Consider the following 279,394-nt stretch of genomic DNA (forward strand, 5'->3'; position numbering starts at 1 on the left):
AATGGGAAGATAAAATATTGACCGGACTAATAGAAATTTATTAAAAATTAGAAATAAAAAGCCACATGAAAACTAAACAAAAACTTAAAAGTAAAAGTATAATTTGTATAGTTTTTGAAATGCAGAGAAATCCTTTTGTAAATAGTTTTAATTTCATTTTGTGTAATTTTGATATTTAATTTTTGTTAATATTGAAATCAAAAGAATCAAATCTCCAACTTTAAAATCAAGGGTATAAACTTTTTATTAATCAGATCATTTTCATTTTGACTTGATTTTTCCTTCTTTCTCAAAACCCACAGTTGAGATACCCTAGACAATTTCAATGACTTTAAACGTTTTGGTCCAAGTCCATCTCCCAAACATTTTAGTCAATATTGAAATGTATTTTTCCAACTTAAATCTCACATCTTAGTCTATGTCGGATCTTGCAAAATGTTGTCATTGATATTCTTAAGGAAACATTTTGTAGATTTAACTTCAAAATGTTTAAATTTCACATGTGGTTCTTCAGTTGCAACTAGGGGTCCAACAACAAATACAAAAAAAACTCATCATCATAACAAAAATCGACTACCAACACCCCCCCTCCCCCCAAAAGAATACTCAATTTAGTATTTGCATAAGGCCCCCCCTCCAAGCATCATTAATATGCTCACTAACTCCATTCAATTGGTCGGTCCTATTATATAAAAAAAAAAAAAAAAATTCAAGATCAATCAAATTATAAGTGGCATCACCACCTTCACTTAAATTCATCATCTCTAAAACCTTTGTTTAGGATGACATGTGAATAGAAAAGTAATCAAAACTTCAGTCCTACACAAGGTGACGTGTCAAGCGGAGAATTCACGAGTCAAAACCACAAATTTTGTAAACGCGTAAATTGGGCCTGAGAGAGCCCATTAGTGGAAATGGTCCAAGCTGGGTTGGGCCCGCTGTTGTTGAATGTTGTGCCCTAGAGTGGGTGCAAAAAACAAGCCGAAGTTATCCAAAACGACACGTCGCCTTACCTTAATGCTCAAATTGGGTCGTCATGTCGTAACCATCATCTGAGGTACGTCCGTGAAGTCCTTTGAAATGAGGGGTTGAGTGAGTGGGGATGGGGGGGGAGGGGGCCTTTTGTTTACATTAATAACTCCATAACTATACACCTAATGTGTTGTTTGGAGAGAATCAGGTTGTGACAATACTTTTTAACTTTGCTTTTCCCCTTTCATAAGATTTAAGCACACATTATTATTGCTATTAAAACAAAATTTAATTCTGTCAAGTCAATTCGCTCGTGAAAATTTGGTAGCTTTCTTGTTAGTGTTCATAATAATGGCTCCTGCAATGCGGAATAACAAGAGTGTTTGTGAAAAGAACCTGGACATATATAGAACCCCCAATTAAAATTAATTATGTGGTGGAGATAGGAATAAGATCATAAGGATATATGTGTATTTTTCTAAAAACAATTATATACATATATAGTTATAAATAACATTCTTTAGGTATTCTTTTAAAAGAATTTCTTTAGTTTACATATTGAACGATATCTCTTGTGATATATAATGTTGCACGCAGTTTCTAAGGTGAATGAGAATTAATAGCAATAAGAAAGTGCAAGAGGTTATTAGAGGGATGGATTTTTCTTGTCTTTCACAAGTTTAGTTTGTAAAGCAAGGCATCTTTGTAGGTGAATATAAAATGGTTTAATTTAATGCACTTTTTTCATCTTCAAAATTAATCTAAACATATTTTTATGATATGAAAATTGAGTTTAAAGTATAAAATTAAATATTAAACTAATTTGAATTATGCCTTAAATGTTCAGAAAGGGTGTTGGCAACAAGAGAAGAATTATAGAGCTTGCTCTCTCGTTAAATAAGTTAAGGACGTATTAAACTTCAAAACTCACGGACATACATGTTCAATTCAACCAAAAAGTTTATGGAAGTATTATACATGTTTAAAGTACATATGAAAGCGAAAATTCATATTTAAGTTTACTTACTTCTCAAATTATTCACTTACTTATTATTATTGTTTTCTTTTTGTCTTTACTCGTTCATATTTATACAACCACCCATTATGCAAAATATTAAGATCAGAGACAATAAATCATCATATATTGATATAAAACTTTCTATTTTATGCATACTCTCTCATAAGTTTTGTTTTCAAATTCATCGAAAAGATCGGATGAAAAGGATTATCCTCGCTTGTATACAATTTTCTTTCAAAACTTCTTTACAACTTAGCCTACTCATTTCCTTTCAACAAGTACCTTTGGAAGCTTGCGGGAGACGAGCCAAATTCGAGGTTAAGGACAAAGGAATAGTGTATATCATATAAGTATACTTTATTTTCATATTATAGGGTACATAAATCAAAACTTCCTATATGTAAAGTAGTTGATATCTTTTTCTTTTTCTCACCAATAATGACATGACATTAGCATCAACACTCCTCCCGAGATAGTCTACTTAATATATATACACATACAATGATTAATAAAACACATACACAATGATTAATTATGATATTTAAACCAACAACTCCTCTCTGGATATAGTAGCTTAATTATTGGTTTTATTATAATTACTATTATTTTGAAACTAAATAATCATTTGGGTTTATAATGAAATGAAAATTAATAACTTTATTACCACCGCTCTGTTTTAGAATAATCCAACAAAATATGAATTCATTATTTATTAATTATTTTTCACCTCCATTATTTATTTCTTTCCACTTTCTGCGCCTCCACACACTAAAATTTAAATAATTCAAGAAATTCTTTTTTTATTTACATTATTCTTAAAGAATTCTAAATTTTATGCATAAACTTGTGTCATGTATATAGAGCAATATGAAAATCTTGAAAAATCACTCATTTTTCTTGAAGGAATAATATTAACTTTTGTATAAACATAAGTCTGTTTCATGCACACGTGTTTATGATTCAAATAACTTTTGTTGAAACCCACAAATTTTAACAAAAATTCATGTGTAGTTCTGTCAATTTTTTTGAAAACTTGCTAATTTTAATCTATACATATGCTTTAACAATACATTAAAACTATATTATACTATATTTTTGCAAGAGTTTTAAAAATAGAACTTATTAAAAGATAAAAATTATAGCAAAATTTCAAAATTAAGATATTGTGTAATTAAGTTTGAGTCAAATTCCCCAAAAACGAATTAGGCTAAATATATGTTTATAAAATTTCTATGAGCTATATGAGTTATATGTTCGTAACGTTTGGTTATTAATTTTTAAAATAAAAATGGTGATTTGTACAAATTAAATATAAAGGTTTTGACATATGGATCGCACAATTACGTATTTTAAGGAAATCACATGGCCAACAAACAAGTCCTCTATCCACATCGTCTATCATTCTCATTCCCAATTCTTAGGCACTAATATTTTTCCAAATAAATAAAGATCATTTATGTATGCTCTGTAAAGTGAAAAAGGAAAAGAGAAAGAGAAGAAAAAGTATAGTTCTATAATTAAATCATATGTTTACTTGTTTAAAATGTGTACTAGGGAGAAACCGCACCACGACGGTCATAGATTTGGAAGAAAACCGTAGAATGCTTCTTGCGATTTTCAGTTTCTTTCTACAACTGAAGATCAGTAAACAAACTTGTACACTCTTCCATTGATAAACATTGTGTATATAGTAAATAATATAGCAACGTGATACAACTAATAACATATTACATAAAAATAACTAAGTAATAACAACATAACAATACTTAATATTTTGATCAAATGCAAACAAACATAAACAGAAGTCTCCAATGCTATGCTACCTGATGCATGCAAAAATAAAAAATAAAAAAAACAGTCGATATGAATGTCGGTCTAGGGCCACTAAGACAAACTCTCTCCGGACGCTAGCTAAGTTCGTCGAAAAGTTTACACATCTATATCGATACGTCCTTGTTTTTGTCGACATAATTAGTTATATTAGAAAAAAAGTAGTGTCAAGATCACCAAAATTTATAATAAGGAGAGAGTATGCAAATTTTCGAATCTACCTTTAATTATGTGATGTGTTTTATTTTTATAAATCATTTCAAACATGCTTTCATTGAACATAACTAAGCATAACCACAACCACGACTGTGAGGAGAAGGAATCAGCTGGGATGGGATAAAACAATGAATCCTAAACACTCCTTGATTCGAAACTAGAAGAAGCATTGCAATAAAAAAGACGTACCCAATGGACAAACGACATGGGCCATCTCAGTCAACCCCATCTGCATCTATATCAGGTAAATGGAAATTATAAAGGAGAAAGAGTAGCCAAGTGGCCAGTGGGTGCATGGAAATGGAAGTTTAATTGACGCGGGTAGTGAGTTCGCCACGTCGGTCTGGCGAAGTCCACGATTCCAACTGGAATCCGACATGTCGTTCAGCAAAGGCGACGCGCTCCTGCAATATAATTAAAAAATATATATTTATCATAATTATTAATAAAGATTCAATTTAAGAATTTTAATTGAATTTTATTCAATTTGACTCCACCGCCCTTTATGTCATGGGTGGGGGCATTTATGACTTTTTGTCTTACCCGCGTTGTTTCAGCAATTCATTTCCTTCACAGAACATGCCTTACCACCTTCACTTCTTTTCACCACTGTGACCAAATTCTCCTCCTTCCTTTTTCATTACAATCATTACAATTTTTTTAAAATACAGTGTTATATACTTAATTATTTTAATATTAATGTTTTGAATGGAAAACTAGACTCCGTTTTATATTTTAGAATAATTGAATTTAGATGGGAATGAAATGCCATTTTAATAATATTAATATTAATGATATGGAGTAAATATAAACACGATTTAAAATATAAGGCACATGATTTATCATTAGTATAATTATAGCACATTCAATTAAGTAAGGCACAGATTTAATTGAAGCTTATCTGATTAATTAATTTATTATTGGGTCTACGACGACCTTCAATATTATTATTTTTTCAATATAACAAGATGAAAAGAAAGAAGGATCAAACCTAGCTTGTATCTTTTAAAATCGAGGATCATGTTAAATTATTAATTAATGTGAAACTAAACTTATTTGGACGCTGGTAGTTAATTAGTTGTATAATTAATTTTAAATTTTTGAATCCTAAACAAGTACTGATCCTCATCCAACAAGACATCAAAGGTCTAAATTTGATAATTCTTCTTATTAGTAAAACTAAAAAAATGAGATCGTTTTAATTATTATTTTCTAAAGTTTGTAATCTAACTTTTGCCTCAAAATATTGAAATAAAAAAAAAAACTACTTTTGAAAAATCTTTGCGATGAATCCTTGATTTTTGAGGGTTGTGATTGCACTCGTTTTATGGTTTTTTCTTACTATTATAATTCGAATCCCACATATTTCCCATTTACTTTTTATTTTAATTAAAAAACATATATACTTATGGATTTTGCATTATTAAAATAATGAATTTTTATAGAAGCACATGCAATTACAGTAAATTCTGCAGAGTGTATCTATTTGTAAGTGTGGTCTGGAAAACCCTAATGATAAATGTCAATCATTTTGGCCCTCAGAAAAAGAAAAAAAAAACTTGTACCATTAAAATGTTCTTAGTGCCCTTATTTACCTCAGGTTTTAGGGCTACCCACCCCACACAATGTAGGGCATTCTGCCCTTTTCTCCCACCATACTGGTTTCTACTACAGAAACAACATTTAATTATTTGCTCCATCATTTCTTTATCTTCTCACTGTTCTATCCCCACTTGTTAAAAACTTTTCATTACTACTTCATAGAAAGTGTCCAAGTCTATTAGATAACGAAAAGAATAGTTTATCAATATACCTCGATCCATCGAGATAATGGTATACCTCGAGTTAATTACCATTTTTAGATTAAATCAAGATTTTTGTTTTTAAATTGAATGTTTGTTTGGATTTTTCTTGGATTATGGTTACTTATTATAAGTGCTTTAGAAAATATTTTATCAAGATAATGAAGTTTATTTTTATATTCAATATAAAATACAATTGTGGAATATGAATTTGGGAAAAGAAAAACAATGAATTAATCCAATTAGAAAGTGACATGTGGACAGATATGAACGAGATCATCTTGAAGGAACCAAATTTCTCAAGGTTTGAATTGAGAACGTGGTCAATCTATGATAATTAAGGCATTCATACTAGTTTAAGTTTGAATTATAATTTGACTAAGTATTAACAAGTTCAAAATATAATATATTTTGAACTCAAATTCTATTTTGGTCCACTTTTTTTATATATATATAATTAACTTTTAGTTTAATTTATTGTTAAAAAATTAAAAGAAAGTCTTTATTTGGCATTTTATTTTGAATTCCAAAACTAATATACTTAATTACATTTTGGTTATGAACCTAGCTTTGTAGTGCAGTTTATTTAGTTCTATTTTAAGAATCACTATTCTAGCTTTTTAAATAAAATTTTAATTATCTCATTTAGATGGCCAGTTTTTAAAAAATATGACAATAATTAAAGGATTATGTTACCATAATACTAAAAAAAATATGAGGATTTGAATATTTAACTTCAAATAAAAAATTTGCTTATTAATTTACATTTAACTCAGTTTCATGTAAAAAATGAATACTAAAATAGTTTTTTTTCAAATATAATTGAATGAACTAAAATGTTTATAAAATATATACGAAAATCTAAAATTGTTTATATGATAAATATTGATAAAAAGTGTGTTAGTGAAGAGTGGCATTCATAAAATCTTAAGTTTTACTATATTTTATAAATATTTTTTACACCTTTGTTATTTAAATAATTTATCTCAAAATAAATATTTTAGTAATTTATATTATATTTATAGGTAAAATAATATATTTTATTAATATTTTCTGTCGGAAGTTTTGAAAATTCAAAATCTGTCTGCCAAAGGATATATTCACTTATCTATTTTTAGAATCAAATACTTTTCCTGCAAATTTAATTGAATTCATAATGTAAATATTTTTTTTCTAAAATAAAATATAAATAGTGTTACATTTTTCATATTTGATTCGTTTATTTAATGTTATACAAAGTTAAATTAAAGAGTTTTTTTCGTGAACCATTCTTTCTAATTATCTTATAATATATATTTTTCATTCTTTTGGTTCAATTTCTTTATTAAGAATACTCTTTTGATGCTTTAAAGTAAAAAAGGTTCATTACTCGATCTAGGGATTGACGATTTGCTCTTCCAAAAAGTAGAAAATAATGAAAAATTGGAATGTCCAAAAAAGGAAGCTTCTTCTTACTTTCACCAAAAACGGAAAAACACTACAATATACTAAGTTAATATTATAACAATACCTTTTTCAAAAAAATTGAGTGAAAGATTTGATCATTTCACATTAAAATCATAATTGTTGTTACAATTCTTTTAAAATATTATTATACACACTTAGTTATCAACTTTCTTATAAATATGATAAAAGTTAGGTTGAGCTCTCTTAATCTATGAGTAAATTTCGCTACATTCATATTTATTTTTAAAACGTTTTTACCTATAAAATGAAAAGGAAAAATATTTGATTTAATAAAAATATAGAAATTAGAAAGTCAAAATATCCTTGGAATTTTATTAACCGGTGGGACCTTACTGCCTCCACGTGCTTCTGGGAACCTTCCATTTTCACCCCTTTTATTTTTTACAAAAAGAAAAATGAATATTATTCTTTCTAATTATTTCTATTTCATAGCAGCTGGATAAAATCAAATATAAAATAAATATTAATAAAATATTTTATTTTTATTTACTTATTTATATATTTAAAAAAAGAAAAAAGAAAAAAAGAAAAAGGAAAAACCCTACTCGTATTGGATTGTAGGGGGCGACCCACCACTCTATTCTCTCTTCTTTCTTTTCATTTGTGTCTTTTATATGTATATCCTTACCAACATTTTATTAATACCTAACTAAATCCATTATTATTATTATAACTTTCAAATTATGTATTTTCATGTCGATATCACACTATTGACAAAAGTTTGTTGTATATATTTCTTAATTATTCTGTTAATCATCAACCATAACGTTACAAATGTAATTAAAAATCATATTCATGCCATTATTTATTATGTTTATTTAGATAAGTCTCATCCATTTATATGATACTTGATGACACAATGATTTACACGGTCATGAAAACCACTATTTTGAGAGACATATACGTTTGATAATGTTTTAGCACATCCCCTTGATAGGAACATTCCTATATCACATTAAACCATCTCAATTCAACCTATGTATGATGTCATTTACGTGTCACATAGTCGACTTTTTTGGCCCATAATAGAGTGCTCTACTACTTTATATTCTAACTTATTCCACATATTTTTTTTTTCACTTTTTCACCAAGCTAATAAAAAAGATCACTTATCTTGAACATTATACAATATTATGTATTATGATTATGATCTTATGTAATGTAATCACTTGTCACTATCATTTATTTTTGGGAATAAATTACATTAATTAAATTGGATTTCTTTATTTATTTTTGTGTTTGATCGATGGGAATTAAGATTGTGGACAGCTTGATTCATGAACGTATAAAAACCCCCCGTAACCGAAGAAAATGGAAGGATTCATTAAAAGACAATTTGAAGGATGATGTTTTTAGTTTGTGGGCATGAGAAAGGAACAGTCACTTTCATGTACCTCTTCAGAATATTTTTTGTTTCCATAACCCTAAAATAGTGAATTTCTAGGCTCCACTATATTCCAAATTCTTCAATTTCTATTAAGTATTTTACTACTTATAACTTTACTTTATAATGGTACAATTAATAAAATTTGTCATGATAGTAACTATATGACTGTATTTAATATAGGATTCAACGATTACTTTGTTAAATTGTAAAATTTAATAACTAAACGTGACTTTTTACGTATAAAAAAGGATTGATGTTTCGTACCTAGTTTAGTTTTAGGAGTTAAAGACCTTAATTATTGTCATTATATATAATTATTCTAATTGACATGCAATTTAAAATTACAAATTTCAGAAGAACAAATAATTAAATAATAGAATGAATAATATTCATGATCATTACCTTTCAAGCATGATACAAAATTTTCATTGACAAAGTTGAACATCGACAAAATATTTAAACATAATATAAATAACAAATATTTTGATTAACTTACTTAGAAAATCTTAGACATATTTACATACTCATTTAAAATTGTTACATAATACTTTTCATCTAAAATAAATGGACATGGAGATTTTAAACTTTAATTTGAAGGATATAGAAAATTGGAGGGGCTCACACATAAAGTTTGAAAAGGACAAAGGGATAAACGAAACTTGGAAGTGTGAATCCATGTTAAAGAGAGGGGACCCAACTGTCCTTCCTAAGGGTAGTAACACCTACTAACTTTGAAATAAATTCAAACCATAACTTATATGTATTACATAGTACTTATTTCTTTTGCTACTCATATTTGTTCTCTTCTCCAAAACAAAACTACGTGTATTTATATAATTTTGAATTTTTTTCCTCAAAATTTTATTGAATTATACATCAAATGCCCATATCCATATAGTGATATTGTTGTTACGAGTCATGTGACACATGTAGTTGATGAATAGAGAAATACATGATTTTCAAATAAACTAGACATAACATTTATTTAGTAGGCCCATCTCTATAATTTAATAAAGCTTTGGAGTAGCATTAAAAATTGAAATTTACAAATTAAGGTAGATTTTTTTAGTACAAATTCAGAGTAGAAAAGTTAAACTCGAGTTCTGTTAAACTAAAAAAAGAGTATAAAATTTCCTTTCGTGAATTTAACTATGCAAAGAATATTATATAAATTATGATAATGTTAAATTATATTATTTTTTGAATTATTATAATGCATTATGGAATAATTTATAATTAAGAAAAAACAAAACACAAAATTGGAATCTATAGGATTATTAAACAATTGAATATACGGTTGTAAGTTGTATCATAAATAATAAAATAAGAAAGAGGAATACGTGTTGGACGATATGATAAATATTATTGTTATTTCTTCTTCGTTTTCTTTTGTTTTTAAGAAAAAAAGTGGGTCCGTCATCGTACAGATATAGTCTGTCCTTTGCTTCCCCTTCCACAACCCCACATGATTTTGTTACCTCTTCTCTTCCCCCATAAATAACGAACCCCATTTCCTCATTTTTCTTCAAATTCTCATTCTCCAAAACAAGAAACCAAATCAAAATCATTTTATTTTTCTCATCAATGGCGGTGTCCACAAAACTGACGCACACAGCGGTGGTGAAGCAGATTAAGAAGCGGTGTTCCAGTTTAAGAATAGCAAAAAAGAATAAGAACAACAACAACAACAACACTCACCTCCAATGCGGCGGTGGAGAAGAGATTCCGGTGGATGTCCCCAAAGGCCATTTTGTGGTGTATGTGAGTGAGAATAGAAGCCGTTACATTGTGCCGCTTACGTTTTTAACGAGGCCGGAGTTTCAAATTCTTCTGCAATTGGCTGAGGAGGAATTTGGGTTCAGTCATAATATGGGCCTTACTATCCCTTGTGAGGAGCAAGTCTTTCAATCTCTCACTTCCATGCTTCGATAAAACAGACTCGAACTCAATGGTTTTCCTTTTTCTTGTTTAGACTGTGAATCTAACTGTATTTAGGGTTAGGGAGAGAATAATTTTCTCTCCTCGGAGAGCTGTTTTCCGTTATTGATATATATACATTCATCGGAATTGTGCTCGAGAAATTATTGAAAGAGATTTGAAAAATTGTATTTGAAATCTGTATCCGAAGATTAATTATTAGAGCTATACAGATTTAAATCTTTTATCCTATACTCACTATTCACTTATTTAGTTAATGTTTGTTCTTAAATTCTCAATACACTCAAAAGTACAAAATTGTCCTTTTTTTTCTTCTCTCTTTTTATTTGGTTTTCTTGTTTCTCCGTAAATTATAATGAAGCTTTTTTGTTCTTTTAGTTTTTATATACATATATTGGTTTCTTTCTTTAGTTAATTATTTTAGTTATTTTCTATAGCATGGGAATTGATTTAATCTATGAAATTTGATTTTGTTGTTTTCACACAAACACCAATAGTTTATAATTAATAATAATAGTTTCATTGGTGAGGCCAATCGTTCATAACTAAACGTAATTTTAAATACTATAGATAAATAGAAACATAATATCTATATTTCTATTTATCGAAAAGAATAGTCTATCTAACACATCTTTTAATATTGATATAAACATAACTTGATAAAGAAAAACATTTATTAATTATTTTTATTTATTCGTACGTATATATACGTGTGTCAAAATCACGTAATGATTATATTTAGTTGTAAGTAATGATATTTAAACGAGAATTAGGATTAAATAAAAAAGAAAAAAAAGAACAAAAATGCAAAGAAGATTATGATGAATGCATATAATTGAAGGGGAAATAATTGGATTAGGTTTAGGTCAAGTGAAGATGAAGTTGGAATTATAATAAAATAATAACAATAATAATAATAATTAAAGAAAATATTTATGTTATACGAAAAATATATATATAAATAATCCGTACGATTCATAACAGAGTGGCTAAGAGAGTTTTACGCGCTTCACCAGTTGTCTCTGTCCACTCTCTATCTCTCTTCATTTAGATTGGAGACAATAAAGCTGACATGATAATACCCAGATCAATTTTTTTTCATAAAAAATTATTATTATTCATGTTTTGTGTAATGTAAATAAACAGTGTTTGATATTTATAAAATTTATTATGTAAGATTATAATAATCATGTTAAAAAAATTGATTGTCTAAAGTTTTTACTATTTTATATTTATTATTCTTTTTTATTACAATATTTACTATTTTTTTTTATCAAACTAAAACATTTTATACTTAATATTATAATTGTTCATTTGTTAATTTGATATTTGAAGAAATTTACCATGATGCATAAATGATTTTGAAAGATTGTTTTAGTTAGAGTTTGAATTAATATTTGTGTATGAAAGATGGTGTAAATACACATAAATTGCACCATTACCACAACTATGTAAATACATAAATTAAGTGATATAATTAGGAAATTTTAAATAAATAAATTATGTAAGTTATTAGTTTTGAAGTTTAATTAATTGATACAAAGTAGAGAGGTATGTATAAATTTATTGATTATTTTCCCTCGTTATATATTAATTTAATTTACAGGGAAGAGCGAATAATTTTCTTGACGCCCAAGAAGACGACGTTGCATGCAATTTGGTGTGAAATTCTCTCCCTACCCTCCGCTCTCTCTCTATTATTCAATATTATATGTACTAGTTAATTAATTATGTTAGTAAACTAGTAATAAAATAGTTAATTTTAGTGTAAATGAAAAAGAAATATTCATAACTTTCATTTGTTTTGAGAATCTATCAATCATAAACACTCTAATTCTACCTATATTCACGTTAATTTCCCACATACATTGTACTATTTCTTAAATAGTTCTAGTGGACTTTAATACAATATTTGATTCTATGAGATATTATTTTAAAATTGTTAGAATAAAAAAATATATAAATATGTAGCGAGATATATAACTCGCTAGGGGTAATACACCTTATACGGCTATGGGTCTTCATCCAATACATATTATAAACAATAATTTATAATGTACTCAAAATATTTTTTTTTCCATACAAGTTATTTGATTTGTGCCCAACATGAAAAGGGTAGTTATAATGTCCAAATTAAGGTTAGATTGATTAACTATGCAAGCTTTAGAAGGTGTGGATTTATAGGAAAAGCACATTGGGTGTGTGTTTTATATATTGAGATGACCATAATTAGGGTAGCCAAAGCCCTTCCAAATTGTAATTAATTTGTGTGTCTTAGCGTGTGGGGCTGCCAAGACATTTCCTTTCTTCTTAAATTAAAACTGACCCCTATGTTCTTTGAGCAAAACTATACATTATTTATGAACAAAATAAAATAAAATAAATCCCACCCTATCCTTAATTTCATGGTGGAAAAAATGCAAAGAAGGCAAAGAAACATAACTAATTAAAAGATATAATATGATTATAATCTATAGTAATAATATTGGCTAGATCATTAGATCTTTAAGTTGACGGGATAAATGTATAAAAACAATCCAAGTACTATGCTTTTCTAAAGTATTTTGTTTCAAAACTATGCTTTTCATAATATATATAATGAAAGTTTTGCCATAAGAATGACTTGAATAATGATAAAACCTTTTAAAAAAATATATACTATCACTTTTCTTCTTAATGGTTACCGCTTAGGGTTTTAGAAACAACTTTACCATATAAGAAGGACTCTCAAAGCACCGTTTAGAGACAAAATGAAGACTAAGGAAAAGGATGAAGCTCAAGGGTTGAAGCTTCGAGATTACATGTTTGGCTTCAACGACCTAGCAAAGTGTGCTTCATGCATTGCCTCAACCTTTTGAATTTTAGGGTTAACTTTAATGTCTCCAAGATCCTTACTTAATTTGGAGTGATCTAAAAGTGTATTGCCATTATATTAATACATGATGGTTTCATACAGATTATGTAAAACCCTTATCATTGTTACCACAAGGTTTGAATAACTTTTTTACTTTGATATAGATTTTGACATAAACATTAATATAAAACGTCACAACAGAAAAAGAAAAAAAAACATGTGATTAAAACTCAAAATATGTATATGTATATTTTGGATGGAAAATGTAGATAACACAATCCAACAAATATTAAAATTTATCTTTTTGTATTTTAAATTATTAATTGACTTTCTTGATCTTTGAAAATATGCTTTTATTATTAATATAATACATTTCTAAAAAAAAGAGAGAGAACCGTCATACTATCTTTGACATATTGATCAATTCCACGTCATATGAAAAATTTGCACGTTTTTTCGAATTCAATAAATATGGCCAAGATTTCAAGAAAACTAAAAAAAATGTCTCCAATCATTTCATTATTGGGATACGAAAATTAAATCACCTATAATAAATTAGTCAAATGACTATATATAAATATTATAAATTAAATATAATCAGCCGTCATTTATAATTCCAAGTTTAAATCATTGTTGACATAAATCTTTTTAATAAATCCGTTATTATAATTAATTATAAAATTCATCGAAAATGTTTACAAAAATTTGAATACGTAACTCTCCATAGCCAAAGAAATGATAATTTTTTTAAAAGTTTGTATCTCTCTCATTCAAAGTTTTGGTCGGATGTAAAATAATTTTTTTCGAGGACAACTATACGTAGAAAAAGAAAGTAGTATTTGAACTCATAGACGAACAACAAAAAAAAAATGATTTTATATCTATGAAATTTAATCATTGTATCCATTAAAATTTAAATATGAAATTTTTTCTTATAGAGTGTTAGTTATCAAAATTTAATAGTTTGATTTGAAAAAATTATAAGAGGCAGACAAAGTTTACTTAAAAAAGAAAAAAAAAAAAGTCTAGATGTATGAATTTATATTTTTATGAAAAGTTTTTAAGTCCAAAAATAATATACTTTATTCTCTGTATATATAAATAGAGAATATAAAGTAATAGAAATGAAAATGGTTGAGAGGCGTTGGTAAGAGGTGGGGCACTTGGTGGAATGGTTCGAAGCCCAAACTGACATGTTTTCAATGGTCCAACCGCCCAAATTTTCGACCTACCAATTTTCTTTTTCTAATTAAAAAAATTTGACAAAATTAATTAAATGAATTTGAAAATTAAAAATCAGGTTATCTGTTCCCTCACCGACTGATTTTCCATTACCCAAATCGTTTTTGAGTAAAAGTTTGTCCACTCGCCAAAAATAGAAAATAATAATAATAAATTAATAATCACAACTTTAAATTTGATAAATAAACTTCATCCATGCTCTTTTTAAATTTGATAAACTTGATCCAATAATAATAATAATTTACAAGTAAGTTCTTAAAAGCATACACAAGTATAAAAGTTAGTCCTACACGAGTTCAATCGATATGAAAACTAGGAAAAATTCAAATCAACGGCTTAAATCGACCAATTATCAGTTTGAACAACTGACTTCGACCGATCGATAATCACTCTAATATCGAGTTGTGGTAGAAGAAAAAAATTAAAAGAAAAAATTGGTTAAAGGAAAATTTGGCTTTAATTTTATAAAAATTATCCTCAATAATTGAATAAATTGATTCATATCTCTCTGATTTTTTTTCTTTTCAAAACCTTATATGTTGAGAGTTTGATTGGAAATATCCTTACGTGGATAACTTGTGCATTTAATCTCTATTTGTTGGGCCGAGGAAGAGTACCAAAAGCCCGAAACTAACAGGCGGTACAGCCCATGAACAATGGCTTTTCTGACCCAGTAAATTAACTAACGACTTCACGTGGAAAGATAGCCCAAAATCGATATTTTTTAGCTTTTATTTCTTCCTTTCCATTCCTTATTAAACCTTTTTTACACTGAAGCACTTTCCACGCTTTAGATAAGTTCTACATCTCACCAACAATATTTATAAGAAACAAGACCTTCTTACATATCTAATTCCCAACGATCTTTCCCTCAGTAAGGATATCTATCATAAGCCTTCCCTCAATTAATCAACCATGAGAGACTGCAACCCAAACTGACTCCTCATCTGATAAATTTATTATCAGTTAAACTCAACAATAAAGTTACAATTACGAACAATGTTATGACTATATCATCGAGGCTTACGACTACTTTGTTAGGAGCATGACTTTAATATTAACATCGACTAAAGCTAAGAACATGTCTCTAATACCACTCTTCAGAGATTATCAACATTAACATTTCTTCAAATAATAGTATGATATTATAACTTTTTATTTGGTTTCAGTACTTTTTCCTAGATTGGAATTTTAGCTTTTGCTTTTTTTCTTCTCTTTTTTCTGAAGAAGGATGATCAATTTTTTGTGGGAGAGAAAATTGGGAGATGGTTGAAAATGGTTAGAGATTCAGTAAAAGAATTTTGCAGTTAATTAGATGTATAATCTAATAATTTATTTAACAATGATATTTTTTTTCTTTTCAAATTATAGGTTTGAAATAAACAACGGTGAGAGTAGTTTTCAATAGTTTATGTGTATTTTTTAAATTAAACTTTAACTAACCATATGAATATTTTAAAACCTTTTTCATACACATCCCTATTAACATATTTCACGATCAAATAGAAAACAAAACGTATGCCTTAATAAAGTTTATAATTATTTGTGGTTAACTATATAGTAAAGGAATATGGATGTTTACATGTCTTCCTGTTTTGAGGAGTTTGCTCTCTTATATTTAGGTGTCCTGCTAAGGAGTTAGAGGACATTATGGACAACGACAATCAAATCAGGTAATTAAAGAGATCTTTAGGACACTTTTAACAAAAACTGAATATACACAATTCTTAAAGTTGTGATCTTTAAAATTCATGATATACATCCTCACCGATTAAGTTACATTATTTTGTGAATAGATATTTTTGTTTGATGGACACTTAAATCGCTATCAATATAATGTACTGTAGAGCAATCGATGAGATATCTTTTTCTTATTCTTGGTAGGTTTGGGTTACAAGTAGATAAGCTTTAAAAGGTTCACGTCAGCTTTGAAATTCTTGTGTACAACTAAGATCCCAAGTGTTCAACTTTATAATTTGGCTATGAAATGTAGTTGAGATTGGTATTGTTTCATGGGGCCATATATACAGATATATAATTATATATACATATGAGACAGATCCAAACAAAGATTGGTGTTGACTTGTAAATATTTTTTATATTAATTTATAAACTTAAAACGAATTTTAGATGAAAAATAATATATATCATAGGCATTTTTCGAGATTTGGATATCTAAACAAAATAATACTATATATATATATATATGTTGGATTCTTGGTTTAATTTTAATTAATATACTCAATGAGTTCAAAATTTAACTTGTGAATATTTGTTGGCAAATATCTAGAGAATTAGTATTATTTGTTACATTAAGACTTGTTGGATACAATGAAAATTTCTCACTAAATTTGGAAGAATCTTAATAAGTTTGTTTCAACTATTAGATGATACATATTTGAACAAGAAAAAAAGATGTGGATAAAGAGATAAAAGGGTCTTAATAATTTATTAAATCATTAATTTGAGTCAAAAATTAAAATAATGTATCTAATTAAGTTTTGACTGTGAGTTTTGTCTTTTTGTAGCAAAAACTTTATATTAATGATTGTTTTATTAGACATACAATAAACAAAAAAATTATTAATGATATAGGTAATTCAAGAGGGATCTGAAATAAATGTTACAAGTAGAAAAAAGAATCAAGCAATTAAAACTAATCATTCATTAATAAACAGATTAATTGTTAAGAGATTTAAGTGAGCATTAATAGTTTTGATTACGTAAGTTTATTTGGAATTATTGTTGAAAAATGAATTTGGATGTTCCCTAGTGCCAACCCATACCTCCAAAAATGCAAACATGTTCTACGTGGTCACTGTTAAAACCGTTCATTCAAATATTTAAATATATCATTATATTATATACTTTTGGTATTAATTATTTTGATTTGACAACCAAACTTTTTTGACATTATAAACCCTTTTTAATTAATCTATGTCTTCAAAATGCACTTTGCTACTTTTTAATATGTGTGTGTGTGTTTGCTTCTAAACCACACCATTAAACTACTCAATAGAGATAATGAATTAGATATATTTAGTTCTTTTCTTTGTTCAAAATCCAATTGAAAACCAATCTAACTAATAAATTTGAGTTTATAACTTAATTGAATTGCAATGAACACATTTGGTTAGATATTTTTTTTTTGACAAATATAAGATTAGTTTTATTTTTATTTAAAGAGAGGTGAAATATGTCGAGAGTCCAAATATCTTCCTTAAATATCTCATTTAAAAATGAAGTTATTCTTCATATTTAAAAATATTTTATTACAAGTTTTTTTTCTCTTTAAAAAGAAAAAGTTCTATGATTCACAACTATTGTTCAAAGTTTATATTTTTTGTGAAGGATCTGTACGAAAGTAAATTGGTTATCTTCTGCAATATGACAGATTCTTGGAGATCGTCAAAGGATTAGACAGAATATCAATTGATAAGAAATATGAATGAATGCTGAGATAATTGTACTTGTCAATGAATTCAAAGGAGCCTGAATTTGTCTTCAAGGATATTCAATTTTAGTCTGAGCTTATACGGTTAAGTTACGGTGATAATTTGTTAATGTAACAGTTGTGATAAGTTACATATTTTGAATCTCAATAATATTTTTTATATGAGCAAAGAAGCTCACAGATGTAGGCCGTATTTGCCGAACTAGATTATCAAAGTTTTCTGTGTTATCTGTCATTTTGCTACTTGTCTTTTGTGTACTCTATAGCTATACATGTAGTTTAATACTTTTGATATGGCTAAAGGTCATTTAACATTTGTTATTTTAGCTTAAGTTAATCACCGAAGGATATTATTTATCATCTCATCTGGTTTTCACATTTCATTTAGTCAAACTGTCAAAAACACAAATAAAATATTGCTATAAATTATGATCACGGAAAGTAAGATAACATTTTCCTAATCTTTTACATGTTAACTTTTGCCCGTGTTAGTAACGATTAAAAAAAATCAATTTCAACATACAAACTCTAAAAAAAATTGTATGAAACATAAAACAAAATTTGTCACTAATATAAATCTAAATCAAACAGTACATATTTTAGTTGGTCTAAAAAAATATTTATTAATTTTAACTTTTTAAAAACAAAATTTTTAATTTTAAAAATTATTTATTAATCGACACTTATATAAAATGAAGACATAACATTTTTAACCTAAGATTGAACTATGTTTTCTTTTTTTAACAAATCAATAAAAATTATGCTTAAAGAAAGAAAAATACAAAGTTTGCATTTGAAAGAGAGACATATTGATGCAAAAATCACCTTCTTTAAAACCATGTATATTTTCTTAGTCTCTAATTTTTCTTTAAGAATATAGATTTAAGAGGTTATAAAGTAATTTACTATTTATAAGAGAATAGATAATTATTTAAAATAATAATAATAAAAAAGTTAGTGAAAGAATATTTATCAACTTATTCTTAAGAATGGGAGATTACAACTATACATTTTAAAAAAATTTAAAAATATATATTTGTTTTTAAATACTTGATACTAAAAAGATATATTTGAAATATGAAATGTAGTTTAAATTTGTAACACATTTAGTCAAATGTAGAAACCACAATATAATCTACAAAAGAATAGGCTAAAATCGCGCAAGAATCTATTTGCCCACCAATTTCTTGGAGTCTTTGTTCTTAAAATATATATAATTTCTTAGAAAATTAATCAGGTATTTGTTCACAACAATATTTCTTCAAAATTATTAAATAAGTCTTTAGACTTCTAGTTGACCCTGGAATGTGACATGACGATGCAATATATTCGATTTGCACGATTCACACCGTTAGATTGTCAAATTGGGTGGGAAAAAATGGGATTTTGGCCGTAGATTTGGATGACTTTTTTAGATCAAATCAGACAAAATATTTATTATATATGATATTATTTCTTTTTATATTTCAATACATTAAAAAATATACAATAATTTCAAGAATTTTTCATTCTTTAGCATTTCCACGTAAACTATAAAATGATTGATGCAATCTTATACTTGTGAACATTTAAATTTTGTGCATAAAGATATTCACGAGCATTATACTATATGATATCCAAGTGAGAAAATATTAGTGCTAGAAAAATGTTGGAATATCATATCGTTATTATTTTTATTTGATGATACAATATTAAAGAGTTTGAAATTTTATTGGCAATCAAGCTATACATAAGTTAACTTGTTAATTGATTTAGTGCATTTTCTTATCAATAAATTTGAGATTTCGTGACATTAAATTTAAATTTGCCAATCATTAATATCTATGACCGTTACATCTTGATTTTCTAGTAGAAAGAAATAATTGAAGTTAACTAACCAAACTTGAAATTTAAGTAATATTTATATATTTATTGGTTGTTAAACCAACCAAGCTTGAAATTTAAATAGATTAGACACAAATTAAAAGTTTTAAACTCCATTAAACTCTTAATTAAATTTAAGAGATCATTATATTACATATAAATAGTTAATAGGTCCAAAGTCTACAAGTCAGTTCAAATTTAGAGGGTATCGAAAAAGAGCATAGAAGAATAATGTATACTTCAAAAGAAAAATGTCAACACCTGAAGATTTGAGTTGAGACTGGATTGATACACTAAAACTAACACTATCTGTCATAATTACATGCAATCATGAGCATGGACAAAAAAGATAGACTTAAAAGATAAGTAGTCCTATAAAATGGAGTAGACCTAAATCTTTTAATACTAAGTTGAAATAGTTACTATTTCTACTCACTCGAGCATACTTACACACGTGAGTTTGAATTAAGATTTTGAGACTATATCAAAAGAAAGCGAGTTGATGGTCAAGATTCATACCAAACACCTGTCAAAAAACTCGAAACACACGAGATCTTAGCACAAACAAATATATAAAAATTATTATATATACACTATAATATATTAGAAATTTGTTTGCCAAGAAGCTGTAGCTACTACGACGTGGGGCAAGGGAGGAATTTTGAAGCATAAAGGAAGGCATGAAAGGGAGGCCACATGGGCGCTGCATGGTACATACGGCGTCGTTTTCTGCATCAATAATCCTTCTTCTTGAAAAGGATGTCCTTTGACCTATTTGTGAAGGTGCCTTTCTTCGAACCTTCCCTTCCACTTCAATTTGTTTTGTTTTATTGTTTTATAGATCCATTTATTATTATTCTTTTACCTTTTATCTTTAGTGACTAGGCTTACTATTATTTTATAATATAACCTCTCTCTCTATATATATGTATATATATTAAAAAATAATGTTGTAGTATTTAGAAAAAATTTCTTCAGAAAATAGAAACGATAGTGAAAGTTATATAATAATTATAGACCCGTTTCAACTTAATTGGAAAAATATATTACTTTTAAAATAATTTTTAATTAATTTTTTTTATATAAAAACGATTAAAAAAATTAGAAATTCATGTATTTAATTACACTTTCTATAAATATTTGGATGTACAATTTTGTTTAATTAGTTTACTATTTACTTGAACTCTTTTTATCGACGGGAAAATTATTATAACAACATCTATTTAATATTTTTATTATCAGATTGTTGAATTTTTATAGACTTCTATAAACTTAGTCAAATTTAATGATCTACAACCTAAATTTACCATTATATGAACATGACAAATTTTAAATTTATTTTAGACAAATTTTCCTTCAATTTATTAATTCCTAAGTTTTTTTTTGTTTCTATTTAATTTCAATCAAATTTTCTATTGATTTTTTTTCAAGAAATTCTTAATTAGGGCTTGTGAATTTCACGATCTTTTCACGACTTTTCTTTTCATCATTTTCACAATCAAATTTGACAAATTTCGTCTTTATATTTATTCATTACAGATTCTCAAAATAAAGCATGAAAATTTCAAAATCAAACCAATCATTATATAATAAATATACCAATGATTACTACTTTTTCTCGCATTGAAAAATGAAAGAAAATTAATTTTCAAAAACGAATTCATAAAAGCTTGGAAATAGAGACCCGTGACCAAATACTATAAATTTGAAACAGATTGATAGATAATATATATTTTCTTTTAATTTCCCACTTTCTCCTTACTCTTTATGGCTAAAATAAAGTACATCACAGCAATTGTACTAAAATAATAACAATAATAAAATACAACACATCAATAACAAAAGCTGATTTGTATCAATTAATAATGTGGGTGTCATTTGCAACAATTTGATGTAATCTAATGTATTAAACTCCCCAAGTGTATGCTCAAAATATTATAATTCTAGAGGTGTATTTCAACATTTCTATTTCTATATAGAATCACACGTAACACTCTTAATAATTTGTGTTTATTATATAGTTTGCTTTCACATGTTCTATGCCAGGTCTATAAAGTTTCTGAACTTTATGTTTACTATTTATTAAAGGCAATTTGATTGATATAATGCTAGTTAATTTTTTTTTTTAGTTTAAAATCTTGAAGCTGAGCTAAATCAAATTATCTCCTCTAATCTTTAGTTTCAAGATATTAATATTTTGTACCATCAAGATTTTGAAATTGATTCAAAAATAGTTTGACTTACATATACTAATTATTTTGATATTTTTCGTATTATTTTTTATATACCACCTTTTAAATTGCTTTCTATAGTAGAAATAGCATTTTCTTTAATATAATTTAATCCATACATGAGCAATTAAGATATAACCTAAGATTGATAATTAAGATCCATTTTTATATCCTGAGATTATAAAAACAGTTTTTAAAAATACTTTTGATTGATTAAATTGTTATACTAAACAAAAATCATATCCAAATAAATCACTCAAAAATCAATTTTTATATAGGATCACAATATCACTCAATAGCCTAAAAGCTACTAATTATTGAGTATATGATCAATGTTTTAACATGATATAACAACAACAATAATAGTCCAAGTATTTGTAATGCCAGTGCCACTCCCTCTCCATATTAATTGTCCATGTGTATATTGAATATCTTTAATAAAGATCAACATTCTGGGATCTTATGTAATAATTATTTTTTTTATGAAGCACTAATAATTTAAAGTCTTGGTGTGGTTCTGATTTAATAAATACAAAAAATGAGATGTATGAAGTGGTGTGATATAATGAATTAAATAAATTAATGTGCAATATGTTGTTTCTTTAATGTTTTAAAATAAAATGCCATTTCTTTCCCCATAACTTTTCTTTACGGTGGCTGATTAATATTGGGATCATGTACTCACGTGCTTCCCATATGATAAGGTTTCTTGTTTATTGGATTATTCAATCCACCTCCATATTCTTTTCGTTTTTTATCGGTGAAATTCTATTTTTCTTTGTTTTCATTTTTCCAAAAAATATATATTAGGGTTCTGATTTTTTTTTCTAATTGATTGTTTATGACTTAATATAACTTATGTGACAGTTAACAAGTTTGGGAGTAAATTTTCAGTTATGGAGAGCTATAAAAGTATAACTATATAGTAGTATTTGATATGGATCTTTTATTCTTTCATTATAACAAGAAATTAGGTTATCAAGTAAACAAAATTATAAATTTATTGAGCTTGTTAGACTAAGGGAAGGTATCATTAAATTTTGGGAATTACATAGGAAATAAATATGTAATTTACTTGAATTTAGAGGAGGAATAGAAAACTAATATTATAGATCTTAGAGTTAGATTTGAAAAGAAAAATTGTGATTTGAATTCCTCACTTGGTGTATTAACAAACAAAAGGAATCATCACTTTGCTATTAGTGCATTATATTAAAGTTCTCATGCTAAACACCAAATAATGAACCTTCTCCTTTCCTCTTTTCTAAAATTTTATTCCAATAATCTAGGATCGATATAATAATAGCAATAATAATAATAATAATAATAATTCGAATAGTGGGCAAATAAGTAGATAAAAATAAACAAAATGAAGTGGCAATTCTCAAGTGGAATAGGATATATCACGATACGATAAATTGATTGGTGGGCTTTGAAATTTTCTTCCCTTTTTTGGGATATAAAAATGGGCCTTTTCCCACCATTTCTCCCTACACCCTCACACTCTCCCTTCTTTCCCTCTCTCTTCAAACTGAAACGAAAAATATATATATTACAAATCAGTAATTTTGAAGAAAAAAAAATGGAAACAGAGCGGCGAGATGGAAGCCAAGAGGCAGAGCGTACGGCGGCGGAGACGGCGGGGCAATCGAAGTTTCGTCGTATCTGCGTGTTCTGCGGCAGTAGCTCCGGCAAGAATCCCAGCTATCAAATTGCCGCCATTCAACTCGGAAATCAACTGGTACTTCTATTTTTCTTTGATTCTTTCAAAAATTAGAAAGAATCAGGGAGAAAGATGGAAAATTGCTATTGATAATTAGTTGATCAGTGCTTTCAATTTAGATCATAATTGGATGAACAAAAAATTGAGGAATTTTGTTTCGAATGGTTTCTAATGATTGAAAATTTGAAAACGCAGGTCGAAAGGAACATTGACCTTGTTTACGGCGGAGGAAGCATTGGGCTTATGGGCTTAGTTTCTCAAGCCGTATACGATGGCGGACGCCACGTGTTAGGGTATAATTCGTTCTCTCTCTCTCCCCCCTCTATTTATCTTTTTTCTCTCTCCCGCAGTTTTATTCAATTTGGATTTGTTTTGTTTCAGAGTGATACCAAAATCTCTCATGCCAAAAGAGGTAATTTTTCTTTATCTTTTTTTTTTTTTAATTAAGAAAGAAAATTGTAACTATTTATTTGCTTATTTTGTTTGTTGAAATTTGGTAATTAAATTTTTTTAAAATTATCAGATTACTGGAGAGACAATTGGAGAAGTAAGAGCTGTATCAGGAATGCATCAACGCAAAGCTGAAATGGCTCGTCAAGCTGATGCATTTATTGCATTGCCTGGTACTTCTACTTCTTTCTAGTTCCATTTTTTTCTCTTTCCTTTTCGCAAAAGTTGAACTCCCCTTAAAGGAAATTATTTAACATTTTCTTTATTGACAGGAGGCTACGGAACATTGGAAGAACTATTGGAAGTCATCACTTGGGCCCAATTGGGCATCCACGAAAAACCGGTACAAATTAATAAATAAAAAACTAAAACAATTAAAACTAATATTAAGTTTTACTTTTAATTAAAACTAAATAAATGAAAATTACAGGTGGGGTTGCTCAACGTGGATGGCTACTACAACTCACTATTATCATTCATAGACAAAGCAGTTGACGAAGGTTTCGTCTCACCAGCTGCCCGTAGCATCATCGTTTCCGCCCCAACTCCCCATGCCCTCATCACCAAGCTAGAGGTAAAATCCACGAACATGTTTCAATTTCTATTAATAACTAAACAGTGCTACTGTCTCTTTAATATCCATAAAACCTAACATTTTTACTATATTTTACTATATTTATAAATATAAAAAAAAAAATATATTCATAAACTCTACCTTATTTAAAATAAAAAAATTTATTGTCAATACTGTGGCCTCCATTAAGATTTTTCCACGGATGTTAAAAAATCAATCATGTAATCAGAGCCGTCAATTTACATCTGTGATCAGGAGTATGTCCCAAAGCATTCCAGCGTGGCATCGAAGCTGAGCTGGGAAATAGAACAGCAGCTTGGGTTTACAGTAAAGTCAGACATTGCTCGCTGACGTTACTAGACAGACACGTGTATAGATTAATCGCCGTAGATTGAATCTGATCAGAGGATTGCTTTGTAATATTTGTAATTTTTCTCTCTTCGATTGGTTTTTTTTTTCAATAGGAAGCTGACTAGGTCAACACTGAATTGTGTAAGCGATTATATAGTAGCATTTTTCCACGTCGGTGATAATATTAATTAATAACTATAAATATATTTAATATATATTATAGCGTTATATATTTCACATTGACTGTTCAATTGAATTGATGGGTCGTTGAATGTAGCTTTCGGTATTTCTAAAAAATAATAAGAAGAAATAAAAATAGAACAAAAAGGAAAAGGAAAAGGGTTGATAATGATAAAGATAAGTACTGAGACATAAAGCAACGAATTAGTGGGATTTTTTTATTAATTTAATTAAGTTTAATCATGGCTGTTACTTGATTTGACTTTTAATCTAATTTTGCAGTGGTCTCTCTAGAAATTGGTGTCATGTGTGATATATATTCTTTTTTAATAATATAGTTTGAAGTTGAATTTCCATTTTATATTACAAGCCAAACATCATATTTTATTATATTTAACTAATAGTTGTTTTTACTCACTTTTTAATCTTAGTTTAATGAAGAGTTTGAAAATTTTAAAGTATATACTTGGTGATTGCTGATATATATTATTATATCTTTGCCATCTAAGTCATATTCGTTTGCTAATTATGAATTATATTTAAAAATTATTTGAAAGTCATATTTAGATTTTAATGATATCAATGGTACTGAAAAATAAATTACATAAAAATAATGAGTATTTAATTTTGTAAGTGTTTTTTATTCATTAGTGCATATAATTTGGTGTTATATGATGTAATAATTTTGTATTCACTAATTTTGAGTCATTTTTGGTTAATCAATAATTTAAAATTTAGCAATATATAACTTTTACCAGATTGTAGGTTAATAAATACTTGAAACAAATCATCATACCCAAAATTTCGTAAGTTTAGAAATTTAGTAGCAAAAAAGAATCCTTTTAGAACTGAGAGATTAAGCTTACGATAATTATTATTACAAATTAACCTAATTTTTCCCACTAATATATGGGTCACTAAAAAAATCTTTACACAAGCACTAAAAGTGACTCTTAAGAGTGGAAATATATATGCATATTTTGGCAGAGATTTTAGCATGGCATAGAGCGTGGAGATACATGTTGACATAATTATACTATTGGGACACTCCATTAATGGGCCAGTTAAATTAGCTTATTGTTGATTAAGAGGTACAGATTGTTGATTAAGAGGTACAGATTCTGGAAGGCGAAGGTGCTTAATTAACTATAAAGTAATTTTCAGCTTATTACAAATCTTTACAAAACATTGGTTTATAAAAAATATTTAATTGCATCTGATACATTAAATTATTTTATATTTTATTAGCCATATTATTGATCAATCTATTGTGTATGAACTTAATTAATTTTAGAATTTTCCAAGTTTATAAATTTGAAAGTTTGTTCAAAATATAAAATATAAAATAAATATATATAAATCTCAAAATTCATAAACTAAATAAATTAAGTCATTTTGAATGCAGCTAAAATTGTCTTTCCTTTTCACAATTAGAAAAATCACTCAAATCCTATAAAGAGATAGATCGTACATACTCTAACAAATTGAAATGTGTTTTGTTGATCTCATATTATCAGGTCAAACATTACTATTTTAAAATTAATAAGTGATGTTTTTTATAGTGATAAAAAAATTGTCATTAAAAATCTTTAAATCTTTAAAGTAATACCAATTAAAAAGTTAGACGTTCAAATTTTATATTAAACTTAGAAAGAAAAAAAAAAACAAATCAACTTATACATGATAGACACCAAATTTTTATATTTAATATCATACATATTTTTAGTAATACACGTATTTAATCAATATGATTGTAGCTCACTAAAATCAATTAAACTATGGGAAATAATCTAAGAGAGTTCATCCTCACATATTTATTTAAACATCACCCTAACCTACTGTTCTTTGTTTTAGGAAGATGTGATTATGTGAATGAACTAATGAAATTAGAAGTATAAGAAAATAGAGATGGGACTGAACTTATCAGAGACATTAGTGACCAATTTGGAATTTTGGTATAAAGTCAGAAAAAAATATTTTATTCAGTTACCCTTTTGAGAAAAATAAAATAAAATAATTATTTAATCCTTTTCCTTTTCATTATAAAAGACTCAACGGATTATAGGCATGAAAATTCAAATACTTCATTTTCAAGTAAGAATTTTAGTTTAAATCAAACATTAGGAAGAATAAAGAATAAGAAATAATCAACTTTATTGAATAAAGGGTAAGAACACAAGAAAATGGAAAACAATTATCACATTTTCTTTCCTTCCTTAAAAGTAAAATTACAAAATTAATATTTCAAAGTGAAAAAACTAAAAGATGCCAAAACTATTAGATTATGCCTATACATTTTATTTTCTTGAACCATCTTTTCATAAATAAATCAGGAAGTCTAACTTCAATTCATAGCTTTGATGCATAAAGGTATAGTGAAGATAATCTATTTAAAATGAGAAATGAAATGAAAAGAAGGCACTAAAATGATTCTTTAATTTAACAATTTTCACTACAATTGCACATTTTAAGCAAAAAAAAAAAAAAAAAAAACCTCATCTGAATGAGAAAGACCCCACACTTCAAATTTTCATATGGCTTTTCTTACCCCTATAAAGAAACCAATCCCCTTTCTATTTTTAGTGTGAGAAATGTACACAAATTAAGAGCCATTGAAATTCTATCCAAACAACCCAAATTCAACATTTATATAGTTCTCTTTTATTTGATTATTAAAATATTAGAGAAGTTTATCTAATTAATATTGATTTGGGTTTTTTATTTAAATCTTTGAATAATTAGTAAAAAAAATCTTAATTACCAAATAAGAAGTTCCTAGGATACAAAAATTATAAAGATTAATTTTATAATTTTTAAACCACTTTGAGGTTATTATATATGTGTGAATTTAGACTGATTTTTAAAGATTTTATAACTTGAAGCATATGCTTACATTTAGATTATTCACTCTCTCTCGCTCAATCTATAACAACAAATAGTTTTCAATAATAATTCGTGGACAATGGATCATTATCTACTATAGTGAGTAGATATTTATCAAACAAACTTTACAACTGAAATATTAAAGTTGAAACAATTCTAAATTTATTTTAGAACCCATCCATCATAAGTTTAGAAGTTCATCAATTTGAACAATACCCTCATATAAGAAAATACGAGAAAGAAAAAAAAAAGTCATGAGTTACAAATTATTAAATCAAGACCATAAAGAATAATGTGCCAAGTACCAAAATATAGGTTAGAAGAAACTCATATTAGTACTTGCATTTTTCTTTTGTAAGAATAAAAAATGACATATTTGCCCTTTTATAAGATAACTTTTTGAAGTAGATGTGACAATTGTTACCGTTCAATTATGTAAACAATGTCGTGATGCTATGACTTTCTTTTTCTATTATAACGAATTATTATTGAAACATGAGACGACATGTATCGTGGAAGGTATAAATTAAAAGGGGCTAGAAATCAAATCCTCTTTTTAGAAGGAAAAGAAAAAGGACACGAGTGGGTGTAACTGTTGAAGAAGATATAATTATTTGATTTTTCGTTAACATTAGATTTAATAGGATGGAAGTGTTTTTGAAAGGGAAAGGAACAAAGGGAGAGATGTTTATTTTTTCCTTTTTCTTGTTGTTTTTATTGGGACAAAGACATTGTACTAAAAGGAGGTTCACGTGGGCATGGCTTTTGCTAAAAATAAAAATGATTACATAAAAAAAGAAACAAATGCAAAAAAGAGAAAGAAAAAGAAAATAAACAGTTTTTGGGATATCAAAACGTAAAACCTTCCAAATCCCGCAGTGTTGTTTGACCATCTCTATCGTTTTACTTCCACTTTTGGACAACCACTTGTTCATACCCTCACCTGCTTCGTACATTTTACCATTCTTTCCTTTCTTTTTCTTCTTTGCAGAACTGTATCTAGTTTTTTTTTTTAGTTTAGTGAAATGTGAGGGTGAGAGATTCAAACATACGTTTAAACTAGTTGATATAAATTCATTGGTCTGATTTAATAATAGCATTCATTTAGTTCTTAAATTCTAAAATAAAATAAAACATGAAAACTTTATTTGAGCATATATAGTTTGATTTGACACTACACAAGAGATGAATCACACAAAAAAGTAAATTGGAATTGGAAATCAAATGGCATGTACTTCCTTGCCACCTTTTTATAAATATGTACCTAACTCTGAGACCATGACATCCTATTTGTCTACTTATTTCTTGTTTTCTTTTATTTGTCACATTATGTCAAAATATGAAATATTTCACACCATCATTTAGTCTACAATACTAACTGAATACCTACATAAAATTACAATTACAATGTTGTTATAGACACAAATAAGGTATAAAAAGTTCAACCTTTAACTTGGAACAAAATAGAACATATATATATATGAATTACTGTTTTAACCATAAATTTGAAAGAATAGAATTTGATAATTTATAAAAATGTATAGCTTTAGTAGACAATAAATGAGAGCCACAAATGAGAATTGAGATAATGATTCGTGTTTGACGGGGTGGTTTTTGTTCATGTGAGAGTATGTGGGTATCTAATATCAATTTATGGAAAAGAGTAAACATTTAATATAAACCAAGAAAAAATTATTCCGATGAGGGCATCGTACACCTCCATCCATCCACAATGGTCCAAAATCCTTTGAAAAGGAAAGGCTTCCTAAGCTTATTTTGGGCAGATGTAGATGGGACTACTTGATGATCATTGCTTTAAAAAGTATGGTTAAAAGAAATTTACCTTTACCCTTGTCTTCTTTTTTATTTTCAAAAAATAATAAAATAAAACCATTAGTGGTGTAATAGATATCTCCTTGAACTGAATTAAAATATGGTAAAATCAATCTATAAGCCACATAAGTTTTAACCAACAAAGTTCACAAATCAACGTGAAAAGAAGTGAAGTCTAAAGCTACGTTTTGAGGGATAGGGGTGTATCAAGAAAATATAAAATTTTACAATATTTTATAAATATTTTCAAATTATTTAAAAAATAAATCTTAATTATGATTATTGTACTTTGATTGTCAAAATTTAATCCACATATTTGCAATAAATTTTCAAAATTTTCAATTCAAAACATGTTTTAGGATTGATTAAAAAATTGTTAATAATTTCACATATTCAAAATCATATCAAACGTGTCTTTAATCAATTTACAATTTTAAATGCAATTTTTTTATCATCAAAATCTATTTTGAATGATTAAGAACTTGTTTTTTTAGTGTCTTCAAAATGATTAATCTCATTAAAAAAAAAAAAGAAAAAAAAAAGCAGTTTGAGCCTTTTGACCATTTAACTAATAACAATAACTTTTAAGTAGGAAAAGACTGAATATATTAAAAATTTATACCGGAAATCTTTCAAATCAACATAACTATTTCCAAAATTCATCTCTTATTTTAGCTGATTTTTAAATTAGTTTTAACAAAGAAATCCAAAAAGAGTTCTCATCATATATATAAATAGCTTTCAAAATATAACTAAACTTAATTGGAAAGTTTTCAAAAGTAATGGTACAACAGGACTCTGAATGAGGTATTAACCTGAATTTGAAGGATAATTATGTGGTTCTGTCGACGACATTCTGTTCAAGATTCTCATTTCCAGATTTATAAAAGTCCAACATTTCTTCTTCAACAGGATGGGTCTTTCCAACAATCACAAGACAATGCAGCGGTGGCCCGAAATCAATACTTCTCAACTGCTTCATGGTGCCCGCAACAATCGTCTGATCTTCGCTTCCGAGACGTGCGAATGCCACACACAGCGTATCCTCATTGTATACTGCAGCGTGAAATCAATTACGAACAACACTTAGGCATACTGTGTGGATGAAAAACTCTACCGTCAATTAAGTTAACTACAAAACTGAAAAACAATCTAAACTCTAAACCAAATCATGAAAAAATAGTGTTCCGTTGACTAAAACGCTTCCAACGATCACATTAGCTCGGGGTTCTCTTTACTTTGGAGCTAACCACACCGGTTTCCAAGCTTTGGTTAGTAGTGTTATTCTGTCCCGCGCATGGGATGGAAAGTAGATTTCCTCATCAACAGGGCAGTAAAAGAAAATCTTAAACTAAAAATTTCAAGTCATTTATCAGTTCATACCAGATTGTCCTTCCATTTGCTCAACCTCCAAGAGCTGCTCAATTGCTGTGTTTATAGACATAAATCTAGGCGGTTCGTACTCTTTCTTTCCCCTGAAAATTTGAGGTAAATCAGACAAACGAACTTTCTAACAATTGCAGAATGATTGAACTAATTAGAACATAGGAGGCATAGCAAGTTTGTTAGGCGACCGATGCAGTAGATTGGTCACAAACCTGCACAACGACTCCAAAGACGGTTCCTTTACTCGTATATCTGGAGAAAAATAATATTAAACCGACGTATCAGTGAAGTATATAATAGAATGAGCCAATAATTGACAGTAATGTGCAGCTGCAGTAGAGATCTTCAACTAAGTCAATCACAACATCCAAGAACACTAAACAAAATATTAACAAGGCTTCTTAGGCATCACTAGAGACGAAACAAACGTCGTGACCTAAACATAAACAGAGCCTAAATCATGCAATTCGCAAAATATTGGAGAAAAAAAGGTTTACAGAACATGATATTTCAACAATATTTTTCATCTTGGAGTCATAATTTCTCGGTTTGAATGATTAGAAACAGAATCCCAATTCCTACCTAACAAGCAGAGTGTGTGCAAACCAAGTCCACGGTTTTTCTGAATTTTCTCGTAGAAGCTACTCGGTTTCCACGTTTCAGTAAAAAACGGTATTGAAACGGTCTCCCCATAGCGATATAATTGCAATCCACAAATTCCAACAGCATTCATCACAGATGCATTGTACACCACTCTGACTTCAATCCCTAAACTCTTTGCTCGAACTACCAGATCCGAGTGGGTCGTAGCTCTGTATTATGACACAGTATGTAGAAGAAGATAAATATTTGGCTCAAAAGAAAATTCAGTTGCAAACATCTTCATAGTAGAAAAAGGTCTCCAAACCTCCAATGATAAGGCTTTCAATGATATTAAGCCTGAATTTTCAATTAGATCACTATTTTTCACTTCATCTTATTTATAAGCAACTCAGAGTTTCTATAAATTTGATTTTTGCAGTTCGATCTAATAAACATCAATCCAAGCATTGGAAGAATTGTGAAACTTAAAGTTTTGTAAAATAGAAATCGTAATGGAGGACTTTTTAAAGTTCTTAATTTGCAATTTAAACAATGATAGAATTGAGATCACAGAAGAAATCATCCAAAACCGCAAAAATCTTCAATAGCAAAAAAGGGGGAAAAAACGAAAATTTCGTACCCGAAAGCGTCGCCAACAACGAGAAAAGCAACATCAGAAGTACGAGCTTCGGAGAGTATCTGGTCGGCCTTCTCCTCCACCATTTCCCGATCTGCAACTGTAATAGTTTTTCCGTAGAGCTTCTCCTGTTTAAAAACTCGAATTCAGAAAATCTCAAAGAAAAAAAATGATTTTGTGATGAAGAGAGTAGGGAAAAAAGAGAAGTACCAGAGAAGAAATACCGTCGGAAGCAAGGCCAAAGGATAAAAGAGAAGTGTAAGCTTCCATGTAAACCTTTTCGCATTTTCTCACACATTCTAAGCCTCTGAGTGTGATGTCTTTTTCGTCTCCCAATCCTAATCCTATAATGTACAACATCTTTCTAATCTTTCTCTTCTGACCTTAAACCCTAGAATTCTTCCCAAATCTAACCCTTCGCTAAAACCCTAGCCTCCGTACACGACGGCGCCACTGAGTTCGCCGGAGCTTTACTGTAAACGTATTTAAGTGGCCTTTTTTTTCTTTTTCGTTTTTTTACTTTTTTTTCCTTTTTCTTAGAAGTTAAGGTATGATATTTTAATCCAACCCATTATGCTCTGGGCTTCGGTCCATTTATGCCACACCATAACATGTGTTCTACTGTACGGGTCCATTTAATGTGCGATGTTGGGGTCCGTGGGACACCCCAGAGGATTCGAAGGATCCTCCAATACACAGATAATAGGAGAGAAAGTGTTCTTTTTAACATTTCGAGGTCGGGGACGGGGAATACATCTCCAACCCCGTCCCCGCCCCTACTCGAAAGAAAGAAATAAATATATAACTTTGTTTATACATACATATTTATTTATTTTCAATAGAGAAATTGTCGAATATAGAACCTTTCATAAAAATATTTACCATTCCTAGAAAATTAAAATTAAAGTATTGAAATTTATCTCTAAAATGTAAATAATTTGTCAAGTTTTTATATTTTTTAAAAATCTTCTTTTTATATTTATATTTATTATAAAAAACAAAAACAAACAAAAGTGGAAAATATTTTCTTGTGATAAATCTCGTCCGATTGTTCGTGAAAAAATTTGGAAGGATGGTGAATGAGATAGAAGACGGGACGAGGACAAAGAGTAGCAATTCTTTCATCTGTGAACGTCTCTATGTTCTACTTTGAATGGAGACCTTGGATCCCATTTCAGATAATCAAACAAAATAAGTATAGTATTTGTATTATCAACCTATTAAAATATATCATTCACTCGATTAAGATTTATGATGACACGATTCTTTTAGTTCGTAAAAAGGGGAACAATTAAATCATCAATTTAAAAAATTTTAAATTGTAAGATGATAATTTTGTATTTTATTGATGCAAAATTTAAAATTACTAGAGAAAGAAAAGAGAGTTTACCTTTCAAACAACCCTCCAAACTTCAACATTTTTCCCCTCTCTCACAAAATTTCGAAGACATTAGTTTTCTCACTATGCTTCTTTTTTATTGACATTATAAATTTATAACAAAAAATGCAAACGCCCTAAGCTTAATAAATGGAATGCTACACAGAATAATTAAACCCAACATATAACTTTATTGCTATGAAAGAGGTCTTGTTTTTGTGTCAATTTCAACCTAACCTATAAGACATAAATTATCATCTAATAAATTAATTATTCTTCCTCCCACCATATAATAACTACAAGGAACGAGTTCCATTTTTATAACTATAATTTTATGGTAGCATTTGTAACAATTGTAATGGTCAAAATATGAGAAATTTGCCTTAAAACAAAAAAATTGAAAGCATCATTTGAAAGAAATAATATTGGTGTTGAATGTCTTATAAAATTGGAGAGGTATTAGATACTTTGCTCATAGCGTAGGTACATATGATACTTTACCCTAATTGATAACTGAATTGCTCCCAATTTATCATTAGCACTTATTCTTATCCCTGCCATGACCTTAGGTAGTTCTCAAGCCAATCATCATTTGGAAAAAATGCAAAACTCTTCAACAATCATTGATAATTTCCTTTGTTTTCATTTTTTAAAAAATTAAATTTAAGCAGTTTTTATTTAAATTGAAATAAAAAAATAAATAAAATATCACCGTTCTCTTCAACTCATTTATAAGATAATTATAACTAAACATAAGATAATTGTTATTGAGTTATGTTCAATGAGCAATGGAACAAATTTCCAACCATTTAGAATGAAGAGAATATCTAATCATAGTATTTATAAGTCACAATTAATTTTTGTAATTCAATTAATAGTCGTCCACAAACTATTAGTAAGCTTACTAATTGATAATTTGTGATGTTTTTGTAATTGTAGAAATTAGATGTATTTTTATAAACTAGTTCACTAAAAATAATGAAAAATTTAAAGAACAAGAAACGTTGTTTTCCATTAAAAAGAAAGATTTGTTTTCCATTAAAAAGAAAGATTGACGCATTCTACTAATACAAAAAATTAGTCTATTTTATCAAAATAATTTAAGAAACGCTTAATTTTTTTATTTTTTATTTTTAAACCACCGTCTTTTCCCAAATCACCCAACAATTAGGGATTATAAGTAATGTTAATTAAACGGAAGAGAAAAGGAAAAGTACTTTTGTACGAGATTGTGTATGGTTTTCTACTTGGAAATGTAGGGCACGTGGCAAGAAAGTAAAATGTAGAACACATTTTGCATTTCTCAAACATTTTTACACGTGTCAGATCCACGAAAAATAATTATAATTAATTAATTAATTACTCTTGTGTTTCTCCAAATTTTAGTAAAGAAATGAGACCCATTTTTCAATAGGTATATGCAAGAACATAATTCAAAGTGAATAATATGTTGGCTAGATAATAATGATTTTTGTTTAGAGATAACAAGAAATCAATAGATCACAATTTGATAATCCCAACCCATGATATAAATTTTAGTTGGGATAAAATATTTACCATTTATAAAGTCTAATGAATTTTGTTTTTTAGCAATTTTTTTATTTTAAAAAGACTTCAATAAAAATCAACTAATTTAAAAAAATTGAATGTTAAAAAGATGAAATTAGGCCCTATAAATAGGTCTAAAAAACAATTAATCATGTTAATCAACGTTCGGTAACTAGAAAAAATGAACAAACAATCAACCCATATTAATTATAATTCTCCCAAACACAATACTCACGTAGATAGTTGATACAGTATACTTATTTAGTTGAATTTCAAAGTTTTTTGTAATTATTTAGTCCTTCCACATTAAAAAAATCCCTAAACATTTAGATGTGTTTTAAACAAGATTTTTAGTTAATTTGATACAAATATATGATAGATTAAATGTACTAAATTAAGGTATCTCGAGTAGATTAGGTGTATTATGCTTTTTATACAATTTGTCACGTGACAAACTTTTTTTTTTTGTATTTGTAATACATTATTATTATTTTCCCTTTATTGTTTATTATAAATAGGTGCTAGCAAAAATGCACCCCAACGTTACTCGGAATGAAGTGTACTAAAATATTAGTGGTCCATAGAAATAGTCTACCGAGACCAAGCTCACATATTCTCATAATGTCCTACATAATCTTATAATCATTGTACAAAACACAAAAGTATAAAACAAAATTGATAATTCAAGCTTTCCTTATACCAATTAAGATTCAAATGTCAATTGAGTTGTTTTATATCTAAATTTTGATAGATTTATTTTTTAATAAAAGATCTAATCAATTCATTATCAATTTATTTTGTGTCTTCCAATGAAATTTTATTCTTTTTAAAAAAAATATATTTTGTATAGAGATTTCGTTAAAAGTTTAGCTTACAACAATTTGAACTAAATCTATAACATAGTCTTGATTAGTAACAATTTTGGGACAAAGATTATCTAAAACTATAATAAATACTATTGAAAAGTTTCAATTAGCTACTTCAAATTTACTATTTTACTATTTACCATTCATAATTTTTTTATTATTTATAACATTTTTTACTATTTTCTTATAAAACTAAAATAGTTTATCGTTTATCCATCGAATATATATTATAATAATCTAAACTAAAATAATGTACGTCTAAAACAAAACGATTTCGTTGTAATAACCCATAATATACACTACTTTCACCTCAATTTTTCTGTTTTTTTTTTATCAACATTCTACAAATAATTTTAAATACTTAACTAAAATTTGGAAAAAAATAGCTTAAAAGAATTTTGTTTTTCTTTTTAAAAAATGGTTTAGAATTATATATATATATAAAAAGTAAACAAGGGTAACATGAAAGAGGAAATGAAGGGTTACGTTAATGTTTTTGTTTAAAATTTAAATGATTTTATAAGAAAAGGACGGATCAAAACTCCGTTCACAACGCTAGGCGGTTACGCACAAATCTCTCTCGCTCTCTCCCCAACGTGCTTCCATATAAATAGCCCCCACCAATTCCAGCGCCCTCCAATTTCCGAAACTTCTCAGCGCCAAAAATCAAAATTAAACACAGTGTGGTGAACGGAGCTAAATCGAGAGCTCTCCGTGGTGCTCTATTCGACCTAGCCGCTCACGGACCACTTCACTGCCGCCGTCTATCGTATTGGAATTCCGGTGATCATACTGTACTTCGTTCTTCAACTTTTTTATCTGGTTTGAGTTTCGACCAATTATATTCTCACTCGTCTTCGGCTGTTTTTTCATTTCTCTTGATTTGTTACTCTAAACTAGGTGCTTATCGTCTGCTCTGTTTCTCATATTGATTTTCTTTCTGTTTTACTCTTCGGTGATCATTCTGTACTTAGTTTTTCAGCTTTTTGTGTAGATTGAGTTTCGATCAATTCTTACTCGTCTACGGCTGCTTTTTTTTGTCGATTGAGTTTCGATCAATTCTCACTCGTTTTCAGCTGCTTTTTGAGTCGATTGAGTTTCGATAATCTAAAATTTATATATCTACACTTGAAATATATTTATCGGCTGATTCATCTCGCTAATCTTGATTCTTTCTGTTTTTACTCGATCATGTACCTGAGTTTAATTGAACTGATCGTGCTGATGATTTCGTTACATTTCGTGTAATTCTATATAGCTTTCTGTACAATTTTCTGATTGTTGCTTCAGGAGTGCCTTAATTAATCTGATGATGCTTGAGTTGTTGTTTCCATTTGATTTCCGACTGAATAATCAATTCGTTTGATTATTTCTTCTTTATCTATTATGCGCGGTTAAATTTAGAGTCATTTTGCTTAATTACTGTTTTGTTTTGTTTCCGTCTTGCATCTGAAATGATCACGGAAAGTGAAGGAATATGTTCTTCCGATCACCAGAATTAAGCTTGCATTCGTGTGAATGATTTTGTTCTTTCTTCATTCCACTTGTATTCGCGTTAATGCTTTTGTTATTTGTTCATTCCACTTGTATTCGTGTGAACGCTTTTGTTCTTTGTTCATTTCACTTGTATTCGTGTGAACGCTTTTGTTCTGCATTTCACTTGCATTCGTGTGAATGCTTTTGTTCTTTGTTCATTCCACCTGTATTTATGTGAATGTTTTTGTTCTTTCACAAAATTGTTTAGTTTAATCTGGCTTTATATACTTTGGATTTTGTTTTTTTCTTCTTCTATTTTTTGAATTCCCCGGCCTATTCACTTTGTACTTTCTAGATTAAAAAAAGTTGTCATACTTTAGGTATAAGTTTATCTAACTCTTCCTTTTTGTTCTAAATCGCAGGCCGTTTATTCAAAATGATAGGAGCACTAATCACCAGAGGACTCACGTATGTTTATATATATACTCTCGATCTATACATATATGTGTTCAAAATTTTTGCTCTACAAATTGTGATTGAGTTTATCTTTGTCGGTAGTATGATTTTGGGCTATGCCTATCCTGCTTATGAGTGCTACAAAACTGTTGAAACCAGCCAGCCGGAGATTGAGCAGCTTCATTATTGGTGCCAATACTGGCAAGTTGCATAACTCTTCACATTTCTCACCATATTCATTTATCAATAATATCATTTGTTGACTTTGAAAGCTTTATCCATCCCTTGGTGGACGCAGGATTCTGGTGGCTATATTGACAATCCTCGAGAGAGTTGGCGATTCTTTTATTTCTTGGTAGGTTTTTCTTGTACCTTTTTATTTTCAAATGTTAAATGTATTATTAGTGATATTTGAAAATCGTATTGAATACTGAACAAATATCTTTGATATTTCTGAAACGGTTTTTAAAAATATAAATCTATATTTGGATAGTTAACATTTTGTAAGTATAATATTATGAATTTGAATTGTTTTTTTTTTTTTTACTTCTTCAAGAACTCACAAAGTTCCCTAAATACTATCTTTTCTTTTCTTGAAAAAACAAAGGTTCAAAATATAAATGCTGAAAAATGATCAACTTATAATGAAAACAGGAAATTTAAAATGAAAGATAGAATATTATTTAATAAATATTCTAAAATGTTTATAATTATATTATATCAACATTTTGTTTTTTATATTTGATGCTTAATGATTTTTTTACAATATCATGAAAATGTAGATCTATAATATGTGGATGTTAGAAATATATATGGGAACTTTAATACCATGCCCAACCTATGAGCAATTTGCTTTGGTGTATTTTTATTTATGGTTTTTTTCTATCTTTTTTATTTTATGATTGTGCTTGCAAATGTTATAACATATTTTCTTAAACATTTTGAAATTTTTACCACACTATAAAATTATTGGTTTTTACAAATAGAAAAACTTAGGTGCATTCATGTTGAACTCATCTATTATGCAACAAATATCTTATTTGTTGCATCTAATTAAAAATTGTCACATAGTAGTTTGCTTTTTATTTTAAAAAATCTAAGCAGCACCTAAGTATTATTATTTACAAATTATATCATCATCTTAATTTTAAATTTAGAAAAAAAATTGTTGCATTCTTGTCCCCTGCACAAATTTCAAAAGTACTTTTAGTTTTGTTCTTTTTTAAATATACATATATAGATTTCTTAAAATCTTGAAAGTGTTAAGAATAGTTTTCTATTGAAAAGACTACAAATAAATTAGGAGACAATCCTCGAACTTTTCCACGTAGCGAAGACACAAACAAGATATACCTTACTCTGCATTTTATGTTACCATTTCTTAAGATGTTATTTTGGTGTCCTGTTAGCTTTATTATTATTATTTTCTTTTCTTTTTCTCCTTTGGCTTGAAGGTTTCCGTTCTATGGCGAAGCAAAGTTGGCATTCTTCGTTTATCTATGGCATCCAAAAACTAAGGTACGAGATTTATCTTCAATTTCTAGTTACTTTGTTTATAATAAATTAAAATCTAAATTATTAATTTTTAGTTTTTCTTAAAAAAACAAGTCTATAAAAAAATCCATTTCCATGTATTAGTTCTTGCATTTTTTTTTTCTACAATAAAAAAAGTATTTTTAGCTAAGTCCAAAATTTGAAAATTAATAACAATCGATCATGATTTTCTTTTTTTAATTTATGCTTGTGTTTCCTTTCAATTTGTTTACAATGGTTTTCAAATAACATAGTCCATTGACACATATACATATAAGAATTAATAGCATTTAAAATAATTTCTCTTACTTTAATTTTTTAAAGTAAAAATAGAAAACCATTACCTATCAAAATAACTTGTTCTTACCTTTGAAACTAACGTAGAGTTCAAATTTTTTACAGACTATGATTAAAAAAGAAAAAAAAAATCGTTTTTAGTGGTTGGTTTACTTATAATTGATTGTTAGCAAAAGTAATCGGTAATTATGATAATGTATTAATGAAAAGTTATGTGTTGTTGTCAGGGAGCAAACCATGTGTATGATTCGTTTTTCAGACCATATATTTCAAAACACGAGCCTGTGATTGACCGCAGCTTGTCGGAGATGAAACTGAAGGCTAGTGATGCTGCTTTTCTCTACGTTCGAAGAGCCGCTTCCTACTTTCAAACTACTCTCTTTGATATCTTTTCTAAGTTCAATACTTCTAATCCATCAACCACGGCTCCTCCTCCTCCCAAGGTAAATCCCACAACCCCTTTCTTTCCTTTTTATTATTATCATTTTAATATGATGGAGAAATTATAAATTTGATTTCTATAATTTTAAAAAAATAACTTTAAATTTGAATTTTATAATTTTATAATTTTAAAGCTTAGAACTTAGCTATAGAGTTTAATAGCATCTCATAAATAGTAAAATTTTAATAGTTTCCTTTCTACCATAAGAAAGATGAAAATTATGGTTTTGATTATTTAGAAAGATTTTATCAAACTATGTGAAAACTAATTTATAGTTATAAATTACATAAACCTGATTTTTAACTTTTTTTTTTTCTTTCGAAGAATCAAATTTGCAATTTAACTTTTCATGATTTTTCAACATGGTAAAATTGATTTTAAATGTTTTGAACATATTGTAACTAACTAGTTTATTAGATGTGTTTTTAATCAAAAACAAGTTTAGAGAAGATTCCACGCTTTCACTGAATGTTAGAACTAAAAAGATTATATTTTTTAAAATATTAGGAAGGATAATCTCACTTTCTTTCTTTCTATCTTTTTTTTTTTTCAATGTAATAAAACGTTTTGAAAAATGTTTTTATGGAAATCTTCTAAACAACTCAGTATTTTTTCCAAAAAAAAAATTGTTTTATTTAAGAAACAGAGAGAACTTTATTAGTACTTATTTCCTACTAGTTAGCATATTCAATTTTTAGTTTTTCTATTATAACTTTTACAAGGTAGAGATTTTGGCTATAATTTTATTTTGTTTTATCTTTTACTTTTTAAAAAAATTTAATTCGGTTTTTTTAATCAAAATTTAATAACTTTTTAATTAAAGTATATTACAAAGCAATGATAAAAAGATACAGTTTTAAATTTTAGAAAATGAAAATTGAAATCCCATTTCATGATGCTAGTAGTTACTAAACAAATGAACCTGTAGGTGAAAATAATCATCAATTGAAAGCTTAAGAAACATAATTATCAAGTTCAATTTAAAATTTTCAAGCACTTCCACGTTAGATTTTGTATCTTTATAAAGATTACGATAAAATGAGAATTTGAATATTTTAATTTTGATGCGAGATACAACTTGACTAAATTATGCTTAGGTTGATATTAGTTTTTATACTAACAAATATTTTACCAATAAAGAAAGTGGATATAGAATATATATTGTTTGTTATATTAAAAATTACTGTAAATAATAAAGTGGCTAAAAAAATTAAATATTTAATTATGGTTAAAATTAAAATTATTGTAAATATTGATACAAGGTCTAATTTACAACCGTTGCCCTAAAATTTTAAAGGGTATTTTCAATTATAGTATACCAGATTCAAAATATGTAAATATTTACAAAATATAGCAAAATTTTAAATTTTATTCAAATCTTTTGTAATTTACAAATTTTTCAATATTTTTTTTTATTGTATTCTCGTTTAAACTGTTGTTTTTGTTTCATAATAATAATCTGATATTTAAATTGAGCTTCACTCTTAAGTTTAAGATAACATCTTTTTTTCTTTTTTTTGGAAAACTGATTTAAGTATGTATTTGTTTTAACTCATAAAATATATTTAGAACACTACTTTCGAAAGTGGTTTTACTCGTCACATACATAAAGATCCTTTTACTACAATTTTTTATACTATTTTTTCCCTCAATTGCTTTAGCTTAATTGTTACAAAGAGTTCTTAAAATCAATCTTATTTTTAAAAAAAGGAAATTGGATGACAAAAAAAAAAAAAAAAAAAAGTGAAAAAGAACATTAAAAAAAAAAATTAACATCAAGCATTACATAGAAGGTGCCTTAATTTCCTAGGATGGAGAAGTACTTAATATTAGTAATAATTCTAAATAGGATGCAAATTTAATATATACTAGTAAATAGTGAATAACAATTTGGAGAAGTTATTTAGGATTTTTTTTCATAATTGATCTTCTAAAATAAAATTTTAATTATTAGAACAAAATCACTCGATTGAATTTATTTTATTTTATTAAGTGTTTAACTTGTGAAGATAAATGTAAACCCAACTTTTCAAGTATGCAGTATCTATTTATTTAAATTCCTTTTAGAATTAAATTTAGGGAATATTTTCAAAAGCAATAAGCTCTTCAAACTATTTCAAATGTAGTAAAATAATAAAGTAATAGTTGCAAATTGCAGTTATATTAAAAATAATTAAGTAATATTTTAAAAATATCGTAAACATAACAAACTATATTTTAAAAATATCGTAAATATAACAAATCAAATGACAAATATATCACCATCTACTCCTATTTTCAAGAATTTTGTTACTCAAAATAATTTTCAATAAGAAATTTAATATGTTACTAACAAGTAGGATATTTGTGCAAAAAAATAAAGGAAGGTTTGGAAATAAACAATAATAAATTTTTGAAAAGCTGTTTTCAGCTTTATTTTCGGGAAAGAAAACTATAGCAGTGGTAAGACTCGTGGGTGTGTGTCCAGTCAAGCTAAAGCATGACTCAAAGCATCTCTTTATACCCGTACTTATTAAACTCTACTTAATCAAACAAATAATATATATCTTTTTTTTGTCAATTAAAAAAAATAATAATAAATGAAAACCTGATCGAATCAAGTGGGTGGCAGTAAAGCATTTGGAGTTGAGAACTTTGTGTGGTTTTAAATTCACGTGAGGCTTTGAGTAACCAGTTGTTCTAACAATGTTAACAAAATGAGATTTTACAGCCGCAGAAGCAACCATCAAAGAAAGAGAAAGAGGAAGAAGAAGAAGAAGAAGCGAAAGACAAATGAGATGGCAGTGGAGGAAGGAAAATATTCAGAAAGAAAAATAATAATAATTACACGAATTCACTTCCAATTTCCAATAAAATGGACTGAAATTGGAAGAAAAGCAATTCCAGAAGAAAACTCCATACTGTAAAACTATATTATCAATCCAAATAACGATAACTGTAATTATGAAGACCAAATATATATTAGAAACTTCTTTATCATCTTATCTCTATTCTATTTCTTCTTCTCAAACTATATAAAATATATAATGTGAAGGTCGACAAGTGAGGTGAATGTTACAAGGATCGGAATGGAGGAGACTTAAACTTAAACTTAGGAATCAAACAGTCGTGTAATTTGTTAGGTAATAGAACTTGACCATTAATGTTATTGGTAAGGGAAAGAAAATTTATAAAAGAAAAACAAGACCTTCTATTAGTATAGCACCTTTGTTCTATAGTCTAAAATAGCAAAATCATGAATTACAAAATCATATAAATATTATGGATATGGAGATATTATAAGCACAATCAATTGCACTAAGCATTTGAAAAGATTAAGGAAATTAAAAAGAGGAGCTGTAAGTAATGAGGAGATCTCAGGCATACCTCTCTTCAACAAAAATGCTGTGTAGAATAGACATAAACACTTCATATCTTTGAGCTGAGAGTTGATAAACACTTCATTCTTACTCTCTTTTATTATCTGAGTAAATCCCTTCGGAGGTAATTTTTCTGTGAGAAATGGAGAACTGTCTGAAATATCGCGACCTCTTTGATGGGAAAAAAATTGTGTCGTGATCCATAAAGAAAACCAGAGTTTCTTGATATTGTTCGTCTTTGGGGACAAAGTTAAAAGTTGTGTTCCTCACCCCATAAATGCGTAATACTCACTTGTGAATTTGATTGGAACCAGTAATCATCGTCTATCTGTAGAAGGAAAGCACGGGAAAAATTAATGATTAGTAAAATAATTGGAACTCATGGAGGCTTATAGCTTTAAAATTTGGACTTACATTATTATGTAAAGGTAAAATTCTTTGCATTCCATGAAGGTCTTGGAAAGGAGAATAAGTGTTGTTGGTAAATATGTTAGGATTCTTCTGCTGTGCTAAACATAGTTTTGCTTGCTTGGAAGTATTTTCTTCCAGCTCTTGTTTTGCAGTCCTACAAGCACGAAAAACATATAATGTTCTGAGAGATGGATACTTGAAAAACGAAGCGAAATCTCGAGACGAATGTAATTTACGTGAAATGAGTTACGAGTAAGAAGAAGAGGCTGGCATGTAGGATATACCTCAAGAGGTATAAATCAATTGGCCCAGTGGTGCTTTTGATGATCATTCTACATTGCCTCTCGGAAAAACAAGCCTCCTGATTTATATAGGAAACTTATTTATAAAATGCTAATGCTAATGGATAAGAGAAATTGCTAAAATTTATTAATGTATGATGATAACTACCTCGTCTGGATCGGGTACTTCAATACAGCTAGCTTGGGGGGCTTTAACTGCTATAAGTGTTTGATTCTATCCATCAATTACAGAACAATAGTGAGTTAAAGAGAAGATTGTTAATGTTCAAAATCTATGGAAATTACAAAAGCTCAAGAAAAATAACCTTGAAGCAAGGAATTCGCAAGATATCTTCTTCTGTTATAAAAAGGTGACTGATATACATAGTTCAAGAGGGACAAATGTTAAAGGAAAGAAGCAAAATGTAACTTTTAATAGGAGTAAAAAGTTTGACGGGTCAATCTTACTTCCTGTAGTGTGCATTTTGCTCGAGATTTCTAAGAAGTTCTTGTTTCATCCTGCATAAAAAGCAACAGTGATCAATGAGTTTTTTTTCTCTTTTTTTGGCTGTTCAGAGTGGTTTCATTTTCTAAAACCGAACTAACCTTATGAGTTCATCAAGTCTGCGTTCATCTGCATATAAACTTTTAACTTCATCCTGCAATAAGATCAGAGATATAGTGAACAATTTAGAATCTGCGAAGTGTGACAGTGAGTGTAAATGATAGAGTTATAAGGGCCTAAAACATTTTTATTAGTCTGTACCAGTAAAAGCATTCTGCCGACTGATATTTTTCATCATATCCATTGGAACGATAAATCTTCAGCAATATGCTCGATGGTGAATTTAGAGTCCCCAAAACAATCAACATGACATAATGTCATGTTAATTTCTAAGTTCTCGGTTGATCCCCAATGGTAAATGTCTACGCTAGAAAGGTCGAAAAGGGTAAAAGCTACTCCAAAAGTTAGTTAGAGAATGTTGTGAATACATTTTGTAGAGGGGCAGTGAGCTTTGAGATTATATCGTTATTTCGAGAAAGGTTTGAGCATACCCCTCTAGTTTGCTAAGCAAGTGTTAATGAGGTGACTTGGCATTCTTTTGAACTTGTTACTGGTAAATAAAGATGAGATACTAAAATAATCTTCTTGTATGAGATAAGCTTCTAAGGTTTATTACTTGTTTGTATGACCCTACTTAAGCAGCTCATCAACAGTGTTACAGTTCACTAATTATTCCAAAATATTAGTTCTGATGTAGCTTGAGGATAAAAAAGAGCTCCTCCAAGAATCAAATCAAATTCTATTATGGATGAAAAGTTATTTACAGAGAATTTCAAAACAAACTAATCTAATCCTAATTAATCAAGGATTTGATCAAGACAATCCACTTCACACTAGTCCTACTACATCAAATTAGCTTCAATTATAATGGGACTTTTAGTTCATCTATTTCAACCAAAAAACATTCAAGTTCATAGACAACAGAAAGAAGTCTCTACAATAGTTACATTGGCCAAACCTAAAGGTAAGCTCAAATTACCATCATTGATGTTCAATTCACGAATAAATATGATAATTTAATTTAACCAAACCCTTTCCGATAAATGTGCATGCCATTGGTTGTGACTAACATACAATAATGAAAACAATACACTCGATTCGTAAATGTTCAAACATCATAAAGACGGTGTGTAAAAGGAACCAACTACAAGATGTTGATCGGAGGGCTAAGTATGATCAGTTGAGCTGTGAATTTGTAATAATCAACGAATATACCAATCATTAAGAAAAGCCAAATCGAAATTTTAAAAAATAATCTCCAAGCAAAAAAAAATTAAGGCACCTTTAATCTACCAACTTGATCGTTGAGCTCTTGAGGTCCACGCCTCTCGCCTCCCCTGTTCACAAGATTTAAAGTCATTACTCACTACTTTGTACTTTCCAATGGAGAAATAAGGATAATCTCAATTTAATTACTTCCAACGTATGTGGTTCGTCGTGGTTTTCTCTATGAGGCCTATTCCTTCAAGAACATTTGTAATATCATAAATTCTCCTCTTTTGGACCTGAATCAAACATTATTCTTAAGTTTTGTTACAAAGAGATAATTAATCAATCTCAGCTAATTTGAAGAGCTTCTCTATGATCTTCCAGGCAGAAAAATTAGATTCAATACCTTTAATACGTCTGCAGTTTTATTTAAATCAAGTGTTCCATCTTCAGCCTCCTGAACTAACCTGATAAATTTTTTTGTCAAGAAGCCTGCCGATTAAAATACACAAATTTTCAAACCTCAAAGGCCAGATCCATGTCTCGAGAGATTCTATTAGAAACTTGTTCATTTCAATACTTTACCTAACGAGCTGTCATACCGACCGTTAGTAGATTGATTAGGGCTATCAACAGGCTCTACAGCAAAAGGAAAATACACAGAATTACAAAAGAGAAAATGAAAGAAAGAAAGAAAGCAGTTAGATGTGCATGATGCATAGTAAATGAGATAAGATTAGAAATGAAATGCATATGAGATGAACTCCAACCAGTTGGCTAAGAAGGATATTGTAATTACCATCTATTGATTTTCGAGTCTTAGACTTCGAATTCTTCTGCAACTTAAATTTCTTGTTTTGCTTTTCATTTGCACTGGATACTGGTTCACATGAAGAATCATTAGATCGCATCCTCTGTTCAGAGGCTACGACTTGTCTGCTAGCCAAAGCCTCGGAGTTGTTAATATCATATGCTCGTTTCAACTGAAAAGAAATATATGTTGATCTAGTAAATGTTTATAGAAAAGAAACAGAAAGATAGAAGTAAAGTAGATCGATATGTAGATCATCGCTTCTGATATTTTAGAGTTCAAAGACATTCATAAAATATCGAAAAATTGCCTCGCAAATGCCTCGCGACATTTATGGATAGGATCTTACAGAACGGCACTCCACTACGGAAAAACCGGAAGCAGATTACAATTGCTAAAATAGAAAAAAATCTATTACTAAAAGTTCAAGAGAGACAAAAGTTAAGATATGTTCCAAATCTTCACAACTCAATTAAATTCGAGAAAATTCTACTGGTTGAGAGTAAGAATTTACGCATTAATTAACAGCTAATCAAATCGAAGTAGAAATCAGGATCCAGATTCATACATCCACCAACCTTTACTTAATAAAACCTCGAAAATTCAATAATTGAATAAACACACCGATCTTCAAACTTAAATTAACACTCAAACAAGATTGATCGCACATCGCGAATCAGAAAGCAAACAAACAGCGCAAAACGAAGAAGATAAATGAGAAACTCACATCTATCGTAGAAACTGTAGAATGTGCCTCGGAAGAGAGACGGGCGTCGCAAACGTTAGACTGATCCGACGGTGGAGAAGGCCGATGATACTGAAGACAACACTGAGGCGGAAGAGCTAGAGCTGAGGAAGAAGAAGCAAAAGACGACATGTCGCGATGGTTAGAGTGAGAGCTAAGGTGATGAAATGAAAAATCAGAGTGGCGGTGGCGGAAGATGAGATCCTCGACGGCCTTCGACATCGGAAAAGATGGAGGTAAAAAGGAGGGAGATATGGAGGATTTTGAAGATTGGAGGGAAAGAGAGAGAGAGAAAGGGAAAAAAGGCAGAGAGAGAAGAAAGAGAGAGAGTACGTAGAAGCGGCGAACGAATAATAAAAAGAGAGAGAAAGAGATGGAATATTGGAATATATATAGCAATAGCAATGAGGTAAAAATGTCATTTTAGTTCCAATATTTTGAGTTTCATAACATTTTATTATCTTTCAATTTTAATTCATATATTTTATTAATAAATTCATAAATTTTACCAAAAATTGGCCACACAACAATTATTATTTTCATTTCCTTAAAAAAAAAATTGTTGAGTAGGTTTGATAGAACATTTCTTTCAAAAAGTAAGTTAGCAAGGCTTGTTCGAAAAATTACATTATAATACAAAAAAGAATTAGAATAAAACAGTCTATAGTACCTCTTATTTGCATATTGCAAATATGACAATATAACACGTAATTAATTATATCAAAAGAATATCAGAAGATTATTCGCTTTTAAATTTACTACTTTTACCATTTAAAAAATATAGTAATATAAATTATATTATTATTTTTTTTTCTATTTTTTAAACATCTCAATAGGAAAGTAAGCGTAAAAGGTTTATTATTGTTATTATTTTCATGAAAAATATTATTAATATCTTTTTCACAGTATAAAAAATGTTAAAAAGGACAATTTTAAAAAAATAGAATTAAAATAATTAACTCTGTGGGGGAGTATAATAATTAAAATTAGGCATCCAAAAGTTAGTAAAAGTAAAATAATTTTAAAGTATAATAACTAAAATATATTTTGATAACAATAATAATATAGAGCGGATCTAGAAATATAATGAAAGTAAACATAGTGTTAGAGAGAGAGAGAGAAAATATGCGGTTTGATTTTTCCGATCGCAATATATATAATAAAAGAAATGTGAAAAGAAGGATGATGAAAATTACATGAACGGACACCCAAATTCTTCTTTTATTTTTGGGCGGGAACGGATATATATAGTATACCACAAATCGGTCAATTCCAATCTCCATTTCCAACCTTATTTATTTTATTATTATATTGTAATCTTATAATATATCGTACAATAATTAATATTCAGTTTTTATGTATTTTAAGACTATATATATATATATATATGTATATATTTCTGAAATTTGGCTTTTCTCAATTAAATATCAAAACTGACTATAACCTTATCTATTTAAATTTCATGTTTTCATAAGGCAATCAGTTTTAATTTTTCCATTACGTTTTACAATTGCATTTTATTCTATTTTTAAAAGGGTTAATAAATTAATACACAACTCTCACATATGATCAATAAAGGTTCATTTAAATGTCGTAATTAATGTAAGGTAGATTTTTAAAATAATAGAAAAACAAATAGTAATATAGGATTTTTCTTTTAGTTGGTCCCCTTTTCCCTCTTTTTTTTTACTATGGACTTTGTAAGGGAGATGTTAACGTATTTTTGGAGATCATATCATTAATAAGACATAAATTTGATGTATTTTTGTCGTGAGATTTATAAACTTTTTAGTCTAAACACCAAACAAGGAGTAGAGTTAGCTCTTTAATTCAAACACCCCTATAGTTTAAGTTCATTCCAGTTGATATCAAGTTCTTTTTGAAAACTCTTATGATCCCATGTTATCGGAGTTGTAGTACATTGAAATGGGCTAAGGTCGATTTAGTACTTTTACTCTTTCTTTTTTAGTCATCATTGATATAGGTAGTTTTAGACTTTTACTTTTAGGGTTATTGGATTTTGAAAGGACGATGTGAATATATAAACGTTAGTTAAGATGGTTTTGGTTGAAATTTTTCTGTTAGACTTCTACAATGGCCACGTTCAATTTTTTCAACATAGTAGCCGTTATTAAAACAAGGTCGACGACGTTCTTGTTTGGTTGCTTGGTAGGCGTATTGAATGAGATCCGTTCTCATTTTTTTATCGGGGGTTCTTCATTTGTGGTTGTACACTTATCAATCAAGACAAAGATGTTATACATCTACGATCAAAGTTTATAATTGATAGATTTTTTATATTTGCAGTTTTTTACTACACATTTGATTATTATTCTTAAATATCGGTATGCGTTAGAATTTGAGAACATCAGTTGATTTATGCTAAATTCGTAGTTTCGATTTTCTTTAACGAAAGTTAAAAACAAAAATTCTTCCTGTGGTAAAATCTGGGTTCACATTTTCCGTATACAGCCACATGAATCAATCATTTAGGGCAAGAAAGAACGTTATTGCAATGAGTCTAATGGCCAAAGCTTTTATTTCACGCAAACATACCATTCATAAGCTTCGTCTGATGTTCTTTTCTTTTCATTCTTCTAACTATTTAGCTCTTTGTTATTATGACACTTTTACTTTTATATATGATTTCATTTATTTATACCCATAGTTTTTTTTTATGGAAAAAGTATCAGATTATGATTAGTTGATAGTTTGATGTTTTATTCTTATAATGGTAAGCTAAAAGATATTTTATTTTATTTTTCAGATTTTTAAACTCATAACTATTTATCAATTGGTAATTTGGACCATGAACAAAATTATCTGGTAAAGCCTATAACCACTAAATTACTTTAAGAAAAATAGCTAACTCAAAGGGTGAGCTTGATAAACCAACAAAATGACCATCTTACTCCCATCGTTTAGACTAATGTAAGCGGAAGGAATGTGTCAAACCTTCTTAACCTTGACGTTGGCTCGATCACCGTGAATCAACCCAAAAATGATCCTATCTGATGTTGCAAAATGGGTAGGTAGTTTTTTATACCCTTATCTTTGTTTCTGCTTTTTTTTTTTTCAACTTTTCATTAGAATAGTAATTATAATTGAAAAAACTAAAATCAATATACAAATCATGCACACTATTTATTACAGATATGACAACTTTTAATTTGAAATTGACAACAAATTTTTTAAAATTATATAACATCTTCTCTGCCGATCCATAGCGTGAGCAATTTGACTTTTTCTTAATGTCTATTTTTATTTATGGCTAATATTTAAAATAAATAATGTTATATAAACCAACTGCATGTACGTTAAGAGAGAATCTTTCGTCTTGCGTGCCAACTCCCACATACCAAAAGTGTGTATTGCTTTTACTAAAACTAATTACTTTTTGTTTACTAACCTTCTACCAGTGTTTCTTCCCATCTTAGGAGAAAAAATTATAAAAAATCAATAAATTTGATAAAATATTTATAAATTTTTAAATTTTATTGATAATAAACATTACCAATACAAATAAGAATGATACAAGTTTATCAATTTCTATCCTAGATAGAATTAAAAATTTTGCTATGATTTATAAATATTTTTGTTTATTAATTATATTTAAAAATGCATAAAAATAAAAATTAATTAAAATATAGTAAAAGAACCAACAAATTTATATATAAATACTAAAAAAATTAGTTATATTTTGTAAATATTTTAGTTTATTTAGCTATATTTAAAAATAAATCTTTAAAATAACAATAATAAGATAGATGTTGGACGGATGTAAAAAATTTACTGATAAAGAAAAACATCCAAAAAAAATATTAACCTAAATGTAGAGATAGCGTGCCTCGATCCCCCTTTCATAATCATAATAATAAAATTGATACATGGGTTTTATGTGAAATAATTTAAAAGAAAAAGGATGTTTACTGAGCTGTGTAATCCTAGTGATTAAATAAAAATGGAAAGATACAAAACTAATTAAGAGAAGCTGAAATACAAGCCCATGGCAAAATTTGGTTTTCACCTTCACTGCATTTTAAAGTTGCACTAAAATGGCGACACATTGAAATTGTTATTGACGGTCGCATATCTTAGTCCCACTAAGAATGTATCCACCAAATGCATTCATCTGCATAAAGGGATGAGTTCTCGAAGGAAGAACCTGCATGCATTATTGCGCCAAATATTGGTCAATTCAACGATATTAGAAATGAAAGATATTGTACCTTCAACCTTCATATAAAATAAACTTTAGCATAAGTTCTGTTAATAAAATTGTCACATCTATTTTATAGGAACTTAGAGGAAATAAATAAGCTTAATTAGTTACCCAACGGAACCTTAATTTTTCATTTTTCATTCATGTCACCTCGATCCTATAACTTAGGGTTGTTTAAAGACTTCATAGGATTCTAAAATCCAAAATGGATCCCACATAGAATTTGATTTTTGAAACAATTCCCAAACCCTTTTTACCTTTCCACACTTTCACCAACTACCACCAGTTAGTCAAACCATGCAAGTCAAGACATTTTCTTTTCATTGGGCAATCAGACCTATGTAATTTTCATGCAAGTCAAGACTTTGTAAATATCTTGAACGTATAAATCCCACGTTTAAATGCGGACGACTATTGTTCTTCAATCCTCTCTCCAAAACTTTGTTAAAAGGGAAGTATGGGGAAATGTAAAGCCATCAAACCTGATATTCACGAAGCCAAGGTTCTGAAATTTGCAAGCTGATTGCCATCTTCTCAAGCTGTAGTTTATGCATGCAAGTTGCAAGCGGCTGCATTCAACAAAAAAGTAACTTAATCAAACTGATACACACATATATAACATTGATATAAAATCACTCCCCCTATTGAAAAGGAAACAAGGATATAAAATCACTCCCCCAAAACATGACATCTCATTTCTATTTGGATCTCCATTTGGTAATAATAATAACGATATCTTGATATCTTTATTTTATAACGAGGGGATTGAGCTCCACTCCTACTATCATCATGCTCATGGTTTGTCCCCTGCTAATTCTCAGAGAGACTATCTTTACTCTAATATATTCTTAAAATCACTTTTATCAAGCTCAAAATCATGCTAAACAAGACTTTAATCAGTCAAAATAAATTTAATATTTAAATTTATACCTTTTAAATGCAATTTTCATTTCATCAAAATTGGTTTTGAATCATTAAAAGCAAGTTTCATAATTGATTTTTAAAATGAAAAATGTGAGTTTAACCTTATTAGAATTACTGCTAAACATGCCTGACATAAGGGTATTAAATTATGACGTTCAGATACACCAAGCCTTTAGAGCCCTCCTTGAGAAGGTAAGGTAAATTTAACGAACATTTTTTTACAATATTTCTTTTCTTCTTTTGAAGACCAACCTGAACATACTGGTGATAAATAGCAAATGGAGCAGAGTTAGCTACAAGAGGTAACAGATCTTTAACAAGACTCCATGCATCCGACTGTGGTGCAGCAATTATTAGGCTGCAATTAATAAAAAACAATTTAGTGAATTACTATTGATAGTGAAGTAAATTTTACCACTAACCAATACTCATTACTCACCTAGTAAAACCGTTTTCCTTCCATAAATTAATAACTTCTGGCGGTGCCTTATCTCCAGCCTTTGCACATTTAAATACTTTTGTCAATGGAGAAACTATAGACTCTGAGTTGAGATCTGAGGACTGGTCTGTAGATGGTAGAGGGCTTTCGTCCATACTAACAGGTTGAGATGCCTGCTCCTGTACATTAATCTTTATAAAAAAAGAAATAATAAAGAACAAAAAAAGAAGGTATCATCCAACCAAAACAGTTTAAAATGAATTCTAAGAGTAACAAATTTAAACTAGTACTTTTGGAAGGACTAAATTAAGTAAGCACAGATTCTTTGTTTTGGTGACTTGAATAAATAAATATAGATAGAAACTTATGTTTTAAATATAAAAAGATGTATCCCAATAAAGAAAGTGATTCGTTGTGTCCCGTAGCTGTGATTGCAGTATCAAATACTTCAAATTTTGAAAAGCACTCAGTCAAGAGCCCTCTTCAGCGTTCCAGAAGTCAGCTCCTTCCAAATTCCTCTTAAGAAAACATTAAGAAAAGAAAAACTCTACTTACACTGTCTTCGTTTTCACCATTAGGCTTGGTAGGTTCAATTTGGGATGAGGTGAGGTCGGCAAGAGATGAACGCATTATCCTGGTGAACAAAGAGTGATTGAATGGTGTAGAAAATAGAAAATAGAAAGTACATTTTATAAAATATGCAATGTAACGAAGATGTAAGAAAGAGGACTAAAGCAGCAAACCTCGAGCAAATTTCATCATCAAAGTTGAATATTCTTACTATATCCATGGGGTTTGGAGTATTTCCAACATATGTATTGCAAACAGAGCCTTTGCCTGTAAAAAAACACAATTGAGCATTATATAATATAGAGAAGCACACAACATTGTAATTATCATATGGCAACTTGAGACCGAACAATAGATTTCCCCTGTTTATTTGATTTATGCCTATGGACAACTCAAACTAATGGTGAAAGAGACTTCATTCACCCCAAACGCCATAAAACATGGTTTTTAAGCTGTTAAGTTTTCAACAAGGTATAACACACTTGCGACCTTGAAGGAATTCCAAATATTGTAAGCCTTACCTCAAAACCAGCGTATTGGATGGACAACCGACAGTGTTTCCTACACTATTTGTGACTAGAAAATACACTTAACAGCAAAGAAACTATAAACATGACTGATTAGCTGAACCATTAGACCTAACTTTGCTTGAGACAAGTGATTTTAAGCCCACTTGGTAGTTGGTTTATACCCAAGGTTTTTTCATTACACACATATAAACCTAGATTTGTACCATGACTGACATTCATAGAGGATTTGCAGCCACTTTTTGAAAAAAATGAACCCACTTCGAATATTTTTTTTAAAATGCCAAGAATAATAGAGAAATACCTCCTAGGCGCTCAGCCACTGCTCCAGTGAGAAGACCACCAACCATATCAACCACAAGGACATCAGAGTTTGCAGTCACATTGCCAAATGAAAGAAGAAGAGATAAAGCATCCAAACGCAAGAATCTGAATCAAAAGCAAGGAAATAGAAAACAAGCAGATCATTATTATGCAAGCGCACAAACATAAAATTAAAATGTGGAAAAAATTAAAACTGAAAGTGAAAAAATGTAGTGAAAAAGTGGACAAATAAATTACCCAATTCTAGCTGGATATTTCTTGAAGTATGCCTCACATATACTGTAAGACGGGGGGAAATATCAGCATTGTTAATGTACGAATTCAAGTGATTCAAGTGATGCTACAAAAAGTGACTGTGATCTACCGTGCGTTTACTTTTTAAGTGGATTACTATTATTATGTATACCTTCGAGTAAAAGGTCTTCTCAAAAGTACCCTAGGAGCATACTTCTTTTGTTTCTTGAGCCTATATTTTTCCTGCATGTAAAATTTGGACAACTTTAGAAAATGCTACATACAAAGATGAAGCTACTCAGGTATGCACATTCTGATCACCTGAGAGAAAACTGTTTTCTTATCAAATGTTGCACTGTTGGCAATGAGAGCTTCCACAATTTCATCACCAGTTGCACCCTGACTACATATAAAGAGACAGCATCCATCATGGATAATAACATATTTAAGAAAAAGACAACGGAAAGTTCTGTAAAATAAATCAAAGAAGATCAATTCCCATCAATTTCAAAACAATGAGGAGAATATGCGGAACAGACCCCGTGCCACTGAAATCCTAGTACAGTGGTCGCACATGGTTGGCTTCCTGCAACTGAGATACCACAGAGCTAGAATCACTGTGACAAATGCAGGGTTCAAGCAGGTTCATTGGGCTGCAAAGTTTGGTCGCTCTTTTTATGAAACCAACCAATTCAAATAATAATGATGCCCATATACCCAGCATAGGAATAGGACCGAAATTGCCAGTGCATTTCGTCATATTCAAGACTTTTGGACTTCATCCACAGTGATAAAAATGTGTTTGGATCAACATTTTAAGAGGGTAAAGCCAAGGGTGCCTCTCAAGGGAATATGAGGGACAGGATAAAACAGATTATGCGACTTAACCAGTAGCAAAGCAAAGCAATATCTTACCTTCGCATTGCATCAATATCTTCACTAGAGAGACTTTGTGCCTTATTATTGTCTACAATCGCTCTGTTATCTCTCAGCTCATCTTTTGTCACCTGCTCTTCCTTCATCTCCTCCGTTTCCTGACAGCTAATGCCTTGAAAAACAAAATATACCCAAATAGCACATCGCTTCAGTTAAACGTTTTTTCCGCAAAGATGAAACCAATTCATTAACAAAATCCACAGTAATGAATCAAAACCTTCTTCTTCTCTGGAAGGCATAACGCGAGCCAGCTCTGGACCATTCCCTCCATTTTCAATTTGAAACAAGGAACCGAATGGGCAACCAATTAAAGGCTTAAGAGAGAAACTTTTGTTCCCAATTTTCAGCGTACTGCAAATCAAAGTAATTTTCATTATTATGCATCACAGTTACTCAGCATTGACAACCAGAAATCAACACTCAAACTTGAGACATACGAGGCGGGAGAAAGTCGAGCAAAAACCAAGCGGTCACCATCATTGACGTCAAGCAAAACACTGCAACCTTCCCATGTCAATCTAGGGTTTCGACGCGATTCAGATTGAAGAATAGTCAAGGACATCTTGAAACTACACTAAGAAGATGAATAAGTTAAGAAAGCATAAAAGTATAGAGGATCAAAAGAGTGGGAAATTGCTATGGGTTTTCAGTGAGTTTTAGGGTTTAAGGAGAGAGAGAGTAACGGTTGAAGCAGGGACAAGGAAATGCACACCTGGGAACGAGGGGGCTTTAACCGCTGGGTGCTGTGAGTGGGCTCGACCGAATCGAAAAGTCGAACTTCAGTCGGACGTGTTCAAGCCTTTGAATCCTGGACCATCTAACCAAAAATAAGGCAATCGCCCGGCTTATAAAGTATGACTTCGATAGGTATACATTAAACAAAATTTTTAAAAATAGAAGAATTTACAATCAATACAAAAATTTTAATTCAAACCTGAAATAGATAATTAAAATTTTAATGCAACTAAAGTATCCATCGTTTTTTTGGTAAATATTTTGCATTTTTCTATTTATGTAAATTCTCGTGAAAAACAAAAATATTTATAAATATAATAAATATATATATATATATATATATATATATATATATATATATATATAATCTACCGCAATATTTTACTTTATTTGTAAATATTTTAATTTTTAGATTTAAAAACATTTCATCTGTTTTTAGTTTAATTTTATTTCTTTTTTAAACATCTTTATCACTTTTCATATTTTCAACTCGATTTGAAGTATATATATATATTATTTTTTGTATATCTATATAGTTTATAAAGTATATAACTCACTATATGTTTTGGACTCCAACTATAAGTTGAAAATAATAGTTTGTGTTTTCAATCAATATAATCTATAGTTAATTATAATATTACTATTTTGAGTCTTATTGTATTTACTTTTCTATTAATATTAAACTAATATGCATCATTAACACGGTGATCTACGCTAAAAAGAGTTATACCTTAAACATACAAATTAATATATAGTTTATAAAACTATAATATAATCAATTAAACCCTCCAAACAATCGTCTCTTTTGTCTTCGAATAGAGTAAAAAGTATACCTTAGAAGAATGAGTTCAAATTAAATATCATATAGATGCTTTATAAGATATTGAAGTATTACATCTGACAACTTGACAACTTTTTTTTACCATATCGTCATATGATGTAAATTGACATTTTTAAAAATAGTATAATAAATTAAAATATTTACAAGCAAAATTTTGGATTCTATTGGTCTAGCATATCAATGACTATCAGAGATAAAATTTGATATAGATTGTAATTATTTTGTAAAATTTAAAAATTTTCTCCCATCTAAAATCCTTACGAAATAAATTGTTTTCTATAAATTTATTAAATCAAATGGACTAACTTCTATATTTATAAACCATGGAGACTAAGTTCTATAACTTTGAAATCATAGAAACCAAATTTGTAATTTATCCTAAAAATTTATAAAATTATTATTTTGCAGTATTATATAAATTATAGTACATAACACAATATATATTATATTAAAAAATAAATTGAAATTATAGTCGGTTATATTTCTAAATGTTTTTATACGTACTTAATATAATTAAGATTTTTTAAAATCTTTTTATATGAGTACAATGAAAATATAAAATTTTTATTTTCAGAATTTGCATCGTTTGGATCACATAATCTAAAAACGGTTAAAAAAATAGAATATAGATTGTCTACCAAATACCCATATCCTTAAAACAATAACTTTGAAAATATAGAACATAATCTAAATTCTCAAATTTCCTACCAAACAAGTTTTTAATTGTCGATTTACAAGTTATAAACTCTTAAAAGGTCGTTTGGCCCTCAAATTATGAAAGACCCACTTCATGTTTGTCCCAAAGATTATCATAATATTGTTATTAGTATTATTATTTTTCTTCTTACTTTTCTTATTTCTCACTCCCTCCGTTTACTACTTTTCACTCCCCCTTTCACGATTTCTCACTCCATCTCTCATATATGTCACTAATTCTCGTTCCTCAATTTTACTATTCCTCACATCTCTAAATATAGACTGTAATAACAAAAACTATAATAATATGCATTCCAAACACATACTATAACACACAAATTATAATAACTCGTGGTCTCAAACATCGAGTGTTTCTTTTCTTAAATGTTTTTAATTATTTTCTTAAATGCTTTTAATATGATTTGAATTGTATAGTTTAATTGGGTTAAAGAAGACAGGTAGCAAGGTGTCAGTCAAATAAGAGGCAAAAAGGGGTAGGAGACACAATCAGTTCAAGAATGTCCAAAACTTCTTAAATTAATGATTGATAACAGCGTCCTTAACTTCAACTACTCAAAAGCCCAACCTACCTGAAACGATTTTATTAATATAACTTTAGCCTTGTTATCATTCCCGACTGCTCACTGTCTCAATTTCTCTCTTTATTTTATGTATATATATATAATGTTATATCATAGATATATAATGAAACAATGTCATTCATGTAAACTGTCGAAATAACAATATGTGAGATTTTATACACTCTCTTGTCTTCCGTGAAAGAAAAATTAGAAAGTAATAATTATTAGTATATATATATACATACTAATTTCTCACATCAACTATTGAATATATCCATAACTAAAAGTTTAATATTGATAAGAAAGATGATAGATATTTCCAACATCTTTTATAAGTACTTGTAAAATATAAACAATATCATCTATTTGGTTCCATAAGAATAGATCAAATAATAACAATATATTCATAATTTAGTTTGAAAATAAATGCGACCTAATTATTGATATAAATAAACAATATAAATTTCTAAATATTTGTTTTTACCAATATTTTATCTGACATATTAACATGTAGTGATGTTTTAACTCTTTTATTGAAACATTTTTTTTTAAAATTATGGACATTATTGAAACTTGTCTCAAAATTTAGAGGCATGCATTTATTTATATGAAGTTTAAGCTTTAAAAAAATCCTTAGCTTCAAAAAAAAGAAAGCACTTAAAAAAAAGCAATGATTTGAGTTATCCTAATATAAACAAATTAGAAATTGATTAGAGAAAAATCATTACCTCACATGGATACTTCGGCGACGGCTTCCCGAATTTTCTATAAACTCTTCCCAAACACCACAACAAGCTATCCACGGAAAATAAGAACCAACTCGTTCTCATTCCGCACACCATATCCTCATAACCAAACAATCCTCAAAGAGGAACTCACAGTTCTCACATGAAGAATCCAGCCGTTTCGACGAGGCCAAAATCAAACGGAGCAAACAGCTTCGTCGTTCACGTGAAGGATGATCAAGATGATTACAGAGGAGGAAGTCCGGCCGAAAGAATCTCTCCGGCGAGGATTCTGAGCCGGATCCGCCGTGTTTTTATGCGATTCATATTCTATTTACCTTCTCGAGGTTCGGCGGCGGCGGCTGCGGCGGCGTTGAAGCAGAGAAATCTGGAGAAATTTGAACCGCCGAAGACTTCCTGCAGTTCGAGTTACTCGTCTTACTCGCATTACAATGAAGCCATTGCCGATTGTATTGAGTTCTTAAACAAATCGTCGCAGGATCAAATCGGCGTCGATGAAGGCCGAATTTCCGATGCAAATGCGATGGTATGAGATAACATTGAATATGATGATATAATGATGCACATACATGTACGTATACACAGGAAGCAGTAATTCGATGTTGAATAATCGTTTCGATTTCTGAATTTTGAGGTGTCAACGAACAAGTTTAATCGTCGAGTTCGATTTTAAATCTGTTTTTTCTTTACAAACTGCCTTGAGATTGAAACAGAGTATCATTGGTTGTTGCTTATTTCAGTTTCTAATTTCTTCTTCACATTTGGACGGAAGTTTTAGTTAATCTCTATTCTTGCACGAAATGATTTGACAATATGTTTAGACGTGAAAAAAAAAAAAAAACTTGGATGGATAATAATATGCACCAATCTCGTATTTACTACAGAAACAATCAAATGTGTGATAGAGAGATGATAAATATATGAGATAGAAATGTCACAAGATGCACCAAACAATATTACTTACATTTTTATGCCAAAAAAAACAATTTCACTTACAAGTCAGGGTCCAATATGGAAGCTTGAGGGGGAAAAAAAGTTTATGGCTGAAGTTTGATTGGATTACAACCAATAAACTTTTCAGTCTCTGCATATATGTTATATGTCAATTGAATTATTATTAAAACGTACATTAAAAATGAGTATGATAAGTCGAAAAATCGAGTTGTTTAATTCAAACGGATCGAATCAAAGATGATCCGTTGATGTCGATTTGGACGATTTTAAAAAGAATTCAAATGCTTGAACCAATCGATCGACTAATCGAAAATTGGTTTATGCTATTTCATAATTGGAGTCAATTTAAACATTTGAACTTCACCAAAAATCCAACTCTAACCGGTTTATACTCCTTCATCAATTTTTTTCTCCTTCACATGTTTCTACTCCTTGTAATTGGTTTATACTCCTTCATAAAAAAGTTTCAAATGCTTAAACCAATCAATCGACAGATCAATGATCGGTTTATACTCTTTCGTAATCGAAGTCAATTTGAACATTTGAACTTTACCAAAAAATCAACTATAATCAACTGATGCTCATCCTTTGTTTGTATCTTGTATTTGAACATTTTGTGTCTAATTCTATTGTTCATGAATTTTTAAAATGTCCAACAAGTAATGAAATATTTTGTATCTACCATCAATTTTTGAGAAATTTGAAAATTTGTAATTTTAATATATTTTATGTCAAGTAGGACCTTAAACTATCCATTTAGAGTTTAGTAGGTTAATGAATTTCTAAAAGTCAATAATAATCCAAAGATATTTGACGTAAAATTAATAATTTTGAAACCTATTGAATAGGAATCAAAAGCTTAAAAGACATATTATTTGATGCTTTAATAGATCATACACAATATAATAAGTTTGTTTAGAGATCAAACAGACAAAAACTATATCTAAAAAGTTACAATTTTGAAGTAGTATGTAATGATTGAAATGTTAGATATTATATTAAATTTATTATTACCTAACACTATAAAGTTTTTTGGTTAATTGATGATTTAATATCACACTTAAACGTGTTGTCAATTTTAAGTCATTTTTCAATCCAATAATTTATTTTGGAAATGACAATAGGTATCTAACAAACAAATTTTACTTGAAGGACGTAATCATTACCAATACAACCAAACAAAATACATCAGTCAAAATACAATGATTTAACAGTGTACTTTAACCATTTTAATGGCTAGAATAACCCATTCACAAAATCAAATAAAAAACAAAAACAAATTTGATCTAGAGATCCAGTTAAAATTATATATGTGCTTCATTCAACTACAAAGAAAAAGTTGTTTTAATATTATTAAATATAATATATATTTTTTCACTTCTTCTTGGAGAAAAATCCTCCTATAAACAATATAGCCTTCTTCTTCTTGCTTGCCTTCTTTTTCTTCATAGATTGAATATCACTAAATTCTTTCCCGTTCATTTTAATTACTTGTCTTTTTTCGAAGACTTCACTTTCTTCTTCTTCTTCTTCCTCTACTTCAAATCTCTGTGACTGTGTTTTGGAGTCAAATTTCAAAGAATGCCCAACAAATTCAATGTCATAATCTGATTTTTCCTTGAGCATTTGGAGCTTTCGTTTTGTCTCTTCAAGCTCTTCTTGCAACGAAGAAAAAGAACGTGCCATTGCTACACTCCTTTCTTTAGCTTTCTCCAAGTTTTGCTTTGCAATGTCCAATTCATCTCTTACCATTTTGATCTTTAGAAGGTTATTCTCGTGTTCATTCTCTTCGTTCTCCATCTGAGCATGATTAATTAAAATTCGTAAATTAATGTTATATTTATTTGTAAGTGTTGAAAAATTTAAAAACTAATAATTATATCAACATTCTAACCCACTCACCAACTATTATTTTAATATCATATCAAAGAAATGATGGACGGATCAAAAGAAATAAAATTTTAAAAATATTTAGAAAGTCATTCTACACAGATTATTTCTCATTTAAATACCTCTTGAAGAACGTTGGCGTAGAGCTCCGGAGCCAAAATCCTTTGGCCGTACAACTCGACGGCCTCTTTCACCGATCGAAACTGCCTTTTCTCCATTTTCATTCACTCCAACTTATAAGCTTTTAGTTCACAGAGATTTTAGATGCATTGATAATTAAATATGTCAAAGAAACTGAAACTAACGATATTTCCTTTTATAACCTTAACAAAATTTAAAGAATAATAACCCCAAAAAAGACATAAAAAGAGGAATAAGCTTCGTTTCTTCGCTTCCACTTCACTACTGAAAAATCTAATATTTTTCAAAAATAAATCCTATTTCTCTTTTTAGATGATTCGATTTTGAACTAATGGCCCACTGTCGTCGTTCTTTCTCAGTTTGTTATTGCTACAACTAGAATCCGCACATGGGGGTTGCGCGACATGTCGGCCGGCTATGAAGCAAAGGGCTTATAATGGTGGAATTGCTTCTTAACGAACAAGGGAAAGGCTTAAAAAGAGAGAGCCTAACTTGTTTGTTGTGAAATATGATCATGATTCATCAATGGATATTGTTTTACGCAATATTTTTTTAACTTTCTCTTTAAGGCAGCTATGAATATATTGTTTTATTTTCAATTTTCTTTTTTTAATTTTGAGTAAGTTTGGAATAAATTATGTTTCTCAGTAAAATTATCTATTTTCTTATCATTATTAAAAATAATACTAATTTGTGCTTAACATATTATGATAGCTAGAGAATTAGTCTAGGAGTAGCAGTATGGAAACAAGAGTTTGTGAACTCCGCTTATACTTTGGTCTAAAGAGTGGATGGGTCGTACTATTGAAAACATCGATTTTATATTTTATCAACTCTTTGCACTATAACCTAGTTCTAAGAGTTCACAATTCTATCTACTTCATTATTCTTTCCTTCTGACGATCTCTTTATCATTCAACATCTTCTTAAGTTAATTTATACATATATGTTAGATATTATATTAAGTTTTAAGAAGCATGTGTACTCGACCAAAATTTGAAATTTTAGAAGAGATAGAGCGAAATAGAGAAAAAAAAATCATAATTTTTTTTTTACCTTTTTAATATAATAATTACAAAGATGTACGATGAATCTCTTACCTCAAGAAATAATTTTGCTCGTCAAAATGTTACTACTATTAAACTAAGTTTGCTTTATTAACGTGTCGTTTTTAATACATTTTTTTGGAAGAAATAAATTTTTGCTTTGGTAAACGGTGATAAATGAGAAAATTCAAAAGTTGTCAATGAATAATTGGTTAATTTTATAAAAATGAGAATTTAGTCACCATTTTAGTTTATTCAATTTCATTTTAGAATTATAATAGAGATAATTAGTTTTGAATCACTCTGAAAAACGAAACTTTATTGTTTAGAGAATTTTACAAATTCAACATGCATAATTTAAATTTGACCTAATACCTCATAACACATATACATAATATTATTCCAACTTTCATTTGTTTTATACTTGATGGGATATAATATAAGACAAGCACAGTCCCACACATTAATTAAAATTGTAGGAGCAGGTCGGCATAATGCGATTATAAGTTTCAAGTTTTGAGTTGTTTGGATGTATGCAATGAAATCAAAAAGTGCTTTGAATCAATATTCAATAATTATGAATATTAAAGATTAAGAAACAAATTTAGTACTATAATACGACACATTATTCCTTCAATTGATCGGTTGAGACGTCACAAAAAAAAAAGAAGATATTTTATTAATATTTCATGAGCTCCTTACTGTTCTTTAAAAAAAACAGCGTTAAAAACTTTATATATTTTTTAGAAAACAATTTTTTTTTCAATAGGATTTGTTAGATAGAGAATTGAAATAATTTTAAGATATTATTATTTATTGTTAAGAAACAATAGCCAAAATTAAAGTTTGAGAATGTATTTTTTAATTTTAAATACGCTAATATAATATCTTTATTAATTAATACTAATTAAAATAAATTATTCCTTTAATACCCTAAAAAAAATCACTCAATCGTTTAAAATGATTAAAATTAGTGAACTATATTCGTTTCATTGACCAAGGCTTTGTTGTCACAATTGTAGAAACCAAGTGTGCTTGGTGGCACCAACAATCCCTTAAATTAACTTTGCTTATGCCACGTCCCAAAAACCACATAGTAATAAAAATAAAAATAATGATAATAATAAGAAAAAGAAGTAGGGGTTCTTTTCAAATATATACAACCAAATGAATCAAAACAATCCCATTATTGATATATTCTATAGATTAAACTCAGCTTAATATCACTAAATTTGAGATTCATAATTTTATTTTATTTACAATTCCAATTTTTAGATAAATGAAATTAATAGCTGTTAAATATACTTTAGCATAATATTAGATCAACAAATTACAAACATCCCCTTCTACTCCAATATTCAACTAACAAAGCATAAAGTTGTACACGTATACCATACGTTGGGTACGAAATTGCTTCGAGTAATACATGAAGTTACACTTTCCTATAAATTATTTGAACTCAAATAAAATAATTAATTAAGAAAATTTAAAATTACGAAGTTACTCTTCATCCCACTATCATTTTCAATAGAAACTTTTTCTAAAAAATAGATAAATATAGCCGATTAGTTTTATACTACATGGGCGTAAGGAATAAGAAAACCACAAAAGTTTACATTCATAATCCATTTCCATAAACAAAACACATACTGTTTATAGGTTTATGATTATTTATGCATGTATATATACACATACGCATACACATACACATACACATACACAAGAAGTTGAGGCAGTCAACGGGTTAATTCAAGGGCACTTGAGGCGGCCGCCGTGGGTGGTCATGGCGGCGTAGCAAGGGCAGAGATGGTGGTTGCCGGAAGTTCCTGGCGGAACGCAGTTGCATCGCTGACAGCATGTCCCACACGCTCTATTGCACAGCCTCGGCCTCGACGACAAGGTGCACCTTCTCGTACAAGCCCCGCGGCAATCTGTAAAAGCTTGAGTTAAGCCCATAAATTACGATAAAAATTAATTTAATCTGAAGGAACAAATTTTTAAAAATTATAATCACCCATTCTCCGAGGATTTGGAGGGAGTAAACCCACGCCGTTGGATTCCACCTACAAGTAACTTCAATGGAGAAATTAATTAGTAAAGTAATTAAATTTTTAGAAAAGAGAAAAAGAAAGTGGTGTTAGATAAAATTTACAAAGTGGAGGAAGAGGAGAGAGAGAAGGAGGGAAGCAAAGAGAGGTTTGGTGAGGATGAACATGGTTTTTTAGGGGATTTTTGAATTGGAATGGGATAATATTTTGGAGAGATCAGTGATAGAAAGGGTTGGTTTTATAGCAAAAAAATCTGAAGCTGTGTGGTTAAGTGAACACAGGAGTGGGTGAGAACTGGTGCAGGATATGACATGTTATGTGCAAAGGGAAATGGAATTTGAGTTCAATCTTTTCGTTCCTACCCACCAAAAAATTCATGTACGTATAATTTAAAACGTATATTTAATATTATATATCATTTAAATTTGACAACATATAATCTTCAAGCTCGACATTGGCTTCTAAGGGTATTTTCCAATTTTCTCTTTTTACTTTTAATTTGGTCCGTAATCGTTTGAATTTTTTTTAAGTTAATTAATGTATTTTTCATAATTGTAAAATTTTGTAAGTTCTAAATTAAACTTTTTCTGGTTGGTTTGTTTAAAGTTGAAGTCTCTAATTTTAGCAGTTTAGAAATCAAATATACATCAAGTCGTAAAAATATATAAACTAAAATCGGTCATTATATTTAAAATAATAAAGTATATATCAATATTTTAAAATTTTTACAAATATAACAAAATTTGTAAAGTTATATCCATAATAGAAATCTATACTAATAGACTATGTTGTAAATATTGATCTATTATTAATAAATTATACGAATGTATTTTTATGTAAATAAAAGATATTGCATCAATATTTTTTATATAGTTGTAAGAGAATTTTTTTCTCTTTTAAACAACAAATAAACAAGAACTTGTAGCAACGACTGGTTTTGAAATATAAGGGTTGAAATTGTATCAATAAAAATAAAAAACCAAAACAATATTTTAACCTACAAAGTTTCAAAATGAGAAACATGAAGATAAGTTTTATCATCCAAATAATGCTATAATACTTTGTCATAACCTACTGCTTGCCCATAGAATGGTATTGATACTTTGCATCCACATATCTCACTATATTTTTGTTTCATAAAAAGACTGATTAAAATTTGACCACATTGGTAAATCCACTATTTTTTAATTAAAATAATTTTAATTTGATGAATTTAATCTATTGTAAAAACAGTCAAAACGAACATAGCTTAACTTACATATAAAAGTCAAAACGAACCTAACTTAAGTCACATATAAATGTAATTATAAAATGAGTGACTTTCAAATTACCTATTTTAGTGTATATTTAAAATAAATAATAATAATAATAAGTGTTAACTTATCGTACCATAAAATCACAAATATCCAAATAAAGTAAGTTTAGTATTTTTTAATTTAAAAAAGGAAAAATAATTAACCCAAAATTTTATTTTGAATGATAGAATATCTAATCCATTTCACACGAATTTATGTATATACTTTAGAAAATTTAACGGAAAAGGTGTTATGCAAATACATGAATCGAACAAAATAAAAATGAAGAAAAGAAATGAACTAAAGTATAGAAAAGAAATGAACCAAATGGATCAAAATACATTCATATTATTTAAAATTAAATTTACGTTTCTTTTATTAAAAAAAAATGTAAAAAGCAGGAGCTTGGAAACTTGAGTTTTGAATTGGATAATATCAAGTTAAATGATAGTTTGGTAATCATGATCATAAGTCACGAATAACGCCAAAAGCTCTCGTATTTTATATTTATATTTTACGATGCATTTTGATTCCAGCCAGGCGCCAGTTAGGCCAATTTGATATTCTCCAAATGTGCTTTTCTCATATATATTTTTTAATAAATAAATAGGTATACAAAAACAAATAATTAATATCATTATATAAAAATATATTAAAAAAAAGTTTCCGTTGCCGGGACTTGAACCCGGGTCTTTCGGGTGAGAGCCGAATATCCTAACCAACTAGACTACAACGGAATTTGTATACATCAAGAATCTTAGACATATTTGATCTTGTTAGCTGCTCACTTCTCATATTTCTAGCATGGTTCAAGCACTCCAACGGGATTTTTAATTCATTGCCGATTCCTCCTCTGACGGGACCATTTAGCCTAATTTATGATTTTCTCTTCAATTGTATTTTATAAGTTATGAGATTTTTATACCGATTATCTTCTTGTTTGACGTTAGTTTTGCATGTTTCATCGCTATGCCATTGCTGCTTTACTCAATTTTTACTTCTAGTTCACTTTGGAAGTTGAAATGATGTTTCTAATTCTCTTTAAACGCCATGAGAAATGTCTTGGACGTTCGTGTTTTGGCGAACCGGTACTTTGCACAATTGAATCTATGTTGCCCACAAAATCTGTCTTCGTATTCTCTTGCTCGGACTGTTCATGGCCACGTGATTGCTTCGGGATTCAAGCTTCGTGGGCACATTGTCAATCGTCTAATTGATATATACTGGAAATCATCGGATTTTGTTTATGCCCGCAAACTGTTCGACGAAATTCCCCAACCAGATGTCATAGCGAGAACTACATTGATTACAGCGTACTCTGCGCTGGGGAATTTGAAAATGGCTAGAGAAATATTCAATGAAACTCCATTGGATATGAGGGATACTGTTTTCTACAATGCCATGATTACTGGGTATTCGCATATGAATGATGGGCATTCTGCTATTGAACTTTTTCGTGCTATGAGATGGGCCAATTTTCAGCCTGATGACTTTACATTTGCAAGCGTGCTCAGTGCTTCAACGCTTATTTTTTATGATGAGCGCCAGTGTGGCCAAATGCATGGTACGGTAGTGAAATTTGGAATTGAGATTTTTCCCGCAGTCTTGAATGCTCTTCTATCTGTTTATGTTAAGTGTGCTTCTTCACCGTTGGTGTCATCCTCATCATTGATGGCATCGGCTAGGAAACTGTTTGATGAAATGCCAAAGAGGAATGAGTTTATATGGACGACTCTGATTACTGGGTATGTGAGGAATGGTGATCTGACTGGGGCACGTGAAATTCTTGATACAATGACTGAACAACCGGGCATAGCATGGAACGCCATGATCTCTGGCTATTTGCATCATGGTCTTTTTGAGGATGCCTTGACGCTATTTAGGAAAATGCGTTTGCTTGGTGTCCAGGTTGATGAGTCCACCTACACAAGCGTGATCAGTGCTTGTGCCGATGGCGGTTTTTTTCTATTGGGAAAACAGGTGCATGCTTACATTTTGAAAAATGAGCTGAATCCAGATCGTGATTTTTTATTGTCTGTGGGTAATACATTGATTACTTTATATTGGAAATATGGTAAAGTTGATGGGGCAAGAAAGATTTTCTATGAGATGCCAGTTAAAGATATTATTACTTGGAATACACTCTTATCAGGGTATGTGAATGCAGGGCGTATGGAAGAAGCAAAATCTTTCTTTGCACAAATGCCAGAGAAAAACCTTCTTACATGGACTGTGATGATTTCAGGATTAGCACAAAATGGATTTGGGGAACAGGCTTTGAAGTTGTTTAATCAAATGAAGTTAGATGGCTATGAACCCAATGATTATGCATTTGCAGGTGCAATCACTGCTTGTTCTGTGCTTGGAGCGTTGGAGAATGGTCGTCAACTCCATGCTCAGATTGTTCATCTCGGCCACGATTCAACCCTCTCAGTTGGCAATGCAATGATTACAATGTATGCAAGATGTGGGATAGTTGAAGCTGCGAGAACCATGTTTCTAACCATGCCTTTTGTAGATCCTGTTTCATGGAATTCTATGATTGCAGCACTAGGACAACACGGGCATGGCGTAAAAGCAATAGAACTTTATGAACAAATGTTGAAAGAAGGTATACTCCCCGATAGAAGAACGTTTCTTACAGTTCTATCTGCTTGTAGTCATGCCGGTCTAGTCGAAGAAGGAAACCGCTATTTTAATTCAATGCTTGAGAATTATGGTATTGCCCCAGGGGAGGATCATTATGCTCGGATGATCGATTTGTTTTGTCGAGCTGGGAAGTTTTCAGATGCAAAGAATGTCATTGACTCCATGCCTTTCGAAGCCAGGGCACCAATTTGGGAGGCTCTTCTTGCTGGTTGTCGGACTCATGGAAACATGGACCTAGGAATAGAAGCTGCTGAAAAGCTTTTCAAGCTAATACCGCAACACGATGGAACCTATGTACTTTTATCAAACATGTACGCCAGTCTTGGCCGGTGGAATGATGTTGCTAGGACGCGAAAACTAATGAGGGACCGAGGAGTTAAAAAGGAGCCAGCTTGTAGTTGGACTGAGGTTGAGAACAAGGTTCATGTGTTCTTGGTGGATGATACAGTGCACCCTGAGGTGCTATCTATTTACAATTATCTAGAGAAGTTGAACCTTGAAATGAAGAAAATAGGATATATTCCAGACACAAAGTATGTGTTACATGATATGGAATCTGAACATAAAGAATATGCTTTATCTACTCACAGTGAGAAGCTTGCAGTTGCGTTTGGGCTAATGAAGCTACCTCAAGGTGCCACTGTAAGGGTTTTCAAGAACCTTAGGATATGCGGGGATTGCCACAATGCAATCAAGTTCATGTCTAAAGTTGTGGGGAGGGAGATAGTAGTGAGAGATGGAAAGAGGTTTCATCATTTCAAAAATGGCGAATGCTCGTGCCGTAATTATTGGTAGTATTATTCCATTATGTTCTTTGTGGTGAGAGTATAGTTGATTAAGAACCATTTTTGGAAAATTAATTGATCTATTAGACTACACTTTCAATTTTGTCCAATTTTATAATTTTGAAACTTCAAGGGTCTAAATAGAAACAAAGTTACACGTATGGTGCTTGTGCTTGCTTCAAAACTATTTTTAACATAAACAAAAATCAGTTTAGGGACTAAAAAAGCATTCATCCAAAAGTATTAAAGCAAAACTAGGATGAATTTCAATGAATGATCCTGACTCAAGGAAGTGAAATGTCAATAGCATCCTTTATTATTTTTGTGATTATAATGTAGGATGCATATACACCAGTTTAGGAAGCATTTCTTTTTCCAGTTCGGTCACAGCGTTCGCTACAAAAGAAAAAAGAAATATGTACAGATAACGGGCATTCACTCTGCGGAAACAAGCAGCCAGTCGGCTATCTCTATCTTAGACTACTCCGGCAGGAAGGCGTACGACAAGCTGACCGCCAAGAACACTGCAACAACAACAGTATTGAATGAGCTAAAAAATTTATAGATAGCAAGAAAAACGAAGTCAAAGAGGATGTTCTACATCAATAAAACTCAAATCTCAAATTTATTTATGAGAAGGAGAGGAGTCGGTTGGTGTTGGTTCCAAATCAACAAATTTACAAAGGAAAAAAAAAAAAAAACAAAGCCAACCGACCAACTTTTAGTCTTTGATGGTCGATGTTGATTTGAACGTTGACCAAATTGACCATAGTTGGTCCATTGACAGTTTGGTAAAAAAACCGACTCTGCTCACCCTATCATGAAAATTGAAAAGGACCATAGAGCACCAACCTTTTGACGTAGTAATAACAAAAATCTGCAAGAACAAAAGTTTGGACAATTTCTGCAAGGAGAACCATTGGTGGCCAGAATCCAGTTCCCAACGCTACCAGCAGCCCCCCACGAGTTGCTACCATCTGTGTATTATTATTCCAAAAAATAAAGGGAGAAAAAACGTTAAATATAGCTGAAGTCTACGTATATATATTCAAATTATATATAGACTAAAGTTGATGAAATATAGAATCGAAGTACAAATTTAGTCCCTCCCACAAGAATAATTATGAACACATAAATTACGGATAACGTGTAACATTAGCTCATGTTTTGAAAAACAAAACTTAGGATAAGATAAAGCACATAAAATTTTTGGGATCAAAATCAGATTTTTGAAAGAAATGAATAAAAGCTCACTACCAAAACAATTGAACAATTTTTAAAATCTACAGGTACAAATGCAACATATGAAGTTTGAAATTCAAGGAAAAACCTGAAGAATCCAATGCGCACAGCTCAGGAATCTGGCAACCCCCAAGGCAAATACATAGTGTGCAGTGAATGGCTCAACGATCTGGACAATAAACGAAAGGAATACAAAATTTAAGAGAGTATAAAAAGAAAAACAAAAGTTAAATATAAATAATTCTGAACTTTCTACTCGGCCACCCCAAGCAGAATTCTTTTTTGAGGAATTCATCTTTTTACCTTAGACTTAATGAGATAATACAATTGTAACCTTTTACTTTCAACTTTATCAAACTTAGCCCTAAATGGCTGATATCGAGTACTACGTGAGCATTGGTGGTTTTCCTCCCTTGAGTTTACGTATTCTTTTACCAATTTGGTTATGTAGTTTAGCAAAATTTAGAAACTTTTCATAATATGGTTTAGATGTTCTCTTGACTTCACATATGTGAGTATTTGAATTAGCTTGCACCACTTTGACTATTTTTAACTAGACAACGAGTTGATCCTACTACATTTGATCACCAAAGAAAGTATTACGATATCAAATCCATAACTCAAACTCATCCTAATCCTTTTTCTATTTACGTGAGCTCTTATTAGAACCCAGTCCCATTTATGGTGGTGGTTGTTATCCCATGATTTAACGTGTTTTTTAATTTGAATTTCATACAATTTGTTGATTAGTTGGACAATTTTCTAATAAGGAACATACGGAAGAATAAAATCAATTGTCACTTTTTTTTTTTTAATGATAAACAAACCTTCCAATGAGAAAAACTGAAAGAACGGGAACATAAACAGAAGTAGAAAAGAAATAAAGGGAAGAGGAACCTTTATGTTCTGCATGACTCGCAACTGAGGTAGAACCGAAACAGCTTCAAGGTAAACACAAAAAGCCCAGAAAATTCTTTGTAACAAAGAAACTCTTGGAGGTGTCGGGTGAATCAAAATGGATAGTAAAATACATGGTACCACCTGTATCCAAGAATAATAATACAATGAATACAGTTATGAAACAGGTATAGGTTAAACATCATCGAGAATTGAACATATTTTTTAAGCACTCAAGTTTCTCCAAGCCAATTCAGAATCGTTTGCAATTAACCATCAGTAGCAGAATTTTTTTCTTTGTTGATGAAATGTCTCAATGCATTCTTGATGAAAGTTTGGTTTTCCTTTTCTTTTATGAAATATGTCTCAAGCCATTTTGTAGGCCCCTGTGTGTGTGTGTGTTTCAATTCTTCTCAGAAAATGTTGGAATGCATTCTCAAAGTTCGAGCTTGGAGGCTATAAATTTGGGCTTCAAGACTTAAGCCTAAAAGGCATATTGAAACATTTATAGAAACTGTCAAAAAGGAAGCCTTCATTCAGCATTATCCCACTGATTTTCAATAAACAGAGATCTCAAAGATGAACACTGACATGAATTGTGAAACATATAGGCACTCATCCCAAAGAAATCAGATTTGTAGATTTGCTTCAAAACGTAACCCAAAATTCGGCAAAGAAAGAAAATCAATCCATTTTTGGAATTAGTTAAATTCAGTGCATAAATACAACACAATCCTGATGAACTTGATGAAGAACCCAAGTAAAAGAAGTAGACTCACCAAGTATAGAACTTTGAAGTTATCTTTGTCTCCCATGTAGCTGGCTTTGAGCTTATAACGAATCATGTAAATGACCCAAAGAGTTGCTACTAAAGTAGCCAAATCAAGAAATGTGTGCACATCATATTCGATCACAAAGCTGCAATAGAGTCTTGCAGCTAGAAAATAAGCCGTTAATTCCTGCGACTTGAGCGAAAGACCTGAAGAAAAATAAAATAAAAGGATATAGAACTTAAGCTTACTCTAAATTGTTGAAGTAAAGCTCAATCCAGATCAATGGCCAAACTCAAACATCAAAATCGGAAATAACAACCAGAAGCTAAACAAAACTAAGAAGCTGATCCAACTAAACATCAAAATCCGAAAGAACCAATTCAATTCCAACTTTAGATAGTTAATATCAAGCTCGAAAGAAACTCAAGCAAGTAACAGTGATTAATCAGAACCAGAAAGAAACGGACTAAGAGCTCAAAACCAAGAAAATAAAGAGAAATTCAAACTAAAAGACATCAAGATTACACCTGCACAACTCCTCTCCTTCATGAGCTTATAAATAAGAACCGCAATTCCAATGGCATGAACAGCCTCAGCGGCCACAAAGAGCTTGTTGTGATCATGAACCATCACATAGAGAAGAACAAGAGAAATAATCGCAGACGCTACTCCTAAAAACGCTTTCATCTTCGGGGGTTGCCTCCGAACCCATGACGTAATTGCATGAATCGGCCTCCTGGGTACCTTCATTTCTCCTCAATCCTCTCTTCTAACCCTAAAATTTCACTAAAACCCGATACCCTCTAAGAAATCGTAAGCTCAGAGAGTTGGTGAACAAATTAGGTAACCAATTTGAATCCCTGTTTGGTCCCTCCTTTAAATTGAGTCCCAATTGAAGTGTGGCGGGCAACGGGTATGAGATGTCAGTACAATAATGAAAAGGGTAATTAGTTTCGCCATTAATGAGAGCATTAGCGAACTCCATTGTTAAAGAACTGATCCCACTGAGTATTAAATTATTCATAATGATCACGTTGCGACAGAATCACAACCGTGGTGGAATTGTTAATCCAATCCTCAAAAGAGTTGTGATGACGAATGGGTGTAGCGTATTGACACGACGAAGTCGCACTATGGAAAATTAGGGTTGGCTGGTAGCCAACTCCAATTTATTAATGCATTGATCATTAGACGTGTGAGACAAGCGAGAAAAGCTTCACACTCCTCCAAGTGCTGAATAAGGAACCGGGAAGAACAACGGCGATTTAATGTGACATTCCGCAACAATTATTTGGTTGTTTTTGTATACATATTTATAGTTTTTCAGTTTTATTAAACTTCTATATATAAATTAAAATTTTATATTAAATGAAACTCTAGTTTCAAGTTGGTTTAAATAGATTAATGATTTTTCAATAAAGATTTAAAGGTTAGAGATTAAAATTACTATAAATCTTTAATTTGAGAAACTAATTTTGGAATTTAATATTTTTTACCGAATCAGAAATCAAAATTAAAAATTTGGTCCTAATTTGTTTGTAAGATATTAGAGTTTCGGTTTAGCCTATGTAGATTACAATAAATTATCATTTGAACTTTTATCACTTCAAAAAAATTCTTAAATTTTTTGTTTGTTTCCTTTCTCCTTTCCCTTCTAATTCGCACTTGCTTTTCCTCTTTTTGGTAAAAATAAAAAGCATTCCTACATACATTTAATACTATTCATCTATCTTCTTCACTCTCACCAAACCCTAGCCGCCTACTCCATCTCCGTTCAAGTGTTCTCCGTCCAGTCGAGATCTCTACCTTTGTAGTCACTCCCTCCATTTTGTTTACTGAAAACTAAGCTCATTTTGTTGACTGAAAACTAAGTCGTAAGGAAGCATGTCCTCCGCTGCACACACACCGCTAGTCGTAGTTTTACTTCATCTAAAGTCAAGTGTCTTTGGGTTGCTTGTTCCTTTATGCATCGCACGTCCAACCGCGCTAATTTCCTTCATCACCATTCGTTCCGGTATGTGGTTGATGTTTGATATTCACAATTGTATCTATATATAAACTATAATTAAAAACTAAAAATATATTACACTTTACATTTTTTTTCTTTTTGACCTTGAAGGTTTTGATTCTTTGAAGGTTTTTAAGAGGACGAAACTTTGAGCTCCAATATTTTCTCCAACTGATCGACTTTGAAGATTTTGTGGAATCTAAAAAAGTGGAAGATAGTGAAGCTGAATTCTTTTCAGCTTTGAATACCTAGATGTGCACAATTTCAACAATGATGTGGTATTTGGATTTTAGGTGAACAATTATATTTAGAACTATTTTTAAATTGACTAGGAGCATTTGAGATATTGTTTCATTTATTTATTGTCCAGATTTTTTAATTTTGCTATTCTAACCATTTAAAAGTAAATTTACTATTCAAAGTAAAAGTCATCATTTGCTTTTCTTCTTGACAACCCTAAATTTTTTTTCTTGCAATCGAATCAATTAATATTTAACACATCTCCTCATTTTTAATATTTAACACATCTCCTCATTTTGGAAGTGAAAGATCCGAACCACCAAAATTGTTAAAATATTGTTCAAACTTAATTACAATACGCTTAGAATAATATTGACAAGGGATAGTTTAAGTTAGTGTACTAGCAATATAGCTATTGTGTTAACATTTTTTAAAATAATAATAAGTTAATTTTTAAAAATTATGCAATTACTTCCAATATTTAGCCTTCAATTCTTTACTTATTATTTTTGTTCACAAATACCAGCATTAATGGAAAAGGTCAGTCGAACAAATCATAGTTTGGTATATAAATATCTATTATCTTCCATGGTTTAACTAACACCCACTCTTACATGTGTTGAGCAGCTAGCAACAAAAATCAGTGGGAAAAAGTTGACAAGAAATTTAGATACAAGTTCTTCTAATGCTAATATCATTGAAAGTTGAGCTATATATAATCATTTTAACTATTACAAATATATACACACACACACTTACGTGTTATACGCTAAATATCTGCTTCAAATACCAGCATAAATAATCACTACTCCAAGCTGAGAACTACATTAAGCTTGTTAATACTACCATCACCACAACTATCTAAATCATTTTGGCTTAACATAATCACCTATGATCAGTACTATATACAAGCTCCAAACCACTTACACCGGGCAAGCTGACAGTAAAAAGTCAGGCTGTCGGCGTTGAAGCAGTATACCGCAAAAGGGACATAATGGTTTCGAGGGTATCTCTGAATCGGAGAGTTTTAAAGAGTGAAAGTTGGGAGTCTCAGACATCTGGAAAAGTATATCTGGAGCCAATCTAAAAGCACTTCTACAACAACACATACAAAACCATAGGGGAGTAGTAGCAGGGCAGACCTGCATCGATACAGAACACCTTATTAGTTTGTGGCTCTGACTGACACCGGGTTTGCGCTTACCACCCTGGCAAACTCCAAATTCTGGAGACTCAAATGGAACCGGTGCTGAACAGTAAGTGCACTGCTCCGTTGATGAATGTTTACTGGATCAAGGCACAGCACAATAGAGGTCAATTATAAAAGTAGATTGTCCGCAAATTGATGTTGATATTCACAGGTATTAATTAAAAGAAAGCTTAGTTTCCGATGGAATGAGGGAGATGAAATTTCCAGAAGAGAAGTCTCAAGAAAATGGCAATGATAGAAAAATTATCAAATTAAATGAATAAACGAAGAAATATATCAGGAAAGCCTTTTTGACCATTCATAACAGAGTTTAATTGATTCAGAATCTCCCTATACATCTAAGGAAAATGTTTAATTTGATTATGCAATTAGCGGCTATATAGCACCACAACCAGCGAAAAATTCCAAAAAAGAAAATGATACCTCCAACGTTTTTTTCTCGCTTGTGATGCAATGTCTTTTATTGAGTCCTGTAAATGTTCAGGGTTAGATGTAACCCACTGCTGCATTTCTGTTAAACCAATGGGATACCAGAACCCAGGTCGATATTCAGTAATGGACAGTGAGCGAAGCTTTGCACAAGCAAAAAAACATAGACCGATTAGCCTCTGACGGAGTTCTCTTTCACTGCTTAAAAGTAACTTCTTACACAGAATATGCATTTCATTTTCAGAGTCGTCAAGTCCCTCCAAACTTAGCAGATCCAAATTCTGCAGATTGTCGTTCACTTGATCCTGTATTGATTCTGACAGAACTACACGTCTACAAATAATGTTGAGGAGGTGAAGTTGGCGAGTAGAAAATGTTGACACATTTTTTGAGACGTGTGACAAAATCTTTGTAGCAGAGAGCTCATTATTCCAATGGAGATATGAAGTTGCAAGCCACTTAAGTAGAATGTGGTCAACATATTCCGGTATGGAGTGCCTGAATGCCAGTAAAGCGGCAACAACTTCCCAAACAACCATAGGTTTATTCAAATTTTTAAATTGATTTAAAGACCATAATATACTGGACTCCCAACGAACAAATTCTTTCTTAGACATGTTTGAAACGTTTTCAGTATAAAAGTATGAACTGTTTGGCATAACTTCTATTTCTTCTCCTCCAATCCAGAAGAATTGAACAGCAGCTTTCTGAGTCCTGAGAAATTCCAAGCATGTCATGGATGAATTGAAGATAGAAATTGATATATCAAATCCTTCGATCATTTACAAAACCTAAAGCATGATAACAAAAGTCCCAACAATATCTCTACCTTGCTTGGTACATTTTATCAAGTGAATCAAGATCAAAGTTGCGAACCTGAAAAAAAAAACACGTTATAAATTTTTTTTTTTTTTGAAAAGGAAACCAGCTTCTTTAGTGATAATAATAATAATAAAGCTCAAAGTACAAAAGTGTATGTTATAATATATTATTGATGTTTATACAATCATTGCAACCTATTGTGAAAATTATGATATAGAAGTTTAATTGTCAATGCAATCTAACAAGCTATTGGTGGAGTTCGTTCATAGGAACATAGGAGGTTGTTGGAGCCCGTGGGTCAAATCCCACCAAATGAACTAAACACCACACTGCTGCCTGGTACAAATCAGAAGGATGGTGATCTCTTTACATATATGGTGATCTCCTAAACCCAAACCATACAAAGGTGGATCCATTCTAAATATGAATGACTAGAGAGTTCAAAAAGTCCATATCCCATCGGACAAAAATAATGGATGACTAAGGTCGAACATATTTAGCACAGGACCTCCAAAAGTCCAACTTTAAAGGGGAGCAACGGCTGTATAGACATTTATGCACCAGCATGAGGAACAGACCAAACATAGGGAAAGACAACTGATAAAATACTTCCTGGAAATTAAATTTGAATTAGTTTCCTTTTTTTTTAAATTTCCTCGTCTCTTGACTATTATCCAGATTAATATTTTCCTTATTTATGTAGCTGGTTACGGTAGTCCTAGGAGTTTCATCTAGTTACTTTTCAAGGCATTCTTTCAGTTGTTCACATTATATTTTAATCTGTAGAAGTGGACTCAAGCCATATATGTAATATTAGACATAGTATCTGTGTTGACTTCTATAATGCAGAATATTTCAGTAGTAAAAAACGGATCTTTTAGTATCACATACCACGGCACCCACAAGATTTCCTGGAGACATTGCAATGCCAAAGCATGAGCGAAATGTATCTGGAAGCTGCAAATACATATCTCCCATCATAACCCAGAACACAAATTACCTTTCTCAAAACAAGGCATAAAAAGCAAGCTCTTACATCAATGGAGCCTCCAAGCTCAGGGATACGTGATGAAATGGGCACTTCATGGAGAGAACTCTCATCTAAACTCCAACCTCGCAGAGTATTATCCTGTGATGAGCAAAGTATTTATTACATTTTGTGATCAAAGAATTTAAAAGTTATCATATAATTGTAAAAATAGGTTCATGGAGCCTCTTACAGAAGACATATCATGGCCAAAGAGATGTCCAAACATTGCCCAACAAATTCTTAATTATGAAAGATGCTCATAACTTACTATTCTAGATTTTTCTTTTCATTTCTTACTTAAGGTTTTTATTTTTTATTTTTATTTTTTGAGGAAAAGACGTAATATTATTAGTGAGCCAAAAGATCTGTCTTTTGAGCTACAAAAACAGCACAATCGGTAGAAAGTGCAGATAAAACTCAACAAGGAAAACAGGAAAGCCACAATTTAGACTGCCCAGAAAAACCGTCTAGGTTTGTATGCACCGAGACCTTTATACACACACATGCCCACATAAAATATATCCTTAAAAAAATATCCTTATTTGATTTGATGTACATAATCTTCCACAAATAAATGGCAGGATACCAATTTATTTAGAGGTTAAGTCAGTAAGTAAAATGCCCCTGAATTAGCCTTCATTTTACAGATAACCATATCATACATGCATATGCAGTTCAATACCTCACTGCAGGTGAACAAATAACGTCCATCAACAGCCCAAGCCACACCTGTAACCTGGCAAAAATTCAGATGCGTAAAGTTGTGCACTGGATTATCAAGAATATTCTTCAGTTCACAAAATACTTACAACATGACAATGTGCATCAGATAACAAAATGTTATCAAATTCACTGCTAGATAGGTTAAATATCCTTATTTCAAGGGATCCAGATCCTCTGCCAATGGCCAAAAATAGTTTATGCTCGGATAACTTGGGCATATTAAGTGAAAGTACAGTTGGTACTCCTTCACCACTGATGACCTGCAAAGAAATAACCAATTTTAATGAGTGTTGAAGTAAAATAACATATTGGAAAAGTAAGTCGTTTAGTGAATTAAAAAGTACCTCCTTCAACAGCGAGAATGAAGCAAAATTAGAGTCTGAAGATGCTAATAACTCTTCACAGTAACATTGCCAGATCTTCACACTAAAAGAAAAGAAGAATCAGAATGATTCACAAGATATCAGAAAATCGATATAAAAATCATATGGATTTGACGTTCCACTTCCACTGCTTCCCCATAGTGATAGCAATCCATTTATGGTTACTCAAATTATAAAGATAATACCAATAATAATCATTAAGGAAAAATAAAGTAGGTTGACAGCTGAAACTAAGAAAAACTGATTGATATACTCTGAATCAAAGTTACTGATGAAATGAGAAGCTTTTACGAAAATTTGAACACTGTAAATTATTCAATCCACACTCACCTCCCATCCGCGCTCCCAGTTGCCACTAAAACCTTTGGACTTGATGAATCAGAATCAAACAACATCCAACTGATACAGTTGATCCATGAATTGTGTGCCTGAAGAATTCCAACAAGTAAAGCTCTTGTTGGAACCATGCACTCAGTGAGGGAGTAGCATTCTGCTACATTAACTTTCCAAAATGAAACTTTACCAGACTTTGTTCCTACTGCAAGAACGCTTGCAGATGAATTCTGATGTAAATGAGCCTTATGTGATGGCTTTATTACTGGGGACCAAGCAATTACAAGAGACAACAACATTGCACTGCGAGAAGCATATTGTTGTGCACTAATAAATGGAGGCACGGAGCTATCTTCACTTCTCCTCCTCAGAGGCTTCTCTTTTGATTTCTCCAATGATTGATTCAAACTGCTTTCATTGCTGGTAAGAATTGAACATCAAATTCCTAAAAGGGTTATTGATAATGAAAAGGACATAATTTACAATAACAATCTAATTAAAAAAATCCATTATCCATATAGGCTCTTGCAAAAATGCACAACCATTCAAATTAATCCCAACTGTAGAGTTAACTACAAAAGAAATCGATAGATAACACCATGAGAAAGTATAATATTTGGCCATTTGGCCAAGTCAATTACTTCTTCCTAATCCTTTTTCTTCCCACTAAAAGATTCTAGCATTTCTTATTAAATCACCAATTCACCCAAAAGCTTAAGCTAGTGGTTGAAAGCAAATTTAATTATATATCACCAACACTCCCCCTCACTTGTAGGCTTGAAATATTTGAAAGGCCCAACAACTGGAATCAATTTTACCTCACTTTTGGGTTTGAAATATTTGAAAGGCCCAACAAGTGGAAATTGATTTAATTGGGGGAGGAAACGACAATGCAGAGGCTTGAACACAGAACCTCCCTAGACCATTTGCTCTAATACCATATTAAATCGCCAATTCACCCAAAAGCTTAAGCTTGTGGTTGAAGGCAAATTTAATTATATATCACCAACACTTTCCATCCAAATATTGCACAGGATTGGTTTTACAGTTTTATCCACAAACCTTCACTTTCCTCCTTTTGTGAATCCCCAAAGCCCAAAGCCCTCTCATTATTTTTAAAGAAACAGTAACAATTTGCCTTTTCTTTTTTATTAAATAAGAAAATAAAATTTACAAAGTGGAAATTCATAATTCGTTGTGTTTAGGAGGTTTTTTCTTTTCATATTCCCACTTCAGGCATGATTTCTCTTCTTTGTGTAGTACTTTTATATATAGTGTACCTAAAAGAAATTTGTGTTTTCTTTGCGCTTTGCGTTTAAGCCCGAAAAAAACTATTACATTTTATTGTGGCTTGAGCTTTGAAAAACACTGAAATTGAAGTTTTACATACCAAATAAACTTTGGGATTCTCTAAAATCCAATTGGTTATGGGAAGAGCACCTTTGTATCTTGTAAGGATTGTGAGGTCTTTTTCGTCTTTTTCATTTGGGATCGTCAACAAGCCCCTCAAGATGGTGCCTTTTTGTATTTACCACTCTTTAATTGGTTCTTGTTTTACCATATACCCACTTGGCCTTCATAGACACTAATTCTAATACCATATTAGATAAACATGAGGTTTCATCTCAAAACCAATTGACTATGAGATGAGCAACTCTACATCTTAGAGAGATGTGAGGTTTCTTCATCTTTCTAATGAGGGATTCTCAACAATAAGGTTGGTCTACAAAATATACCACATCCCTTATAACTGCAGAGCTTCTACCTATAACATGATGTCAAACAACTCATATGCTACTATTCAATATTATGCTATGGTTTCTTAGATAACAAAATAATGCATTGTGCTGATACCAGTGATATGGATAACATAATAAGAATTTTACTCTGACTTGAGTTCGTCTTTCTTTCTCCGCTTACTGTTCTTCTTCTTTGTGAGATGCTCATGGACATCATCAGCGCTGCCACTTTCCTTCACCGGAATCTAATTTTAACAATGGGGGCAAATTGTCATAGCCTTTAAAGTTGATGATGCCAAACAGGTGAATAGATGAATCAAGGAACTTACATCAGAACACTTAGAGGAAAGAACATCCAGCTCCCCATATTTAATGCTTTCAAGATAATCATAAAGCTTATTTGATATGTCCACAATCTACCAAAATCATGAGAGAAAATTATTAGAATAAATAAATATTCACCTCAATGTCAGCAGTGCCATTGTATTTTCTTTAAAAAAAAGTTGCTTTAAAAATACAGTTAAATTTTACCAAATACACCTAAACTTTGGGGGGGGTTTTAATTATGACCATGAATTTTAAAGGCTTCATTTTTTCTCTTGAACTTTGAAGTTTATTCCAAAAAATTGCATGGCTTTTTCCTCAAGTGCCACCTAAACTAATGTGTAAAAATTGAAAGTCATATCATATGTGACATCAACTACAACATCTTTCATGTAACTTGATGAGCAATTGGAGTGTAAAAAATGATTTTGTAAATGATTTTATCGAGTTGAGTTCTCTTGACCCTTGCTTCCTATTGTATGGTAAAACAAGTAACCTTTTGCTTCCAGCATAATACTAATAATAAATTATTTAAAAAAATGACAATTTTTGTATAAAAAGTCCGTGAATTTTAAAAAATATCAAATAAGTCAAGAACCTATGACAAAAATTGAAAATTCAAAGACTTGTTGCACACTTTTAAAGTTTATGGGTATATTACTATTAGATACAGCCCTTAAAGTTCAAAGATTAAACTTTATTTTCATTTTATTTTAGAACTTTTTTTATCCTATAAAAGAAAGAACAACAAGCTGTGATTTAAACTAGCCTTCTCTTACTATCCAATAAAACTATATTGAATATCATTCTATTTCCCATTGAAACAAAGATACTCTCCTTAGAAAAATACCTCAATCCATTCAGCACTAAAGTCACAGAACGGTGGACGGTAAAGCTTCACACATCCTTCAGATGTGCAAACAGCCAACAAGCACCTGTCATGGAATGTGTACCACCAGTTATTCTTGATAATAAGTTTTGTATAACAAATAAATAGTTCAATGGATACTTCAAGAGTTAACAAAAGATGGGCAAGCATAAAAAGACAGGCTTTTTTAACCTCCAAACAGCCATACTAATGAAATGTGAACAAAAATAACAGAACCGTGGTTGATGGCGAATGGAAGAAAAATATGAAATACATAACAGCAGTCCAGTGGAAATCCATAGAGGTAATTGAAGTGTAAAAGCTTTTTCCATATTTTTCTCACATAAAGAATCATACCAACTCATCAGCAAAGCAGTCATTTGGAAAATAAAAGTACAAACAATTAAGAACCAAAAGACTGTACCCTGCATTAGGAGCCATTCCAATAGGAGACCATGCTACGGACTGTGCACGAGGTTGATCATCCCGAGATAAGCAAGTTGTCAACAAGCAGTCAGAAAATAAGTCTGCATTTACCAACACGAAATTTATTTAAGAATAAAGTTGCAATGGCATCCGCATGTGAGAACATCCCTCTTAGACAATGACAAATCTTCCAACTTGGTTGGTTTCGCTGAAGAGCAAATTAGATAGTTTTTCAAGAATTCGGTGATAAGTAGCTTGCTTTCAATTGAAGTTTTCGAGCATTGGTTTGAGCATTACCAAAAACCAAGGAGACTCATGGCTACCAATATTCTCTAAACTACCAACAAAACTTACAATTGGCATTATATAGAATGAATGCCTTTTCCTATATCTTGAGAAGGAAAAACATATCCTCACAATAAAGCCTAATGAACAGAGAGATTACACATCTCAACTTTAAAAATCAACGAACAAGAAATCTCTTGAATTGGCTCGTATAAAAAAAAAATGTGAAACTGTTAAATCCATATGATACCTTTTCGCTCTATCACCCCTATTCGAAGTGGATCAGCTGCAGGGATTGTAATAGTGCCTCGTGCTCCAAAAGGTGATGCCGGATTCTGAGATAAAGATAGGAAGTAATTGTAAATACAGTATGCTTGATTGGAAGGGAGGCAAATGTAAAAACAGTTAACTGACCAGTATAGTGACAAGGGGGCCTGAGGCAAGGGCGATTAAATTCTCATCAGACCATGCAATAGCATTTGGGTAGTTTGGGGCAGCGAACAGCGAGACGGCCTGAAAAAATGTTTCCACCATTGCCCTCCGCTCTTCCAGACTTCTGAAGCAAGTTCACAGTGACAATGGAAGTTCAGCTCGTTATCGAATGAGTGAAAGAAGAACAAAGTAGCGTCGTCAAAACGGTGTACAAACGGATTCAAGCTTGTTTTAAAATTAAAAAAAGGGTAATCAACGGTTCCGTTGCCTCTGATTGACGATCTGAAACTGTGTGCGGTGGGTTTGGTGACCGGCGGAGGCAGGTGCCGGAAGGGAGCTGCGGAGGTGGTCTACTACTGTGGCTATCGGCTAACCCGAGAAGGGGCGAAACCGCACTTGTTTCCTACTTTTTTTTTCTTTTCTTTCTTTTTTCTTTTTTTGTCTTTTTTAGAAAACTATCTATTCGGTAAAATACTCAAAATATGTGAAGGTTAAAAAATATACTGGGACTACTTATTATAGTTGGTTGATCTCCAGTTTTCAAAATATACATTTTAAATTTATTTTATAAATAAATTTAAAATTTTTTAGAAGAATTTTAAAACAAAAAAACATACAGACTAACATATCGAAACTATTTCAATGGACTGGATAGAACAATCATGATTTTGTTGAAGTATGTTCGAGATATCCTGAAATAAAAGGTAATTATAATTGATGATCATTTTATGAATAATAATTAAATATATACCAACATCTCAAAAAATTTATAAATATAGTAAAACTATTACGCATAGATTTGTATGGCTAATAGATTTGTACGATCTATCAATAATAGAATAATATTTTTAACATGGTTTATTTATAACATGTCTATTCGTGATATATTTCTATGATTGATATAATTTAACAAATTTTACTATATTTGTAAGTTGTTATATACTTAATTATTTTGCATCTAATGGCTAAATTTTGCAACTATACTTAAAATAAAAGAATTCTATATTTGGTCATTGAATTTTATACTCGGTGGTATCAAGATGGTCCAATATTAAAAAATTATGCATTTATTTTTTTAATTCGAGCATACATCATCTCATAACAAATGACTTATGCCTTAGTTATTCAATCTTAGACCTTCGTTATATCGGAACGTTCCAAAATTAAAAAAGAAAGATTTAGACAGAATATCTAAATCTACTGGTAAATTTTATAAATATCATAAATTATAATTTATTTTCTTAATTAGATTTTGGTAATTTTTAATGACAATTACAACATTAACTTTATATAATTTTTTAAATTAAATTCAAATGATTTTCTTATTTACATTAGGTAAATGTCAACTTTCTTATTTGGCCTGATAATCAATGGATAAATTTATTATTAAAACTAATTGGAAATATTTTATTAATTCAATATAAAATGAAATATTTTCTAATATGAAATAACTTAATGATTAAAAACAACCGTGTATAATTGTATTTAATCACCCATGAACATTCTCATATAAAAATTTTAATGCCCGCAATAATTTTGTCTTTTTCATAATTCAATTTTAGTCATTTATTTCATTAATTTTGTTGTTATCAATATCGTTTTTCAATTTGGTTAATCGGTTTTTCAATTTGGTTAATTGGTTTATTTTGAAATTTTATTTTATATAAAACTTTGAGTTAGTTGTCTTCCTCAATTACTTTATTTTTATTTAAATTTCTCACTTTACCGATATTTTTCTTACACATATATCACTTCGTATATACAATATGATATATGTATTATTTCTTCTTATGTTTCGTAACATGTATTTTTTCTTATAAATTTATTATTTATTTTTATGTCTCGTAACATATATTTCGATCATGTTTATCATATTTTGTTTTATTTTTTATTGTTCAATTCATCTTCTTATCATGTACGACATGTAATTTTTTATTAAATGTTCTGTCATTCGTGTATACTATGATATATCATTGAATAATAAATTTATGTTATGTGATTTATTACATATATATTACTACATATATTTAATAATACATACACACATTATTTTTCATGTTTTGTGATTTTTTCTTATTACGTATATATACAGATTATATATTCATTCAATAACTTTTTTATTTCTTACCTATATCTTTTGCGATTTGTTACACACATATATATACTACTTCATACATTTAATAATATATAAATGAAGTTAATTCGATATAATAAATGTACCACAGTGTATTTCAAATGTGAAATATAAATTATTACAAACCTTAAATGGTCAATATATACTAATAACGGTCGTTTCAAACATAACTTAATATTTATTACATATAAAATGAATATTTGAAATAAAATACATAAATTAGTAAATTGATAACATAACATTTTGTTCATAAAACATACAATGCATTGTTTCATATAATATTATTTTTAAACCAATCTTACGTTCAACAACTTTTTCTATACAATTTTATGGATCTTCAATTTTTTTGTCAAAGTCCCTACATTGCAAACATATCTAATTTCCTCTACTAGAGAACAACTAGTGTTTTACTGTCATATATTACACATGTTCATCATAATTTTTTCTCAATCATATTAATGTAAACATAAACAATTTTCATACATAATCACTATTATTTCAAATATAACGTATTATTTACTACGTAATATATGAATATTTAAATAAAATACATAAATAAATCAATATAATACACATTTAATTAATAAAATATACACCGTATTATTTAATATAATATTATAATTACGTGAAATATACGAAAAATAATGCAAAACAAAAAAATGGACTAAGAGAAAAATTGGAAAGTAAGAGAGAAATCGAGAGAGAAGGGTTTTTCAACAAAATCACAAAATAAAAATAATTAAGAGACAATTTTTATTATAATATATTTAATTAATGCAAATTTTAAGCATGGTTCACTTTTTTTTTCTTTTATATTTTTTAATACATCAATAATAATAATGATGAATAAATTGATCGCCTATATTTGTATAAAATGCAAATTTAGGTCAACATATAGTATCCAATTTTGGTTATCTTCGTTAAAGACTCTTACGGCTAACTTACATAAATTGGGCTTTAGATTATTAATGGGCCTATGGCCCAATTATCCATGCGTATCCCATGAGCCGAAAATACCGGCCATCTAAAAGGGCCCAATGTCTTCGCCCCGACCGGTATAAAGAGAAGTAAAACATTGGACGAATTTGAAAAACTCAAACGGTCGAATTTGAGCATCTGTTCGTTCATTGTAGAATCGCACTCTCATCAAACTAGGAAATTTAAAATAAATAAAAAAATCCAGTCTCTTCTTGAATTTTATCGACAATGGGCACGATTAAACGATTGAAATCCTCTTCTCAACGCCAAAACTGGGAGAAAATCTTCAGCGCTTTGGTTCGGATGCTAGAAACTCAACAGAAACAGCTTGAAACCCTCGTTTTAGAGCGAAAGCTTCTTGAAGATCGCATCCGAATGCAACACGATCGGTGGACCTCAGATTCTCGTCTTTATGAAAATTTTATCTGCCAGGTATCGGTTCAATCTGTAATTCGATCTCTTTTTTGGTAAGGACTAGGATGAATGTCGTTAGATTTTTAGTTTGCTGCTTATGAGGAATTTGGGCATTTCTGTGTAGTTGAAAGGGGAATTGGCTTTACGCGACATGGAACACTCGCTTGAGGCATCAAAGTTAGATTTAAACATGAGTATGATGCAGCGAGGAAGTTTACTTCGTCAAATAACATCAGGTTTGTAGGTTTTTGACATTGTTGCATTTCTCCAGACGATGATCGGTGATAGTATAATTACTCGAATCATACTTCTCTTATGTTGTAGAACACGCGAACGACGAATTGCAAGATTTCAAAGAATTATTTAGCCTGCTCTACACTAAAATCACCGTTACACCTGTATGTTCTTCAATATAACTTGAATTCTTTTATGCTTTCTTTGTAAACTTCGTAGTTGTAAATTTCAAATAGTTTCAGGATGTTACTTCAAGAACCTTTTTGAATAGTGGAAAATCGAACCAAAGAACACAAAACTCTAAAGCCTTGAATATCGAGGTAGAGAGGTTACAAAAGGCATACGAAAAGCTTGAATCAGAAAGGAGTTCTGAGGTAACTGCACTTCTGGCAGAGAAGACGTTTGTATGGAATCAGTACAACCTCATGGAGAATGACTACAAGAGTAAATTAAGGCATGAGCGTACAGAAGTTGAACTAGGGCGTACAAAGATTGAAAATCTTCTTGCTAATATGGAACAACTTCAATCTTTGAATGACGAAAAAGATTGTACAATTGCAGCCTTAGAAAGCAAGTTGGAAAAGATGGAGGTTAATTCTAGGAAATTGAATGATGAAATTTCTAGAATCTCACATGAGATGGAAGTCTTAAGAAAGCATAATTGCGCATCAGTTACATCCGTGTTAAACCGATGCACATCTGGCAATAGAACATTTGGCTTAGGAGTGAAGGAAAAAGAGAAGGGTAGTGGCAGTAACATCATTGTGAGGAAAAAAGCATCTTCTGAAACCAAAAAGGTAGTTATTCTACAAGAATTTATATTCCATTTGCTCGTCTTGTTGCTTTTACCTGTTATTCCTGGATTTTAATCTCTTTTTGTGACTAAGTTTGAAGTTCTATGTGCATATGATTAACTTATCGATTACAGCGACACATTTTCTAGGAATTAAATAATCATACCCCTCAGAAATAGTCCTAAGAAGGAATCTAAAACGTAACTAAACTATATTTACAACTACTACACATAGTTATGAATAAAAACAGAAAATGGAAGAACGGAAGAACCGAGTAAAATTTGAGTTGCCATGTGCATTTTATTTGTAGCTGCATCGAGGTTGTTGCTGGAATTTAAGTGATTTTACTATAATTTTTGTGGCCGCAGTGCCACAGTTCCTATCACATGATTTTTGTTAGCAATTAGGAAAGGAAAGACTGTCTTAACCTGACATAACAATAGAAGAAGGGTGTAAAGAAAGGACGGGCAATCATTTCAGACTGCTTAGAAGTGATTGGTAGTCCTATAATTTATTTGCTTATCTTTCTTTGTCTGCCTTTGCAATATATATTATCGGATATTTCTTTCTAGTAATAAATTGCTATCTTCCTCTACCCGTAAAATTAGCTAACACACTATTTAACCTTCATGTCAATTTTTTTATTGTTTATGTTTTCTAGCTTTCTTTGATTGTCACGACGCCGGTTATGTTTGACAAGAAACTGAATTTGTAAGTTATATGTAACATGTTTATTTTTCTGGTTATATAGGAATATGGGAGTTTAAAACGAAAGAGAGACCTTACAAGTGAATCGATGACCCCAAGATTGTTTTCATCGTCTTTCAAACCTCCCAAATTGAGGAGCAGTATGTGTGTGTAAGTTGGTATCTCTCATAAAGTAACCAGTGAAATTATTGAGAAGATAGTCTTAGCCATGTAAGTGTAAGTCGTTCTTCTACAGATATCTCTGTTTATCTCTCTGTGTTTTATGTTCGTTGCTGCTTATCTCTGCCTATAAACAATAATCGTCAATAACTTCTAACCAGCCTAACATAAACCCTTTTTTTGTAATGGATCTGTCATTTCTTCTCTGAAATTACATCATTTTCTCTCTTTTTTGTGTGGAGGAAAAACATACTATAGCACCTTACATGATCGATATAAACCAAAGCTTCATCACGACTTAATAATAATATGGTCTCCATATCGCTGGAAACCACTTAGAGTGGAAGTAAGGCTGATAAGATAACAAGACCAACAACACCACCAGCAAAACCGCCGCACCCCAAGGCGAAGCTGAAGCAGCACCTTCCGTGACGTAAACCGGTTCGAGCTTTGTTCTGGGAGTGATAATTACAAGACGACCATATCTAACAATGGAGTTGCCAACAAAGACAAATACTAGAGGTAAAAGCAAGAAAAACAGCTTAAAGTTGATCCTTGTTTTCTTCACCTGAGACCTGTAGCTTGAATATGATGAAACAGATAGAAGAATGACCAATATTCCAAGTATTGCAAGGAGAGGCCTTGGTGGTGGAGTTATAGAGGATAAAGCTTGTTCTGCCCATCCTTGTTTCCATGCTGGCCCTCTTCTTTCTCTTATTAACCAACCCATTTGCCTCCTGATTTATTCTCTCTCTGTTTCACTTGGGCAATTCATAGCCATTAGAGACATGTATATATAGAGAGAATAAGAGAGAAATGATATGGAAGGTTGTAAATTTGCTTTGGTATAAGTTCTCTGGGGCCAACTTCTCTTTCAAATTGACCTTTCTTTTTTTATTCGAGCTCACCGAATTCGTAGTTTAATCATTTATCCTCTCATTGTTTCCCATCTCGAAAGATGACTTTCTTCTTTTATTTTTCGCTTTTCCTGAGAATATGTGCTTCTGCATTTAAAATCGTTCGTGTGTGGTGTGGACATGTGTGGAATCTCTACACGTATTACCATTTTTATTAAAATCATAACATTATCTTTCTCGGTTTTATTGAATTTGTTAGAGATTTAAAGTATTAAGACCTAAATCATTATTATTTAATGTTCAAAGACTCAACTATTTTGAGTTTGAAAGTGTATAAAATAAAAAAAGTTTATACACTGACTGGTTAGGAATTTATGGATAAAAAGTGTTTTCCACCCTCGTATTTGGAAATAGTTTTACTTTTGGTTGTTTTCACCGCTTCAAATAGCATAAGGTAGGAAATAGATTTAACTTATAGCACAATGATCGAATATTTGCAAACTTCATGGATGTCAAACCTGTCATTCAACTGTGGTTATTGATAAACTATTGATAGTCTCGCAAGAATGGAACACATTTATTAAATTAAAAGCTAAACGCAACCTATAACACCATTTATTGCTACTATTATTTACTATAAGTGATAATTTGAGAAAGCTACGAAAAAACACTCGTAACTGTGACAAATATAAAGTTATTGCTAATAAAAACTATTGGGGACGATAGCAATTAATGACAATTATCTTATACCTTTGCTATATATTTTATTATGTTTTGCTTTATTGTAGTTTATGCAAATAATTATTTTTTATTAAGGTAATTATAACTTATAGCAATTTTGGGACAGTAATCATGCATATAATAATATATATTTTTTTAGTTACAAATATAACATATTCTATTGTTAATTATTTTTATCAGTGATAGACTAATAATTACAACATGATCGTCATTCATACACTCAAAAAAAATTTGGTCAACTTTTACTATATAATATGCTAAGATTCAAATAGTGTATTTGTCATGCCAATTTTTAGAAAAATTGGAATGGATAACCATTTCAGCAATAATAATTAAGAATATAGCAAAATTTTAAAAAAATTTCAAATATAGCAAAACTATAACTGATAGACTTGTGTCGCTGATACACTTCGTATAATCAATCAGTGATAAACTGATATTTGCAACATGGTCTATCGTTGATAGACTCATATAATTGATAGAATTTGACAAATTTTACTATATTTACAAAATTTTAAAATGTTGTTATATACTTAGTTATTTTGAATCTAATCGTTAAATTTGCGACTATTACCTGTTTTTATTACATATCCACGGGACCCATCTTCAATCTTCACACGTAAATAAGAGAGGGACAAATTTGTTTTAGGCCCATATAAACTTGGGCCAGTTGTACCATGACTTCCCAAGTGTATTCGGCCATATTTTGTTGGGCTCACGAAAGATCATCGTGGTGTGGTTGTCAAATATTTTACGGACCAATCCAACTGAGCATGAGAATTTTAGGAAGTCCAGAGTACATTTTTGGGAGAAACAAGTAGATAATAGACAAGGTATTTTAAGCAAGATGAACTAAAATTCTATAATATATTACAAAATTGACCTAAATTTCTCAATTCTTTTAGGAATGTCTTAAATTAACTAATATTTTACACAAATATAGAATCCAAATAACCAATTTATTCATCGTTATTATTAATAATATATTAAAAATTTTAAAAATATATCATGTTTAAAATAAGCATTTATTAGATATAATTATGATAGATGATTAAATTTTATTACAGTAATATTAATAATAAAAATTGTCCATTAATTAGTTTTTTTATGACTTTGTTAAAAATTTATCCACTTCTGATTTTTCTTTCACTTTCTTTGGTCTTGTATTATTTTTCATATATTTTACATAAATATAGTATATATTGAATAATACTAATGAAATGTTCTTATATCAATTTGTATATGCATTTTATTTAAATATTCATATCATACGTAGTAAATAATACGTTATGTTTGAAATAATATTGATTATGTATGAAAGTTGTTTATGTTTACATGAATATGAATGAGAAAAAAAATGGTTTAATGTTAAATTGGTTAATGAATAGTATATATGAAACAATACATTGTATATTTTATTAACGAAAGGTTATGCTATCCGTTTGTTAAATTGATTTTTGTATTTTACTTCAAATATTCATTTTATATGTAATAATTAATAAGTTATGTTTGAAATAATAGTTATTACGGTATATTATAGTATATGTTGTTCATTTGAGGTTAGTAAAAATTTATATTTTGTATTCGAAATACACTATGGTATATTGAGTATATCGAAGATAACATCATCTATGTACTATTGAATATATGAAATAGTATATGTACGTGATAAATCACATAAGATATATGTATTATGCAATAGTATATGTGTATGAATTAAAAAAAACAATGATCGAATACATAATCCATGTTAAATGCAGTAAGAAAAAACACATAACATTAAAAAAATATGTGTATGTATTATTAAATATATGCAGTAATATATATGTAATAAATCACAAAACATAAATGGATTATTCAGTGGCATATATGTAAAAAACATATAAAATAAATAAATAAATATATAATATGTGTATATATATGCAGTAAGAAAAATCACAACATAAAAAGTAACATGTATGTGTATTATTGAATATATGCAATAGTATATATTTTAAAAATAACATAACATAAATTTGCTATTTAGTGGTATACTATAATATACGAACGACGAGACATTTAATAAAAATTGTATGTCAAACATGACAGAAAGATGAACTGAACAATAAAAAATTAAACAAGATATAAGGAACATGACCGAAGTATATGTTACGAAACTAAAAAAAAAAACAAACTTTTTTAAGAAAAAAATATATATGTACGAAATGAAAGAATAAATAATACACATGTGATATTGTATATATGTGTCAGCAAAATATCGGTAAAGTACGAATTTTGAAGAAAAGAAAAACGAAAGTAATTGATTGAAATTTGAAGAAAAATAAAGTAATTAAGGAAGACAACTAACCGAAATTTGTATACTGAACGAAATTTCGAAATAAACTAAAGAACCGATACTAATAACAACAATATTGATGGAATAAACGATCGAAATTGAATTATGAAGAAAATATTCGCGGATGTCAGAATTTTTATTTCAAAATGTTAAAGGATGATGCAAATAATGATATAATTTTATTTTTAATCACTAAATAATTTCGTATTAAAAAGATTTCATTTTACATTTAATTAATAAAATACTTATATTAATTTTCATAATAAATTTATACGGTTAGGCTAAATAAAAAAGTTGTGAATTTAGTATAACATAAATAAAGAAATCATTTGAATTTTATTTAAAAAAGTTATACATAATTAATAATTATTATACAGTTATAAATATTCTAAAAATTTAAAAAACCTAATCAACAAAGTAAATTACAATTTAGTACATTTGTAAAATTAAATCTATCGTAATAGATTTAGATATTTTGTCTAAATATTTCTAAAAGATATATAAGAGAGAATCTACATTACTAGATTTGGATATAATATCGCATATCTTTGTGCAATCTTAGTAAATCATCCAATCAAATTTTGACAGGTTATAAATATTTTGTACTTACTTTATTAAATATTCTATTTATTTGTTAGAATGTGAGTAACTAGAATTATTACTTGATCTGGACTAGGGGAAGGAAGTCCAACCCTTTCTTCTCGGAACACTTTTATTTTATCTAAATAATATTAGGAAAAACGAAATACCAAAGATAACCTCGAGCTGAAAACAACGAACGAAGAAAAAGGCTAAAACCCCAGAGAAGCATCTTGAATGTCCATCTAAAACACACGTGTCACACAGCCCCATCCTTTTACAAAATCTTTTCATATTTGATTTTGTGAAAGCCAGTCCGGAAGCGATTCCTACTCCTCTTCTTATTCTTCGGCTTTCGCTTCCTCCGTGGTTCTATAAATCCCCATTCTCTTCCATCCTTCCATGCATTTTCTCTTTCTCTCAACTTTCACGTCCATTCTTTCAATCAAAATCAACAGATTGATTTCTCAATGGCTTCCACTCGTGGAGGCTCCATCTCCCTCAATTCCGACGACTTCACCCCTGAAGACCACAAAGTCGCTGATATCCTCAAAGAATTACCTCTTCTCATTCAAAAATCCGAATTCTCTCTTGGATTACCCCCTTCCTGGCCTATCCGACGCAAGAGATCCGCCGTCGTTTCCCCGCTGGGCTGTTCAACAGTCGTCGCTCAACCGCCGCCTCCTCCATCGTCATCCGAGGAAGATAAGGAAACTAGCCCTACTACTCCACTTTCACTCGACTCATTGACCTTGTCAAGGAGTGAGTCCGATGAGAATATTGCCAACGTCAAGGTTTCCAAGAGGAAAGCCCCACTCGCTAAGGTTTTTTTTTTAGCTACTATTAGTGTCTTCATTATTCTTCTTAATTTTCCCCCAATTTTTGGTCTTGTTGAGGTTCTTGAATTTCTTTTTGAAACCTAATTTTAGCGTTTTTGTGTTATTTCATTTGGGATATTGGAATCAGAAATTTAAATGTGCGGAATCCGTTGATAAATTGACCCACCAGAATCAAGCTCTGGGAGAGGTCAGTTCTTCTTCCTTATTTGTCTTGTAGCAAAGTTTTTGTTTACTTTCGATGCTATCATCTTCTTCTCTGCTTTTGTTTACTTTATTAACTTTTATTCCATCACTTAAACACAACAGAACTTTGAAGCTAAGAAGCAACGTTTTGCTCATCCGAAAACTATCAATTCTGAGTTGAAGGCCAAGAAGCAAGAGGCTTCCATGATTCTTGGTGGTTCCACTAACCGATCAGAAATTCCCGAAAATGGGACCTCAACTTCGGGTACGAAATCCTCAGACTTAAATATGGAGAACAATCTCCATGAATGTGAACCGTCGACGAAGAACCAGACAGCTCCAATGGCAGAACAGAGTAACGATAACCAGAACCACCAAATTCCAATTGATGAAATTCCTTTACTGGACCTTATGGGGATTCCTGATTTGAACTTAACTGTAGAACAAAATTGTCGGGTAAATTACAAAAAACAGTTGGCTGCCAAAGCAAGACAGAACAGGGCTCGAATCTGTAAGAATAAGAGGAACAAGAAGAACAAGAGGAACAAGAGGAATAAGAGGAACAACGGCAATGGCCCTGCAAATTAACAATCCCAATTCCACAATTTTTCCATTTTTTAGATTCAATCAATCAATTGTATGGGAGAACTGTTTTGAATCTTGGGGTAGTTTTGTTTCCCTTGATTAATTGAGTTACTCGAACTGTGAAGGTAGATAGAATCTGGATAGATATATATATATGTGTATATATATTAGTTTCTTTCTTTTTTATTATTAAAGTATAAATAATAGAAGTTTATTTTCTTTCTTTTTTGAGCTATTTGGATGGAGAGCTACTTTGTTGTTGAAAATGGTGACAGCAATATATAGAATTTCTTGTATTAGTATTAGTTGCAAAAAAAAAAAAAAATAACAATTCTGATAATAAATAATATAATACAGTTATTCTTGATTTTTTGGGTTCAACTAATTATGGTAATTTCAACATTCAATTGCAGATGCAAAATTGAGTAATTTTTGTTCTTTTGTTTTTATTTAAAGCTTAATAATCTTAACATTCCCTAAGTGGGGGATAATTTTCAAATTAATTTATTAATCTACTTATGAGATTTTACTAAAAATCACGTACAATAGTCAGGAATAGCATAAAAATTGTACACAGTGCAGTAAAATTTTAAAATAGGTCGCTTGATGAATTTTTGTATAGTTGGAAAAGAATTTATATTTGACCTTTTCCTTAAAATACGTTTAAATCATACTGTTTTATAAGAATCAAGTCGTTACAATTTATCATTTATTAAAATTTACGAATCAAATTGTAATGTAATATGAACTAAATGATTACCAATTGAAGTTAGGACGTTGCTTTCATAAAAGTTTAAAAACTAAAAATATTTTTTTAAGTTTAAAATGTTAATCAAGTTTAGTTTATATCTTTTGAGTAATAAGATGATGAGACTACGATATGTATATAATAATCCAAACATATAGTTGTATAAAAATTATTTTTGAGTTAGTTTGGAGCAGTTTTTGTTATAGGAGGGATATTCTCTTAAATATTTTATAGATTATAAATTTATTACAATTCAACTAATTTCACTAAAAAATAACAAACTTATTGGATGGAGGAAGATTAAATTTTAGCAAATATTTCCACCTCCAAGATAATTTTTTATCTACTTTTTGTTCAAACAAAAAGGTCAAAAAAATTCAACTGAAAAAACAACTTTTAAAATTTTGCTTTTGCTTTTAAATTTTTTTGTAAAAATTCAACCACTATGCAAGAAAGATGCACAACATTATAAAAAAAATGAAGAGAAAATATAATTAGTTTTTATAAACAGAAAACAAATGATTAACTAGGACTTAGTTTCTCATATTCTAAATTTATTCTTAAAATTAAAGAAGAATTATAAAACTGTTCCTGCAACAAATACTATTGGGTATTGACACTATTTCAAACTCATTCACATTGTACGTTATTTACTTTCTAGCATCGTTTTTTATTATTATTTGCTATCGTGTTTATTACTAAATTTTTAAACTAAAATAGTTTATATATCAAACACATATTATTATAAATAAAACTAAAATAATTTATAATATAAACACAATCTATTATAATTGAGCCAAATAGAGTAGGATTGCAATAACCAACTTCTTAACTCAAACAAAAAAAAAGTTAATCCAATTTGGAACATAATTGTAACTAGGAGGTCCAAACCCTTTCTTCTAAGTGCACATTTTTCTTAGACATTTTCAAATATATTGTCTATAAACTATTATTTTGAACCATTTTTCCATTTATAATCCTTTCCTTTTTTTTTCTCTCTCTTTATAAATAATAAAAAATAAAATAAAAGAAGAAAATACCAAAAATAGCCTGGAGGTGAGGACGTGGAGAAGAAAAGAAAACACGGGACGAATAAAAGGCTTAAACCCTAGAGTACCATCCTGAATCTCCATCTATTCGACACGTGTCACAAAGCCACATCCCCTTCTCCAAAATCCTTTCCTATTTTGTTTTGCGAAACCCAGTCCCCAAGTAACACCATTCTCCTCCTCTTCCTCTTCCTCTACCTCTTCTTCTTCCTCCGGTGTTCTATTAATCCCTAAACCCCTTCTCTTCCATGGAATTTCTCTTCATCTGAACTTTCACTCACCAATTCTTTCGATCAAACCAAATAGATCGATTCTCCATGGCTTCCACTTCTTCCACTCATCAATGCTCCATCTCCTTCGATTCCGACGACTTCTCCCCTGAAGAACACTTCGTCGCTCAAATCCTCCAACAATTACCTCTTCTCATTCAACAATCCCACTTCTCTCTTGGCCTATCACCTTCCTGGCCTATCCGACGCAAGAGATCCGCCGTCGATTCCCCGCCGGACACGTCCTCCCTCATCACTCAACCGCCGCTTCCACCACCACCTTGTCTACCGTCGTCCGAGAGAGAAAAGGAGTCTAGTCCAACTACTCCGCTTTCACTCCACTCCTTGCCCTTGTCAAGGAGTGAATCTGATGAGAATACTACTATTGCTAAGGTCTCCAAGAAGAAAGCCCCTGTCGATAAGGTCTCTCATTAATTATAATGCCTCTTCATTCTTCTTCTTTAATTTTTCCCCAAATTTAAGTTTATTGAATTTCTTTTAAACCCTAATTTTAGGGATTTTGTGTTCTCGGGGTTCTGATTCTGTGTTTTTTGGATCTTGAAATCAGAAATCTCAGTATTTGGAAACCATAGAGAAATTAACCCACCAGAAACAAGCTCTGGAAGGGGTGAGTTCTTCTTCTTTTGTCATTTAGTAGCAATTTTTTTTGTTTACTTTTGATGCCCTCATAAGCATTATTTCCTTCTTCCTACAGTTTATTTTCTTAATTTTTTTTTCACTTAAACATAACAACAGGACATTGAAGCTATGAAGCGACATTTTATCAATCTGAAAACTATAAATTCGGAGTTGAAAGCCAAAAAGCAAGAGGTTTGTTCCTATTTTAATCTTATTTGAATTATTTTCCCTTTTTTGTGGGCTCTGTTGAATATGTATATCTCTTTTCTCGAACAGATTCTGGGTGGTTTCAGTAATCTATCAGTAAATCCAAAATTTGGGACCTCAACTTCGGTCGCCATGGAAATAGCTAAGTTAACAGTGAAATCCTCAGACTCAAATGTGGAGAATAATCACGATGAATGTGAACCGTCGATGAAGAATCAGACGGTTCCAGTGGCAGAACAGAGCAACAGTATTCAGAATTACCAAATTCCAATTGGGGGAATTCCTTTGTATGATCCTTCATTGGGCCCAATGGGGATTCCTGATTTGAACCTCTCTTTGGAAGATATTCTTCATAAGAATTACACAAAATATTTGGCTGCTAAAGCAAGACAAAACAGAATTCAGATCTGGAAAAACAAGAACAACAACAACAACAACAATGGAGCTCCCAAATTGCAATCCTAATTCCACTATTTTCCTCCTTTTTTTTTCTTTTTAATCTTAGGATTCAATTCATCATTCACCAATCCCTGTTTTGATTCATGAATTGGGGTAGTTTTTAATTTTATTTTTTCAATTGGGTTACTCAAATTGTAAAGGTACAGAATCTCAGAGTAAGAGTAAGAGCTGACCCTGCTCCCAAATATTTCTCTTAATATATATCTTGTGTTTTTTTTTTTCCTCTTTTCGTATATTCTTTAATTAAAGTATAAATAATAAAAGCTACTTCTTTTTCTTTTTTGGTGATTTTGAATGTATTAGTTTGTTGCCAGAAAAGAACAATATTAAATAAATAAATAAAATTCCATTATTCAAATTTTGGCTTCTGACTAATTATGTTAATTCTAGCTATTCAGCTATTGAATTGGTGCTGTAAAATTGAACAATTTTTAGTTTTTAAATTAGGATTATCTATGATTGATGACTTTTCTTTTATCTTATTATATGGTGGGTTTATTTAGGGATGGCAATAATTTTGTTCCAGCCAGGGGAGTTTTTTTACCTAATATAATTAGTGTTTAGCATCTAATTAATGATGGTTTAATTTGTTCAGTCAATTAAAAAAGTAATTGGTATTTATTCGGTTGCATGACATTTCGATTCTAGGTTTAATATTTATAGTTTATATTTGAAGAATTTTGTTGACGTGTTTTTTAAATGAATTTGAAGAATTATTAATGTCAGTAAAGGTCTATTCAACTTTTAAAAAAATGCACCAAAATTATTTAGGACAAATTTTAGAACTTACAAAATAGTCTATTTTAGATTATAAACTTATAGCTAAATGATGACATTAATGTCTAGTTGTTTTCTTTTAAGGAAATGTGTAATTTAGATGAATTTATGTTAGAAGGACAATTGAACCCTTCTCTTTCTTTTTTTTTTTTTTTTTTTAATTTTACATTTTTAACATCTTTTTATTAAAAATATAAACGAAATAATGTATGAAATTGAAATTATTTACAACTTTTCTACCATCATATAATTTCTTTTTAAAATTTTGTAAACAGTTCAATTTTTTATTACAATATTTAATTTTAATTTATCAGTGTATTTCTAAAATTCTCATGATTGTATTTATTGATCGAATTTAAAATACTCCAATAGATATTTTAATTTCTTATTTTATATATAAAAGGTTAATGGGATGTTAAATATTTTAAAATGAAAACAAAATTATGAGCATGTTTGGCGGACTCCCAAACAAAATAACCATAATTTCCTTAAGAAAACATATTTTTATTGCCTTAAGAATCTTTGACCGGTGAGTGAAAATATAGCCATTATTGAATATCTTCTCACAGTATTATCCTCCCTTCGTTCAATTACAAAACAAACTTCTTTTATTATTTAATATATGATGAGGGTATTTTAAATAATAATTCAAAATAAATTCCTCTCAGAGTTTTCTTTTTTTAGATTATAAATAATTATATACATATATTATAATTATTTTTTATAAATAAAATGTAATTCAAAGTTTAAAAAAGATGGAAGAAAATCTTTCACTTTATTGCGAGTCTAATTATAAATTTAAAATAAGGGAAATTAAGAAACATTTAGAAAAAAAAAACAGATAACATCCATCTTTTTTCTCTATCTTATGAATATGATAAAATTGACAACTATAAGACACTAATTATAGAGATATTAAAAAACTATTCGATGGTAATTATATAGTTATTGACTTTTAAATTGTTTGTTTTGCAATTTAAAAAACATAGTAGTGACATGAGTTATATTATCATAATCTTTTTTTTTTTATTTTTGCAAGAATTCCGGTTTAGCATTTTACAATGATTTCATTTGTTTTGGTTTGATTTGAAAATGTATGATTATTTTTTTCAAATTCTCAATTATGGTTCTTTATTTTATTTTATTTGTAAGAAATACTTTATTTTTCTATTTAAATTTTATAAAAATACAAAATTACAAAAGGGGAGCTTGATTTAATTCTTGAAAATATATAATAAATAACAAATTTAATGTGTTTATAAGTTTAGTTTTAAGAAACATACATTAATTAATATTTTTTTTAAAAAAAACAAATTCTATTACAAAACTCAAGTAAGTCATTTTCAACTCATGTGGAACACTCTAAAAATTTCAACACTTGATCAACACCTATCAAACGAAGGTTAGTGATACAGACTATAAAGTAGGTTCATCATTTATTAGGCATGAATCAAACTTTTTTTTTAAAGTATGCTAAGACATTAACAGCATTTTAATAACTATATAATTAATTTGATTATTGGCATATAGTTAATCGAAAAAAGAAAAAAGCGAATATACCGTATCAATCAATAAAATTACCATATTCACTGCCCTAACATTCATCATATTTGATTGAAATGGAAACTCTATCTTGAAGATTTTCGGCCACCAAAGTAAAATGAACTTTTATTTTTTAAAAAAAAGGGTACAAATTTTAACTGTATTTTATTTTATCAGGACAACAATTTTCTGAAAGGGAAAAAAGTGGCTATATATTTGAAAAATAAACTTTCATATTCTTATGTTATTATGAATTCAGTCCAAGGACGTTTAAGTGTGTTAAATTACTTTATAAACTTTGTTGTAGATGGTCTCAAGAGGTAGATCCCATGACCGCTTAGTGAAACAACGATTAGAAAGTGCGTCTAGAGAGCCCACAACACTATGTTGAGAAGTCTGAGTGATTTTACGACATGTAGAGAAATTTTTTATCAAGTCGTCCGCAAGCAACTCAAAGGAAGTTGGGACCCTTTGAATAAATGTGGCCGAGTAATTGTACTGACACCTATATTAAATATAACTAGTGTATAAACAAAGATAATAATACATCATAAAACGTTTGAATTAAACACTAAACAATCCCATGACATTTTGTTTGTTATATTGGGTAAATATTTTCAAACATGGTTTATAATAAAATTTTAATTTTAAATACAAAGATAAACTTCCTTTCAAAAATAAAAGCGGGAAATTGTAGATTTTTTAGGAGTGATTATGGTAATTTTGACTATTGATTTGGTGCTCAGTAATATTTTTTTTACTATTCTTTTGTTTGGCAATTCATATATACACACTAATACACAAATGGAATATATATATTCAGACAAAAAATTGGACGTCAATATGATCGGTATATCTTCTTTTAGATTTAACCAAATAATTACGTATTATTATTCTTTCTCTGTTTTTTCAATTTTTAGAAAATCGATTTATATTATTATTACATAAATCGGGTTTAAATTTGATTTGGTCATTGGGGGACGTATAGTATATGCCTCCAAGTCTTCGACAAGTTGAAGGTCTTCCGAAAACTTAAAATTTATAAAATTACACGTTTAATAAAATATGAAACTTTTACACATCCATATATTGAATTATATTTGGTTAATTGTAACTTTTCAGATACATGAAAAAAAGATGGATCTTAATTATAATTATAAAATTTGAAATTTGTCGGAATCTTAATTATAATTATAAAATTTAAAATTTGTCGTGTAATGATAAATGGTCATTGAACACAAAAAAGAAAAGAAAATTGAATTTGGTGATTAAAAAATATTTTTAATATAAGGGTATTTTCTTTCGGAGCTAACAGCTCATAAGTTCCAATCCTCTCTATAGTCTTAAACGAGTTTTAGTGCACTTTAAAATACTTGTATCTTGCACATAAATTAAAATATTTTTTTTAGAAAAAGGGAGAAGAATTTACGAGGTTAAAAATGATGAGATCAAACATTTCAGCACTATCCATTGAAATTCTCAATAAAAATATAGACTGCACATTGACATTATTTTATTTAATAGAAAGAAAAGAAGATAGACCAACTACTAATAATACCCAACAAATAAGATGGAAGAAATAGAAAGAAAAAAGAGAACAAGCAAGAAATCCAATGAAATAAACACAAGGAATTCAACTTGAGAAACCAAAATGGAAGATGAAATAACAATCAAATCACGCAGGCATTATCAAACCCAAGAAGAATAATATTTCACGAAAGCAGTAAAAAGAGGCAGAGATATAGTAAAAACCAATTATTACTGGTCGGCATACTCATCTTGATCATGATCCTCAAAATCAGCATCATCATCAACTGTAGCATCTTGGTATTGTTGATACTCAGCCACCAAATCATTCATATTACTCTCTGCCTCCGTAAACTCCATTTCATCCATTCCTTCCCCTGTGTACCAATGCAGAAAAGCTTTGCGCCTAAACATCGCCGTGAACTGCTCACTCACTCTTCTAAACATCTCTTGAATCGAGGTCGAGTTTCCCACGAATGTTGATGCCATCTTCAGCCCCTTTGGAGGTATGTCACAAACGCTTGATTTCACGTTGTTCGGGATCCATTCAACGAAGTAGGATGAGTTTTTGTTTTGTACATTGATCATCTGTTCGTCTACTTCTTTCGTGCTCATTCTTCCTCTGAACATGGCCGAGGCAGTTAGATAACGGCCGTGGCGTGGGTCGGCGGCGCACATCATATTCTTGGCGTCCCACATTTGTTGTGTTAGTTCTGGGACGGTGAGGGAGATGTACTGCTGGGAGCCGCGGGAGGTTAGAGGTGCGAATCCAACCATGAAGAAATGAAGACGAGGAAATGGGATTAGATTCACAGCCAATTTTCTCAAGTCTGAGTTTAGTTGACCTGGGAATCTTAAGCAACATGTTACTCCGCTCATGGTTGCAGAGATCAAATGGTTCAAGTCACCAACTGTACATGCCAACAATACATAGCGAGTTAAAATGTCGTGCTTCCCAATAAAATCCTCACAAGTGGAAAGTTATTTGAACTCTTTCGACTCTAAAAGCACTTTTTTCAAATTTTCACGAAACAGAATAATTCTGAAGAGTTAAAAACCGCTTTTGGCATTCTCAAATTCACTAGAAAGATAATTTCACTCATTCGAAATCAACTTTGAAAGTGAAAATGTGATTTTAAATGTAAAACTATACATTGCATTAAATCAAAATTTTGTCTAGAGTGATATTAAATATGACAAAGTGATATAACTCAAGCCTGAACTAAAAACAGGTATGTTAAGAGTAAATAGTGATTCTATTAAAGCGGTTATTTTAAAAGAAATATTTAACTTAAGAAACACTATTCAATCCAAAGATAAATTAGCAAAAAATAATGAGACGAGAGAGAGAAAAGGGTTTACAGCTAGGAGTGCTGAGCTTTAAGGTCCTGAAGCAAATGTCATAAAGAGCTTCATTATCAAGAACCATGCATTCATCTGCATTCTCAACCAATTGGTGAACTGAAAGAGTGGCATTATATGGTTCCACAACCGTGTCTGAGACCTTAGGAGAAGGGAAAACCGAGAATGTGAGCATCATCCTATCTGGATATTCCTCTCTAATCTTTGATATCAACAGGGTTCCCATCCCAGAACCAGTGCCTCCTCCAAGGGAGTGACAAACCTGAAAACCTGCCCCACAAATAAGAGACAACAAAGTTGACCAATTTAAAAAGTTTAGAAAAAGTTTGCTGTCCTTCAATAGTCAATAGATTATTTTAAAACAGAGAGAAATGGAAAAGGAAATACTGTGCTTAGTCAATCATTCACAGAACAACACTTGTAAAACAGAAGGCAGGACATAATGGGTTAACAATTAAATTATAGGATATTCCCAAAATTGGCATACATTCATCCAGATCACGAAATCATGAGTGTAATTTATACAGTATTATAGTAGATCCTGATCTACAAAAGCCATCTTCGAATTTTACTGCAATTAACTCTAATTAGAATTTACTTTTGAGTTGCCACTATTGGTGAACGCCTCTAGTCATTTTGGTAAGAAAAGGTAGTGTCGGTACGGTAGCTAGAGAATACGACAATAATCTAGTTGTACAATCTCAATCATGCAGGTGAGAAAAATATAAAATAAGATTTTTTGGCCATAAAAGTTGGATTCCTTTTATTTTAAGTTGAAATATGTGGAATAAAATATATCCAATGGATTGAATGCATGAGACAAATGTGGGATCCACTCACCACTCAGCATTGTCCCCTCCACAAATCACACATCTCAAAATTCAGTAGAAAAGGTAAAAATCAAAACTGTAAAGAACAGCAATTCAAGAAAAGTTTGATTATTAACAAAAGCAATTATGTGTATTAATGTTAAAAAGCCAGTTGTAAATCGCAATACCAAACCTAGTAAAGGATCTCTCTCACTCAATTATATATATATATATATATATATATATATATATATAAACTAATTAATTTATTTATTTACGGGTATGGACATAAATTGACACTCTGTCTCACCAATTACAGTGCAGAGGCAGGAAATGGCGAGAAGATTTAGCAGTTAGGAGATCGGGATCAGGATTCTGCTGACAAACACTATACATAGTTCGCTAAACTTTAATTTTCAATTATATGAAAGAAGAAAAGCAGATCATCGTGGATTTCAAGGTAGAGCTAATAAACATGTCAGAGTTTTAAATCACACACAATGGCCTTGTGATCTAGCCAAGAGCAGATTTAGTGGGGAACGGTTATGGATCTAATAAAGCTTAAACCAACCATCACTTTCCCCTCATATTTACTGACAATAGTTAACAATGAGATTTCTCGAACTTATCCTCTGCCATGACTTAAAGTGGAGATATTTTGGTGTTCATACAATTCCGATGATATTTCATTTCTTATTCTTTAACCGTAAGCACGATTTTTAACTCCGATACAATTTTTATAAGATTTATGAAAAGTTTAAGATGCGTTGGATTAACCAGAGAATAATGCAATGAGAGATGCTGAGGAAATTTGAAGCATTATTTTCGACGCCTAAAATAGGATTCGTGAACAATTCATTGAAAATGAACAGATTCTTGCAATTCAAGAAAGCAGTAGAAGCATACTGTGAGAATAATTTCAACCCAAATAAACGAATTAAATCAATACATAAAGCAGTATAATCGTGATGTAAAAAATAAAGCATAGTAGTGAGAATGTATATAAAATCGAAGAATAGAGGGTAGATAGAACGTGATAATACCTTGCAAGCAATCACAATTCTCAGCCTCCTTACGAACAACGTCAAGAACGGAATCAATCAACTCAGCTCCTTCAGTATAATGACCTTTCGCCCAATTATTTCCGGCACCGGACTGACCAAAAACGAAATTATCAGGGCGAAAGATCTGACCATAGGGACCGGATCTGATACTATCCATGGTACCAGGTTCAAGATCCATGAGAACAGCCCTGGGAACGTATCTACCGCCAGAAGCCTCATTGTAATAAACATTGATCCTCTCCAATTGAAGATCGGAAGAAGGATCGCCGTTGTATTTACCGGTGGCGTCGATACCGTGCTCATCGCAAATGACTTCCCAGAACTTGGATCCGATTTGGTTGCCGCATTGGCCACCTTGAACGTGAAGAATTTCTCTCATGGTGTCTTGTAGTAAGGAAATGAAAAGAAAAGAGAAAGGCTTCTTGTTGTTGTGGTTGTTCTGTGTATTGATGAAAATGGATCGACGCGAAGAAGATGAAGGGCGAGAGTGGGGATTATAAGACAGAGAAACTCCGAATTTTGAGGGCTAATATGGTAATAACGAATGGCGGGATACTTTCAATGGACGTGGACCCCATTTTTTCTTTAACTCACCGTCTGATCTTCTTTTTACGGTCGTGATTTCCCTCTTTCCCCAATCTTTTTGGGAGGGAAAACAAACTTTGTTTTTGTAATTTTAATTAATTTTAATCATTTTTCATGAAGTGGTAAAATTATCCGTCAAATATAAAAAATAAATAAATGATTAGGATAAATTTTAAAATGGTAAAATAAATTAAAATATTTATCGCTATAACAAAATTTTTGATTACGAGACTTTTATCAACGTGAGTGATAGAAGCATATAAATGTCTCTATTATTTGTAGAATCTGAAATTTTTTTATATATATTATTTTTATGATTTTTCTAAATAATTTTAAATGACAATCCTTCATTAAAAAATTTATAAATATTTAAGAAATATCAATACGAGACTGATATAAACTATTATTTATGTAACATGTATAAATACATATATTGTCAAGTTCTATCACAAATAAAACTAGTTTTTATATATATATATAAAAAAATATTGTTTATTATACCATTTTTTAAAACAATACATTTTAATATACTTAGAAAGCATACATTATTTATTAATTTCAATAACTTTTTTTCATCTTTTATCTTTCTTTTTTTTTCTTTTACTGGCTATCAATATTTTCATTGATATAATAGACAGTAAGGATGTCTAATTTTTAGATTATTGAAAAACTTTATTTTAACAATTATATCTTTTGATGTATACAATTAACATCTACATTCTAATTATAAACATTTTTATTTTATTTACTATTTAAACATAACAAACAAAAGATCAAACCCAATTGAACCAAAAAAACTTCCACTCCATGGTCTACAAAGATTATTTATAGTCTTCTTTGAACAATGGGTGATTTGTTTGTTGATATTTAAAATTAAATGCAACCATATTGGGTGTAAAAGCCAAACATTGATTTGATTATTAAAGTTTTTTTTTTTGTTCTATATAGACTTGATGTGCAAACCCAATAACCAATTTCAACTGAATTACTTTAATTTATAAAATCTATTATAATCGTCATTATCCAAATTACAGTATCCATAAAAAAAAATTATACACAATTCATCGACATGAGTTCAATTCGACTAACATCTATATGGTTTTGACGATAATAAATCATAGATTCAAATATTTAAAAATTCCAATTATGAAAACTACTCGAATTTAACAATAAATAGGAGAAGGATATAATTAAACAATAAAAAACTTTATGTTTATTTAATCAAAGTAATAATCTCATAATTTATTTATTAGTTTTTAATTACTTTTAATAAAGCGAACGATGATTAGAACATTAATTAACATTTAAGACATTAATTTGCAAGAATCTATCAAAATTGTATAAATTCACTTGTTTTGATTTATTTAATCAATTACATTTTATTTTAATCAAGTGTATAATGCTGAAATAAGAGATCAAACTTTTATTATAATAGATGATAGCACTTCCTCTGTGTTTTATTGAAACAGTTAAAGACACAAATGCATAATACTTAAATATCATTAAACTTCATTTCTTAAAAATTTATAAACTAATCAATTTTTTTTTAAATGAAATAAAAACCATGTTTATTTAAGGATATAGAAGAAACAAAGAAATAAAATGATTTAAATGAAGACCGTGGAAGCACCATGATTGGATCTGACTGGGGCCAGCGAGAGGTGTGTGACAGCGAGACTGTGCAGCTACTATTTACAAAATAATAATTGGTAAAAATATGCACACATTTTAAATTACTTAGAACAAAAAACATAGGGTCCTTTTTTTTCCTTTATTGAATTATAAAAATGCAAAAAAGTATAGGGACGATTAAAATTAAAAATACCGAACAACCAATTAAAAGAATTTTGATAGGTTTTAATTTAGATTAGAATGTAAGTATTTTTAATTTGTCGAAAAAGGAAAAATCGGATTTTAAAAAGAAAGGAATCAATTTAATAACAAATAGTTACAATAATTTAGATAAAAAAAATATTATTTTCTAAAAATAGACATATAATTTAAGATTTTAGATCTGAGGTACATGTTTTTTTAATATATCTTGAAATTTAGACGTAAATTAAATATTATTTTATGAGTATTTTTTAATAATAAAAAATGCAAAATATTTTAACAGAAATTCACCATAAATAAATATTTTGTCCAATTTATAATTTTTACCATTATTAAACTAAAAAACAATTGTAACTATACAAAATACTAAAATTTTAAAAGTAATAAATATCATCGACTAAACTATCTTGAAATTTTTAATGTAACAATTTAATTTCAAACAATGAAGAAAAAAAGAAGTGTAGACTCATCACATCTCCTATTTGAGTAAAATTTAAATGTATGTTTGGAGATTTTTCGTACATTTTTAAGTCGAGTAAATTAGTGTATGTTTATATTCACGTTCATGTTTATAAGTGTAAAGAAAAATCTATAAATATTTAGAAAGTCAATACAAATACATCATAACAGTGGCAAATTCATAAATTTTACATAAGGATCATCAGACACTATATAATAAACACACTAAAAATATTTAAAAAATATATTCACGTTTCACTAGTGCTTTAATTACATTTGTGACTATAAAGAAAGACGAACGATTTTCACATGATTTTTTTAATGTAAATAGGTGAATTTAAAATTTACATACACAAAAGAAAAAAAAAAAAGAATAATACATTTTTAATAAAGTATTGGTGGAGGAGTGGAAGTTTGGATAACCGAATTTATTGTTTTTTAAAATGAGGTGGAAGAAATAAGAGGGTTATATGTGAGTTTTGTTCCCTCTTTTCAAAAATTGTTGAAATTTAGAAAGAATTTTGATATTTGTTTTAGTAAATCATTAAAATTTAGGAAGAAATTTGATGTTTAGGAACAGAAAATTATTGATACTTGAGAAAAAAAGTTGATTGATGTTTTGAATAAAATATATTTTGTAATAATTTACGAAGAAATTTAAGAAAAAAATATTGAGATTTGAACTCACAAACCAATGGATTATGCATGGCACAACCACAACATCAGAAGCAAAACTTAGGGTAATATAAAACTAAACTTAATATATATTGTAATTTAACACTTCAAAATTAATATTAAAATAAAAAAACTGACAATGTAAAATGGCACATATCCCCCGATCCCTTAATAAATTTGTCGTACGATCCTAATACATCAATTTGGTGGATCTTAGCTTAAAAAAAATGTAATGATATGTTACTATTTCCTTTTTCTTATTTTTCGCTGGAAGAAATAAGACTAGTTTTCTTTTATATTAAAAGACCTATGTTTTTATATTATAAAAAAATGAATTGTCATGAATAACAAAGAAAATAAAACATTTGGCAAACTATAAATGCGCTATAGAAAATTTAATGAGTTTGGTACAAAGTGGTTTTATTTTTTATTTTTTATTTTTGGCTGTTTTTTAATATTTAAAGAAAAGAAAAACACATATTTGTATAGAGCACCGATGGTAGTTTAACTCTAGTTAAGAATCAGGAAGCCATTCGCCCATCCTAGTTGGGTCCATCACCTCACTTCACTTTGCAACCACTTTTTGGAATTATCCCATCTTTTTCTAATTTTTTTTGTTTATGATTTCCCTCATAGATTCCAAGTGGTATTTTTTAAAACGTAAAATTGAAACATGGAGATGGAAATAAATAATTAAATAAAACAAAATATCTTTGAAATTGAAATTGAAGTATCTTATAACCACGATGGAGTGTTATTTTTTAATACGATATAAGTTTTATAACAAATACATAAATAGTTTATCACAGTATATCGTGTTCTATTACAAAAACTTGTGATTTGTTTTTATATTTGAAACTAATTTTAACCGTTCTATCGTTTTAAAAATTTATTTTATCTTTTGTATGTTTTATATATGTTTTTACTGCATAATTAACTGAAAGTATCTACAAGAGTATCATAAATATATTAAAAGAATAAGAAAATACTTGTTGGTTAATGATCAGAGAGTTAAAGAAATGACCGGATCTACATCTACTGAAAATATATTTATTTGTTAAAACAAACAACATAGAGTAAAAAAAATTGAAGCATCGATTAACCATAAAAACGAGAGGTAACAAAAATGGGATCATCCATTAACCTTGAATTTGGAAGAGAAAATCAAATACCAAAATTCATTACAAAGATAAAAGTAGTCATTATCAAACTGGAATGGCACACAAGAGAAGAAGAGGAGAGTGAAAAATATTGAACAAAAACCAACCCAAAGCGCATATTTCAATTAAACCAGACTGAACCGGCTGGTTATCTCAAGAATAATTTTTTCTGATCTTATGGTTCAGTTGACGGTGGTCTTTAAAACAAACTAAACCGACCGAACCAAAACTAAAATATAAAAATACCCAATTATAATGGCCTAAAAAAACCCACAGCTGAAGCCCAACAGCCCAAAATTTTTTTAGGGTTTTCTAAACATATATTCACCCTTCCCAAACAAATCCAAATGTTCTTCTCTCTTATTTTTTTTCTTTCAAGAAATGATATATTTGTGCCAAGCTTAAATTTATCAAAATTATTTTGTCACGGGTTATAGATGTGATAACAACATTAATATTGTGCTTACATCACCGTGATTAATATCAGATTTAAATTAATCATAAATTCATTTGAAAACCTAAAATAAAAGTCAAAAAATAAAAAATGTCAACCTTTAAATTACAGTATTACCCACGAATCTGGGCAGGATATACGCTCTTCCTTCGGGAAAAGAGGAGACCGAACAAATTAATTATATATAATCACACGTGTCAATGTCACGTGGATGAAATCTCCGCCGTCCGATGCGATTAGTAGACTTTACTATGTTCGGTAATGGCGATAATGCCCTCGAACGTTGTAATACCATACGAATGCAATTTTAATTAAATAATTATGAGAACAAAAAAGTCTAACTATTGTGTAAATATTATATATATATATATTTGGAAAATGAAAATAAAAAGTCAAATAGTGAAATTTGTTTGAGCATGTTGCACGCATATTATAATTTTTTATCTTAGTAAGTAATTGACACTTGCAATTTATTTTAAGGAAAATTTGAAAGGTTGTTTTCTAGAATGGTTGGATTTTTTTTTTAACAAAAATATATTTAAATATGTATTTATGGAAGTTTTTTCCTTCGAGTGAAAATATTTAAGTATGCTTATCTATTAGTGATAGTTTAAATATACTTTGACTGATTATGTTATATTTATAAATTTGTTTAAAATGTTATTATATACTTTAAATAATGAAGTGGAAGATAACAATTAATGGAGTCATAAATTAGATAAATGTTATTAATTAAATAATAATTTTATTTCATAATAAAAATAATTGAGTACATATAATTTAATTAAAGCATTAATAATTAATTATAAAATATTACATTAAATTTATATAGTCAAGAAAAAATAATATATATAGTTAAAATTATAGTGAGCATAAATAAAATATTTATATTTAACAATAATAATTAATGGATGTTGATTTATTAATTAACCATACTTAATTTATTCTCAATGTACAAAAATATTTCACTAGTTTAAAATGTATTAAAAAACGTATTTTATGTTTCAAATATTAGTCTATCACTTATAACTATCGAAGATTTATTACTTATATATTTTATTATATTGATAAAAAGTTTAAAATGTTAGTATATATTTAATTATTATTTATAAAATTTTCATATAGTTATCCTAAATACATACCAACAATAGCTAAATTTATAATTCAACAGCAACAAAAGAGTAACATGGATCCCACATGGTGCCACGTTGGCAACATGTCAAGTGGTCTTCCACAATATCTCTTTTAAGAATATTAAGAGAAATGTAATATTATTGTAATTATACAATATTAATTTTAAAAATAGCTAAACTCGTTCTTTTTCATCTTTAAAATTATTATTAAATTACTTTTGTGGTCATTTAAAATCGATATTAATGGCAAAGAAAGTACTAAATTAAATATTAATTGATTTTGTTTGGAGTAGAAAAAGGGTGCATTTCTAACATTTTCAAATAAGATAAAGTGGTTTATAATGTTTTTTTATTTTAAAAAAATAAAAGTAAAAAGAGATGAGATTTCAATTACATGTTCTCTTAGTGCTTAACACACACAAAATTAATTTGAGATAAAATTCAATTTTAACGTACTTTTTTCCTACGACTTATATAGCCACTTTTTAATGTTACTAAAATAAAATATCACATAACAAAACTTGGTTTAAATATCCATAGCTAATTTATCAAATCGGTTTTCTTTTTCTGATTATTAATGAAATATTAACGATAATGATGTCTAGTAAACTTTAATTAAAAATCCAGAGGATGATAATTAAATAAGCGTAGAAACTTAATTAAAAAAAAAAAAAACAAATCATAAGGACTAAAAATATAATTATGTAACTGATATACATTGACTTGATAAACCGTGTATAATCTTTTACATAGACTTGCACATCTTGTAATTAATTTGTTCCATTTAATTTATTTTATTGTAATTAAACCAAAAGAGGAAAAAACAAAAAAGTAAACGCAAAATTGCAATATTTTATATTGGACAGAAGCTTATAATAAGATCGATGATCATAATGTTTTGTGTATTTTCGTTGACTTACTTGTTTAGAAATCATATAATAAAAATGAAAACCCACGTATAGGGTATTTCCAAGGGAGCTACATTTTTGCACGTCATTCTTTATTTCTCTCTCTCTATCTCCTCTTTCTTGTTATCAAAACGAGCTCAACATTATCCTAATTAATAACTAATTATTTATTCAAATATAATATCTCTTATAAACCAAAATCAAATCATTGTTATTGATGACGGCAATGTAAATGTAAATTTAAATCAAATCGACCTTACCAAAGTTTTGGGGTATCCTTATAATAAATGCAAAAGTTTAGCTATTAAAATGATATTTGATAATTAGAGTGTTAATCTCAAAATGAAACTGGGTTGGCCAAATTGAATGGTAAAAATACAAATGATTTAAGTTTTTTTTTTTTCGTTTTGTTGAGTTATGTAATTATAATAAACTTGAAATAACAACTTTGATAAAATATTTATAACATGTAGAAATTTTTAAATTTTTTATCAATATGCTTTTACTAACGACAGTATAGAAGTCGGTAAGGGATAGAATCTAAAATTTTGTTATTACTAGTAATTATTTTAATTTATTTTGTTATTTTTAAAAATATTTTTTTAATTAAAAAATAAAAAAGATTCATTTTGTTTAGCTATATAAATTAAGGGAAGATTTAAAATTTTTAACCTCTAAAGACAAAAATAAAATACAACTTATTTTTTTAAAAAAATATGAAAAATAAATAAATAAATAAAATGAGTAATTATAATAAATAAATGAAATGAGAATTAGACTATATAAATGGCAGTTGTCTAAATAACTACTCTCTTTTTTTTTACAATCCACGGCCGCGGAGGGAGCCGAGTAACTCGCCTCCTTTCTTCGTCCCTCCTCCTTTCTTCTTCTTTCTTGTTCTTCATTTTCTTCTTCAACTTCAACACTTTAATCTGTAAATGGAAGACGTTTCATTTCCATTCTAACTTATCATTATCACTTTGAATGAACTTTCTCCTGCCCGTAATCATCACCGGCAGAAGCATCATCAGCAGTACTGGTTTTGGTTTATCTGAAGTTTCTTTTACAAGAACGTTTCTCAACTTCTTCTCAATATTTCCTCTCACTTACCGGCTTCGATTGCGATTTTCTTTTCCAAATACGGTATATGCTTCTTGTTTTTCTTTGTCCGGAAGCATTTTCTTGTGCTTGTTATTGAGTCTTCCGCTGGTTACTGGCGTTAATTACTTGCTATCTATTGTTGTTCGATTGGATTGTTGAGAAAAGTGAAGAGTAAATGAATTGATCATTCTGTGTATGATTGATATTTCGTGAATCTTAGTTCGATTATTGAGAAATTTAGGCGTTGAAATTATACGACTGTGTTTTTGTGTGTTATTTGTTGTTTATTTGTTGCTTGTGGCATTAATGCAGTGGAGATTAAATCAATGATGATGTTTGTATAGGGACTTTGGAGAGTAGTAGGAGTTTGAGATGGGGAACACAATGGGAGGGGTTTGTTCTAATGGAATAGTTAAGGATGATTTTGTATCTGAGAAGATAATTCAAGCATCTGAGGATCGGAAAGGGAATTCGTATTTGAATTCTGAGGCTAGGGATCCGAATGAAATGCCAGAGAAGTCTCGTTCTGATGTGATACTATTGCCTTCACCTCCGTCTAAGACTGGAAGCAATAAGGTAGGTTTATTCCATTTGCATTACCAATTAGATTTGATTAAAACCAATTTGTGAATATGGAGATCAAATTTGTTAGTCAATCATGATGAAAATAAAGAGAAAGAGGTTGCAATTTCTGAATTGAATTTTACGTTAATGCTGTCAAGAGTTGACCCGTCAAAAAGGTTTGTTGTGGACTATGGAGGACAGAGATCCTTTGGATTTCCTGGTGATCAACGTGGTTAAATTTTCAAACTACTAGAATGATGAATATATTTGAATCCTTTATAAGTCAATACAGATATCTGGAAGTATAGAAGTTAGAACATTGAAACGATATATTTCATAAGTTGTGACAAACGAATTCAGGATATATTGATTGGCAGTTTAGTCTCCGAGGATTACGCCCAATAGACTTTGTTATACTTAAGTGAACTTCAATATCTGTCTATATCGGTCTGTCTTATTATATAGGTTGCACCAATGAACGCACAAGCAGGGGCTCGCGGGAGGGCAGTTGATTTATGGAAAACAATTGGGATCAGTGTGTCAAATTTCCATATCAACAGTGGGGTTTCTACAGGCATGGCGCCTAGTGGTAGGGAGATTTCTATATTGGCTTTTGAAGTAGCAAACACAATAAGCAAAGTAGCAAATTTGTCAAAATCTCTCTCAGAAGAAAATATTCAGCTCCTTAAAAACGAACTATTACAATCAGAAGCGATAAAACAATTGATCTCAGCAAGTTTAGAGGAATTGCTTAGCATTGCAGCTGCTGACAAAAGGTGTTGTAGTCATGCAATGTTGTCATGCACTTTTAGGTTATCAAAAACCAACATTGTAGTCTTAAATCTTTATTCCTGCAGGCAGGAATTTGGCGTCATCTTACGGGAGATAATACGATTTGGAAATCGGTGCAAGGATTCACAGTGGCATAATCTGGATCAATACTTTTCAAGGTAGTCGATATCGTCAACTTTTTCCTCAATTGTCAGTTGATACGAAAACAGTGTTGAATAATTATGATATTCCAGACTAGATTCGAATGATTCAAGTCAAAAACAAGCTCGAGAGGCCAGAGCAGCCTTACAGGAACTAACCGTTTTAGCTCAGAATACTTCTGTAAGTTCAGTTTTCCACTCAGTTCCTTCAAGATAATCATATTTGTGCTGTTAATTGCTTGAAAGAGCATCTCCAAAATTCCAGTAACTGACTGCAGCTCTGACTCATTTTTTGACTCTTGTAGGAATTATACCACGAATTACAAGCATTGGAAAGACTTGAGCAAGATTATAGACGGAGAGTTGAGGAAGTGGAGTTCTTGAACCAAGCAGGAATAGGTTGGTGGCATATATAAATGTCTAGCCTTAAAAATTTTTGGTATTAAGTTGTTGCACAAGAAGACCATCCAAGTGTTGTTTAATGTTATCGTTTTAATCCAAATATAGGAGAAACTCTCTCAATCTTCCAAGGAGAACTAAACGTACAAAGAAAACTTGTAAGGAGTTTCCAAAGCAAGTGTCTTTGGTCCAGAAATCTAGATGAGGTATTTACTTCTGAACAACTTCATATTTTGTTGTGATTCAAAGAACAATCTTCAATTAGCGGAGACTGTTAACTAAATAACCAATTTGAAATTTTACTTATTTTTTGTCCACAGATTGTGGAAAAGCTCGTTATCGTTGTAACATGGATAAATCAAACAATAATCAAAGAATTTGGAGTTGACAATACAGGTGCCTACAATTGACGAGTCATACACATTGGGGTATATGCAATGAAATACAAATCCATATGCCCCAATATGTCCTAGCATTTCTGTTTTCGATTCTATAGGCTTGCAGCAGCATTTAACCACTTATCTTGAACTTTTTTCTTTACAAACCTACCATTGCAGATAAAACATTGCTTATCAAGGACAGAAGTAATGGCCAGAAACTGGGTGCCGTTGGTCTTGCTTTGCATTATGCGAACATAATCAGCCAGATAAATCTCATTGTAAGCTTTCCCCCCTCATTTCTTCAATTTTCTCAAACCTACTCCCAAATTTGATGTTTGTTGATTAAAAGTGCTATTTTTTTATAGGCGTGCCGTCCAACTTCCATTCCTTCAAACATGAGGGATGCATTATACCGGGCATTGCCTACAAGCATTAAAATAGCTCTGCGTTCTCGATTGCGGGCTGTGGATGCAAGAGAGGAGGTATTACCTTGTTTCATTCACTTCGTACTGTTAGATTGATGCAGCTTTGTAATTCCTACTCACTCATTAACAAGTCATGAACAAAAATGGTGTTTCTGCAGCCAACTTATTATGACGTCAAAACTGAAATGGATAAGATCCTTGAATGGCTTGTTCCGATTGCTGCAAACACGAGCAAGTAGGAGAACTTTTCTCTTATCCACTAAAAACAACTTTTTGTAACGACAAATAAGTACTCTTCACCAGTTATTTTTCAAAATTTTCATGCGATCTAATTTTTCTGATTTTTCCCCTAAAAGTGTCTAATTCTGCTCTGGAATCGTTTTAAAATTCTAAAATCTCAATCACGGTCAACTATACAATCAAACACCATCAAATTTGAAAATGGCTTTATTACATAAAGTCATCTCAAACCTCTTCTTTCTCTCAATCCATTTCTTTGCTTTCCATTGCACGTTCCTAATTTCACCACGATCAATGCAGAGCGCATCAATCTTGTGGCAGAATTGGAGAATGGGCAACCCAAAGGTTCGTTTCATGATTCTTCTTTCCTAGAAAGAGAACAAGAGAACAAAGTTCCAACATGGAGCAACGAATTAAAATGATTTTTCCATTGTTTTTTTGTGTAGTAAGGAACACAGCAAAGGCAGAGCTACACAAAACAACAATGCAAACCGCCTTCAAACGCTCTACTATGCAGACAAAGTAAAAACAGAGTTACAAATTCTTGAATTAGTCACATTGCTTCACCATCTCATCCATTTAGCAAAACACCAACAACGACGCTCCTCATCTCTCCGTTGCCGATCACCAACTCCCAAGGACATGGCAAATACTTCTCGTCGTATCCAATTCAAGAGCCAAATTATCAGAACCACCAAGGATGGATTTCCGACCGACAATATACCATCGCCCGGCCAAACTCCGATCAGAAAAAAGGTGCTCGGTAACAAAAAAGGAATGGAATCTTACAAAAATGAGAATAAAGGAATTTGGACGTTAAGTAAAGCAGTTTCGGTTTCAACCTTGAGGTCTCTTGGTAGAGTCTAGATTTTGAGTTGAAGAAGGATGAAGCTTTGGAATTGGTTTAATGTGGATAATAACAATTTTGAGTACCTCACACGTTTATACCAAAAATAAGTACAGGGAATTTTTTAAAGATTTTTTGACCGTGTCTTCTAGTTGAATTCCTTTGTTTATATTACTCTTTTGGGTGAGGTTTTGTTCCGAATTCCCCACTTGTTTTGTATATTAATTGCACCCCTCCAGAATAATGGTCAATGTTCTTAGTTACATGTGCTAGACGATTTGCATAAAATTGAAGTTTTTTTTAAAATGAATAAAAATATTTTTCTCTATAGAAAGAGAGAATAAATGATCGCACAAGATTTTGAAGTAATAACTTGAAAACGAATAATTGGCTTTGGAGGTTATCTGTTTTCAAAAATGGTTAAGATGAACAAGCTTGGCTTTACTTAAAATCCAAAAGACAAAAGGATATTCAAAACAGAAAAGAAAAAAAACAGTATTATACATATTTTTTTAAAAAATCATTAAATGTTAGAAGTAAAAAAAAAAAATTAGTATATTAAAAGAAAAGGAAACAAAATAAGTTGTGCTGGTCCTTCAGTAGGGATCAGATTGGAAGAGATGGGAGTGCCCAATTGTCGTAACCAGGCGTTGGGGCGGACACCCAACTCGCATTATATTAGCGAGAGCCAACCACTCATCATATCCCGTTACTGCCTGAAGGATCATACTTTTCCACCTCCCCGCTTACTCCATTTTATACTAATTTCTGATCCCCCAATCACGTGAACTCTCCGATGTGGGACTTTCCGAGTTCCTGTGTTCCCAACTGGACTTCCAAATCCATTATTTAATACTTGGCCCAACCGAAACTTTTTTTCTTTTTACTTTTTTACTTTTTGCACTATCATTTTAACTTAACCTAATTGTTGGTTCTTATACTTTTGGATCCTGTCATAACAGAATTGAGCTTCACTATAACTAACGTTCAAATTAATGACGAAATTTCAAATTGGCATATCTCCCAACTCGAAAAATATGATGGAATTAGTATCACATGACATCATCATTGATGATTTGAGTTTGACTTAGCCAAATTGTGTTATATAAACTTTTAGCCCGAAGTTAAATAAGTCCAAAATAAAGCTCATTTAACAACAATTGGGCCTGAAAAACCTGGGTCAAAATGGGTTGATCCTCAAAACAAGTACCTCTAAAGCCCAATGGATTAGGCTCATTGTCAATTAAGCCCAAAATCACACAAAGAGTTCTATAAATCAGAAGACTCTAATATTTTGAAGATAAAACACCATCTGAAAACAAAAAACTTCAAAATTAGACAACTTTTCAAACCTACAAACTCCGAACAACCAAAGCATATTCGTTAAAACAAGTCAAACATGCGTATAAGAGATCAAAACACACTTATTAGCATAAATCCATTTCAATTTCACAAACTATATTTTTCAAAAAGTTTAAGTGGACAAACATTTTTGTTCTTCAAATAAATGAAATTGCTTCTAACATAACAATGATAAACAACCCCGCTACTTTTTCCTTTTATTTAATTTTTATATGATCATCGTGAAACACAGTAGATCATAATGAAAGAAAAAAAAAAGTTGTGCACATTTTGCAAAATAGTTATGGAAATGAGAACAAAGGTGGGTGATCAGTCATGAGTGGGATGACGTGAGGTTGACTTAATGGAAGTGTATAATCCAATCCATGAACATATAATTAGTGTTCCTCTTAATCATTATTCCACTTTGGGCTTTGTTGCATCTCTTAATTGGGCAATTATGGATACAAAGGATAATGTTTTATTTGTTACTAAACACCAATGTTTCAAATTATTTATTGCACTTTTTTCCCTTTTTCAAAATTATTTCCTTATATCAAATTTTATCAATTCTATGTGTACGACTAATGATATAATTTATATAAATCATACTAATACTCATCTAAGTATTGATATTGTATTTGAAGTCTTTATAGATTGAACGTATCGAAAGATTGTAAATGTATAAATAATGACAATAATTTTTTTATACGGGCACGATATAGTAACTTTGAGGCAAGTGAAAAAAAGGGAAAAGATTTACACCAAAAATATAAAACTATGGTTAACTTTCTTTTTAAATGATTTACGATTGGCCAAAATTTAAACTTTTGTAAATGTGTTAGAAAATGAAATGAAAATACTAGTACGCAAACGAAAACGAAAAGTTATATGTTTTAGAAAGTATTAGTATATAATTATAATATCATGAAACTTTATAAAAAAGTTACGCTTTTCTCTTTATATAATATACTTTGGATTACATGTGACAAAATTAATATGTTTATACGATTTTTTATAGCTTGTACGCGTGATTATCACAAAGTGTTGTTGTCGATTCGATAAAACTTTATTAAAAGGTGTGTGAAAACTATATTTTTAACTATTTGATATTATTCAAAATTGATTTTTATTTATAGTGTTTTTGACTGAAATTTAAGTTTATATTTAGTAAAAAAAAAAAGCTCATATAATAAATTATAAATTTTTATAGTTATCTTAATTAGTTATTAAATAAGGATTAGACTGTTTTTCTTGATAATATTTAGTATTCATGTATTTAACTTATACAAATAATGTTATATTTAAAATTTCAAACACATTATCATTTCACATAAATAAAAGCGAAAAGAGTCCTAAGCTACAATCAACTGTAAACTATTTTGTATCTAAAAAAATCGTAAATCAATTTATCATGAAAAAAGGTGAACTAATAACTAAATGGTCTCCACTAAAGTTTGATAAAAACGTACACTACTTCGTAAATAATTTAATCCGATTATTAGTGTTTCCTACGAGATATTATTTAAATGAAAAATTAGACTAAAGATTAAATATATGTATATGTTTTTTTCTATATAAAATCATTTTTATGTAAATTCTTCCCATAATATTTGTTTAATTAATAAAAGTGGTGAGAGTGAGTGAGTGGTAAGTTGGAGTTGGAAAACAAGCAAAGGGAACTAATGAAATCTTATGAAGGAAATGAGAAATATCCCAAAATTTTGTGTTCCTTTTTCACGTTGGATCCATCCTCTCTCTCTTTTCTCGATTTCCAATAAAGAATAGGTGAAGTTTCCAAGAATAATTCATTATAAATTTATCATCTTTTCTTTCATCGGTCCAAAATATTTACATAAATATAATAAAAATCTACAATTACGTTTGGAAAACAGTCTTTAAACTTTTGTAAACAATAAATAAGTTAAATTTTCTATATTTTAAAATATATCAAAATATCTCATCATTTATATTAACATTATTTTATTTATTACTTATCGCGTCTCAATATTTTGTTTTATTAAACTTAAATGTAAGCCATTATACATAAAATTTTAAATAAATTTTTTGAAAAATATAAAAAATTGATAAATTATTTTAAAATTCATTTTTCTACCCAATATGAATATTTGATCAAATGTTGGGTTTTCTTTTGACAAATTTGAAAGATAAAAACAATATAATGAAATAAAAAACAAAATAATTAAAAAATGGTGATAGAGGCTTTAAAGGGAGGACTTCCTTCAATGAAGGCTTTCTCTATCTTTCGGCCACGTCAACGTAAATTCTGGAACGTTGCATATGAATTATCAATTCGTCATATTATTCTTTTCTTATTTATAGAAATTACATTATCTCTAAAAAAATATATGCATATAAATAAAAATAACCTTTAAACTTCAATATTTGTTTTAAAAGTACATATTTTCTACTTATTAGTAATCAATTTTTCTTCTTTTGTTGAAATATAACTCTCTTATAATATAAATATGACAGTATCTGTAGTTGTGACTTAATATACAATCAAATTTTGAAATGTTTTTATAAAAAACCAATAGTGATATAAAAATGAATAGTGGAAAATTAATGCCTTTTATTTATTTATAGTTTATGGGAATTTAAATTTTATATTATTGTTTGGATGGTTTGTGCAAATCAATAAAATTGTGAAGTCGGTTTTGTGAGTTGAGTGGTTTCTATGTGAATGTGTGACCTACAAATATCTGCCCTAATAATTTCCAATATTCATTATTCTATTTGTATTTCCTAATGATATTTATATATGCTCACAAAATATCATAATTATTACCAACAACTTTTTTCTTTTTATATATTATTCTTTTTTTATGATATAAAATCTAACGAAATAATAATATATATATATTTATATTTATGTTGTAATTTGACATTTCAAAACTAATATTAAAATATAAAAATCGAGAATGTGAGGAGGGATACGTGCTCTCGGTCCCTTAATAGATCCGTCTATGATCATAACCATAACACAATATGTTTAAATATTATTGTTTTTTCTTTTACTAGAGTCGTATAATTGGTATTGTAGGTGCCCTCCCACTCTGATGTTATACGTTGGAATTATGTTACAAATTTGGAAATAAAAATCATGATGCTGTAAAGTTACAGTGAACATAAACATGTGTGATCTTTGAGAAAATCAAACTAAATTGAAATAAACATTGGACTTCAAATGTTTTACGATCAAAGTGTTTTCATATGTCAACATAAAGTTAGCTTAATTAATTATTTTTTTTACACTAACACTTCTTTAATTGGGTAATTCATTGCCAACGAATATTTAGCTCAACTGGCACCTCATGTTACAGGAAAAATTAGAGAATTCAAGTACGTTACATCAAAATCAACAACACAACGTTTCTTCGAAAATCTCAGACGCAGTAATTTATTTAAATATTCATTTGTATGGTTTATATATATACTGTCGTACTGATCAAAATAATCTAAACACGTTTAAAAGATATATAATTTTGTAAACACTGACACAAAATAAAGATGTATTGTTTTTAATTTACAAATGTAGATATATATATTTTTCTAAAGTATATGTTATGTTTTGAATTTTGGCTTCTGAAGAAATATTAGTAAAAATAGAAAAAAATAAAAATAAAAAAGAGACTCATAAATGTACAACTTACAGCGAGTGAAAAAACCGAACCTCTATCTCAAAGTTAATAACACATTAAGATTGAGTAACATTAACAATAACTCGTTAAACAATACACCGCTAACATATGATTAATATTGTATCAGAAACTAATAAATAAGACAAGTGTCACATAATTGTTTAAAACCATTAATGATTTTTGTAGTGAGTTTGAAATGTTACCAAACAAATTGACATACTTCTAAAAGAATCACAATTAGGCTTCCAAGGGCTATTATTATCATTTTTTTCTGTACATTATATAAGGTAATAAGTTGATAAAATGCATTTCATGGGTAGGAGAAGATACTCAACTACTTTTATTTACTCAACAAAATTATTTTTCGAAAAGTTAGATTTAATCATTATACATTACACCATACAATATCAAAATTAAATTCAATCATGACGTGTATACATTGTATTAGAAATGAAAATTTCTATATTACATTTACTAATTGTTGTTCACTTAACAAAACGATCAACAATGGTGTGAAATCCACCTTATGTATTTAATAATTAACAATCATCTATTTGTTTATTGTTGGTGACTTGCAAATTTTTCTCAACCCACCTTGGTTCCAAATTTCCAATACGGTATTGGGATACGAAGTCCAATAGCGTATTCCGGAAATACCCTTGCCCTCATCCCAAAGCAAAATAAACACTCCAATTGAATTAAGAGCGAGTCGGTTTAACTTTCCTCTACCAACTTGAATCACGTCTTCTTTGGTAACTCCCAAATTATCAATGGCGGTTCTCCAAATTTTTATCAGTATTCCATCTTTCTCTTTCTATCTGTATTTATTTCATTTCTTTCACATTTATCTCCAACAACATTGTCATCCTCTTCTACTTCCTTTGCTTTCTGACAAAAACAGAGCTCCAACTTCCTTTTCACGCTTGCCAATACTCCTTTAACCGCCGTAAGAAACAGAAAATAATTTCTCTGCATCTCCAATCCCTTTTGCCCCACCACTCTCCAACAAATCTAGCCGTTGCCCATTCCCTCTTTTCTCTTCCTTTTTTCTATAAATACCCTTCCATCTCCATTTCCCTTTTTCTGCCTCTACTTTTTCCCTCTTCGCCGGAGTTTCTACGTCTCCGGTTAGACTTTCCTCAACGTTCTCTGTTTCTGTTCCAATGGCGGTGACTGGAACTCAATTTTTATTGGCCATTCTAAATCTGCTGCTGTTGGTACCGGGTGTGTGAAGACGAAGTAGTTCATGGTTGATTTTGATTTTGGGTGGTTTCTGTTTTCTGAGTTGTTGATTTGTTGTGCTCTGGTTTTGTGGATTTTCAGGTGGGTTTTCGACGAGCTTTACTTTTGTGAACAAATGTGATTTCACGGTTTGGCCGGGGATTCTGTCCAACGGCGGCGTTCCACCGCTTCTCACTACAGGCTTCTCTCTTCAGAGTGGAGAGTCGAAGACGCTACCGGCGCCGGCGTCTTGGGGCGGGCGTTTCTGGGGGAGAACACTCTGTTCTGAAGATTCCACCGGGAAATTCTCTTGCGCTACTGGCGACTGTGGCTCTAACAAATTAGAGTGTGCTGGAAACGGCGCAACCCCACCGGCTACTCTTGCGGAGTTCACTCTGGACGGCTCTGGCGGGCTTGATTTCTTCGACGTCAGTCTGGTGGACGGTTACAATCTTCCGATGATAGTTGTGCCTCAGGGTGGTTCCGGCGATAACTGCACGAGTACCGGCTGTGTTGTGGATCTCAATGGTGCGTGTCCATCAGAGCTGCGCGTGACGAGTGCCGACGGAAGAGAAGGCGTCGCGTGTAAAAGCGCGTGTGATGCTTTCAACCAACCACAGTATTGCTGCACAGGCGCGTACCAAACACCGGACACTTGTCAGCCGTCGATGTACTCTCAGATATTCAAGAAAGCGTGCCCACGCGCTTACAGCTACGCGTACGATGATAAGACGAGCACTTTCACATGCGCCAGTGCTGATTATGTCATTACATTCTGTCCATCGCCAAACACCAGGTAAATTTACCGAAAAACCCCCTTCTCAAAAGGTCATTATCGTCCACCAACATCAAAAAGCCCTCAATATGAACGTTGGAGAGTCTTTGGTAACTGTTGCCTTAGACCATCAAAAGGGTATAACTGGGAATTTGTTTCGGAGGAGATGGGCCTTTTTGTCCATACCTGATTATCAACCGCCATTAGTGGTGGCCGACACATATTGGCGAAATAGGCACGCCTTTTCATATAACCGTAGTCAAAAAGGTCATAAATGACATTTCTACCAATAATTTTCCCAAATAAAAAACAATTAATACGATTTCTTTTAATGCAGTCAAAAGTCATCGGAAGCACAGAATTCACCGGCGACAGCGAACCCATCTTCCGGCGGAGACGGTTCAATGGTATACGAAGGTGCATCATTGATCCAAACCGACGCAGCACCGCCGAGAGTAGTCGGGGTATCAGCGATCAGTACGGTGGCGATTGGGTGGTTGTGGCAGCAGATGTTCCACTTCTGACTGCTTACCAAAATTCGTACGGGCCAAGTCCATAACGCGCATGTGTTAATGGGCCCAGAGCTGGTCGTGAAGTGGGCCCATTGGGCCTTAACTATGGCCCAGGAATCGATCCGTTGATGTTAAAAGTTCATCCGACTCCACCGTAGGCTGACGAGAATCTGACTAATTATCGGGAAAAAAGTGGGGAAGGGGACGGGCAGATGAGAAAATATTAAATTTAGGTAAAGCTAAGAGTACAATTTTTAATTTTTAATTTTGTTTGGGTGGTGGATTGATAAAGAAAGAGGAATGTGAAGAAAGGGGAGTTGGGGATTCATTTACACGTTATTTAGATAAGGATATAAAGTGTTGGGTAATAATTCACATCACACACACATATATAGATATTATAATACTATATGTTATGTTGGATTTTATTATATGATATTTCCATATAACCACTTTTCCCCCCTCTTTTAATGGTTTAGCTTTTTTGACATTTCTTTGTGCCTTGATCAACACTTTTGAAAAGCTTTTGAATAGAATGTATGACCAAATGCAGATCCAAAGTTGGATTTATATCAAAATCTGATAGGTTAGTGTATGCTCTAGTAAATTGATTCGTTGCAATAAATAAATCATTTCCACTCATTTAATCAACTAAACCATTAAATTTGTGTGTGTGTGTGTGTGTATATAATATATATTATATAGCGTTAGAGTTATGCTTGAAAAGATTTTGTAGATTGCGAAAATATCATTTTCTTTAAAGAATATGTGAGTTGGGGAATCTATATAAAGAAATAGTTTTTAAAATTTTGATATTTGATGATACCTATTAGTACAATATTTAACTTGTATACATATTAAGGAAATATTGAATACATGATAATACCAAATATTAAAGAAATGTAATATTTTTTAAATCTGTGAGTTCTTTTATCAAATTATTCAATATTCACATCATAATTACAATCAAAATTCAATAGTTTATATTCAAGAATGGTTACCCTTCTTTCTTTATGTTGATGCAATTACAATTAACATAAGTTGTATCTTAATTGATTTTAATTATCGTTAAGTTGTGTCACTTTGACTTATTCTCACCATAGATGATAAAAATTTGGACCAAATAAAAAATAGTTACAGCAAAATGCCTATTATAGGGACTGTTTTTAGGGCCAAAACAATATTCTCTAAATCCAATTTAGACATCAAAACATGAAGTCAAAATATTTTCTTTAGCTCATAGACTTATGAAGAAGAAGAGAAGAAAAGAAAAATATATTAAACGAAGAAATGTTATGATTGTACAAAAGAGAGATATATAACAAAATAAGATCGATCGAATATAATTTTGCATAATGATTGATATGTTCAAGGTTCAAAATCTTCATATAAAAGCAATTAATTATGCTTGATTATGTGGTTATAAAAAAATAAAAAGAATGTTGGGCCAAGTTCATGGGCCATCTCGGACCAAACCGATGAGACGATACTTTAGGTTGGGCTCAATCAGACCTTTGGGCTAAGAACCATTTGATGAGTTTTTTTTTTTTTAATAAATAAAATTGAACTTGTCTTTTACATATAAACGGAAAAGAAAAGTGTTCTAAGACGTAAAATACTAAAAAGAAAAAACTTAAAAATAAATGAAAATTAATTATATAATTAAGGAACCCTAAAACTCATTAAAACGAGTGTTCCAAAGCCTCTACTGGATTATTCTTCGTTGATTTCAGTTATTTTATTTAAAAAATAAAAAGAAAAATAAATTAAACACAATCAAATTCAAATATAAATATAAAATATGCACAATTAAAATTAAAAAAAAAACAAAATAATTACAGCCACGAGTACTACTTTAATTCATATAAATAAATGTTTGAAAAAAGAAATTAATTGTGGGATTTATATATATATATATATATATTAAATAAAGAAAAAGGCACGTGGAATGCAATAGGAGATGTCGAGAGATAGGGAGTAAAAAAAAGGCAGTTTACGTAGGAATTCCATCTTTGCATGTCATCCCTTCTGTTTTCCTATCCATAATTAAAGCTTCACGTCATTATACTTTTTTCTTTTTTCTTTCTTTAAATTAATGTATCAATTACAAATTTCATACTAATTTAAATGCAAATTCCTATTAATTAGTCTCATTTAGAAATAAACTTTGATAGTTATTTGTGAAAAAAATACTAATATTTCCATTCTTATAGTTCTTGTACTTGAAACAATAATTATTTTAAGATATTTTTTTAAATATAACAAAAATAAAAAATTATTTACAAGATACAATAATTATTTTCGTGATCAAATGTTTAAATTAATATAGAAAAACCTACTCTTTTTTATCTGGAATAAATATAACTTAATTATAAATCATAAATTCCAAATTTGAAAACCTATAAAAGAAATTAATTTGAAAAAACATTTTGGGAAACAACTAGCTCCTATAGGATTGATTTGAAAGGCTATTCTTTTTTATAAAGATGGGTTGAACAAAAGTTTGACGATTATATACTCATAACTATTCTAAAATATATATTCTTTTTCTATCATCTTTGAAATGATTTGATATAGCGTAGTTAAGTTTCCGTTAATATCAATATAGATCGATATTCTAATTTGCTATTTTGTAATTGTTGAACTAGAAAATGGTAAACCTTTAACTTCTAATTATACAATTGAGAGAAAAAATAAATATAGGAAAAGAAAAGAGTACTTTTACATACACTTTCTTGGTTTTTCCCTGTTTTTTCCTTAATTGGTTAGTTAAATAAATATTTATTATTGTTCTTTTTTAATGGAAAGGGTCAAAGCAATATTAAAGTTCAAACCACTTCGTTTTGATAAGTACTTGGGATATCTTATTTTAGCCTTTATAAATTCTTATCCTTTATAGACAAAGCTTTTATACAGCCAGCCTTTTTTTCTTTTTTTCAAATAGTAATTAATTATCATTATCATAATTTTAAAATTAATTCCCACGTCATTTGCTAAATGTTGATAATGGCCACCAACTTTTATGTTCACCCAATGCTCCAATAGAAAGCTATATAAAAGTTTATCTCCAAAGTTTACTAAAAAAGAAAAGGTTTATCTTCCACGTAAATTTTATTATATATATATATATATATATATATATATATATATATTATATTTTTGTCCTTTTAATTTTAAAATATTATACAAATAAACTCGACTAATCCACATAAACGAGAAAAAAATTACCTAAAATCTACAAATTGATTGTTTTTTTTACATAATTAAATTGTGTAGATATATATATTATCACTATGATGTATGCATTAAAAGCCAAGAAAAACCAATAAGAAGAATCATGAGATAATGGGTATGTTTTGGTTAATAATTTAGACTAATTACTCTTAAATTAGTTATTTTTTATTCTCATGAAGCTATCAACTATTAATCAACCAATATGAGTTTTGAATATAAAAAAGTTTTTAGAGACGATTTTCTTTGTTTTGGTTATGAATTTAACCTAATATCCTTTCATGAACGGTACGAAAGACTAAAGTTTAAAATAAAGTCGATAAACCAAGTTATGAATAGAAATAAATTTAGAGAGTAGGGTTAGATTTTAGACACGTGCATGTATATATTCATATTAGTGGTATATATGTATATGACATTTATATACGTTTGTCTTGTCATATTATTTGTTATTGATTTAATTTGATTTATCTTTTTTTCTTCTCCGTTCTTTGTTTGTTATCTCACTTTTATCTTTAATATAAAGTTTCTCTTTTCATGATATAACAAATTATTTTGAGATCATCAAGGTAAATAATAGTGTCACATTCAATCTTAAGGAGATTTTTATTTTTTTGCCTTTTTTATTTTGAAAAATCTTTGAGATATTTTTCTCATAGGTTTAATTTCTCTTGAAATTAATGCATTATAGGGAAGGAAAGGATTTTGATTTTGTGTGTATAATCTACTTCTATAAAGTGTGTTTGTTAATTTTCATATAATTTACCTAACGTCTCTTTTATTTTTATTTAGTGTGTTTCCTTTAGATTTAAGGTAACATAAATTACTTTATGACTATATATACATGCCAAGATAAAATGAATAACATTCAACCTACCTACTTTAACATATATATATATATATATTTGTTTGTTTGAAAAAAACACTTTCAAATTAATTACAAAAATCCTTTATATATATACATATGCTTGTGTGTACCGAAAGTGAATTGACATATGACGATGCATGCATAATAATATTAATTTTCATTCTATAATTTTTTTGGCAATAGTTATTTATCGAAAATTTTTCATCATTTGATACCAGAAAACCAAACCCTAACCACATGTCATATTAAGCTTCGTTGTTGAATGGATGGAAAAGACAATATACCAATAACTAAGTATAATTGAATTCTTTAATTCCTTAGTAAGTTATTACCAAAATGCAATTACCAAACCCATGAGTACATAGATATTTTTCATTTTAAGCTAGAATCCAAAATTTATTTAATATGGAACAAGAGTCAGAGGAAAAATCCAAACAATGTAGAGATTCGAATATTCGATTGAAAAATGAAGTAAACAGAAAAGAAACACCATCGTGAAGAATGATGATGGGAAGATCAATCCATCTTATCTTTATTTTTCTTGGAAGTGTACCATACAAGCTTAATGTTTACCTTTATTATAATATTGAAAGAAAAAAAACACACAAATGTTCAACTACACATATAGTGTAACAAAATGCCAAAATGAGGACTAGGAAAAGAAAGGGCTAAAAGTTATAAAGGTAAAGAGGGAAAAAGAAAAGAAAGAGAGGTTTGTGTAGGTGTGGAAATGCATGTAATTTGACGGTTTATGTATATACATATATGTATATGCTTAATTTAGAAAAGCAAAGTCCACTCTCTTCTCCACTTTTATAACATAAACAAAAATCTTACTTATCTTCATTGTTGTAATTAAACATATATCTTTTTTCTCCTTTCTGTGATACGTTTTGACACCTTTTCAAGTTTCCGGCGGGGGTTTGCGGTGCTCCCGCGGCGGAGCACATGGATCTGCGTTGAAGTTGTGGCGGCTGATTTGCTGCCACGTCGTTTGTATTATTTTGAAATGGATGCTTTATGATTGGCACACGTAGGTCAAAGGCCATTGTAAAGGAAAATACTTTCCTTTGATTTTGATTGGGGAATGGACCCCAAGAATTTTATCAAATTTGTGAATCTATTTCCCTCCCCACAAAAATGTTTTAAATAATTTTCCATCTCTGGAACTTTCCTGGATTATATTAACAATTTATTCTCTAACTTTTCATTTCTATAGCAATTTAATTTTATTTCTTTAAATTTGTAAAGATTTAGTTCGTATTTTAAAAATAAAATTTTAACATATAATTTGAATATTCTTTGCAATAAGTAATAATAAAAAAGAACTGTTGATCCTAATTAAGGCATCAAACTCTTAATAAGGTAGTTAATTTCCTCTTAACCTTGTAACTTTTACCATTTTTAGTACCCAAATTTGGACTTTTACTTTTAAATATACATTTTTAGTCTCTAATTTTTTTTATAAAAAATAAGTTTAACTAACAAAATGAAGAAATTTGAGAGTGGAATTGAAACAATAAAATTTTATACTAATTAATTGTGTTTACAAAATGTAGGGCTGGTGAATTAATTTAAACATAGTCTCCAATATTATATTGAAAAAATAAAAATAAACAAATAATTCCAACAAGACCTTGAAAGTTAGATTTATTAGAAAAGTAGTAAAGAATATTTGGTTAGAAAAGAATCACATTCGATCGGCAAAAAATCCACTAATTTATGCTTCAATTAACCATTAATTTACTCAAAGCCTTCATATGTATATTGGAATTTGGTTTATTGACATTTTTTCAATTTAATCACATATTCCCTTATTTATCTTTTGCTGAACAAAACAATAAAAACTTATTCATTAAAAAAATAAAATATCTACAAATTTTTAATCAAAACTCGACTATTATTCAAGTCTTATTAAGTTGTGATGTTGTTCTCTTATTATGTTGCTTAAAATTAGTAAATATTTATTAAACGAACTATTTAAGACGACGTTTAAATTTGCTCTCGTTTTCACCCATCAATTGGTCATCATCTAGAAAGATTCATACATTCGGAGAAAACATAAACAATGGAATAACCTATTGCAAAATTTTGGTTACATTACATGTAAATTAAATAATTAATTACATCCCAACGTAAAAATATTTTTACATTACAATACATTTATATTTAATTAAAATAATTACATAAAAATATTTGAAAGAAAAGCTTCTCCTCCGCCGGAATTGCTATGTTATTTAGAGCAGCGTTGCTCTGACTTGTAAAGCAATTTCTTATCTCTTTTTCTCATCTTCCACTCTCAAACTTCACTTATATGAACACATCAAGAGAGAGAAAACTCCAAATAAAAAAGAAGAGAGATAGGGATAGAGAGAAAGAGAGAGATTCTCTTTTCAGAGATGAAATTTTGATTTTGTTTGAGAAATTCAGAGACCCGTTTGCAAAGATATACAGCAATGCAGTGTATCTTTAATTCATGATCTGAAATTTTACACAAACTATGTAATTTTTCTTCTTCTTCTTCTTTAATCATCAATGGGATTTCTTCAAACCCATTTTGTTTCTTCTTCCTCTGTTTTGTTTCACTCTCTGTTTTTGATCATCTTCTTTAAAGGTAATGCTTAGAACTCCTTGTTCTTTTCGTTTGAATTGATCATCTTTGAAACTAATTTTTTAATGGATTTTCTTAAAAGGCGTCTCTGGAGCTGGCTTTACATTTGTAAATCGATGCGATTTCACTATTTGGCCGGGAATTCTTGGCAACCCAAAATTGGAATCCACTGGGTTCGAGCTATCTCCGGGTGCGGTGCGTTCATTTCAAGCCCCGCCTGGTTGGTCTGGCAGGTTCTGGGGTCGTACCGGCTGTTCGTTTGACCCAGCCACTGGTCAGGGCAATTGTCAAACGGCTGATTGTGGATCAAACCAAATAGAATGCAATGGCGCCGGAGCTACTCCGCCGGCGACTCTAGCCGAGTTTACGATCGGCGGAGGTGCCGGTGGGCAGGACTTTTACGATGTCAGTTTGGTTGACGGTTACAACATTCCGATGGTGGTCGATGCCACTGGTGGGAGCGGCGCATGTCAGTCGACTGGGTGCGCGGCGGAGCTGAATCGACGGTGCCCGTCGGAGCTACGCGCTGGGGAAGGAAAGGCGTGTAGGAGCGCGTGTGAGGCGTTTGGGAACCCAGAATACTGCTGTAGCGGCGCGTATAACTCACCCGCCGCTTGTAAACCATCGATTTACTCGGAAATGTTCAAATCGGCTTGCCCTAAATCGTATAGCTATGCGTTTGATGACGCAACAAGCACTTTTACTTGTAGTGGAGCAGATTACACCATTACATTCTGCCCTTCTTCCGCAAGGTAAACCCCATTCTCTCTCTCTCCACCCTCCAACCTTCTGTTCGTATAAAATCAGCTTTTCCACACCAACGTTTATCCTTTTGATCGAAGTTATTTAAAATTTGATTTTATATTTTTAAACACAATTTTCCTATACTTAAAATTGAGTTTTTAAAATAATATGGTTAGATTAACTTTCTAAAAAAGATATTTTGAAATACAAAATTGTGTTTCTAAACACTTAAAACAATTCCAAACTAGCCAAAAATCACTCTTGGTGGAAGCTAATAACGAAAGAGATATGATAATTAATGAAAATTTGAATTTGTATCCAACCATTAACGTCGAAAATCTAATGATCATTGCACTTTTTCCTTTTTTTTACGATGTATGGAATAAGCTAAACAAACCATTTATCTCAAAATTGTTAGTACAAAAGTTTCATCTAGAAAAAATGGTTTTCCACATTCATCACACTAATTTACTCCTAAATCTTTCAATTGTTTAGAAAGTTAAAATGTAAAAATTTATCACACGCCATGAATCGGTTTCCTTTTAACCTTTTGGCATTCACATTGCTTTTCTTTTTTCCTACAAACAATCTAACATCAAAAAGGTGAATCATTACCTGTAAAGTTACAGCTTTGGCAGTCATCTTCCTCACCATCCTTTTTTTTTTTCAGCCAAAAATCAGAAAGAGACCCGTCAAGCCGAGGCGACAGGCCATTTGTATCGTTTGACAGTTCATGGCTGCCGGACTTTATCACCGGAGAAGGATCATCCAAAACAATCCTTTTGTCTTCAACTTTGAATTCAACATTGTTTTTTCTTCTTTCTTTCACTCTCTTTTTTCATTAGATTTTTACTTTCCATTTCTCTTTTCTTTTCTAGTTCTCAATTCTTAGACAAAATGTTTTCTTTTTCTCTTCTTCATTCACAATTTCTTAAATTTTTGTAATATATACATATATATATTTTAAAGAAATTGTTGAGAAAGAGACTTTTAATTTCTTAAATAATTTTGTTGTGTTATTGAAAGAAAAAAAAAGGAAACCCAAGTTTCCAATACAGAACTGATTCTCTTGTTATATATGTCTATTTTACTAAAAAAAAACAAATAATAAAGGAAGGAAAATGATTAGTTAATTGGAAAGGAATAAGTGGCTTTATCATCTGCAAATGGAAAGGTGGGTTGCTTGAGTTTGAATATGAAAGATATGGTTGGTGGAAGGTGGTGGCTGGCGGTGGCGGTGACGGTGGTTGTGTGGCGGTGGTGGAGAACCTGCTGTAAAGAACCAACTTTGCTGGACAATGAAGATTGGTAATTTTTAATGATTTTGGTGCAATTATGCCCTTTTTTTTTCTTTTGCTTTTCTTTTTAATTCCTTTTCTCTTTCTTTCTGGTGAAGATCTACCCATCATCGTCGTTTCTTTACTCTTACGATGAAGACTAAGATGGCCCCACTATGACTGAATTATCTTCTAATTTTGTTATTTATTTATTAGTTCATGGATGATTAAGACTTCCTCATGACATTTTAAATCTCAACCAAAGTTCAAATTACTCAAAACTGTTGTAAATATTAAAAATATTACTAATAAACATTATTATATTTGGAATTTTTTAAAAAATATTGTTAAACATTTTATTATTATTACTAAAATTGTTACTTATTGTAATACTTCATTTTTTAACTTAAATAAATATCATAAAATTACAATATCAATCAACACAATTTTTTTTTCTTTTTTATCAAACATTAAAATTCATTAAAAAAATGATAATATTGGTAGCAGTGACATTTGATCTAACACCCAACCAACCAGGTGTTGTGAGTTGGAGAGTATGAGAGAAACTCACCCTAACCTAAACCAACCAACTGATGTATCATATACATAACTAGTCTCACCAACAATCCTATCTAAAATGGTACATCATAAATTCAATTCTAATGGTTAACTAACAATCCTATCAAGGAATCTTTTATTGAGATCACATTATTGTGTTCAAACCAAATTTTAGCAAGGTTCTGGTAGGTTTGTGACTTTTAACTCCCTATATTTGGAAGGAGCACACAACACCACAAATAATGACAATAATGACAATAGGTCATCTTGGACATGTTAAGACGTTCTAAATGTGATTGTCCTAAAGCGGGCCAAGAGGATTCCTCACTTCTTTGTGTCATTCAAAACAGTTTCTAAGTTGAGTGATAAAACCTAAATCCATTCACTTTCTAAAACGATTACTAATCTAAAATTTTAAAGAATCCTTCATCAACGGTAGAAGATAACTAATTCTTCTAATTTAATAAAATACTGTTATATTTTGATATATTCTTCTTTTATACTGTGAAATGCAACATTGATAACTTCTTGGAAATTATTGTTGTTGGGTTCATTAATTTATCGACAAATTAAAATGACTTTTTAAGTGGTTAAAAATACACTCTAATCTAATTTACCAAAGAAATCATTACGTTTAAGTTCATTATTTTGAAGCCAGTATAGAATGATTTTTAAATAACATAAAAATATATTTCTAAGCTCTGAAAAAGTCATACCAAACATTTTCAAACCCACCATTAATCTTTTAAAAAGAACTACAAGATAACAATTTTAGAAATGGAAATTTCATATATTCTTTAAAATGCACTCACAGAATAGCCAACTCAACTCCAATTATTCTTTTCTTATGGAATTTAGCATAAAGGTCTGTCAGAGATTAGAGAATTACCGACAAAGAAACAAAAACAATTGAAAAAAAAAATTGAAATTGAAAATATCGGTCTCGGCACCACATGTACAGGAAGCCAAGCACACAAGGATGGACTGAGTTAGTCATTTTCAAAGCAAAAGAACTACTACAACCCCAACCCCAAGCCAAGAAACCAGAAGAATTGAGAACACTACTACACAAGCATTGCATCACTGGAAATAATAATCAAGGCGTTCAGAGCAAAGCAAGTTGTGGACTTACTAGAACCGGAGATTACTCTTCAGCATGCGAATGAGGGAGATGTTACCCTGTGTTCGAAGTTTTTCGCCTTTGGCTGATTTTTTCCCATTTCTGTTTACCTGCTGATGAGCAAAAAGAAATCTGAACAAACTTCTTCTTAGCATTTCATAAACCAAACATTACAAGAAACTAGAAACCATCACAAATTCAGATTGAATGACAGTGGAACCCAGAACATTTTGTAGGGTGACAGTTTCCCATCAACTGAAGTTAAAGTCTTGCTATCTCGAGAAAATAAATATCCCAGGTTCTATACTTCAAGCATCGTTATCATGGTATATGATCAAAGATCGTCATTGATTACTAATCAATTAAAACCGAAGAAATTTAATTACTCAGCAAGCATACATACACATACAGGACTGACCTTTGACGCCTCAATATCATCCTCGACGTGCATATTGCTGAAATCCCGCAATAGTGTCGATGATGCGGGCAGAAGTCTCCTGAAATATCGTCATAATAAGAGATGCAGAAAAAAGAAGATGCAAGTTGCAAGTACATCAAGCTAACAGCTCCAACGAAGCTGAATGAAAGAGTAAGTTCACAGATCAGCAAACTTGATTCACCTACTGACTCTAACCTTTTTGGTTTCTCTAGTTTGCATGAGATGTCAGTGCTTGGATCACTGCAATGCACATCCTTTTTGTGCTCTTGTTCTTGATAAGATTCAACATCCTCCGTGAGAGGTACATGCTGAGAACCGGAAAATTCCTGAAAATAAAATAAATTAAACCAGCAACTAATAGATAAACGAAAACTATTGCATAAATTTCTGGTCAGGAAAACTTTCATATTTGGGTTCAACTTGCGATATTTATCCATTTAATTAAAATCCATATGTAGCAACTGTAGTGACCATATTTCCATACAAAGTTAACCAATGGTTACATTCATTAGTTTAGGGTATAGATCCTTCTTAAAATGCGTTCAAAGAGCTCTAACAGAAAGATACCCCTAAGAGTTCCTGGTCTTCATTCAAAGCACCTGAATCCCTGAACAATATAAATGAAGCGAAGTTCAGAAATCTAATGTTAATGAACTAGAAAACAATACATCAACTCACCTATCAGACTCCTCTGAAGTTGATTGATTTAATGAAGTATCAGGTACAGGTTGAGTTTCACATGCATGAGCATTGCAGTGAATATTCGAGGCTACTTGTAAATGTGATTCGACTGAGGTAGATTCCTAAACATCCAGTAATTAAAACGTCAGAAACCATAGATCATAGCCATAACTGTATTTTAGAGAAAATACAAAAAGAAAAGGAAAAAAATCAGTAATCCTATTAAATGCTTCCTTTACCATATTTTAACACTCCTTATAGATGTAACATGGACTAACTAATTAAAAATTGAAAACAGCAGGCATTCAAAATTACGCAACTTCATTTGCCTATCAATTATGCTCTAAGAGTCTAAAATATACTCGATTAGCAATTGCCTGTTAATCGAGTATATTCAGCAAGACGAACATGTTCATTCATTCAAAGGGATTCATACTAACTATTTTTCATATATTCCAAAATAAATAGAAACCAGTATGCTCAATAAGGTTCAATGTCCCCAAATGAATACACTATAAATTGACATCCATTCGTGAGGCTCCATAAAGTTTAGAAATTCAAACCCAAGCAAACATTTTAGTGCAGTCTATTTCGCTCAAGAATTCTCCTTCCGTTTCTATCTAGTTGAAATTATGGTACTCCTATTTTAGTTTACACACTATATACAACAAATAAAAATTTATACATAAATCAGGTTTAGAAAATCCTTCTTTCCGACAAACAAAATATACGTGCAGTTTAAGCTCTCTGAAAACGTTGTCATATGAAAAAAAATTGGCAATACACGTCATTCATGGTCATAACTTTCCATTTAACTTCATTCTCCAGTAATGAAGTTCATCAAGCCGATGTGAAATTGAGAATACAGAACCACCATACATGTTGTCTGTCTAATTCATAAACACAAAACACAGTAATTCAAAGCTAGGACATAAAATTTGTTTTAACCTCTTGTTCACTGAGTTTGTCCAACTCTACCGATGAACAGCTGTCGTGCTTCACCAAGTTATGGGTCTGCAGGGTGCTAAAGGCTAATTCGAAGAGAATGAGTCAATCAGTTGAAATCAAAAGAGAGACAAAAAATAGAATCAGTAACATAACAATTTCCGGAGAAATTAAAATTAAAATGTATGGGGATGAGTGTCATCACACAAGCAGTAAATTAAAATTAAAAATTGTATGAAACAATCTTCCACACAAGCAGTAAAGATATTTCATGGACTTATTAAACCAACAAAGACACAAGCATGTTAGACCCTAACATGTAAATTTGATCATAATGCCACAGATTCGCACTTACTATTAAGAATGATCTCCTGACAGTCGACAATTAAATTAGAATAGTTTATAAAAACATCATAGGTTTCCAACTTCCAATTATCTTACATTTATTATAATAGTGTCCACCCTAAAAGTTTTGATTACCCACATTTTGATTTTAGCGGGTTTCACAGTTAATTTCTCTGAAGGATGTTACTGTTAGAGATGTACTATAGTAGTTACGGCAACATAACCTACAAACATGTAGTACCTATAGGATTTGTTGTCGGACAACTATCATCTGCTTCCACATATGTAAGTTTTTTCGCCATGTTGCACTTATTCCTAGGAGTGGTCTCGTCTATACTGTCTATATGTGCCTCTTTATCTTCATCAAGTTTTGAGCAACTCTGGATAACATGAAAAGAAAATTAAATCTTTCCATAAAATGCAATTTTGTGAGGCATAGAAGCAGAAACATTGATCTTGTGGGTTTCAAGTTTCTCACCCTATGACTTGAAAAGAAATCTTTCCGTATTGTGCAATATCAACCATTTATTGAAAAAACGAAATACAGTTCATTTCACAATTCACATCCAGTACACTAGAATCATATAATCTATTACCAACAAGTTTAACCCCTTGTCCATTGGAATGCAAAGAAGTCCTTGAGATAAAAATAGATATCCTGCGATGACCACTATACTCAAAGAAATCTTAGAAAATCTACAATGTAAGGGTAAGGCTACCCAGCCCCCCCTGTTCGAAAAAACTGTCAAGGGTTCATTAAACCTACATTCACATAACAAAGACATTATAATCCCTAAATTTCACAAGGTCTATAATAGTTCTCAATTCAACTTTGAAATTAGAGAGGTTAAACAACTTAATTAGCAAGTTTAAGAACTGATTTGCAACGGTAAACAACAAAACATTTTTTATATTTTTATAGCAATAAGTTTGATGAAGTTGGGATCCGAATTGGACAAGAGAAAAAAGAAAGAGAAACAAAAATAGATGTTAAATAGTGTGCTTACATTTCTATCTTCACAGGGAGAGGAGCCACGTCTTTCTGGAGATTTATTTCCCTCAGATTCCTTCACTTTGATGAAAGAGTTCGTAATTATCTGACCATAGAATCAAAGCCATGGTGGATTAGATATTTCAAGTATAACTTAAATAAAGGATCTGTAACTGCAGCTGAAATAAAACAAGCTGGAAAAACATTTTTTCTACAAGGAACCGACCTTTCACGAAAAAAGTAAATGAAAGAATATAACAAGACCATATAAAGATTTAAAACAAAAAACAAAATAAAACAAAAAATACAAAAAAAGCACTGCAAACAAAAAAGGGACTCAAATCCAAAGGAAGCATGGACACTATTAACTACAAAAACAATATCATACCATCATATCATAATATACTAAAAGGTGAAAGAGGAAAAGAATTCTGCAAGCACACCTCGTGAGAATTGTTGAATCTGTGCTCCTCCAAATCACTATTTAACTCAAAATCTGAAGCTACTTCGACAGATGAATCCGCTTCGGCACAATCTTTCTTGGAGCAAGTACTACATCTTGAACTTTGCCATTTTTTTTCCAGCTCAAAATATCTCATCTTTTCCTGCCTAATTTCTTCTCGAAGAATTTGATTTTCATTCTCTGCACTCTTATTTTAAAACCAACATCAAAAAAATATCTTTATTATGTTCAGGTTCAGCTGATATCAAATTGATGTTTTCCATATGAAAGCAAAAGTTCAGAAACAGTACAATAATGAAATTATAGACTTGAAACAAATCAAATACCTCTAAATAAAAATGATTACCTTTAGTTTATCTCTATACTGCTTCAAGGTTTTCCATATGGCTTTAGAAAAATTTTGCATAATCAAATGGTTTCTTTCAATCCCAGCCAATTCTGTACGGCTAGACTTTGTGGCTTTACCTTTGGGATGACCGGAAAGTTCTGATAGAGATTTTTAAAAAAATGCAATTAATAAGCTGAACCAAACCAGCAGCTCTGAAACAAGCTAGACAACTAACACAACTGACAGAAAAAATGAAATAGATCACCGATAAAGCTGGAATTTAACAACCTTCATGAGCAAGCAGGTTTTCCTTGGGATGTCTCTTTCCTTCATTCTGAAACCATAGATTGTCGACCAAGACAATAAGTACTCAGTAATAAGATGTGAACAAAACTTGCAGTGCAACATTTCAAATATGCAGTGGGAGACAAAGCAAAGCTAACTTGTTGTTGCTATGTCCCGTTTATTACTAACGTTTACATTCTTTTTCATTTTTATCTATCAAAGGTCTCAATAGATATAAATAAAAAGAAAAGGCGGCATTGTGATGTTCCAAATGACATGGCAGCCAAAGAAACAAATAACTGCTGTCTAAAAAAATATAGAACGCGTAAATACTAAAGATAGAGCAGAAACATTTTGATTGAACGGCAGCTATTAAAGAACCAGTAAAGGGAAAAAAACAACAGAGGGAAGTGATATCAAGAAAATATCACTCATTTAAGACAATCTCAACATCCAAAAAAGATAAGCAAATTACCACACATGCTTCAGGAGCACTATATTTTGTTCTTTTCTGCTCCTCAAATGTACATAACGTTTGCAATTGTCTCTTGTTGGTGTTGGATGGTTCCACGACATTGTTGAACCTAAAGAAAAAGACATCAATTCAGAATCACACGTAAAAGAAGTTCTAAGCTTAAACAAATAGAATAAAGGTAAGTAACTTGATTTTCATATAAGGTGAAGCTTGTCTGAGAAGGAAAGTTGTATCAAGATAATCTTCTTCTCCTGCTTTCACAGTTAAAATCTACACATAAAACAAAAAAAAAAGTATTGATAAAGAAATACGGAGGCTCGCTCTTCATTAAGCACACCCACTAGCTTTCACAAGAGATTAACAACATTAACAGTGCCCAACAAAGTTAACAATAACCATTGTTCAAAGCAAAGATGCAAATAAGGAAAGTTTAAGATGCTGTATGTAGATCTGTTCCACAAATCAAATATTGAAATAAGAACAGAATACCAAGGTCATTCGCTTCTTTCCTTCCAGGTAATCTCGAAGGTACTTGGTCAACTGTGTGGAAATAAAATAAACTGTCAGTTATGCTAGAGAAAATAATTACCAGAAAAACAGAAAGATAAATAGCAATTTTTGTTTTGCAATACTTGATTGGGAACATGGTTTTAGAATGAGGAATACTCTTGAAACATTACCAAAGAGTTCTGGAAATGCTTCTGCAGTGGCTTCTTTGGATTCCTTTGGTGTTCAAACAATGACTAAAAATGAAACAAGGATACGTTATCGGTAAATATTTTATAAAAAATATATGAAACAGGGGAACAAACCAAAAAACGGGTTAAAACATCCAAGCTGTGAAGATCTCAAAACCTCATGAGACAAACATAGAACCCATCAGTTCTCTATTCATAAAACACAATAGGGCCATTCAAAACGCAACATCGTGATCTCAAGCCAGCTTAGAAAACTGTAAATGTACTCTCTTTTAACCCTAACTGGACCTTGGATTTGTTCCCTAAGGCCTAAAGTTTATTTACGTTGTCACATACCTCAATGCCTGAATACAAGATGTATATCCCATTTGAACTAATTGCATATAGAAAATATAAAATACCTTTTAGCATTTGGAGGAAGAGATAAGGGATTCACACAAGTAAGGACACGTACTCTTAGGCACAAGCCAAAAACCATTGATGTATTATTGATGAAGTTAGCTTCAAGTAATCTTGTACCCTGCAAAATATATGCCTTAAGATGAAAGGTAAATTATAAGGTTCCTATCATCTTCTTTTATTTCTCAACCTTTGAAAATACAGATCAGACGAATAGAATAATACAAATATTTCCTTCTAAGAAGAATCATCTTGTTTTATTCTAACAAGAAACGTCTTATTTCATTAATATTTCCTTCTAACAAGAATTGTCAAATTTTATACATTTTAAACTAGCATATTATCATTTTTTAATTCAAGAATCATCTTATATTGTTGCCAGACTTATTATCTATTGGACTACTAAGTTCTACAACTACAATATGAAATGAAAAAATGACAATCACTATTAAATTAAAGGTGAAATGCAGAACCTAAATCCAGACACCAAAAAAATATAGGACCTGATTCCCGGTTCTTTTTTCTTTTTCAGCTCCAGCAAGATCAGCAATGGTCAAGATGGCACAGTTCGAAGCATCTTCAACTTCTTCTTGGTTAGCAACTCTACGCACATTAATGATGCATTGGGACCGGCTGCAAGGATAAACAACAAAATCATAAGAGCATTATCTACTTTCCTTTACAACAAGATGCAGATATAATGCATTAAGAAAATTGCATGAAAGAATGACCATTTTCTAAAACCCGATAACTTTTATCCAGTGGCATTCAAAATGCATTTGTCTGTCACAATCACAGTGCGTTTTGCACATGTGTAGGTAGCTCCTGGCTTAATTCGTTTCAGTTACTTGGCACTTGTTTGAGAACACTTTTAAAAACATCAACTGTATTTTTAAACAAAGAAAACATTGTAAACATGTTCATACGGGTTTGTTTAGTACCACAAATGTGGGGAAGAAATTTGAACTTCCTACCTTAGTGAAAGGAGTGTGCCTTTACCACTAAACTATGATCATTTTGTTTAAGTAAATGTTTCTTCGATGTTTTTTCTTGATTTCAGTTCCTTGTGTTGTTTTATTTTTAAAATAAATATAGAAGTTTTTCTTTCTTTTCAAACTTGTAGATTCGTGAATAATAATTTCAATCAGTCTGGTAACACTAATCTTTACAAGCCGTCCGCTTGTATGATTATGAAAACAAAAACATAACACTTCTGTGAGAACAGAAAACTATTTTAAAAACAATCTGGTCTTTGATCTCTAAAAATTCAATTGCAATCCGTTGAATCTGAAGGAAATCTGATCGAAGATACAAACGCAGGGATTTGGGAAGTCTTGTAAGCCCACATCTAAAATTAGCTAAATGCTGCTAATCGTTTCACTGAACAAACTCCCTCCTAAATTCATGGCCTTCAGCCCCCACATCACAAATGCCAACTCGCGAATTGCTCTTACAGCCTGCCTGGTATCATGTGCATAAAAATGTCTACATTGCACCTTGCAGCCGCTGATGCACAGCGGGAAGTGCTGAGTGCCACCACCATAAAATATGGCAATTGTTTAATGTGTCAACCAAACAACAGTTGACTCGATTACAAAGCATGTAGTAAGGTAGCATGTGCAATGATTTCTTCAAGATTGAACCAAAAGATAAATCACTAAACCTCGATGTGCTATTTGCATTCGTAATTGCAGTGGCACGCTTAGCCATTGCACAAGCCACTAATGATTCAGCTTCTCCAGCTTTAGAAATTAAAACCTTCATAAAAATACGAGGATCCATCAACTTTCCTTAATCTATAATCACAATTTTTTCCTTCTTAAGATATATAACAGATAAGCTGTAGCACAAGCCAAAAAACAAACATACAAAACAAATGTTGCTTGATTACCTCTTTAAGGCCCTTGATAGTAAACTGCTGCATAGTTAACTCACCCCCATCTGCTGAAAGATCGTTCATCTTTTCTCCTTTTCCTTTTTCTGAGTATATTTCAAAGATTGACAGGTAATATGATCTGCAAAAAAACACACCACTTGCTTTCACTGTCCAAACATGCTTTGTGAATCGTCATATTCCTTCACTGAGTTTCTTAAAACACAACTGTCGCGGTAGTGCCCAGGGCATAATCTTGAACATGTATTTAGTACACACATGATAGTCCATCAAAACTGAAAGTTAATTATAGTCGCCAAATACCTGGAGGTCTTGGAATCACTCGACTCTGTCCTGAAAATATGTTGAAGGGCCAGTGGAACCATACCAGGAACTCTTGGACTGCCAAAAATGGTATGGGTCTTACCCGATCCGCTCGGACCAAGTGCAGTCAGCATTCCACTTTTTCCCTTCAGAAATTCCTCCACTAAAGGACTAACCATCCTCTCATACACCTCATCCTGCCAACAATGATGGATTCAGCTCACAACCGAATAACCAAAGAATCATCCAGAAAGATAAGAATAAACAAAATTGGAAAGAAAGAAAAAACTATATCATACTTCACCTGAGAGGATTCCATAGAAAACACATGGGAAAATCCTTCGTAAACCTCAGACTTGCTCCGCCTAGTCTCTTGTAATGCCATGGGTGGACAGACTGTTACTGAGTGATCGTCGTTAATCGTTATACAGGTCTCACTGCTCTTCTTCTTAACATTCTTCTCCTTCGCTACTTTCTTCTTCTGAGGGTTCTGAGGCCATACATGTCCGGACCTCGAATTTTGATCACCAGGATTTCCGGACTTCTTCAAATTCTTCAGTTGCAAAGGTCGAACTCTAAGGTACACTTTCAGGTTTTCGGAGAGAGAAGTTTGAACGGATGACGATGATGATGAATTGTCTTTAGGGTTTTGAGGGACTTCCATCGCAAGAATTTCTTGAAGTGGAAATGAAGAAATGGCAGATGTAAGATTGGATTCGGCTGCTGCTTTGGCAGCCGGCGTAGCTCTTGCTCTCCGGTGAGGGTTTCTCCGAACAGTCACCGTGTTTGGACACTGCAATGGACTGCCGTTCTCCATCTTCCGACTGCGACCGATCGCGGTCTTGCAAGAACGTTGGCGGGAATACGGATTTTAAAAGGCCTTATATATAGTACGAAATTTACTTAAATAAATTTATATTGGCGATTTATATTGTAATTATCGTATGGTTTAGAATTGTATTGAAAGGAATTAAGAACTGTACTGAGAAAATTAAGCATATTGATTGCAAATGTATTGTTTATATAAGTTTGAGTATTCAATAAAATGGTGTGAACTTCATTCATAAATTATACATCTTTTATAAGTTTACGAGTCCTATTATTATTATTGAGATTTTAATAGTGTAGTTGAAACTGTTAGCATATATAAAAAGTGACTTTTATGGTCCGATTAAAAAAACCATCCGATATACTTTTAATTGCCAACAAGGTGAGTTGATGGTGTCCATTTTGTTTGTTTTCAAACTAAACCTAAATGAGATTTATGTTTTTCACAAGAAAAAAGAAAACACATGGTATACAATACTATCAAGCTTACGTGATATGATTGAACCAACATGTATGGAATATGTGAAATGAGATTAAACAACAATAAGAAGAATCAATCAACGAACAATATTCTTTATTTTGCTATTGTGATTGCAAATATATGGACAGAACAAAGGGTAGAATATGTTGATAGTTTATGCATTATATAGTTGAGTTTATTTTTTATATTCGTCTATTTTTTTCTACATCGTATAAGATAAAATTTGAATATCATCATTTTTATCACTAATAGGTTTGTACGAGTCATAGACTCAATTACACAGAGACTCTCACAAGTGGCATGGTATGTTAAAAGTAAATTTCAATAATTTAACACAACTTTGACTGTTTCTATAAATATGTTTGCCACACGTTATATCTTATAATAATTTGGGTATAATTACCATATTTGTAATTGTCCCTTGTTAATTTTACATACATATGTTTTTACACGATAGGTGTGAGATATCTGAACTACAAATATTTGTAAATATAACAAAAGGTCGCAAACACATATTACATGCCGATTGAGCTATCATTGGGATGACAATACACCAATTTTTTTAAAATTATATCTATACCAAAAGTTAACTGACCACCTTTTAGGATATAAGTTAAATGATCAAAACAAGGAACAAACTCATTTTAGTATCAATATTATCATTAGTTACTTTGATGACAAACCAAGTTCATCCTTATTATTGCATTAAGTCACACTCTAAACCTACATAAGTAATGCAATATCAACAATTATATATGTTAAAGTAATACAAACAACTAAATTTGGATCAAATACCTCCACAAAATAGTAACAATAACATTAACAACAAATACATGCATACAACATAAAATAAAATAAGGAATTTAATTCTCCAAAATCAAAATCAGTTAAAAGTTAAACCTAAAAACCAAGAGTATTGTAACACAGCATGGCTTGAACAAAAATCAAGTTTAGATTATTGGTCAGGTGTTCATCTAAACTAGTGGTTAGCCATTTTTCAAAAGAAAAGAAAATAGCGTGCTTTTGCTAGTCTTCCAAAACTACTTTTAAAAGTATAGCTCTCACTATAAAGTTTGAAATCTCAATCAATACTAATCTAGCTTTATAGATCTCAATTAATACTAATCTTGCTTTAGCTTTTAATTACTCTTTAACCCAATAATGAATTTATTTAAAACATAATAATTTATTTCAATGTATATATACATAAAAAATAATAATTTATCTTGAAATATTATCAATATATTTGATTCTCCTCTACTTTATATATATCTATAGTCTATTTTGTTATATTTGAAAAGTAACTCTTATTTTTTGTATTAGTATTTGAAAAGTGAAAACATGATTTTCGAGCTGCGACATCTCAATCAACGAACCAGTTAAGATGACCGGCAAATTCCAAACGTATCCTTCGAGAAACACTCCGTGCTTCCACGTCAATAACAAAATATCAATCCAATAACTTTCAGCCACGTAGAAACAAAGCAATAAAAGCCGTCAGATTTTCCACATCGGCTACCGTATGCCGTTAGGATCATCAAGTAGACTTCCATTTCCCAGGTCTTTCGTGGGGGCCAGAAATGGAATTTTGAAATCGCTTTATCCACGTCAAGCTAACAAAAAACAACCAATAAAATTTCGCCACGTTTTCTCAACCCTACACTACACCGTTGGATCATCCACGATGGCAACATAGATCGATCCCATGGACTTATATAAATACGGTAGCTCGTCGAGAAACAGATCAGTGATTGAAGCTACTGGAAGTTTTTGCTGAGAACCATGAGGAAGTGGACGATCGCTTCTGCTCTTCTCCTTCTTTGCATTCTCTCTCTCGTTCCCGATGAAGGTGTGATTTCGTTTCTTCCTTCGGCAGTTTTGATTTATTTGTTGCAATGTAAACTGAATGCATTGCATTATCTTAATCACGATGGCTGATGCTTTAATTTTTGGGGTTTGAGGGGAAATTTGGATGAGATTCGAGCTTCGTTTGAACTGTGAAGATTTGATGGTGGTATTTCTATTGTGTATGAATTTTCAGGTCCTAGATTTCATGCCAAGGCTGACGTTGATGCCGACGAGGTCGTAGATCCACCAAAGGTTGAGGAAAAAATCGGCGCCGTTCCACACGGTCTCTCCACTGATTCTGATGTTGTTAAGAGGTTTGTGAATGTCTAATCTCGTTGATACACGCTTCCAAGTATAGATTTGTTCACTTCGGGAAAATATTATCGTATCTTATTTTGAATGTTGATTCAGAGAATCGGAGTCAATCTCGAGGAGATCTCTTCGCAGTAGCGGGGAGAAGTTTGAGTTCCAAGCTGAGGTGTCTCGTCTCATGGATATTATTATCAACTCCTTATATAGTAACAAAGACATTTTCCTAAGAGAATTGATCTCCAACGCTTCTGATGTAAGTTCACTCTGCCTCTTCTCACTCCATCAGATCTAGTAATCTCATTGTTAGATTTGTGTTAGTTAATGATGGCGTCTCTGCATTTCAGGCGTTGGATAAGATTAGGTTCCTTTCCCTAACCGATAAAGAGATATTGGGTGAGGGAGACAACTCGAAGTTGGAGATTCAAGTGAGTTCGACCTTCATACTAGATTAGACATATTGTTTTCTTATCACCTCGCTGTAAAGAATTGCTCGTTCTGGTTGATGAACCTTGCATATTTTTATTGTTGTCCATAAATCAAATATCGCAGATTAAGTTGGACAAAGCAAACAAAATCCTTTCAATTCGCGACAGAGGTATTGGTATGACAAAAGAGGATTTGATTAAGAACTTGGGAACCATAGCAAAATCTGGAACTTCAGGTAATTTTAATATAAAAGCTGGTTTGTTTTTTTATCTCGGTGGTGTAATGTGAAAGATACTGAATCTGTTATCTTCATGTGCAGCATTTGTGGAAAAAATGCAGACAAGCGGAGATCTCAACCTTATTGGACAATTTGGAGTGGGTTTCTACTCCGTGTATCTTGTGGCTGATTACGTTGAAGTAATCAGTAAACACAACGATGACAAACAGTGAGCAACCCTCATTACTATTCCGATGCGTTTGCCATTGTCTTGTTGTTAGTTACTGTATGCTGACTTCTTCCTTGTTTCCAGACATGTATGGGAGTCCAAGGCTGATGGAGCATTCGCAATCTCTGAAGATACCTGGAATGAACCTTTAGGCCGTGGAACTGAAATTAGACTGCACCTTAGAGATGAAGCTCAAGAATACCTGGAGGAGGGCAAACTGAAGGTAAGTTCGGTTTGCTTTTCTCGTTACCTGCTTTTAGTGTTCGTTAATGATTTAGATTGTTATCTGTCTGCATGGAAGTGGCTTGAACTTGTGCTTTTCAATGCACTTTGAGTATTCGCTGTGTATTATTTTGGTTTTTACTTATTCATTATGCGTCGATGACACATTTCAGCCGTTAATTGATTATCTTTCGGAATTGTTATCACGTACATTTTCTCTGTTTCATTATGTTGAGCCTAATTCCTTCCCGCACATTGAACTTATTGCTACTTTTTCTTAACTACCTTTTGCAACCAGCAATTTGTTTTTCGTTCCGTGTCTCCCAAAAGTTATAGGGCGCCATGTGACAACAGCCCTCTTATTTTGCATGCTTCCCGTTTAACTTGGGAGCCATACCAACCCTCTAGATTGATGATCTGTTTATTGGTTAAAATTTCTGAATCGTGCACGTTCTTGTTTAGTTGGTGGTATCTTCAACATTATTATCATTGTTTGAACTTATATGTGTGGCCATTGTTTCTCTATAGGATTTGGTGAAAAGATATTCAGAATTTATTAACTTCCCCATTTATATCTGGGGAAGCAAAGAGGTTGAGGTGGAGGTTCCTGCCGACGAGGATGAATCCAACGATGAAGATGAATCACGTATGTATTATCTTGGATGTTTGGATATGCACATATAATTTCCTTCGTGGTGGCAAAAAAACTATTCGTTGATCATGGTTGTAGGTCGTTCTAATTACTTTTTCTCTTATAAAACAGCTGAAAGCTCTTCAGAAGAAGGGGAAGATGATGCCGAAAAGAGTGAAGATGAAGATTCTGATAAGCCGAAGACAAAGAAAGTCAAAGAAACAACGTATGATTGGGAGCTTTTGAATGATGTGAAAGCCATATGGCTGAGGAGTCCCAAAGAGGTCACGGAGGAAGAGTATACTAAATTCTACCACTCTCTTGCCAAGGTAATTATCCAAAATGCCAGCAGTGAAAAAGATAATAAAAGCACCTTAAACTGTAAATTTTTTATTCCAAATCTAATGAAGTTATCTCAAATTGCAGGATTTTAGTGATGAGAAGCCTATGTCTTGGAGTCACTTCAATGCAGAAGGCGATGTTGAGTTCAAAGCTGTTCTGTTTGTGCCTCCTAAGGCTCCTCATGATCTATACGAGAGCTACTATAACACCAAAAAATCCAACTTGAAGTTATACGTTAGAAGGGTTTTCATCTCAGACGAGTTTGATGAGCTCCTGCCGAAGTATTTGAACTTCTTGCTGGTAAATGAGCGACGTGTGATTCAATAGAACATTTGACTTGTTGTAGATTTCTCTCTCAAAATTTTCATTCTCTGCAGGGTCTTGTTGATTCTGATACTTTACCTCTCAATGTTTCACGAGAAATGCTCCAACAACACAGCAGCCTGAAGACAATTAAGAAGAAACTCATCCGCAAAGCTCTTGATATGATCCGCAAAATCGCCGATGAGGATCCTGATGAGTCCAGTGACAAGGAGAAGAAAGGTATACCTAAAGAATTTGATTATTGTGATGCTGTTAAGACGAGTTGATTTTCTTCCTTCGATTAACTCCATAACCTTTATTAACAAGCAGATGTTGAGAAGAGTAGCGACAATGATGAGAAGAAAGGCAAGTACACTCGATTCTGGAACGAGTTTGGTAAATCAATTAAACTCGGTATCATTGAGGATGCAACTAACAGAAACCGCTTAGCAAAACTGCTCCGATTTGAGAGGTATCTTCCGTTTACTCCACCTCGTTGATTCTTCTCTGTCTTCCTGAGATAATAGCCTAAATAAACTCTCTTGCAGCACCAAATCGGATGGCAAATTGACTTCACTGGATCAGTACATCTCAAGAATGAAATCAGGACAAAAGGATATCTTTTACATTACTGGATCAAGCAAGGAACAATTGGAGAAATCCCCATTCCTTGAGCGACTCAAGAAGAAGAACTACGAGGTAAATTCTAGTCAGGAGGTTAATTTTCTATGCTTTCTTTACAATCTGCTCATCACTTCCCCATATCTAATTTTGTTCTTTTCACAGGTTATCTTCTTCACGGATCCGGTTGATGAGTATTTGATGCAATATCTCATGGACTACGAAGACAAAAAATTCCAAAATGTATCGAAGGAGGGTCTCAAACTAGGAAAAGACTCCAAGGACAAAGAACTCAAGGAATCCTTCAAGGATCTTACTAAATGGTGGAAGACTGCCCTTTCTTTCGACAACGTCGATGATGTGAAAGTTTCCAACCGATTGGACAACACACCATGTGTGGTTGTGACGTCCAAGTATGGATGGAGTGCCAACATGGAAAGGATCATGCAGTCTCAGACCCTATCAGATGCTAGCAAACAGGCATACATGCGTGGTAAGAGGGTGCTCGAGATCAACCCAAGACACCCTATCATCAAGGATCTCCGGGAGAGAATAGTAAAGGATCCTGAGGTTTGTTTTCATTTACTTTTAATCTTGTTAATCTTAAACGAAAAACAAAGGGATGCATCACATCATTGAAAAATCTATAGGTATGCTTATTTAGGCTGTGAGACTAATCATCCTAATCAATTGTTAGGATTTAGTGTCGGTTAAACTACTTTTGTAAGATTAGTCGGAAAAACACTTGAAAAGTTATTATAAACATGACTAAAGCCAAGACTGGAAGGCGACAATTAAGCCAAACCATATCATGGATGGAAGATCATACTGAAAGGGGAGGGGATTTTCGAAATCCGTTAGACATTTACATCAATATTTTGTTTAATGCAGGATGAAGGCGCAAAGCAGGCTGCAAAACTGATGTATCAAACAGCTCTTCTGGAAAGTGGGTTTATTCTCAGTGACCCCAAGGACTTTGCCTCCCAAATCTACGACACAGTGAAGACTAGCTTAAACATCAGCCCCGACGCAACCGTGGACGAGGAAGAGGAAGCAGAAGTAGAAGCCGAGACTGAATCAAAGGGAACAGAAGCAGAGGAGAATATCAAATCGGAAACTGCAGATGAGGAGGCAAAGGATGAGCTGTAGATTTAAAATTATTTAACTGTGGAACGGAGGTGGTTTATAATTTTGAATATCATCACCCATCATAGAGCTCTGCTAACTCCTCAACTTTCTTCTTCTAAGATCACATCAATGGAAGAAGCTTAGGGAAAGGAAGAGGATTTGGTATTTTCTTTTTTAATTAGAGAGAATTTTACTGTAAACGTTTTTGTTTGGTAGGAATTTTCATGTTAGTTTATAAGGGGGATTTTGAAAGCTTGGATTGAGAGTTCCTTCTTGTCTCATGTTTTGCTTTTCTCTTCATTTCTTTCGTCTGATCCATAATCTATCCAGGCGTTTGATGTTGTGGGATGCCCATGGAGGTTTCAATCATATTTTCAAATCTTGTTTTTCCGATCCCTAATTTTATCCTTAATTAGTCTTTACATATGTCTAAAAAACCCATCAACCCAACATTGAAGATGATGGAAAGAGCTTAGGGTTTACATTCTAAAATATTGTTAAACATCTGGTTGATATGCAAATCAAGTTTCATGCCGTCCTCCCTATTCTTGAACGTTGATTATTTGTAAAACTCGGTGAGGCGTTGTGGTGGGATGAGATGGGATGGGCGATTCGTGATTTTCTTGGATCTACTATTTGTGTCGAGACCTTTCATTTTTGTATTGGTATCCCTTCTGCCTCTCTCTGTTGTGATTGAATCTAATACTTGGGGTGGTTGTAGATCTGATTTACAACTGCACTTTAGATTTCACTGAGATGAAGGAACAGTATTTCGACGAGAAGGTTGAGAGTTGTCACTTTATCCTTTTATTCTCGTGCATAGAAACAAGTTGCTTGATGTGTTCTCCATTACGCTATTGAGTTTTTTTCTTTTTTCTTGTCCCTTTCTTCCAAATTAGACGTTTAAGGGAAACGTTGGGTTTCTAATTTTCCTGGCTAAATTTGTGATGTTATTGTTATTGATTTTTTTGTTCGTAATGTCCTTTTTAAGAGGGCTTGTCTTTGTATTTACAAAGTTTCTTTTCAAAAATTAAGTTATATATATATATATATACTTTTTACGCAAAAGCTCCAGACTATAGGGTTTAATAAGTGACCAATATGCTTTTCCTGGAAGAGAGGGAAAAACAACAGTACTAGTGGGACACTCAAACACAAACCATGGGGCCCTATACTACATTAAGGAAAGCAAATCATTATCACCTTTAAATTCACATTTTTCAGAAAGAATATAGTAAAACAAATTTTAGAATCACTTCAAATCCTCTTTCATAAATAAATATCCCTTTCTTTTTTTAAAATTTATTTTTTCCAGTAAGAATTTCTTCACAATAAAATTACAAAGAAAAAGGAACTTTATCAAATAGCCCATAGAATGACATTCCCACCTCCCTTTCTTTCTTTCTTTTTTTCTTCTTTTCAAGTGTATTTTGAAAGCAAGCATGAGTGAGCATAAAGTGCTTGTCCCATGGAAGAACCCCAAATAAATAATGATAAAAAAGTAAAAATTTATAGAACGAACCAAATTTAAAAGCATTGAGTAGGAATGGGTAATGTTTTGTACAAAATACAGAGTCCAATCACGATGTTCCCATTATTCAGTCCACAACGAGTCCCAAAAATATAAAAACTTCATATTCAAGTGTTAACCACAATCATTTCTCAATGTGGCCCAATATGATCTGTCAAATATTAGATTAAATCGTTAAAGTAAACTTGGTTTGGTTTAACGATTTTGGTATGCATTCCATTCCCGGAGGTCGATACTTTAATATCTCATCTACACAATTATTTGTAAAGAAAAAAAGTTAAAATAAAAAATTTGTGTATATTTAGTCTATTTTGTGAGATTTTTGTTTATTTAGTCTTATTTTTGTAGGAATAAAAATTTGTTTTTAGAGATTTCAAAATCTGTCCACATAGCTATGAAATATCTGTGCTTGATAGTTACTGAATTTAGGAATTTTTGTTCTTATGCAAGATTAAAAGGAAATAGTGGAAAATCAAAGATGATAATGACAGAATCATAGAACAAAATAATTAGGGTTCAATAAAAGATTTAAACCAAGCATTAAATAACATAAATGTAAACAAAAGCTGACTAAATAAATCAGTAACGTGTGATTTTTTAAATAGACATTTTCAAATATAAAAAAATGAATTAAAATATAATTGATAGATCTAAAATTTTGCTATTATTTTTAAAAAAATCCATTTACAAGACATAATTTTAAAAAGTTAATTTAAAGGAATTGATTAAAACTCAAAAACCCATATTTAAAATGAAAGCAAACACGAGAACTCTGCATGATATTATTCAATCTTTGTTTGGACAAAATACAAATAAAAACCATAACATATCAACATTTCATTAAACAAGAATCACTAGTTTACTTTTAGCCTACAAGGAGAAGAAAAGGGTTTTCAAGGGAAAAAAAAATACAAGGGGAAGAAAAAGAATGGCTACTAGCCTATGATGAAGTTCTCCATTGTAGCTCGATTTGGATCCGACCGTTCTTCGAGTCGATGAGATGATACTTCGCGTTAATCCTCTTGTTTGAGACAACATCAGCAAGATTTATGTCCACGTAGCCCAAAGTTTCCTGATCATTAATAGGATTGAAATTTCAGAATCTTCCAATTTTCATAACACGAATGAGAAAAAAACTATTGAGGAAGCATTATATATAATATACCTTGGGGTGAAGCAGGCCTATCCTTGAAGAGGCACTAAGTACTTCCACATGGATCTTATCGTTGACAGGCGGCTCCTCGAGCGTAAACTGAAACTCCTCATCCCATCTTGGATCTCGGTTCTTCTTAACATGCTGCATCCATGCCAAATGGAGTTCAAAATTAATAAGCTCGAAGAATATAGGTTATGATCGCGATAAATTCATTCTTACACAGTATACAAGTGTGTGCTATATGTAAGCAGTTGTTTGTAACCAGGCCAGCTTGCATAAGAAATCGACCCTATCGATATCGACAAGTCACATGTACATTGTACCTTTCTTTTTTTACTATTTAGAGTCCTATTATTAGCATATTCTTGAAGAAGTTTCATTTTAATGTCAATTCTTATTTAGTCAGGTAAATGAACTGTTGAAAGATAAAAGAAAGTCGATCCCATGGAATTACCTTAGTTCTTTTCTCTTCTCCTCTGAAAAGCAAACGGACGTAGGGGTTTGTATGGTGCTTCCCTTCCACATCTTCTGCTTGATGGATCATGATAACGAGCAAGCCTCCACCAGCAGGAGTTCCATCAGGAGCCTTTTGAACTGCTTCAGCATCATCAACACTTTTCAGAGCTTCATCGTCCTTGAAAGGTTTGTACAACATTTCCACAACAATCTGCCCTCTCGACTTCTCATTTTGTGTATCATTAGGATCCATATTTTTCAACACGTCAAGAGTAAATTCCTTGGACTCTTCAGGTGTAAGTTCTTTCAACGGAACAACGTTCATTCCCATCTTATCGTGCTTGCCAACCTAAAAGAAAAAGAAAACACACTGAGAACACGAGACAATCACATAGAGTTCGTCTTATGAACAAGATAAGATCTGTAAAGAAGAGTGTCATTTGGTTACTATCTATTTACCAAAGTTCTAAAAGGTCTCTTGATGAGGAAACCAAACCTAAACTATTTAAACGAAAATACCTGCTCCCAATCATAAAGAATCATTTCCAGAGCTTGAGATTCGGGATCTTTCACGACAAAAGTAAACTCCTCATTCCATACTGGGTTCAAATTAGTGTGTTTCACAGTTGTTTTCTTAGAAGGAAGCTTGTCTTCAGTGAGCTTCAGTTTTAAATATGGATCTGATGCGCCAAATAGATCTTTCTTTTTAAGCTTTAGTGCTCTCAAAACCTTCACATGAAGGATGCCAACAGGCTTCTTCATGGCACTGACAAAGATTAAACGAACTAAGAAACAGATTGCTTCAACATAATCACAATACAGAAATAACACAAACAGAACTTACTTCGCAGGGTCCATTATCTGTACTTCAAGGGTTTTGGGCCATAGATACATATTGGCAACTTGATCTTTTATTAGTTCCTGAGATGATGGGAAGTCTTTTTACTAGTTCGTTATCATGAATCAAATTAATTGTTTACAATGTTTGCAAATATAACACAATACAGAATAATGCATACCTGAACAAACCTATACAGCCCCGGGATGGACATTGCATCTGCACCGAGCAATTTCAGTCCAAAATCGACATGGGGCTGCGGAGTCAGACAACATAATAGAAGAGAAATAAGCAGGTGAATAACAATTTAAAACTATATACAATTTAACCAGTTACTGCACCTTCTCCATGAGAGACACAAATATTTTGGCAAAGCAAGGAAAGCTTGGGACCAAAGGCTTTAGGGTGATACGTGGAATAGCAAACACTTGCAAATCAACCACCTGAAAGCCAAGAGAAAATCAGATATTTCCGCTTCTGCAGTTCAAAGTACTAAATACAGATAACACTGACATAATACTTCCAATTTCCAAATAAACACATAAATCGACATTTGTCCATATTGTTACTATTCAACTTAGTAAGTGCACAACCTGAACTGTCGCTTTCAATCCAAATGCTTTCACTGAAACAGTAACATTTGGATTTCCCGCCCACTTCATACATGGCTCCATGATCAGCTCTTTATCATCAGTCATATAAACTTTCATTCCTGGTTTGTAAATTCATCAAAATGAGAGAATCATCATCTAGTGTCCAAATGGACTAATATAATTATAACAAAAAACTGGGAGTAAAGAAGTGAACGACAATATACTACAATCTCAAGTAACAGACATTTAATCAGCAGAGGTTACATTAAAATCATAGGCTGGTGCTATGTAAAGTAACGATTGTTCACTCAATATTACACACAAAGTGGGAATGAGAGAGAGAGGGAGTTTACCTTGTAAAGTTGGCGGTAAGCAGCCCAATGTTAGAGTGTCAAATTCAACAGCATCGATTTTGTATTTTGGAATTTGCTCTGCAATAATAGGCTTTGCTATGTTCCTCACAGTCTTGCAAATGGCCTAGGAAAGGTAGCGAGAAAATAAAAGGCTATAACAACAAAGGCTCTGAAAAATATTATCGATTGTCAATTGCAATGCACAAACCTTGTCCAAGTAAGGCCACATAATTTCAAGGAATTTGTTGAGCCAGTCAACCTAAAGGAAAGAAGAAAAGTACAGAGAAAAAACTGTTACCACACCTAAACAAACGAATCATATGCATTTGTAGTCTAACAACAAGAAGTAAAATGGTGACATACACGATCGTAATCAGGATTTTTCACCCATAGAGGTATTTCTGGCATCATCCGCAACAATGAGGCAGAATCTTGCTCAACCAAAGGGCGAACAACAGGATCCTGAAACAATTAGAACCAAGAGAATAAAGAAAACACGATCATGCAACAAATTTCTGTGTGATTATTCCAACATATCAAAACTAATTAAGTCCAGAGATGGCATCTGAATTTGTCCAGATGACCAAAAAAGTCAATAATTTCTAGTCTATTTCACCAACTAAATAGAAAGCAACTTGTATGAGGTCTTAACAATCACTTCCAAAAAAATTCTAAGTCTAGCTTGAATTAAGTCTATAGTTCAATATGAGCAATTGTGAGAGGAACCTGAATCGTCAATACTCTAATGCACAACAAAAACAACATAAATCTCCCAACTATTAGTCCTAACTGCATCGGCAAATAAGGTCACATCCCAATTCCAAATCAAAGCATCTATTACCTCTACCATGTCTCCACCTACACAAGGAAACTTGATTGGTAGCAATTCACAGATTCAAATACTGTAAATATCTTCCTCAATCAAAGTTCCTCTTCTTCTTCTTTAATCTTCGTTCTCTCTTTCTTTCTATTGTCACTATCAGTCCTCTACGTTAAAAGCAGTACAAGGGAGGAGAAAAAAGGGGTGACATCTAAATGAAATTCTAGGAAACATAAATAAGAAAATCAACGAAAATAGGGGACACAAGTACTTGGGTCCGTCCTGTCTTCATCAGTACGAACAAGCAAACCCCCCCAACTTATCAAATTGACAACCGCTGGAGTCAATAACACGAAAATTCCCAAACAAACTGGGAATTGCCACTATACAATTTCAGAAAACACTCTCAATTCAACGCAATTAGAACAAGTTTCCTACACAGAGCCTCACAGTGACAGTGCGGATCCGTAGAAGAAGCATAAGATTTTCCACAAACAAAAATCACAACAAAAGTGGAAAGAGACACAAACCTTGACATCTGATGGCTGAAAATAGATGAACATGTAATATCCAGCCACAAGCCCAATCGAAGTTCCCAAGCCAAAACCGAAGAAACCCAGTATACTACTAAGCAACCCCATCTAAAATCCGTTTTCAAACTGACCCAAATCACCAAATTTCAAAAGAAATCCAAGGGGAAAAGATGGAAAGAAGGAAAAAGGAAGAATCCCTTTTAATAATAGCCTCTCTTCTCCATTACACACCAGATAAAACAGGAAGAAGAAAAAGAAGAACCCCACAAACAGAGAGAGAGGGAGCGATTAATTTTGTTCCCTAAAGAAGAAATAGCGATCTGTTGAAGTTAAGAACAAAAGGGAAACGGAAGGGTAATGAAAATGAAGGAAAGGATAAGATTGAAGGGGAAATGAAGAATCAGAAGAGTAATAAAGGGGGCATTTATTCGATTGAAGGAAGTAGAATCAGAGCATTGTTTTGCTGAAGTAGAACCACAACCACCATGAGCATTGGATCAAAGGAAATGGGTTTGAATGAATTAAGACACGGACGAAGCGCGTGGGATTGTCGGTAAAGAGTGTCAAATGGGGTTTGAATAGAAAGAGTGAATATGAAAAAAAAAATATCTGCTTTTTTGAGTTTTGTAACTGATGAAGACGCACCGAATCCCGTTTCTTTCTGTTACTGCTGGCTCCAGTGTTAATGATATTCATCATTTTTTCTTCTTTTTTTTTCCTTTGGGAAAGAAAGTAAATGTTCTAATTTGGTAACTTCCATTTGACTCCCAAAGAAACCAAAAACATCCATTCTTTCTCTTCTTTCCTTGTTTTTCTTTGTAACTCTCTCTCTCACTCTCTCTTTTCCTTTCTTCTCTTTTTTTATTAATTAGTTATTTGAAAAAAGTATAAAAATTATAATTCAAACTATTTTTAAATTAAAAGTTGACACTCTTTGGTTTTTATTTCAACCATTACAAGTTAAAATTTTGAATGTTTGTTTAATTAACAGATGTAGTGTATTTAGTTTTGAAAAAAAAGTTATAATTTAGTTTCTATATTTCCTAGCTCTAAATATTATTTATGGAGTGATATGTAGGTGAGAAAGTAAATATCCAATTGATACTAAATTTTAACTTTTTTGAGCCTATAGATGTTGAAAATTTGTAATGTTAAACTATTTCCTAAATACTTTTTTCTACTTTTTACGAAAAATCAAAGTTATGCGACGAAGAAAATTAGATTTCAGTTTTCATGATTTCAAAGTGCGTACAATTCTATGAGATTTTTATTAAACCATAAAATTTGTTTATGATGTTTTGTTAAATCTTAAGAATGATAGTTATAGATTTCTAAGTTGTGGGGACTAAACTCTAAGTTTTTTCAAACGACGGGAAACTAAATTTGTAGCTTAAAATAAAAATCAACTAATGCCTATAAAATTTGAGGACATGTTTTGGACCCTAACTTCAACCGAGTGAAGTAGGCAATTGTAACTCAATTCATATTTGTGGTTGAAATTATAATAGTTGATGTTGATGACTATTGTAACAGACAATAGTTACGTTGTTGTTACTTCAAACCTCTATTTACTACATTGTATTTCATTTATCACTATGTTTACTCTTCCACACTCATCACTTTTTTTGTTTTTGATGTCGTATATGATTTGGAAAGAAAACTAACATTATATAAGTAAATTCGAGTTAATTTTAAATGTAATTAAGATTATTTGGCTGTAAATGAATCTTACACTGATTCATTTTAAAAAGTTTAGAGTTCTTAATTGAATAATTATCTTTTAGAAAATAAGTGATATTAACTGTGTTTTTCAACCTCACTTGAAGACTATTAGGACAGGTGGACTATATTTTATACATTTGGATGATTCTTATGATACTATTTCAAGTACTTGAAAATATCTTCATTTTAAATAAACAAATGAAAAATACCACATTCGTATAGTTTTGAATATGGATACATTTCAAGTGTACGGTTTTCGTCCCTTTATTTTCAACCAATCTTAAGAATGGTTTTTGCAATTAGTTTGTTGTTGACTTGTGTGTGTTTTTAAATAGTCTCGATCAAGGACTTGTAGACTATGGAAACATTACTTTAGTTGCTTTTTCAATATACTAAGTTTCGTTTCGTTTTATTTTAATTATTGTATTTCCAAATTTCAAATGTTCAATTTTGATTTACTTACCTAAAAAAACTAAAAAATGATTTTGCAAGTTGTTTAGGGTTGATTTCTAAAATTTAAAAAAAAAAAAAAAAAGTCTCTAATTAACATTGTTCTTATAAATGTATAAAATATTTTCACAACGAGATTATACTACTTAATCAAAATTTTAAAAGGAAAATTCATATAAATAGAATAAACTATAAAGTATTTACATCCTATTGCAAAAAAATAGTACTTCATACTTGGATTAAAATTATGGTTATCAATTTTAAGCTTGGATTAAAATTTTGCTACATGCAATAAATAGTTTGTCGATTCTTCTATTTTCTATATTTTTTCTTTAAAAAATGTATTTTTTATTTACATATATATAAAGTGTAAAACCTACCCGTAGAATATAAAATCGAGGGACTAAACTTATAAAAAATGTTACAATTGTGTTCTCAAACTTGTATAATTCAATTATATTTTCATTCAATGTTCAAATATTTTCAACAATTATAAGTTTGAATGACTAATTTTAATTCATATTGTCGTAATTATAGCATTTTTTGAGATATCATTCCTACTATTAATTTACCAAATCTCTCCTTAGCTGTATTATTCTTGACCTCCAGTTACGCTTGTACTATAAGTTCGAGTATATGGAATTTACCATAAAAATATGAGTGAGAGCTAATTAAGTTGAAAAAAAGATAAGAGTATTGAAATGATTTGATAAAGGGTGTGGAATGTGGATAGTTTATGGTTGATATTGATAATAAAGGTTGACGACACGTCGTGTAGTATAGGGAAGTTTGGAAATGACGAAATTGTCCGAATCTTGGACTATGAAGATTCTTGCCGACAATTAGAATTGATGAGATCCATAATATTTGTGATTATAATTTATAAAGAATACTCATTTTCTCCACCACTCCGTTATTAACGATTTCTTTTGTCCCTTTTCTTTCTTTTAGTATAAATCTACAACTGAGTTATCGTAAAATAATAATAACAATAAAAATAATAAATACCTTTAGCCTCTCAACTTCTGTAAAAAAAAAAAAAAAGACACTTTATTTATTTATTTATAATTTTCCTATTTAGTATAATAGAAGTGGATGAATACCAAAATTTGATTTATACTCAAAATTTCATGGCATGTTAACAATTAGTTACTGCATAAAAGAAAATGTATATATGTTTTTTAAATTCACATCGTAAATTTCCTTAACATCCATTAATATAACATAACAATGGCTATAAATTTTTCTTTCCAAAACTACATTAAAAGAGAAAAAAGGAAGAATTAATTATATTGAGAATTGAACGTATGTAGAGTTTTATAGAAAGGAAGTAGAGTTTTGAATAAATAATTGATTGAATTTAAAGACAAAACATATAATTTTGTCTCATCAATTAAAACAAAGAAAAAGAAAAGGACAATCAACATTATATCTTTTGGATAATAAGGAATTGGGATGTGGGGCAGATGCAAAATTGAGAGAATTTGATTTTCTTTCTTTTTATTGAAGCAATAATGAAAAATATTTAGGAAAAGCAAATTAAAAAAGCAGAAGTAGAAGAAGTAATGCCATGTGTGACTAAAAGAGAGGTCTCCATCAACTTCAAAAGCACTTTGAGTTGGAAAGTTTGGAACTATACTCAATTTCTAAAACCAATGATTTTAAAAAAAAATCTGCCATTTAAAATAAAATTCCATTAAAATATGTAAATGTATCTTTAAACTAAAGTTATCTAATTCTACATGGCCCTTTAAATAAGTCAAAATCTGACTTATGGAATACTTGCAATTAAAACCTTATAATAAACGTAGCCCTTCTCACTATATTATTTTATTAGCTATTCTGGTGGTAATAAAGGTATCATAATCCCCAACTATTTGTTTTATGGGCTACATTACAAAATTCATAGTAGGCCTCGGCCCAACATAGTTCAACCCTAAGCTTTCGTGCAACCAATCTTCTCTCACGTGAGCTAAGGTTGGACTAGACATTACATTGGATTAGGGTTGGGTTGGGCCCAGCTACTATAATGGGTTGTTCAACATTGGCTTAGGTCAGCTCGGCCCGTTTCATTTCGCTACTCACGTTTATATTTTTTTGTATTAATAATTTTTTTAATGTTACAACTTATACAGAGCTGAAAATTTAATTAAGATAAGGTTACTAATGTTTTGATTAGTTGAATACTTAAATTTCCGTTTTATGTCGTTAAATTTAATTATACTAAGATTACTGTAACTTTTTCGATTCTCTCATTCAACGTAGAATTAATGAAAAAAATAAACAAAAATGTTTTAGCTATTTTATGGACATGAAGAAATATGGTGAGATTCTAACTTGAAAATTGGGATTAATAATTTGAGAATTTTCGTGGGCTAAACAGAATATTAATTAAAAGAGTTTCACTATATTTGGTACAATAAAATATAATAATTAATTTAAAGTAAGAAGGGTCAAAATGTAATTTTAGCCATTAAATTTTGATAAGCAATGATCCAAACAAATAAATTTGAAGAACACAAAACCATTTAGAATGCTATCAACTTAACCTCAAATCAGAATTACAAAAGTGTGAGTTGTGAGTATTGGTAAAATATTTGAAAACATGACAAGTCGAAATTGATTGCATGTGATTCGGTGCGCTTTGTGTTATATTAAAATCGTTTTTTAATGCGATTCGGTTCGATTTAACATTTTAATCGATTCTAAAATCAAACCAAATCGCTTCATTTTAACCACATAAAAAATTTAAATAAAATTAAAAAATATTCATAAATATTTTATTTTTAAAACTTAGGTAAATATGTTACCTAGAATCCACTAATGTCTAAAATAAAAAGAGAAATTTTATAGAACTTTGAACTTTGGTGGTTCGAGATTGTCTGAAATTCAAAATAGAAAAGTAAATTTTATCTAATTTTATCTAACTTAACGCTTTGATGGCTTGATATTCTTCCAAATTTAACTAAATCGCATATGCGGTTCGATTTTGATTCAGTTTGATACAAACATGCGATTTGATTCGATTTTTTATGAGTTTTTTTTTTTTTTTTGCATCTTGTGATTTGGTACGATTTTAGGTTGAAACTGAAAGTGAGTATTCACAAAGAGAACAAGATGAAGCTACTTTATCTGGCTCTATTTCAAATTAGAATTAACTTACAGGAGTATCTCATTTATTAAGTAATTAGTTAGACAAATGGAGTTCAATTCGTATTATAATTTCCTTTTATTGGCAACAAACATAAGTTTGAATCAGCTAGATATGATATGTTTTCTTTGACGTGCTTGTTTATTTATTTTTATACAAAATCAAATCTCAATTCTATATAATAAAAGTTTACATTAATTACCGTAACACTAAACTCACTCAATAGGTGCATATACACACTAACACATTTTCATCGTGATGCACAATTATATTAAAATATAGATATATATAGAATCAATAGATGCATTAAAGGATATATATATATATATATTGAATGGATGCGTGTATCTCGGATCATGTATATTTGATTTGGTGGCTAAATAATAAATGTATTCTACATTTCCTAGTTTTAGTCATTTTCTTATGTGGGTGTAATCTCACTTTTACCCACAATATCGTACATGCATGGAAGGGCATTTTCGGTGTTTTACTTCTTCTTTTAAACCATATGCTATTTTCCACGTGGACTTCAGTGGCTGCGCTATAATAATTTTACAAAGAGAAAAGGTAATATAAAATAAAACAATAAAATTAATTACGATAATGCTAATGTATTAATTACTGAAAATATCTTCATCCGTAGCCTTTATTTTTTGTCACTCTCATTGGCCCTATCTCACATCTTAAAGGGAAGCATTTGAATAAAGTATTAATTACTATTCGTTTCTATCATATTCTTTTATTTTATTTTTCTTGAATGTATTCAAATTCTAATTACTATACATGTATGTATTGTCTATGCTAAACAACATTTCAAACAATAAAACTAAGAAAACGACCAAATTTGAACCAATCACAACATCTAAAAACTAAATTAGACGAAGGAAAATGGATCAACCAATTGAGTATGATCACCAAATGCCTATTAGGATAAGTAATTCACTTGTTCCGATAAATTAAAAGACAATCCTAGTTTAGTTCTCGAATCCTATTTTTAAACGCGATTTTAGTTTAGTTATTATTGTAAATAACATAATATAGACTTAAGAAAATTAAGTAAGTTCAATGTACACTTTTAAGTTTTCGTAATTTTTGCTATGTTTATTCATTATTTAATTTTAGCATCAAAACATATGTGATTGGTGGTACCACATCGATGATGTGTATATATTCATACTTTTGAAGGATTATGTTATTTTTTTTTTTAACCGTATAAATTTATTGTAATTGAAAGTCAAACTATTTCCATGTTCAAAAGTATAGGAAGTAAGCTGAATGGATAAAAAAAAGTACATAAAACCAACAAATTTAAGTACAATTATAAATGGAGTATGGTGTAGTTTGAGATGGATTAATTAAATCTTCAAAAGTACATATGCAATTAACTAATTAATTGAATAATCCTCCTAAACTTGTGATGTATTATCGTAATGTCACGTAATTTATTTGCCTGTATCAATTAATGACATGTCTTAGTTGAAAATACTTTTATAAGCATTATTTTCATGTAATAAGTAAAAGTTTAAAGGATTTCATAAAAAGAATACTATTTTGAAGTTTTGAATTTAGTTTTATTTGATTCATAAGTTTCAAGAGGTTACATATGTAGTTTCAGTTTAATTTTAATCTCTATATTATAATTATATCATTGAATTTAAGTTATGTTTTGATGCCTACTTAAGTTTTAAATGTATATGATCAATTTTGAATTTTCACTAATTACCTTTACTTTTCATATCACAAGTGTTTATGTTTATCAATTATTTTATAAAAATGTAACTAATGAATTAATTTTATTACTATTAAAATTACAGACTAACTAATGAATTAAATTACATAATTATTTTAAATTAACTAATAAACATTAGAAATAAAGATATTAAGCGTTAAAAAATTAAAGTTATAAGGTTGAAACATTTTCTTAAATTAAAACAAAACTCAAATCTTACTCATTAAATTATAAAATTTTAAAAATAAAAGACGAAAATGAAACTAAACTAAAAAAAATACTAAACTAATAGAAACCAAATGAATTAAATTTACATTAACGATTTTGTATTTACACAAGTTGAGTTATATTTTTTTAAATACAGACCAATATCGACAAAGAAAAATTTCCAAATAATCTATTTTAGTCCACAAATATAGTATTAATCTATTTTAATTTATCGTATTTTACTATATTTGTAAATATTATGTTTCAAATGTTTTTTCTATTTAACGTACCAATTTTCTTTAAAGAAATATCCATAAAAGTTTTATATGTTGATATGGATATAATATTTTTTTTTAGTATATTGATAAAATTGAAATATAGGATATTATAATTGTTAGTGTAATAAAGTAAAGGAAGAGAAGACAGTTGAGAAAACTTAAATAGAAAGGGGTGATGAAATTCTGGTGTGTGTTTGTGTCTGTCATATATACTAACTAGTAAACCTACCCTCTGACAATTTAATATCACCAAAACCATTTAATCTCATTACTCTATCCATACACACATATACTAATGTTAATAAAAGAAAAATAAATCCCTCAACAGTCTCGATCTTCACGCACTGAGATAAGACATAGTACGCTCGATTGTGTTGTTTAAGTTTTGAAAAATAATATCATATCATTGTGAAAATGAAGACTTGAGAGTTTGAGATTGTGTGGTTGTTGTGTTGCTATCAAATTTAGTACAATACTATCATCAATTAGAGGGGTTTGTGGCTGAAATTGGATTGTTTAACCTATGTTATGAGTTTTTTTAAGCACTAAAAGAGTTAGTTTTAGGATAATTGTTGGAGGATAAATGATAAAAAAGAACACGAGGTTGAATATAATTCAAAGTAAACATATCTGTGCATAATTGTATGGTAAATAAAGAAAAAATCGTACTTTTTTTAGATTTTATATAGAAAATATTGCCAAAGTCACACGTAAATTTTAATGGTAAAAATTGAGATTTAAAATTTATACAACTCAAATAATCTATACTAACCAACCCACGTAAGGGTTAAATTGGGTATTTAGCAATTAATTTGGGTTAGATGAAGTTGAATTTCTTTTTAATTTTTTTAGATTAGGTTGAGTTTGAGTTATAATTTAAAAATAGTCCACGATCTAATCCAAATTTATAATATTATTAAAATTGATATATTTTATACTTATAAATATTGTAATTCATACTTATATGTTAGATTTTGATATTTAACGTTGGATGAGTTTTATGAAAATTTAGTTATTTTTATAGATTGTAACCAAACTTTAACTATTTTAAGTTAATAAAAAATATAGTTAACAAAATAAAAGAAATAAATAACCAACAACCAACCCATTTACGTCTTTAGTATAATTTATATCATTATGTAAATTTAAAAGTATTTTGATTTTAACAATTTGCTCTTAATAATAAATTCAAATTAGTTAAGTTATTCATGAATCAATTCAACCATAAAATTTCAGTTTATTTGAATTCATCCCAAATGGAAACCACATACGCCAAATTAAATTGTTTTTTGGTAGATAAAATAAGACTTTTAACTAAACGACGAAGATGGTGTAATTTTAAATAGTTAATTATGTTTGAATCGATGTAAAAGAAGAAGATGAGAGTCGAGAGAAAGAGAGAGGGGAGAGGTGGGTTGAGAGCATTAAACAAAAGAGAAAGCCGGTGGTGTAATGAGTAATTGAGAGTGACGAAGGAAAGACGTTGAAGAAAGGAAGAGTTATTTAAATTTCAATGTCAATCACTTGAATTCGGCATTTAAAGTGAATTTAAACGTCAATTAATGAAGGCAGGTAAACTCCCTTCACATTCATCTCTATCTCTCTTCACTATTACCCACCAAATTTATTTTCAATTTCTTTTACTATTTTTCGACTTTACAGCAAAACATACATTTAAATATCTTATGTAATCAATTAAGTTTAATTCTTAGAATAGTAATTATTATCATATAGTTATTCAAATAAAGTTTTATATGTAAATTATACCACATTCCAAATTTACATATACCATTGTCTTTTCAAAACCTAACTCAATTAAATTATAATTAATTGTAATATACATACACAAAAGTCAAACTTTTTAAACCTATAAATCCCAAATGCTTTAATTTTCATTGCATTCCCAACCGCTATATATGACCCAATGCAATAAAATATGGATGAGTATTACAATATATGCATATTTTTGAATGCTCCAATGGTTTCTTGTAGTAAGAAAAGAAAAACATATCCAAAATAAAATTTGACCTAATTAAACTATTTGTAAATACTATCGATGATAGGTCTCTTTTGTATTGATAAACTCATTAGTATTTATATCTAAATCAGAATTGAGTTATGGTTTTCGTTATTAGAAAAATTAAATTAAATATCTTTGTCCATATAACGATCTGATTTTTGAAGGTAACAAAAGAATTAGAAGCCTTGATGAATTACAAACATGTAGAGAAACCCTAATTTATTGTGTTGGGTTATTTTGATTTAAGTGTGTGGCTTAAAGGCATGCAGTAGTGCCTATACTTAGGAGATGAAACATGAAGGCAGCTGCATATTGTTGGTTCAAAAACATTATACTAAACAATATAATGCACATTTATGTCTCTCAAAAAATGCACATTTTGGGGCCTATGGAATTGCAGTTGGAAACACAAGCATGCTTTATGTGAAGAAAGGGGAAATTTTTGTTACATAATTAATGATACAATAAGCTTCTTGCTATTTAGTTTAATTCAATGGAATACATACATACATACATATAAATAAATGCATGATCAATATATGGAGGGAAGAGACTAGTTAATTAATTAAGACACATAATAATTGAATTTTGTAATGTTTTAATTTTTAAATTAGGTACCATTTAAATTGAATAACGAAATAATGGAAAGTTGTATTATTGAGATAATATGAGATTATTAAGTGAAATTTTAGAAATGAGTCAAGTTGGCGATCATTTTGATAACTATTTGATTTTTGGTTTTTGAAAATTGTGTTGTTTTTTTTTTTTTAAATTTCTTATGATAAGGATTTTAATCTTTTATAAATAAATTAAAAAAGTTGAATTCTTAGTCAAATTCTAAAAACAAAAGAATATTTAAAAAAAAAACTAAAATCGAAATAATTATTGAATAATATCAAGAGAATGAATCTTTGGAGTATTCTGAACCCTTCATGAACATCACAACAAATATGATTAAAAAATTTATAGCTCCCATGTAAATAAGGAGTTGCACAGCAACTACAAACTGGGCGTTTGCTAGAATATAGAATAATGATATAGAAACAAGAACCAGTCCCAACGAAAAAGTAGAATAAATGGAGTTGTTCTTTCGTTAGATAGAGAAAACCAAGAAAGTCCTATCGGGTCCTGAGAACTGGTCCATTAGAAAAATCTAGTGTGTGGAAATGAACATAATGACAAATATAAAACAGATAACTAAAGAAGATATTCAAAGATAAAAGGAAACATGAGAGTGGGAGTTGGTTTGAATCATGATTACAACTTTCATTGAAACGGGTTGAATTCTTCAACATTCAACGTCGTATTGATATTTCTCTCAAACATTTTTATAAAATTGAGACCTCAACATTGTTCCTTTAAAAATTAATTAAGGTTGTGACTAGGATAATATTGATACGTAGTTTGGGGAGGAGGGAGGGGTGAAGTTAAGTGTGTGTGGAAGTGGGTGTTGAGAGTTATGAAAATATTAAGTTCATTGAGCGACCTCAATTGTGGAAGTTGGAGTTATTATGTGTATTAAATTAAAGAATCCTCCATAGATATATTCAAAAACCAAAAACCTTTTTCCATAGCCCCTTCTTCAATTGCATTCAACTCTTTCCCTTCTCTCATTTATTGTTTTCTTCAACCTCCCTTTGCCATTTCCCACCCTCTCATAATTAAACCCTTCCCCTCTCTTTTTAGGCATAAAAAATCAGGTGGCCTTTCATATTAATTAGGTCTATAAACTTTCCCCATCACAAAAAGGAAGTTAAATTTAGTTAACAACTTCACATATAGATTGGGGATTAGGTCCGTAAGTTAAATTTAGTTAACAACTTCACATATAGATTGGGGATTAGGTCCATAAACTTAGTTTATCGTGTCTTTGGTTCTCTCAATTCGTTTATGTATTATTTCTCGATAAAGGAACAAATCTATTGATATTTTGACCTCAATCGTGGGTTTTGGTTTATCTAGATGTTTTTTAGTGTCAAGTGCAATTTTATTCTTGTTGCTCACAAGCGATGTTTGTCAAATACAAGTGTATTTGCATTGTATCATTTTCTTGTTTCTTTGAATAAGTCCTAATTTGAATACATACAAATAATAAATAAATAAATAAATATATTCACACATTTGAGAATACATTATTAATCGACTGCTTGTCAAAATGAATATAGTTCAACTGACAGAAAAAGTCATTCTTTCAATTACAGACATTAAATGTTTGACTTTTTTCACAAAGTGTTGAAAAAAAAAGTTCCCTTGATTGCTCTTTCTCTCCTATATATAGTCCATATACATGTAATCAACTATATGACATATATCATCGTCCTAACTAAACCCTAATCTAGGTTGATTCTGGTCGAGGGAGGTTGATCAACCACGTTGTATTAGAAACTTTTAAAAGTACTAATGACTATTGACCAAGTATAAATGTTAATCAATAAATTTGGTTACTTATTGTTATTAGTAAAGCAGTAGGGCAAAGTTTTTTATTTAGCCAAGTGTAGGGTCATGTCTTAGTAGGACCTTTATGAAGTGAAGTTTCCACCCTATTTAAGATTCTCAACTGCAGTAGTTTAAAATCTTTCTCCTATATATATATATATATAACCAACCGGCCATTCCAAACACACAGAAATTAAAAGATAAAAAAAGAGGCCATCGATCAATTTGAAGCTATGGTTCCCTTTCAATCCCACCCCTCTTCTCTAAATGACAAGATCACATCAGCAATTCAAGAGCCTGCAGATAATTTAGCAAAGAAGAGGAAGTGGGAAGAGTCGATGATCCCAACGCCACCCTTGAACTCCGTATTAGATATCGAGCTTCACCTCGAAACTCCATTACCTTTCTATTGGCAAAGGTGTCTCGACATCCAGGTCTTTTCTTTTCTCCTGATCGATACAAACCCCTATTTGTTGTATCTTTTTTCTATTTGCTAAAGTGGTTGTATAATTAAATTTACTAGGCCTATTGATCGGTGGTTGTTTATAGTATTAAAATAGGAGGTTTGAGTAGCTTTCTGGGTCAGTAAGTGATTTGATATTATTAATTAGCTTAAATCTCGATAGAGTTAAAGTGTGGTGATGATTTCTTTTTCTTCGTTTTCAGTCGGGCAAGATACACTTTTACAACATGACGACTCAAAAGAGAACATGGAAAGATCCAAGGGACAAACTCGAGAAAGATGATGACGACGACGATGAAGAAGATGACAACCGCTATGACAAGAACGACATGAGTTTGGACCTTGAACTCAACTTGACTTGTGAATCCATGGAGAAGAACAACAATCATCAAACCGTACAAGGTGTGCGTCGTGCTATAAATGACGGAATGATGTTTGGGTTATCGGAAAATTACAACCACAACAACAACAAAAAGGCGGAGATGGTGGCGGCCGTTTGCATGAGGTGCCATTTGTTAGTGATGTTGTGTAAATCTTCGCCGGAGTGTCCTAACTGTAAATTTATGAACTCGCCGCCGGAGCAGACCTCCCCGGCGATGTCCAAGCGCCGGTGTCATCTTTCTTGGTAATTAAAGTGATAATTATATATTTATATAATATAAAGTTAGGAGAAAAATGAAAAACTCTTTAATAATTAATTATAATTATTCTCTTTAATTAATTGTAACTTTAATTTGTATTATTGTAGGACGAGACCCTCAAACTTTCTTCTTTGTAATTTGTATATATACAAATGGGTGTTTCATTTGTTATAAATATCCGAAAGTTATTTCAAATTTGGTTTGTCGGTTGAAAAAAGATGAAAAATAAAATTAGAAGACATACGTGATAATTATATTAAAGTCGGATGGAATTGATGTGAGAAAAAATGTTTTTCAAAAAATCCGTTTCAAAAACGATTTAAAATATACATAAAAAAATAGTTTAATCCATTTTGTTTCCGTTTAATTTCAATAATTTTACCAAAAGTTTAAAAGTTTTTAATATAAAATGGATAAAATCATTTTAGAGAAATCATTCTAATAAACCATGCATATATTTCAAAATAAGAAAATTAAAAACAGTTTATATTTAGTTATGTAAATAGTGAAAATATTATTAGATAATTTTCTCATTTTTAATTAGTTGATAGGTTGGATAATCATTTTATTTTATTTTATCTATGTAAATCAAAAGCATGTTAAAAGTGACCGTGTTTCATTTAAAACTACTATGAAACATGTATTATTAACAATGGAAAACTAGCCAAGTAAAGGTATAGTCCACGGAAAACTTCTATTTATAGATCGAATGACAAAGTAAATAAATGAATATAAGGATTTAATAGATAAGGTGAAAACGGTCGCTACAAAAAATAAGTTTAAAATAAAGAAAAAGAGGGCAGTTGAAAAATAAATATGAAATGGGTAGGGGTTTAGTTTTAGAAACGAACAATTAAATATGGAACAAAAAGGAAAAAGAGTGCCTAACCATTAACCAACTAAATCATGTGAGCTAATAATGATTTGTATCTACTTTCTAGCGACCTCACAACATAAATAATCATAAATGATGGGCTCCTAAAAATCCATTCTCCCTTCGTTTTCCTTTAACGTCCCTTCCATCGTGTACTCTAATTAAAACCCTCTTGGAAGAGGTTCGGTTTCGTTTTTTAATTCTTACTTGACTGATAAAATAAGTATATGTTAATTATTGTGGATGATCTTTACTCGCTTTGGCTTTATTATGTTCACGAGATCGTGGTTCTGTTCTTTCTATCGTTATTCTTTTTTCAGTTTCAGTGAATTATTCGATTATCAATTTTTATTTTGATTTTCTAAAAATCAATAAGTTTAAGGAATTATATTTTTTTAGTTCACCGTCATGCTTTAGTTCTTATTGCAAATATTTGCTATTATTAGTTGAATAGGAAGAAAGCGACTTAGTTGAGATAAACAATTTCCATCAATACTTTGGAATGGGTATGAGCTAATGTCTTGAAGTGGGATGGGATTTAGGTTTCAATTTTCATTCTTTCACGTATTAATCACTTTTAATACTTCTAAAACATCATCGTTGAGGTTAGATATTCATATAATATCTCATAAAAATATAAACCCGAAACTTTAAATTTAATACTTCATCGACAATATAGGCAAAATCTTTCAATAGTTCTATTAGAACTTTTTACCTTTCAATAAAATAAAATTTATTTTTTAATTTTTCTTTATTAGAATTGAGTTTTTTATATTGAAATCAGACCTTACTTTTTCGTGATATTTTTCTAAATAACAAACATGTATCCATCGTTAAAATTTAGTTTTTTTTTTTTTTTTATTGAGTTTGGTATTGATTGGTTTGTTTATTTATTTATTGAATTTTAGCTTTTTTATATTAAAAACTATAAGTGAATTATAAAAAACAACAAATTTGACAAAATATTTAAGAAAATTGCATTGAATGACAACAAAATTTAGAAAAAAAAATCTCATACCACAATTTTTTTTTGCATATTCCAAAATTTAATTAGCAAAACATGACTAGTAATTGACAATAATCTGCTTTTAAATTTATCATTTCAAGTCTCTATTATCATAATTTTTTTTTTTGTTGCTACTTTTACAAACTTTCCAAATATTTACATTATATAACAAATTGTTTATATTCTTTAAATAATAGACATTAATATCATTGATAGCATTAATAGATAAAAATATAAGTCTATCAATAACTATCTTTTTGATAAAATTCAAAATTTTATTATATAATCGTAAATATTTTAATTTATTTTGCTATTTTAAAAAATGATCCATCCAAACAAAGTTAACATATCTAATTTTATATTGAAAACTTAGTTAAACTAAACTGCATAAATGACTACACCTGTCCAAATAAATATGATACAATAAATTCGAGTTAAAATTAATTTTTTTCTAAACCAAAATGAATTGAGCTCAATTAACAACTCTCTATTACTAACCTCTTGATTAGAAGTTTAATTTACATATTTATTTATGTGTGTAGGCACCAAAGATAACTCATTTGACATTGGAGTGTTAGACTAAGTTCTCATTGCTCTTAACAAAAAACACGAAGGCTTTTTATTAAAAAGAAAGAAAACGAAGAAGAAAAGAGATTGGATTAAGTTGGTTTAACGCCTTGGGTAGGCATGAGTGTTCATTATCATTTCTTCTTAGCCTCGATAACTGAAACTCTAAATTGACTCCACCTTCGAAGATTATCGAATCCATTCTCTCAAATCCCCATGAATCCCACAATCCAATCTTCCTTCTCCCTCCATTGTTGAAATGCCTCGCCCTGAGCTTGGTTCTTCCCCTTCCTCCTCACACCAACCATTTAAGCCTCACCGTTTCTCTCCCTCTACCGCCAATTTCAACTTCTTTGTCCCCGCCGGCGGCTTGTTTCTCGACCCTTCTCTTCCATCTTCTTTCCTCAATTCAATTTTCCCCAAGAGTAACTCAATTCTAGATTCCGGTTCTGTTTCTGTTCCCGCTTCTTCTTTCTGTCATCAAGAACAACCTCTGTTTTTTGGGGTTTTTCGGTCCCGGAAGAACCCTCGCATTGCGAGCTGCGGGTTTTTGTCTGTTAGTGTTAGAGGCCATGGATTTGTTCGGGAGCAGAAGGTTCATGTTGATGCCTATGACACTTGTAAGAAGGCGGGAAAATGTGGGGAAGATTTTGCCATTGTTGAGAAGAAGCATACTGTACGGACAAGAGGTGCTATGAATACTACAAAGCACCTTTGGTCTGGTGCGATTGCCGCCATGGTTTCAAGGTCTTGCTTTATTTGTTCACCTTCAACTTATCGTTCTTGTTTATTTCATTATAAGTTGGTTAATTTATTCGTTGGTGTGAGTATGCTACTTGTATGTTTTATCAGTAGATTCAGTGTTTGTTTTGTATAATGCCTTTTGCTAATGACACTGTATCATCCAACTTGTTCATTAATTATCGCATTGTTCTGATGCTTTATGATTTTTAGCGCGTGGGGAGAAGGAAAAATTACTTTTATGATTCGATATGCATACCTGGTCATTGGAGAGGAAAAGTTGTTGAATATTTTTTGACAAAATGCGGTTAGAAAAAGTGATGGGCTTTCGAATTTTAGATTCTATGCTTGCCCGGTCTTATTTTACTTGATTGGGGCTCCTTTTTGCAGTTTGTTGCAACAAAATTTACCCCATACATAGACCATGATGACGGGGATGGTGTTATAATTTTAATTTTCGAAGTACAAGGACTTGTATGTATGCCTTTGATGAACTGAATTTTAATCTTTTAAGAAGGGGAGCAATAGTTAAATATAGAGGAGGTTGGGGTATTTAGAGTTGGATTAATGAATGGTTTCTAAGAAAAACTGTAAGAGCATCTTGTCATATTCTATGTTTATTGATTAAACAACACTTTTATTGCATCAGAACTTTAGTTGCTCCACTCGAGAGGCTAAAGTTGGAATATATAGTTCGTGGTGAGCAGAGAAATCTATGTGATCTCGTCAAGAAAATTGCAGCTTCTCAAGGGTTGAAAGGGTTCTGGAAGGGAAATTTCGTCAATATTCTTCGAACAGCACCCTTTAAAGCAATCAACTTTTATGCTTACGATACGTACAGAAAACAACTGCTTAAATTGTCTGGACACAAGAATACCACAAATTTTGAGAGATTTGTTGCTGGTGCTGCAGCAGGCATTACTGCAACCGTACTCTGCCTACCACTTGACACAGTATGTACTTACAACCTTCTTCTGCTTCTCTTCCCCTAATTTTTAACCCCTTTCTTTTCCCACTCCTCGTAATTACAATTAACTTTTGGGGTTGAGACTGCGAAGAAAGAGTGGTGTAGGCCTCTCATTGTAGTTACACACCCTACGTGTGGGTAATCTTGCTGCCATACATTGATATGTATTATAGAGCTATAGAGGCATTCTTAAATGGCATCTTAGGGATTATTGGGGGTATGTAGAACGCAATATGATTGCAAGACGCAGCCCTGCACATTGTCACCTGGGCATTCAAATGTAGTTTAACCATCAAAACCATCTAGTGTCCTAGAACATTGCTTTTAGGTTTTAAGCTTGATGTTTCTTTTCATTGGAAAAAATCAAAAAAAAAAAAGAAAGGTTATAGACACGGAGTTTCCCTTGACTTGCTAGCCGTTTTCTTGCTTAAACTGGACACATTTGAAGTGCTTGAAATTTTTGATGCCTTTATTAGATTAAAACATCAGTCATCCTTAATTCAAAGCTTAAGTTTCTTTGGTGTATTCTTCATTTTGAATTAAATTGAACTTAGGTTGTCACCTGGCTTTATTTAAACAGAAGTTCAATTTTTTTTATTCAGGAACTTGGCCAGGGTTAATAATTCTTAGCTTGTAATCACCTTCCATGCGGTAAATTAATGTAATTGTTGCATTTTTCAGATCCGAACGAAGATAGTGGCACCTGGTGGGGAGGCTTTAGGCGGTGTTATTGGTGCTTTTCGCCACGTGATCCAAACTGAAGGGTTCTTTTCTCTTTACAAGGGCTTACTACCCTCCATTTTAAGTGTGGCACCTTCTGGTGCTGTTTTCTATAGTGTCTACGATATACTCAAGACTGCTTATCTTCACTCACCCGAAGGAAGGAAAAGAATCCAGAATATGAACCAGCATCAGCAGGGGCAGGAGTTGAATGCTCTGGATCAATTGGAGTTGGGACCTATTAGGACTTTACTTTATGGTGCTATATCTGGTGCTTGTGCTGAATTAGTGACGTACCCATTTGAAGTAATCAGGAAGCAACTTCAAATGCAAGTCCAGGCAACTAGAATGAGTGCTTTTGCAACCTGTTCTAAGATAGTTCAGCAAAGAGGAATACCAGCTTTATATGCAGGACTTCTTCCCAGCTTGTTACAGGCATGTGACTATATTCTGATTATGTTTTATTTGTTGATATGAACTGCTTTTCCTTTTAACCTTGTGATTATAACCGCAATTATTTTAGGAAAAGGGTCTTTATATCATTGACTCAGAGTTGCAGACTGTTGTGCCAATATCAATTCTTTATTGAATAGAAAACTAATTTAGTTTTGATAGAGACAACTAAATGTACAGAAATGCCTGAATCAGTCAAAAATTACCTTTCCCAATTCACCAGAAAATTGTTCAGGTAGACTTCAAGTCATATTGGAGGCCTAATGGAGCCAATATTCTTTGGACCTCCTGTGAAAATACTTTTTTGAGCATGCATGTAAGCTTCTTGAACTATTGAACTCCAGATTGGATCTTCTTCTCTGACATACCAAATATCAGTCCCTTTGCCCCAATCTGACTACGCATCGTTTGGATTAACCCTTACGACTTTCATAACAATCAATACAGAATTTTCTTGGTTGTAGCCCACCCACACTAGTCATCTTCAATTATTGTGGAAATATCATTTTATAACTGATTTTTAAGTGAGTTCTCCAGTGATACTTGTGCTGAACTAAGTCACAAGCCCCTGCTTTCGAAAATTGCCATTTACATTTAATGAAACATCATGCCCTTTAAATTTCTTCTGCACCTGCGTTGCTGCCTGAAATATATCTAGACCAATCTTGGATCAGATTCAATTTGCTTCCCCTCCGGCGGCATAAACACACGTTTTGTCTAATCGTTCTGGAAAGTGGAACATTTCCTTGTTTTCTGTCAAACTTGGGCTTTGTCTGTTTTCTTCACGTGCAACTCTCTTATTTGCCTGACCAGAAACCAAAGTTATTCATCACCATAGGATAGAATAATATTCAATCTGCTTATTTCAGCTACTGTAGATAATTAATGTTGGTGTTAAAAATGTCAAAATCTTTTCCTTTAGCTATTGTATTCTCGTAGAATTTTCGTTTCAATTTACTCACATTTGCTTCTTTGCCCATGCAGGTACTTCCTTCAGCTGCCATAAGTTTTTTCGTTTATGAGTTCATGAAGATTATTCTTAAAGTGGAATGAACGACGACAACAAAATTTAGTAGGAGACTGATCAGTTAGCCCGACACAATTCACAGTTAAGCATCAGAAATGCCCTTGAAACATAATCACATTATGGTAATCAATGATTGCTTTTGCTGCTGGTTGTGTTTCGCTATTAATTCTTTCACTTAAAGAAATACAATTTCTTCCTCAATGTCCCCAAATCCCTTTATTTCCTTTTCCTTTTTCTTATTTTCTTTTCCCCCCATAGGACTGAGTGCTGATCATAAAGCATATTCATCATTGTTAAGTTTTGACTGCTACAGGAGCTTCGTTTTTAAAAGAATGTTCCACACAATCCAACTTTCATATTCATTCTAGGTATGTAAGGTTTTTCACCAACTGGGATTCATATAATTTTCAATGTAATAAAAAACATGTAGAATAATGCGCAATTGTATGTACTTATGATGAAGATTTGAATTTAAAGAAAAACCATTTGTCTATGTTACTGTAAAATGTTTGGCTTGATCATGCAGGTACTTTTGACTCTCCATAAATACTTTGATATTTTTGAATATTTTTAGGTATAAAAAAGTGAGAAACTACATTTGATTGTAGCCTGTAGGTGCTGGTTGGCTGCCAAACTTGAACTTATGCAGTTTAATGTCAAAAAGTCACAGCTGCGGAATAAAAAGGTATTTGGATCAAACAAAAAGTTGATCCGTTTTAATATTTTGTTTATTTATAATAATTAATATTATAATTCGCTCAAGTTGACATTGAATTTCTCAAACATTTTTTTTATAATCTGAGCTTATTCATAATTTTACTTTTTTGTAATAAATAAAATAAACAGGAATATACAGCTTAATATTTGAAAAAAGAACACACTACTTTTTAGTAATATCACATGAAAGTTGAAATATTGACGAATATAATCTTTTTGGTTCTTGACCTTCTAATTTACAGAAAGAATAAGCTGATGAAGCACGTTGGATTGTAGGTGTTTACCGTTCGAATCCTTTTCTCCATACTACTAAGAAAATTACATTTTTAGTATTTAAAATACTACGATTGTTTAACCAGTAATCACCAACTGCAAAGTAAAGTTCCATACATGAGGTGGACTAGTTGAGACCTCCCTTATTCACATGATTAGATGATTTGATCTAATTCTTGATTTGGTGGACCATCATGTTTATCCTCAATTAATTTAATTCCTCGTTTTATTTAGGTATAAGAATTTCGTACAATTATCATCTATGTTAATTAAACTATTTAATAATTGTTTTTTTTTTAAAGAAATGTGGACTTTGGTCATTTTCATAATTTTTAATAGCGAAGAAATCTTTCCCCCAGCTGCCACGTAATTGCTGGAACTATAAATTCGGATGGGATGCCTTCGACTTCTCCGCCCCCTAACCATATAAATAATTTTAAAATTATTATTTGAACGATAAATAATTTCACCTATTTTTTTTTTCAATTTCATAAATTACTCGTAAAATAAGATGTTATTGAAATCTAGTGTTAAATTTGTCTTTTTATTTATTTAAATTCTCCTTTAATATTTATTCATATAAATTAAAAAGGGTTAGAAATAACAAATTTGACAAAATATATATAATAGCAAAATTTCAAATTCCATCACTTTCTATCAGTTTTGACCATAATAGTATCTAAAATTTTGTTATTTTGAAGGAGGCTTGAACATGCTTCTATCAATTTATTTTACTATTTTTAAAATTGTCTATAAATTATACTTTTTGTTATAGATTTTTAATTAATAATTTTAGAAAACTAATTTGAAATTAAAAAGTAAAAGAAATAATTTTAAAAAAGAGATGTTGGCAAAAGTAGAAAAAAAAATGAAAATAGAATTCGTGTCATTACATTTTTTTAATTTTCCGCATAGGTATAGATGTAGGAAAAAAAAATTATGTATGCAATTTTCTAGTAATTTTTCTTTAGAATTTAAGTAGAAGACTAAGGTGTTTTTAGAAATGAATGGACATAACCTAAATAGTTATTAAATCGACTCTCAACTTTTACCATAAAAAAATGAGTGGAAATATAATTGTGTCATTTTCTTTGGTTAATGTAAGACGCTTAACTAAATAGAGCGAAAACGAAGAAGAAGAAGAAAGTATAAAGTTAAAAAAATGGATTAGGACTTGAGAGTGAGATTTCACGTCAATTAATTCACGCTTAGCAAAACTATTAGCACAAACCTTCTCTGTTTTATCTCTCGATTCCTTTATTCTGCCATTTTTGGTTCTCCCACTTGCAATCCCACTCAGCTCACGTTTGTAAGGAGGAGCCCTAGCCTCTGCTTCCGGGACCATCATGTCGCCGTCTGCTGGCGGATGCTTCGACGCTGACGGCGGATGTGCATGCCTTGCTCAACAGAACGGGGATGCCGAAACAGCTGCCAACTGTAAATCCGGTGATTCCTATTGCGAGCATTGTAGCTATGGTTCAGCTGATTCATCATCTTTTCCCTCGTTTTCCTGCTCTTCCTCATCTCTGTGGCTTGATTCGACGCGGTTAAGAGAGTACGGGAAGCTATCGCGGATCCTTGTTGCTTCTGCTAAAGGCTTCACAATTGGAGCTGGTCTCAAAGGTGGTCTCTCTCTCTTTTCTGTCCTCGCTGGATTGAAGCGGAGAAAGGCTTTGGCCTCCCTCGGGTAAGGTTCTTTGAAATTTGATTGTGATTGTAATTGTGATTGTGAAGGTTATCTGCATGTTACTGTGTGATCACTTCTGTTGTAGTGTAAACAAATATGTTATCGCCTTATGTTTGGTTTAGGAAGAAAGGAGTGATTACGAATCGAGATGCGATTTCCATGGCTTTGAAGGAGACTTTGAGATACGGCCTTTTTCTTGGAACCTTTGCCGGTACGTTCGTTTCCATTGATGAGATAATTGGCAATATGGCAGGTCACCGTAGGTATGCTCTTTTCTATTCTGATCTTGTAGTCTTGAATCCTTGCTGTTTCTGGAAATCTGTTTGGTTATCCTTTTGATTTTCTTATTGTTCTCTTGTAGTTCAGGACTGCAAGATGGCGGGCTCTATTGGCGGGAGCATTAGCTGGGCCGTCGATGCTTCTGACTGGGTTAAATACGCAACATAAGACCTTGGCTATCTACATTTTCATGCGTGCTGCGGTCTTGGCATCGCGCTGTGGGATTAAAAGCAAGAGGCTCGGGCATATTTGTAAGCCTCTCACGTGGTCATGTGGTGACATCTTCCTCATGTGTCTCTCCTCTTCGCAGATCTTGTAAGAAATATTTCTGCCCAACCATATTTTGCTGCTAATTCTAATACAATCGGTCTTGAGTGTTCTATAGTATTTCCAGTTTCCAGTTTTAAGCTTTACTTATCCTGTGGCATATTTTCCTGCATGATCGTGGTATCCAAATCCTGAATTCAGCCTTCAATCCGAAATCACTGCAACTAACCCATAAGAACACAAGTGCAAACGCAAGAAAGCAAATGGGAAGCCAGTGAAGAATTGCTTGTCATAATTATGAACAAATAATGTAACAGCGAAACAAAATCTATTTTTGGATATAATGGAGCCTGTAATACTATGTTTCATTGTTATTTCACAATGATGGTATATACATCGGACATTTAAAACTTATAAACAGTTACCAAAAACTTATTCAATGTATTTATACCAGGTTGCTACGTGTTATTGTAAAATTTTTCTAAATATTCCTCTTATAAACAGTACCTATAAGCTTTCTAGGAAAAAGTTCTGATTAAAGTCTTCACAGTAAAAAATTTGGTTCACTAAGTTTAGATTGCCTTACCAATATTATTTCTTTTGGTGGTGGGAGGAACAACTCAGTTCCCCTGAGCTAATTTTACAGCGTGCCTAACAAAATGGTTGCCCTCGTTACGTAATTCACATTGCACAACACTGAAGCAACTCAACCATTGTTTGGTTAAATTAAAGTGAAGATTTTAGTAATGAGCTAATCTTTGTTTGTTATTGTGCTTCACCTCTTCTCAATGCGTTATTTATATGTGGAGGAATATGTGAGTCATTTCTTTGATCATCCGGATGAAATAGATCGTACTTAACTACTTTATGCTGAAATGAAATTATTTTGTGCTATTTTTTGTATTATCTATACAAGTGATTAATAATTATAATAGCAGACACTTAATTAGGAGAATCGTTTTCAGGTCTGCTTATGTGTTAAAGCAAGATAGCTTACCACCATCGTTTAGGTCCTTTCTCAATACACATGGTGGAAAGGATACTGTAATCTTGGAAGGCTTAAAGAGTTTCGTATCAGGCATGCCTTCCTCCAATAAATTTAAAGCAGTAGAGAAGTACTACAGTGCCATGGGTTCAACTGTCAAATTAGATCCGCAAATGAAGACTCCATGCACGGTATATAATTTATTTATTTCATTTTCTTACCTGTTCAATTAGAAGAAAAAGAACCTTGTTCTCAAAATTAAAATTAGTCGTACTTGTAACTAGTCTGTTGCATGAAAGATGTTCACACTTAGTATGTGAATGCTCTGAGATATTAGAACATTGACCATTGTAGCAGACAACAACTTTAGGCATTAACATTCTTACTTTTTACCTGACACAAAATTGAAGACGAACTTTTGTTCTGATCCAACTCATATCCTGTTTCCCAGTTTACTTGGGATCTTGAACTATTTTCAGTTGTCAGCTGGTTGACATCCCAATTGTAGTATTGGAAGATCCGTGCTTCTCCATGAACAGATTGCTATAATTAAATCTTAATGCACATACAAAATAGTTATAATAGATCTTTGCTCATGCATGCACAACTACAGCTATCCTGCTCAGCAAAACTCAATCAAATAATTGAAACAGATGATAACAAAAAAAAAACTACAACTGTCCTGTTCAGCTAAATGCTATTCAATATTCAAAAGCAGATGATATATCTGTTTCTTATAAAAAAGAAAGAAAGAAAGCTGAAGGTGCATTTCAAAACATTTCCATTAATTTATTCTTTAATTACTTGAGAACAGTCTTTCCAAAATCTATCCATTTCATTTTGTTTTATCACAAATTGTATTGTATGAAGTCTATAATGATGACTATATATAGGCATGGAATGATTATGAAGCCTCCCGACCTAGAAATTTAGTTTACTTTTGAGAGTTTACCCTATCTGCAGTTGTCTTTCAATTTAAAAATTTTCATTCTGCATAAGCTATATGCAAGGCTAGCAAGTCCAAACTTTAAGGATTTTTTCTTTCTTAATGCAGATCATACATGGAAATCAATCATGTGGTGGCCATTTTCTTTCCTTTCTCATTCAAGGATATAAAAGAGCGTTGCCAGTATACCTCCCTGTTTATCTTATCCCAGCTCTAATAGTTCATCGTGAAGGTCTCATGAATAGGTAATATTTCAATTTGAATATCATGTGATTTATACCTATTGTGAAATCTTTTGGTTCAATTTAAGATTAGAATTTAATGATTTCAAGTAACTTTTAGTTAATTTTCACAGCTTGTTCTGGTTGAAAGATTGTTTAGATTACCAATTATGTCACAAGTGAGCCACTTAAAAAGCTTCGTAATTACTCACTCTAATGCCTTCGTAAGATTTTATTCATGAGCTAAGGAGGGTTGTTTATTTATATATTATTAAATGGCGTTTTCTTGGGTTTCACGCTTAACATTCGAACATGCAGGATGCAGTATCTGCCTTAAATTGATTCCTTCATAGTTGAACAAGAACAAGTAGTTAGATTGCCACATATTTTGTGGATATAATCTTGCCTTGAAGATTGTTATGAAATATTTGCTTATTGAGATGGACTTTTCTGGGTGCCTTCTTCCAACTGTTGTTTTGTATTTCTGAATTTCCATGTTTTGGATGGATGAAGAATATGTTAAGACCTTGTGTGCAGGCCATACGAAATTTTAGCTAGGGGGCTTCTTGGAACTGCTAGATCAAGTCTGTTCCTATCTGCATATTGTGCATCTGCTTGGTTCGTATCTCTTCCACCTGTGTTCTAGTGCATTGACTTCTATTTTTGTCTTTACTGTTTTCATCCACTTTTTCTCTGGAACTTCTTGTTTCACTGGAAGACTTAATAAAATGTCTCTTAAAATGTTAATTTAATGGAGTCGTCTAATATTGCTGTCAAGATGTTGATATATTTTAGCTTCTGTGAAAGTAAATAGTTTCAAGCATGGACCATGGTGATGGGAATTGATTTTAGTCGGGGTGTTCAAATTTGATAGATGGGAACAAAATAGTCTTGTTCATGAGTTTACCTTTGGTCATCGGTGAACTGTATCCTGAAGCATAAACATTAAGAGTAAAATGTTGGTGTTTGATAGGAGGCTACTCGGACACGTAACACCTGATTTGAACTCACTTGGAGTGTTTTTTAAAGAGGGGAAAAAGTTGTGAACTTCTTTAATTACGTTATAATGTTTTTAACTGACAACTTTGATGAGGCAGATCTCATAGCACAACCACCCCTTTATATAAAGGGTGATTTCATCCAATGGAGCAGTTTGATAACACAACTCCAATCAAATTATTTTAGAAAGAAAGCTGCAATTATAAACTACATTATGTATTCTTTTTGTGAGTGCAAAACGCGAGACTTGAAGGTTCTTGATTCCGCACTTAAAAGCCTCAACTAAGCCCTTCAACCTCTCAAAAAGCTTTTCAAGCCAACTTCAAGAAGTTTCACCCCTTTGGGAGTTCTTATCAATCTAGATAAAAACATCAGCCTTCGGCTCTAATAAATCAAGTTTTTCACATACATTTCAGGATGTGGACATGCCTGACCTCAAGGACTTTCAAAAAAATAAATATTCCATTGGTTGCTCTAGCAACGGTATAGCTTCAACTATCCTTTACAAAATATTCTAGCTAGGGCAAGAGCTTTCATACCAAGCCTGATAAAACTACGTCTTTTTGAGCAGTTCTTAACAGGTTTAGCACTGGCCATTGAGAAGAAAAGCAGGAGGATAGAAATCTCACTCTATTGCCTCTCTAGAGGTATCGAGAGCTTCTTCAGCTGCATGACAGATTTGGGATACTTGCCACCATCATTGAATTTCAAACGAGCAGATGTAATAGTTTTCAGCATATCAACTTCCATTATCATGCATTGCTATGCTCAGGAAAGGGAGGTATTTCGATCCAAGTATCTTAACGTTCTCGATTGGGTTTTTGGTGTGCCTCCTCCCCCTTGTGAAACACCACGCTGCAAGAATGGCAACAAGTGTTGAAAGAAGCCTTGAATCTCTGACGAACTAACACACTGGATTTAAATTGAAGGTACCAAATATTTGCCAGTACTGTTTAGTCAAGAATTTTCATACTACACAATATTTTAATGTTTAGTTACCATTACCTTCTATAGAATTAGACTCATTTGATTACATGATTCATATGAAGATGTAGTTTTCCATATACAAATTGATTTAGTGGACGATTTTTCGAAATTGTTAAATAACAGTGGACGGATAGCATCGTTGATGATTGAATGATGAAGTATAGTTTATTAGATTTTAGACTTGCTTCTGTAATCTAAAATTTTGCAGTATATTTGCATTAATAATTCATTAAAAGTAATAATTAACAGGGAATTCCAATACGAGCCTTTTCTTTTGGAAGTGCTTATCTTTCATTTCACTTTTCTTGTACGTTTAAGGGTTTCTTTAAATAAAAAATTGCAATTAATCTTATTTACTTTACTTTCAATTTAATTTTTTTGTCCATTTAGTGACCAATTTTTTTTTAAGTCTATAAACAACTTCCATTCCCAATCTACTTTCTTCTTTTGTTATGGACATAGTTTGTCAGATTTTGAAAACTAAGAAATGCAACTTTCAATTTTCTTTTTTAATTTGACTAAGAATTAAAAAATTGTATAATATAAGATGAAAATAGCTTCAAAATAAGATAGAATGTTAATAGAATGTTTATAAAAAACTGAGTTAGGAGCGAACAGTAATTATGGATTAGAAACAACGTTAGATTACCTAATTCAATTTTAATGTAGAAATTTATGAGCACAAAGATTGGTTCATGCAAACTTTCTTTGATAAAGAGAATAAATGAGATTACCGCTGATGCAAATGGCAAATTATTTCCCACTTTATTTGATCATCAATCGAATAAAATCTAGAGGCAATAAATAAACAAGCAATCATCCCAAATTATCATAAAAATCTAAAAAATTGGTAGCCTTGAAGCTGTAAATTTGAAATTACGAAATCTATGTAGTGAAATTGTGAAAATATTGAATATTTGGCTCCTCTATTTTCCATTTTGCACATTTCTTACTTTAAGCATAGCACTAAAATTCATATAGAAATCATATGTTCCGAAGCAGTTTACACCCATCAAATCAGTAAACAAAGATCTAATAATGATCTCATTCACAGCTAACAAAAGCAAAGAAAGGCGTAAACCCTAATTTCCAAACTCATGACAAAGCGTTCACAAATACCCTGTGCTTCGTCTAGTGAAACCCAAGATTTTCCTTTTCAGCATTGAATTAGATATAGGAGAAAATAGAGGATTTTGTAAAATCTCAAACTCAGACCTCGTCTTCGTGAAGAAGCATATTGGGAATGCCTTTATTGACGGGGAATCTTCTGTTGGTCTCTGGGCAAAAAAGAGCGCCTTCCTCAAGATGCAACTCCAGAAGTGCATGGTGAAACCGTTGGAGAAAGTCATGGGAGTCTAGCATTGATGCATCGGCCTCCTCGGGAAGCTCGGCATAGCCCATAGTCCGAGAGGCATCGACAAGGGGTTTCCATTCAATCTTGGAGAACATGTTCTTGAGGAAGTCTGGATTGAAGTCAACTGGCTTCTCAACAACTTTCTCGACCTCAATTCGAAGAGGGAAGCCATTGATGACACCCTTGATGTTAGATGAGAGCATGTTATGAGTCAGTAGCCTCATCTTCTCCTCTTCAAGTTACCTGCTTGGTAATAGGTATTCAGTGTCACGACAAGAGAGTCAATACCAAATACCAAAATCCTGCTTTTGAGAGCAACCTAGGGCTTTATAAGAAAAGTTAAAGGTACTAGACTTGCTTGTTATTTATACATTTAATTGTGTGTTTGTATCTGCATGATTGGATTTGGTTACAAAAGAATAACTAACTCTTGAACTTCGCCTTTAGCTTAAAAGATGGGTCTATAATTTCAAGAACTCCATATATACTTAGAGATTTCATAAATCTTTCACAACTGTTAAAAATCTATTAGAATGTTGAACAAAATTACGATCTAGAACAGTGCAAGAGTGACAAAAGAGAAAATAGACCATATTTTTAATTTAACATTCCCAAATTTTCGGCTTGGGGTATGCTGCAAAAATACCCATCTACTTAACACCTAAGAAACAACAATTCTAGGTTCCTATTAAGGACTTCTACAAGATAGAAGTTCAATCAACCTGTAATTGAAAACATAATATCCCAGATCACGACCTAAAATATAAAGAACCAAGACGATAGCTTAAACCATAACCCAATTTAAAAGAGTATTTTAAAGATTTCTTCAAAAGTCCAACCAAAACAAGGATTAAATAACTAATGCTAAATTCAAAGAATAGTCCAAAGAATTTAGCAGTCTTCCAAGAAGACTCAATTACTTAGCAAGTTTGATGACCCATATGCTAAGTCTAAACATGTTACCCAATGTTCAATGCTAGTTCGAACTTAAAGATGCAACCATACATCAAAGAAAGAACAAATGGCCTCAAGAAGTTCACAATTAAATTCATCTAACGCCGAGACCTTAAAAAAAAAACAACTAGCAAATAGTTTCTCTTTCTCAACTCTCCTCTTTATCTAAAATTGGCATATCAACCCGACGCCTTCAAACCCAATTATTAACTTAATAGCCTTAAATCAATACCAACCCTAAACCATTTAAATTGGCAATTGATCCAATACTCCTGATCCAAAGAATCTCTTGATCCAATACTCCTGATCCCATAGAAGATAACTAGACCTAAGCAAAAAAAATGGCAATTATAGTTTGATAAACCCAAATTCCAGCAACTACAAGAAGATTTTAACGAATTAGACGGCAGATATAGTCCCGCCAAACCCCTAACCTACTAGAAAGGTAGTTTATTTTAAGCCAAACCAAGCCACGAAAATCAAAATCACACTGAAAATACCCACAGAAAAGTGCCGGAAATTCACCTCAAACAATGCTGGCAGACGGTTCTGACGAAAAACGGAGGCGACGGCTTAAACGGCGGTTGTGCTCCGTGGTCACGACCTGCAGAGAACAACATGAGAAGGCCGATAGAGAGAGAGAGGCAAGAAAAGAAAAAGGGCGGCGGTTTACCGTGGAGGACGGCGGAGGGAAGTCGGCAGCGTGGTGTGGAGGGTGCTGGTGAAGTGAAGAGAGAGTGTGTGATCGTTGCCGCTGGCGCTCACGGAGAAGAATGGAAGATGGGGAGTCTGGCGGCTAATTCTGATAAAACCGAAGCCTTGTTTTCATTTATTTTTATTTCTTTTACTTAAGTAAAACCCTAATTTCCATTGCTCAATCTCAAACCCAAGTTTTAGCTTTTTAGACGTTGTTTCTTTTCTAATCACTTAGGAGCCGTTTGGCCCTCCGATTACCGTGGAGTAGAATTTCAGATTTGCTCCAACAATCTACGATTACTACTATTCTATTTTATTTTTTTTCTTATTTCTCACTCTCTCCATTCAGTATTAGTCATTCACTTCGCCATTTTACTATTCCTAAGATCTCATCTTTTTATATATCACCCATACCTACTCTCTAATTTCACTATTTCTCACTTTCTCAAACATAGATTATAATAACTCAAACAATAATAATCTGTACTTTAAATAAAAACTATAATAACTCACAAACTATTATAATCCACATACTATAATAACCACTAATTATAATAACTCATTTAATATCCCAAACGAACATGTAATCATAATTAAGGAGTGTTGGGTGTCAAATTAATGACAAAATAAAAAGAAAATTGTAAAAAGTGAAAATGTTGAAAAATATATTTTAATTGAAAATTGTTGAAACAAAATGAGTTTAATATTACATTGCAATATACTCTAATTCCATTGCCAGTGTCCAAACACTCCCCAATGGTGTTTGAGGCAAGAAGTGTATGGTTATAGTTTGCGTTTAGATGTAGCTAAAGTTTGGTTCTAATATTATGTGTATAAGGTGTAAATTATTTTAGTTTAGAAAGAAAACATTAATTATTGTAGTAAATAAAAAAAAAAACTATGAATGTAAAATAGTAAAAATTATAACAAAGGTGAGTATTGAAATATGTTTAATATTTCTAATTGAGAACTTTTAAATAGTACTTAAGATAACAAAAAAAATTATTACTATAATTTTAGATAATTTTTCCACAAACATTCCTTCATACCTCACGACAAACCATATTTCTCAAAATACCGTGAATTGGTTCTAAAATCTAAATAAAATTAAAAGTTAATAATACCTCAAATCAAATAAATCATCGACAATTATTCTTGAATAGTATATACTAACTTAAAAAGTTAGTGAGCCAAACGATTTGTTATAATAATATAGTCAAAATAAAAACCTAAAATTGAGTCACACTCGAGCACGTGCCTTTATTATTATTATTTTTTTAAAAGGTCTTATGGAAATTTTGGCATTCTAGATTTGTCTTCTCAACGATGGAGGCAAGTTTGGAGTTGTTGATGGAAAACAAAAGAATTATATATTAATTAATCTACAGCCAAAGAATGGCCAAAAATCTATACAAATTCATAGCCATCAATATTAACGGCTCAGATCTCGATTTCATCAAAAAAGTCCTCATCTCATCCGTTGATTGCTTCCCATAACAATACAAACAACACAAATGACTTTAAAATAACAAATTTGCTTTGGTGAAGAGAACCGTCTTTGCTATCATATTCAACTGACCAATCCCATTCTGCCACGTATTAAGGTTCTTTTTTCTTTTAATACTATTTTGTAGTTTGTTTTTCTAGAATTTTGTAAATAAAACTATAAGTTTAATGATTTTGATATATTTTATAAATAGTTTTAATAATTTGTTATTTTTTAAATGCTCTTTTTTTCCTATGGTATGGTGTAATTAGAGTAAGTTTTCCTGAAAAGAAACGTGAAAATAATTGCTTAAAATAACACAAATAAAAATATATTAAAATATTATTTTGGTTATTGGTATTTAACATTCATTCTATTTTCCAAATAGGTAGATAAAAGTTTTTATAATTTCAATAAATCTTTCGATTTATCTATCTGCATTTTTCTGTAAAACTGTGATTTGATTCAGCACTTTGAAGGATGTAATGAGAATCTCAAATTTTAAAAAATCAAGGAGTCCCAAATTTCGAATGCTTATAAAATATACTGATGAATCTTCTCAATTGATTTTTTAAGATGAAAATAGAAACGAAGGTAAATTAGTTGACAATGGAGTATAGCCACATATAGACAGTTCACCACATGCTTATCACGTTCAAAAGCCCATAATTGCCTTGCAATTTCTCAAAACAGAGTCCCCATTAATTCAAACTCTGATTTTGAGAAGATTCTTTCATGTTCTTCAAATGACAAAGTGTTTCTTCTTCAGTATCGTAGAGACCAAAAATTGGTTCCATCGTTATAGCTTCACCAAATCCGGTCTCCGATCCACCATTACAGATCTCAAAGACGGCACCACAGTTCATTGTTGGGTTCCCAAAAACCCAATTCACACCAAACCCAATCTCCTTTTAATCCATGGTATTGGAGCCAATGCACTTTGGCAATGGGGTGATTTCATTCCAGCTCTCATACCTTATTTCAATCTCTACATCCCTGATTTGATCTTCTTCGGCGACTCGTTTACCACTCAGCCAGACCGGACTGAGTGGTTTCAAGCTCAGTGTCTAATACGAGTCATGGAGGCTAACACGGTGGGGAAATTCAGTTTGGTGGGGCTTAGTTATGGAGGATTTGTTGGGTACAGCATCGCGGCGCTGCGGCCTGAAATGGTGGAGAGAGTAGTGATTTGTTGTTCTGGGGTTTGTGTGGAAGAGAAGGATTTTAAAGATGGGTTGTTGAAAGTTTCTGCTTTGGAGGATGCTACAGCCATTTTGGTTCCCCAAAAGCCAGAGAAGCTTAAACAGCTAGTGGGTTACTCCTTTTTCCGGCCGCCGCCGTTGCGGCTGATACCTTCTTGTTTGCTCAATGATTTCATTGAAGTAAGGCTTGTCGTAGTATTTGTGATTCTTCCATCACATCTTTTTTATTTGAAAATTTCCTTCCTTTTTGTGTGTTAATTTGACTAGTTTATCTTTGTGTTTGTGTGGCAGTCAATGTGTTTAGATCATATTGAGGAAAAGAGAGAGTTGATTCGAACTATTCCCAGAGGAAGAAAGCTTTCCGACCTTCCAAAGATTCAACAGGTGGGATTGCTATTCAACATAACTTATCCATATTAGCTTTAAACAGATCATTAATTACTTGTCTTCATTGCCATTCCATTCTACTCTCTGTTCTTCGTAATGTTCAAATAGCTTAGCATTTTTACACCCGAGTCTAAGTCCTTCGAATATTGTTAAAAATTTATTGATGCTATTAGACATTCTATTAGATACTTTTGAGATCGATTCAAACAGACAAAAAAACTCCAATCTCAAAAACTAAACTTGTAGTTTAACATTTTTCTGACTTGCTTGCAGCGGACGATGATAATGTGGGGAGAACATGATCAAGTATTTCCATTAGAATTGGGTCACAGGTTGAAAAGGTGAGTTAATCAAGCTCCTAAAAGCAAACAATGCATCAAATATTCTCATTTTGAACCAAATGATAAATGTGTTGGCCACTCCTTTGAAGTAGGCATTTGGGAGACAATGCTACGCTTGTTGTTATCAAGAATACAGGCCATGCCTTCAACTCAGAGGAGCCAAAGGAGTTTCTCAGCCATTTGATTTCATTCCTAGTTGATCCATAGCCTCCTCTCCTCATCAATCAATGAACGTCAAGCAGTTCAAATGCACAAACAACATGATCAAGAAACAGATAATGAGCAACGTCAAAAGCTGGAGTGATTTAATGATCGTTAATAGTACAATAACAAACAAGAGAAGAAATATACCTCAGCCATAGCTCAATTGGTTCATTCGTCCAAATCTAATGTTGAAAATACATTAAAACAATTAAATTTGTTATAGAAATTTCTGACATTTTCCATTTTGACCCTTTTGTTCCGAGTTCTAGATTCAGAAATCTTTAACCATAAAATCTGTGTTCCTAAGTACTCCTCAACCAACAAGACTTCAGGCATAATTTCTTGCACTATTATTTACTACAAGTCCTTCAATTTCTGGCAGCAATTCCATCTGATGACCAATGGGACCAAAGACATTGAATAATATGAAATAGTTAAACAATGAGTTCTACAATTACGAGCCTATTCTAGTTCAAAAGTCTTTCTATTCTGTTATGAACCAGCAAAGATTGTGAGAACATAAATTGGTAGTCAAGCATAATATTGCAACCACACTCAATCAAGTAGATAATAATTCTCAAACTAAACGGACTCACTTAATTTTTAAAGCTAATGGTTACAAGATGATAACAGACTGCTGTTCTGATACACTACTGATAAGCAAGGAAAGTGACACAGCTGTAAGTCCTGCCTCCTAGAATCATGTCAGGAGTAATTAGCTGTGCAATATACATAGCTAATAAATAATTGTTCCAAGGAAGTACTTAAAAAAGATGTCCATCGACCGACCAAAGACAGTTCAAATATCTTGCTAGTTGCCTCTGCTCATGGTTCATCAGCAGCTTTAGATTGCTCACCTGCAGCAATTAAAAAACAGAAGATTAGGTTGCAAATGTACATGAAATTTATATTCATAGCCAATGTCTGCACATGCTCAATTGCCAACTTGAGCATGCATGAGCTAGGACACAAAAGTAGTGTCGTAATTTCTTGAAAATAGTAAACATGAGCATCAAATATCAATAAAATTTGACAAGTTTCCAGATAAAATTTTATTTAAACCACGGTAATTTCTAGCAGCTCCCAAATAATATTTTTATTAGACTAAGACTAATCTGTATTAAAATGAAATATATTTCAAGTAATACCCAATATAGGGAAGCTGATACTAGCTCCATCCATGATGTGAGGCTTATAGTAAACGCAATAAAAACCATTCTTGCAAACAGTTCTCATAAAATGCACCATGACATCACCAAATTTCTATGAGAGGAGTTGGTCATTATGATTTGGAGCTCCCACATCACCTTGAAGGCTGAAAGTTTCAATTAATATATCTTTATACCGAGATGTGACTACCACTTGAAAGTCCGTTTCAATGATCAATATAGAATAAGTGAAGTCGGTTGGAGGTGAGGATAGGGGAAGCAGGGAATCTAGGATTCATGGAAATTTACCTCCCTCATCCGGGAGATCTGAGGTCCATAATGTGAGATTATCCCTCAGCAGCTGCATAATGAGGGTACTGTCCTTGTAGGAATCTTCATTGAGGCCATCAAGTTCAGCTATGGCTTCATCAAAAGCTTGTTTAGCAAGGTGGCATGCCCTGTCAAGCAATAATAATACTGGACGTGATGAGATGACAAGCTATTGTTTTAAAGGAATTAGATAATGGAACCATTGTGAGATAACATATAAAAAAATGTGTCGGTAAAAAGATAATCGACGAGGATAGAGAAAGAGGTGAAAATCAACCTCTCTGGGGAATTCAATATCTCATAGTAAAAAACAGAAAAGTTAAGCGCCAAGCCAAGTCTGATGGGATGTGTTGGAGGCAGATCAGAACTTGCAATGCTTGAGGCAGACTGCGTCAGAAATAAGTTCAATTACGAATCTGACAATATACATAGGAATGTCCAAGCGAAAAAAGCAGGAAAGACGGGCAGATGGAAGTGGAAACGAAATACATAGTCTTCGGTAAACACAAAAAAAAAAAAAAAAAAAAAAAAAAAAATTGAACTTACCTCATAGGCTTTCATCGACTGGTCTGCAGCTTCTTCACGTTCAGGGCCAGATTTAAACTCCGCTAAGTATCGGTTATAATCCCCCTTCCTGCATTTGAAGAATGCATAAGATGTTGCTAAAAGGGAGATCAAAGCAATAATTAGATAAATGTCATGGCCCAATAAAATGCACAATAAATTCAATAGAACATAGGAGATCAGATCAATAAAATTACCAATTCATGGAATTTTAAAGTTAGTACTCTGACCTGAAAACTAAGAAAAACAAAACAGAAGCAGATGATAATGATCCTTACATCTTATAGTAAAAAACATTGGATTCTCCAGAAGATGAAGATGGAATAAGATGCTTGTCAACGACAGTTAAGATATCACGGCAAATTCTCGCCAGTTCATCTTCAACCCTCTGCCTGTACTCTTTTACTCTCTTCACATTAACCTCGTTCTTCTTTCCTTCCTCCTTTTGTTCAATAGAAGATAAAATACGCCATGAGGCTCTTCTTGCCCCAATAACGTTCTTATATCCCACAGACACCAGGTTCCTCTCCTCCACAGTAAGTTCTACGTCCAACTTTGCGACGTTCTTCATCATTTCCACCATTTCTAAGACAAACCCAGATGAAATTATATGCCAGTGAAATCAAAAGTACTCGACAATTTTCGAACCTTAAAAAGCTTCAAAATACAAAGAAAACCCTAATCGTGAAAACCATCGAGTTCAACAAAACCGCATTAATAATCCATAAAAAGGAGAGTTAAAACTCGATAAAGAGAAGAAAGAAAAAATGGGTTTGATGAAACGCACCATCATATCTCTCAGCCTGTTCTGCAAGTCTGGCTAAGTAAACAAGGTGCTCCCTCTCCTTCTCCATGGCCGGAGCTGTCCTCGAATTTCTCGGTCCGAGAAATGGCTTTTTGGCAGTGTGTTTTGGTTCTGATTCTTGTTCTTGCTGTTCCTTACATAACCGCTTCGTTAGATACTGTAGTTGGTGGGATGACCGTCGGATGGAGAGTAGTGGAGAATCTTGGGGGAAATGGAGGGATATGATTGGGTTTTGAAGTTGGTGAAGGGTCTTTGATTCTCGTGAATGGAGGGAGATGAGCCGTTGGATTGCGGAACCGTTGAATCCGGCGCGTGATGGGAAAACACAAAAGGAAGAAATGAGACCAAAATAAAAAGGCGTTGGTGACGGTCCATGTGGGGAACTCTGACGTCAACTGGATCCTTGTGGAAAAATGAGACTAAATACTAACACTAATTCATAATAAATTTCCAAATATACAAAATCATATATGAATATGAACCTAAACTTTTCTTTCTACTCATTGGTGGTTTAATTTCAAATTTCGTTCTTGTTGTACTCAAAAACATAAATCCTCTATTTCCACACTAATTTCACTCCTATGATATTTCACATATTTTCTAAAATTATCAAATACAAAGTTCGCATATACAAATTGGATTTGTAGTTTCCAACGCTTAGATTGCCTTTTAAATTTTCTTTGATAATCCCATATATTTGACACTAATTTCCAATCCCAGTCTAAGAGCCTTAAGGTACACCTCACCACTCTTATCCTTTATGGGACAACAACATCTACCAATTAAAAATAAAAAGATAAAATTTGGAAATATTTATTGTTGATGCCGAACTTTAGTACGAACTATCAATTTATAGTACAGGAAAAGAACCAAACAATCAATACATTAAAAAAAAGTAAATAATAAAAGGCTTACACAGGTTGGTGTATGAACTCCAAGGATTCGATGTTTAACTAGTAAGTTAACAATAATTTAAAAAATTCAAATAAGTAAATAGTTGAAAATCTTTTAACACTCTTACATACGTAGAACTAGCCTTTATAACAGGCATTTGCTAATTAATTTTTAGGACATTAATCAAATTGGTAAAAAATTAAGACCTCGCATGATTTTTCATTTCTTCAAGTTTCGAGAATCCTATGAAAATCTTCACGGACGAAAAATAATTTCAACTTATATTCATTACTCTAAATAATACAAATTTATTACGAGTCACTAAGTCAATTTAGATTTAATTCTGAATTTTTTTGAATTAAATTATCAATTTAATTGTATTATCTAGGAGGAGTAATCGTAAATTCAACAATTGTATTTAAAGTAATTAAATATACATACGTAGTAACATTTTAAAAGTTTTATAATTAAATAAAATTTTAAAATATTGTTATATATTATAGCTCCAATTATAATTACATATGTAAAAATTATATAGGTCATATTATATAGTGAATACGGTACGAGTGCTATTTAATATGTAAAGAGAAGAGAAGAAAGAACAAAAAAGAAGAAGCGCGCTCGCCGCCCGGAGTGCAAAACCCGGTCGGACTTCGAACTGCGCGGGAACATACCGATGACTGCAACGGAGAGACTTTAGAGGGGGGTTTCTGAAGATTCTCTAAAAAAATTTGCTCATTTTCGCCGGAAAATGCACCGAAGAAGATTATTCGTTTGAAACGTTCGTGTTCTCTCCCGTCACTGCTTGGACCGTTCGCATTCGAATTACTTCGGGTAAGCTATACGGATTCAGTCTCTTTGTCTATCAATTCGACCTAGTAGAATCATTTTTTGTCATTGGTTGAGTACGATTTTGTTGTTCACGTGTATACACATTTGTTGATTTTGGAAATCCACCGTTGTTTCTGTCATGACTTCAGTGGTTGACATTGTCTGTATATTTTTCTTTGATCTCGAGCTAATCGTTAATTTGTTATAGGAAGGAAAACTGTTTGTTATAGATGGCAAGTGCAGGAGAATATGAACTCGACATTTCAGAGGAGGTATGAGGTTATCCTCTCCGCTTTTTGCTGTGGAGTTGGTGTAATCCAGGGCTTGCTCTTCGTTTGGCAAAACAGACTGTTGATATTTCTGATTGCTAAAGCATTTCTAATAACAGGAAAAGGACAAGCTCGTAGCGGAAGCTATTCGATATATCATATTCAAAACTCATCAAAATTCTGGATGTCCAATCAAAAGGGAAGAACTCACTCAGCTCGTAACGAAAAATTATCGGAATCGTGGATTGCCAGCTATTGTGATTGACGAGGCTAAAAGGAAGCTGTCAAGCATTTTTGGTTACGAGTTGAGGGAACTTCAAAGAACGCGGCCTTCATCCACTGGCCAACCGCATTCTTCCCAACAAAGTAAGAAATGGTCGAACTTATAATATTGCTTCTCTGATAATTGCTGTTGAGATTTTCAAGCGTTGGTATGATTTCACTACTCTCATTATCAAATTTCTTTTTGACACTGTGGCTTTTCAAGTCACAACAGATTTCTTTTCACAAACAGGACATTGGTTCAGTCTTGTAATGAGTCAAAGCTAAAGCCATACGGTTTTTTCAAAATGAGTATCTTTTTGCAACTTTAGCACAGAAGAAGTGTCTAACTAGTAACTAGTACGTTCAAGTAATGATCTTTTGAAATTATCCTTACGAGAACATGTTCACGTGGGTGAGAAGTGCCTCTTTCTTCTAAGTAATGATCTTGTTATCACTCCAGTCCGTGGGATATGCTTATGCTTCTCTACATTAAGTGTAGTTCAATGATCAGTTTATTACTCATGCTACACACCTTATCTTAAAAACCAAATATCTAAAAATTTAAGTATCCAAATTTAATCTCCTCCCAGATGGCCTAGGTTGCTGAAACAGTTTGTAAGCTCTTCAAAATGAACATCCGAGCTTCTTGACATACAATCCTCATTATTCAGTGCATCGTAATACAATAACCGGAACATTGGGGTTGGAGTTTTTGAGCATGAAAGTCATTGTTATGGATTGTTGAAAGTCATAGTGAATAACAGTAGTTCTGTAGAATTTTGAATATGGTTATTAGATTACAAGTTTCCTTAGTTGATGAAGAAGCTCTTATTTCATCAAAGGAATAACTGTTATTTAAATCTTAAAAACGGGTGTTTTGGTTCCTCAAAACCCATGCCATTATTTACCTATAATTAAGGCTGCCAATCTTTCATCAACCTGCTGCCCATTTCCTGTCTTTTTAACATCTGAAATAGCCATCACAAGCTTTCAGCTGCTGGAATTACCCCGTACCCCCTCAAGTGGCTGTGTTTTATTACTTCGGTGCCTCTAGAAGGCTCACAACAGTATAGAAATCTTCTCCTCTAGGATTTCTGTAGCTTTTGTATACATGGACCTCGGAGGTGTTGTAGGCTTCATGGCTAGCCCGTGGTATCCTACTCTGTAGATTATTTCCATCCTTTATGGCTTGTATTGTAGTGTAGCTTTTGTCTTCATAGATCTTCAGAGATCTTCATCTATTACTTTTTTATGCTCTATGGCTATTCATTAATATTCTAGCTTTCAGATTACTTCCATCTGGCATGGCTTGCCACAGCACTATTTCACTATTGGATCTCACTTTTACCTTGTCACTACACATTTTCTCAGACGTTGGAGATGCAAAATCCTATGTTCTCATAAGCAAGCTTCCTGCTGATATCTACAGAAAGTATGTTGAGGATGTAAATACTGCACACGTGACTGGTTTTACTTTTGTTATTATTAGTATTGTACATCTTGCTGGCGGCAAAATTCCTGAAGGTATGGCGTATGCTATCTTAACCCAATGCATGTAGCTTTGAGAGTGTAGGACAACTTATGCTTGAAATGGATTTCATTCATGAACTTATTATTTCATGTAGTTCTGGCGATACCAATTTAGTAAAATGATGGGGTTACTTATCAGATAATGATAGTGCATTTATGTACTATCGATCAATTCAAAATATTTCACAGAATTTCTTAGGGCAAGAAATCCGATTTTTTGCTTCTATTTCACCCTTTGTTTTATAATGGCACCTGGCAATACCCTGCAGAAAGCCTTCGGCATCACTTGAAACGAATGGGATTGTCTGAAAGTGATGAAAACCATCCAGTCCTTGGAAACATCAAGCATGCAATAGAGTTGGTTGTCCAGCAAAGGTCAGTAGACCCTGTACTATATTATTGGGAACTGCACTTGAAAATTTGTTAAGTAATTTGATGATCATTGAAGGTACAGGAAAAACTGGTTACTGGTTCCCTTTAACTTTTTCCTTGCTTTGTAGATATCTGCAGAAGGTCAAAGTGAACGCTCCTGAAGGCAATATTACCTTCTACGAGCTTGCTGAGAGAGCTACAGATGGACCAGTTAGTGAAAAGATTAAAGAATATGTAGCACAGGTATGCAACTTGTAAATTGAAAATAAAGGTTTTTGAGTAGCAACGGTATAGTCATAGAAAAAATCCTCATTTTAATATATTTTTTGACAATTTTTATCCGGGAAAAAAAAAAGGAAAAGAGAAGAAACTTAAACAATCATGAAATACAAAGTTCCCCTCGTTCCATTACGCGGTCATTTTGGATTCTTGCGAAAATGTTGACAAGTTTTCTGCTGGTTTTCCTCAACAACGGGATTATGAGAACAGTAAACTTTGGAATATAAGAATAGGATGGTTGGAAGCAGGAATGGTCGTTGGTATATGAAATGATATTTGCAGAATTTGATTTAATTTTTTAATCATCTATTTCTAATTTAGATATTGAATTTTATTATTTTTATTAATATTATTTTGTATAATAAATTTAGAACTGAATAATCAAAACTTTTTTACAACAAGCATAGAAGTTTCACAAATTTTCTCGTTTAAATTTATTGTTCGTTTTTACTTTGAGGAAGACTTAAAAGAACATAAGGAATAAAATCTCTATAATCTTACTGCGGAGCATTTTAGATTGTCGGCCACTATATAGGATTTCAGTGTATGAAATTTTAGTTGTGCTTAAATCTATTTAATCATAGGTCAAGAATTGTACATAATTGGATGGACGAATCAGCGCTATTACGAATAATAGAAAAGTTTTGCGCAAGTAGCACAAAGGTGTACAGTGTAGATGGTAGGATAGAAAAGTCAATGCTGCTATGAAATTATGATTTAAGAATGATGCCCCCTCCCTTTTCCCCTCCCAAAGGATTTGGGGTTAATCTGTCTACTTTCTGATTTATGCTTAATCCAGTTTGCTCTTGGCACATCAGATCATAGCATTTGAAGCATGATTTGTCCTATTATAATTTTGTGTCAAGTAGCATGCTTCATGTTCTTGCCTTGTTGCTGTGCGATTCTCAAAGCAAACAAATTTTTAAATCCTTGAGATGAGTTGCAACATTAACAATGGTTCTTCTTGTTTTTCTTTTACTAAATTTTATGAACACTACGCTGTACCATACCATCACCTATGATATTCATTTTATAATTGTATTTTCAAAAGTAAGTCAGGCATATAGGTTTTCCATTAACTTCATGCCAATTATTTAGTTTAATTGATCTTCATGTTAGGATTTGAACTGCACTATAAAATTCGAAGATTTATAAGTTTATTCATGGATTATCTTTATCAGCATAGCTATGCTTTTCCTGACTAGAGATGTTCATCCTCTGTAGATTGTCAATACAAATGTTACTGCCGCAGACACCTAAGCTAACCAGTGTCGCAACGATCTGAAATGGCCTCAAACTTTGCAGAGCCTCGTCGTTCACTGAATGTATTTAGTTAAAATATGTACCTAATACTTTAATGATTCCAATTAAATACGTTGTATTCATTGCATTAAATACTGTTAGTTACTTGCCTTTAATATTGTAGGTGAGTTACGGTAGTAGGGGGAAATAGCACATCACGGTAGGTTTCAGCTGAACGGTTTGGTTCTACATATTTAGATGTGATTGTACATGGTTGGCCCGATTTCTCCATTCTCTTGACTTGACTTGACTTGCAATTTCTTCCATTTTATTGCAATCACAAAATCATTGACTTGTGGTAAGTTGCTGCGAAATTTGCAGTTGACACGAATAGCAAATTCATGAATGGTAGAGAACCATACAGATTACAGCTGTGGGAGAACCGAAAGATGGCAAGAAGTTTCAAATAGAACAAATTTGAGGGTTATATCTGAACATTATACGAGGGAAATCTTCAATGATGGATAGATTTTGGAGGCCTTGAATGAAATAACTATCTCACTTTACAACATTTAGTTGCCCAAACACGGATGACATTTGACATTGGACGATGTTACAAATAAAAACCTCAAGTTAGCAGTTCAAACATAAGAACAGAATGCACACTGCCTTGGAACCTATGGCAGATGGTTATGGCATTTGAAGCCGCACAAGCAAGAAGTTGCATAAAAGGGAGGGAAATAGTGTTGGTTATTTCATTCCTATACACAAATTGGGTTCAGACATCATTTGCAGCAAATGCGTAACAAATTATGATCTAAATCCTACAACAAAAAAATAATAATTGGATTAGGACGCGTACCCACGTTTTTTTTACCTTTGTTCACACGATGTTGAACCCAGAAACTACTCAACGATCCAGAATGGCACTTTCTGCAGCTCACTGCAGTACCATCCTGTGAACGATTTGATGCACATCAACAACATTCTCACTGGCACACCCGACTACTAGAGCTTGCATCACCGATCGAAACTGTGGCAAAAGACTTAGCCCATGCCTTTGCATTCATTGCCCCTCCTTGTAAATTGCTTCTCTTGCAAGGATCCTTGAAATGGCTGAATAGCTGAATTGCTCCTTTCATGCACGTCAAAGGCCGTTCCCACAAGGTTCCCAATCTCATGTTCCTAAGGTGCCTTCGCCAAACATATCGAGCATATACTAAAAGAGTTGGGAAGAAAATATATATCAATCTCATCAGCACAAAGGCAGTAGCCAGAGCCAAATACGTCTCTTCTCGAAGTAAATTTTCCGGAGACCTTGCCCATGAAAATGGACAATTTTCCTGCTCACTGTTATCATCATGCTTCTCCCGATTCCATACTTGTCCGATTCTATCCGATGATATTTGATCCAGTGATGCAGTCTGAATGCCTATAAATCACAAGGAAACCACAACCACTAATAATATCAAATCATAGAACTAAATTTAACAATCTAGGCCCGGTACCAATTAAGATTACTCATCACATTTTCAATTAAAGCTAACCCAGAATTCAAAATTTGGACAATAGAATACATATTAATGCAACATTAATATGTTCACAACTTGCACCAACATGTGGGGGCCAGTAACTACTTATTAAAGCTTTTTATTGGTTCACCCAATGCCAGTGCCCTAAAATAAAGGGGGCTTTCCAAAACCACCGCAATGCCTTCAAAAAACCTATTACACAATTATCAAAAGCTTTACATGAAATTATATCATAAATCATTGTGTCAGGGACAACGTGTCCAAGAATCAAAACTCGACCTACTTCATTGATATACAGAAAAGATGGGAACATATCATCATCAGCTTAAAATGAATATTAGCAACACGTCCCTTGAGCAACTTATTGTTTTTCTAAAATCAAAATGTAATCTGTTTAAGCAAAAAAAATGCAGACGACATAACACCAAACTACACAATTCCAATTTCTATGAATTCAAAATAAGTATACTTTTCATGGAAGCAAAACTTAGAGGCAGCATAAAGAAAAACCTTACCGGTAACATCGTTATAGAATGCCACAAGGGAAGAGAGAGTTCGAGAACCATAGTAGCGAGCACGCATTGTAGAATTTAAAAGGAAAAGTGTAGGAAAACCATGAACCCCATACTTCGAGAGAATGCTACAAGAAAATATGGATTATGTTCAGATAAGTAAAAAAACAAAATCGAATAATGCAAATTTGAAAATGTGAGTTTAATATGAAACCTTGGCCGGACAGCTGATTCTTGGATTGCAAAATGCGGGATAGAAGCATACAATGAGGACAGTATAGAAAAACTCGGCCTGAAAGACTTGGAGAACGGGCACCAAGACGCATAGAAGAGCACTGAAACGTATTCGTAACGGTTACTATGTACCATATTCAGTGCCATTTGTAATGAAGCCTCATCTCCCTTCATCATACAAAAAACAAATAATAATTAAGACTTAAAGAGTTAGTATCCTGACAAACATTACAGTCTGCCTCCACCCCTTCATCCAGTATACAATAAACTCAAAACTCTAGCCATTTTCAAAATTCAATGTGAAGAACAAAAAATCCCAATTCTTGCAATTGCACCAACAAAAACAACTGATAAACAACTAAGAACTTCAGAAGCAATAATTCTTAGAATCGATAGTCTTCTAAGCTTTATTCAGTTCTGTGCTCCATAAACAAACTGACAATAACTTGACTAAAAGAGGTAGAAAATCTATAAATCTTCTTACAAACCACAATTCAACGATATAACTACAACGCGTCAAATCCACATCCTAGAGTGAGGTAGAAGAAACCCTCTACCAGACAGAAAGCAAGGATCTTAACTGCATACAATTCCTTTAAGATTAGTCAAATTAAAAGAAGAAGGTTACCTCAGAAACACCAATAAATTCGTAGTGGCGAACATCACCGTGAAAAGGGCAGTTGGAGTTGGAATCCCTAAAACGAAAGATCGTGTCGAGAAATGATTCAGCAGGACAGAAAGGAGGTGAATCGGAAACCCTAACCGAGTGAGTGAAACCCAAGAGGAGGGAAAAGAGAAGAATTCCGATGACCCAGAAGCCGGGGTTCCTCATAATCATAGAAAAAGAGAAATGGAAGAAGAAAAGAGGAATCAAAAGGGGAAGGGAGAGGGAAACTGGCAGAAACAAAGAGAGAAACGCATTTTAATGAGATCGAGGAGGATCTGATGGGGGAATAAGCATCTGGGGGAGCGAATTTGTTGAAGGAAAAGGAAAGAGGAAGGGAATTGAAAGGTGGGTTAATGGCGGATGGATGAATGGATGAAGAGATAAGGAAGGAAGGCGGTGCGCAGTGCGCACAGCTTTGCTTTGGAAAGGACCGTCTCTGATCTGTCTCAACGCGCTCTCTCTTCTCTTCTCCCCCCTCTCCTCTCCTCCCCTCCCTTCCTCTCCATATTATTTTTCTTACATTTTAGGTTTTTTAGGAAAATTATTAACATGAATAAAACTGTTCAAAATATTTATAAATGTTACAAAAAAAAATCACAGTAAGTTTAAGATCTTTTTATTTATTAAAAAAAAAAGAAAAAGAAAAAATATCATATTAATTACAATTGAGTTAAACTCCTTTACCAGATATAAACATAATTATATTATCAACATGTATCTTGGATATTCTACTTTTTTAAAATGGAAAAAACTAACAATTTCGTGTCTAATATTTTTTAATGACCCAACTCGAATCTTTAATATTTTTAGAGCTCAACTAACCTTTATTAATATAGATATGAGTAATCTATTTATTATTGGAGATTGGTGCTCCTATTTTTTATTAGTATATAATATATTTTTTCCTTAAAAGAGAAGGTAATTTACTATAATATTTTTAATAAGTTATTTTACTTATAAAACTTCTATTAATATTAATACAGGATTGAAATTGAAATTTCAAATGTCCATAGAGATATCAATATTGTAATAATTGATAAGAACTAAAAATTAGGTTAAAATACAGTTTAGTTTATGAATTTTCACGTTTATAGAAACTTGGTTTTTTCTATAAAAGAAATATTTAATAGGTCTTTAAACTTTAGAAATGTCAAATAGGTTGAAGTTTTATTTTTATGTCTAATAGGTCACTACCATATTTCTAAAATTAACATCTCTACTAAACCCAAAATAGGATACTAAGCTTCTAGTATTGTGATTTTTTAAAGAAATAAATTGATTAATAGATCAAGGACCTATTATATTACAATTTCAAAGAAATTGTCTATAAGATTCAAAGTTAAATGGACCTATTAGATATCTTTTAAAGTTCAATGACATGTTAGACATTAAGTTAGATGTTTAGAGATGGCTTAGGTTTATTTGATGCAAAATGGAAAGTTTAGTAAGTTAACCTAAACTCTAGCTTAACCCTATAGGCTTTGGCATAAGTTATAAAACTAATATGTTGAGGTTAGAACTTACATTTAAAATGCAGAATTGTTCAATAAGAAGTTAGAAAACGTTGCAAGGGGAGAGAAAGAGAGGAAAATAAAAGTTTCTTGATACATGTACAGTCTGAAGTTGATGGAGTTAATTATTTAATGAAACTTTGATTGCATTGATTAGGACAAACCCAAGTAATTGTCTAATAAGATTACAAAGTTCTTAATTACTTCTTATTTTTTATGAGTCGAAGAAATGGAAATGCACATGTTAAATGAAACAATACTAACAATACTACACAATTGTCGATCATAAAAAGTCTTTCCTAAAATTAGAATATAATAAATCTTTCATAATATTTTCTTTGAGCACCAACATTCAAAATTCAAATAAATAAGAATGAATGGTAAAGAACAGTCATGTCTGACATGGATTTTTCAATCGAAAACATACAATTTCAAAGAAATAATTCATACATACATAATGGTCTAGACCTGAGGAACTCCTTGGCAAGATTGACATGGATGAAATTGTTCAACTTTTATGATAAAAGCAGATAAAACATGAAAACTTGGTTGTGAAGGCTTGGGATTAGGAATTATATCTTCAAACAGAATCAAGGAATAATAGGAACAAAGTGAGTATCCAACGAAATCAATTCAAGCAAATGAAGAGTACAAATATTGTTACAATTACACTGTCCAGTTTGGCTCATGCACTTGAGTGGTTTGAGCAAAGGGATAGTCCAACTAAAAATCACTTTGAAGAGATACTAACTATTCACACTATTTTCCCTACTAGAGTGACCAAAATTGTAATCTTAACTCCAATAAGCAGCAAGCTGCGTAAGGAAGAGCCATGACTAGAGATATTTGAATTTCGGCATCAACTCGTGTAATAGACCTCGTCGTCTCTCTGGTGAGAGCAAAAGCTTCCAGCCAATTCTATCTAGAAAAAGATTTGAAATCATTCTCCTTCGTGAGCTAGGTTAATCTTAACCAATTGCTAAAGAATCTATACACTTCAGCTTAGTCTACATTTCCGCCCTCGTCTGCCTGAGCACCTAAAGAACTATGATCCTGCAATGCAATTTTAGTTATTATTAGTAAGGTCATTGTGGGGGCAGGGGGCTGTTAGAATGGATGGTACTCATGAAGAAAACAAAATCAACTTCCACTTCCGGAAGAGTTTATTTCCTTTTTTTTTTTCCTTCCCCTATAATGAACGTAACTTCCATCGGAAAAATGAAAGAATAAATCGACATACAAAGACGAAAGAAACAAAACAAAATAAAATAGAGCCTCAGTAAAGGGAGAGGCTCTAATAAAGTAAAATAAGACGTATCAAATAATTACAGCGCATCTGTCTTGGTCACTGGGAATGTCTTCTAGAGGAAACACTTATCTCGTAGTCTCAAAGATACTAATTTTGGTAAGTATGTGCGTATGACTATAAAAAAATCAATCCACCAAACTGATAAACTAACAGTAACTGATTCTTTATGAAACATGAGCAGCCGACTACTAGGTTATGGGCACATATTTCATTTATCACAACGAACACCATAGATATTATCTGCAAATACTTTCATTATATCTTTCCAAAGAACTTCCTTTTGTAGCACAGCCATCTAAATCCATCTGTTGATAAGTACCGTTCATTTCTTATTAGTAAAACAGTTGCCTTCGTAACCAAAATACCCCATCCCATACAAGTGTCTTATTATCTTTTCTGAATGCTATTACCCATGGATGAGGTCCGGCTGAAAGGCAAGACGCGTTTGAAAGTCAAGAGTTCAAGCTACATAATGAGTTTTGAAAGCCGTTATAGATATTTGAGCATTATCTTGCAGGAAACAAGGTGTATGGAAGCTAGCCAAAACATTCATGGTTATCACAATAGTCGTAATAAGAAATCTTATCCATCTTCTCATGTTTTCCAGCTATAATTTTGGAGAGATGAATAACAGATGAGACGTTTTGAAAACACTGATGGGGCTCTAGGGGATATTCTCCACTCCCTTGAAAATCCAAGCCTTCTTCCATTTATTTCATCAGGCAAATACTCACTCTACAACACATTCACAAAATACAGAGAAAGTAGGGTGTCCATCAAAAGGGATACCAAGATAATTATAGATGCTTTTCTTATTCATGACCTAGTACAACAACCCAGAAACCCCCTCCAGGTTGTTCCATTCAATGTGCTAATTCTTGTGAAATTTTCCTCACTACTTCCAATTAGCACATTCTTCCTCGAGGTATATTGTTTAAATTAAATATTTAAATTTGATGAGTAATTATTTCCTTCTACTCAGTTTCTCTTTAAATTCGAATTTTGCAGTTGGAATAAACCATCTATCAAAATTTTGATGTTTTTAGGAATATTTTCAATGATTTTGTCATATTTGAAAACAACCCTTTGAATTAGCTGTCTTGTTTTTTAAAACAAAAACAAAATAGGAAAAATTTCCCATGAGAAACACCCTCCCACCCCAATCCCCGCGAAATTAATGAGAAATTTCACAGGGATAGAGAATGAAATTTAAGTGAGGACAAGGATAGGAACGGGTCATTAGATCAGATCGTTAACTACATTTCATTTTTCATTTTTAAATTTATCATTAAAAAAAAAAATTATTCATAGGAAGTCAACTAACCAATCAATCATTCGAAAACATCATGTAACAGAAAGTAGGGTTTGAGCATCCATTCTAGCTAAAACCCAATGTTGACTGACCATTAATCACTCTTAACATTTACCTCAACCAAGAGGTCAGATGTTAGAATTTTCAATCAGGTATTTGTTGAACTAAAGGGGAAAAAAAATCACCAACCACACCATTATAAACAAAATAGAAATAGATTGAGAGATGACAATATAAGTAGACCACCATGCAGCTTCTTGTTTCCTATTTTTGAAATTTGAAAAACATAAATGAAAGGATAATTTTTTTAAGAAAAAATATTTTAAATTCTAGAGATAATTAATAAATGTTAAAATTAACTAACATAGTCACATAATCTTTATGAATATTCTATATAAAAACAATATGTAAATAGATTTTTAATATTCTGAAATAACATTTGATAGAACAAGAAACTATTTGATAATTAGTTATCGTTCTTTTTCAGTAAAAACAAATTGCTCCACACAACTTTACTTTTCATTTAACAAAAATAGTAGAAAACAAAAATAAGATGTGAAACAGGAACATTATTACGAACAAACAAGCCTATAACAATTTAAAATCAGCAAAAATAGAAAACAAGTCACTCCTCTAATTATCTATCGAAACCAATTCTAATTAGGGAGGAAACGACAAACGAAAAACAACAATGCAAGGGCTTGAACATTCTGGACCACTATTAAAACACCAGCTCATCCAAAAACCTAAGTTGGCAGTTGAAGATAAATTTAATTATATATCACTAACAAAAACTACAATTTGTTGATCTACAAGAGATTCCAAGTTATTTAGAGGGTGTTTGAACGGTTGAGTTGATTGTTATATTTTTGTCTATATAGAAAATAGTAACAAAGAATAGGATGCCTAAAAAATGGTGAACACTATAACAAACAGGGACTTGAAATATAAAGGTTACAATTAGTTGAAAACACCAACTATTATAATTGGCGTCCCGAACATGGAGCCAATTATTAAAGTTAGGGGCAAAACACCCCCTTAGGATTTTGCACAAGACAAAGTTTCGTCCATTTAGGTAAAATTAGTGAACATTTTGATTTTATGTGTGGATAATTTGATAATTTGATAGGGGTAAGGGTTTAGATACTTGGATAATTCAATGTGTTGGCGATGCACTCGAGAAATGTTTGTTCTTTTTTTGTCCTCTTGATAGAAATCGAGTTGCTCATTTGGTAGCTCGTCATGATGCTAGTTTTTCTATTTTGTTTGATATTTTTGTTTCTTTAGATGATTGTAGAAAAAGTTGGGTTGCTTAACTTTCCCAACTAGATGCCTGAAGCTAGTTTAGGGACCTTTTGTGTTTGTTGCCCCCTTGATTTTGGGCTTTTACGAAGTTTGTTTCTTTCCCAAAAACTCTCTTTATATGGAGGTTGTTGATGTGAAGTTTACCGTTTAAATGGTCTTTAATGGTGAAAATTAATTGTTTAATTAGAAAATAATAGAATTAATTTTATTAGGGATGTGCAACAGTCAATGGAAGTCAATTTTCCGATTATTCAGCCAATAATGTCAGTTTAGTAAATATGCAAACTGACCTTCGACTGTCGGAATAAAAGTTTATCAACTATGGTGGTCGATTTAACTCTTTAAAATATCTTAGAAATACTTTCGATATTTTATTATTCTCAGATCGATCCCTCTTCTTTCCAATCGGCTGATTTCGGTTCGATCGAACGACTCATTTTTTTTATCTATCATGCTCACCCCTAAATTTTATTGTATTGTATTTAAAAAAAACAAATAAATATTTACAAACCTTTAGTCTTCCCAAGGTGAGTGTCAGGATAAGTGTTAATTGTCTGCATTTTGTATTGTATTGTTTCTTTAACAAAGATCAATCGATTCTGTCAGTTTAAGCATGGCTTCCTAACCGACCGACTTCAACATACATACATACAACATTTAACCAATTGACCAAAGCCAATTAAGTCGACTCAAGTTTTCAAATCATGCTCACCCCAACCCCAATTTTGATAAGAGATATCACTTGGCCAAACAAACTCGTCAAAAGTTGCACTATCTATATACAGTTATCAGTTGTCAATGAATGTGTAATGCTACTACCACATAGTTTAGTCAATCTAAGCAACAGAGACCAACAAACGAAGTCGATAGACCAAACCTGACATCAATCAGGTTGATTTTGCACGTGGTGGTTGGAGAGCCCAAAAGGCTCTAACCAGTCAACTTTAATTAGTATCGTTTTGCATTATAAAATAGGTATCTAATGCTATCAGCAACAACAACATCAAACCCGGCTCCAGCCTTCCTAATCCTTTGTGATAGTTACCTCCTACCTACATCATTATCTTATCTTCCTCTCCATTTCCCTTTTTTCAATCTTTTGTGGTAGTTACCTCCTCCCTTCATTATCCATTATTCTCTTCTCTTCTTCTTCTTTCTCTTTTCTTTGACTATTTTTCCTGTTTCTCCAATATTATGTTGAAGTTCTCCCTTCATGTTGGTGTCAACCAAACTCAATCAACTGTCAATGTGGTCAATCAATCGATGTAACCAACCACAATGGAACAGAAGCAAGATATTAGCATGTCCGCAGTCCGATTTGAGCCAAAGGACGATTTTGATCAACTCGTGATTAACTGAACATTATAGTTAGGAAAGGTTGACTTATACTCTACTTGAGCCCTCTGCCAGCTAGCAATCTTCTTAACTAATAATAACATTTCTAACCTCTATCCCAACACTATATAATAACAGTATGAAAATGTTAAAGACTGTTTGCCCCTAGGATTAAAGAGTGGAGTGGGCTATGTTTGACCGTATTATGATAATACTTGTTTCCACTCCCTTACTCACACCCTCTCTCTCACTAAGCTTCAAATATTTACCAAGTAAAAGTAGAAGGCAAAGCCAAAACGAAATTCCTATAACGACCACCACAAAAGGAAACAACGTGGACAAAAGCTGAGATTATAGATTGCACCCCAAATGCAGAGTATTATAATCCTCAGACTATTATAATATCTAAACTACTATAAATCCTCATACTATTATAAATCACTCATCGTCTCAAACGCCCCTATGTCTACCACTGAAGTAAGTTATAAATATAAATATTATAAAATTATGACTCATTTAAATGAACAAATAAACATACCACTGAAGTAAGTTATAAATTTTCATTACTAATAATATGTGTACATGAGTGATAATTAATTGATAATTTTGTTACCATTTATTCAATTTTTTTATAATATAATACAGAATATTCACTACTAACATTAAATATTATTTATTTTCACTAAGAGAATTTAAAATTGAGATGAAATATTATCGGAAAATCTAGTGGAGACACCCTACAACAAAGAAATCTCACTCAAAAAGAACTAATCTCTCAAACATGAAATGCCCATAAAAATTCATATTTTGTCCACGGTATTAAATTTTTATCGACATGTCGATATGTTCATATTTTTATAGGTTTGACAATGACATTCTCATTATAAAAAAACTCTATGCAATGTAAAACAAAATGTACTAATATATAAATAATAAACATGTTAGGCTATTTAAAAAGTGTAAAACTTGAAGGAACATTTCAAATATAGTACAATAAACTAAAATATTTACAAAATTTAAAAAGCGTAAAACTTGAAAGAACGTTGTAAAATAAACTAAAATATTTACAAAATATAACAAAATTTCAAATTTCATTGATATGTATCGATAAAATCTAAGATTTTATTATATTTTAATAATTAAGCAATTTTGTCATTTAATAACTTTCAAAACTTTAACTTTGATATCTTTTCAATATTTTATAAAAATTTCCAAAAATAATCAAAAAGTTCACATCTCTATCATTTCTTTTGCTTTTTTTTTTTTGTATTTGAGACCTCAGCACTTTGTTCCACTTTCACATTTCAAACCTTGTTCTGATTTAACTTACTAAAGGAAATTGTTATAAATAGCAACAAAAATAAAACTATTTATAAAATACAGCAAAAGATTAAAATAATCAATAAAAAGTATGATGAATTTTATTATATTTTGTAAACAATTTTAATCCTTTACTGTTTTTTAAAATGATCATTTTTTCTAATGTATGAATAATTTGGCGTGCCTGGTTTTTTCCCCTTCTCCAAATCATTCTTTTTTTAGCCAATTTTTCTTTTTTTTAAAAAAAAATATATATATATATATATTTGAAGCTTGGATGAGATGGGTTAGTGCGTTGTACGGATTGTTCGCGCATCCAATCCAAACATCACTTCAAATCCTTTGGAAAATATTGGACCCCACATTTACACATGGACGCTGACAATTGGCATAAAACAACACATGCGTACTTCCTACACGCTTTCAAATAAGCTTTCTTAGACATAAACTTACATTAAATTTATGCATACACATTCTAAAGAAATCACACTAAAAATACCAAGACACTATCAAACTTTCTACTTAAAAATACCACATATCTCTTCGCCCCAATTATGTACAAAAACTAGCGTGAATATATCAAACTATATTCTCTTAACTTAATAACCACAAATTAACTGTGTTTTCTTTTTTCTTTACAAACTAGCATGAATATTTGGGTACAAATAAAATTTGACCCTTTTTTTCCAAAACAACAAAGACTTGGGTTCTAAAACATTATTAATATATTTTCTTCACTTTCTCACTAGAGGTGTACATGGAATTAGGGAAATTTTTAGACCAAACCAAATTGATCAAATTGGCAATCCAAATTACCAAAATAGGATTCTATAGGATTCTCAACTGAGTTGTCGAATTATTTATTTTTTTTTCTTTTCTTTTTTTAAGTATACTTTTATTAATTTAAAAAACTTAAATTCATCTACAACATATATTATAACTAAAATAACACATATTATAACTAAAATTTCATAAACTCAAATGTTAAATATCAAAAACTAACAAATCAATAACAAACTTCATAAGAGTATATATAATTATGATACTTATACATTATTTTATATATTATTTATAGGTTATAATATATAAATTTTAATAATATTAGAAATTCAAGTTGGATTGAATTAACTTAATCTATCCAAACCCATCCACAAAAACATTAAAAAAAATTATAACAGAATCCAACCCAACCCTTAGTTGGATAGTTTCAAATTATTTTAAATTTTCCTATTTCTAAAAAAAATTCTAACAGAATCCAACCCAACCCTTAGTTGGATAGTTTCAAATTATTTTAAATTTTCCTATTTCTCACTCCCCTTATTTCTCTCGTTTTCTTCTTTTCTTCAAGCTATAGGGCTCCCCTGTCTGATCCCTTTCTTTGTTCTTTTACCCTTCGGCTCTAAACTGAATCCTTCGCGAGACCATTGAACTCAAGAAGCGCTAAGAACGCCATAACTTCTTCACTCACCACTAAGTCCTATAGAATAAAATCACAATAATTTTCGACAAAAAATTCTAGTCCCTCTACTGCACTTTAAAGGGCCAACATTGATTCTCCCAAAAATTGCTTTTGCATTCTGCAATTAGGTGAAAAGTGTAAGACCCCCAATTATCCATACTTATAGGAGGAAGGGTAGAAAAGTAACTGCACAGGGAATTATTATGGAGAAATGATTGGAAGGACGTTCTGAGTGGTAGGGCCCACTGGGCTGAGGAATATGTGAGTCTATAAATAGGATTATTAGGTTGGAGTAGCTAGGGTATTTTTATCTTTTAGGAGGTAGGGCTACAGCAGCCACCAGGGTCTCTTAAAACCAAGAGGCTGGTATGATCTTTTCTGCATTTTTCCTTGTTGTTTCTTGTTATTTCTTTTCATCTTGTGAATCTGGATCATTTGGCTTTATATATAAATAAAGTAAACCAGAGTACCGCCTCTGTTTAAGCCATTTATACAGTCCTTTCGGTCTAAATTATTGTTAGTATCCTAACAAAAAGATTGTTGAACTCTTCAGGGGTGATTTCAAGACATAATGTTGTCGATTGACCTAGCTTTCTTTTGAGTGAGCTATCAAGTGCTCTAACCCATGTTACATAAGTAAAAAAAAATACATAAAAATACATTATACATTCTACTAAGTAGTCTAATTATAATTTGTCATGTGACAAAAATTTTATTTTCTTTTTAAATTATTTTAATTCTACTTTAATGTCAGTGATGAGAAGGAATCATAGGGATGAGTGCAAATCTCATTCCAAGTATTATCCCAATAAATAAAAGAAGTTCACTAGCTAGCAAAAAGCTAGAAAACTTAATTTGAAAAAGCAGATCAATGTTTATTAAGACCCAAATAAGGTTAATTTGTCCATACAGTAATAATAATAATAATTCAACCTAAACATAGCTGACTTTATTCCAATCCAATTCATCCCAAAACCATGGAGTAGGTTTTATTCCGAGAGTTATATAGCCGGACAATGAAGACACCGGACCTCGAATCTGGTGCACCAGATTTTAGCAAATACTTTTTCACGAATTTCAAGGGCATCTCATCAACTACTTTACCATCCATTTTAATTTCATTTTCCAAGTACTGTTGAAACTTGAAAGTTAGTTCCCAACATTTTCCTCCCACAAAAAACCAACTACCGAAATTCCGCCAACACCAAAATCTTAATCTTCCTGCCAACCAATTTGTCCACAGCAATGACCTATACTTCGAGTTAACATTCACAGTAAAAACTCGACCAACAAGCTCAAGGAGTTAGAGCTCGAAGGAATAAAGTTTTTAATACTCTTTTTTGTTTGATCCAAGAAGTTCTTGACACCACTCAGCCAAAGGAACTATCACTTTTATGTTTTTATTAACTTATTATAAAGTATACACCACACCTGACAATTTTTGTAGGTCTTATAACTTTTCAGACTTAAGAACTCCCCTCGTTATCCCAAATGTGAAAGGGAGCCTCCAACTCCAACTAGCAAATATAGAGCTCAACAATATTAAACCTCAAACAATACCCAAGAATCATACAAATTATTCGTTAAAGATGCCACGATTTCAAAATCATCTCCTTCGACCCTCAAATAAAACTTGTGAAAGTCTGAACTACAAATAATGTCCCACTCTTCCTTGCTCTATTAGGGTGTTCTCTGCAACCTTCTTTGTCCAAAATAAAGCTTATTAGTTATCAGCTTCACAAAGAGATTTCCCTTAATGATTAATCCTCCCGGAACTAAATTGAGAGTAATCTAAGACTCGAAGGATCTCAAAATTAGCTAAACAAGATGATAAAATGGAAACTCAAAATTACTGTTCGGATTTCCTCATTCTTGCATTTTACTGATTATACTCAATAGTTAAGAATAGATGGAAGATTTTGATTGAACCCTAAACCTTAAACCATAAGGTATGTATATGTCTACTTCTGGGTGTGTCTCTAATATACTTAGAAGATCTTTTCAGGTAATGTGAACACTAGAAATTATAGATTACGTTAGAGATGAAATGGAGCTCAAGTGAAGGAAGTTACAAGAACACAAAATATCCCTATTGATGAAGAATTTTCACGTACGGTGATTTCAAACTTATAGGATTTGAAATCTTGGATACTTTAACACCATGGTTTGAACTCATTCTCTTTGAGCCCATCTAAATGGATACTTCATCTATACGAATATTACTATGTTCTTTACAATAATTTGCTTAGTATCTAATAAAAGCCTCTTAAACAAAAGTTCAACTTAGTAATAATTAATTGCATGAGAACTTAGTTTACTCAAATTGAGGTGTTTTGGGTAGTTGAGTCTTGGTAACATTTTTGTTTTAAAATGAATTTTGAGGTGTTTTTCGTAGTTGAGTCTTGATGACATTTTTTTAATTTTGAAATGAATTATTGTAACTTCCAACACCTATGGTATGGTGGTATACTAAAATTTCAAAAAACCTATAGTTGGGAAATGATGGATTCTAATAGTTAACCAAATATCTGGGATTTCTAATTGGCTAAATGTCATAAGTTCAAATCACCCTAATGGTAGAACTCATAAATGAAAGGATTCTAATTAAATCAGGAATTCTGGTGCTCAATTTCAAGAAATTATATCATCAAAGACAGAATGATTGAATTATGCAAAATTCAATAAACTAATAAGTAAAAAACGAAAAGTCAGACAATTTACGAACAAATATTACCGCAGTATATAAATTCACATAGGAAGAGGCTCAGCGTGTATAACAATAATGTAAAACAAAAGCAAAAATAAATGCATGCACTTCGAATGAAAATAAAATTAATTTTTAAAAAAAAATGAGAAAGAAAATAACAAAGCAATATTCAATGGAAGAAAAAGAAAATGGAAATCTAAATAAATTATACAATAGATTATTATCAAAAGATGTACTTTTTTTGAAAATTTTGGAAAACATAAATAAATAACGAACATTGCATTTTTTTTATTGTTAACAAAAAGAAATCGAAAATCAAAATACTGTCATCGAAGCAGTTTCTTCCTTTCTATCTATCTATCAGTTTCAAGAGAAGTTAAAAAAAATTATCTCAATAAATTTGGAAAGAAATAGCAGATAATATATAAACTATAGCAAAGAACAAGCAATCAAATTTAAAAAACGAACAATTCCACAGTTTATCTTACATCTACAGGTAGGTCGAAGCGACCAGGTTCACAGCATTACCATTACGATCTCCTCCTTTGCCGCCGCCGCCGCCGCCGGTTTATCGCATCCGCTTTTGAATTCCGGAGCCGCATTTCCATTACTCTGAACAAACCGATTGCTATCCTTCCGCGGTCGTCCTCTACGCCGCTTAATCGGAACTTGACTGCTATCGATAACATCCACAGGTATACTCTGGAAAATAGCGTAAGAAGAATCCGGTACCGATTCATCGTAAGTATGGTTAACAAGAACCAGGTCCTCATCTCCGTCGCCGTAACTATCGTTGACGACACAATGAGAATCTCCCACAAAGAGTTGATTAAAGAGATGAACAATTTGAGCGCTCTCTGTATCGAGGCGGTCGGGGGATTGAGGGCGAATTGTGGAGGAGGACGAAGAGGAAGAAAATTGGGGTTTGCGAGGGGCTAAACGGAGGCGAGAATAGGTTTGTTTTCGGCTACCGGCGGACTCGTTGAAGACAGATCGATCGATTTTGGGGATTAGAACGTCGTCTTCGTTGTTGGATTGGGAGGTTGAAGAAGAAGAGGAGGAGGAGGAGAAACGGGAAAGACAATGGAGCTCGGATTGGGAGAGGAGACGGAGATCTATGATCGGAAGAGGATTCATGCGGTAACTGTCGTTGGAAGAGGAAGGAACCATAGTTGTGGAAGCCATAGATATGGCATGAGATTCTGAAAATTGCGAAAAAAAGGGAGGGAGAACTCGAGAGGGAGAGGGAAAAGGGAAAAGCGAAAAGCAGGAGCGCCACAGTTAAAAAGAGATGAACCGGTTTGAAATTGGGCCTTCGCCCAATTGATTTCTAATGGGTCGGCTCAATTTCTTTTCTCATTCGGCCTTTTTATTTTTCTGAAAATTTACAATATGGTCCCTGATCTTTTTAAACATCTCTGAATTTGATTCTCATTTTTATTTTGTTTAACATAAAGAATTTTTTCAAAAATAGAAACTATTTACCCTTTAGCGACTAAAATAAATTTTTCAATATACTTATTTTTTCTATGAATATTTAGAGAAAATAAAATATATATATTAACCTGCGTCTATTAAAAATTCTTAATAATTATTAACCTATTTACATAAATTAACATGTACCTCATATACTACTTGACACATGAAATCCATCTAACATATTAGTAATCCATTTATTAATTAATTAATGTTTTCTTTCTCAAAATGACATGTTCATGTGTTCGTAAAAGAAAACTCGTAAAAAAATTGCCCCAACTGTTAAAAAAAAAAATTAAAAATTTTGTTCTAAAAAATTAGCTAAAAATTGGTTTACATACCCTCGTTTGTAAAGGCTGCTCAAACTAAAGACTTTGAAAAAAAAAAAACAATAGTTCAATATATCTTTGATTAACATTAAATCTAAACGATTATATGTTTAATTAACACGTGAATGGTATACTTGTTTTAATATATTTTATTATGAATACCTATGTATACGATGATATACTTGATATATTATGCTTTTATGTATCTTTGTTTTATTGTATTAGTTTCATAATAAAGATCCGTTTGAATCCTAAAGCATTAAACATCTAAGTATCATACATTGACACAACTATAATAACACCAGTTGGGTTTATAGTTATACAGTTTAGGATATGGATCCTTCCATATTTGGAAGTGATCAAAATAGGATTTTCTAAATCTTCATTAGCATATCAGTTCAGCTTTTGTGAATTTTATGTGCCCTAGACTATACGCTTTTAACAACTAATCTTAATCAATGCGAAGTAAAATCTTATATTACTCGATGAATAAATCTAATCACAAATATGTTAAATCAAACTATACTTGTCTACTTCAATGTATGTAAATGTAAACATGTAACGTTATACGAGACATCGCGAACCACGTTGTTGAATTAGAAATTAGTAATATTAACAAAGCAATGATGAAGAAGTAATTACTCTTTTCATTGTTGTTATAAATCATAAAACACATTGAGATCGAGCAGCGACCCTACTTCATTAATTATTTCGTTGTTAGTATCAATTTAAGGTTAAAAAAAAAACAAACAAACATGAAAGGATGGACTGTATAACGTCTCTGAATGTTATAGTATAAGAAAAATATAAAAAGAATCCAAGAGTTAGAGTGATCCAACCACACACAATATATATATCATAATGATCAAAGTAGATCAATTTATATTCCATAAAAAGATCATAAAGCTTTGCCAAAATACAGCAAATACTGCTGTTCTCATATGGGTCATGTGCATGTGTGGAATTATAATATATATATTATAGACAAAATAATGGCATTTCCATCAATGTGTCATAAACAAATTTAGTTGAAGCTAAGAGAACATTGTGTCTAATAGTTTTATCAATCTAGAAATTCAACATTAGAATGATTGATTGACGATACACACACATATGTACACCAGCTCATTATATATCTCCATGATATAATAATCAAGAAGAATGTTTAAATCTAACAGTGATTTCTGGTCAATTTTAACTTGTGTATCTCTTGCATCATAGAATATTTCATCCCAAATCGAAATTCCATGGATTACAACCTAACGTTCACCTTATATTAAATTTATACTTATTTCAAATTTTGAATTTTTCTAAAGAAATTGTAAAATCCAAACACATACAACAATTGAAATCGAATTCGTTATTATATGGAAAACATGGATAGAAAAATAGCTCCAGGTTGAACAATTCTGCAACCAAAGAGATAAACATTATAAATCTAGGCTAAAGTCCCTAATTAGTATGAACTTCAAACACATTAATCTATTCCCGCCACAGCTTTAGATTTAATAACTCAACTTAACAATGCATCAATCATCTCTTACAAATTAGATGTCAAAACAAAATAAAATAAAAATTGACGAGACTAAAACTTAATTTATTAATTTAAAGGATTCAATTAGCTGTGTGGGTGTGTGAGTCTCTCTCTATATATAAGAGAATAAATGTTCATGAAAGTCAAAATAGATTGGAGTCATCTTTTGGGTATGATAACTATGCAGCTAACTTCTTTGCACATGCACTAATGAGCGTGATTGAAGGCTTTTTAGTATTATTATTATTTGTTTTTGTGAATTTTTGCTGCTGTTTTCTTTGTCTTCAATTGCAAATGCATGGTTTAATTTAATTTGGTTGAATCATTGATCACTAATCAGCGCTAATTAATCACTAATCAATCGTGATTTATCTATATTCTTTTTAATTTAGTTTAGGGTTTTCAATTTAACTCGATTGGACATTAGACTGCATCTATTATAAGTTAAACAAGACTATTAAGAAATTATTATGTTAACACTTAACAGGTATATATAAATCGAAAAACATTGTTTTATAGTCGTTGGATTTAAAAAAAAAAAAGGCTACCAATACTATTTTCATTCTTGAGATTATTGGCAATATTTCAAATTACTATTTAAGAAAGATGAATATTATGGTAAAAATTAATTAAAAAAGAAGCTTAATATTTAAGATAATAATTATTATAATAACAACAAACTATTGTCAAGTAAATATTTTATAAATTTAGAGTCAACTCAGCCACAAACGACTTTGGATAAAAACAAGATAAATACAATGGAAAACTAAAATAATAATAAATTATATAATTTTCGATTATTACATTTTTTAGAAACAAAAATTGGGTTATTGATTGACCATAATAATTAATATCTATTTATAAAATGGTCAACTGATTTTTTTCTTCTTTTTTCTCTGTTAGTGTATGAATTTTAATTATATAAATGTCAAAAAATTGAAAATAATTAAGATATTGACGGATGGTATTAGACTTTATTAGAATAGTATAAATAAGACTAATTTTTTATTGGAAAATTAAAATTAGACAAAGTTTGAAGTTTGAACCATAAGATATATAAAACTAAAATTCAACTGAAACTATAAGATCTACACACACTCGTCTAATTAAAAAAAACTAATACACAAAATAGATTGGAGTCGCATTAAAATTATATTATGATCATTCATTGTTCATGTAGGTATAATGTTATGCTCAACATGCTATGAAACTTAGTTGTAATCAATTGAAGTAGTCTCAAGCTGAGGACACAGATGGTTTTTGGCTTTGTGTTATATTGGGTCTTTATTTTAGTTTGACAACTTGTCAATTCGATCGAACCTATTCTTAATCAATTTTATGTAACATAAACTACTTTTAGTTCAATTAAGGTGGCCTACAACAAAAAAGGAACTCTTTATCCTTAAGAAGACGTTGATGTAATGATTTAATTTGTTAAAACTCATGTTCATGATTCTCGTTGGTGATTGCCTTTCTAACAATTTCAAAATTCAAATTATAGTTACGAAAACAAAAGGAAATTAAACAGTAATTTTTAAAAGTTTATCGTTGTTTTTATTAACGAAATGTTTTTACTGAAATTGACAGAAAACAAACAAATTTTTTTCTTTAAATTTAGATTATGATTGATTTAATTTGATTATTATAAAGAACAAAACAATTTTCAGTTTGGTTTGATTTTGTGTTTCTTCAATCTCCTAATTGGAGTTGTTTGTTTAGTTGACAAAAAGTAGGTAGGTAAATTGGGTAGTGGTTGCTGTTATGAACCCAAACAATTTATAATTAAGAATTAAAAACCTCATTTTTTTTGTTTAATCACATTTTGTAGTGATCTAATTACCTAATTAGCTACCTAGCTAACACCAAACATATACCATTTGTTTTTATCACTGTCTATCAATATTATAACAATGTCTCCTATTAAATAAATAAGACAAAGTTTTGAGATTAAAATTGTATTTTAATTAATTAAAATAGTATAGTAAGCTGTTTATGATAATGGGCATGAAAGAGTTTGTAATTCATTAAATAAAAAATGTAAATGAAGGTAATTAATTAGGGTGGATGAAAGAATTAGAAATAAAAAATTTGTGTAGAGTTGAAACTAAAAAACAATATGATCACAATCATAAAAGGGCAATCCATAAAAGAATGGAGAAAGATAGCAATTTTATTGATGGAACAGCATTATCTTATTATTGGAGATGGTGGGATTATACTATTTTTCTTTGACAGAGTGGCCAGTTTTTTGTTTCATATTTCCATTCTTTTTAATTTGACTTATATTTAAATCAAGACATATAAAGAGAGAAAAAGATTATGAATATTTATAAAATATAGCCAGAATTTAATCTTTATAAATATATATCAAACAACATTATCCATATTTTTTTGTCCAAATTAAATCATACTTAAACAACTATTAAAAGATTTAGATGCTTTTAAGTTTCATAAAAATAAATAAATAAAAATGTTAGAGCCAACATTCACAATTTTTCTTGAATAAGTGTTAATTATTGATTATTATTTTTAAATGTAAAGTCAAATTCAAACAAATAAGTTTTTTTTTTTAGAATTTATTAAGCTGAATATGTATTTTAAAAAGCCCAACAAAAAAATATATGATAATTTAATTTTTGAAATTTTAAACTCATATCTAATATATCTTTTATTTTTTTAGACATTTAAATTTTTAACATTGGTCAATAAATCTATAACCTTTAGATTATCGTATTGAATATATTTATTTTATTTGAATCTATAAATGAAGATTTTAACTCTTTATTTTTCTTATTAAGCTCTATCTAAATGAATTATCATAATCAATACATATTTTTCTTAAATATGAATACTTAATAAATATAATTATGTAAATTAACCAATTGAAAGTAGTTCATTAGGGCTCGATTAGAAAAAAAAGTACGATCAATTATCTATGAAAATTAATATAATTCTAAATATAACTAAATTTTAGATTCTATTTATGATGGAATCTATTTTTTTTTTCTTTTTGCTTTTTGACAAAAAATATTATTGGCAACAAATAGCTTTAATATAGATATGTAAAAAATCAAATTCCTAATTACCGGCGCCATAGTCTCTGTTCACAGCTGTTAATTTATGGACGTTGCGCAACAACAAACAGCGATAACATTTAACAACAAACCCCCTTTTTTATCATCTTCACTTCAAAACCCTTTCTCTTCTAAACTTATAATTCCTTCTCCCCATGGCCGCCCACCTCCTATCAATCTTCTCCTGACTAATAACCATATTATCACATCCTAATTATTCCGCATAATTATATATATTATCATATATATGGCAGATAACAATAATTTCCCCCTTAACCATCCACCGCCCTTCGCCGGCGACACCACCTGGACCAAACTCTTCGTCGGAGGCTTGGCTTGGGAAACTCAATCCCATGAAATGCACTCTTTTTTCCAACAATTTGGTGATATTCTTGAAGCTGTCATTATTCAAGATAAACACACAGGAAAATCCAAAGGTTACGGATTTGTAAGTAATTAAAGTTCCTTTCCCTCTTAATTCCCTTTATTATTCATTACTATCGTTTTTTAATTTTGGTTTTTGTAAATAATTAGGTCACTTTTAAAGACCCTGAATCAGCTAGAAGAGCTTGTGCTAACCCAAATCCAATTATTTGTGGAAGAAGAGCTAATTGTAACATCGCCGCCTTCGGCCGCCCTCGTCCGCCCCCGCTCTCGCCGTCTTCCGGAGGTGATCTCCCAAATCAACTTTACTAAATTTTAATTTCATTCATTTTTTTAACTTATTAATTTTTTTTTTGGTTGATTTTTAATAGGAAGAAATCAAATTGGAAATCTACAAAGTACAGCTCCTGCGGCTGCGGGGTCTTACGGTGGATTACGGCCGCCGTTTCCGCCGCCGCAGCTTATTTTTCCACATTACAGGTTTGTGGGGTTAGCTGTTCTTAAAATTCCCAGAAAATATGAGCTGTAAAATGGTGTATATATATATATATATATATAGAGTTGAACTGTTTAATTTGTTGCATGGTGGTGCCATAGACAACAGTATTTTCGATGGTGACAATGTTTTTAAGGAAAAACAAATTACCTCGACAAGAAGTCAAATGTCAGTCCAATTTCAGAAAGAAAAAAAAAAAGCTTTCGTCTTATCCATTTCTATTATTAATATCGTTGTTGTTGTTATTTATTTATTTTTGGTTTATTTCTTTTTGCAGATACCGATCATATGCCCCAAATTACACTGTTCCTTACCATCAAGTTAGTATTTCTCTCTCTTTGTTTGAATTTTACTTGTTTTCAGAAACATCTACTTTTGGTTTTTTGATTATCATTTGAGTTGGCTCTATGTATAAATTTTTAACATGTTTGTTTTAGTTATTAAACTAAAAGGAAATCTATTTTTAATCAAGTAGACCTCAATGGGTTTGGTTTTATATTTTTAGTTTCTGAAAAATAATTAAGTTTATAAACATTAGTTTGGGTTTGTTAGTTTACATTTTATGGAGGTTCTCGAAAACAAAGTTAAATTTTGAAAATGGAAGAAAAAAAAATAGTTTTCAGAATAGGATTTAGCTAACGATTTAAATTGTTGATTTATCTGGAAAAAGAGGAATAAAAAAGTTTGAGAAGAGTGGACAAATAATACCATTTTCAAAATTTAAAAATCAAATGAGTTTAATAACTCACCTTGAATGTAAATACGATTGTGAGCTAGTTTAGGGTTTAAATGATTGAATCTCGATATTAGAATTTAATTTAATTATGGTTGTGCAGGCTATTTATAATCCACAAATTCAACAGCCACAAATGTACCAGCAATCACCATCTCCATCGCCATCTTCTTCTTCTTCATATTATTATAGCTATGGCTATTCTTCATCTCCTTCTTCTTCACAGCTTCCAAGAGCAGCATTCTCAGTACATGGCCATCCCCCACAATCACCATCATACTTTCCTTACTACACAAATTACACCCACATGCAACAACAAGGCTTAGTCTATACTCCAATGCCTCAGATCATTACTCCAAGTACTACCGGTAAATTATCATTACATTCTTCCTTATTCTTCCAAGGTCAAAATTGCAAAAACAGTCCTCAAAATAGAGTGCTAATATGATGTTAGTTGCAATTATGACTTCAAACTTTGTTTCCAACTTGTACAAGTTTGAAGGTATAGTTGTCATTACCATCATATTCGAGGGAAAGTTTTTGTAATTTTGTCGTTCTGTTAATTGCATGAATGTGAGATAATATATTATATATATGAAATGAAGATCACAAATGATTATAAAGGAGATTGAGAGTTTTGATTAGAATTATGGGAGAGGAATTAAGGGGGTTGTCTTTGTGTTTTTTCTGAAAGAGTGGCACATGGGGGGGTTAAGCCTGAGGCCATGTGAATGAGCTGTCTGAGATACCCCATGAAGATGGGTGAAATGGAAAGTCATGACAGATTGGAATCAACAACAAATATAGTGAGACTCCCACTATTTTTTTGGTTTCTTTAACTCTCAACTCCTAATACATTATAGGTGTTAATTGGTTTGGAAGTTTTAGTTTTTAAAATTGACTGTAATTAAGTTTAGTGGTCAAGGTACATTTGACAACAATTTAATTTTTAATTTTGTTTCTAAAATTAACGTATGAAAAATAAAAACACATATTTAAAACTTGACTCCTGTAAAGTGGTGAAATAGTTCCAATTTTATCAAACCAGCCTTCAATTTTCAAGTTTGTTTATTTGACTCGTAAATTTTGAAATATGTGCAATAATTGTTCAAACATTTACTCCTTTTTTTTTTGTCAAATCTTTTGACCTTTTTAAAGTTTTTTGGTATGTAAAAACAAAAAAATTGGGACCCTACTTGAATGTTTAAAATCTAAAAGATTTATAACCATATAAATTTTAAAAAAACCATAAAATTATTATAGGATAGTTTTTATAGTTTGATAAAATAGCATATGAAAAGTTGATATGTACTAAACTTTAATTTTCTTGAATTACAGGAATTAAATGAAAATCTTATATTATATTGTTAAGATATGGGTTGTGAGTTGTATGTAGGGTAATATCATTAAATTTTTTTTATCATTAATTGTAGCTGCTTATTCCTTATGATTTAACATTAACCAACAAAAATCATACACTGTTTTCTTCAAAAATGTTCATATATGTATATATATATAATTGTTGAATAATTTTGAACCTATTCGTTGATAAGATATATGTTATGACTATTCTGAATATTAGCTTTTGAATCGAACATTATTTATGGACTTTAGTTTATTTTTTGAATCCAACGTTATTTATGAACTTTAGTTTATTTTAGTTCGTTTAATTTAGATTTTTATATTCTTATAAGAGGATTATTTAATTTTGTCATTTTATTTTTGCAATCTAATTTCCGCTTGACATCTCATTAAAATGTAGCTATAAATTTAGATGGAAGAATTAAAATTTGAACTAAGAACTAAAATGAAAAAGAAAACTTTAGTATTATTTAAGCGTTGATAATCCTAGTTAAGCTAATAGTATTATATCTCTCTTTGTTAGTGCTGTGTTTTGAACATATATGTAGTTTTTTTCTTTTCACTCTTGGATCAATGTAAATATAAATGTGTGCGTTTATCTATAGGTGTCACCAACTTGTTGGTTTAGATCCATTAGTAGTTGATGGTTGTGGGAGTTTCTATAGAACCGACTGACGAATTGTGTTAACATAGGATTTAGATTAAAAGCATACTATAAAATATGGTTTGGGGCTGCTCTATAAATTGAGGGATTAATTATGCTTTTTTTCTTTGAAAAGAAGAATGTAAATGTTGAAGTAGAAAATTTATGTATATATTTTCAGGTTGGCAGACTCCACAGCACACTCCAACAGAGACAGAAGCTGGAGCAAGTGGTTCCAATAGTCCAAATACTTCATAGAAATCATCTTGTTAATTATATTATATTATTAAACTATATTTTTCTTAAACATTCTTCTTCTATATTATATTATGTTAAATATCAACCTTTTTTAGTTAATGCATAGATCCATCCACATTATGCCTTCCAACATTTAATGGATCAATTTGCTGAGGGAGCTTCGTTTATTCAAGCCTTAATCATACAAAAATACTCTCGTTGTCTCGACGACCTTTTATGTTTTTGTTTGAAAATATATCAATTAAACTAAAATCTAAATAATGGTTACTAAACATAACTAAAATTGTTCATCATAGTAGTAAATATTATAGATTTTATTGTTTTAAAAAGAATTGGTAAATCTTGTATCCAACAAAATTATAAGTCATTAGATTTTTAGACAATTAAGAATTAACACGTGCCCCGTTAATTAAAATTTGTATCAAACAAAAAGCTAACCAGAAAATGTCATGTGTCTCAAATCTACGGATTATTAGATCCAATGGAGGTTAATTATCATACACAACCAATTATTTGGCCAGTAGCTTAATCTAGTCTAAAATCATAAATTAGGTCAAGTTGGGGTGAAGTTAAGTTTAAGTTCATGATAGAAAGTTGTGTCGGATAGAATATTGGGTTCAACACGGTTTCATGGTGCAAGACTCGAATCAAAATGATGAGTCCAAAGGCCCAAACTCATGTAAGATATTCAGGAAGCTTTACCTTTCATCTGAGCAGATCGAAAGAGGAGAAGAATGTTGAAGACCCTGAAGCGCTAAACACCAACTTAACGACTATGGAAACTGAGCCTTTGGAGCCCAACTTTTGCTTTCATGAAAAATCTAAATATCGAAGTTCAGGGGATTTCTAAAAGACAGAAAAAATGAAACAGAAGTCAGAGACTTAAGAAGCATACTATTGAAAATCAAACACACCTTTGAAGACCAAAAACACTTCAATGATCAACGACTCTCGAATCCAAGAACTTTCATGAATGAAAACAAGTTGCAAAGCCTTCGAGATACATGTGTTCAGAGACTATTTATCAAACATCAAGACTAAAACTGTGACTTAAATTATATTTTATCGTTGAAAAGAGTTTAATGTCCAATGTCTATTTACATAGCTTTTTATTATTAATTTTTTTGTTCCCACACATGCATACATATCTTATACATATGATCCATATATACATTACGAGAGCACGTGACCAGCCACCTGTTTCTCCAACTTTACTAATACGCCCAGCCGGTTAAACCAGCGTTGAACACCGAGAGGTTACGGGATCGTACAACGCCGGCAAAAGATACTTTCTGCTGCCGACGCCGTCGGCATTATAGCTCCCGCCGGTGGTGTCGTCCTTCAGCAGCTTACCAGCGTATCCTGGATAAGCCCCCTTCCCGTATACCCCAGGACAGGCCGTCGCCGCCTCCAGCGGCGCCGCTGGCAACCCGAGGAAGTAGCCGTTACCGAAGGGATTAGTGGCGGTTCCAGCCAAAAGAGTAGCAATGTTGATTATCATGCCGTCGATCCCGACGTCGGCGTTCGGCGGTAGAAGCGGCGGCGTTTGTGGGCCGTAGATGGGCTGGTGGAACGGCCAAGCACATTGACCCGGACACTGATTTACTGAGTTGCCGACCCATATGAAGGCGGATTTCGATTTGTGGTCCCAATTATGAAAGCCGCAGGTGCTCATACAAAACCCTTCGACGGCGACGTCCTCCGCCGTGAGAACCAGCGTCATGCCGCCGTATTTCGAGCCGGCCCTCCGTGACAGTTCTGAAATTTGGTTTCTTTTTAAGAATTTTCCGATGGAGTATTCATCGTCTGTTATTTGTTTCGCTAAAATAAGCTTAGCGTCTTTTTTTCCGGCTCTTTTCATATAAACCTGAATTGAAATGAAAGAAATGTATATATTAAAATGAGGTTGCCAATGGATTTTAATTATTGTGATATTATATTTATACATGGTTATTAAGCGTTTTATTATTTAAAACCATTTATTTTTATTTAATCCAATTTATATGAAATACGTATATTAAGAGATAAAAAAAAAAGTCAAATATTCTATTTCTTATATCCATACTTGCAAAATAAAAAATGGTCTTTCAAAATAAACGTCCTTTGTTAGTTTTGATATGAAAATATGATTTTCAATTTTAAAGATAATAACAATATATATCCCTTATTTAGAATCTAAATTCAAGCAATATAGGGTACAAGTGATAACAAAATTTAAACTCAAACACAAACTTTTGAATTGAGTGGTAATTATTTAACGAACCTGAACGGTATTCCACCAACGAGAGACTGATGGAGTGACACTGTTGGACTTGTCCGAATGAGAATCGAGAGAGAGAAAGAAATCGATAACAATGGCTTTCTGAGGGGCCGTAAATTTGCCATACCACAAGATGGAAACAGGAACGTTACCTTGAAGCAAAGCCCCATTGTGGTAACGGATGCCCATTGGTGGTGCTTCATACAGAGATGCAAGTTTTCTTGCTCCAAACCCTAAATTGAACAAATTCATCATGCAAAAAACAATAACAACGAGGATCGAATTTGGAAATTGGAAGAAACCCATTTTGGAAAACAGTTTGATTTTTCAGAAAGTTGAAAGTTTTTTTGTTTATATGAAATAAAAATGGAGGGGTTTTTAATAGAATAGGGGATTTGAGGTTTTTCATGAACCAATAGGGGGGAATGGGGAGTTGGGAAGTAGCTTTCTAGGGAAGGAAATTTTTCTTAAAGCTAAAAAAGTAGATTAAAGGTTTAAGCAAAACTTCACGAGAAGTTGATAAGATTTTTATTAAGTTAAAAGGGGAGAAGAATCCAACATTTTTACTTTGTTTATTATTGTGGTTTAATAAGTGCTTTGGTGGTTGTAGTTTTTGTTCTTTTTCTAATGTTAATTTTTATTCGTTTATAAAGATGAAATGTTTGATTTTGAATCAATATTTTCAATTAATTCATTCTACTCTTCATCAATAATATCACTTGTTATAGATTGAACTAAAATGAATATTATGAGTCTAATTTCAATTTATTACGTATGTTCCACAAAGATTATTCAAATTTTGTTTTAATTTCAATTTTTAGTTAAAATTAGCAATGATAATAGATACAATAACAAATTTAAAAACACACAAAAAAAATATGAATTTTTTTAAATTGTCATATAAATGAAATTTTTTATTTTAATAAAGATGTAAAATAGTGAAATTACAGTGTGGAATAAAATTAAAGTAACATTGAAATCTTATTTGTTTATGATATTTAATCACTATGTTATTTTAATAAGCAAATATTGAACGGGGTTTGGGGTGGTTTCTGTCTCGTTATTTGATATGTGCATGTATTTACCCATGAAATATTTAGATTTACCCATCAAGTTTTGAAGAAGCTCTCTTACCAATTACCATTACGAGGCTTAGAGCCTTAGATTAAATTAAACTATTAATGTTTTTCCAAATGTTATTTTCTTTCTTAACAATTTTAAAAGAACAAAAGAAAAAAGAAAAAGGGCCTCAATTTGTGTGTGGTTCTTGGATCGATGGAATGATGCTTTGGCTATTACTCAAAGGAAGTTTATGGCAACGAGAAGTTCTTTAAACAGATGTGTTGCACTTCAAAAATTCTATAATTTAAAAAAGGAAACACATTTTTTAAGGTCCTAATTTTTAATTAAAAAGAAAATGTTCTAAATAATGAAACTACCATGTTTATTTAAGGGTCGGTGTGTTAGTTTTATTCGTGATATTAACTTGATTTTTTTAATCGAATTCTAAAATGTTAATAAAATAAAATTATCTAAGATCGATTTTAAATAGCAAAATGGTTGAAAATTAATTTGATTTTGATAGACTATTAGATAAATGATGATATTGTATTTATTTAAAAATTAACTTATTTTTTCTTTAGTTTTAAACACATGCTAGATTTAAACGTCACTCGTTTCTTTCCCTTCCTTTTGTCCATTTATCTCTTTTTCGTCTATAGAAGGTGGGTAGCGAGATTTGAAAATTCCCATAGAAGGCAAGGACGTAGTCAAACAATAATTCCAAAATTTGTAATTTATAGTTAATGTATTTCCATATATTATGTTGTCTAGCTTTATATATCCGTTAACTCGAGTGAGAGTCAAACAATCGTTCTTCTTTTTCCGTTTCTTTCTTTTCTTATATGCATGTGATGACAGTGAAGCACCCAAGATGACCGACAGATCAAGGGTTACCATATAGAATAAGGGATAACTATTTTTTCTCGTTCCGTTTTCTATTAGCAATTGAAAGTAATAGTAATTCACCCTACTACTAATTACTAGTTAATTAGTACATATATAAGATATAAAAGGTGCATCGTACACCCCTAATCTTATGAACCGATTCACTTTTTACAAACACAACGTAATTTACAATAAAAAGAGTCACAACTTTGGTTTTAAATTGTCATAGTTAAAAAAAATTAACAGTAAGCTTAGTAGAATCAACTATAAACCTTTTTTCCTATAACACGAGTGGTACAGAGAAGCTTTAAAGTGACTAGAAAATGCTTTGTAAATTTGTTATCAGTATATAATAATATTTCATTAAAACTTGAAAGTTGTAAAAGTCAATTATATATATATTAAATAGATGCATGATTAGTGGTAGGACCAAAATAGTGAAAAAGGAAAAAGTGTGAGAGGAGATGAATATATATGATGATAATAATTGAAGTTAAATGGAAAAGGGCATCAAAGAAAGACACACCCTTTGGTTGGAGCAGAAGAATCTATTCTACACTACAAACAAAAGAACCCAATCCCTTTACTTTCTTCCTCTTTTTGAAATTTGTAAATATAGCTCTCAAATATTTTTAATCTGTCCAAACTAACATCACCTTCTTCATTCCTTCTTCTGGTCCAGATGGTTTGGATCTGAGATTATGCTTTATTTTTTAAAGTTATTTATGATAATTTTGCTTTATTATTATTGTTTTTTTATTCTCTTATCCATTCAATTAATTTAAAGGGAAAAGGAAAAAAAGAAAAAAAAGAAAAAGGTCTATGGGCTATAATAATGGGTTAGGGAATTCATATCGGTTTTCCCCATGCCGACATGTCGTTCCTCGTTACCACAACTTTCAGTTTCAGCCTTTCAGGTTGGGGTTTTCAAAAGAATCATGACATTATGGGCAAAATATGCACAATTCATTGCACCTTTTCTTCTTCCTTTTTCTTTGGATTAAAAAAATGCCATTCCTCCATTCTTCCTTTTGAAAGTATCATAATTTCCCTCCCACATAATTCCTATGCCTATGAAACCTAGGCTATCTTTACCTATTTGCAATAAAAAATAGTGTTACTCTAATTAAATTTTATTGATTAACTAGTCGTAACGAACGGTTAACAATATTAATTTCACAATTATTGTTACGGTTTGGATGAATACAATTAACACTAACAGTGTCAAAATGAAGCATTTTTTCTTTAAAATCATAACCATAACCTAAGTTTAAACAGTAATAGTACGATGATATCAGATTGATCACCATATGTATTAGTACAAATGCACAGGTACACAACACCAAACATAGTTACATAGAGTCCAATTTTTAGGTTATCACTCGATTGATTTCTATTGCACTTGAGTAAACAAGGTCTCGAGTGCATTCCACACAAAATTTGTGGCATGATTAAAATTCTTTGTATTGTTTTTACAAAATATTTTAATTATTTGTTGGATATGAAGTGTGAGATAAAATTATAAATATATGCATCCCTTATCTATTCACAGGTTTGGTCATTCTTAAGGTATTAAAGTAGAAAATCTGAGAACACTCAAATTAAACACAATTGATTATGATGTAGTTAATATTAAATACATTGATTCTTTCTAATATGAAAAGGTGAATCTGATAAGATAATATATATTAATACATATATAACTATGAAACGACTCGAATTAATTAAGTATTATTTTAAAAGAAAAAAGTGGATTGAAATCTGCAAATTATATTAGAAAAAAAGAAAAGAAAAAAGACAGACAGAATGAAGTTGAGTTGAGGGGTGTGGCTTATGGGTGTTGGTAATTGATATTAAATACTTTAGTTAATTAATATTATTTCTGTATGTATTAGTATATAGTTTGAAATTCACATGGCAATGGAATTGGTGAGTACAACGCATTGGGACAGACAGGATGTTGATTCATCCAAGCCTGTTCTGTTTGCTCATCTCTCATTCCCAACAAAACACACCCCCACAAAATGTTCTTGTTTTGTTTTCCCTCAATTATTTGAATTTCAAATAGTTACCTAATTAAACACTTTCTTCCGCTTCAATTTCAAGTAAAATCGTCGAATACGTACGAGATAAGCATGACGAGAAATGTAAAAACGGTAGATAATCTACGTATTAGTCACATCCATAGATAGAGGGAGAGAATAGTTTATTATATTATTGGAGATATATAACATAATATTCATGAAGATACTTTTAGAGTGAGACCGTTTATAATATAGTATAGTCTCGATCTAAATTTTGTGATTAAAATTGTAAATAACATAAACATGAATACAACAAATCTTATGTTAAGAATAAAGACATTTCAACGTAATTAATTATTTGTACATGCATTCCTTGAAATGAACCCAAAAAGTTGAATTAATATTCGTTTTATAAATAAATCAATTTTACTATATATATATATATAAAAGAAAAGGGTTGAGAATGAAAATTAGATGAAGGATTAAATTATGGGAATAGGGATGCATAGTACTCTATTGGTTATGTATATATTTGGGATTAATAATGGAGGGCGAAGGATTTATTTAGTGCAATAATGGAGTTATGAGGGTTGGGAAGAATCTTGAGCATTGATTGAAATTAGACAAGTGCAAATGGGTAGAGAATAGTGGTTGCAATTTGCAAAGACAATCAATGGGTGCAATAAGTAATTAAACTTAGGGAGTATATATATATATATATATATATATATATTAAACATCCAATTTAATTAGACTGATTTTACAGATTTGATATAAGTAATTAAAATTTCTCTAAACTTACTCATTTTAATCAAGTTTAGGACTATATTAAGCTCTATTGATCATGTACATGTTTTAGTTACTTTCCTTCCACTTTAAGAGTTTAAGCATGTTAGTTTAAACACGAATCAAGTAGTGCGTAGTTATTTAAAATGATCTTTATCCAAATTTATAATGAGTTATTTGGCTTTGAATTTGATATATATACTAAAACGTTGATATAACTAAACTCACTATAAACTAATCAACCAAGTTTTTTAGTTCAATATGATATTAGAATGAGATGTAATGCAATATTTTACTATTTAACGTGACAGGATAATACTATATAAATGTGTGAATGGTGGTTGTCTCTAAGAAGTTGACTCTGAAAACGTCTTCTAGGGTAGCAGCCAATTTGGTGTATGCAAAAAGTCGAAGGGGATATTAAGAGGAATGGGATGGGGGGGTTTGGTTTTCTGACAAAGTGAATAAATGGGGTATTGACTTTGACAAATGGGCATGCCTTTGGCTGGTGACCCAAATGAGCAGTGCCATTGACTTGAGAGACGCACCCAAATCAAACGCCATTCACCTAAATCTCATCCACTCTTCACGGACATGTCTCCCCTCCCTCTCCCTCTCCCTCTCCCTCTCCCTCTCTCCCCCCATTCAATTATTTTCTTAATTATGCCAACTGCTCTTTGCTTTAACAATTTATGTATCGCCATTCCAAAAGAGGTTTAGGAGTATATACAGATGTCACTAAATGGTATTTGGTTTTGTTTATAGATGTGCCTTTTCAAATAATATATTATATTTTAAGACATGATTACCCTAAAAACCCATACATCATGATAAGATTGTTATTTAGATTGTCTTGGATTTACAATGTTATGTTTAGCTTTGAGAATTTGATGCGTGTCTGCTTATGAAGTTTTACAACAATTAATATGTGAGATAATTTTTTATTTTAACGTAACATTAACATGTGAGATAGAACAATTAACATGATTACCTTAACCTCTTATTTTTAAGTTGGACTTATTTATATATATATAGAGATAAACTAGATTGTTACTTTTGTAAAAGTTTAAAACTAGAACGATTCTTAGAGTTTGATAAAACAAATCATTAGAGAGTTTTCATGAGATAAGTAAATGTGTGCACCAACTCCAATGAGATAAGAAAATAAGTTCATCTTATATAATTATGGTGTTACCTCCCTATCTGTGTAAGACTATTTATTTGTCTCATTGGATACCTTAGATATGTGTACTCATTGATCAATAATATGAGAGGTGGCCTAAAATATTATTTCCCCCCTTGATGAATCAACACGAAGAACCCAGCTACTGCCCATAGCTATCCATCACATTATAGTAATAGCAATTCAGACATTAGTTTTTCTTCCAAAAAGAAAGAAAAGAAGAAACGAAAAGAAAGATCAAATGTCCATGAAAAAAATGGAAGACTAAATGGAGATAGGGTGGAGGAATACATTGAATTGAATCCAGATTAGATGATGTTTGATATATATTATATATATATATATATATATATATATATATATATATATATATATATATATATATATTGGTTTACTAGTAATTTTATCAATTAAGATTTTTTTAAAACCGAGTATGAATTAGTTCAAATAGTTTATGTTATTAATTCAACATTTTACAAAGCCTTACACATGTGCATTGAATGTATGGACAAAATTGAAATGTACTTTTTAATAAAAGTGTACATTTATTTATTTATAATATTTAGAAGTTAAATTAAAAACAATTATACATTTCACTCATATATTTCAACTTTTACGTAATAAATATATATATATATGTATGTATTATTTATAAATAAAAACACACAATATTTTTCATTCTAAATTTAGAAAAATGAAACAAGTTCGTTTGATCCTAATGTTTAAAGGTTACAATAATATATATATGATTTTTGCACAAGTACACATATACATGTGTGTATATATAGTTAAAACATTATTTAGAATTTGTTGAATTTTAGTTCATCTACTTCTCATTAATCTTAAACTTAGTTCTTATTATAGACATTTTTATTAGCATTTTTACTATATAAAATTTAAAATACATTCACATTTGTATTCTAAATTTTAAAATACATTCATATATCATGTTTCTTTACATGAAAAATATTATGATTAATTAATCAATTTTAATAAAAACTAACTCTTAGTAAAAGGATTAAAATTAACCAAATTTGAAAGTGTATTTTAATATTTTTCTGTGCAGTTCATTCCATTGAGTAGTTGCAATAATTTGCAGCAAACTCTTGTCTTTATTTTTTATTTTAAAAAAGAAATCAACAACAAGAGGAATAACAATAATAATAAGAAGAAGAACAAAAATAATAGAATTTATATTTTTGGTGTATGTTTTGGTGGAGGTGGTCACGAGACAAGTCCAGCTTTTGAGCCACGGACATAACAGACAAACAGAATCTTATAAATTAGGGTAATTTAGTCAATACTTCAATCCTCCCCCCTCTGCGGCGGACCACCCAGGACACTGCTGCCTCGGCCGCCGGCGCCACTTGTTTATCCTTAACGGGAATTTAGGAAGATTTGTAAAATCCAATTATAAAGTTTTAATTAATTAATTAAAGTCTTAAGAATCCTCTTCTTCTTCTTCCTTCTTCTTTCCTAAACCCTATCCTTTCATTTTTAATCAATTAGGGGTGTAGGGTTTTAATGGAGAGGAGAAGCCTCGTGATCCCAAATACTATTATTATTATTATTATTTTGGATAATGTTTTACAGCCAATCCTGTTGGGTTCGCAGACTCGTGATTATGAGTTTACTTTCTATCTTTATTCATTACAAGCATTCAATTCAACCATTAACTCAATTAAACTCATGCTCAAAACTTTTACCAACTATTTTTCAATTTAATTAACCCCCTCTCTCTCTCTCTGTATATATATATACAAACTAAAAAATTACTTATTTTATTAAATTAAACATTATTTTGGACCTGGACACCAAACTAAAGTAAAATAGGTTTTGATAGTGATATCATTTTTTTAGAGGTGGAAAATTCAATAATTCATTTTCGTAGCTGTATTAAAAAAAGTAAATTAAGATATAAAATAAATGGATTAAAATTTGAAGTAATTTTTATTTTTTGCTCTCTCTCTATATATGGGACCAGTAAATAGCTTTTTGGGAAAGAAAATTATGAAAGTGAAATAAAATTAAAAGGAAAGGGGAAAAAGAGAGAGAGAGAAATTAGGTTTAGGGTGTGAAACTCATTTATATGCCAGCTGGGAGGTCCAGTTAGACTTTCACTGGAAGAGGAGAGGTGGTGGGTTGATACTGGCTACCGGTTACCGGCTATGAAGGGTTTAGGCAATACGACGGCTCAACGTGGTATTATTAGAGAGGATAAAAATTGGGAGCGGGAGAGAGAGAGAGAGCGCGTCATATATCACGTGCAGGTCACGTGTTATTCCCCCCCTTCCACCCCCACACACCACACCACCACAATTCAGTATTCACCACCATTGGATGCCCATTGCCAGTTGGATTCTTTTACGCCTCTCGATGAATTTACATTCATGCACTGCCTCCAGCCTGTCCGTCTCCCCAACGTCTATTTCCACCTTCCCCCCTTTTCCCATTTTGCCCCTACCTCCCGAGGTCTTTTTTTGTAATTTGGATATTATTCGTTACCTACTGTACCTAAGCTGTAACGCTCTTTGTTTCGTAGCAAAATTGAGAAGAAAAAAGAAAAAAGAAAAAAGAAAAAGAAAAAGGAAAAGGAAAAGGAAAAGGAAAGAAAATAAAAGTTCCCTCCGCTGTAACACACGTTTTCATTTAAAATCCAGAGCTTTTTTACCTCCCTCTTATCCTACGGATTTTTGTACCCAGTGTATCTCACGCTCCAATGTATAACAGCTATATGGTGTTCATAAACCCACTCCTACCACCTCACAACTCAACTTAATTTACACGGTTTGTACTGAGTTATTATAGTTGAGTTGATTAATTGTGTTAATTTATTGGGTTGGTTTAAAAGAAAGTACTTGAGTGGGTTAAGTCAAAGGGAAGCGCGTGCCTAGGGAATGGGGTTTTGAGGAATGGCGTTTTTCCTCTTTACTTGGTGGCTAATTTTCAGCAATCGTAAATTGGAAGCTAAATTCCATCTCCAATAATACCTATCCCAACTTTTTCTTTTCTCTTTTTCTTTATCCATCACTTCTTGGCACTTTCCTGCCAAACCACTTCATTTTTTTTTTTTTTAATTTTAAAAAAATAAAAATAAAACCCACTTAACACTACCTTTCCTCCTATATATATAAACTCCTTCTACTCATTTCCTCATCCACAAATCAATTCCCTCTGTTTAGTTTTTTCAAAAAAGAAAAATGGCTTCCTCTACTTTTATTACATCAATGGTCCGCTTCTTCATAGCTATCTCCCTCTTCCAAATCTCCGCCTCGCGTATGCTAAGCGAGTTCATTCCCGACCAAACCCAATCTCTTAAATACCACAATGGAGCTCTTCTTTCCGGCAAAATCAGTGTCAATCTCATTTGGTATGGCAAGTTCAAGCCTTCCCAAAAAGCAATCGTCTCCGATTTCATCAGCTCTCTCTCTTCCTCTCGCCCTCAAGTCACTGAACCATCGGTTTCCACTTGGTGGAAACTGACGGAGAAGTATTACAAGAAGAAATCGAGTCCCCTGTTTCTCAATCTCGGCAAGCAAATCTTGGATGAGAATTACTCGTTGGGGAAATCACTAACCAACAAACAAATCCTTCAATTGGCTTCAAAGGGTGAGCAAAGAAACGCCATTAATGTCGTTTTAACAGCTTCTGATGTTACTGTCGATGGGTTCTGTATGAGCCGTTGTGGAACTCATGGGTTTGGTTCTACCGTCCGCCGAGGCAGGGGTGGAGTCAAAGGAAAGAACTATAAGTTTGCTTACATTTGGGTTGGAAATTCCGAGACGCAATGCCCTGGACATTGTGCTTGGCCATTTCATCAGCCGATGTATGGACCTCAATCGCCTCCATTGATTGCTCCTAACGGCGATGTGGGAATGGACGGAATGATTATTAACCTTGCTAGTCTTCTGGCTGGAACTGCCACAAATCCGTTTGGTAACGGATATTTTCAAGGTCCGGCGGAGGCGCCATTAGAGGCAGCGTCTGCATGTACTGGGGTTTATGGGAAAGGGGCTTACCCTGGCTACGCTGGGGAGTTGTTGACGGATTCAGTCACCGGTGGAAGCTATAATGCTAATGGCGGTGGACGGAAATATCTGCTTCCAGCTTTATACGATCCTTCTACATCGGCTTGTTCGACTTTAGTTTAAGAAAATTTTTGTACTGTAAAATGAAAAATATGGGATTTAGTGGAGGATATGGTAGGGAAATGGTTGATACTAAGTATGAAATTCGTTGATTTCTTCATTTGTTTTTAGGTTATGTTGTTATTTATATGAGGATTAATGATATGAATGGGCAAATCTGTTTTGTTTGCTTTACAAAATTAGTTTCTTTTTCAATCTTCCTTTTTCCTCTATATCCTTATTTGGAGAGACGAACACAATCCATGGAATCAGTAGTTTAGAACTTCTTTTCAAACAATAATTAAAAGCCATTGTTAAATGAAGAATAGTTCGTTTTTAAATTTGGTCTAATATCTATTTAATCCTTCCTTGGGGGTTTTGTAATGCCTTGTTCTCGTGATCATTTCAATTCATTGTGATTGGTATGTTTTATTTAGTGTTTTAACTTTTGATTTGTTTGTTAATCTCATTGTTTTCTGTTTCTTGTTTTTGCAAATCAATTTTTACAAAACCGGATTTCTTTAGTAAATAATTCCTTAAAACAAAAAAATTGTTTTTAAAATGAAAAAAAATACACACTTTTTCAAAAACCAAAAACACAAACAATTACCATACATACATATATATTTTTTTTCCGTTTTTCAATGAACAAAAATTGAAAAAGAGAAAAATGAAAATTTGAAATGACCAATCAGATTATTACTATATTTAATGAACACATAACCGTTAAAGTGTCAAATTTTAAATTCAGAAGATGACAAAAATTAAAAAACTACTCGTTTTTAATTTTTTTTTTTTTAAAAAAAACTAATTTCTCATTATTTAATTGATTGTTAAATAGAAAAGAAAAAGAAAAACAAAACAAGGGGTTTATTATTTAATTTGTATATAAATATTCAAATTATTTTATCAAACATCACACCTCAATAGATAATAACAACAGTAGTTAATTTGGTAAACTATATATAAAAATACTTTTATTTATTTGATTTGTTAGGAAATTACTTGTTTTGAAATTGTGATATATATATATATATATATATTTTTTGGTGGGAAATGGGATATGAGCTGGCAATTGTTCTAATTTGTACTTCCAAGGTACCAAACAGTAACCTCAGGTGGCCCCCTAACTTTTGCTCCCTATGGGACATTCCCTTTTTAAAAGTGAAACTTAAAGTCCCTTTTTTTTTCATTTCTTTCTATTTTATATTTGCTATTATGGGTCACCAGATCCATAAATTAGGAGATTTTGTTGCATTTTCTTCTATATTTTTTTAATTCTCATAACCAAATATTAATATTCTGTTCAATACTATAACACATCCTAAACTTACATTATTGTTATTCTTATTATTACTATGCCTCAAAATTAACACTATTTTTGGACCATAAATCATAAAATTTAAAAGTTTTTTAATATGTATGATAATGTATGATTCGGTCTCAGCTTTATAGTAGTAAATGTAGTTAATGGTAAATAGACAAATTTAGAAGGAGGAAAAAACTAGTAAGTTCCTAGAGTGAAAGATGATGAGGAGACCACGTACGAAAATAGAAGTTCGAATCTTACATTTGGTCTAGACTTTTAAGTTAATTCTTTTTATAGTTTGAACTTTTGAAATGTTTTGTTTCTACGCGTTTTGTAATTTGTGAACTTTTTTTAAAGATAATGAGGTGAACGTTGTTGAAAAATGGTAAAGGACTAAGAACTAGTTTTGTTTTCATGTGGGAGGTAAATAAAATAGTGTTTGGTAAATTTTAAAAGGTAATTTATGATGTTAAGTTACTATTTCAGGTATTGTTAGATTGAGAATTAATTTAAAATTTACTATAACCTATTTTGGAAATGGAATATGATACCAATTTCAACTAATTAATATTGATTAAAAAATTAATTATTATAACAAATAAATTGATTTTAGCTGTCATTTGAAGTGATTATGATGGATTAATTAGGTTATTTCAATACTTTATTTTTGTTTCTGAATAAACTAAAAAATTTGAAAAGATCTTAAAATATGGACTATTTGGTTTAAAATCTTGGGCCTAGAAATGCTTTGATGGGCCGTTCCTAGAAAGCCCACTAACGAACTCTACTGTCGCGCTAAAGAATCGACGTCAAAACCAGAAGCAGAGGCAGCTACCATTTCTTTTCGGTTTAGCGGTTGATTAGATCGTCGTCGTCGTCAATCCAATTCAATTCTCACTTTCTTTAGCAATGGAACAGCCGCACTCTCATCAATCCCTCTTATCGCCGGAAACTTCATGCCCACCGGCCTCTTCTTCTTCCTCCTCCGCCCACGATAATTCTACTGGCGCATGTGGAACCTGCCGCAAATGTGGCGGCCCTACCACTTTTGCACCGCCGCCTCCGTCTTGGTCCTCGGAAGTTCCACTGCCTCCAAACTATCGACCTATTAGAGCTCCGGCCATCAATCTCCCTCCGAATGAACAGTCTCGGCAAGCCATAATTCTTTCACCAGTTCCTCAATCGGAGAAGGTACTTCCCGTTGCGCCTCCTTTTCTTTTTCAAGCTCCTTCCAAGAAAATCCAATCGCCCGACCATATCCGTAGCTTTAACGATTCTGATTCCGGCAAGAATTTTCTAGGTTTTGTTGTTGCCCTCTCTGAATCCATGCGTGGCCACAAAATATCTGATCCTTGTCACGAATCGGACACAGTGAATAACATTATTTCAATTCTTCATACGTTGATTGATTGGGTTGATGAAATTCCTCCCACCGAGCAAGCAGCTCGATACGGCAATGTTTCGTACCGAACTTGGCATTCTCGCTTGGTCGAAAACAGCGAGGATTTCATGATACGGCTTCTTCCCGACGATTGGAGATCCGCCACTGTTGAATTAATCCCGTATTTTACTGATAGCTTCGGAAATTCGAGCCGTATCGATTATGGCACGGGTCACGAAACTAATTTCGCTGCCTGGTTGTATTGCTTGGCGCGGTTGGGGCTTATTAAAGAAGAAGATTATCATGCTGTTGTGGCTAGAGTGTTCGTTAAGTACCTTGAGTTAATGAGAAAGTTGCAATTGGTTTACAGTTTGGAGCCGGCGGGATCACACGGAGTTTGGGGTCTTGACGACTACCATTTCTTACCTTTCATTTTCGGGTCCTCTCAATTGATTGACCACAAATATATGAAACCCAAATCTATTCACAATCCGGATATATTGGATAACTTTTCTTCTGAGTATCTCTATCTCTCATGTATTGCTTTCGTGAAGAAAGTGAAGAAGGGTCTGTTTGCAGAGCACTCTCCTTTACTGGATGATATCAGTGGGGTTCCTGCTTGGAAGAAGGTGAACAGCGGGTTGCTCAAAATGTATAAAGCGGAGGTGTTGGAGAAAGTTCCTATCATGCAACATTTTCTCTTCGGCTGGCTCATCAAATGGTATGACTCTCTGCTGCGTTTGTTTTCTTTTTTCCGTATCTTACTACATTGGATTCTGTTTATTTACACGAATAGAGACTTCATGCCAAAAAGTTGCTCTGTAGTCATATCTCAGTGGTACATTTTAGGGAAATTAAGGATTATCGTGAACTTTATGTTGTGCATTTGGTCGGATTTTGGAATTCATCGTTAGAGCACATTGATTAGGAAAACGGTACTCTTCATTGGAAATATGCATGTCTACGAGTTTGTGAATTCATAAACGTAACGAGTCATAGTATTGAATGACTGGAGCCCCTTCCTAGGCTAAGCGAGTGCTTTCTTGGGGCGTTTTTCTTATTCCTCGTGTATATTTGTTTTCTCTCTTAATTATAGTTGGCATTTTACCAAAAAAATAATAATATAAATTACTGGGATCTGTTTTTATTTCAAGAATAACCTCCATAGGTTTGATGTCCACTACTACTCCATTTCTTCATTTAGTTATACTATTCAATATTCAACAAATAATATCTTTATATTTTGTCCCGTTTGTGTTTACTCAAGCTTTTAATTTAAAAATGGACTTGTATATCTTTAAAAAGTTTATGAAGATGGTTGAAGTATCCAGCAGCAGTACAAAGTAAGCCTGATCACAAATAGCGCTCCATTTTGTGAGATTAAAACGCGATGGAAACCACTAATGTAACCTAATTGTGATAAGCACCCAGGGTTGACTTGGTGGTCTATAAGGATTCATGTAAATAACAAAGACTTTGAAGTAATGAGTTCAAATCATTTTAACAAACCCTAAATCTTAGTGAGGTTTGGTCTTGTTGAGGTTCCATGTTCCTCTTTGGGCTTTACTATCGAAGGCCCTTGTAATTTTCTCCTAGGTTCCATGTTTCAATATCTTACATAGTTGAAAATCCATTCTCTACTGGGGTTTCTGTGTGGGTTGGATTCAACAATATATGTGATATGGGAATTAATCATCTAACTTTTTGCTTTAATGTTTTAATTCCTTAACCAGACGAACTATGCTCAAGGATCAATGGCTTTGTATTGTCTAAATTGCATACCTTTTCCCTTCCAACTCAGATTGTTAACTATTTAAATTATATGTTTAAGTAAGCTTTAGCGTTGTCATGAATGAAAAGTTGATGCCTCCTGCCACATTTTCTTAAGTGATACTTTCGATGGAAAAGTGTGGGGAGGAAGTAAATGATCAGGGCTTAACTCTTAAAAGTAATTTTCTATTATTTATTTGGATATGGGTGGTAAAGTCTTTTGTCATAGTTTGTAATTTGTTTTGAAGTCAGCAAAAGAATGTGAGTTCAATTAGTTATTAGATTTTTTAAAGTGAACATGATAGTTATTTATCCCCCTAGTGAATGGAGGTGTGAGTTGGTCAACTTTGTAGTATTCTTTTGTCAGGATGTAGTCTATTTACTCCAAGACCTAAATTCTTTGGAGGTGTGAGCTTGTGAGATCTGTTTGGAGTAGTTTCTTTGAAACTTCTGGTCTTAAGCTTGCCCTTCACGAGTTACTAGTGGTATAATCGACGAGTTCCTCCTAAATTCGCCTTTTTGTGTAAAATGTTGGTTTTTATGGCTTGTTAGCGCGTTCTACTTTGTGGGATCTTTGGGGAGAGAAGAATAGTAGAGCATTTAGGGGTTTGGTGAGGCATTCATCAGTTACTGAGTCCCTCATTAGATTTCATATTCACTTTGGGCTTCAACTTCAAAGAGCTCTTGTAATTGTTCTATAGGTTATGTTTTGTCCAAATGGAGCCATTTCCTAGAGTAGGGTTTCCTTTCAAGGACCTGTTCTTTTGTATTCCCTTTATATTCTTTCACTTTTTTCTCAATGAAAGTGGTTTCATCTATTTAAAAAAATACTGGACTATGCTCTAGTTTTTTGTTTAAGACAACCCTAAATGTTTGGATCCTTGTATCCTTAACTGAACTCAAAAAAAAAAAAAAAAATCTATAGATCACTAGCTCCCACATGAGGGTGGTTTTAAGTTTCCTCCTTGATCCTAGCAACGGGAGTACCAAGTGGGACTGCTGGTAATAACAATTCAGCTACTCTATGACTTCATCCTCACAATTGTTAATTCAACATGTCAATCTGTCAATATATATCTGTTAATCGAAGAGTTTGACATCTTTGGAGCTTGCTCATTTTGTTGCATCTTTTTGGAACTCTCTTCACCGAAGCTTCTATAAGGATTCTGTATCTAGGGTTTTTTTTTTTTTTTTGTTATCACTGTTGACTTGGGTTAGACTTAGAGATCAGTGTAATTTAATCTCTTTCTGACAGTGGTCATTCGAGTTTATCCATTGTCTCAGTATAATTCCCACCCTATCCTCTTGTCCCTTGTACTGATTTTCATCCTTGTTCCTGTTATAAGTATGGAACAGAATCCTAGAATGGAAAAGGAGCTTTTTTTTTTTGGTACTGATCCTGAAGAAAATTCCTTTTGCCCCAGTTCTTACTTGCCTTCTATTAAGATCCTAAACACAGTAAAGACCAAGGTAATAAACGGAACATTTTAAGGATAATCAGGGTGCTATTAAAATATTTACCTTTATCACTTGTAAAATTTGTTGCAGAATTCTCTTTTTCTTGTTCTATAATATTATTTTCTTAAATTGGACCAAGTCTATTTCCTCTAGTCTTCAAGTGTCTGAACGCCTAAATGACATTCTTCTATAAAATATTGGGATAAGAACAGTTGTTTTGGTGGTTCTCTGTGGAGCTTGATTCTTATTCATGGTGGTGAGATACTGGGGTTGGAGGTGAGAGAAAGTATAGATGAGGGCAAGATAAAAATAGAAGGAGGATAATAGTTCCTCTCCCTTTCAATCCCCAACCGTGAGCACTTCTGTCAGCCAATCATCAGTCTGATTCAGGAGACTAGTCGAAATCCAAAAATTCCGTGAAGAAAGTTCCAACCTTTTTACTATTGGAGAAATCTATTGTAACCCCCTTGGTCTTGGGCTCTTGCCCCCATTTTGTACTTCCATACATCAATGAAAGATATTTCTTATTTAAAAAAGAAAAAAAGAACAGAAAGTTCCAAACCTTTTTTATGCAGAAGAGCGATGATGGAAGTTCCTCCCCTTAGTTTTAGCAAAAAAACAATGAAGATGATCAAGAGTCTCCTTCCTTTACATATAAAGGCAGCTGAGTGAAGGGTGGACAGAGCCGCCTTGCAAACTTGATGCAACTTTTTCTGTGTCTTAGACTTCTATAAGCAAGAGCCCATAGAAACACCTTAACTTTCTTGGGAGACTTGAAATTCCAGATGGCCCCGACTAGAGGGGACTTGAAAGTGATTCGTGACTAAAACTAAAACAGATTGAATAAAAGACTAAGTTGCAAAGGATGCTCGTGTGTTCAGCATCCAAATAATGTTTATCCGTGAAGTTTTGTAACTGATCAATATAAATCTTTTCCATGAGGCCAATCCAGCGTTGAATTTCTCCCTGGAAGAGGCCTCTACAAAAAAAGCAAGATCCCACCCATCATTATTCTCGCTGTTCTAGCAATTAGCGATAGTTGAAAATATCTGATAAGTCTTGTTCAAAAAGACTGAAGTCCCTATACACTTACCAGCTTTGAACTTGGTGAATTTCAAGATGAACAGGAAGAGAGGTCCATTCCCATCTGATCTGTGGTAGCTATTTTCGTACTTGGAAGAGATCTCTAACGATCTTGTCCTTCTCATTGGTTGCCCGATGGGAGCTTTCTGCCATTGTAAAGGAATTTTGACCTTATCTGAGATTTGATACCATAAAAACATAAATGCTGGGAAAGGGAAAACACTGTAGCAGCAGCAACATACTCTTGTTGATGCAAATAGAAAGGTAGCTGCTAGTAAGTAGTAGCTGGTAGCAGCAATAAGAAACAATATTAACAGCTCAAGTAAATTCATTTAACAAGAACCGATAGTTTGAAGTACTAAGTTTTCTGTTATTCTATTTTCAGTAATGACTAACGTTTTAATTTCTGATATTTTTCTTGCTTAATTCTGACAGGGAATAAAATGTGGACATCGTTTGTGCACATTTTCTATGGACTTCACACCACTCTGCTAACAAATTTTGTAGGATCATGGAACACGAGAAAGTATGTTCTTCTTTAACTCTCTTTTAACTTGTAGTCTTGGTTAAGTGCCCTTAAGTTTGATGAATCTAAATAAGAGAATTGAACGTTCAAAACTAGAATGTGGCATAGATATGAAAACGGAGATATTAATATTTAGAATATTTACATAACTGAAATTATTTCGTACCTTTTGTATTGTTTTGTGCTTTTTCTTGTTGAATTGTTGTCTTGATGAACCGTTTCTTAATTAGGCAGAAATATGTCTAGACATCAAAGAATGTTTTTCTTAAATTTAGTCTATATTTAAAAGTTGGTTAAACTATATGTTTGGTCTTTCAACTTTTAAGTTCTTGTTTTAAATAGGTTTTCAAATTTTAGTTCTTGTCCACACATTTAAGAAAAAAAGTCACCATACCTATCTACTTTAAATTCAATTCTTTACGTGATGGATCAGTTATTATTGGAAATTTTGAATATTTAGATGCCAAATAGACACTCTACTCTCCTCTCCCGTAAATGTTAGTAATCATAAAGGTCGAAAAATGTCTAAATAAAGAGACTAAACTGTTGTAGAGATTAAATTTCAAAATGTAATTCTGCTTTACGATCTATCCATATTTCGATTTTACTTCATGGAGATATTTTTCTGTTTCTTGAACATCTCATTTCCATACTCACTTACCTAAAATAACATATATTTTCTAAATTAATTTCAGATAAAAAGAACGTTAGAAAATTCTAATTATTCCTATAGATATTTTTGTAATTTTTTTTTCTAATATAGTTTTCTTATATTTTAAGTACTAGTTTATCGCTTCTCAAAAGGGAAAAAAAATTTGAAAACAATAATAATAGTTACTTGATCGATTCTTTTATTATTCATTATTTGAATGGTGGATAGGAAAAATAATTTTCAACTTTTTGGTTTAAATTTTATTTGTACACCACGTTGTAAAACACTTTTAGCTGTTAGGCTTTGAGTTAAATGATAAAAAGTGAGTTAAAATTAAGTTGTCTATACCTTTCAAAAATAATAATAGAACAACAAACTATTTACCCTTCATAAAAAAACCAACAAAAATCAATTACACTAGACAAAAAAAATTGACAAAAAAAAGTTTAAATTTTAAAAAAGTTTTGAAGTGTAAATTTTGAAACCTATAACTTTAATATTTCAAAGCCTTAGAATTAAATAAAATTTAGTAAAACTTAAATTTAAAAGGATATTTTTAAAAGTAGAAAAAATTAATAAATTAACTAAAAGACAAAAGTTATTACACTGTAATAAATATTTTATCTGATTTGGACAATTTCTCCACTTAAAAAAGTAATTTTCCTTTATTGATATTTGATAGTACAATGTGCTGTCAAAAAAGTTTCAAATGATTTAGATTGGCTTCCAAACAGTTGTATTCTTTGTTTTGTTGTTTTCGTTATTTGTTCTCTTTAAGCTGCATTTGTTATAACTTACAAGGAAGTTTCATTGCATTCAACCCCAACTTATCATTTAACAAATTCCTGATCGTTCTTTTAAAAAAAGTTATTTTAAATGATAAATATTTTTAAAATATTTATAAATTTAATAAAATATTATAATTTATTAGTAATAGATTAATATTTATATCTATTATGATACAAATAAATACATATAGTAATTTCTTTCTGTGTTTTATTTTATTTTTCATTATATGATTGAAGTAACTTGTAGAAATAAAAAAAGAAAAAAGAACTTTCAAAGCAGAAAATAGAAATATAATTCAATATATATTTAGAGGAATACAGATATTTGTAGTGTGAAAATAACAGAAGGCTATTTTGGCATGTTAGGATTGTACGACGATCCAACATCTTTGGATGTCTAGGACAATATATCACAACTCCACCTTCTTCTTTTTCTCTTTCAATTTTAGTCCCAACAATAATAATAGTTTGTGTAAACTATCTTTAGATAAAACTATGATAACAATAAGGAATCATATGAGATGTAGTTAATTTTATAGAATTGAAACTGTCGACTATTATAATTAAAACTTTTATGAAGGTCCAAGTTGGAGGTTGGTCCTGGTATTGTAGACGTGTCATTTGACGAAGTCGTATTCATTGGGCGAATTACCTTTTAAAAGAGGGATACATGTAGCATGTGAATTTAGTTCAATTATCTGTGTGGAGTTTCTTTTTCTTTTGTTTTTTTCAAATTATTTGTGTACTGAATATTAGATGTTGTCTGAAGTTGAGTAAACCATCTTATATGAATAGCAACTTCAACGTGATAGTTCTTTTTTCTATAAAGTGTATGTATAATTTAAAAGGTTTCAAAGTTCAATTATAATTTGTGTTGTTATCATTCTCCTTTATAATTCAGAGAATCAAGAAAATGAAATTTTGTTGAAACTTTGAACCTAATCTTTTCACAATTAGCAAGAACATCTCCACTACTTGAGAAAAATAAAAGGGGATTGTTTGACATATGATAATTAATGCATGTGTTTAGATTTGTAGGATAATTAATTTTGAGAAGGTAAATGAATGAATGTGTTTGATTTACTAATTTTGTATATAAAAAGTACGACTAAATGATTCTTTTATCAAACCTAAGAGAACGAGTCATGGAAACAAATTACGTAGTTATAATTAAATTTAAAAATTTTATTTTAGTAGAAAGTCTTTTAAAATATTTATAAATTTAATAAAATATCACAAACTATTTATGTGTGATAATGTGATATGCCAAAATAGATCATTACTTGTATATATCATAATATAATTAAATACAAATATCTTGGTTTATTATACTTCATTGTGGATAGAATGTGTATTTGTTATATTTTGTAATTAATTTGATTCATTTTGTTATATTTGAAAATGACCATAAATTTTGATTATTTAATATATTGTTGTATTGATTAATATTGAATGAATTAAAATATGGATGAATGAATATTTTTAACTAAAATTTAATTAAACTATTTTATTTGATTAATAAAAATAAATGATTGTAATAATAAAATTTTGTAGGAAAATTATGAAAGATAGAAAATTGGATAAAATATTTATACTTTATAGAGCTTATTTATTTATTTATTTATGGAGTGTACGTATATATATTTTGAAAAAGAATTACAATGTGATAGCCACAAGGGAAAGGTAGATTTGGTATTTAACCACACACATGATAAAAAATCATATGATTTGAATATTAAAGTTAATGACAAAAAATTGATACTGTTTATTGAGTAATCAGATGTTATTAATCTGTTAGATTAAGTATAATGAATAGCATCAGTATGATATGAACATTAAAAAAATAATAATAATTTGAATTTTAAAAAGCGAAATATTATAATGAGGACTTAGAACAAAATGTTTGAAGGTAGAAGTTGTATTGTGGTTTATTATTATGAAGAATGTGGCATATACGTGGATTGCACTTTCTCTTTCACTTATCATTTCATTTTGCCCTTCTACTCCACCAGTCCATCTGGCATATACTTTAATTTCCCTCAAACATCCATATCCCTATTAATGACTTTAATATATATATATATATAAGTAATATGTTTTCTTTCTTTCGTTTATTTATTTATTATTTTACCTACTCTTTTTAATTAAAAACAAACAAAGAGTGGTGCCATTTTTTATTTTTATGTCTTTATTTTGATAAACATCTCATAAGTATTTATAAAACATTAAAAAAAATTAGATTTTATTAATAAATATACTACTACAAGTTTCTATTAATATCATTAATAGAAATTTATCAATTTTTGTTACTATATTTTGAAAATAATTTTACTTTGAAATTAATGGATAGATTTGTTATAAAAAAAAAACTAAGAGATATTGGATTAATTATAATTACAGTGGCGTTGAATCTTTTAATCAACTTATAGTTTAATCTTTGACTTCACTTTGAGTATTACTTTTATCCGTACGAACGAGAATACTTCTAATTCCTTTAGCATAAATACTTTTAAATGTGTCAAATCAAATGGCCATTCTTATTCTTCTAAAAGTTTTTAATCTAATCTCTATAATTTGAACGTGTATTCTATATGGTCTAAAATATCAAATTTCAAATATATATTTAAGTTCTAGCTTTAATATTTGTTTGCCAATATAACAATATGTTATTTTAGGTATAGCTTTAGACAATATAATAATATTTGTATCTATCCAATTGTTAACCTACTTTTGCCAATATAATAATTATATTGGAAAGACAAAAATATGGTTTTGACAATGTTATTTGAAGTTTAAGATTTTGAGTTAATCATGGTTAAAGTAGTAATCTAAACATTAAAATAAATTCAACTTTATCCAAATTTAATTTGCTCAGTGTTCATTTTAATTATGTATATATTTCCCTTTTGGGAGCAAATATTAACTTATGGGATAGTATGGTGGTTGGTAGGAGTTTACAAAAACGTCCCCCAACTACCACCATTTCTTTTCATAAAAAAGCACTAATAGATAGATGGATCCACTCAACCTAAACAAGTCAGGTTGTTTTCCAATTCATCTACAAATTATGTATAAACCAACCCAAAATGAATCATTATAAAATGGATATTTGTTATTAAGTTTTTGTAATATAAAACTAATACCATTTCATTACAATTTTAAAAAAAATTAAGTTATTGATTCTTTTGGACCTTAGAAATTACATCTAGATTGTATAATTTTTTCAAATATTTCAATGTCTCATATATTATATATTTTATTTCTTCCAATTTTGGTTCTTTCAAATTCTTACCTTCCATCTAAAATCCATTCACAGATTTAAATTAAGATATATCCAAATTTATTTGGTGCGACATTTAGTATAAGATTAAGAATATTTGAAAATTTATTAGGGTGTAATCACTACCAAAGGTCCAAAAAAGAATCAAATTTGTAGGATTGAGAAAATTTGTTTGAATGATTTTTTTTAAAGGCTATAGTTTTGTTTGACAAAAACTTATTAATTTTCGGAGTAAAATCTTACAAGTTAATGTTTTGTTTATTGTTTTATTACGTACATTATATACTCTTCATTTAAAGAAAAGTATCACTAGTTAAATTGTAGTTCAATTCGTGGATTATAAATTTTGAGTGATGTTTAATAATATTATTAGAACATAGGATTAAACAATCATTTTTCATTCTCAAATAATGAACGTTGGTCTCGACGGTCTCACAAATTATTTATAGACGATCAAAGTAAGTATATTTTTTGTTAATTAATTTATTGCAAATAACTTATATATTTTTTAAATACAACCATTATTAAATAAGAAAACAAACAAACAGAGTTTTTAAAAATTTGTATTGTTTATTTCTAAAAATATTATAGAAATGTTAGGTAAAATTGTTGTTTAAATGATGTGCTTAAAGTTACATTGTTAGTTTAAACAAATTGGGAGAACAACTACTAAATTACAAAATTCCAAATTACTTTTTTGTTCCGTTTCTCTTCTCCACGGCGTCTAATTTTTTCTCTTATTAAATAAATAATAAACAAATAAATTGAAGCGTGGCTTCTCCCTCCCTCAACTTCCAAGCCTGTAATGGCGTCTCTATATAAATCCATCTCTGCTCTGTTTTCCATTGCAGCGAAGAACGGCCACGGAAATCCCATAAGCAAAGTCAACAATGGCGATTTCCTCCACTTCCCTCATTCCCACCAAATCTTTTGTTGGGTCTCAGAGCATTTTTCCTTCCTCTAAGCTTCATCATTGCTCTCTCTACTCCAACGATCAAAAGCCCATACGGATAGTCGCTCAAGCTTCTGAGTCCGCCAACAAACCTGTGGTTTCTGATCCACCGGCGGAGAAGAAATCGGTTGCATCGTCTGTTTCGGCTGTGACGAACTCGACCGTGAAGACGCCTCAGAAGTTGGGTTCTGAGAAATGGACTCCCGACAGTTGGAAGTCGAAGAAAGCTCATCAGCTTCCCGAGTATCCGAACCAGGAGGAGCTTCAGTTGGTGCTTCACACGTTGGAAGCATTTCCACCACTCGTTTTTGCTGGAGAGGCGAGGAGTTTGGAGGAGCGTTTGGCAGAGGCGGCTATGGGGAATGCTTTCCTTCTACAAGGTGGGGATTGTGCTGAGAGCTTTAAGGAATTTAACGGCAATAACATTCGTGATACATTTAGGGTTCTTCTTCAAATGGGTGCTGTTCTAATGTTTGGAGGACAAATGCCAGTCATTAAGGTCTGATTTCGTTTGATTCTCGGTTTAATTTTTCTTTTGATTTTGGCTTTGTTTTCCTCTATGGTTTCGGTAAAATTGATCCGTGAAACTGGATATTGGTTGTTAAGGTTGGTAGAATGGCCGGCCAATTTGCGAAGCCGAGATCAGACTCGTTCGAAGAGAAAGATGGTATAAAGCTGCCAAGTTACAGGGGCGATAATATCAATGGAGATGCGTTTGATGAGAAGTCGAGAATTCCAGATCCTCAACGGTTGATTCGGGCTTACTGTCAATCAGCAGCAACTTTGAATCTTTTGAGGGCTTTTGCCACTGGTGGTTATGCAGCCATGCAGAGGGTCACACAATGGAACTTGGATTTTGCAGAGCACAGCGAGCAAGGAGATAGGTATTTGCTTTATTCAAACTCATCTTAATCGAGTTCATTCGGGTCAAATTTAAAGTGTTTAGTAAATGAATCTTCAACTCTGGCTTCTGATTTTCCTTGTTCTTTTGATAAGAATTCTCAGGGTTTTGACGATTCTGTCTTTTTCATGTCCTTTCCTTCATGCATCTTTAACTTAACTTTGTGCACAGCCAATTATCTATATATACATTCGTAGTAATTGGAGAAAAGAGAAATGTAACATTCTTTCTGGGGAATTGAATGCTCTGTTTCTGATTATGCGCATCATTATTCATATGCTGGATCAATGATATAATTGACATAAATTATTACTTTCTTTGGTTCTAAATCATTTATTGTTGTGTTTTCAGATACCAAGAACTTGCCCACCGAGTTGATGAGGCCCTTGGATTCATGGCTGCCGCTGGACTTACTATTGATCATCCTATCATGACTGCAACCGATTTCTGGACATCTCATGAATGCTTACTCTTGCCTTATGAGCAGTCACTCACGCGGTTGGATTCAACTTCTGGTCTTTACTATGATTGCTCTGCTCATATGCTTTGGGTGGGTGAGCGAACCAGGCAGTTGGATGGTGCTCATGTTGAATTCTTAAGAGGGGTTGCCAATCCCATAGGGATTAAAGTAAGTGCATCTGATTAAGCTATCAGATTTGTTTCGTTTTGTTGATAATTTTGTAACAAAGATATGTGATCCGATGTTGTTTTTGGGAGATCCCATTTTGAATAATGATGTTATTCCATGCTATACAAATTGATGTCGAATGCAACAGAAATATGTTGTATGATCCAAAGTCCCTGAAAAAGCTCCTTTTGTACACTATTGGATCATATTCCTCATGTGACTATATGTTTTCTTATTGACTAAATAAGTTGATTCTTATGGTGTAGGTAAGTGATAAGATGAATCCAAGCGAGCTAGTTAAGATCATTGAGATTTTAAATCCTCATAACAAGCCAGGGAGGATTACAGTGATCACCAGAATGGGAGCTGAGAATATGAGAGTAAAGCTTCCTCATCTGATCAGAGCTGTTCGCAGGTCTGGGCAAATTGTCACATGGGTCTCCGATCCAATGCATGGGAACACCATCAAAGCCCCCTGTGGTCTCAAGACCCGACCCTTTGATGCTATCAGGGTATGATATCAATCTTTTATTATTTGACTACTTAGCTAGACAGAAAGGCATGATTAGTACTTAGTGGAACTTAGAGTTACTCTGAAAACATATGATGTTTCATAATTTTAGCATAGAACGAGCACATTGTAACCATGTGACATTGAGCTTTATTTGATCCATGTATGTTTTCCAACCATTATGGTGGTTTCTCAATCTGTTCATAACCATTAGAGTATTTAACTTTCATATCCAAATCTCTAGGTCTACCCCTATAACACATGTTTGGAACTAGAGCTGGATGTACAAGAAATTATAGCAATATTCAGCTGTCTTTTTCTTATTTTAAGTACTATTCCATGAGGAAATCATTGTGAAAGAAGAGTTAGAGCTTATTGTAGATAGTATTTAGTCTGTCCACTTAGAGATGGCCATTTGTTAGGATATAATATAATGATTTAGGAAAGAATTTTGTGGTCAAGATTAGGTTCGTGAACAAACAACGTTCTTAAAGAATTGTGGTAGGTTGGTAGGCGTGGTAGGTATGTTTCAGTTTCCCTATCATCAAGTTGGTTGCACCCTTTGAACAAAATTTTCGATTATGACAATTTCACCTAACTCTTTATGTTGCTTGTTTTACATTTAATGGCGGGTCATCCAAGTTGGGAAAAAGAACTCTTGAAGCTAACAAGAACAGTAACAAAAACTTTAAACAAATTTGCAAATCTATGTTTGTCCTAAGAAAGCTAGTAAGATGAAGGTTTGAATTGGCAGGCTGAGGTGAGAGCATTTTTTGATGTGCACGAGCAAGAGGGCAGCCATGCCGGGGGAGTTCATTTGGAGATGACTGGCCAGAATGTGACTGAATGCATTGGTGGGTCAAGAACTGTGACTTTTGACGACTTGAGCTCTCGCTACCACACCCACTGTGATCCTAGGCTTAATGCTTCACAATCCCTCGAGCTCGCCTTCATTATCGCCGAGCGATTCAGAAAGAGGAGGATCAAGTTGCAGACATCTCTTCCCTCCTCTGGCCTGTAAAATGCTTAAGTAGAGTTAAAGTTTGTCCTTGTAATATTATCCTTGTCTTTTATTTTAATCTTCTGCTGCCTCCTCTCTTGGCTGTATCAATATCAATTATGGTATTTATGTGTTTTCTTTGGTTGTATACTTTGTATTACACTGAAAACTATTGGTTTGGCTTTGGGACCCTCCTATGGACAGAGGTGAATGAGCTGAAGAAATAGGTTAAATTAGACCCTGCCATTATCATCTTATAAAATTTTGAGTGTTGGTTTGTCGCACTCTGTATCTCTCTATATTTTGAATTAAATGTTTATATTTTTCTAAATTATCGTTCATCGTTTTCACTATTGTGATAAGAGTCGATTAGATCAAAGATCATGGTCATTAATAACCGTGTTTAGTTTGTGTAATATAATAATATATGCAAGGTTGAGTGCAATCCCATAAGGTAGTGATCAATTTGGATATCCAAGAAGAGTCCAATTTTTGTATTTTGAATGGTGATTCATTATTTTCTTGAGAAGTCTTCAGCGGAGTTTTGATTCTATGACTTAATTGTGGGACATTTGGAGAGATTTTATGCTTTAACTAAAAATCTTGGATGTATTTGATTAATGAAAAAATTGGCCAGATGAGAAAGAAAATGAAAATTTCTGAATGTATTTATATGAGTTTTTCCTAATTGCTTCTCTCCTAATTCAATATAATATTTATAAAAAAATCACCTGAAATATAGGATTAATATGAGATTTGAACTCGAGAGTGATTTGAGTAATACAAGCTCATATGAGCAATAATAAACAGATTAAGTGAGGATTTGAATCCAAGACCTCTTGTCTTTATGATATAAACACGTGCCAGTTGAACTGATCGACATTAGTACAGGCTGGATAGATATCAATGAGAAAGCAATGGACTTAACATCAATTCAAATGGTATCAATTTATACAACTAAATTTTGAAAATTGTATTAATTTAAACAATTTTAAATAAAAAATACTTTATAAATATCAATTTATACGTTTAAACTCTCGAATTGTATCTATTTAAATTTTAAATTAATAATTATATAATTTAAATATAAAATTTTGGAGGTTATATCAATTTTAACATCTAATTAAACTCTAAAATTTGAAGAGTGTATCAATTTAAATCCTAAAATTTAAAAAATGTGTCAATATAAATATGAATTAATGTTTCAATTATTAGTTTATTAGTTTAGGATTTAATATAACTTCTAAAAGATATCATTATTATTTTAGTATTGAGATAAATACAACCTCAGTGTAATTTGATATTTACCAAAATTGTTTTTCTTTCTCTTTTTTTTTTTTTTTTCCTGTAATTAGAATTTAAAGGAAAAATTTAAAAAAAAAACGTCAAGCAAACTCGCCGTCAACGGAGGCGCGTCAGATTCGTTGGTCTATTTCTTGGCCGCGGCGCGAACGACTGGGCAAATTCTCCGACAACGCGGCATGAACGCGACTCACGAAACAGTAAACGAGGTCCAGACAAAGTCAGCTTAACCTTTACGCAAAGGTCTCAGATGCTAAACCGGCTCCATTCCTTCTTCTCTCCTTCGACATAGGCTCCGCCAACATTTGATTCCCTCCAAAAGTGAGCACAAATGGATAATTCTGGACCTCCGGCAGCGGTTTACGGGTTCAGGGATCGCAGACCAGAAGCTCTGGGCGACCTCCGATTCCTTCCCGACGAAGTCATCAATGCCATCTTGGAGAATCTCACTCCTCGAGATGTCTCCCGCCTTGCTTGTGTTAGCAGGTCAATTTACTATTTCTCTGCCAATTGAACTAAGACCCATGCACTTTTTCAATCTCTGCATCATTTCTGATTGCAATCAGTCCCTGTAATTGAATTTGGTTTCGTTTAGTTCGTTTAACATATGCTGTAAAATGAGAGCCAGTTGTTATGTGTTGGTCTGAATGATTTACGTTGTAGTCTGGTATTTTGGATGCAAATTGGTGTGGGAAATTTATTACTATCAAAATATTTGAACGAGGAATTTGAAATCAGATATTAGGTTCTTCTCTATGTTGGACATAATTTTTTATGAGACATACATTTGTGTGCTCGTTAACTCCTGTTTCTTTTGTAATGCAGCGTTATGTACATTTTTTGCAACGAGGAACCACTCTGGATGAGTCTATGCCTTAACAGTGTAAAAGGTCCATTACAGTACAAAGGCTCCTGGAAGGAAACGGCACTCCGTTTGTATGTTTAAAGCAAAACAAAATTTCGCTGATAGTTTTCTCTACTGATTTTCTTACAAACGTTTTATTCTTTTGGAATGTCCCTTGATTGTCTTGTTCTCAGAACATTCGTCTTTCTTCATATCTAATTGAGATTTTTTAGTCATTTTATTTTCTAGGAAGAATTTATTCTCTTTCTCATTGTTCCTCATTTTCCATTTTCCTCTTCACTACAGAGAAAATGTCCCTGATGGATATGAAGAACCTTGTAGAAAGAAATTACAGTTTGATGGTAATGGTTAATTTGCTTAAGTGAATTTCTATTCTCTTTGGGGGATTTTTCTTTACTCTATGGTATCAGGAATTTTGCACTGAGGTGCCTTATATTTATTATTGGCAACTTGTCATGGGCAGGTTTTCATTCAATATTCTTATACCGAAGATTTTACCGGTGCAATACTACACTGAATGGATTTTATTTGGATGCTGGCAATGTGGAAAGGAAAACTGATCTTTCTTTGGAAGAATTTCAAGAGGAGTTCGATGGAAAAAAACCAGTATGTTAGCTTAGTTGATATCGTAACATGTCCTATCTTATTGTAGCCAGTTTACTTGTGAACAAAATCGATCACTAAAGTCCTGCGATTCAATTGGCCCTCACATCTCTTTAATTTATTGATTCCATTTCTAGCTTCTTCCCTTTCCCTTGGCTGGGTATTTAACTCATCTAAACTGAGATGGATGGCAACTTGACGTCATCCTTCTTCTGTATGTTTCAAACAATAACTGTTATTTAATTTTGCATTTCAATCATGTTCTTGGCCTAACATTTTTTCTTTTAAACCCTAGATGCTGTAGTCGTCTTTGGCACTTAAGTAATGATAAGTAAGAGACAGAGACACTTATTGGGATATTGTGTCTAAGATTAACACGTATAGATATTGGGCACTCTTAACATTACCACACTTTGTTGGGACTTGTGTTAGTTTAGTAATTTTATTTTCTAGGAATACTTGCACTGATGATTGACAAGTTTTTCTTTGGCCTTCCTTTACCCCAATCTTTATGCCATCCATTTGAGTTGTTGCAATACAGTGGCAACTTTGTGGAATGCATAAACTTTCTTTTTGTTCAAAAACAGAGAGAGAAAAAACTCGTAGATGATGAGGTTCAAGATTGGTTTTCTTTAATGGGCAGCACTGTATGCTTCTCCCTTTTAGATCTAAATGACTGCTTAGGTTTAAAGTCAATCTCATGGGCTGTTTCTGGCAGATTATACTTTCTGGATTGGTTGATACTTGGCCAGCTCGGCGTACATGGTCAATTGACAATCTATCGCAAAAATATGGAGATACTGCATTCAGAATCTCTCAAAGGAGTACTAAGAAGATCTCTATGAAATTTAAGGATTATGCGGCATATATGCAACTTCAGCATGATGAGGATCCCTTGTATATATTTGATGACAAGGTAGTTCAGGGAGATGATAATAATATATATATATATATATATATATATATATATATATATATATATATATACGTTTTTTTCTTTTTTCTAAACTCCATTTAAGTTTAGGACATTTTTTTCCATACTTTGTGCAGTTCGGGGAAGCTGCACCAGATTTATTAAAAGACTATGACGTTCCTCATCTATTTCAAGAAGATTTTTTTGATGTATTGGAGGAAGATAAACGGCCTCCCTTCAGATGGCTTATCATTGGCCCTGAGAGGTCTGGTGCATCTTGGCATGTTGATCCATCGCTTACAAGTGCCTGGAATACCCTTTTGTGTGGTCGTAAGAGGTATAAATCCTGAGTTATAGCTATTTCAGAGAAGCTCTAAGGTTCTGTAGTACTGCAACATTTTTATTTTATTTTTATAAAGAAGCACTATATATTCATATTTTGGATGAAAACATGACTCATGACCATATATTCTATATATACATGTTATGGAATTTATTGGCCATATCATATTATAGGAAAATATATTGTTGTGTTCATTCTGCATGTGATTGTTCTGGACAAAACTGTGCCATATAATATTGTGCAGTTGGATACTTGGTTTTCTCTATTCCTATATTTGCTTAATAGTTCTGCCATTGAATTATTCTTAGTTTAAGGGGTGCATACACATTTTTGAGCCAAAAAACTGATCGAGATGTTTTAAGGGGCAATTAGTCATAAGATAGACACATGGGTCAGGTATGGAGCCATGTGTCTAGAAGCACGAAGGGTTTCTTAGGGAGATTGTGTATGGAACCACATGGGTCAGGTATAAGTCCTCAAGTGGCAGAATGACTAGAAGCATGAAGGGTGTCAATAGTCTGATTGATGATCTTGTTAATATTCCTCTTAATAATTTGGCCTCCATTTTGTCAAACATAAATATCTCCCTGTATGGGATTTTAGATTTGTGTAGGCCAGGATTTGTTTTTAAGAGTGGGCAGTGACCTCTTGTCTTCTACAACTTCTGATCATTAGATATGAATATATGGCTGGTCAGTAATGTGTCGAGAAAGGATAATTTGTTATAAACATTCATTCATTTTTAGCAGGAGCGAACTGCATCATCTATCGCCAATTATGTTTTAGAATAATTATTGTGATATCTGATCGATGATCTAAAAATTTCTGAATTGTGCTTCATCTGTGTATATGTACGTGGGAACTTATGATGATTTACTTCTCTTAGTTAATATTTACGAATTAATCCAAACAAAGCAGTATAACAATTTCTGAACAGGTGGGCACTGTACCCTCCAGGAAAAGTGCCTCTAGGTGTAACAGTCCATGTCAGTGAGGAAGATGGTGATGTCAATATTGAAACCCCATCTTCGCTCCAGGTATACTGTCCTAAGTTGGTTTTCTTATTTTATGTATTAATTTCTAATTTTTTATTGGTTGTTGGAAGCCCCTAGGCCCTTTTTGTATATTTCATTGCATCAATAAAATCACTGTTTCGTCTCCCAAAACAAAGACTATTTTTTTTTTTTTGCTTTTGTTTTTTTAGAAAAGAAACAAACAAAAAGATAAGTATTAAGGCCACGTTTGACAATCATTTGATTTTTTATTTTTAGTTTTTGAAAATGAAGCCTATAGTTATTCCTTCCACCTCTAATTCTTTTTGGAAAATTGCATCAAATGACAAAAACATTTAGAAAAAAATAGCTCATGGCACCTCTTTTTTGCATATTGCGAATATGACAAATATGACAAGTAATTAGTGATATCAGACAGTTATCAGAGGGTTATTAGAGGGCTATTAGAGGGTTATCGACTTTTAAATTTGTTACTTTTGCAATTTAGAAAATGTATTGATATGGATCTTATTAGTGTAATTTTTTTTTTTTTTTTTTTGCTATTTTTGCAAATGCCCCATTCTTTTTTGCTTTATGATCTACTTTTTATCTGGGTTCACGACCAAATAAAATTTTGAAACTAAAAAAATAGTTTTCAAAATCTTGTTTTTGATTTTGAAATTTGGCTAAGATTTCACATCTTGTACTTTAAAAGATACAAATCATTGTAAAAAGACGAGAGGAAATAAGCTTAATTTTCAAGAACCAAAATTAAAAAACAAAATGGATACCAAGCGGAGCTTAAACAATTCACTTTGGACTAGTAATTGTGTGTGTGTTTTTTGATAACAACTTTGGGCTATTGTGCATATAGTGGTGGCTCGACTTTTATCCCCTTCTTGCTGATGAAGATAAGCCTATCGAATGCACCCAACTTCCAGGAGAGACAATCTATGTTCCAAGTGGCTGGTGGCACTGTGTCCTTAATCTAGAATCAACAATTGCTGTCACACAGAATTTTGTTAATGTCAACAACTTCGAATTTGTATGCTTCGATATGGCGCCTGGTTATCGTCACAAGGGAGTTTGTCGTGCTGGATTCCTTGCTCTTGATGGAAATGGATTAGAGGATACTGAAACTCATATTCCATGTGATAAGGATAGTTTGAGTACTTTTGACCTTGAAAGGAAAGAGAAAAGAATCAAGGTGCATAAATGTGAAGATGATTCAACTCATGAAAATGCATTGAATGGTGCCTCTAAATTCTATAATTTGTGGAAGCAAGGTTTTTCTTATGATATAAATTTCTTGGCCTCATTTCTGGACAAGGAAAGAGATCACTATAATTCTCCTTGGAGCTCAGGCAATTGCATTGGACAACGGGAATTGAGGGAATGGTTATCCAAGCTCTGGTATGAGAAACCAGCAATCAGAGAGTTAATATGGAAGGTACATATCTTTTGTGGCTGGCCATCATTCATAACAATAAGTATCATTTTTCTATTACATATAGTAAGAAACTTTCTTGTAAATAAGTTGGCTTGGTTAGTTATGTAAGCTGTAGGATATCCAACTTTAGTGACATATATTTCTTTCCTACCCACTCGTGAGTTTATTTGAGGCTTTTCTATTCATTTTTGGAAATTCTTCTTGATTATGAACTTTGTTGGACAGCAAACGTTCTTACAAGGGTGTCTCTTGTTCAAAGGAAAAAAACTAACTTTCCTAGGGCATAATTTTTTAAGATCCTCCATCTGAAGGGGTTTTTTCCTTTCCATTTGTAATATGTCATGGATAAACCATACTTTTTATATTCCCTTGCACATACCTTTCATTTTAATCAGTGAAAGTTTGGTTTCTTAAAATATATGTGTGTGTATTTTGAGCTTTGACTTGAGGTCTCTGACCTTATTGCTAGTTTAATTTTTACTATTCACATATCTAAACAGTTAAAAGGACAATTTAGGATGACTTCATTTAATTTGTTCCCAACAACGTATAAGTTATTAATTACTTTAAAATATCTCAGGGAGCATGTCTTGCTATAAATGCTGGAAAATGGTTAGAATGCCTAGAAGAAATTTGTGCCTTTCATGATATGTCTCCTCCCACTGATGAGGAGCGGCTTCCTGTTGGCACTGGTAGTAATCCTGTAAGTCTTCTGAACTTTTTACTTCTTGGAGTTTATATCTCCTTCCTTGTGTTGTTTTGCCACCGTCTTGAAATGTTGACACATTGGCTGAGTTAATGATCTTCAATTTCTTGTTTGATTTTTGGTTGGGCTGTTTGTGTTCTACTAATGGAAGTTATTGGTAACTTCTATTGTAAATTTTTATTTCACTGAGTTCTCCATAGTAAACGTACCCACATTTACTATGGAGAACTCTGTTTGCATGCCTAAGCCTAATGACTAAGAATTTAAGAAGTTGTTGCAACCCAATTAATTAAAAAATCATCAGGGGAATGCGACTCAAATAAACTAGAGAACATTCTTGAGTCAGAATTAATAATAACTCACCCCAATTAATACAAATATCTACCTTCTTTCATGAAAATTTTGTTTCTTATCTAAAATGAAAGAAATATATTGAGATGCCTCAGGTGTTGCGTCAGTTAGGGATATATATATTTCTGTTGACAGTTCTGAGTGAACCAAATACGCCAGAAATGGCAAAGATCTATGCAAATTTCCTTTGCCTTTAATAGTAGGGATGCTAAAGTATGTCACGTAAAACCCAAGTGCACTTATTAAGGGCTATTCTGGTGCTGGAAACTTAATAAAATTTACAGCCGAAAGAAGTGTGTGGTCATCGGTCTTCTGAACTCTTCTGGTGATGATTACTTGTAAGAGCTAAAGCTGTTTCTTCTCTAATTAGTTTTGACTCTTTACTTTTGAGTTATAAATTTCTAGCCCAACACACTGTGCTACTGTGCATAAACTAATGATGTTTTCTGAGAGGATGAAGCTCCGTTAAGTGTTTTTGTCACTTTTTCTTGTTCTCTAGGTTTATCTCATGGATGATCGTGTAGTAAAGATATATATTGAAGAAGGTGTTGAAGCCTCACTGTACAGTTTAGGCACTGAGGTAGGCACTATACTTTCATTTTTATCCTAAAATATCATATATTATCCATTCATCTTCTGTGTTACATACTTCACAGCTCGAGTTCTATAATCTATTATGTAAAGGGAATTCTCCACTGAAAAATCACATTCCTGAAGTCTTAGCATCTGGGATTCTTTACCTTGAAAATGGAGCTTATAAAATTGTACCTTGGGATGGCAAAAAAATTCCAGATGTGATTGCCAGGTGCAACCTCCTTCCAGATATGTACCAAGCAAATGATTTCCCATTTGGTGTATGGAGCAAGAAACAATTTGAATTCAGAAAAGCTGGCCTATCAATGTATGAACCAATGGGTTCTGCTGAACCAATAAATATATGGCCATACATCATTACTAAACGATGCAAAGGGAAGATGTTTGCTCAACTGTAAGATCATCTACTACTTTTCAAGTTCTAATTCTCATCTTTTTTTTTCGTTAAATGGTACACGTTAATTAGGCTTTAATGATTGTTGGAAATTTTCATTTGAGAATTGAAGGATTTTTTATTGACTGGGTTCAAATCAAATTGTGCAGAAGGGATTTCTTATCATGGGATGATGCTTTAAACTTGGCTTCCTTTTTGGGAGAGCAATTACGCAATCTTCATCTCTTACCTCATCCATCTTTTAATAGCACAATTTCATCAACTAGCTATACATTGGAGGCTATTCCTGATTGCTCAAAAATTACTCCCAAGTGGGATGTTTTTATCAAAACTTTAAATAAGAAGAGAGAGAGCATTTCAGATCACGTTAAGAAATGGTATGTCTCCTTATGTCAATTGAATGGTTTGTTTACGTTTTTTATTCATCTGCAATCAAACATTGATCAAATGGCCAATTTAAAGTTGATGACTCAGTCAAATATTTTATGCATTTTGGTGCACATGTGATCATACCGAATGGTACTTAAACGTGCCAGTTTAATGCTTTTGGACTTGAGTCGGAATCAATTAGATGTTTTTATTTTGAAGCACTTGGGTTCTCTCGCTCGGGATGTTAATATCTCATGTCTACAGAACAAAGTTTTCATGGGAGATTTGAAAGCTGTGTTCATGGGTCATGAACACTGCTTCTTCTTTATAATATGAAATAAATTGTGATCTCATATCTTTGTAAATCTGCATCTGGGAGCATGAACACTAAACCAAAGAGGATCTGTGAGCGTTGCCTACTTAAAATAACTATTAATCAGTCTGCTTTTTTCTGTTCTCAATTTGAACAAGGGCTTCATCAATTCACTACTTGCTTTTACTACTAGATGGAGTCAGGACTGCATAGATGGGGGACTACAGTCTTAGTTGCTATGACAATTCTATGGAAAAATATTCCTCTTTACACTCAAACACTACTAGAAAGAATAATCATGATGCAAAACGGCCTCTGCCCCTCCCCATGACCCAGTTAATAATATTTTATAACTACACTGAATGATCCCTTCAAATTAGCGAAATAGAAGTATCTGCTCAAGTACTAGTAGAAAGCTCTCATGTATCTTTTGTCTTTCTATCATGTTTTTACAATCAGTGGGCTAGCAGTAGTAAAACTCTTCCCATTGAGGTTTAAGTCGCATGCCACCTCTATACTACATCCATACCTTTGCCCATGTCAGAATACTTTTATTAACAAGCATTCTAACATGCCATGAAAAGATATAATTTTCCCCCGTGAACCATTCATTTTAATTTTGCAGGGGAAGTTCTATTCCAAGATCATTGATTGAGAAAGTTGATGAATACTTACCAGATGACATGGCAAAGCTGTTCGATATAATCGAGGTTTGCATTTTACAAGTTTTTCTGGTCATTTCGTAAAAAAAAAATTTGTGGGACAAGAAATATTGTATTTATAGAAAGATCTAACTGTTCTCTGATATCCGAAGATGAAATATCCACCACCACCACCACCACACAGAGTAGCAAAATTAAGGATAAACTCTGTTTTGGCCTGAATAAAACAAATGACCTGGATTGAAGTTTAAATGTTAAATTATCAAAAAGAAAAACAAGACTTAGAACTTCATCCAGATAGAAAGACGGATCAGAATCAAGTTTCAATATACTCATCCTCTTCTCAAAGCTCACAAAAAGAATTTTGTGTTTTCTTTCAAGCCAAAAATAAAATATTAAAAAATCCAGCAAAGCATATGGTAGCATTTAGACCTTGGCTTTTCCTTTGAAGTAATGTTTTTTTAGAACATGCTCCAGGATGGTTTGGTCCTTATGTGGCCATCCTCATTTGGTATCGAATCAAAGAAGGTACATTAGTGGTCTTTGTTATTGTTGTTGCAATGCACTCTTCAAGGGGCTTAGGAGATAACCTAGACCTGAATTCTTTAGAGAGGGTTGGTTTTTCCTAAGAGCTGAACCCCAGTAACCTTTGCTACACTATGTTCATATAATGAAGAGTCTCCACTTGTGGTCAGCCACCATTGATCCCTGATAGAGAAAAACATAATTTTAGTCCTCTTTTGAGATCATTTTGTACATAAGGGAACGACCCTCTCTGCCTACATTAAACTACAAATCTATTACCAACAGTCCAATAACTAAGCAATCTTCGATGGAATAAATACAAATGAAAAGGGCAGTGGATTGGCATACATTATCATAAATTAAGGGATAAAAAACTCAGGAAGAGAGCAACTGTCAAACGAGAGTTGAACATGATTTGAGCCATTTATAGCAACTGTTCTTGAGAATCTCATGTTGTTTGATTTGGTATTAGTACTATGTATATCTTTTGATGATTTTGATTTCATTTCAGGATGAAAATGACTTGAAGGACTGCATGGGTTTATCGTGGATTCATTCTGATTTCATGGATGATAATATTCTAATGAACCCATGTTTAGTTAAATCGTGCTTAAGTGAAAGTACTGGAGACAAGTACCTGCCATCCAATGGCTCTAAAAATGGCTGGAATGACAATGAACAGAGTGAATCTTGGTGTCCGAGTTACATACTTGATTTTAGCAATTTGTCTATAGGTTTGGATTTCTTTTCTCCAGTACCGTTACATGGTTCATTAATATAATATGGCTGTGAAATAGTATCATTCCTTTGCAATTTACATTTTCCCCCCTTTATTTTGGATTTGATCAATGCATGAATCATGGCATCTGAAATCCCACGTTTTTTCTTTTTATAAGTGTAACGTCAGTTTTAGGGTCAAAGGTGTACCTAAAGCTCTGAGACTCGTGACATTGATTGTTCCGTGCCTTTACTAAGATTTTTTTTCCCGTTAAAGCAAGCTTGAAATGAGGCACCTCTTTAAATTTCTTCAGTGGTTAGAAAGCTATTAAAGAATGAAACAACTCCAGTATATATGCAATGATTAAAAAAGAATACCATTTATTTTTCTTTTGCAGATGACCCAATCTGTGACTTGATTCCTATATACCTCGATGTATTTAGAGGAAACCCAAATCTTCTTCAGCGGTTTCTGGAAAGCTATAAACTTCCTCTGGCAAGGTCGCAAAATGTTGATTCCGGTGACAAACTACGAAGACATTCATATCGTATCATGTAAGTCATAGATGGTTTTACAGTGCACATAAGTTGATCTTGTCTCTCCCCTTCTTGTGTTGTTTCCAGATATTTTAATTGAAGTGTTGGATTCAACAGCTTGTTAATGTTCACAATCAAATTCAGTTATACCTATATTTCAGCTTATTAAGTAAAAGAAATAGGAAGCTTGATAATAGTTAAGGTGTCATGAAAAGTTGCCTTGTTTTTTAAGTCTCAACCGTTCTCACCTGGTAGACCTCCATGTCATGACAATAGTGGTGAACTATATGGGTAAATACTGAGGAACAAAAGAGGTTATAAGTTGTGAACAACTAAATCTTGATTCACCAATTGACCCAAAAGCTTAAGTTTATTGGTGAAGAAAATTTTAATATACTATCTAAAAAACTCTCTCACTCGTAAGCTTGAAGTATGAATGAGACCCAACAAGTAGAACGAATATTAATTGAGGAGGAAACAACAATGCATTGATGTATTAATGGTTATCTTTAATATTTTCTGTATGGTTGAATACATTGAGTGTTTTCTTTTGCTCATCAGAAATGAGGAAAACAAGAAGTTAGTAAATCAAAAGTTGATTTTGAGCAACTGTTTTGATGAATATCAAAGAAGACAAGTACTCTATAGCAAAAGCGAACTAATCCTAATCCTAATTAATAATAGAAACTAATCCTCATCCTAATTAATAAAAGAAACTAATCCTAAATCTCAAAAACCAAAGAAATTAATCCTAATCCTAATAAATTAAGAATTTGACCACAATACCCTATTCCTACCACATCATTCTATCCCTCTAAAAAAACTCATCCTCGAGTTTTAAAACAAAAATAAAAAGGTAAGCCACTCAAACAGAACATCTTGGAACATTCAAAAGTATGGTTTATTATAAATGAACTACAAGAAAATACAAGATACTGTTAGGATACTTCCTAACGAGAACAAGATCTTAATTTGTTATAAATGAACTATAAGAATTACAAGGTAAACCCAAGTATAAGGCACTTGGAACCTCCCTCGTGACTACTCTCACCCAAGCCTTAGATCACTCCACATAATCCCCCCTCTCACTTACCCTCCCTCTATTTATAACAAGTTGTAATCACCCAGTAACTACACTTACACAATAACTACTAGGAACCACACACAATAACTACCGGTAACTTCCTATCTATCCAATTACCCTTATACTCCTTAACTGACATCATACTAAATATCTAGTACTTAACGTTTACCCTATTCCTACTATATCATATTTTCTTTGAGTTCTATAAGAGTACTAGTTAGAGGGTATATGATGGGTACATTAGCAAGGGCATAGGGACAATTAGCAAGAGGTGCCTTAGTTATAAATAAAAGGTGTTGGGTGGCTTGTTTGCAGTTGAAATTTTATAGTAATAGGGATGATTGCGGTCATTTTATGTGTAGGTGTTATTGCATCTTGCATGACGAGGATATCTTGAGTGCCATGGCCAGCTTATGGAAGGAACTGAAAACGGCCAAGTCTTGGGAAGAAATTGAGCTAACAGTTTGGGGAGGATTGAATAGCTATAAGGGTCTTACATGATCCTTTTCAACATTTGAGACCTAAAGTCATACGATTGGAATACATATATACAAAGATTGGATGCATGAGCGGAGCCGATAATTGTCATCAATAAGGTATGGGATACATAAATGAATATGATAGCATTTTCATCTTGGAGTTTTGTCTTCTTTTTCTGTTCTTTTCTTATTTTAAAAAAATTATTTCTATGCTGTAAATTTGTCTCAATGAAGAACAATAAAGCGACCCTTTACTTGTACAAAACGTTCAGTCTAATATATTTACATTCCATTGTCTTAGCAATTGTTCACATGGGCTATGTATGACCTCACCTCTTTTTTTTAAGATTCAACATTATATTTGTTGGACTTTGTTTGAAGTTCTGAGTTCAATTGGAACCCTCTTCAGTATAACCACTAGTTTTCTGCAATGTAGCTTACCTAATGTAATATCGAAATTTAGTCATAGTCAATCCTTAGATTGTTAATTAGTTGGATGATTTTAGTTATGATCTAATATAATTTCTTAAAAGTATAAATAAGCAGGTAAATAAGTTTGATGATTTGTCTTCCATTCTAACGATAAACAAAAAGAAAAAGGGGATGCATTCATCAACTAATCACCATAATGCATCGGCTAAAGCGATATCTTCTAAATGAAATGTTGTTTTCCATTAAAATTCTGTGTATATCATATACACATTTTAAAAAGAGAAAAGCTATATATTATTCTAACGACTATAGTTTCCCTTCTTTTCTTCAATAAATATGAGGCAAAAGCCTCGTTTACAAATTCCATTAAAGTAAAATTGCTAACCACGAACTCATCATAAATTGTAATGAGGCATTTCATGATATGTATATACGCATGTACGACTAATCATGTGTTAAAATGGCAACCTCTAAAGGGGCAGAGCCTTCCCCAGAAACAAATTTTAGACATTGTTCTAAAACCTCTATGCTGGAAAAAAAAAATCACTTAATATTAGCACTAAATAGAAAAGAATAAAAATACCGTGAATTAATTATAAAGTATACAAAGCATTTGAAAAGATGAAATAAGTCGAAATTAAAGATCTTTCTTTTACCTACGTCTATACATTCGAATCTATTAATAGTTTGTTCATATTTTCATAATTTCCGAATTTCCAACTTACAAGTTATTGCGCCATACAATCTTTTACGAAGTCAATTATTTTAGCACTTAATTTATAATACAATTTTATAGAGTAAATGTATTAATTAAAACACACAAGGAAATTGAAACAATTATATACATACAAACAAAATCTCTTAATAAGACTAAAATCATTTCAAAAGGAGATTTCAACATATTAACAAATAATTCAATCCGAGAATATAGCCTAAAAGAATAAAACCCTCGTTATTAAAATACAAACTATAACCATGCATTCACTAAAACTGAAAAATAAGTTAATTGTGCAGATTAGCAGGCACTTCCAAAATTCTTCCTCAACTATCATAAAAATATTAAGTAAATTTCAAGAAATGAGTGGTCAATTAGAAACCAAAATAACCAAAACATTCTAGATGTCATATGCAAGCAGCCTCATCAAAAAGTACATTCTTTTAAAAGCAAAACGAGAGATAGAAAATATAAAGATAACAGAAAAGCTGAAGACATAAATAATGCGGAGAAACTAAGCAGCAATGGATGGCTTTGAGGCAGCCGAGAGCCTGGACCTCTTCTTGGCCAAACTCTCGCTGCGACGTTCTCTTTGCTCCTTCAACCTCGAGGACAGAAGCTTCTGATACTCGGCAGCCTCGGATTTAGCCTTGGCAATTCTCTTTTTCTTCTCTGCAATTCTTCCTCGCTTCCTCTGCAAAGTAAGTGGGGTAACCAGCCTCTGAATCTTGGGAGCTTTGCTAACCTTTTTACCTGCCAATCAATCAAATTAACCCTCATAAACTAGATACCACAACAAGTGAAACTAATAGAAATGTATTTAAGGAAAGAACCGATCAAGTTTTCTTTAAGCATGATCAGTCTAGTTGTGCATACAGCAGCAATCTTAAACAATGATATGATGTGATATCATATGAACATACATCAAGAACTTTTGAGACTATTGTTATCAAAGGAATATTGTATGTCAAATAAATTATACAAATTTATAAACAAAAAAGGAAGTACTTAGACCATACCAGCTTTTGTGGTGAATGATCTACGGTATGTGTTAACATATTTTCGAACATCGTCCTCCTTTGAGAGATTGAAAAGTTTGCGAATCTTGGACGCCCTCTTGGGACCCCTCATCCTAGGTTTCTCGGAGTCTGTCAAGCCAGGAAGATCATTGTCTCCCTTCTTCACAATCACCAAATTCAAAACAGAAAGGTCTTGGCTGACAATGCAACCACGCACTGACTTCCTCCTGCGTTCTCCATTGCGTCTTCCATACCCACGGAAACAGGGGGTACCTGCCAACAAAAGTAAAAAATGCACGATTGTATTACTTAATAGAAACTACAGCTTAAATGAGTTAGGCAATAACTGCCATAAACATTTCCACAAACCTCTGTGAAGCAAGAGGCGGACACGACCAGGGGTCAGGACACCCTGTTTCATTGGGAATCCTTGCTTGTCACAACCTCCCATAATCTTAAAAACATAACCCTTGAATTCCTGGAAATAGGAGCATCGTCATCAGTTACACTCAGTCACAGAAACTGGGAACTAAGACTTCATTAATGAAAGAAGATCAAACATACCTCCCCGAGGGAATCTCCACTGACTTCCTGGGAGATCCTCTTGTCAAAGAAAGCACGGCTATACAAATTCGAGAAATAATTTCAGTCCATTACGAAAGTAAAACTGAAGTAAACATGATGATAAATAAATGTACAAACAAAAAAGGGAATAACTAAAACCTATCTTCCCGACCGACCAAATAAAATTAACAAAAGATTTTCGCTTAAAAACTACTGTTTTGCCAAAAACAACAAGGAGAAAAACAGACCACTAATCAAAAAACGAAAACCAACAGACGTCACAGCAGCTAGATTTCCAGAGATGTCAACAAAAAAGCCTATCTAAAATCTTCCATACAAAGGCTACAAATTAACACAACAGTTAGCACAGAAAATACATCGAACTAACGATTTCGACACTGCTCTACCATTCAAAAGGTAAACCGTAAATTTACTACACATTTTCAAATCCCTAGATTCAGAAAGCCATAATATTGAAATCACAGATACGAGCATGGGAAAAACAAAAAAAAAAATACACGGATCCTAGTAGCATACATGACACTCTCACGCCACCAATACAATGTATTTATGTAAAAAAGTTAAAGATATGAACAAGAGAAAGCACATTCGGGATGCAAACAACAGATTGAAGAAGAATAGGGGGATTAGAAGGCTAACAGTTTCTGGTCATCGTCTATCTCCAGCTTCTTCTGGCATCCAGTAGTCGGATTGGCGATATTAAACTGAGAAACACGAGACCTCCAAGTTAGTATTGAAGAGAAAATCAGGAGAAACCTAAGAGAGAAGAAGAATCTAAGGGACGAACCTTCATCTTCGAACGATGAGATTGAAGCAGGCGGCCGCAGAAAAGAGACGAGCAAAGTGGAGAGCGAACGACGCCTTAAGCTTTAGGGTTTTAAAACCTGCACCTATGGGAATTTATATATGTGCTCTAATATTTTAATATTGGATCCGAAACAAATTGGCCATAATCTGTAATATTCTGGACGGCCCAATAATAATAGGAGCCCAAGTCACCTACAAAGCCCATCAAATAATTTTTTAAAATATTCATTTTACGAATATTGATTCATCCTTGATAAAAATAAGATTTAACAAAGTGGCGTAGATTTTATTACATCTGTATTCTTTACAAAAAAAAAAAAATAGTGTACACTTAATTATTATTCCTAAAAAATCAATCGAATATAATTATTTTTGAAATAAAACATTCAAAACCCTATTCATATTGTTTCTCGTGAACCCAGTTCTCATCCCAACCTAAATAACATATATAGTACTACCTCTTCGCTATTTAATACATCGTTAAATAATTTATTAATTATTTATATCGCATATCTTACTTTATATGTTAAAAAATGATGGTTCCATTAGACAAAAAAATCTAAATTGATATCATGAAACTTTTAAATTTGTCACAAACTTGCCAAACACCAAAATTGAATGCTCGTAAACACATTGAACACAATGTTTAGTGTTTGGACATTGTTTGGGAATGATTTTTCTTGTTGGTTTTAGGTTAGGTTTCCATTTTCTTTCTGTTTTTTTTCTATATACAGTTTTCAAATTCTAGCTTACATGCATCAAAAATTGAATAACAAACATATATATGGAAGTGGTATTTATAAGTTAAAATTTGAAAAAACAGTAACCACAATCCAAATGGCAATTAAAAGCCTATAAAGTACACATTTTTCAAAGGCTCTAACCAAAATGAATATCATTTGATAACAAAATAAAAATAGGGACATTTGAATAGACTTGATACAAAAATATCTTAGTCTACTACAATATTAGATTATCATCCACTTATAAACTCAATATTAACTGATAATTAAATAAGGCAGATCTAACCCTGTCAAATAATTAGCATAAAATATATTTCACTTTTATCAAACAAATCTAAGTTTCTCACAAAGTTGGGTCACTAGAAGAGCTTTGCATTTTGATCCAATCATAGGCTTTTACATGAATAGAGCCACAAAGAATCCACATCCCTCCCTACTGCCAAACAAAATACTCCAATATGCAAACTATTTCACAATATCATCACAATATTAACTATGAGATTTGATTTTATCTCTGCTGATTCAACTAATTTTCTTGGTAAATTTTGACAACGTTAGACAAATAAATCACTTATTTTGATACTATATTAAACTGGAAAGAGTATGATAAATCAAAGAACCTAAATCGACCGACCACATCGAAAAAAGTCGTCGGAGAAGAGGGGGCTAGTTATATTGGTTTGGGTAAAATCCAAAGCGACAAAATTTTAAATTAACCAACCAATGGCTAATTTGAACACCTCGATATCGATATTAGTTGAATATTCAATAAACTAACCACAGTCTATTGATCAGCAGTTTGGTCGAAAACCCAATTATGATTGATCATTGGACACCATACTTTAAATTACTGATTGATCTAAAAGGTTAAACTTATATGTGACAATAAATTTACAATGATATCATCCAACGTAACAAATTGTTGTATGGATCTATGATACGATTAACTTATTGTGTATATATTGACAAACTCAAATGACTATTCCACAAACACATATTATTATTTATGTTTAATTTGACTCATCTAAAACTGTAAATAAACATTTTTCCATTTGCAAAATTACAATAAATACAGACAACTATTTTAAACTATGTAGACTCTCGTGATCCAACCATTAGCATTGGCTTTTCTTTTTTTTTTTTTTTGGTAACGATAATTAATTAAAAGCTAATAATAAATACAATCTTGTTTGGTGATTATGAATATAAATTTATCATATGCACAATCCTTTCACAACATACCAACTACATGTAATTTTATCGAAGTACCAATCTTTCATTTTCCGGCAATTAATTGTTTTATAATTACATCATCTCCCAAAAAGTCCGATTAGCAACCATAATATTTCATAAAAAATAGTGTTGACTTAAATAAAAACCCATAAACAAAAAATAAAAGAAAAGGTCCACCACACTTTCAATAAGCTGTATTTTAGACCATACACATATATACATACATGAAAAATGAAGATTTAAGCTTACCACTCTAGACACGATTTAATTCAAGATGTTGTATTGAGTTAAGTGAAAAAAAGATCAAATTATACAAATAAAAAGATGTTGAAAAAAATTGTTCACTTAAATTTGTAATAAAATTGAAAAATAGAAAAACAAAATTTGAGACAAGGTCGATTTGTAAACATTAAAAGTCGAATTATTATGAAATGGAAATAGGTGACAGTGTAGATGGAAAAACCAACATGGGTCTAAACTAAGTAAATGGAAGACGGGAAGGAATTTGGAAGACCAACTGATTGATAGATGGAGGAAGAATTTGAAGCATGGTGTATTGGGTGAGGGTTTAATAAAAGAAAAATGAATTGGATGGTTTAAATTTAGGGGGAAAAAAGAAGAGGGAAAAGAAAAGTAAGTGGGTCAGGTCAAAGAAAGAATGGCCATCCTTTCCTGCACAGGGTTGGGCCCTTTAATTCAACTATACAAGAATTCTTTTTTTTTTTTTAGTTTTTATATTCAAATTAATTCTTATTTAATATATTTATTAAAAAGAAAAATGAAAAATGAAAAAAGAAAAATGAAAAAAGAAAAAACTTCCATTGCCAGCTGCCACTAAAAAAAAAAAGAAAAAGAAAACGGTTTTTTATTTTAAATAGTGTTATTTATATATATAGAGAGAGACAGATTAATTCGATCCAACGGCTGTGAATGAATCTCTGAAATGTCTGTCCATCTGAACCGCAATTATCGGTCCACTAATCCCGAAAAAGCCCCTGCATTCGCCCCTCAAAAGCACACCCTCTTCCACTCTCCGTCTTCCTCTCCTCCCCTTCATCTCTTTACCTTTCACACTTTGATCCTAAAACCACCGTTCTTCAGATCTATTCTTCATTTCCCTTCCAATGGCTGCCGCTCCTTCTGTTCGTGAGGAGAATGTTTACATGGCTAAGCTTGCCGAGCAGGCTGAGCGCTACGAGGAGATGGTCGAGTTCATGGAGAAGGTTTCCGCTTCTCTTGACAAGGAGGAACTCACCGTCGAGGAGAGAAACCTCCTTTCTGTCGCTTACAAGAACGTCATCGGTGCTCGTAGGGCCTCCTGGCGTATCATTTCCTCCATCGAACAGAAGGAGGAGAGCCGAGGTAACGATGACCATGTCTCTGTGATCCGTGACTACAGATCCAAAATTGAGACCGAACTCTCCAATATTTGCGATGGAATCCTTAAGCTTCTTGATTCTAGACTCATTCCCTCCGCTGCTTCCGGAGATTCCAAGGTTTTTTACCTCAAAATGAAGGGCGATTACCATAGATACCTTGCCGAGTTCAAAACCGGAGCCGAACGCAAGGAAGCTGCTGAAAGCACTCTTACTGCTTACAAAGCCGCTCAGGTATGCTTCTCTGACTTCCGATCCATATGTTTTACTGCTGTTTTATCATTTTTTTTATCCTATTTTTTTAGTTTCTTTGTTTTTGTAATAGTTTTCTTTATCTATGATCGCGATTAGGCAAATTTTTGTTTCTATCTAATTGGAAGGTTCATTCCTGCTTTGTGATTTCCGCTTGAGCGATCTTCGTGATGCGTTAAATTGATCGGAGCTGTTTTTTTTTTTTAATTTTATTTACAGGATATTGCAAATTCTGAGTTGCCTCCTACACATCCGATCCGACTTGGATTGGCACTTAACTTCTCTGTATTCTATTATGAAATTTTGAATTCCCCTGATCGTGCCTGCAGTCTTGCGAAACAGGTTAGTCAACTCCCAAAGTTTTTACCGTACACTGTTAATCAAATGTTCGTATGATCAATACCGTGGTTTGTACATTATAATTCCGTTACTTTTTTGCCTGCTCAGGAAGAATATTAAAATTAGAATCGTCATATGCTTGCCTCGTTGTCAAATCATCATGTTGACCGAATCCAAATCTAGATTGCTCTGCCTTTATAAAACCTATGTAACAGTTCCTTCTCATTAATTGACGTAGTTTACGAATTTATTCATATGTTTTTTCATGCTTAAACCAGGCATTTGATGAAGCTATCGCCGAGTTGGATACCCTTGGAGAGGAATCCTACAAAGATAGTACTTTGATCATGCAGCTTCTTCGGGATAATCTCACTCTCTGGACATCGGACATGCAGGTACAGAAATTAAATTCAACCCACTTTGGTTCTGTGGTAGATGCATTCAATAAATTCGTTACTCCACAATGTAGCGACGGTGGTTTGACTATTAATTCGGGTTACATTAATTTGAATTCAAACATTATGTTTAATATTCATCTAACATATTACTCAATTAGCTACTTGACCCTAGCTCATTTGTCACAAAACTTGTATCATCTGCTAGAGGTTTGATTTCCTCGCCCACATGTTGATTTCGTTGAGCTAGTTAGCTGCTGACTAGAATCTATTAGTGAATCTAATCGATGGGTGGAGCGTTGAAACTTTGAAGTTCATTGAAATTACAGAAAAGAATCTTTCCAATTTCATTTAATGTCCAAATTGCAGCGTTTTAATATTGTGGTGTTGTTGTTAATAGGATGATGGAGCTGATGAGATTAAAGAAGCTCCACCGAAGCGTGAGGATGAAAAGCAGTGAGATTAGTGGCTCCCCAAGTAGGGTTAAAACTTCTCCTTTATATGTTTTTGATAGGAGAAGATGCTTGCTTTGCTTGTTGTTGCTTATTTGGTACTATCCGAGTTCTTTCTAAAAGGCTCTCATGTCATTTGTTGCCGGATTGTGATGACCCGAGCTACAAACCTTGTTTACTCTTTTTTTTTTCTTCTTCTGATTAATTATTATATATCTATAATCAGTCCTTTGTTTTCTTCTCAATTTTTGTGATGTTACCCTCTTTCTTTTTCTTGCAACTAACAAGAAAAAGCCTATTTTGAAGCGACGTTTCCTATGTCCAATATAAAATGGATGCTATTCGACATTGATTGATAAGCGTTTGACTTCTATTTTGTCTCCAAGTTCACATTGAATATTGGCTCTTGCCCATTTTTTAGTTGACCATTTTGCTTCAATTTTTTTTTGTTTGTGGTTGGCATTATTAGTGTTGTTCACAAAGTCTTCTATTTAATTATTGATAGTTCCTTATTCTTTCTTCCTATTTTATGAATTTTGGGGAGGGTCGGACTTTTTTAAAGTGAAGTTTGATTCCATTCTATATAGAAAAAAAAAAGGGTTAAAGTTTAAACTTTCATTTACTTTTTACATTGATGTTTGTTTTTTTTGGACTATTTGTACTCTTAATTTTAAGAAATGCAAAAACCATTCTAGATTGATTTAGTGTTAAAAAGGTCAATAACTAAGACAAAACATAAAAGTTTATTTATTCATTTTTTTCTAATACAGATCCTCCTTTGGATTCCATTTAGATTTTCTCTGCTTATATCGTTAACGAACATAGTTACATCAAGTAGTAAAGACTCAACATCTAGCACAATTTAAATAGTAAGATCAAGTTTTCCAATTCACTCCTAGAGTACAATATAATAGGAAAATATAACCTTTTTTTTGTTTGTAACTACTTTAAAATTTTATATAATTCTTTTTAAATTGATAAAGAATGCAATCGGGACCTGTTTTAAGAAGTTTTTTTTAATTATAAATAAATATTTGATAAGTTATTTTTTAAAAATAAATTTTCTCTGTTTTAGTTTTTGGATAAGTGCAAAGTGGAACACTTGTGTTCCACTTTGCACTTATTAAAATGCATGAATAGTACAATGCTAATGTCTTCACATCACTCCACAAATAAATTGAAAAAGTAAAACAAAGACAAGACTGAGTTTGAATTTTGAATTGGGAATCCACTGTTACTTTCCTGACCTAATAACACTGCTTCAAAAGACAAAATTATGTAAATCATTTTCTCTTTTTTAAGAACAAGCAACTCAACGTATGAATATGCTCTATTGAATTAATCAAAGTTAGATGCTAACAAGTAAGATTTTGACAATAAAGTTTTAAGAAGCGATGGAATGAAAAAACCTCGATGATCAGGTATTATTAACCAAGGTAAGGTTGGTGTGTAGAATAAAAGATTTATTTTGTAAATATAATAAGAGTAAAAATAATTATTTAAATTAATAAATAAGTATTTTAAAGATTTTTAATAAGCAAGATAACTTGTAAATAATCTAATCTATGTTATATTCACATTAATAACATTTTGTTATGCTAGTGAAAATTCAACAATTTGGTCCCACATGGTTGGTCTAAAACAAAAAGAATAATTCAACCAAAAAAAATATATGAAAATTTACATTTTATAGAAAAGTTGTAATAAATAGTTTTTTTGTTTGAAATATTTTTTAAAAACACAAAAATCAAACTGATTTTTTAAACAAAATAATTAACTTGATTTTCTAAAATATTAATAAAAAAATAGACAAGCAAACAAATCAGATTTAAAAAAGAGATAAAAATATAATATGCCTAAATAGAAATACTTACGAATTAAGCATTGCATTTCAAATTTAAAACACAGCTTAGATTCTAAAGTAGATGAGAACAACATTTTTTCCTCTTTCTTTCTTTTCCGAGGCGCTGATACTTAAAACGACGACGTTTCTTGAATACACCGCCCGAAGAGGACTGGACTAGTCGCCGATCCATCTAGGGCTTGACGCTGGCACAGTTGGCGAGACCGGCAACTGTGGAAACCCTAATTGACCTGTAGTCGCCGGAAAAACCAAATTTGGGGAAGACAACAACACACCGTGCGACGACGACATTGGGGAGTTCAAGCATCCGAATCCCAATGGTGATGATGGCGTCACCTGGAACTGAGGATGTGCCTGTAGCATGGCAGACGACGGCGGGAGAGGCATCAAACCTTGCTGCTGTTGTGCGGTGAAATTGTTCCAACACGAAGAAGCTAGAGGGCCAAGTGGTGAGAATCCTTGGTTAGGCGGCAGTATATTTGAATCGGCTGTGGGAATTGAATTTTGGATGTATCGCATGTAGGCGGAGACAGGGGATTCGGCCGGTGCGTGGACAGCTGGGAGTGGTGGCAACGGCGATAGAGGCGCCATCGGGCGTCCGGTGAGGCCGGAATTCAGGGGATGGAAACTGTTTGGTAACTGTTGTGGGGGACGATTGGTAACATGAGCGAGAGGAGGAGGGCGGATTCGTTGGAGGCGAGAGCTTTGGGATTTAGGAGGTTGAACAGGCGGAGGATTTGAGAACCGCTCGTGAGCCGGTGAGCCTGTAAGCTTCTGAACCACATCTCGGAAGTCATTCTTGTTAATGTTATACACCGGGGGTTGGTGTTGCTGTTGCGGCT

General features: G+C 31.5%; 40 protein-coding genes, 2 long non-coding RNA genes and 2 other non-coding genes across 75 annotated transcripts in view; 24 read left to right on the top strand and 20 right to left on the bottom strand.

Annotated features, from left to right (window-relative positions):
- The first annotated feature begins 10,168 nt into the window (after positions 1–10,168).
- LOC101207944 (auxin-responsive protein SAUR50) lies at positions 10,169–10,927 on the top strand. Its single transcript, XM_004152610.3, has one exon. The coding sequence runs from the start codon at positions 10,277–10,279 to the stop codon at positions 10,622–10,624; it is 348 nt and encodes a 115-aa protein (XP_004152658.1). The 5' UTR covers positions 10,169–10,276; the 3' UTR covers positions 10,625–10,927.
- A 12,823-nt stretch (positions 10,928–23,750) lies between these two features.
- On the top strand, positions 23,751–25,609 carry LOC101211714 (cytokinin riboside 5'-monophosphate phosphoribohydrolase LOG1). Its single transcript, XM_004152712.3, has 7 exons — positions 23,751–24,015; positions 24,193–24,290; positions 24,379–24,409; positions 24,521–24,620; positions 24,720–24,790; positions 24,878–25,021; positions 25,277–25,609. The coding sequence occupies exons 1-7, from the start codon at positions 23,857–23,859 to the stop codon at positions 25,370–25,372; spliced, it is 699 nt and encodes a 232-aa protein (XP_004152760.1). The 5' UTR covers positions 23,751–23,856; the 3' UTR covers positions 25,373–25,609.
- Positions 25,610–30,911: 5,302 nt separating this feature from the next.
- LOC101207207 (probable diphthine methyl ester synthase) lies at positions 30,912–33,632 on the bottom strand. Its single transcript, XM_004152607.3, has 6 exons — positions 33,084–33,632; positions 32,877–33,001; positions 32,237–32,466; positions 31,867–31,906; positions 31,652–31,743; positions 30,912–31,324 (listed from the first exon to the last, which is right to left on the bottom strand). The coding sequence occupies exons 1-6, from the start codon at positions 33,231–33,233 to the stop codon at positions 31,101–31,103; spliced, it is 861 nt and encodes a 286-aa protein (XP_004152655.1). The 5' UTR covers positions 33,234–33,632; the 3' UTR covers positions 30,912–31,100.
- A 3,488-nt stretch (positions 33,633–37,120) lies between these two features.
- LOC101206965 (HVA22-like protein i) lies at positions 37,121–43,848 on the top strand. 2 transcript variants are annotated; one of them, XM_004152606.3, is made up of 7 exons: positions 37,121–37,448; positions 38,564–38,609; positions 38,700–38,798; positions 38,896–38,952; positions 40,052–40,115; positions 40,655–40,870; positions 43,580–43,848. In XM_004152606.3, the coding sequence occupies exons 2-7, from the start codon at positions 38,578–38,580 to the stop codon at positions 43,643–43,645; spliced, it is 534 nt and encodes a 177-aa protein (XP_004152654.1). In that variant the 5' UTR covers positions 37,121–37,448; positions 38,564–38,577; the 3' UTR covers positions 43,646–43,848. The 2 variants fall into 2 exon arrangements, with proteins under 2 accessions (XP_004152654.1, XP_031736765.1); XM_031880905.1 differs by having other exon boundaries at positions 37,140–37,459.
- A 106-nt stretch (positions 43,849–43,954) lies between these two features.
- LOC101211469 (transcription factor E2FC) lies at positions 43,955–48,593 on the bottom strand. Its single transcript, XM_004152711.3, has 13 exons — positions 48,233–48,593; positions 47,494–47,677; positions 47,280–47,333; positions 47,101–47,186; positions 46,902–46,990; positions 46,768–46,822; positions 45,527–45,579; positions 45,389–45,439; positions 45,247–45,295; positions 45,090–45,155; positions 44,924–45,000; positions 44,643–44,793; positions 43,955–44,556 (listed from the first exon to the last, which is right to left on the bottom strand). The coding sequence occupies exons 1-13, from the start codon at positions 48,470–48,472 to the stop codon at positions 44,479–44,481; spliced, it is 1,233 nt and encodes a 410-aa protein (XP_004152759.1). The 5' UTR covers positions 48,473–48,593; the 3' UTR covers positions 43,955–44,478.
- Positions 48,594–52,066: 3,473 nt separating this feature from the next.
- Positions 52,067–57,260, bottom strand: LOC101206727 (tRNA (adenine(58)-N(1))-methyltransferase non-catalytic subunit trm6). 2 transcript variants are annotated; one of them, XM_011651354.2, is made up of 14 exons: positions 57,139–57,260; positions 56,864–56,995; positions 56,644–56,777; positions 56,406–56,538; positions 55,812–55,893; positions 55,663–55,733; positions 55,494–55,535; positions 55,237–55,361; positions 54,579–54,672; positions 54,391–54,469; positions 53,836–54,026; positions 53,649–53,754; positions 52,955–53,041; positions 52,067–52,415 (listed from the first exon to the last, which is right to left on the bottom strand). In XM_011651354.2, exons 2-14 carry the CDS (start codon positions 56,986–56,988, stop codon positions 52,326–52,328), a joined length of 1,359 nt encoding a protein of 452 aa, XP_011649656.1. In that variant the 5' UTR covers positions 56,989–56,995; positions 57,139–57,260; the 3' UTR covers positions 52,067–52,325. The 2 variants fall into 2 exon arrangements, with proteins under 2 accessions (XP_011649656.1, XP_004152653.1); XM_004152605.3 differs by lacking the exon at positions 57,139–57,260 and having other exon boundaries at positions 53,836–54,014; positions 56,864–57,131.
- A 4,840-nt stretch (positions 57,261–62,100) lies between these two features.
- Positions 62,101–63,178, bottom strand: LOC101206484 (WEB family protein At1g75720). Its single transcript, XM_004152604.3, has 2 exons — positions 62,992–63,178; positions 62,101–62,779 (listed from the first exon to the last, which is right to left on the bottom strand). Exons 1-2 carry the CDS (start codon positions 63,091–63,093, stop codon positions 62,354–62,356), a joined length of 528 nt encoding a protein of 175 aa, XP_004152652.1. The 5' UTR covers positions 63,094–63,178; the 3' UTR covers positions 62,101–62,353.
- Positions 63,179–65,548: 2,370 nt separating this feature from the next.
- Positions 65,549–66,346, bottom strand: LOC101206250 (snakin-2). The gene is made up of 3 exons (XM_031880713.1): positions 66,209–66,346; positions 66,071–66,119; positions 65,549–65,987 (listed from the first exon to the last, which is right to left on the bottom strand). The coding sequence occupies exons 1-3, from the start codon at positions 66,269–66,271 to the stop codon at positions 65,806–65,808; spliced, it is 294 nt and encodes a 97-aa protein (XP_031736573.1). The 5' UTR covers positions 66,272–66,346; the 3' UTR covers positions 65,549–65,805.
- Positions 66,347–68,063: 1,717 nt separating this feature from the next.
- Positions 68,064–68,136, bottom strand: TRNAE-CUC. Its single transcript has one exon. It is a non-coding gene; the product is annotated as a tRNA-Glu (tRNA).
- Positions 68,137–68,214: 78 nt separating this feature from the next.
- LOC101211218 (pentatricopeptide repeat-containing protein At1g25360) lies at positions 68,215–70,943 on the top strand. Its single transcript, XM_004152710.3, has one exon. The coding sequence runs from the start codon at positions 68,450–68,452 to the stop codon at positions 70,841–70,843; it is 2,394 nt and encodes a 797-aa protein (XP_004152758.1). The 5' UTR covers positions 68,215–68,449; the 3' UTR covers positions 70,844–70,943.
- A 183-nt stretch (positions 70,944–71,126) lies between these two features.
- On the bottom strand, positions 71,127–74,768 carry LOC101206003 (ER lumen protein-retaining receptor erd-2.2). Its single transcript, XM_004152602.3, has 6 exons — positions 74,273–74,768; positions 73,752–73,951; positions 72,973–73,116; positions 72,164–72,244; positions 71,686–71,810; positions 71,127–71,357 (listed from the first exon to the last, which is right to left on the bottom strand). Exons 1-6 carry the CDS (start codon positions 74,493–74,495, stop codon positions 71,309–71,311), a joined length of 822 nt encoding a protein of 273 aa, XP_004152650.1. The 5' UTR covers positions 74,496–74,768; the 3' UTR covers positions 71,127–71,308.
- Positions 74,769–75,388: 620 nt separating this feature from the next.
- LOC116402164 lies at positions 75,389–76,132 on the top strand. The gene is made up of 2 exons (XR_004214604.1): positions 75,389–75,759; positions 75,865–76,132. It is a non-coding gene; the product is annotated as an uncharacterized LOC116402164 (long non-coding RNA).
- Positions 76,133–76,553: 421 nt separating this feature from the next.
- On the bottom strand, positions 76,554–85,466 carry LOC101210970. 2 transcript variants are annotated; one of them, XM_011651358.2, is made up of 15 exons: positions 84,980–85,466; positions 84,816–84,900; positions 84,279–84,381; positions 83,837–83,921; positions 82,992–83,078; positions 82,816–82,907; positions 80,921–81,343; positions 80,552–80,633; positions 80,294–80,467; positions 80,167–80,220; positions 79,491–79,583; positions 79,346–79,411; positions 78,462–78,508; positions 77,627–78,346; positions 76,554–77,280 (listed from the first exon to the last, which is right to left on the bottom strand). In XM_011651358.2, exons 1-15 carry the CDS (start codon positions 85,097–85,099, stop codon positions 76,917–76,919), a joined length of 2,595 nt encoding a protein of 864 aa, XP_011649660.1. In that variant the 5' UTR covers positions 85,100–85,466; the 3' UTR covers positions 76,554–76,916. The 2 variants fall into 2 exon arrangements, with proteins under 2 accessions (XP_011649660.1, XP_011649659.1); XM_011651357.2 differs by having other exon boundaries at positions 82,810–82,907.
- A 2,723-nt stretch (positions 85,467–88,189) lies between these two features.
- On the top strand, positions 88,190–91,320 carry LOC101210726. 2 transcript variants are annotated; one of them, XM_004152708.3, is made up of 6 exons: positions 88,190–88,541; positions 88,648–88,759; positions 88,848–88,921; positions 88,994–89,554; positions 90,303–90,940; positions 91,019–91,320. In XM_004152708.3, exons 1-5 carry the CDS (start codon positions 88,338–88,340, stop codon positions 90,411–90,413), a joined length of 1,062 nt encoding a protein of 353 aa, XP_004152756.2. In that variant the 5' UTR covers positions 88,190–88,337; the 3' UTR covers positions 90,414–90,940; positions 91,019–91,320. The 2 variants fall into 2 exon arrangements, with proteins under 2 accessions (XP_004152756.2, XP_011649661.1); XM_011651359.2 differs by having other exon boundaries at positions 89,000–89,554.
- On the bottom strand, positions 90,594–91,181 carry LOC116402215. Its single transcript, XM_031881424.1, has one exon. It carries the CDS (start codon positions 91,146–91,148, stop codon positions 90,717–90,719), a length of 432 nt encoding a protein of 143 aa, XP_031737284.1. The 5' UTR covers positions 91,149–91,181; the 3' UTR covers positions 90,594–90,716.
- Positions 91,321–95,222: 3,902 nt separating the features above from the next.
- On the top strand, positions 95,223–96,716 carry LOC105434650. The gene is made up of 3 exons (XM_011651361.2): positions 95,223–95,754; positions 95,897–95,956; positions 96,076–96,716. Exons 1-3 carry the CDS (start codon positions 95,401–95,403, stop codon positions 96,538–96,540), a joined length of 879 nt encoding a protein of 292 aa, XP_011649663.1. The 5' UTR covers positions 95,223–95,400; the 3' UTR covers positions 96,541–96,716.
- A 1,716-nt stretch (positions 96,717–98,432) lies between these two features.
- LOC105434651 (myocardin-related transcription factor A) lies at positions 98,433–100,131 on the top strand. Its single transcript, XM_011651362.2, has 4 exons — positions 98,433–99,026; positions 99,172–99,231; positions 99,360–99,434; positions 99,519–100,131. The coding sequence occupies exons 1-4, from the start codon at positions 98,652–98,654 to the stop codon at positions 99,912–99,914; spliced, it is 906 nt and encodes a 301-aa protein (XP_011649664.1). The 5' UTR covers positions 98,433–98,651; the 3' UTR covers positions 99,915–100,131.
- A 3,539-nt stretch (positions 100,132–103,670) lies between these two features.
- Positions 103,671–107,473, bottom strand: LOC101204817 (tubulin beta chain). The gene is made up of 3 exons (XM_004152601.3): positions 106,969–107,473; positions 105,117–105,386; positions 103,671–104,665 (listed from the first exon to the last, which is right to left on the bottom strand). The coding sequence occupies exons 1-3, from the start codon at positions 107,366–107,368 to the stop codon at positions 103,986–103,988; spliced, it is 1,350 nt and encodes a 449-aa protein (XP_004152649.1). The 5' UTR covers positions 107,369–107,473; the 3' UTR covers positions 103,671–103,985.
- A 7,559-nt stretch (positions 107,474–115,032) lies between these two features.
- LOC101204577 lies at positions 115,033–119,372 on the top strand. Of its 5 annotated transcripts, none has more exons than XM_031880478.1 (13): positions 115,033–115,339; positions 115,610–115,873; positions 116,327–116,637; positions 116,719–116,811; positions 116,887–116,974; positions 117,099–117,192; positions 117,301–117,398; positions 117,513–117,588; positions 117,750–117,850; positions 117,938–118,054; positions 118,156–118,232; positions 118,538–118,582; positions 118,684–119,372. In XM_031880478.1, exons 2-13 carry the CDS (start codon positions 115,670–115,672, stop codon positions 119,102–119,104), a joined length of 1,725 nt encoding a protein of 574 aa, XP_031736338.1. In that variant the 5' UTR covers positions 115,033–115,339; positions 115,610–115,669; the 3' UTR covers positions 119,105–119,372. The 5 variants fall into 5 exon arrangements, with proteins under 5 accessions (XP_031736338.1, XP_011649665.1, XP_004152648.2 ...); XM_011651363.2 differs by having other exon boundaries at positions 115,642–115,873; XM_004152600.3 differs by having other exon boundaries at positions 115,642–115,873; positions 118,688–119,372.
- Positions 119,373–119,686: 314 nt separating this feature from the next.
- On the bottom strand, positions 119,687–119,792 carry LOC116402309. The gene has a single exon (XR_004214821.1). It is a non-coding gene; the product is annotated as a small nucleolar RNA Z279/snoR105/snoR108 (small nucleolar RNA).
- Positions 119,793–124,828: 5,036 nt separating this feature from the next.
- LOC101204094 (thaumatin-like protein 1b) lies at positions 124,829–127,066 on the top strand. The gene is made up of 3 exons (XM_004152598.3): positions 124,829–125,311; positions 125,411–126,104; positions 126,421–127,066. The coding sequence occupies exons 1-3, from the start codon at positions 125,251–125,253 to the stop codon at positions 126,605–126,607; spliced, it is 942 nt and encodes a 313-aa protein (XP_004152646.1). The 5' UTR covers positions 124,829–125,250; the 3' UTR covers positions 126,608–127,066.
- Positions 127,067–132,914: 5,848 nt separating this feature from the next.
- LOC101204331 (thaumatin-like protein 1) lies at positions 132,915–134,962 on the top strand. Its single transcript, XM_004152599.3, has 3 exons — positions 132,915–133,308; positions 133,388–134,057; positions 134,720–134,962. The coding sequence occupies exons 1-3, from the start codon at positions 133,230–133,232 to the stop codon at positions 134,892–134,894; spliced, it is 924 nt and encodes a 307-aa protein (XP_004152647.2). The 5' UTR covers positions 132,915–133,229; the 3' UTR covers positions 134,895–134,962.
- Positions 134,963–134,967: 5 nt separating this feature from the next.
- Positions 134,968–135,550, top strand: LOC116401987. The gene is made up of 2 exons (XR_004214328.1): positions 134,968–135,357; positions 135,446–135,550. It is a non-coding gene; the product is annotated as an uncharacterized LOC116401987 (long non-coding RNA).
- A 1,109-nt stretch (positions 135,551–136,659) lies between these two features.
- LOC101210482 (kinesin-like protein KIN-6) lies at positions 136,660–146,116 on the bottom strand. 2 transcript variants are annotated; one of them, XM_011651365.2, is made up of 21 exons: positions 145,555–146,116; positions 145,251–145,447; positions 144,945–145,068; positions 144,717–144,811; positions 143,557–143,686; positions 143,109–143,174; positions 142,637–142,699; positions 142,446–142,496; positions 142,144–142,226; positions 141,957–142,065; positions 141,485–141,530; positions 141,215–141,354; positions 140,849–141,055; positions 140,422–140,511; positions 139,656–139,794; positions 139,073–139,155; positions 138,122–138,246; positions 138,011–138,050; positions 137,639–137,769; positions 137,423–137,501; positions 136,660–137,114 (listed from the first exon to the last, which is right to left on the bottom strand). In XM_011651365.2, exons 1-21 carry the CDS (start codon positions 146,065–146,067, stop codon positions 137,016–137,018), a joined length of 2,610 nt encoding a protein of 869 aa, XP_011649667.1. In that variant the 5' UTR covers positions 146,068–146,116; the 3' UTR covers positions 136,660–137,015. The 2 variants fall into 2 exon arrangements, with proteins under 2 accessions (XP_011649667.1, XP_011649666.1); XM_011651364.2 differs by having other exon boundaries at positions 136,660–137,117.
- A 2,134-nt stretch (positions 146,117–148,250) lies between these two features.
- LOC101203607 (endoplasmin homolog) lies at positions 148,251–153,231 on the top strand. Its single transcript, XM_004152596.3, has 15 exons — positions 148,251–148,408; positions 148,601–148,721; positions 148,819–148,972; positions 149,064–149,144; positions 149,269–149,380; positions 149,465–149,591; positions 149,676–149,814; positions 150,342–150,459; positions 150,577–150,773; positions 150,871–151,086; positions 151,164–151,329; positions 151,420–151,561; positions 151,638–151,788; positions 151,876–152,280; positions 152,602–153,231. The coding sequence occupies exons 1-15, from the start codon at positions 148,342–148,344 to the stop codon at positions 152,857–152,859; spliced, it is 2,454 nt and encodes an 817-aa protein (XP_004152644.1). The 5' UTR covers positions 148,251–148,341; the 3' UTR covers positions 152,860–153,231.
- Positions 153,232–155,114: 1,883 nt separating this feature from the next.
- LOC101203849 (synaptotagmin-2) lies at positions 155,115–159,708 on the bottom strand. The gene is made up of 12 exons (XM_004152597.3): positions 159,116–159,708; positions 158,129–158,227; positions 157,974–158,024; positions 157,766–157,889; positions 157,413–157,531; positions 157,161–157,262; positions 157,001–157,075; positions 156,826–156,902; positions 156,501–156,747; positions 155,980–156,330; positions 155,535–155,666; positions 155,115–155,441 (listed from the first exon to the last, which is right to left on the bottom strand). Exons 1-12 carry the CDS (start codon positions 159,224–159,226, stop codon positions 155,310–155,312), a joined length of 1,620 nt encoding a protein of 539 aa, XP_004152645.1. The 5' UTR covers positions 159,227–159,708; the 3' UTR covers positions 155,115–155,309.
- An 11,554-nt stretch (positions 159,709–171,262) lies between these two features.
- Positions 171,263–172,295, top strand: LOC101203360. The gene is made up of 2 exons (XM_004152595.3): positions 171,263–171,545; positions 171,778–172,295. The coding sequence occupies exons 1-2, from the start codon at positions 171,345–171,347 to the stop codon at positions 172,201–172,203; spliced, it is 627 nt and encodes a 208-aa protein (XP_004152643.1). The 5' UTR covers positions 171,263–171,344; the 3' UTR covers positions 172,204–172,295.
- Positions 172,296–174,733: 2,438 nt separating this feature from the next.
- Positions 174,734–179,797, top strand: LOC101203118 (probable mitochondrial adenine nucleotide transporter BTL3). 18 transcript variants are annotated; one of them, XR_004214755.1, is made up of 6 exons: positions 174,734–175,409; positions 176,053–176,356; positions 177,052–177,525; positions 178,528–178,651; positions 179,179–179,255; positions 179,530–179,797. XR_004214755.1 is itself a non-coding variant. In XM_011651366.2 (4 exons), the coding sequence occupies exons 1-4, from the start codon at positions 174,922–174,924 to the stop codon at positions 178,594–178,596; spliced, it is 1,335 nt and encodes a 444-aa protein (XP_011649668.1). In that variant the 5' UTR covers positions 174,734–174,921; the 3' UTR covers positions 178,597–179,086. The 18 variants fall into 18 exon arrangements, 1 of the variants encoding a protein (XP_011649668.1); XR_004214748.1 differs by having other exon boundaries at positions 178,528–178,938; positions 179,530–179,749; XR_004214751.1 differs by lacking the exon at positions 179,530–179,797 and adding an exon at positions 178,829–178,938 and having other exon boundaries at positions 178,528–178,692; positions 179,145–179,419.
- A 908-nt stretch (positions 179,798–180,705) lies between these two features.
- On the top strand, positions 180,706–186,111 carry LOC101202879. 2 transcript variants are annotated; one of them, XM_011651367.2, is made up of 8 exons: positions 180,706–181,247; positions 181,370–181,510; positions 181,614–181,841; positions 182,759–182,969; positions 183,833–183,969; positions 184,483–184,563; positions 185,361–185,427; positions 185,516–186,111. In XM_011651367.2, the coding sequence occupies exons 1-8, from the start codon at positions 180,907–180,909 to the stop codon at positions 185,822–185,824; spliced, it is 1,515 nt and encodes a 504-aa protein (XP_011649669.1). In that variant the 5' UTR covers positions 180,706–180,906; the 3' UTR covers positions 185,825–186,111. The 2 variants fall into 2 exon arrangements, with proteins under 2 accessions (XP_011649669.1, XP_031736794.1); XM_031880934.1 differs by lacking the exon at positions 180,706–181,247 and having other exon boundaries at positions 181,609–181,841.
- Positions 186,112–186,829: 718 nt separating this feature from the next.
- Positions 186,830–189,218, bottom strand: LOC101223150 (multifunctional methyltransferase subunit TRM112 homolog A). 2 transcript variants are annotated; one of them, XM_031880935.1, is made up of 3 exons: positions 188,913–189,218; positions 188,765–188,843; positions 186,830–187,531 (listed from the first exon to the last, which is right to left on the bottom strand). In XM_031880935.1, exon 3 carries the CDS (start codon positions 187,507–187,509, stop codon positions 187,141–187,143), a length of 369 nt encoding a protein of 122 aa, XP_031736795.1. In that variant the 5' UTR covers positions 187,510–187,531; positions 188,765–188,843; positions 188,913–189,218; the 3' UTR covers positions 186,830–187,140. The 2 variants fall into 2 exon arrangements, with proteins under 2 accessions (XP_031736795.1, XP_004152640.1); XM_004152592.3 differs by having other exon boundaries at positions 186,830–187,528; positions 188,913–189,202.
- A 1,842-nt stretch (positions 189,219–191,060) lies between these two features.
- On the top strand, positions 191,061–192,843 carry LOC101222914 (uncharacterized hydrolase YugF). Of its 2 annotated transcripts, none has more exons than XM_031881278.1 (4): positions 191,061–191,803; positions 191,915–192,007; positions 192,284–192,351; positions 192,441–192,843. In XM_031881278.1, the coding sequence occupies exons 1-4, from the start codon at positions 191,168–191,170 to the stop codon at positions 192,556–192,558; spliced, it is 915 nt and encodes a 304-aa protein (XP_031737138.1). In that variant the 5' UTR covers positions 191,061–191,167; the 3' UTR covers positions 192,559–192,843. The 2 variants fall into 2 exon arrangements, with proteins under 2 accessions (XP_031737138.1, XP_004152639.1); XM_004152591.3 differs by having other exon boundaries at positions 191,067–191,803; positions 192,444–192,843.
- Positions 192,844–193,096: 253 nt separating this feature from the next.
- Positions 193,097–195,608, bottom strand: LOC101222677 (14-3-3 protein 7). The gene is made up of 6 exons (XM_004152590.3): positions 195,385–195,608; positions 194,876–195,182; positions 194,580–194,667; positions 194,311–194,420; positions 194,013–194,161; positions 193,097–193,412 (listed from the first exon to the last, which is right to left on the bottom strand). The coding sequence occupies exons 1-6, from the start codon at positions 195,449–195,451 to the stop codon at positions 193,381–193,383; spliced, it is 753 nt and encodes a 250-aa protein (XP_004152638.2). The 5' UTR covers positions 195,452–195,608; the 3' UTR covers positions 193,097–193,380.
- A 1,227-nt stretch (positions 195,609–196,835) lies between these two features.
- Positions 196,836–201,428, top strand: LOC101222439. Its single transcript, XM_004152589.3, has 7 exons — positions 196,836–197,130; positions 197,336–197,399; positions 197,516–197,762; positions 199,032–199,184; positions 199,460–199,565; positions 199,691–199,805; positions 201,066–201,428. The coding sequence occupies exons 2-7, from the start codon at positions 197,358–197,360 to the stop codon at positions 201,099–201,101; spliced, it is 699 nt and encodes a 232-aa protein (XP_004152637.1). The 5' UTR covers positions 196,836–197,130; positions 197,336–197,357; the 3' UTR covers positions 201,102–201,428.
- Positions 201,429–201,628: 200 nt separating this feature from the next.
- LOC101222202 (5'-adenylylsulfate reductase-like 4) lies at positions 201,629–204,539 on the bottom strand. The gene is made up of 4 exons (XM_004152588.3): positions 203,990–204,539; positions 203,342–203,529; positions 203,131–203,255; positions 201,629–202,515 (listed from the first exon to the last, which is right to left on the bottom strand). The coding sequence occupies exons 1-4, from the start codon at positions 204,197–204,199 to the stop codon at positions 202,073–202,075; spliced, it is 966 nt and encodes a 321-aa protein (XP_004152636.1). The 5' UTR covers positions 204,200–204,539; the 3' UTR covers positions 201,629–202,072.
- Positions 204,540–206,034: 1,495 nt separating this feature from the next.
- Positions 206,035–217,552, bottom strand: LOC101221810 (methyl-CpG-binding domain-containing protein 8). 2 transcript variants are annotated; one of them, XM_004152587.3, is made up of 2 exons: positions 216,775–217,552; positions 206,035–206,592 (listed from the first exon to the last, which is right to left on the bottom strand). In XM_004152587.3, exon 1 carries the CDS (start codon positions 217,469–217,471, stop codon positions 216,803–216,805), a length of 669 nt encoding a protein of 222 aa, XP_004152635.1. In that variant the 5' UTR covers positions 217,472–217,552; the 3' UTR covers positions 206,035–206,592; positions 216,775–216,802. The 2 variants fall into 2 exon arrangements, with proteins under 2 accessions (XP_004152635.1, XP_004152634.1); XM_004152586.3 differs by having other exon boundaries at positions 216,815–217,551.
- A 5,231-nt stretch (positions 217,553–222,783) lies between these two features.
- On the top strand, positions 222,784–226,742 carry LOC101221584 (RNA-binding protein 38). Its single transcript, XM_004152585.3, has 6 exons — positions 222,784–223,147; positions 223,234–223,369; positions 223,455–223,563; positions 223,857–223,899; positions 224,416–224,680; positions 226,499–226,742. Exons 1-6 carry the CDS (start codon positions 222,947–222,949, stop codon positions 226,573–226,575), a joined length of 831 nt encoding a protein of 276 aa, XP_004152633.3. The 5' UTR covers positions 222,784–222,946; the 3' UTR covers positions 226,576–226,742.
- Positions 226,743–227,595: 853 nt separating this feature from the next.
- LOC101221347 (protein EXORDIUM-like 2) lies at positions 227,596–229,324 on the bottom strand. The gene is made up of 2 exons (XM_004152584.3): positions 228,839–229,324; positions 227,596–228,442 (listed from the first exon to the last, which is right to left on the bottom strand). Exons 1-2 carry the CDS (start codon positions 229,139–229,141, stop codon positions 227,807–227,809), a joined length of 939 nt encoding a protein of 312 aa, XP_004152632.2. The 5' UTR covers positions 229,142–229,324; the 3' UTR covers positions 227,596–227,806.
- An 8,596-nt stretch (positions 229,325–237,920) lies between these two features.
- On the top strand, positions 237,921–239,105 carry LOC101221106 (protein PHOSPHATE-INDUCED 1). The gene has a single exon (XM_004152583.3). The coding sequence runs from the start codon at positions 237,976–237,978 to the stop codon at positions 238,924–238,926; it is 951 nt and encodes a 316-aa protein (XP_004152631.1). The 5' UTR covers positions 237,921–237,975; the 3' UTR covers positions 238,927–239,105.
- A 1,929-nt stretch (positions 239,106–241,034) lies between these two features.
- On the top strand, positions 241,035–248,716 carry LOC101220873 (serine/threonine-protein phosphatase 2A activator). 2 transcript variants are annotated; one of them, XR_004214651.1, is made up of 3 exons: positions 241,035–242,313; positions 246,339–246,429; positions 248,450–248,716. XR_004214651.1 is itself a non-coding variant. In XM_004152582.3 (2 exons), the coding sequence occupies exons 1-2, from the start codon at positions 241,121–241,123 to the stop codon at positions 246,343–246,345; spliced, it is 1,200 nt and encodes a 399-aa protein (XP_004152630.1). In that variant the 5' UTR covers positions 241,035–241,120; the 3' UTR covers positions 246,346–246,730. The 2 variants fall into 2 exon arrangements, 1 of the variants encoding a protein (XP_004152630.1); XM_004152582.3 differs by lacking the exon at positions 248,450–248,716 and having other exon boundaries at positions 246,339–246,730.
- A 3,245-nt stretch (positions 248,717–251,961) lies between these two features.
- LOC101220636 (phospho-2-dehydro-3-deoxyheptonate aldolase 1, chloroplastic) lies at positions 251,962–255,472 on the top strand. The gene is made up of 5 exons (XM_004152581.3): positions 251,962–252,600; positions 252,708–252,985; positions 253,354–253,630; positions 253,897–254,142; positions 254,896–255,472. Exons 1-5 carry the CDS (start codon positions 252,040–252,042, stop codon positions 255,160–255,162), a joined length of 1,629 nt encoding a protein of 542 aa, XP_004152629.1. The 5' UTR covers positions 251,962–252,039; the 3' UTR covers positions 255,163–255,472.
- A 1,041-nt stretch (positions 255,473–256,513) lies between these two features.
- LOC101210230 (F-box protein At1g78280) lies at positions 256,514–268,686 on the top strand. Its single transcript, XM_011651368.2, has 16 exons — positions 256,514–256,929; positions 257,269–257,379; positions 257,594–257,649; positions 257,772–257,914; positions 258,630–258,827; positions 258,962–259,161; positions 260,105–260,204; positions 261,034–261,609; positions 262,190–262,312; positions 263,166–263,246; positions 263,323–263,654; positions 263,804–264,031; positions 264,962–265,046; positions 266,035–266,257; positions 266,639–266,795; positions 268,224–268,686. Exons 1-16 carry the CDS (start codon positions 256,775–256,777, stop codon positions 268,360–268,362), a joined length of 2,907 nt encoding a protein of 968 aa, XP_011649670.1. The 5' UTR covers positions 256,514–256,774; the 3' UTR covers positions 268,363–268,686.
- A 1,112-nt stretch (positions 268,687–269,798) lies between these two features.
- Positions 269,799–272,012, bottom strand: LOC101220405 (40S ribosomal protein S6). Its single transcript, XM_004152580.3, has 6 exons — positions 271,879–272,012; positions 271,731–271,795; positions 271,071–271,128; positions 270,876–270,984; positions 270,507–270,779; positions 269,799–270,240 (listed from the first exon to the last, which is right to left on the bottom strand). The coding sequence occupies exons 1-6, from the start codon at positions 271,882–271,884 to the stop codon at positions 270,002–270,004; spliced, it is 750 nt and encodes a 249-aa protein (XP_004152628.1). The 5' UTR covers positions 271,885–272,012; the 3' UTR covers positions 269,799–270,001.
- Positions 272,013–274,901: 2,889 nt separating this feature from the next.
- On the top strand, positions 274,902–277,044 carry LOC101220164 (14-3-3-like protein). Its single transcript, XM_004152579.3, has 4 exons — positions 274,902–275,484; positions 275,722–275,844; positions 276,120–276,236; positions 276,637–277,044. The coding sequence occupies exons 1-4, from the start codon at positions 274,999–275,001 to the stop codon at positions 276,694–276,696; spliced, it is 786 nt and encodes a 261-aa protein (XP_004152627.1). The 5' UTR covers positions 274,902–274,998; the 3' UTR covers positions 276,697–277,044.
- Positions 277,045–278,536: 1,492 nt separating this feature from the next.
- The window catches only part of LOC101209980 (VQ motif-containing protein 9), a 1,610-nt gene continuing 752 nt past the window's right edge, over positions 278,537–279,394 (bottom strand). Inside the window, exon 1 of the mRNA XM_004152705.3 lies at positions 278,537–279,394. This exon is cut by the window's right edge and continues 752 nt beyond it. Coding sequence (XP_004152753.1) covers positions 278,709–279,394 — 686 coding nt within the window. The 3' untranslated portion in view covers positions 278,537–278,708.

Source organism: Cucumis sativus, chromosome 2 (assembly GCF_000004075.3).
Source record: "Cucumis sativus cultivar 9930 chromosome 2, Cucumber_9930_V3, whole genome shotgun sequence".
NCBI lineage: Eukaryota > Viridiplantae > Streptophyta > Magnoliopsida > Cucurbitales > Cucurbitaceae > Cucumis > Cucumis sativus.

What these genes read in the sequence shown, in the direction of transcription:
- LOC101207944 (XM_004152610.3), top strand. Translation starts at nt 10,277, where the DNA reads ATGGCGGTGTCCACAAAACTGACGCACACAGCGGTGGTGAAGCAGATT.
- LOC101211714 (XM_004152712.3), top strand. Translation starts at nt 23,857, where the DNA reads ATGGAAACAGAGCGGCGAGATGGAAGCCAAGAGGCAGAGCGTACGGCG. An exon ending in GGCGGACGCCACGTGTTAGG is followed by an intron (nt 24,291 to 24,378) that starts GTATAATTCGTT and finishes GTTTTGTTTCAG; the next exon opens with AGTGATACCAAAATCTCTCA. An exon ending in AATCTCTCATGCCAAAAGAG is followed by an intron (nt 24,410 to 24,520) that starts GTAATTTTTCTT and finishes TAAAATTATCAG; the next exon opens with ATTACTGGAGAGACAATTGG.
- LOC101207207 (XM_004152607.3), bottom strand. Translation starts at nt 33,233, where the DNA reads ATGTTGTACATTATAGGATTAGGATTGGGAGACGAAAAAGACATCACA. An exon ending in CCGACGGTATTTCTTCTCTG is followed by an intron (nt 33,002 to 33,083) that starts GTACTTCTCTTT and finishes GTTTTTAAACAG; the next exon opens with GAGAAGCTCTACGGAAAAAC. An exon ending in GCAAATGGAAGGACAATCTG is followed by an intron (nt 31,325 to 31,651) that starts GTATGAACTGAT and finishes TTCACGCTGCAG; the next exon opens with TATACAATGAGGATACGCTG.
- LOC101206965 (XM_004152606.3), top strand. Translation starts at nt 38,578, where the DNA reads ATGATAGGAGCACTAATCACCAGAGGACTCAC. An exon ending in CTAATCACCAGAGGACTCAC is followed by an intron (nt 38,610 to 38,699) that starts GTATGTTTATAT and finishes CTTTGTCGGTAG; the next exon opens with TATGATTTTGGGCTATGCCT. An exon ending in TATGGCATCCAAAAACTAAG is followed by an intron (nt 40,116 to 40,654) that starts GTACGAGATTTA and finishes TGTTGTTGTCAG; the next exon opens with GGAGCAAACCATGTGTATGA.
- LOC101211469 (XM_004152711.3), bottom strand. Translation starts at nt 48,472, where the DNA reads ATGTCGAAGGCCGTCGAGGATCTCATCTTCCGCCACCGCCACTCTGAT. An exon ending in AGACTTGATGAACTCATAAG is followed by an intron (nt 45,440 to 45,526) that starts GTTAGTTCGGTT and finishes CTTTTTATGCAG; the next exon opens with GATGAAACAAGAACTTCTTA. An exon ending in CAAAATGCACACTACAGGAA is followed by an intron (nt 45,296 to 45,388) that starts GTAAGATTGACC and finishes TATGTATATCAG; the next exon opens with TCACCTTTTTATAACAGAAG.
- LOC101206727 (XM_011651354.2), bottom strand. Translation starts at nt 56,988, where the DNA reads ATGTCCTTGACTATTCTTCAATCTGAATCGCGTCGAAACCCTAGATTG. An exon ending in AGAAGACCTTTTACTCGAAG is followed by an intron (nt 55,536 to 55,662) that starts GTATACATAATA and finishes CCCGTCTTACAG; the next exon opens with TATATGTGAGGCATACTTCA. An exon ending in AAATATCCAGCTAGAATTGG is followed by an intron (nt 55,362 to 55,493) that starts GTAATTTATTTG and finishes CTTTTGATTCAG; the next exon opens with ATTCTTGCGTTTGGATGCTT.
- LOC101206484 (XM_004152604.3), bottom strand. Translation starts at nt 63,093, where the DNA reads ATGAAAATGGAGAAAAGGCAGTTTCGATCGGTGAAAGAGGCCGTCGAG. An exon ending in ACGCCAACGTTCTTCAAGAG is followed by an intron (nt 62,780 to 62,991) that starts GTATTTAAATGA and finishes AATCATGCTCAG; the next exon opens with ATGGAGAACGAAGAGAATGA.
- LOC101206250 (XM_031880713.1), bottom strand. Translation starts at nt 66,271, where the DNA reads ATGTTCATCCTCACCAAACCTCTCTTTGCTTCCCTCCTTCTCTCTCTC. An exon ending in CTCTCCTCTTCCTCCACTTT is followed by an intron (nt 66,120 to 66,208) that starts GTAAATTTTATC and finishes AGTTACTTGTAG; the next exon opens with GTGGAATCCAACGGCGTGGG. An exon ending in TCCAAATCCTCGGAGAATGG is followed by an intron (nt 65,988 to 66,070) that starts GTGATTATAATT and finishes AAGCTTTTACAG; the next exon opens with ATTGCCGCGGGGCTTGTACG.
- LOC101211218 (XM_004152710.3), top strand. Translation starts at nt 68,450, where the DNA reads ATGAGAAATGTCTTGGACGTTCGTGTTTTGGCGAACCGGTACTTTGCA.
- LOC101206003 (XM_004152602.3), bottom strand. Translation starts at nt 74,495, where the DNA reads ATGAAGGTACCCAGGAGGCCGATTCATGCAATTACGTCATGGGTTCGG. An exon ending in GTGCGCATTGGATTCTTCAG is followed by an intron (nt 71,811 to 72,163) that starts GTTTTTCCTTGA and finishes AATAATACACAG; the next exon opens with ATGGTAGCAACTCGTGGGGG. An exon ending in TGTTATTACTACGTCAAAAG is followed by an intron (nt 71,358 to 71,685) that starts GTTGGTGCTCTA and finishes TTGTTGTTGCAG; the next exon opens with TGTTCTTGGCGGTCAGCTTG.
- LOC101210970 (XM_011651357.2), bottom strand. Translation starts at nt 85,099, where the DNA reads ATGGTGGAAACATTTTTTCAGGCCGTCTCGCTGTTCGCTGCCCCAAAC. An exon ending in ACTGGGAGCGCGGATGGGAG is followed by an intron (nt 80,634 to 80,920) that starts GTGAGTGTGGAT and finishes CTTTTCTTTTAG; the next exon opens with TGTGAAGATCTGGCAATGTT. An exon ending in CTGATGCACATTGTCATGTT is followed by an intron (nt 80,221 to 80,293) that starts GTAAGTATTTTG and finishes AATTTTTGCCAG; the next exon opens with GTTACAGGTGTGGCTTGGGC.
- LOC101210726 (XM_004152708.3), top strand. Translation starts at nt 88,338, where the DNA reads ATGGGCACGATTAAACGATTGAAATCCTCTTCTCAACGCCAAAACTGG. An exon ending in ATGAAAATTTTATCTGCCAG is followed by an intron (nt 88,542 to 88,647) that starts GTATCGGTTCAA and finishes ATTTCTGTGTAG; the next exon opens with TTGAAAGGGGAATTGGCTTT. An exon ending in CTAAAATCACCGTTACACCT is followed by an intron (nt 88,922 to 88,993) that starts GTATGTTCTTCA and finishes AATTTCAAATAG; the next exon opens with TTTCAGGATGTTACTTCAAG.
- LOC116402215 (XM_031881424.1), bottom strand. Translation starts at nt 91,148, where the DNA reads ATGGGTTGGTTAATAAGAGAAAGAAGAGGGCCAGCATGGAAACAAGGA.
- LOC105434650 (XM_011651361.2), top strand. Translation starts at nt 95,401, where the DNA reads ATGGCTTCCACTCGTGGAGGCTCCATCTCCCTCAATTCCGACGACTTC. An exon ending in GGAAAGCCCCACTCGCTAAG is followed by an intron (nt 95,755 to 95,896) that starts GTTTTTTTTTTA and finishes TATTGGAATCAG; the next exon opens with AAATTTAAATGTGCGGAATC. An exon ending in AGAATCAAGCTCTGGGAGAG is followed by an intron (nt 95,957 to 96,075) that starts GTCAGTTCTTCT and finishes TAAACACAACAG; the next exon opens with AACTTTGAAGCTAAGAAGCA.
- LOC105434651 (XM_011651362.2), top strand. Translation starts at nt 98,652, where the DNA reads ATGGCTTCCACTTCTTCCACTCATCAATGCTCCATCTCCTTCGATTCC. An exon ending in AGAAACAAGCTCTGGAAGGG is followed by an intron (nt 99,232 to 99,359) that starts GTGAGTTCTTCT and finishes ACATAACAACAG; the next exon opens with GACATTGAAGCTATGAAGCG. An exon ending in TGAAAGCCAAAAAGCAAGAG is followed by an intron (nt 99,435 to 99,518) that starts GTTTGTTCCTAT and finishes TTTCTCGAACAG; the next exon opens with ATTCTGGGTGGTTTCAGTAA.
- LOC101204817 (XM_004152601.3), bottom strand. Translation starts at nt 107,368, where the DNA reads ATGAGAGAAATTCTTCACGTTCAAGGTGGCCAATGCGGCAACCAAATC. An exon ending in GAATTGTGATTGCTTGCAAG is followed by an intron (nt 105,387 to 106,968) that starts GTATTATCACGT and finishes TTTGTGGGGCAG; the next exon opens with GTTTTCAGGTTTGTCACTCC. An exon ending in AAAGCTCAGCACTCCTAGCT is followed by an intron (nt 104,666 to 105,116) that starts GTAAACCCTTTT and finishes TGGCATGTACAG; the next exon opens with TTGGTGACTTGAACCATTTG.
- LOC101204577 (XM_031880478.1), top strand. Translation starts at nt 115,670, where the DNA reads ATGGGGAACACAATGGGAGGGGTTTGTTCTAATGGAATAGTTAAGGAT. An exon ending in TTTTAGCTCAGAATACTTCT is followed by an intron (nt 116,975 to 117,098) that starts GTAAGTTCAGTT and finishes TGACTCTTGTAG; the next exon opens with GAATTATACCACGAATTACA. An exon ending in GGTCCAGAAATCTAGATGAG is followed by an intron (nt 117,399 to 117,512) that starts GTATTTACTTCT and finishes TTTTGTCCACAG; the next exon opens with ATTGTGGAAAAGCTCGTTAT.
- LOC101204094 (XM_004152598.3), top strand. Translation starts at nt 125,251, where the DNA reads ATGGCGGTGACTGGAACTCAATTTTTATTGGCCATTCTAAATCTGCTG. An exon ending in TCTGCTGCTGTTGGTACCGG is followed by an intron (nt 125,312 to 125,410) that starts GTGTGTGAAGAC and finishes GTGGATTTTCAG; the next exon opens with GTGGGTTTTCGACGAGCTTT. An exon ending in TGTCCATCGCCAAACACCAG is followed by an intron (nt 126,105 to 126,420) that starts GTAAATTTACCG and finishes CTTTTAATGCAG; the next exon opens with TCAAAAGTCATCGGAAGCAC.
- LOC101204331 (XM_004152599.3), top strand. Translation starts at nt 133,230, where the DNA reads ATGGGATTTCTTCAAACCCATTTTGTTTCTTCTTCCTCTGTTTTGTTT. An exon ending in TTTGATCATCTTCTTTAAAG is followed by an intron (nt 133,309 to 133,387) that starts GTAATGCTTAGA and finishes TTTTCTTAAAAG; the next exon opens with GCGTCTCTGGAGCTGGCTTT. An exon ending in TTCTGCCCTTCTTCCGCAAG is followed by an intron (nt 134,058 to 134,719) that starts GTAAACCCCATT and finishes TTTTTTTTTCAG; the next exon opens with CCAAAAATCAGAAAGAGACC.
- LOC101210482 (XM_011651364.2), bottom strand. Translation starts at nt 146,067, where the DNA reads ATGGAGAACGGCAGTCCATTGCAGTGTCCAAACACGGTGACTGTTCGG. An exon ending in ACAAACTCAGTGAACAAGAG is followed by an intron (nt 138,247 to 139,072) that starts GTTAAAACAAAT and finishes CTGGATGTTTAG; the next exon opens with GAATCTACCTCAGTCGAATC. An exon ending in AAACTAGAGAAACCAAAAAG is followed by an intron (nt 137,502 to 137,638) that starts GTTAGAGTCAGT and finishes ACGATATTTCAG; the next exon opens with GAGACTTCTGCCCGCATCAT.
- LOC101203607 (XM_004152596.3), top strand. Translation starts at nt 148,342, where the DNA reads ATGAGGAAGTGGACGATCGCTTCTGCTCTTCTCCTTCTTTGCATTCTC. An exon ending in GATTCTGATGTTGTTAAGAG is followed by an intron (nt 148,722 to 148,818) that starts GTTTGTGAATGT and finishes ATGTTGATTCAG; the next exon opens with AGAATCGGAGTCAATCTCGA. An exon ending in TGATCTCCAACGCTTCTGAT is followed by an intron (nt 148,973 to 149,063) that starts GTAAGTTCACTC and finishes TCTGCATTTCAG; the next exon opens with GCGTTGGATAAGATTAGGTT.
- LOC101203849 (XM_004152597.3), bottom strand. Translation starts at nt 159,226, where the DNA reads ATGGGGTTGCTTAGTAGTATACTGGGTTTCTTCGGTTTTGGCTTGGGA. An exon ending in AAAATCCTGATTACGATCGT is followed by an intron (nt 158,025 to 158,128) that starts GTATGTCACCAT and finishes TCTTTCCTTTAG; the next exon opens with GTTGACTGGCTCAACAAATT. An exon ending in CTTACCGCCAACTTTACAAG is followed by an intron (nt 157,532 to 157,765) that starts GTAAACTCCCTC and finishes TTTACAAACCAG; the next exon opens with GAATGAAAGTTTATATGACT.
- LOC101203360 (XM_004152595.3), top strand. Translation starts at nt 171,345, where the DNA reads ATGGTTCCCTTTCAATCCCACCCCTCTTCTCTAAATGACAAGATCACA. An exon ending in AAAGGTGTCTCGACATCCAG is followed by an intron (nt 171,546 to 171,777) that starts GTCTTTTCTTTT and finishes CTTCGTTTTCAG; the next exon opens with TCGGGCAAGATACACTTTTA.
- LOC101203118 (XM_011651366.2), top strand. Translation starts at nt 174,922, where the DNA reads ATGCCTCGCCCTGAGCTTGGTTCTTCCCCTTCCTCCTCACACCAACCA. An exon ending in ATTGCCGCCATGGTTTCAAG is followed by an intron (nt 175,410 to 176,052) that starts GTCTTGCTTTAT and finishes TTATTGCATCAG; the next exon opens with AACTTTAGTTGCTCCACTCG. An exon ending in TTCTTCCCAGCTTGTTACAG is followed by an intron (nt 177,526 to 178,527) that starts GCATGTGACTAT and finishes TTGCCCATGCAG; the next exon opens with GTACTTCCTTCAGCTGCCAT.
- LOC101202879 (XM_011651367.2), top strand. Translation starts at nt 180,907, where the DNA reads ATGTCGCCGTCTGCTGGCGGATGCTTCGACGCTGACGGCGGATGTGCA. An exon ending in CTCTCCTCTTCGCAGATCTT is followed by an intron (nt 181,842 to 182,758) that starts GTAAGAAATATT and finishes AATCGTTTTCAG; the next exon opens with GTCTGCTTATGTGTTAAAGC. An exon ending in AAATGAAGACTCCATGCACG is followed by an intron (nt 182,970 to 183,832) that starts GTATATAATTTA and finishes TTCTTAATGCAG; the next exon opens with ATCATACATGGAAATCAATC.
- LOC101223150 (XM_031880935.1), bottom strand. Translation starts at nt 187,509, where the DNA reads ATGAGGCTACTGACTCATAACATGCTCTCATCTAACATCAAGGGTGTC.
- LOC101222914 (XM_031881278.1), top strand. Translation starts at nt 191,168, where the DNA reads ATGACAAAGTGTTTCTTCTTCAGTATCGTAGAGACCAAAAATTGGTTC. An exon ending in TGCTCAATGATTTCATTGAA is followed by an intron (nt 191,804 to 191,914) that starts GTAAGGCTTGTC and finishes TTTGTGTGGCAG; the next exon opens with TCAATGTGTTTAGATCATAT. An exon ending in ACCTTCCAAAGATTCAACAG is followed by an intron (nt 192,008 to 192,283) that starts GTGGGATTGCTA and finishes ACTTGCTTGCAG; the next exon opens with CGGACGATGATAATGTGGGG.
- LOC101222677 (XM_004152590.3), bottom strand. Translation starts at nt 195,451, where the DNA reads ATGGAGAAGGAGAGGGAGCACCTTGTTTACTTAGCCAGACTTGCAGAA. An exon ending in ACAGGCTGAGAGATATGATG is followed by an intron (nt 195,183 to 195,384) that starts GTGCGTTTCATC and finishes GGTTTGTCTTAG; the next exon opens with AAATGGTGGAAATGATGAAG. An exon ending in AGTCGATGAAAGCCTATGAG is followed by an intron (nt 194,421 to 194,579) that starts GTAAGTTCAATT and finishes TTTCTGACGCAG; the next exon opens with TCTGCCTCAAGCATTGCAAG.
- LOC101222439 (XM_004152589.3), top strand. Translation starts at nt 197,358, where the DNA reads ATGGCAAGTGCAGGAGAATATGAACTCGACATTTCAGAGGAG. An exon ending in AACTCGACATTTCAGAGGAG is followed by an intron (nt 197,400 to 197,515) that starts GTATGAGGTTAT and finishes TTCTAATAACAG; the next exon opens with GAAAAGGACAAGCTCGTAGC. An exon ending in GAGTTGGTTGTCCAGCAAAG is followed by an intron (nt 199,566 to 199,690) that starts GTCAGTAGACCC and finishes CTTGCTTTGTAG; the next exon opens with ATATCTGCAGAAGGTCAAAG.
- LOC101222202 (XM_004152588.3), bottom strand. Translation starts at nt 204,199, where the DNA reads ATGATTATGAGGAACCCCGGCTTCTGGGTCATCGGAATTCTTCTCTTT. An exon ending in AATTTATTGGTGTTTCTGAG is followed by an intron (nt 203,530 to 203,989) that starts GTAACCTTCTTC and finishes TGTATGATGAAG; the next exon opens with GGAGATGAGGCTTCATTACA. An exon ending in GAATCAGCTGTCCGGCCAAG is followed by an intron (nt 203,256 to 203,341) that starts GTTTCATATTAA and finishes ATTTTCTTGTAG; the next exon opens with CATTCTCTCGAAGTATGGGG.
- LOC101221810 (XM_004152586.3), bottom strand. Translation starts at nt 217,471, where the DNA reads ATGGCTTCCACAACTATGGTTCCTTCCTCTTCCAACGACAGTTACCGC. An exon ending in CAAAGGAGGAGATCGTAATG is followed by an intron (nt 206,593 to 216,814) that starts GTAATGCTGTGA and finishes ATTGCATTGCAG; the next exon opens with GATCATAGTTCTTTAGGTGC.
- LOC101221584 (XM_004152585.3), top strand. Translation starts at nt 222,947, where the DNA reads ATGGCAGATAACAATAATTTCCCCCTTAACCATCCACCGCCCTTCGCC. An exon ending in GCTCTCGCCGTCTTCCGGAG is followed by an intron (nt 223,370 to 223,454) that starts GTGATCTCCCAA and finishes GATTTTTAATAG; the next exon opens with GAAGAAATCAAATTGGAAAT. An exon ending in CATTACTCCAAGTACTACCG is followed by an intron (nt 224,681 to 226,498) that starts GTAAATTATCAT and finishes ATATATTTTCAG; the next exon opens with GTTGGCAGACTCCACAGCAC.
- LOC101221347 (XM_004152584.3), bottom strand. Translation starts at nt 229,141, where the DNA reads ATGGGTTTCTTCCAATTTCCAAATTCGATCCTCGTTGTTATTGTTTTT. An exon ending in GTTGGTGGAATACCGTTCAG is followed by an intron (nt 228,443 to 228,838) that starts GTTCGTTAAATA and finishes ATTTCAATTCAG; the next exon opens with GTTTATATGAAAAGAGCCGG.
- LOC101221106 (XM_004152583.3), top strand. Translation starts at nt 237,976, where the DNA reads ATGGCTTCCTCTACTTTTATTACATCAATGGTCCGCTTCTTCATAGCT.
- LOC101220873 (XM_004152582.3), top strand. Translation starts at nt 241,121, where the DNA reads ATGGAACAGCCGCACTCTCATCAATCCCTCTTATCGCCGGAAACTTCA.
- LOC101220636 (XM_004152581.3), top strand. Translation starts at nt 252,040, where the DNA reads ATGGCGATTTCCTCCACTTCCCTCATTCCCACCAAATCTTTTGTTGGG. An exon ending in CCAATCCCATAGGGATTAAA is followed by an intron (nt 253,631 to 253,896) that starts GTAAGTGCATCT and finishes CTTATGGTGTAG; the next exon opens with GTAAGTGATAAGATGAATCC. An exon ending in GACCCTTTGATGCTATCAGG is followed by an intron (nt 254,143 to 254,895) that starts GTATGATATCAA and finishes TTGAATTGGCAG; the next exon opens with GCTGAGGTGAGAGCATTTTT.
- LOC101210230 (XM_011651368.2), top strand. Translation starts at nt 256,775, where the DNA reads ATGGATAATTCTGGACCTCCGGCAGCGGTTTACGGGTTCAGGGATCGC. An exon ending in TGTATATATTTGATGACAAG is followed by an intron (nt 258,828 to 258,961) that starts GTAGTTCAGGGA and finishes TACTTTGTGCAG; the next exon opens with TTCGGGGAAGCTGCACCAGA. An exon ending in TCAGATCACGTTAAGAAATG is followed by an intron (nt 264,032 to 264,961) that starts GTATGTCTCCTT and finishes TTAATTTTGCAG; the next exon opens with GGGAAGTTCTATTCCAAGAT.
- LOC101220405 (XM_004152580.3), bottom strand. An exon ending in CCGCCTCTTGCTTCACAGAG is followed by an intron (nt 270,780 to 270,875) that starts GTTTGTGGAAAT and finishes TTTTGTTGGCAG; the next exon opens with GTACCCCCTGTTTCCGTGGG. An exon ending in ATCATTCACCACAAAAGCTG is followed by an intron (nt 270,241 to 270,506) that starts GTATGGTCTAAG and finishes ATTGATTGGCAG; the next exon opens with GTAAAAAGGTTAGCAAAGCT.
- LOC101220164 (XM_004152579.3), top strand. Translation starts at nt 274,999, where the DNA reads ATGGCTGCCGCTCCTTCTGTTCGTGAGGAGAATGTTTACATGGCTAAG. An exon ending in CCTGCAGTCTTGCGAAACAG is followed by an intron (nt 275,845 to 276,119) that starts GTTAGTCAACTC and finishes TGCTTAAACCAG; the next exon opens with GCATTTGATGAAGCTATCGC. An exon ending in TCTGGACATCGGACATGCAG is followed by an intron (nt 276,237 to 276,636) that starts GTACAGAAATTA and finishes TGTTGTTAATAG; the next exon opens with GATGATGGAGCTGATGAGAT.